The following is a 245,000-nucleotide window of genomic DNA, read 5'->3' as shown; positions in this document are numbered from 1 at the left end:
TAACTGTCACTTCAATTAGTGCCCCAATACCTGAGGTTAACTAATGACTCTGTGTTTCCTGACTGAATTAATCTATTTCCCATTTTTATCCATTAAAAATAACTTAATTCAAACAGTACGCTAAAATGCCTTTATAGGACCCTTAGCTCTGGGGAACAACTTAACCAACAACTCTAGGGCCAAGAGCCATATAAAGTTAATTGAATAATGCCACTAATTAAGTAACTTGATAATTGGCCAAGACAAAGCCACACTGGTCTGGGACCGTCCAATAAGGATTAACTTAGTGCCACTTTTTAAGAGAAGGGAGTCTTTTCCAACAGAGCACCTCCACTGTTAAAGTGTTTGAGTGTGTGTGTAGCTGCAGGAAGTAGGAGTGTGGAAAAATCGGATTTTCTTCACAAAAGTAGTGCATTGGGCCTGCGACTATGTATGTGTGCGCATAGGCCTCTGGTCAAAAGTAGTGTACTATATAGGGTATAGGGTGTCATGTGGGACCCAGACAAAGATAGCCAATTATATGCAGTGGGGTACTATGGGGTGCTCGGACTAAGAGTGGTGGAGAAAAAGAGCTGATGCACCGCGGGGTTTGATATTACAAGAGGGGGGTTTTAAAGCATGGTCTGTGTGTGTGTGTGTGTGTGTGTGTGTGTGTGTGTGTGTACCTCTCTGTGTGTGTGCATGCCAGTCTGTGTGTGTGTATGGGGATGGCAGCTGGGAAGCAGACACAGTCCAGAAGAACTGCACCCTAGCAACTACGCTTTTCAGCAGATGGCAGCTCCGTAGCAACAGCCACCCTACATCACAATGGCCCCTGCCTGGTAACATCTCCATCACTCCATAACCTCTGGCACGGAGGATGAGATATGGATGGTGTTATTTGGGGGAATGACAGATTCAGAGGGAAAGCAAGACAGACATTCAATCCTCTTCACCACTGCAGACAGACACTGTGAAACCACTGTTTCCCGTGAGTGTATGTGTGTGTGTGTCTATAACCACTTTTTCCTGTGTGTGGGTTTGCAGTGCACAGTGAATCAGGGTGGGAATGTGGACAGACCGCTAGGCCACTGTGAGAAATCAGTATGATGTCTGTGGTCAGGCTCAGTGCCTCGGGCCCTGGTGGAGAGAGGTGGACAGAGGAGTAGGGCAGTTAAGGTAGGAGGGAGGGTTGGTTGAACTCTGTGGTGTGTTTGTGTGTGTGTCTGGCATGACTGTGTGTGCTGTAATAATTCATGGGGCATTACCGGCCCCCACACATACAGACCATGACCCCTTGATTATCTCTATTGGCTTGACGGGACGGGCTGCTCCTTCCCAGTTGGCCTGCTAGGATCTCATTTAGATGAAATCATCTTCTAAACCACAGGACTGCTGCAGAGATAGAGTCCTCAATGACAGCACAGCCATGCTCGCTGAACAGACTTCACACAGCCTGCCTTGATGCTTGCTGCTCATAGGGTGGAATAGAGGCCCCGCTTTAAGTATTGTTTGGTACGAGGACAGGGGTGACGGTGCACTGCAAACCCACACACAGGAATGTCGGGTACACAGGAATGTCGGGTACCCTCTCGTCATTGCTTTGTCACCCCTTGCCAGGTCGCAATTGTAAATGAGAACTTGTTCTCAACTTGCCTACCTGGTTAAATAAAGGTGAAATAAATAAATAAATAAATAAAATTGTTAGAAATAAAATATCTCGGCGAAACACGAAATACTGCATTGTAATTGGAACTATCAAAAAAAAGGCATGTTTCTATACGTTGATCATTTGCAAACGACTTTGTGGGGAAAAACAGCGACTAAGCCTCCAACGGTTAAACATCACTATACATTCTAGAGATTCTCTGGTGTGCCATCAATGCCAATCTTCTGTTATGGAAGGCGATTACATGTGCGTGTGTTTGCATTGTTCATAGACATCTGGCAGAAACCTTAACTAGCAACTTTGCTAAATGTGAGCACCGAGTGGGTAGAGTCCATATGTCAAAATAGCATGTGCACTCTACTTGTCTGTCCAACTGTGGCTCTGTGTCTACCTACAACCTACCTTATCAACCGGGATCACACAAAGGCTGGGGTCATTTAAATTGGAGTATATCAGTGGGACATTGTCTACATGCAAACCGCTGCAGAATTTAGATAGAGACAAAGAGGGAAAATGGGGTGTTTTTGGTTTTAATTACAGCAATAGCGGGCAAGGGCTCAGCTCTGACACACCAGCACAGGAATGTTTATTTGCTGCAGTTTAGGAGCAATGGTGGCTTACGGGAACTCTGACACATTCCTGTGTCACTCTCTCACTCTCTCTGACACACACACACGCGCTCATGCCCACATGTGAGTGAGCACACACACAACCACCCTGACCCTTCTAGGTCCTTTCCACAACCACTAGCACACACCTAAACACCTAATAAATGTGGCATCTCAAACATTAAACATCCTAATCTGACATTGCTGACATCATTATCAGACATTGTGATACTGTGACTGACTTCCCTAGAAGACGCTAGCACAGCAATGACTCAGTGGGAGATGTTTAATGTATCATATAATTAACTACACACTCCAAAGCAGGAGAGAATTGCCCACGAGTGTGTGTAACCAAAGACACTTTTGGTGTAACTCCGTATGACTGTGCATTGAGTGGGTGTGAATTTGATGGTAAAAGCACGATTTTTTCATCAGTAAGTCAAAGTTCTCTGGTCCCATCCGTTCTCCTCGCTGAAGTGTCTGGCAGCCGGCCCCTGTAAAGAAGACATTTCTTTTGGCACTCGGGTTTCTAACGGCAGTGACACAGGGGACAGCCAACCACAGGAGCCACACATCTTCCAGTCAGCGTGCACGGGGAGAACTGCTGCTTGCATAACTGGCCCTCCTCCAACACATACACAGGAATGAAAGCACATGAAAGCAGACATCCACACAGGCAGGCTCACATACACACACAGAAGGAACGTTTACACACACACAAACACTCCCTGCTGCCCCCACCCTTTTCTCACTGCTCTGCTCACCAAACTCTGTAATCGCTTCCAGACGCAGTGTTATCCTGTCTCAGCCTGGCTGACAATGAGGTTAAGTCCCAAATGGCACCCTATTCCCTATGCACCAGCCATGGGGCTCTAGTCAATAGTAGTACACTACATAGGGAACATGGTGCCATTTGTGATGGAAGCCAAGGTTTGCACCCTCCAAATATGTCCCCTCTCTTTCACCAACTTTCTCAGGGCCAGGACTCAAGTTACTTTAATATCAGGTGATATAACTTACAGAGGCCTAATACTGTGACATGTCAACATTGCAACGGCCTAGCCCTAACCAGTCCTTTATGTAGGCTATCCTAAGCATTTATGTGAGACTGTAATTTAAATGTTTTGAATATAAAACTGTTATGAATGACTAACAATTGCTGCAAAGAAAATGCTGTCAGTGTAATGGCGATTCCCACCACTTTCACAGTTCATGATGCATCCAAGTAGAATTTGCCTTCAGTAGATTTAGTTAGATGATGTTTCCATTTGCTATAGGATATAAAGTTCAAATACATTTTGTTAAGCGCCTACCGTATAAATGGGGAGTAGAGGTGTAATCCATGTTGTTCTAGTGAGACGGTAAGAACCGCTCCACAGAGTTTTCAAACCGACCGCGGTCACCTCTCACCTGTTCAAACCTCTGGTTCAAACACTTTCTCATCACTGGTCATATGATCAGTGACCTATCACCCCACGTGAGCTCCTAGAAGTGTATTTCTTTGCCCTAGTGCAAAACAAGCTCAAACCGACCCCGAGGAGACAACATGCACACATACATGACATTAGCACATAAGCAGGACAGAATGGTTCCATGGGGTGCGTCAAGTAAATCCACAGTGGTTGGCATCCAGTAAATGTTGCATTACCGTCACCTACTACACTTCGCTTTTCTAAAAAAATAAAAAATCAACAACAACAAAAAAAGTACAACAAATACCTTACCATCTACCACTACACACACCAAAAATTATTATAAGTACCATATATTTAGTCCTACCTCAGGCCAACAGCCTGAAAGGATGGGACATCACCACTTAACACACCCTGTAATTCTTGCACACCCAAATACCACTCTGCAGCTGCCACCACAACCTCTATTTTCTGTGACTTTACATTCCATCCCTGCAGTACAGTTGATAAACATTACTATAAATGCCAAAAATCCAATTTTACTGAAACATATATCACTCTGTGCTGGTACAGATCTACTACTCACACCACTCCTCTGATCCCTCCCCCTTGACCCATCTTCCCATCTTCCCTTACTTTCTTCACTGCCTCAGCATATGACAACTTCTGCACTACTCTAACCCTGGAAACCTCAACCTACCCAGCCCCATGAGCACCCTTACAATTAACACATACCACTACTTTCAAAGCTTGATAATTAGTTGATTATTTGAATCAGCTGTGTAGTGCTTGGGCAAAAACCAAAACGTACACCCCTTGGGGTCCCGAGGACCGAGTTTGGGAAGCCCTGCCTCCCCCTCTGCTGTACCAGCTCATAAACCAGTCAATGCCGACATCTAGCGAACGTCCACACAAAACGCACATGTGGTCTGCACATGCGCACTGCTCTCCCGTCGGACGGAAAATACGCATGAATTTTCTTCCCACTTCCGTCTCGTTCTCTTTCCAGCCTTCCATGCCACGATGGTAAGAGCGCGTCTGATTCTTCTACAGGCCCAGCATGTTGAGTTTGAAAATACACACCAAAATACACCGCCGAATTGGTCATTTACTTGTAGAAAATAATCATATGTAGTCCTTTCTTCATAATTTGGGTACGAAAAGTGTTTATATTTGGTATATTAGTTGTAAATATGGTTCGCTAACTAGCTACAACAAGCACGCGTTAGCGTATGTGTGCTTGATAACCTGTTATGGGTCGTTTGTTGAAAATCATGGAGCTAAACTGTTATAGTAATTAGGCGCATAATCCGTCCTCAGAGCCGTTGAAGTACTCGATAACGTTATTAACATTAAGAGTGTAGGAAACAAACTAGCCGTTTACCTTAACTAAGCCTACCAAGTACCCGTTTTTCCAATGAGCAAATAGGCTTCTGAGTACGTTCGTTGTCAGAATTATGTGGCGCAGGTGAATAGGTAAACCAGTATCTATGTATGCGGGTGTTGATGTTAAAAACATTTCCCCAAATATTGTGAGTTAGATACGATCTGTGGGGAACGGACGTGACATGATCTGTTCAGGAACGTTCTGTGGGTAAAGTTGTCAAGTCGTGTTGCAGGCGCACACATTGGTTTCCGTAGCCACCATTAAAATAACTGGACATCTCATCCACCTCTCCCCAGACTAAGAAGAGAAGGAATAACGGCCGTGCCAAGAAGGGTCGTGGACATGTCCAGCCCATCCGCTGCACTAACTGTGCCCGGTGTGTGCCTAAGGACAAGGCCATCAAGAAGTTTGTCATCAGGAACATTGTCGAGGCTGCTGCGGTGAGGGACATCACAGAGGCCAGCGTGTTTGACTGTGAGTAGCTGCTGAATGATGTTGTCAAACATACAAATATCTACGTTTTTGTGTTGGCAAATGTACTTGCATGTATCTGGTGCATTGGGATGATTATGCTGGGGGAAATGTGAAAGTATCGGGCAAGTGCTTTTGTATTTTTTTCCCTGTACATGTGGCTGTATTGAATGACCTAGACTACAGTGGATTACAGTTAAATAAATAAAACATTTAATCATTTAAATGTAGTATCAATATTCTGGCCCAGCTGTGAGGTGCCATTGATCTGACCTTGCCCTTATTGTTGTCTCCCTTCAAGCATATGTGCTGCCCAAGCTGTATGTGAAGCTGCACTACTGTGTGAGCTGTGCCATCCACAGCAAGGTGGTGAGGAATCGCTCCACTGAGGCCAGGAAGGACCGCACACCACCACCTCGCTTCAGGCCCAGTGTAAGTTATAGACCCTTAACTAGGAACTAAAAGGAGTAAAAGGCCTCAACAGTGCACCTCCCTTAATTAAACTACTGGAAGTACTGCGTTGGATGTGATGGCAGAGATTATGGAAGGGCGTGTTTGGTGGGCTTTTACATTCAAAAGCCATGTAGCCTAAGAATGTCAAGTTAAATTGACCTCAGCTAGCTAGTCAATTGACAAACTAAACTCATTGATCTATAAACTTGGAAGCATGATCTGAATCTTTCCCAATTCACCTAGTCTGGATCCTAAAGCTCTTTTTGGGACAGGAAGTTAATATGGTAGACAAAGTGAAAGTATATTATGAAAGTATGTTATGAATATTTTGACTAAATATTTTTATTTTCTCCCTTCTAGGGTGGTGCCCCAAGACCACCTCCAAAGCCCATGGGTTAATGTGGTGGACTATCCTAAGGGTTACTGTCAGTTTTATGTGAAAATAAAAGTGATTTAACTGTACATCAGAAGTGTTACATTTGTATAGCACCTTGGGAGCAGAATATCTGAAATACTTTATATTAAATATGCTAATTTAATGTATTTAATGTTTAATGTATTTTTATTGGAAACAAATAAGTTGGAACAGAGCTGGGTTGCATAACATAATTTGATATCAAAAGTAACACTTATTTTAAAGAATGAGGCAGTTTCACGTATTTGTCATCTTGAGGTAAAGTTTTCTTTGTCACACTACATTGGTCACAAAATTAAAACATTGCAATTCAGTGAAAGGCTAATGACAGGAATAAGGGCAATTCCACAGTAAGTGTGACAGGATTTTTCACTGTCAAACAAAAGCCATACATTTGCCTCTGGTCATTCTGTTACCAATCTTTGCATCTGCACTGTTCCAAGTAAAGGTTGTTGTAAAATGTTCTATGGAAATTCAAAGTAGTCCTTGTGCATAGTTGTATGGTTAAACTTTGCACTCATTGGATTTTGTTTGCGATGCTCAGGTTTTTCATTTTTAAATGTTACAAGAGGTGCTTGAAGATGGCAGCCCCCATGCACTTAATACAAACTCGTTTTGCTAAGTCGGCTGTATTGTATATTGCTCTGTTACTCTATTTTTTTGTATGATCATTAGCGTATACATGATCCCAATTTTAGCTTACGCAGCCAATTTGAAAAATCTAAAATGAGATTTTGCTGATTTATTGGCACAATGAACCATATCGTGCACGGTAGTTTAAAAACATTGGCTAATGTTAACGAAAACAAGAGATCACAGCCCGTGAGTCAGTCAAACAAGCAGAAGTGGGCAGGTCCAAGCACGAGGTAGCGCGATACTATTGGAACGTTCTAGCATACGTTTGCATATTCCCGTTAGGTAACCCCTTGTCTGAAGTACGCATGTGCAATGCCTGAATTCGCCTTTGCACTTCTAATCAACGCGAATTTTTAAAAAGGTAAGGACTACAATTTAGTCCACTCTGTTCGTAACATATTTTAGTTTTGGGAACAGAACTACTTTGATCCACATTTTTAAACGATAAAATTATCAAAATCTCGGCCAAAATCTTATATTTTTCCACTGCCGGTCACTGGGTCAAGCGGATGCTTCACATTTAGACATCCAGTGAAATATCTGTGGTGTTAAAACGATGTCAGATTCTCCAATATTTATGTACGTTGACCATTGCTCTCAGGGTTGCCATGCTCGCTATTTTCTAGCTAAATTTGGATAACAATTTCGCTGGTGAAAATGTGTTGGTCGCGGGTTTTTGAACTACTTCTAAATTGCACCGCGGCCGCCATTGAATTGCCATGGCATTTCTCTTTAAATGTGACCTGTTGATTTGTAAGACAGCGAGGCGGGCTGATCGCTCGGAGACTGCATTCTAATGTTGACTTAGTTTTATTTGAGCAATCAAGCGAAGTGTTTTATGCATGCTCAGTTCTTAGGTCTCGGGGGCTGCCCGAGTGGAAATGTGGAATGGAAGTTATGGAACTACCTCCCGTGGTTCATTTTACGGGGGAAAGTCTTCAATGAAACTGACATTAAATATGGAGAATGATACATTTGCCTCTGTTGGCCATCAAGTAGCCTATTTAATTTATATTCCATATGTTAAATGATGATATCACTGAAGTCATTGCAAATCAATTTTTGCCAGTTTTGTAGCCTACCTGGAGCTGGCAAACCAATTTCATACATAAACTGAAGTTAAAGGCTATTGTTGTAGCCTTGTGTTATTATGCAATTATTAATGGACATGTTTAATTTCAGAAGTAATCAAAGCTCTATCGTAATTGCCGAGCAGTTGTTAGAACATTAGATTAACGGTAACAGTAATCAGATTAGGCTACATGTAAAATAAAATGTAATTCAATGTTTGTCAACAAAACGGAGAACATTAGATTAACGGTAACAGTAATCAGATTGTCAACAAAACGGGCAGTTAACAAGCATATTCGTTTCAAATACTGTACCAGTCAGAAGTTTGGACACACCTACTCATTCAAAGGTTCTTTATTTTTTACTATATTCTACATTGTAGAATAATAGTGAAGACATACAAAATCTTAAATAACACATGGAATGGAATCATGTAGTAACCAAAAGAAGTGTTAAACAAATCAAAATATACACTGCTCAAAAAAAAAAAGTGAACACAAAAATAACACATCCTAGATCTGAATGAATGAATTATTCTTATTAAATACTTTTTTCTTTACATAGTTGAATGTGCTGACAACAAAATCACACAATTATCAATGGAAATCAAATTTATCAACCCATGGAGGTCTGGATTTGGAGTCACACTCAAAATTAAAGTGGAAAACCACACTAGGCTGATCCAACTTTGATGTAATGTCCTTAAAACAAGTCAAAATGAGGCTCAGTAGTGTGTGTGGCCTCCACGTGCCTATATGACCTCCCTACAACGCCTGGGCATGCTCCTGATGAGGTGGTGGATGGTCTCCTGAGGGATCTCCTCCCAGACCTGGACTAAAGCATCTGCCAACTCCTGTACAGTCTGTGGTGCAACGTGGCGTTGGTGGATGGAGCGAGACATGATGTCCCAGATGTGCTCAATTGGATTCAGGTCTGGGGAACGGGCGGGCCAGTCCATAGCATCAATGCCTTCCTCTTGCAGGAACTGCTGACACACTCCAGCCACATGAGGTGGCATTGTCTTGCATTAGGAGGAACCCAGGGCCAACCGCACCAGCATATGGTCTCACAAGGGGTCTGAGGATCTCATCTCGGTACCTAATGGCAGTCAGGCTACCTCTGGCGAGCACATGGAGGGCTGTGCGGCCCCCCAAAGAAATGCCACCCCACACCATGACTGACCCACCGCCAAACCGGTCATGCTGGAGGATGTTGCAGGCAGCAGAACGTTCTCCACGGCGTCTCCAGACTGTCACGTCTGTCACGTGCTCAGTGTGAACCTGCTTTAATCTGTGAAGAGCACAGGGCGCCAGTGGCGAATTTGCCAATCTTGGTGTTCTCTGGCAAATGCCAAACGTCCTGCGCTGTGTTGGGCTGTAAGCACAACCCCCACCTGTGGATGTCGGGCCCTCATACCATTCTCATGGAGTCTGTTTCTGACCGTTTGAGCAGACACATGCACATTTGAGGCCTGCTGGAGGTCATTTTGCAGGGCTCTGGCAGTGCTCCTCCTGCTCCTCCTTGCACAAAGGCGGAGGTAGCGGTCCTGCTGCTGGGTTGTTGCCCTCCTACGGCCTCCTCCACGTCTCCTGATGTACTGGCCTGTCTCCTGGTAGCGCCTCCATGCTCTGGACACTACGCTGACAGACACAGCAAACCTTCTTGCCACAGCTCGCATTGATGTGTCATCCTGGATGAGCTGCACTACATGACTCCGTCTCATGCTACCACTAGAGTGAAAGCACCAACAGCATTCAAAAGTGACCAAAACATCAGCCAGGAAGCATAGGAACTAAGTGGTCTGTGGTTACCACCTGCAGAACCACTCCTTTATTGGGGGTGTCTTGCTAATTGCCTATAATTTCCAACTGTTGTCTATTCCATTTGTAAAACAGCATGTGAAATTTATTGTAAATCAGTGTATGAGCAGTGTATTTTAGATTCTTCAAAGTAACCACCCTTTGTCTTGATGACAGCTTTGCACACTTGGCAGTCTCTCAACCAGCTTCATGAGGAATGCTTTCCCAACAGTCTTGAAGGAGTTCCCACAAATGCTGAGCACTTGTTGGCTGCTTATCCTTCACTCTGCAGTCCAACTCATCCCAAACCATCTCAATTGGGTTGAGATTGGGGAGGCCAGGTCATCTGATGCAGCACTCCATCACTCTCCTTCTTGGTCAAATAGCCCTTACACAGCCTGGAGGTGTGTTCGTTCATTATCCTGTTGAAAAACAAATGATAGTCCCTCTAAGCGCAAACCAGATGGGATGACATACCGCTGAAAAATGCTGTGGTAGCCATGCTGGTTAAGTGTACCTTGAATTCTAAATACATCACAGTGTCACCAGAAAAGCACCATCACACCTCCTCCATGCTTCACGGTGAGAACCACACATGCGGAGATCATTCGTTCACCCACTCAGCATCTCACAAAAACACGGCCAAATCTAGACTCATCAGACCAAAGGACAGATTTCCACCAGTCTAATGTCCATTGCTTGTTTCTTGGCCCAAGCAAGTCTTATTATTATTGGTGTCCTTTAGTAGTGGTTTCTTTGCAGCAATTTGACCATGAAGGCCTGATTCACGCAGTCTCCTCTGAACAGTTGATGTTGAGATGTGTCTGTTACTTGAACTCTGTGAAGCATTTATTTGGGCTGCAATTTCTTGGGCTGGTAACTCTAATGAACTTATCCTCTACAGCAGAGTTAACTCTGGGTCTTCCTTTCCTGTGGCGGTCCTCATGAGATCTAGTTTCATCATAGCGCTTGATGGTTTTTGCGACTGAACTTGAAGAAAGTTTCAAAGTTCTTGACATTTTTCACATTGACTGACCATGTCTTAAAGTATTTTACCTTTATTTAACTAGGCAAGTCAGTTAAGAACAAATTCTTATTTACAACGATGGCTTACCCCGGCCAAACCCTAACCCAGATGACGCTGGACCAATTGTGCACCGACCTATGGGACTCCCAATTATGGCCGGTTGTGATACAGCCTGGAATCGAACCAGGGTCTGTAGTGACACCTCAAGCACTGAGATGCAGTGCCTTAGACCGCTGCTACACTTGGGAGCCCAATGACGGACTGTCGTTTTTCTATGCTTATTTGAGCTGTTCTTGCCATAACACGGACTTAGTCTTTTACCAAATAGGGTTATCTTCTGTGTACCCCCCTACCTTGTCACAAAACGTATTAAGGATAGAAATTCCACAAATAACCTTTTAACAAGGCACACCTGTTCATTAAAATGCATTCCAGGTGACTACCTCATGAAGTTGGTTGAGAGAATGCCAATAGTGTGCAAAGCTGTCATCAAGGCAAAGGGTGGCTACTTTAAAGAATCTCAAATATAAAATATATTTGATTTGTTTAACGCTTTTTTGGTTACTACATGATTCCATATGTTATTACATAATTTTGATGTCTTCACTATTATTCTACAATGTAGAAAATAGTAAAATAAAGAAAAACACTGGAATTTGTAGGTGTGTCCAAACTTGGTACTGTACATAATATTCATATTTAACTCAGTCATTGAAATTATGACCCCATCCTCAGTAGCCTATTCCAGCAGGCTTTTGGGAAACACAAGACCTTCTTACCTTGAAATCTATTCATTTTGAATGAAGTAGTCTGTTCATTTGAACTAAGCAAGCTTCTAAATCGTTCAGTTTACATCTTGCCTATATCTTGTCTAGGCTACCGTAGACTATCTGAAAGAGATTGTAGGCCTATCAGGAGCTGTAGGCTACCAAGTTTACTCTAAAACCAGAGCTAAATTGAATTACAATCATAAACTCAAATTCTAATTTGTAAATTATGCCTATTGAAATGACAAGTTGATCTCACAAATGGGCAATTTATAACTGTTTGTATTCTTAACATTTGGCACATAATAACAGCACAATTGCCAGAAAATAGCCTAACATTTGTTTTTTTTATGGTCATCCAAGTTTTTTTTGCTAAAAAATGCGCAAAGGGGATATATTTACAATTATAAGCCTGGTTCGAGCCCTAAATGCTGATTGGCTGAAAGTCGTGGTATATATCAGACCATATACCATTTGTATGACCCAAAAATATTTGTTACTCTTCTAATTGGTAACCAGTTTATAATAGCAATAAGGAACCTGGGGGGTTTGTGGTATATGGCCAATATACCACGGCTAACAGCTGTGGTATATTGTCAAAAATACTGGATGTTGTTGACAAGCATATTCAGTTCATATACAGTGGGGCAAAAAAAGTATTTAGTCAGCCACCAATTGTGCAAGTTCTCCCACTTAAAAAGATAAGAGAGTCCTGTAATTCATCATAGGTACACTTCAACTATGACAGACAAAATGAGAAAAAAAATCCAGAAAATCACATTGTAGGATTTTTAATGAATTTATTTGCAAATTATGGTGGAAAATAAGTATTTGGTCAATAACAAAAGTTTATCTCAATACTTTGTTATATACCCCTTTTTGGCAATGACAGAGGTCAAACGTTTTCTGTAAGTCTTCACAAGGTTTTCACACACTGTTGCTGGTATTTTGGCCCATTCCTCCATGCAGATCTCCTCTAGAGCAGTGATGTTTTGGGGCTGTTGCTGGACAACACGGACTTTCAACTCCCTCCAAAGATTTTCTATGGGGTTGAGATCTGGAGACTGGCTAGGCCACTCCAGGACCTTGAAATGCTTCTTACGAAGCCACTCCTTCGTTGCCCGGGCGGTGTGTTTGGGATCATTGTCATGCGGAAAGACCCAGCCACGTTTCGTCTTCAATGCCCTTGCTGATGGAAGGAGGTTTTCACTCAAAATCTCACGATACATGGCCCCATTCATTCTTTCCTTTACACGGATCAGTCGTCCTGGTTCCTTTGCAGAAAACCAGCCCCAAAGCATGATGTTTCCACCCCCATGCTTCACAGTAGGTATGGTGTTCTTTGGATGCAACTCAGCATTCTTTGTCCTCCAAACACGACGAGTTGAGATTTTACCAAAAAGTTATATTTTGGTTTCATCTGACCATATGACATTCTCCCAATCTTCTTCTGGATCATCCAACTGCTCTCTAGCAAACTTCAGACGTACCTGGACACGTCTGGCACTGCAGGATTTGAGTCCCTGGCGGCGTAGTGTTTTACTGATGGTAGGCTTTGTTACTTTGGTCCCAGCTCTCTGCAGGTCATTCACTAGGTCCCCCCGTGTGGTTCTGGGATTTTTGCTCACCGTTCTTGTGATCATTTTGACCCCACGGGGTGAGATCTTGCGTGGAGCCCCAGATCGAGGGAGATTATCAGTGGTCTTGTATGTCTTCCATTTCCTAATAATTGCTCCCACAGTTGATTTCTTCAAACCAAGCTGCTTACCTATTGCAGATTCAGTCTTCCCAGCCTGATGCAGGTCTACAATTTTGTTTCTGGTGTCCTTTGACAGCTCTTTGGTCTTGGCCATAGTGGAGTTTGGAGTATGACTGTTTGAGGTTGTGGACAGGTGTCTTTTATACTGATAAGTTCAAACAGGTGCCATTAATACAGGAAACGAGTGGAGGACAGAGGAGCCTCTTAAAGAAGAAGTTACAGGTCTGTGAGAGCCAGAAATCTTGCTTGTTTGTAGGTGACCAAATACTTATTTTCCACCATAATTTGCAAATAAATTCATTAAAAATCCTACAATGTGATTTTCTGGATTTTTTTTCTCATTTTGTCTGTCATAGTTGAAGTATACCTATGATGAAAATTACAGGCCTCTCTCATCTTTTTAAGTGGGAGAACCTACACAATTGGTGGCTGACTAAAGACTTTTTTGCCCCACTGTAGATATTATTCATATTTCATTCAGTGACTGAAATTACAGTCCCATCTTCAGTAGCCTTTTCCAGCAGGCTATTGGGAAACATAAGCACTTCTTACCTCGGAATCGCCAAACTATTCATGTTACATCTATTCAGTTTACATCGTGCCTACAATTTTTTTGTTGTTGTTTTTTTGTTGTTGAATTTTACCCCTTTTTCATCCAATTTCGTGGTATCCAATTGTTTAGTAGCTACTGTCTTGTCTCATCGCCACAACTCCCGTACGGGCTCGGGAGAGACGAAGGTTGAAAGTCATGCGTCCTCCGATACACAACCCAACCAAGCCGCACTGCTTCTTATAACACAGCGCGCTCCAACCCGGAAGCCAGCCGCACCAATGTGTCGGAGGAAACACCGTGCACCTGGCAACCTTGGTTAGCGCGCACTGCACCCGGCCCGCCACAGGAGTGCGCGATGAGACAAGGATATCCCTAACAGCCAAGCTCTCCCTAACCTGGACGACGCTAGGCCAATTGTGCCTCGCCCCACGGACCTCCCGGTCGCGGCCGGTTACGACAGCGCCTGGGCGCGAACCCAGAGTCTCTGGTGGCACAGACATCGTGCCTACATTTTGCCTAGGCTACTGTCAGTGGTGTAAAGTACTTAAGTAAAAATACTTTAAAGTACTACTTAAGTTGTTTTTTTTGAGTATCTGTACTTTACTATTTATATTTTTGATGACTTTTATATTTACTTCACTACATTCCTGAAGTAAATAATGTACTTTATACCTTTCCCTGACAGCCAAAAGTACTCGTTACATTTTGAATGCTTAGCAGGACAAGAAAATTGTCTAATTCACGCACTTAAAAGAGAAAATCCCTGGTTACTGCATCTGATCTGGGGACTGACTAAACACAAATGCTTTAATTGTAAATGATGTGTTGGAGTGTGCCCCTGGCTATCTGTACATTTAAAAAACAAGACAATTGTGCTGTCTGGTTTGCTTAATAAAAGGAATTTGAAATGATTTATCCTTTTTATTTTGATACTTAAGTATATTTGAGCAATTACATGTACTTTTTATAATTAAGTATATTTAAAACGTTTTACTAAAGTAGGATTTTACTGGGTGACTTTCACTTTTACTTGAGGCATTTTCTATTAAGGTATCTTTACTTTTATTCAAGTATGACAATTGGGTACTTTTTCCACCACTGGCTACTGTAGACTATCTGAATTAAGATGTAGGCCTATCAGGAGCTATGCTATAGGCAACCTACATCTATCTAAGCAAACCATGGCAAACTTTAATTACAATCATAAACCCAGATATTAGTCTGTAGCTTATTCCTGTTGAAATGACAAGTCAATCTACTAAATAGGCCATTTATTACTCTTTGTAGTCTTAAAATCATATGGCACATAATAATGGCACAATTGCCAGAAAACGTTTGTTTTTTAAAAAGTTTGTCCAAGTATTTTTTGCTCAGAGATTTCGAGATCCTCTGTCCAACATTCATCACTCAAACTCTCCAATCGGATATATCTATAGTTATGCACATGCGCAAAAGGGAATTATTTACAATTATAAAATGGGGTTCGAGCCCTGAATGCTGATTGGCTAAAAGCCATGGTATAACAGACTGTATACCATGTGTATGACAAAAATGTACTTTTATGTTGGTAACCAGTTTATAATAGCAATAAGGCACCCTGGGGGTTTGTGTATATGGCCAATATACCACGGCTAACGGCTCTATTCAGGCACTCCGCGTTTCGTCAAGCTTAAGAACAGCCCTTAGCCGTGGTATATTGGCCATATACCATACCCCTCGTGCCTTATTGCTTAATCATAGCAGTCAAATAAATTAAATCGACAGCCATTGGTGGAAAATTATCTGGCGAGTTTAATAAGGACAAATTATATTTTCTCTTGCGATATATTCAAATGAGTTTATTCTGAAAAAATATTATTTTGATTAAAAAAAACTATTTAGCTTCTAACGTCGTTACAAGTTACGTTGATTTGTTGATTTTCCTTCTTTATTGGCTTGATAACATTATGAAAAAATAGTTTTATTGTATAAATGTGAAAAAAGTTCAGTCCTTTTGGGGGGTATTTTCTGGTCATTGGGCTACAGATTTGAGCAAAACCTGGCAACCCTGATTGCTCTGTTGGTGCTTGAGGTTACTTCACAGTTCATACATAATTAATTTGTCATCACACAGTGGAAAGGATAAATGAATGAGAAACTGATAAGCACATTCATACGTCCTAGAATTATCCTATGTACATCAAGTGCATTCATAGTACAATTTGATTTGAGTTTTTTTAAAGATACCAATACATTTGTTTGTCATTTTTCACAGGAGGATGCAAACAAAGACTAAACATTTCACATAAAACACTGAATTTGGTCTCAAACATTGTACACTTCACACACTGCAAAAACTCAAATGCATTTAGAGGTTTTCGGTTGCTTTAAAAATCGCAGGAGGTAACATTTTCTGGATTAATAATGGGCTGCTTGTGCTGTGGCTGGACAAGATTTGGGATATAGCTGACCACATCTACCAAAACTATGCTAAACGCACACTACAACATACATATATTCACATAACTATACAAAAGTAGAGAAACTTTGATAGACTGAAATATTTTTTAAGTGCTTTTCTCACTATTCAGTTTCCATTTGTGCAAATGGAGTCTACCCATCAAAGTAGTAGTCCTCGTTTCCTGGACCATTCTGTGGAAGTTGACATCGAGTCACCTCTGTAAAATTGGGATGGAGATTACAATACATAAATAAAGCACCCATTTTAAGTGGAGGGACAGACCAGTACATTACCCACTTCTGTAGATGGCCTGTCTCATTAAGACAATCCTATAAAACCCTGTTCATCTGGTGTGCAGAGCATTCTTATACAAAGTCAAATTAAAGCGTTACAATAATTTATCAGTGCATTACAGCAATCTCAGACAACAAAACCCTCCAAAGGTAAAAGTCAATTTCACTTCACACTATTATCACATTTAAGCAAAGAATCTAAAAGTGCAATCCTCAATCGCATATGACCACCTCAGTCAACTCCTATCTATCACTGGATGGTTCAAGAGTCTGATCTGCACCGGAATTACAAGTCTCCTATTAATTAACTCTCTACTTCTCCACCCCTGAAATCTGTAACCATCCACAGTAAACGATCCACGTCACCTAAATATTGAAGTGCCCTTAAACAGGATATTTTACGTTCATCATAATCTCCTTTACACATGATCACGTACTCTAAAAAATAATTAAATTAACGGTTTGCTGCTATGTAACAGTTAAGGCAATGTGTGTCTGTCTCTGTGTAACGTGGTGCAGAACAAACCTGAGCCCACCGTTCTTAAAGCAGCAGACACCTCCCTCCCTCCCTAGCCAGTCCCAATTCGCTCCCACCTCTACCCTTGGCCTTAATGATGTGAATAGATCTGTAAGGTGGAAGCAATACAGAGAAAGCTCCACCAGTACACTGATTATCCCAATCCAGACCCTTCAGATTTGTGTAAACATTGAAGGGGAAGGGTTAGGGCCAAGTTGGGACCGAATCCCCCCTTTAACTCCCCTCGTCAGCCCACCTGGTGCTCCCCGCGGATGATGTGCGAGGTGAACTGGTAACGGCCCTGGCTGTGGTGCCCACAGACGTTGCACTGGAAGGGCTGGCGGAAGCCGTGGCAGCCCATGTGGATGGTGAACATCACGTGGTCCAGGAAGAACATGCGACAGTGCTCACAGCGGAATGACCGCACCGCTCGCCCCTCCCCGTCCACCACCTGTATAGAAGCCTCCTTGGAGATGGAGGGTGACCCTAAACCGGGGGTCCTCGATCCCTTCACACTAGTTGGGATGGTGGTGTCGATGGGCACGGGGCAGGCCCTGTCTCCTCTCTCCCTTTCTATGTCTGGGTCGTTGGCTTGGCTGGGGTTGGGACGGAGATGGGTGCGGCTGCGGAGCAGGCCTGGGGTTGGGTAATGTAGATGAGGGAGGAGGTGGGGGTTGTTGGAGTTGCTGGTTGGAGCTGTAACCCTGGTGCTCTGCTGCTCCTCTGCTGTGCTCTTTGTGTCGGACTTGTCTTTGAAATCGTGGCAGCCGTTGCTGGGGCTGTTGCTGGGGCCGTTGCTGACAGTGAGGCTGTGGATGTTGCTGTGACCTGAGGGAACGTTCTTGTGTCCCTCGCCTGCTTCCCGTCCAGCGAGCTCCACAGACACGGCCACATCTCCAGCTCCACCATTGACCTGGGGACCCAGAGGAGTCCGGTGGCTGTAAACAGAGCTGATGACTGGGCTGGAGTCGGACAGGCAGGCAGAGTAGGGCAGGGCCAGCTGAGGGGGCTTAGACCCAGGGACCTCACCACCTCCACACTTGCGGAGGAACCTGCCCCCAATCCCTGCTAACCCTGTAGCACCAGCTTCTCCATCAAGGTCAGAGTGCAGGTCCCCATTCTTATCCTCTTCAGGGCCAGGGGATAGTTCATAAGGTAGATCACGGTTGTTGAGCCTCATGTGCTTTTCTCCTATAAAGAAAAGGACACATCAGTGTTGACGACCTCAGGTTCATAGGACTGTATCATCTTGTTAAAGCAATGTTGGGCTTCAGTACCTTCAGGAACGTGGAAATATATAAACAGGAGAAAACTCACCCAGAAACTTCTGTGGTGTGGACCTCTTTCGTTTGGTGACGCTGTTGACCAGCCTGTGTACGAAGGACTGTTTTTCAGTGGACGGCTGGAGGACAGGCTCTGGCTCAGGGATCAGCTCCATGCCTGGGGACTCCTCCCCTACACAAAACACAGGAGACTCTGTTCAAATGCATTGACATAATACTGGAAAAACAGTCTTCTGGGTCACAGTACATTGACTGGGCCAGTGAGCTCAGATTGAACTAACACAACATGAAGGCGCAAAGTGCATTTCAGCATGTTTGTGTGGATGATGACAGAGTCAATGTGTGTTACTCTGTACATTTCACATTACGATGTGTGTGTATGTTACCCTGTGTAGTGGGGACAGTGCTGAGTGCTGGCTGATGGTTCTGTAGACTCTTTAAGTAGTTGTGGCTGCGTTCAAGGTGTTCCTCCAGGGTACTCTGCTGCTTGTAGCTACGACCACAGTAACTGCATTTGTAAAGTTTACCCACTGTCAGAGAGGGCACTGCAGCACAGAAACACAGCGATTCATGGGTCAATCAATGGGTAAATGCATCCTTCTCTTTTGGTCTTTTTTGGTAAAATGATTTCTACAAAATATGACAAAACTACGGATTGTTTCCTAGGGAAGTTAGTTATTCCTGCAAGTAAGTCAAATAAAAAAGATACATGTAGTTGTGAGTTTTATTGAGTTTTATTCAATCATTCAGTTCTAGTTCATGACCTAGTCGTTACACTATGTACTCCCCCTTCTCCGTGAATTCCCGAAGTTGTTCTCTGTTCCACGCCTATGACGTTAAAAAACACTCAACTCTCCACCGCAACGTTCCACCTTACCAAGCAGTCGGAGAAACTGACGTCATTTCACCGAAATCCGACGTTGTGCAAGTTTGCTTTCTTCGAAAATGAACCTATTTGTTCAGAACAGCAAGGCAGAGACCCACCAGGGCTTGCCTGTCTCTATCAACAACTGTTGAATGCATGTCTACATTAAATTGAAAAACACCAACAGGACATCCTGTTTTGAATACTTTTAAATGTCATTTCTTGCACATGTGGTAACTTACATTCCTGTAAAGACAATAGTTATCTATTTCCTCTGAGCCCCACTCTAGAGCTAAATTGACTTTTCTAATGCAATCACTTGCATTGTGCTATAGATTTGTACTTTTTCTAGATGCAATATGATAAAAATGTAGTACGAAGTGCAGACACCTAATACTGAGAAGTGATGGTATTACAATACTCTTACATTACATAGTGAGCTAATACCTTGTTACAACACAATGGGACTGAGGCTGGTAGAGGCACTATTCCCCATCTGGTCCCACTTAGAGCCCAAATGGTCTCACCAGTTTCCTGGCTTGACATTAGAAAGCAGGCTACTGTGTCTTACCAGTGTGTGTGCGGATGTGTCCAGAGAGTGCGTCCCGGCGGCGACAGGCGTAGTTACAGAAGGGACATTTAAAGGGTTTCTCTCCAGAGTGCAGCTTTGTGTGGCGCAGCAGATTCCCCTTCTGGGTGAAGGAGGCTCCACACTGGTTACACTGGAATGGACGCTCACCTGACAAAATACACACACACACACACACGCACACTTCATTCCTCGTTATCCATGTCAATACTACCAAGTTGTAGCAAGGTAGTCGATCCATATTGAATCACAATTTTTACAGCTAAGCCAAAGGAGTGTGGTCTATGAGGTCTAACCTGCAGTCTATTCATCCTCACCTGTGTGGCTGCGTTTGTGCACTGTTAGTACATTGGGCCCGATGCAGACCATTCCACACACGTCACATTGGAGCTTACAATTGGGCAGTCGGATGGGACCGGCAGATGCAGGCTGAGGACTGGCCAGCTCCCCGTAACCCTTTCCTGGTCCTCCCCATACCTCACTCCCCTCTTCTGTCTTGTCCCCTCTGTCATCATCCCTCTCTCCATCTCTTCTCTCTGGCTGTGGAGAACCTGCAGACTCATTGTCACTGTAGAGTTCTACCTTAATGGTGCTCACTAAGGAAAGTGGAGACAGGCGAGAGACGTTTTGTCAATAATCATCAGAGCTTAGCATACGGAAACGTATTTCTTAAATTGCACTGAAGTAAATCTTTATATATTGAAATACCAATAAAAATGTATCGTATGGAAATAATTCCTCAAGGGAGATAACTGCCAGTGTTCTTTCAGTCAGTTTTTCATGTGATATATTAAATACAGTACAGTCAATAGGTTACCGAGATCATGGATAGGAGACAAACATTGAGTATACAAAACATTAAGAACACCTGCTCTTTCAATGACATAGATTGACCAGGTGGATCCAGGTGAAAACTATCATCCCATTGATGTTACTTCAATTCACTTCAATCAGTGTAGATGAAGGGGAGGAGACAGGTTAAAGAAGGATTTTTAAGCCTTGAGACAATTGAGACATGGAGTGTGTGTGTGCCATTCAGAGGTTGAATGAGCAAGACAAAATATTTAAGTGCCTTTGAATGGGTTACGGTAGTAGTAAACCCGTTTGTGAAGAATTGCAACGCTGCTGGGTTTTTCACACTCAACTGTTTCCCTTGTGTATCAAAAATGGTCCACCACCCAAAGAACATCCAGCCAACTTGACACAACTGGGAAGCATTGGAGTCAACATGGGCCAGCATCCCTGTGGAACACTTTTGACACCTTGTAGAGTCCATGCCCCGATGAATTGAGGCTGTTCTGAAGGCAAAAGGGGGGAGGGGTTGCCACTCAATACTAGGAAGGTGTTATTAATGTTTTGTACACTCAGTGTATAGCGATGACTGACCACTAAGAGATCTGTTTGGAGAGGACTGTTTACAGTTTGGAGTGGTCAATGTTGGAACCCTCAGACCTCCACAGAAATCACCTCGCTCCTTTGCCGACTCTCCTCCACTGCCTGTGAAGACACACGTACGTACGCACGCACACACACACATGCATACACACACACAGTATGCACTTGTATTTCATGTATTGAACCAGGCCTAAATATAATTAGACCGATTGTGTTACTTCTAAAAAATACTTTTTGGAATAAGACTTGGTAGAACAAGAAACACCCACTGTTTTTTCCATACCTGACATATATGAAAATCCATTGCAGTCATCAGCATTCATTCTCTCACCAGCTGACTAGGGCACAGAGAGAAAAACAGACAAGTCAGAGCAATGATGTGGTCCCACTCATGAGATATTCTAGCATACAACAATCGTTCATCTTGAGCATGCTCACTTGTCATTCAAATTGATGCCATTTTGGGTACAATTGTATGATGCTCACCATGTTAAATCTATTCTTTATGGCAGCTTTCTTTTTCAAATATCTGACTGCAGTAAATGCAGTAATAGATTGTTTGACACAAGTTTGTATTGTCTGTCTAACTGGCAATTGTCTCTAGTCTATCTAGATCACCTATACTCAGTTGCCAGGAAATGCACAGAAGTTCAACATTTATAGTCAGTGCTGAAGTGTGACACTTGAACTCTCCTCCCTCCTCCACCACATACCCAGGAAATGTGGAGTACATGTTTTATCACATTTCTCTGGTTTATCACCATGATAAGTAAATCAATCATAGCATTGTATTATTTTCATGTATTTTAAATGTTACATGGATCTTCAAATCAAACCCAAATGTAACATTTTGGTTACTGAGTGATCCTGGTGAGGCCAATATAAAGCTATCCATCCATCAGCAAGAGGATGGACGGTCTACCCCCCAGCCTTTGGTACCGCCGGTGCGCCAATCATATTAATGGAAGATATTCATTGGGTGAATTCATTATGGAAACCGTTAACTCTTTAGATCCAAACGGAAGCAAACAGAGCAAAACGAGAGTTTCTGTTGGACAAATTCAAGTAGGTCCCGCCCCTTTTCGTTCCGTTTAAGAAACGTTTTTCAACAGAATTGGCGGAATGAATATACCCCTGACATTCGTTTCGTGTTGCCATGTCACTGTGCTGGCTTTGATGGAACAAGTTGATGATGGAACGTGACAGGTTAATAAGGACGCGATAAATAAATATTGGTGCAAACAAGCATCAAAAGTCAACACAAATGCCATTTAGATGGGCACTTCCCCGATTGATGCAGCTGTCATCCGAAAATGACATGTCAGTCAAACTAGCGGAATAATGTTTCTTCTGAGACGTTGCTATGGCACCCACCACCCGACGAAATGCTGTCCACCTGAACTAGCCCGAAACATATCCTTGCCAAAATGTCACTTTCTTTGACTAAACGCTGTTGTTAACAAGTGCATCACCCTCTTCCTTACCTGACGAACGACTATTGTTGTCGTTTTTAAATGTCAGAATATCTGTTTGTTGTCTCTGGCGACGGCAGCATCTCCGGATATAAATTTTACCTGACAACTTCCGGGCCCATATTGGGCCCGATGCAATCTGGGATCCTTGGGACGTCCATAAACCATTGAAGTTGAAATGCAAAATGGGTAAGAGTTATGGTTTATAGGGTAGGGACGTCCCAAGGAACACGGATAGCACTGACCGCTGGCATACAGGCCGAATAGCCTACAACAGATTGGGCGCGTTCCTCTGCCCAGGCGTTGCTGACGCATACCAGGTCTTACAACGCCTGGATAGGTTTTACCCACTGGCTAACCACATCAAAAGTTATATCAATTTGGTGCCCGACTGCACAGTCGATGACGTGGCACGCAACCATTAGTTGAAACATGCAACTTCTAGGGAAGACGACTATGACCTGATCAGTAGCCAGTGATTGCCGAAAACATCGATGCACAGGCTAATTAAAGATGTGGAAAACAGCAGATTTATTGAGGCACCAAAAAGTACGTATTTTAAATCAGAAAGGTGTGATGTTTGGGTACTGGTCTAGAGAGCATTTTTCTATTATATGAATTGACAGTCATTATAGTTGGCGTTCTACAATTCACCACAAGATGGCAGCAATGTATTTTTGTCATTATAAGAGAGCAACCATAATATTGGAGTCACTATTATCAAGAAGTTGTATACAGAACATATGTTTTAACATCAACCCCAATGTACAGCTGTCTAACAGCTTGAAATTGTTTACAATATTGCTGTGCTGCTGTAATCCTGTTATAAGAACCCGTGTGACATGTTTGTCTGAGAAAATAAAATACATATCATTAAAAAAAGAGAGAGCAACCTGGCTACGACAAAATGTAATCTGCATCTAGAAAGTATCCCTTCTTGGCTTGGATAAAACACATTATGACAATTGATCCTGTGAGCGGACGACCAAGTCCGTGCCACGTCATTGGCATTTGGGTTGACGGGTCGAGCAGGGAAATCATTTATTTCGATGCTCAGGCTTCTGTCCTCTGAGCAGAGTCTCATAGGCTTCTTGGATCTGTATAAACATCTTCTGTGCCTCTTCCATCTTGCTGCCAGGGTTGTGGTCTGGGTGCCACACCTTCACCAGCTCTCTGTAGCTACGTGTTATCTCATCCATAGAAGCCTCCTTATTCACTGACAACATCTGAAACACAACAACTGTACAGCATGGGGCAGGCATAGTAGGGCATGCTCATTGAAATACAGAAAATCGAGCCAACCAGCAGCATCAATGGGATTTGACTGCATTATTGCTGTTGTAACCGCACCAAAGGCAGCCACATCGATTGGATATTGCTATGGTAACTACCCCAGGGGCAGTAACATCATTGGTATCGACCCCTCTGCTATAGCTCAATGTTTCAATGTTACACAGTCATACTCACTTGCAGTGCCTCTCTCTCCCTCTGACTGCGCTCTGTGAGCAGGATCTCCAAAACCTTCCTCCAGCTCTCCTCCGAGGGGCCCCAGCCAGTGAAAGCACCCAGTATCCTATTAGTTTTAGTTTAGTTCAGTTTAGGTTTGAAAGATGCTCATTATACATCGGACCAGAGGAGGCTGGTGGGGGGAGCTATAGGAGGACGGGATCATTGTAATGGCTGGAATGGAATTAATGAAAAGGTATCAAACACATCAAACATATGGAAACCACGTTTGACTCAATTCTATATATCCCATTATAGCCATTACAATGAGCCAGTGCTCCTATAGCTCCTCCCACCAGCCTCAGGACTAATCTTCCTGGGTTCATACTCAAACACATAAACAAGAACAAAATCCTATCCCTAAAAAGATCAATTCAGCAACTTCTTAAACTTATATTTGATTGTTTGTATGTTTGTTTGTTTGTTTCCAGTTATGGTTGTACCTGTAGGGTAGCAGCAGGAAATACTCCACCGCCGAGCGGAGCCAGGGAAAGAACCAGAACATGTCCAGCAGGGCTGCCACACAGTCAGACAGGTAGTAGAGAGTGGCTGTGGTATTGTGGAATATACTGTATCCCAGTGGAGCTGAGAATGCCAGCCAGACGAGGGCCAGACGGTAGAGACGAGGACCTATAGACAACAGGAAGAGACGCATATGGATACAAGTAACACGATATTAGTAACAAGGAGGAGAATTGTTGATTCAGCGTTAGACACCAAGAGAAAATTTTGTTTTTTTATGACTGAAAACATAGGAAGGACAATATTTTCTACTACTCTATAGATATAGCAACAGTATCTGCATGTCTTCTGTAGTAATGGCCTCCAGGGCCAGCAACGTCAATATTTTTATTAAAAAAATGTAACTAGGCAAGTCAGTTCAGAACAAATTCTTATTTACAATGACGGCCTCGGAACAGTGGGTTAACTGCCTTGTTCAGGGTCAGATTTTTACCTTGTCAGCTCAGGGAGCTCGGTTACTAGTCCAACGCTCTAACCACTAGGCTACCTGCCGCCCCTACTTTATAGATAGTACTTGCTGTAAAAGGCCATCATAGGCAGGTTTGGGTGGACTTTGGCCTATTGTAATAGTGGAACATAGTTGGTTGGAGATTTCAAATCATGGGCCATGGTCTACATACCCAGTTCTTGTTGACTCCCAGAAGATGGATGGGTTTTGAACCTGCGGTGCTGTGACGCTGTGACGCTGGCAGCGATACTGATGGGCAGAGGGGAGATGGTGCTGCCATAGAAGATAGGGGAGGTGATGACACAGGCGATGAGGGTCTTGTGTAGGTCAGTTGTCTGCTCTCCCACACTGGAAACCAGGTGGACCCCGGCGCCCACACACAGCGGCAGTACAATCAGGTAGAAGAAACTCAGTGAGTTCAGGCCGATCAGTGCCACCGTTCCGAAATAGATCCCTACGGAAATCTGACCAGCAAATCTGGCAACGCTCACAGGTGGAGGTCTGGCTATAGGGTGCCTTTTGCTATCTCTTAACCCTCCCACTGTCTCCCGGTTGGCTTCTCCCACATATGCAGGGATACGAAAGAACTCTCTGGCCCAGCCAACTCCAAAGCCCCCAAGGGTTAGCATCCATAGCAGGGCATGGCTGTCTCTTCCTAAGTACAGGTGATGAAGGCCCAACGGTCCACCCATTGCCCATAAGGCATAGGTGACAGTCACACTTTTCGTCATGATGATAGGATGGATAGGATCTCAGTGGATCAACGTTTGGACTATAGAAGAAAAACAGTCATCCTTGAAGACGAGAGTCTGCATTTCATAAGCAAAAAGTTGATTATTTATGAAAGAAGGTTAACTCAGTCACAGGCTGAAAGTAATGAGCCAAAACGATGATATACGAGAACATACACAGCATTCAGGGAAATACATACACGTCTTCATTGAAGGAAATAAATATGACACACATTGTAACTATGTAACACTTATCATAGCCTAATTATGTAATTAGCACTGAACAAAAATACAAACATAACATGCAACAATTTCAAAGATTTTACTGTCTTACAGTTCATATAAGGAAATCGGTCAATTGAAATAAATTCATTGGGCCCTAATCTATGGTTTTCACATGACCAGGAATACAGATATGCATCTGTTAGTCAAAGACACCTTCAAAAAATGTAGGGGTGTGGATCAGAAAACCAGTCAGTATCTGGTGTGACCACCATTTGCCTCATGCAGCGCGAGACATCTCCTTCGCATAGAGTTGATCAGACTGTTGATTGGGGCCTGTGGAATGTTGTCCCACTCCTCTTCAATGGTTGTGCGAAGTTGCTCAATATTGGCGGGAACTGGAACACACTGTTGTACACGTCAATCCAGAGCATCCCAAACATGCTCAATGGGTGACATGTCTGGTGAATATGCAGGCCATGGAAGAACTGGGATATTTTCAGTTTCCAGGAATTGTGTACAGATCCTTGCGACATGGGGCCGTGAATTATCATGCTGAAACATGAGGTGATGGCGACGGATGAATGGCACGACAATGGGCCTCAGTATCTCGTCACGGTATCTCTGTGCATTCGAATTTGCATTGATAAAATCCAATTGTGTTCATTGTCCGTAGTTTATGTCTGCCCATACCATAACCCACCGCCACCATGGGGCACTCTGTTCACAACATTGACATCAGCAAACCGCTCCCCCACACGATGCAGTACACATTACGCTGTCTGCCATCTGCCCGGTTGCCATCTGCCCGGTACAGTTGAAACCGTGATTCATCCGTGAAGAGCACACTTTCCAGAGTGCCAGTGGCCATCGAAGGTGAGAATTTGCCCACTGAAGTCAGTTACGACGCCGAACTACAGTCAGGTCAAGACCCTGGTGCGGACGACGAGCCCACAGATGAGCTTCCCTGAGACGGTTTCTGACAGTTTGTGCAAAAATTATTTGGTTCTGCAAAACCACAGTTTTATCAGCTATCTGGGTGGCTGGTCTCAGACAAAGAAGAAGCTGGATGTGGAGATCCTGGGTTGTCATGGTTACACATGGTCTGCGGTTGTAAGGCCGGTTGGACGTACTGCCAAATTCTCTCAAACAACATTGGAGGCGGCTTATCGTAGGAAAATTAACACTCAATTCTCTGGCAACAGCTCTGCTGGAAATTCCTGCAGTCAATTGCACACTCCCTCAAAACTGTGGCATTGTGTTGTGTGACAAAACGGCACATTTGAGTTTGGCCATTTATTGTTCCCTGCAAAAGGTGCACCTGTGTAATGAGCATGCTGTTTAATCAGATTATTGTTATGCCACACCTGTCAGGTGGATGGATTATCTTGGCAGAGGAGAAATGCTCACTAACAGTGATATAAACAAATTTGTGCACAACATTTTTGAGAAATAAGCTTTTTGTGCGTATGGAACATTTCTGGGATCTTTTACTTCAGCTCATGAAACATGGGACCGACACTACATGTTGCGTTTATATTTTTGTTCAGTGTAGCTCTCTGAACATTTGTTAATGTTTAGGAATGGGAAGAACGAAGGGACAGAATAAGAGATAAAATTATCAATAATACACACTATTATTATAAACAGTAAAAACAGTACACTTTGGGTGCTACCGATCCATAACATGATAACAAAGCTGGACTGATAAGAACAAGAATATGCCGTTTTCATTGAACAAAATGAATCACTGCAGTATATCAAATTCTCTATGAATTTACTGTTGATAGACCATAGAATGTACCATTGATTAGACTTACATAAATATGATTTTGAGTTATTTTGTAAAAGATACAAACTTACGACACAAATCAATCTTGGCAGTACAAATTCTTCCGTGGTTTAGAGATTGTTATTGCATCAGTAATGGACTTTGGATGGTGACAATGAAGTTGATAGGCCTTCTGGGCCCTGAATAGGCACAATAAACTTGATTCACACTTCCTGGATAACTGCAATGCTAAAACAGGCGTAAATATGGTAATTTGGGACAGAATACTTTCAATGTTTTAATAGTGGTGGAAAGTAAACAAATGTGTGTACATGCATGTTCCTGTCAATATTATGCTTCAGAAATGTATTATTTTATTCTAGTAAAATACTTTGACAAAAATATCAGGGTCACACTGTGTTTAATTTGCATGAAACAATGCTTGGACCAATCAGCTCACAGCGAAGTCTCATCTGCCAATCACAATATACCCTAGGGAAATATTCAACCAATCAATACCAGATTTTTACATTTAATTGGAAAGGTGCGGTCCCCCCCACCGCCACCATGTTGTGTTTGGAATTAGCTGTGTTCTAATCTACTGTCATAAATGGAACTGTAAATTCGAATCTTGAACAAAATGTCAGCAAGAAAATACATCTAACCACTCTCCCCTTTCTCCACCCCTGCCCACGGCCCGCCCCGCACGCTTAAAACGCACTGAGGACCGTGATGCTTGCTAGTGGAGTTGAAACAGGGGTACATGACCGTAGTTTTGCCATTAGTTTAGGACAAATGTAGGTAGCATGCCACAATGTTCTAACCGGCGAGAGATGTTTTGTTGTTTTATCGCCCGGTCACCGCGCTTTTAGCCACGTTTTATGATATTTTAACCCATGCGTTATGGTTTCGTAGGATGGAAGTAGACGACGTGTCGGTTAGAGAGCAGCTTTTCCACAACAGAGTGCGAGAGACGTTTGTAAGTAACTTTAAACCTCATAAAAGCATTTCAGCGAGAAGTTCATCCGTGCTAACTACATTGTGGAAATATTTGTAACTATTGTGTGTGTTCAATGAAAACCATGCCATGGATGCAGTGGTGTTAACTACTGAAGTACACATACTGAATTATTTTTTTGTGGGGGTGTATCTGGATTCCGTAGGCTACTTTACTATATATATTTATATAACTTTTACTTTACTACATTCCTGACGAAAATGATGTACTTTATACTCCATAGATTTTCCGTGACACCCAGAAGTACTCGTTACATTTGGAATGCTTAGTAAGACAGGAAAATGGTCATATCCACGCACATTATCAAGATAACATCTCTGGTCATCCCTACTGTCTGATATCTGGCGGACTCACGAAACACAAATGCTTCGTTTGTAAATTGTTGGATTGTAACCCTGGCTAAACGTAAAAATTTTAAAACAAGACAATTGTGCCGTCTGATTTGCTTAATATAAAGAATTAGAAATGTATACGTTTACTTTTGATACTGAAGTATATTTAAAACTAAATGCTTTTAGGCTAACTCAAGTAGTATTTTATAATAACTGTAGCCATATGTTATTGCGGGGGACCCTACAGCTGGTACTGTGTGTGCCTCCAGCTGGTCATTATCGAGAAACGGTTCTAGAAACACAAATCCCTCTACTTACATATCATATAAAAAATAATTTCACTAATGTACACTTACTGTACACCAAGTTGGGAGCAAGTCACTATTATTCGCGTCAGAAGCAAGTCTCGAGTCACATTCTAAGAACGAGTCGAGTCGCAAGTTTTTTTTCAATCTTAAGCCAAAAAAAATAATTTGATTCATGTAACAACTTGCTCAACTACAAAGCTTTGTCTATTTTATTGAGGCTACCAGACTGCCCTTTACATTATTTTGTCTACAACATATTTATAATAAGGGTTCTGTTGAGAAAATTGGACCTCCCTGAAATGACAATGGATAGCACTTACCATACCATCCCTGGGAAAAACAAAACAAATGACCATGACCCTCCCCTATACCCGAAATAATTAAAACAAAGTGGATAGCAGAGAACATGTTTATCCTCGCTTCTTGAACAGACCAGAGCCTTGGATGTGCAGTTCTAGAAGCTGTTCTATGTCCTGCAAGCATTAGGCTACATGGCAACGCAGGAATTCTGATGGTTGTGGGTTTGCAGACCATCGTGGACAAGAGTAGGGGTGTAAAGATCTCCTTTATAGTAAAAGCATTGCAGAAATCTATCATTGCATTTGCAGGTCTGAGGATAAAAAAATGTAAAAAAACATTTCATGCAATTCTACTTCATTTTACATATAAGCATAACCTTTTTTTAATGCCACACAAATGACTGAAATTACAGGCCAAGAATGGACAGAGATAGGCCTGTGTTCATAGAAGCATATTTCTCCAATGCCAACTCAGTGTCTTGTTTGTAATGAAATTGTCCCTATTTGCAAATAATTACATCTGAGACATAATTAGGAATCTGAGCATGGTACTTTCAAAAGTTCGGCCCACCCCCGACACAGTATGCTTACCGACTCAGAAACATTTAAGCTTTAACTGCTGGCTACTCTTCCGTGGCGTAAACCCAGTGAGAGAAGATCACACGTGTATCACCTAAATGCTGTCTGGGTTTGAACGTCTTATATTGTACAGAAAGTGAATAGTTTAGTCAATTGATGGTGACAGGATTATATTTCTTCCCAAGCAAAGTACATTTTCTGTCTCCTCTGCTATAGATGGTTGTAGATGTCTCAATGTCAAAGAAACTAAACATTAATATCCCCATATGCATCATAGTCGTGTCTTTCCCGGGTATTATACAGCTTTTTTTTGTAGCACAAAAATAGGATCTGTTTTATTTTCTTAAATCTTTAGGTAACGATGGGTAGGCCTGTGCTTTCTGCCATTTTCTTTGACTCCTCCTGAACTGCCACTGTAGGCCTACATAGCACAGCCATTGGTTAGGCAGCACACTAACACATTTTTGATCAGCAAGAGCAGAGACTAATTATTTTTTATTTTTTAATTGAACCTTTATTTAACTAGGCAAGTCAGTTAAGAATGTGTTCTTATTTACAATGACCGCCTAGGAACAGTGGGTTAACTGCCTTGTTCAGGGGGCAGAACGACAGATTATTACCTTGTCAGCTCAGGGTTTTGATCTAGCAACCTTGCGGTTACTGACCCAACGGTCTAACCACTAGGCTACCTGCCGCCCCAAAGACTAAGGAGATTGTGGACTACAGGAAAGGAGGACCGAGCATGCCCCCATTCTCATTGACGGGGCTGTAGTGGAGCAGGTTGAGAGCTTCAAGTTCCTTGGCGTCCACATCACCAACAAATGAACATGGTCCAATCACACCAAGACAGTCGTGAAGAGGGCATGATAAAACCTATTCCCCCTCAGGAGACTGAAAAGATTTGGCATGGGTCCTCAGATCCTCCAAAGGTTCTACAGCTGCACAATCGAGAGCAATCCTGACGGGTTGCATCAATGCCTGGTATGGCAACTGCTGGGCCTCCGACCGCAAGGCACTACAGAGGATAGTGCGTACAGCCCAGTACATTACTGGGGCCAAGTTTCCTGCCATCCAGGTCCTCTATACCAGGCGGTGTCAGAGGAAGGCCCTAAAAATGGTCAGACTCTAGTCATACTGTTCTCTCTGCTACCGCACGGCAAGCGGTACCGGAGCGCCAAGTCTAGGTCCAAGAGGCTTCTAAACAGCTTCTACCCGCAAGCCATAAGACTCCTGAACATCTAATCAAATGGCTACCCAGACTACTGCTGCTGCTACTCTGGTATCTATTAATAACTCTACCCACATGTATATAAATGATTGACTCTGTACCGGTACCCCCTGTAAAAAGCCTCGCTATTGTTATTTTACTGCTGCTCTTTAATTGTTACTTCTTATGTTTGTAGGTTTTTTCTTAACTGCATTGTTGGTTAGGGGCTTGTAAAGTAAGCATTTCACTGTAATGTTGTAAGCATTTCACTACACCTGTTGTATTTGGTGCATGTGACAAATAACATTTGATTTGAATATCCATTGTGGTGAGTAATGAAGCATAGTTTTATTTACACCATCCCAGCTATCTTAGAAATATAACTTTGCTCTGTGCTTTTCTGAGCGTGAACTTCGTAGGCTATGGATTGTTTTGTGACTAGAGGTCGACAGATTATGATTTATTTTCAACGCCGATACCGATTTTATTGGAGGACCAAAAAAAAGCCGATACTGATTAATAGGCTGATTTATAAAAAAAAAAATATATATATATATATATATATATATATATAATAAAAAATAAAATAAAACATAATAAAATGATTTGTAATAATGACAATTACAACAATACTGAATGAACACTTATTTTAACTTCATATAATGAATCAATAAAATCAATTTAGCCTCAAATAAATAATGAAACATGTTCAATTTGGTTTAAATAATGCAAAAACAAAGTCTTGGAGAAGAAAGTAAAAGTGCAATATGTCCCATGTAAGAAAGCTAACGTTTAAGATCCTTGCTCAAAACATGAGAACATAGAAAGCTGGTGGTTCCTTTTAACATGAGTCTTCAATATTCCCAGGTAAGAAGTTTTAGGTTGTAGTTATTATAGGAATTGTAGGACTATTTCTCTCTCTACCATTTGTATTTCATTAACCTTTGACTATTGGATGTTCTTATAGACACTCTAGTATTGCCAGTGTAACAGTATAGCTTCCGTCCCTCTACTCGTTCCTACCTGGGCTCGAACCAGGAACACGACGACAACAGCCACCCTCGAAGCAGCGTTACCCATGCAGAGCAAGGGGAACAACCACTCCAAGTCTCAGAGTGAGTGACGTTTGAAAAGCTATTAGCGCACACCCCGCTAACTAGCTAGTCATTTCACATCGGTTACACCAGCCTAATCTCGGGAGTTGATAGGTTTGAAGTCATAAACAGCTGCTGGCAAACGCACGAATGTGCTGTTTGAATGAATGCTTACGAGCCTGCTGGTGCCTACCATCGCTCAGTCAGACTGCTCTATCAAATCATAGACTTAGTTATAACATGATAACACACAGAAATACGAGCCTTAGGTCATTAATATGGCCGAATCCGGAAACTATCATTTCGAAAACAAAACGTTTATTCTTTCAGTGAAATACGGAACCGTTCTGTATTTTATCGAAGGGGTGGCATCCATAAGTCTAAATATTCCTGTTACATTGCACAACCTTCAATGTTATGTCATAATTCCGTAAAATTCTGGCAAATTAGGCGGGCCAAACTGTTGCATATACACTGACTGCGTGCAATGAACGCAAGAGAAATGAGACAATTTCACCTGGTTAATATTGCCTGCTAACCTGGATTTCTTTTAGCTAAATATGCAGGTTTAAAAATATATACTTCTTTGTATTGATTTTAAGAAAAGCATTGATGTTTATGGTTAGGTACGCATTGGAGCAACGATATGCACCGCAGCGACTATATGCAACGTAGGACACACTAGATAAACTAGTAATATCATCAACCATGTGTAGTTAACTAGTGATTATGATAGTTTTTTATAAGGTAAGTCTAATGCTAGCTAGCAACTTACCTTGGCTTACTGCATTCGTGTAACAGGCAGTCTCCTCGTGGAGTGCAATGTAATCAGGTGGTTAGTGTTGGACTAGTTAACTGTAAGGTTGCAAGATTGAATCCCCCGAGCTGACAAGGTAAAAATCTGTCGTTCTGCCCTTGAACGAGGCAGTTAACCCACCGTTCCTAGGCCGTCATTGAAAATAGGAATGTGTTCTTAACTGACTTGCCTAGTTTAAATAAAGGTGTAAAAAAAACACACAAAAAACGGCCAAATCGTTGTCCAAAAATACAGATTTCCGATTGTTATGAAAACTTGAAATCGGCCATTCCGATTTAATCGGTCGACCTCTAATTGTGACCACACCAGACCATTAGGCAATAAGCATCAGAAAATGCATCCCTCCCTACTCCGTATCCAAGGTTTGGTCTGGCAAACTATGTTTGCTGGAAAATAGCTGCTGGCTGAGGATGCTGCTGGGACACGTAGTATTTACTTTATCGCTCTTTACTTTAATTGCTGTTTGATCTGGCTTTTGAATTTAGAGCATTTACCGGCGTCATGGTTTTGTCTTCGTTTTTCGTTCAGCTTTTTGCAGCACCGGTCTGGTAAGGTTGAACGCCCCCTCTACTCTCGACAAAAGCTTCTCCCGGGTGGGTATTACTCCTACTCCAGTTGTCTGTTGCACTGCTGTTTGGATCCCACCCAGCGATCTGTTCCCCATCTGCCCTGGTCTGTCTCCCCTGTCTGGTACAGGTACCCCTTCCACACTCGCATCCAAAACGCATGCACATAAATACACACACACCGCAGATTTTGGACTGAACTGCAAGCAATTATTGTAGGATTAGATATACTGAACAAATATAAACGCAACATGAGACAATTTCAAAGATTTTACGGAGTTACAGTTCATGTAAGGAAATCGGTCAATTGAAGTAATTTCATTAGGTCCCATCTATGGATTTCATGTGGGTAGGTAGCCCCCCCCCCCCCTTCCCCAGACCTGTCAGGTGGATGGGATTATCTTGGCATAGGATAAATGCTCACTAACAGGGATGTAAACAAATTTGAGAGAAATACGCTTTTTGTGCATATGGAACATTTCTGAGATTTTATTTCACGGGACCAATACTTTACATGTTTGGTTTATATTTTTGTTCCTTGTAGATTTACCACATAAACATAAGTATTCGGACCCCTTTTACCACATTTTGTTACGTTACAGCCTTATTCTAAATGGATTGAATAAATAAAAAATATTTGTTACATCAATCTAAACACAATACCCCCTAATGACAAAGTGAAAACCGATTTATAATTTTTGGGGGGCAAAATTTGCAGAAACTAAATAATACCTTATTTACATAATTCAGACCCTTTGCGATGAGACTTAAATTGAGCTCCGGTGCATCCTGTTTCCATTGATCATCTTTGAGATGTTTCGACAATTTGATTGGAGTCCACCTGTGGTAAATTCAATTGATTGGACATGATTTGGAAAGGCGTACACACCTGTCTATATAAAGGTCCCAGTTGACAGTGCATATCAGAGCGAAAACCAAGCCATGAGGACGAAGGAATTGTCCTTAGAACTCCGAGACAGGATTGTGTTGAGTCACAGATTTGGGGAAGGGTATCAAAAATGTTCTGCAGCATTGAAGGTCCCCAAGAACACAGTGGCCTCCATCATTCGTAAATGGAAGAAGTTTGGAACCACCAAGACTATTCCTAGAGCTGCCGCCCGGCCAAACTAGGCAATCGGGGGAGAAAGGCCTTGGTCAGGGATGTGAGTGACCAAGAACCCGATGGTCACACTGACAGCGCTCTGGAGTTCCTCTGTGGAGATGGGAGGACAATCAAGAAAGACAGCCATCTCTGCAGCACTCCACCTATCAGGCCTATATGGAAGAGTGGCCAAACGGAAGCCACTGCTCAGTAACAGGCATTTGGCAAACTCCAAGCGGGCTGTCATAAGGCACCTAAATGACTCGGATCATAAGAAACAAGATTCTCTGGTCTAATGAAACCAAGATTTAACTCCTTTAGCCTAAATACCAAGCATCACGTCTGGAGGAAACCTGGCAAACCTGAAGCTTGGTGGTAGCATCATGCTGTGGGGATGTTTTTCAGCAGCAGGGACTGGGAGACTAGTCAGGATTGAGGGGAAAGATGAAAGGAGCAAATTAGAGATCCTTGTTGAAAACCTGCTCAGGACCTTCCACTGGGGCTAAGGTGCACCTTCCAACAGGACAACGACCCCCGCACACAGCCAAGACAATGCCAGAGTGGCTTTGGGACGAGTCTCTGAATGTCCTTCAGTGGCCCAGCCTGACTTGAACCCGATCGAACATCTCTGGAGAGACCTGAAAATGGCTGTGCAGCAACGCTCCACATCCAAACTGACAGAGCTTGAAAGGATCTGCAGAGGAGAATGGGAGAAACTCCCCAAAACGGGTGTGTAAAGCTTCTAATGTCATACCCAAGAAGATTTGAGGCTGTAATTGCTGCCAAAGGTGCTTCAACAAAGTACTGAGTAAAGGATCTGAATAATTATGTAAATGTAATATTTCAGTTGTTGCTTTGTCATTATGGGATATTGTGTGTAGATTGAGGGGAGGGGACAATTTGCTCAATTTTATGCATTTTAAACGTGTGAAAGCAAGCAAAGCACTCTCCACTGGCGTTAGTTTGGAGAGCGCAAGTGGGGAGACGCACCTATGGTGTCTTCGCCACAGTAGTTCCTTTTAGCAACAAATTCCAAATGCATGCATCATAAGACAATTATCAATTTTTAGCAATTTTGACATAGCAAAAAAACAATGACAGCATGTTTGTGGCTTCTTCAGTATACACACGTGTACGGTGACGCAGATAGCTAATAGCCCAGGTAGTCCACTATCTTCTGTCTGTTTTCCGTGCTGTAACATGGAAATATGGCCGTGTGGGAACCCTATAAAGGTGTATATCATTTTAGCCCTTTTGTTTAATTTTTATTTTTTTTCTCTCACCGTTATGAAAGGTAAGGTTCTTATGCTTCCAAAACCATTCCACAAGAGACACATTTGAATTTTCAGGCCCTTAACAACCCCCTCCCCCACACCCACAGAAGACTGTTTCTTGCAATGACTTGTGTGTAATATAATGGTCCTGAGAGCCATTATCAAGGGCCAGCTGAGACACAGAAGGGTGACCCAAGAAGGAGCCCTTTCTTGCATCTGTGGCCCTTCTCTTTTTTCCCCCTGGGGCCAATGCATGGATTCAAAAGTCTTAACACCAAGCCCTATTGCCAAGGGTCCCCTTCTAAAAAAATATGGGGGATTGGATGTGATGCAGACAATTACATTGCTGGAAGCTACACTCTATCTGCAATATTAAAGCTGATCAACCCCCCCCCTCTAGTCTAGGGCTGTGGTGGTCATGACATTTTGTCAGTCGGTTATTGTTATGCAAAAGACTGCCAGTCTCACGGTAATTTAGCATGAATTAACATTAATTAACAGCATCTCCAGGCCTCCATACAAGCCACATCCAGCCAGATAACATACAGTAGGCCGACTCCTGTTCTTCTGAAGTAATTTTTTTTCATATGTTTCTTTAGACCTGCCATCACAATAAATACATGTTAATTTAGGTGTATATTAAATGGATTTATTATACTTTTTTCAAATGTAGTTGTTCCGAAGGAGTGCAACAGCAGCTTGTATGCTTGGAGGACTGGCGATGCTAAACGTGTTTATGGTAATTAATGCTACATTTTTTTGGTCCAATGGAAATGCGAGAGGATGTCGTACCTCTGCTAGAGGCTGTGTGACAGCCGGGTGCAACTTTGCTAATCTGCGTACAATAAGTATCTTTTGTGTTTTGAATATTATTTCTCGCTGGTATGAAAGTTGTTCCAAAGGTTTCCAAAACTGCACGCGTGGATTATTACATTTTCAAAATGTTTAAATGAAGCGTTGGGATTGTAGTTCACATGAAGCCAGCTGTGTTCCGTACCTTCTGCTAAGAACCTAAAGGGGGTGCCCTTGGCTTCTCAAGAGCTTAGGTTCGGGGTGTTTTAATTCAGATTCTCAGTGTTAGAAACGGGCAACGTTTTATCGGAGCTCAAGGCGAGGCGCCATCTTAGCCATGAGCTAGCCTATGCTTCCTCTTCCAAAGCCTTGGTTATATAATGTAATGTTTGTGCTGTATTGAATTTACCTGACATGTTGACACTTGGCTTCAGCATGTTCACTTCCCTGTGAGATGCTACCCTGGTCTGGCCTGTTGGCACTGTACAGCTGCTCCCAACCTCCCGCTGAACTTCAGACCTCATTGCTTCAACAGGGCACATGGAGACGACCCTTAACCCCACAAAGCACAGCAGTTCTCATGTAGACTTAGCTACTCCAGAACAAGCCTTGTTCCATGAGCCAAGTAGATAATCGGTACTGTACTTTAGGCACTGTACAAACTAACATCTGACATGTATACAGAACAAAATTATAAACGCAACATGCAACAATTTCATTGATTTTACCGAGTTACAGTTCATATGAGGAAATCAGTTGAAATACATTTATTAGGCACTAGTATATGGGTGTCTAATGACTGAGAGTACTTATATCTGTTGGTCACAGGTACCTTTAAAAATAAGGTAGGGGCATGGATCAGAAAACCAGTCAGTATCTGTTGTGACCGCCATATGTCTCATACAGTGTGACAAATCTAATTCGCAATCGACTTGATCAGGCTGTTGATGGCCTGTGGAATGTTGTCCCAATCTTCAATGGCCGTGTGACATTGCTGGATTTTGGCGGGAACTGGAACATGCTGTCGTACACATTGATCCAGAGCATTCTAAACATGCTCAATGGGTGATATGTCTGAGTATGCAGGCTATGGAAGAACTGGGATATTTGAACTTCTAGGAATTGTATACAGACCCTTGCGAGATGGAGCCATGCATTATCATGCTGAAACATGGCAGGACAAGGACTCTGTGTCTCGTTATCGCTGTGCATTCATATTCAAATCTCTGTGCATTCAAATTGCCATGCAATTGTGTTCGTTGGTTGTAGCTTATGCCTGCCCATACCATAACCCCACTGCCGCTCTGTTCACAACGTTGACATTAGCAAACCACTTGCCCACACAACGCCATACACGTGGTCTACGATTTTGAGGCCGGTTGAACGTACTGGCAAATTTTCTAAAACATTTGGAGGTGGCTTACGGTAGAAATTATCATTCAATTCTCTGGTAACAGCTCTGGTGGACATTCCTGCGGTCAGCATACCAATTGCATGCTCCCTCAACTTGAGACATCTGGCATTGTGTTGACAAAACTGCACATTTTAGTGGCCTTTTATTGTCCCTTGCACAAGGTGCACCTCTTGTGATCATGCTGTTTAATCAGCTTCTTGATATACCACACCTGTCAACAAGATGAATTATCTTGCCAAATGAGAAAGGCTCACTAACAGGGATGTACATTTTTTTAAATTTTTACAAATTTGTTTGTGCGTATGGAAAATTTCTGGGCTCTTATCTCAGTTTATGAAAAATGGGACCAACACTTATATTTTTGTTCATAAATTGGTAATTTAATTTGTGTTTATTTATCTTTTCTATATTGAATACATCATTTAAACATTCAGTGTAGGTTGGAAAAAGTATGTGAACATATTCATAAGAAGCGTTGCCTGAGGTGAACCATACCTCGAACAAAAGAGATCTCAGATGATTAAGAATTGTTGCCTTGCATAAAGCTGGAAAGGGTTACAAAAGTATCTCTAAAAGTCAGTCCACGGTAAGCCAAATTGTCTATAAATGGAGAAAGTTCAGCACTGTTGCTACTCTCCCTAGGAGTGGCCGTCCTGCAAAGATGACTATACGATCAGAATGTTTAATGAGGTTAAGAAGAATCCTAGTGTCAGATAAATACTTACAGAAATCTCGAACATGCTAACATCTGACGAGTTTACGATACGGTAAACACTAAACAAGAATGGTGTTCATTGGAGGACACCACGGAAGAAGCCACAGCTGTCCAAAAATATTGCAGCACATCTGAAGTTTGCAAAAGACCACCTGGATGTTCCACAGCACTATTGGCTAAATATTCTGTGGACAGATTAAACTAAAACTGAGTTGTTTGGAAGGAACATACAGCACATCAACCTCATCCCAACTGTAAAGTATGGTGGAGGGAGCATCATGGTTTGGGGCTGCTTTGCTGCCTCAGGGCCTGGGCAACTTGCTATCGTTGGGAAAGTGAATTTCCGAGTCTATCAAGACATTTTGCAGTGTGACGCAACAGGACAACAAGCCAAAACACAGAAGTAAATCAACAATTGTTTCAACAGAAAGAAAAAACAATGCCTTCTGGAGTGGCCCAGTCCTGACCTCAACCCAATTGAGATGCCATGGCATGACCTCAAGAGAGCGGTTCACACCAGACATCCCAAGAATATTGCTGAACTGAAACGGTATGGTAAAGAGGAATGGACAAAATTCCTCTTGACCGTTGTGCAGGCCTGATCTGCAACTACTGAAAACGAGGTTATTGCTACCAAAGGAGAGTCAACCAGTTATTAAATCCAAGGATTCACATACTTTTTCTACCCTGCACTGTGAATGTTTTACATGGTGTGTTCAATAAAGACATGACAAAGTATATTTGTTTGTTATTAGTTTAAGCAGACTATTGTAGTGACTTAGATGAAGATCAGATCAAGTTTCATGAAGAATTTACGCAGAAATCCAGGTAATTCCAAAGGGTTCACATACTTTTTTTTCTTGTACTGTACATGAATCTAGCCCATTTTGAAATTGGTGTCACCCCAAAAACATTTTGCAGCGTCACACAACAAATACATTTGCAATCTTATAAAGGCGTAGTCATTCACAATGCTTTATTAAGAAGTGTAATCGACTACTGAGCGTGTTACATCTAACCTGTCCAAGCAGGAATGCATGACTCAAAATATTGATATGCAACCTAATCCAGTGATTGTCATGAATTTTCGGTTGGCAATTTTTATATTTTAGTAATATTTTACTTTCAATAGGGCTTCAGATTTTTCAGATTTTGTTTTTTTAGTTCAAAAGAGATGAATTGGTCTTAATCTTTGAACTAAAATGTATATAGGCCTAATTCAATTGGTGCCAATTCGCCACAGGAAGTGGAAACTCAAAACACATTAGCTAAATCATTAACTCTAAATATAACCCCTACTGCTACTAGCCATGTATTAATCTAACAGTAAATGTAATGTCCTAAAATAAATATTGAAGTGAGTCTTAGTGCACTCCCAATGGCCGAGGCGCAATTTTTGTTATTTCAAAGCCGTATCAGAAATATTGTTTAACAGTGTGCTTTGAGCTCAATTTTTAAAATGTATATTTTTTTAACTAGGCAAGTTAACAAATTATTATTTACAATGACTGCCTATCATTGTTAAATTCAAACCCTCGTCTTTTTAATATGGACAACAGTTGCGTTTCCCTCCCAATTGCATTTTGAAATGTTATACTATCACGATGGGGGCAAGAGTACGAAAGGCAGAAGGTAGCTCAAATAACCTACTTGTCTCATTCCTCCATAATCAATCCTATTGACCAGCTGTAACACCACGTAGGTGTCTTGCCTGATTCATTCATCTTCTCCCCTTCCACAGTTCAGACAGGGCCTTGGTTCTATGAGCTACTAATGTGTGCGTAAATGGATTTCACCTAAACTAAAAGCATTGTGTGTGTGTGGAACAAATCATTCACTAAACCTTGAACCTCAACTGATTTATTGTAATACATGTGGAAATTGAGCAAGTTGACGTGACTAAACTGCCTGTAAACTGTCAAGGTCAAAACATGTTGATAGAATAGTAGCTAAGATGGGGAGAAGTCTGTCCATACTAAAGATCTGCCTTCTTAACGATCTCAACAAGGCAGTGCCTACAGGCTCTAGTTTTGTCACACCTGGACTACAGTTCAGCCATGTGGTCCGGTGCCACGGAGTTACAATTGGCTCAGAACAGGGCAGCACGCTGGCCCTTAAATTTACACGGAGAGTACTTTTAAAAAAATGTTTAAGGGCCACGGAAATCTCTCATGGCTCATTGGATGAGACGTTGACCTTCATCACTACTTGTCAACACTTCTTACAAAAAACATGCTGAATGCATGACGTCATAGAACTCTATTTCACATCAGGTAACTGATGCAAGCAGTTGAACAACCCCCACAAATATACCTTATGGGACTGTGAAGACACACACGCAATGGGGATCCTTAATAAATAGAAATATCCTCTTATTCCACTTGTAAACAGTGTTGCTTGAATTCCAGAATGGCTTAATCATCGAGATCAATCTGTTGATTTGTATTCTGGGCTAAAAGGCTACCTCGATAGTGGAGTTGTTCCATGCTGTACCAACTGTCTTCACAATAGAAAGGACCTCTGTAATGTGTAAAAAGCTAGGAAGGAAGTGAGCAGTTTCCAAAACTTGCATTTCACTGCTTCAGCACAAAGGTTTATTCAGGGCATGACGTTGAGCCAGCTTTCTGCCCCTACCACCACCTCAACACAAAAGCTCAGCAGCATTTGTACTTGTATCATAACTGTAAACCCACTCTAAACTCCAGACCACCACCTTGTTCTCAACCACCTGGTAATCTCGGGCCCCTCAGCCTGTTGTCAACTGCCAGGGTCTTGTTGTGGTCAGTGTAGTATACTGTAGCAAAACGTTTTGCAACGTTATACAAAAATCTATTTTACTCTTGGACCAGTTCAAGTAGTAAACGCGTGTTCACCTTCAACGACTTAACCCTCCCAGGGTGTTGTAACCCCCCCCCCCCCCCCCCCCCCCCCCACCAACCGGTACTTTCCCTTTTGTGGATATAGCTTGCTTATTGCCCAGGTTTAGACTGCACATTGACATTTAATTCAGTTTGTTGGCTAATCTTCGTTCTGCTTTTTAAGCAGTGGGGCAGTCCCACTCCTCACGAATGTTTTGTTTATTGGACAGGCAGGATAGAAGTAGAGGAACAATGGCGTAGAGCTGCTAAAATGGCACTAGGCCAGAAATGAACCCATGCTGCATAGGTATATGTGCCCCTGAGGCAGCGGCTTAGACTGCTAGTACGGCGGTTCCCAACTACAGTCCTTGAGTACCCCCAGCAGCACACATTTTTGTTGTAGCCCTGGACAAACATACCTGATTCAACTCATCGAGGGCTTGACGATTAGTTGACAAGCTGAATCGGGTACGTTTGTTCGGGGTTACAATAATGTGTTGTTGGGGGTACTCAAGAACCAGAGATGGGGACCACTGTACTAGGCCACTAATCTTTTTGTTTTTATACTCAGCATTTGTACTGTATTGTAATTGTTTTTGTTTTAACTAGGGCTGGGTGGTATATTGTGTTTGACTATATACCGGTATTGATACATGGGCCAGTTTTGGGTCTTTACTTTATCTTCTAGAATGGTATTTGAATGTTTGGTTTGTTAAATGTGATATGCGTCCATTTTATAGTTTACACTGCTACTTGAGTCATCCCTCTTCTCTCTCCATGCCGCTTTCCACACAGACCTAGCCCTGTCCCGTCACTCGAGGAGCGAATTGACAAAAAAGAAACGTCCCTTTTTCAGGACCCTGTCTTTCAGATAATTCTTAAAATTCCGGAACACTTCAGATCTTTATTGTAAAGGGTTTAAACACTGTTTCCCATGCTTGTTCAATGAACCATAAACAATTCATGAACATGCACCTGTGGAACGGTCATTAAGACATTAACAGCTTACAGACGGTAGGCAATTAAGGTCACGGTTATGGAAATTTAGGACACTAAAGAGGCCTTTCTACTGACTGAAAAACACCAAAAGAAAGATGCCCAGGGTCCCTGCTCATCTGTGTGAGTGCGCCTTGCATGCTGCAAGGGGGCATGAGGACTCCAGATGTGGCCAGGGCAATATATTTCAATGTCCGTACTGTGAGATACCGAAGACAGCGCTACAGGGAGACAGGACGGACAACTAATCGCACTCACAGTGGCAGACCACGTGTAACACCTGCACAGGATCGGTACATCCGAACATCACACCTGCGGGACAGGTACAGGATGGCAACAACTGCACAAATTACACCAGGAATGCACAATCACTCCATCAGTGCTCAGACTGTCCGCAATAGGCTGAGAGAGGCTGGACTGAGGGCTTGTAGGCCTGTTGTAAGGCAGGTCCTCACCAGACATCACCGGCAACAATGTCGCCAATGGGCACAAACCCACCATCGCTGGACCTGACAGGACTGGCAAACAGTGCTCTTTGCTGACGAGTCGCGGTTTTGTCTCATCAGGGGTGATGGTCGGATTTATTGTTGAAGGAATGAGTGTTACAACCAAGGCCTGTACTCTGGAGCGGGATGGATTTTGGAGATGGAGGGTCTGGGTCTGTGTCACAGCATCATCGGACTGAGCTGCTTGTTATTGCAGGCAATGTCAACGCTGTGCGTTACAGGGAAGACATCCTCCTCCTTCCTGCAGGCTCATCCTGACATGACTCTCCAGCATGAAATACCACCAGCCATACTGCTCGTTCTGTGCGTGATTTCCTGCAAGACAGGAATGTCAGTGTTCTGCCATGGCCAGCGAAAAGCCCAGCTCTCCATCCCATTGAGCACGTCTGGGACCTGTTGGATTGGAGGGTGAGGGCTAGCCCCCCCCCCCCCCACCCAACAGAAATGTCCGTGAACTCGCAGGTGCCTAGGAAGAGTGGGGTAACATCTCACAGCAAGAACTGGCAAATCTGGTGCAGTCCATGAGGAGATGCACTGCAGTACTTAGTACCTGGTGTGGCCACCAGCTGCATTGACTGTTACTTTTGTTCAGGGACACATTATTCCATTTCGGTTAGTCACATGTCTGTGGAACTTGTTCAGTATGTCTGTTGAATCTTATGTTCATACAAATATTTACACATGTTTGCTGAAAATAAATGCAGTTGACAGTGAGGACATTTCTTTTTTTGCTCAGTTTAGTTGGTCTTTTCTTAGGTTTTAGCTAAATCGTGTTAGCTGCTAATCGCTTGTTAGCTGGCTAGCTAATACATGTACTGAGTCAGCAAACCTGGCTAGCTCTACAGCCTGATACCAGTGACGGTGTAAGCCCAAATCAGAATGTTTGCAACAGGATCTTCTAAATCAAAGGGGAGTAGGCGAAGCCTGAATATATTGGCTACATGAAGAAACATTTTAATGTAGGCTAAGATTATGGGGACCCCTAGTAAACACTGACCAACACTTTGGTTCCTAAGCTGTCACTAACTCTTCCCTGGCATTTTCATTCGTTGTCCTGTCAAACACTGTATTCAAAGGGCCCACTATTTCTATCCTAACTATATCATTAGAATAATCATTCTCTTTCTTTGATTCCAACCGTGTTTTGATCTACATCGCAATTAGAACATCTGGTAAAAAAAAATAAGGCCTAGATTATTTTTTTTTGTCCATATCCTGCTGCCTGTGTGGAAATGATCTCAAATGAGTGTAGGAAATGCAGGCAATTATTTGTTTTTATTGAACAGTATGATACAATCAGAATGAAGAAAGACTCATTGAATTCACATGCATGTGTTGCCACCCTAGGTTCACGCACTATTCATAAAGCAAATGTTGAACTTTTACTAAAAAAACATTAAGTACTGTTAAAAAAAAGAAAATAAAAAAATATTGTGAATGGTATTTTGGCAATATCGCCCAGCCCAAGTTGTTGTATTTGATGATTAGCTGTATCAGGCTAGCTTTACATCACAATTGGTAAGAGTTTGTCAACAAATCTACAGTGCCTTGCGAAAGTATTCGGCCCCCTTGAACTTTGCGACCTTTTGCCACATTTCAGGCTTCAAACATAAAGATATGAAACTGTATTTTTTTTTGTGAAGAATCAACAACAAGTGGGACACAATCATGAAGTGGAACGACATTTATTGGATATTTCAAACTTTTTTAACAAATCAAAAACTGAAAAATTGGGCGTGCAAAATTATTCAGCCCCTTTACTTTCAGTGCAGCAAACTCTCTCCAGAAGTTCAGTGAGGATCTCTGAATGATCCAATGTTGACCTAAATGACTAATGATGATAAATACAATCCACCTGTGTGTAATCAAGTCTCCGTATAAATGCACCTGCACTGTGATAGTCTCAGAGGTCCGTTAAAAGCGCAGAGAGCATCATGAAGAACAAGGAACACACCAGGCAGGTCCGAGATACTGTTGTGAAGAAGTTTAAAGCCGGATTTGGATACAAAAAGATTTCCCAAGCTTTAAACATCCCAAGGAGCACTGTGCAAGCGATAATATTGAAATGGAAGGAGTATCAGACCACTGCAAATCTACCAAGACCTGGCCGTCCCTCTAAACTTTCAGCTCATACAAGGAGAAGACTGATCAGAGATGCAGCCAAGAGGCCCATGATCACTCTGGATGAACTGCAGAGATCTACAGCTGAGGTGGGAGACTCTGTCCATAGGACAACAATCAGTCATATATTGCACAAATCTGGCCTTTATGGAAGAGTGGCAAGAAGAAAGCCATTTCTTAAAGATATCCATAAAAAGTGTTGTTTAAAGTTTGCCACAAGCCACCTGGGAGACACACCAAACATGTGGAAGAAGGTGCTCTGGTCAGATGAAACCAAAATTGAACTTTTTGGCACCAATGCAAAACGTTATGTTTGGCGTAAAAGCAACACAGCTGAACACACCATCCCCACTGTCAAACGTGGTGGCAGCATCATGGTTTGGGCCTGCTTTTCTTCAGCAGGGACAGGGAAGATGATTAAAATTGATGGGAAGATGGATGGAGCCAAATACAGGACCATTCTGGAAGAAAACCTGATGGAGTCTGCAAAAGACCTGAGACTGGGACGGAGATTTGTCTTCCAACAAGACAATGATCCAAAACATAAAGCAAAATCTACAATGGAATGGTTAAAAAATAAACATATCCAGGTGTTAGAATGGCCAAGTCAAAGTCCAGACCTGAATCCAATCGAGAATCTGTGGAAAGAACTGAAAACTGCTGTTCACAAATACTCTCCATCCAACCTCACTGAGCTCGAGCTGTTTTGCAAGGAGGAATGGGAAAAAATGTCAGTCTCTCGATGTGCAAAACTGATAGACATACCCCAAGCGACTTACAGCTGTAATCGCAGCAAAAGGTGGCGCTACAAAGTATTAACTTAAGGGGGCTGAATAATTTTGCACGCCCAATTTTTCAGCTTTTGATTTGTTAAAAAAGTTTGAAATATCCAATAAATATCGTTCCACTTCATTATTGTGTCCCACTTGTTGTTGATTCTTCACAAAAAAATACAGTTTTATATCTTTATGTTTGAAGCCTGAAATGTGGCAAAAGGTCGCAAAGTTCAAGGGGGCCGAATACTTTCGCAAGGCACTGTATAAGACAATAGTTGGCCTGTGGTAAATGGGTAATCTAGCCCTATACCCTTCAAAGAAGACGTTGTTTTTGTTGCATTCAGGTCATGTTGGCAAAACATTGTAGGCAGCCTGTCCTGGTTGCTGAATTCTGTCAAAGATTTAGCCTGTTTTGTGACTGTCTGAGTCTGTGTCCCATAGCCTGACTGCCCATCCAAAGTGTGGCATCTATTCTCACTGCCAAAATGAGAAACCATCCTGGAATGGTAGGAACTTTACTGTGGTTAGGCTAGTTTGTATGGGTCAGGACCGAGGCCTAATGAGTGAGTGAACCACTTGTTTTCCCCCTCGACTCTCATTGTTGGGATGTGATCCTATGGCTAGGAAGCGGGGGGGACCACCATTTGATACTGAAACGCGTCCTCTTCCATTGTCAAATGTACTTTGTACATATGTCAGAATAATGTAGGGTCTAAGCATTGACGTAATGGGGAGTGTGCATGCTTGAACGTTTATTTTTTCAACAAGAAGTTGACCTATTACTGTAGTGAAATAATTCCCTGCTTGAACAGATATGCCTACAATTACAATAAGAGGTGATGTCTAGTATGTTATCATATTTCAATAGATTGGGTTTAGGGCCATTATTCAGTTCACACGGACAAGGTGTGCTTGGACATGCGTTCTTCAATCTGTAGGAAATGCAGGTCCGCAATGCTGTAGTTAAAAGGAGTGCACTATAGAAGGAATAGAGTGCCAATTGGGACACAACCCTTACTAGGCAGAGGAAGCCATTTTTGTCACGTCTCTCTCTGCCACTCTCCCAGAAGGGGACTTACACATCTGTTACTCTAACCTCAGGATAAAGTCCTGCATCCTGTCACCCTGCCCTCACCCATCTCCCTCTGAGCTGCATGGAGCTGGGCGGGGAGGATGTGTGTTTTGTGTCCTTAGTTGTCTCTTTAATAGGTTTAGTTTGTGTAGGATCTCCTCCAACTTCCTTAGAGCACACATCCACTCACTCAACACATTCAGTTTTGGTGAATAATGTATTCATGCCCCACTACATACAATAAAACAGTGATTTGGAGTAGTCCTGAGAGTGTAGCCTACTTAATGTGTACATAGATTTAGTTTCAAGAGGAACGTTCTTCTGAGTACATGATTGTTTACTGCCACAGTGGTAGTTTACTGTCCTTCCAGACAAGGACCAATTAAATTGTGCATTCAAAGGAGAAGATGCTATTAAGAGCATTTCATTCAGGCCTCAAGTCACAGTGCTCTTTTGTGATAGTTACCTGCATGTGGTAAAATTCATTGGTCATTGGTTCAATTGAGTTGGGCTACAGATACAGTTGAAGTCGGAAGTTTACATACACCTTAGCCAAATACATTTTAATTCAGTTTTTCACAATTCCTGACATTTAGTCCTAATAAAAATTCCCTGTCTTAGGTCAGTTAGGATCACCAATTTTATTTTAAGAATGTGAAATGTCAGAATAATAGTACGATTTATTTCAGCTTTTATCACAATCCCAGTGGGTCAGAAGTTTACATGCACTCAATTAGTATAGCATTGCCTTTAAATTGTTAAACTTGGGTCAAACGTTTCGGGTAGCCTTCCACAAGCTTCCCACAATAAGTTGGGTGACTTTTGGCTCAGTGAAATAATCTGTCTAAACATTTGTTAGTAATTTTTCCAACTGTCCTAACCAACTTGCCAAAACTATAGTTTTTTTTGTTGTTGAATTTTACCACTTTTTCTCCCTAATTTCGTGGTATCCAATTGTTTAGTAGCTACTATCTTGTCTCATCGCTACAACTCCCGTACGGGCTCGGGAGAGACGAAGGTTGAAAGTCATGCGTCCTCCGATACACAACCCAACCAAGCCACACTGCTTCTTAACACAGCGCGCATCCAACCCGGAAGCCAGCTGCACCAATGTGTCGGAGGAAACACCATGCACCTGACAACCTTGGTTAGCGCGCACTGCACCCGGACCGCCACAGGAGTCGCTGGTGCACGATGAGACAAGGATATCCCTACCGGCCAAACCCTCCCTAACCCTCCCGATCGCGGCCAGTTACGACAGAGCCTGGGCACGAACCCAGAGTCTCTGGTGGCGCAGCTGGCGCTGCAGTACAGCGCCCTTAACCACTGCGCCACCCGGGAGGCCCAAACTATAGTTTGTTAACAAGAAATGTGTGGAGTGGTTGAAACGCTTAGGTTGGAGTCATTAAAACTACGTTATGTAAACTCCCGACTTCAACTGTAATGTAGAAGATGTGGTCCTTGTCCACAGGTACATTTGATAAGAGAAATATATTTTCCCCTTTTGAAGTTGTCCTTTCCAGCACAGTTCCAGGCTGCAGATATAGTTGATGCATAACCCAGCCAGCCCAGCTCTGTCTGGCTTGGCTCGGATGTTTACCCCCCCCAGACAACCGGGTCAGCAGACGGCTTAAATGACTATCCGCTTAAATAGGATTAAATCAATGTTCAGTCGGTCAAGGAGTCAACTCTTGCAAAATACTACAGACTAGATGGGTCTAAATCAATTCAGGCTGGCTGCATGTTGAGCCTCGTTGGGGTTTAAGGTCTGTGTAGTCTTCTCCTAATCCCTCACACTCACCCCCTTTCTCCCTCTCTCCAACTGGGTAAACTGGTTATTTGCAGACACCCATCTGTCCCTCTTGGTCTTTGTCACGAATGTCTCTTTGTAACCAATAACCGTCTCATGGTAAAGTGTCACTTGTGGTGATCTGGGTTTCCCGACGCACCCAAAGTGGTGTGAGCCTGGGTTGTCAAGAGAAATAACATGGGCTACTTTAGCAATGAAGGCTTTAGGAACACCAGCCCTGGGCGCTCACTTGTCATTCCAGTGGATGATTGTACTGCATTTTGATGTGGAAGTTATAGCTTGTTGTGACCTGAAAAAGCTTGATGTCAGTTCAAAAACATTTGACCGAGGTTTGAGTCCAACCCCACACATCTTGACTAGGCCTACCTAATAATATTTACACAACTATGCCTATGTCTGAGTCCTTATGATTGTCCTGCTTTGTCTCCCTGTTATCTTACCTGGCTTATCTTGCTCTGGTGCCATGTCTTGGGTCCTGTTCTCTCTCTCTCTCTCTCTCCTCTTAAATGTTCCTCCTCTATCTGTGCCTCTCACCCCCCCCACCCCCCCTCATGTGTCTGTACACACCCCATGGAGCCCCCAGCCTTGTCAAGCTTCTCTGCTAAACTGTGTACGTGACCAACAAACTTTGATTTGTTAAGCATGTCGCGCAGCAATGCAGCCATAATGACTACAACTCCCAAGTGGTGATGATCAACATGGTCTCGTTGGTTATCACCGGTATGTTATGTCATAGGTGTATTTTTTTTAAAATTATTTTTCACGGTTGACTTCACCTGTGTGGTTATCTGAAGCTAGTGTATTATCCACTTAAATAAAATAAAAAAATACCTTTTGCTATGGGCACAGCCTACTGCAGCGTGCCGGTGGAAATCTGAGTAATTTATTCGAAAGGGTTCCATTTTTATAGAGCATAAAAGTAAACAAGTGTAAGTGTAACGATCAACTATAGGCTACATAACTACACTGAACAAACATATAAACGCAACATGTGTTGGTCCCATGTTTCATGAGGTAAAAGATCCTAGAAATGTTCCATACTCACTAATTTGTCTACATCCCTGTTAATGAGCATTTCTCCTTTACCAAGATAATCCATCCACCTGACAGGTGTGGCATATCAAGAAGCTGATTAAACGGCATGATCATTACACAGGTGCAACTTGTGCTGTGGACAATAAAAGGCCACTCTAAAATGTGCAGTTTTGTCACAACAGAATGCCACAGATGTCCCAAGTTTTGAGGGCTTGAGCAATTGGCATGCTGACTGCAGGAATGTCCACCATAGCTGTTGCCATATAATTTTATGTACATTTTTCTACCATAAGCTGCCTCCAATGTTGTTTTTAGATCATTTGGCAGCACATCCAACTGCCTCGCAACTGCAGACCATGTGTAACCATGCTAGCCCAGGACCTCAGGGAAGCTCATTTGCGAGGTTGTTGTCCTCACCATGATCTGACTGCAGTTCAGTGTTGTAACAGACTTCAGTGGGCAAATGCTCACCTTTTGATGGCCTCTGGAGAAGGGTGCTCTTCACGGGTGAATCCTGGTTTCAACTGTACCGGGCTGATTGCAGACGGCATATATGGTGTCGTGTGGGCGAGTGGTTTTTATTGATGTCAACGTTGTGAACAAAGTGCCCCATGGTGACAGTGGAGTTATGGTATAGCCAGGTCATATCAATGGCAATTTTAATGCACAGAGATACCGTGACGAGATCCTGAGTCCCATTGTCGTGCCATTCATCTGTCGCTATCACCTCCCTCATGTTTCAGCATGTCTCAAGGATCTGTACACAATTCCTGGAAGCTGAAAATGTTCGTTCTTCCATGGTCTGCAGACACACCAGACGTCACCCATTTAAGCATGTTTGGGATGCCCTGGATCAACGTGTATGAAAGCGGGTTTCCGTTCCCGCTAGTATCCAGCAACTTCATACAGCCATTGAAGAGGAATGGGACAACATTTCACAGACTACAAGCAACAGTGGCCTCCATCATTCTTAAATGGAAGAAGTTTGAAACACCAAGACTCTTCCCAAGAACCCGATGGTCACTCTGAGAGCTCCAGGGTTCCTCTGTGGAGATGGTTGTCCTTCTGGAAGGTTCTCCTATCTCTGCAGCACTCCATCAATCAGGCCTTTATGGTAGAGTGGCTAGTTGGTGGTGGTGGCAGCATGCTGTGCGGATTAAATTTTTCAGCTGCAGGGACTGGGAGACTAGTCAGGATCGAGGCAAAGATGAACGGAGCAAAATGGAGCGCGCTCCTTGCTGAAAACCTGCTCAGGACCTCGGACTGGGGCAAATGTTCACCTTCCAATAGGACAACAACCCTACGCACACAGCCAAGACAATGCAGGAGTGGCTTTGAGACAAGTCTCTGAATGTCCTTGAGTGGCCCGGACTTGAACCCGATTGAACATCTCTGGAGAGACCTGAAAATAGCTGCGCAGCGACGCTCCCCATCCAATCTGACAGAGCTTGAGAGGATCTGCAGAGAAGACTGGGATAAACTCCCCAAATATATAGGTGCGCAATGCTTGTAGCGTCATACCCAAGGAGACTTGAGGCTGTAATCACTGCCAAAGGTGCTTCAACAAAGTACTGAGTAAAGGGTCTGAATACTTTTGTAAATATATTTCTGTGTTTTAAATTTGCAGACATTTTCTTAAAATCAGTTTTTGCTTTGTTATTGTGTGTAGATTTGATGAAGGGGGGGGGGGGGGGGGGAATATAATTATATCAATTTTCTAATAAGGCTCTTATGTAACAATGTGGAGCAAGTCAAGGAGTCCAAATGCACTAGCTTCTAGGTGCTCCCAGTCCCCGGGTACAAGCTCTGAAAGCTACCCTATTGGTTCATTTTTATTTTTTAGGGACAATACTAACAACAATGCAAGTGAGCACAAAACTCTAGTCTAGACTGTAAACTGCAGTGAATAGCCTGTCGTTTTGAATGCTTATTATTTTGAAATAACTGCATCTAGCCTGCCTGATTGGGCAAACATTTGGATCAGTTATGGGTCTTTTTGTTGGCAGTTTAACTTACAAGCTCCAGGCACATTTGCAGGCCAGTAATATGTTGTATTTCGTCAGGATGTTTTGGCTAACAGAAACGTGCTAATGCAGCGATCTCTAGTGGCGCGCATATTAATAATGATAATGCATGAGCGTGGAGGAAGTTGTATCCACAGTTCCCCCATTTTGTCTGATTGCATACTTATAGGATATGTTTCTTCATTTGTGTTAATTTAGAGGTGGCTCCACGGGTCCAAGATGTGGTGGGGTATTTCAATAAAGACTAACCCAGTGGTTCTCAAGCCTCTCCTAGGGGATCCCCAGCCGGTTCATGTATTTGATCTATTTCAGAACTAGCACACCTGATTCAATTTGTCAATAACCCTTGATTAGGTGAACTAGTTCAGGGCTAAAACCATATTGTGACATGTCTGGGGGTCCTGTGGAGAGGTTGGATAACCACTAGGCTAACCTAACCAGGTAAATCTCCGGACCTAAATTGGAGGGTATGAAATGGTAACAAATCAGCTGTAAAACGGTTTTATATGGGCTATGATGGGACCAGATTTTTTCGAATCCGGTCGTATGGTTTAAACAAACAAAATAGACAACTGCAATTGCACAGTAGAACTAACAGGGCTGAGCTTGCTTTATGCAGGGTTTCATCATGTAGGCCTTTGCATCGTTAATTTAAAAGTTACTCACACAGTATGTCATCACTATTGGTGTGTGGATTTAATTCCAGTCCATAATTTGATTGCTAAGGTCTAGGTAGCCTAGCCACCTGAAGTTCGAACATAAACCAGATTTGATCACATTTTCTTTTAACACAGGCCTATTTTAGGCTGTAAATGCATAACGTTTCCACTGGCCAGAGGGGATCAGCGCTCATAGTCTTCTCTAGGCTATGTGCTCTGGTGGTAATAGTCTTCTCTAGGCTATGTGCTCTGGTGGTAATAGGCTTCTCTAGGCTATGTGCTCTGGTGGTAATAGGCTTCTCTAGGCTATGTGCTCTGGTGGTAATAGGCTTCTCTAGGCTATGTGCTCTGGTGGTAATAGGCTTCTCTAGGCTATGTGCTCTGGTGGTAATAGGCTTCTCTAGGCTATGTGCTCTGGTGGTAATAGGCTTCTCTAGGCTATGTGCTCTGGTGGTAATAGGCTTCTCTAGGCTATGTGCTCTGGTGGTAATAGGCTTCTCTAGGCTATGTGCTCTGGTGGTAATAGGCTTCTCTAGGCTATGTGCTCTGGTGGTAATAGGCTTCTCTAGGCTATGTGCTCTGGTGGTAATAGGCTTCTCTAGGCTATGTGCTCTGGTGGTAATAGGCTTCTCTAGGCTATGTGCTCTGGTGGTAATAGGCTTCGATAGTTTTTATACATTTTGTATTTTTCTGTTTTTCTCGTCTTGTGGCTGCTTCCCGAAACACACAACGAGCCCCGCCCTCTGACACTCAAGCTGCGCGGTTTCTCCTCTGTTAGATTCACTTAAGGCGCCCGCATGCTAATCACCTGAAACCGCTCAAAAAAGTGTGTGCATATTAAGACATTTTGTGAGGTTTTGGACTTCGGTGAGGGCTGTTCGAGTGTGTGTGTGTGTGTGTATATATGTATGTGTATATATATATATATATATATATATATATATATATATATATATATATATATATATATATATATATATATATATATATATACGCACGCACGTGCGCAAGCCGAAATCTTCGCCCCTTCGTCTGTGATTGGTCAACAGTAGAGATTCCACTGTTTCTTACTGTTATTCTATTTCTATGATTCTAACAGTTTACCCTAGTGTATTTTTTTCCTAACCTACTATGGTTTGTATGACTCATTTCAGAAGGGTTGGTATTATGTTGGTCCAATATGTGTGTATTCTGCTTCTACTTATATTTGGATAAAAGTGAACCAAGCTGCACACGTCCCTAAAAAGCTAGAAGCAACTGTTAAAGCACATCCTGCTAATTCAAAAATGGTGCCAATGTTTTGTTTTTGTTTCCTCTGCAGATCTGTGTCCTCCTCTTCACATGCCTCTACATTCTGTCCTACCTCATCCTCACTCATTTCAAGAAGAATGCGGACTATGTCACGGGTGAGTATGGGTTTGAGGTTGACCGATTAATCGGAATGACCAATTTTTTTAAATTAGGGACGATTTCAAGTTTTCATAACAATCGCTAATCAGCATTTTTGGGTGCTGATTACATTGCACTCCATGAGGAGACTGCCTAGCAGGCTGACCACCTGTGCAGCAAGGAGCCAAGGTAAGTTGCTAGCTAGCATCAAAAGGATCTTATAAAAATCTATCAATCTTAACATAATCACTAGTTAACTACACATGCTTGATATTACTAGCTTGTCCTGCGTTGCATATAATCAATGCGGTGCCTGTTAATTTATCATCGAATCACAGCCTACTTTGCCAAACGGGTGGTGATTTAATAAGCGCATTTGCGAAAAAAGCACTGTCGTTGTAGTTGCGAACTCTGTGAAGACCATTTCTTCCTAACAAAGACCTTAATTAATTTGCCAGAATTTTACATAATTATGACATAACATTGAAGATTGTGCAATGTAACAGCAATATTTAGACTTAATCTTGCCGCCCATTCGATAAATTAAGGAAGTTTCCGTATTTCACTGAAAGAATAAACATTTTGTCTTAAATTATAGTTTCCGGATTTGACCATATTAATGACCTAAGGCTCGTATTTGTGTGTGATTTGATAGAGCAGTCTGACTGAGCGGTGGTAGGCAGCAGCAGGCTTGTTCGTAAGCATTCATTCAAACAGCACTTTTGTGCGTTTTGCCAGCAGCTCTTCGCTGTGCGTAAAGCATTGTGCTGTTTATCACTTCAAGCCTATCAACTCCTGAGATTAGGCTGGCAATACTAAAGTCCCTATAAGAACATCCAATAGTCAAAGGTATATTAAATACAAATGGTATAGAGAGAAATAGTCCTATAACAACTACAACCTAAAACTTCTTACCTGGGAATATTGAAGACTCATGTTAAAAGGAACCACCAGCTTTCATATGTTCTCATGTTCTGAGCAAGGAACTTAAATGTTAAATTTTTACATGGCACATATTGCACTTTTACTTTCTTCTCCAACACTTTGTTTTTGCATTATTTAAACCAAATTGAACACGTTTAATTATTTATTCGGACGACTAAAACCTCTTCATCCTACCCCCTCCTTTTTCGAACATTCTGTTAAAAATCGCGCAACTTTTCAGCGTCCTGCTACTCATGCCAGGAATATAGTATATGCATATGATTAGTATGTGTGGATAGAAAACACTCTGAAGTTTCTAAAACTGGTTAAATCACGGCTGTGACTATAACGGAGCGTGTGTTTCATCGAAAAGCGCAAGAAAAACTGCTCACTGAAAGCTAAAAATAATATCCATGCGTCACTTTCATGGATTGTTAAAAAGGCACAAAATTAATTATGGACCTGCATGCAATTCCTACAGATTCCACACGATGTCACCATTGTCGTCATTATCCGGGGAGTTTTTTGTTGGTAAATCCAACTAACTGGATTCCATTTCTTCCGGTCTCCGCCAGGATGTTTTGAAGTGCACATTTTCAGCCATTGATTTGAAGACGAGGAGCTATTGAATACACATCGCCCTGTAATCATTTTGATAGATTATAAACGTTTACTAATACCTAAAGTTGGATTACAAAAGTATTTTGAAGTGTTTTGTGAAAGTTTATCGTCGACTTTTTTAATTTTAAAAAATGACGCTGCGTTTTAAAACAATGTTTTTTTCTGAATTACACAGCTTCCATAGATAGCTATTTTGGGTATATATGGACCGATTTAATCGAAAAAAAGACCCAATAGTGATGTTTATGGTACATATAGGAGTGCCAAGAAAGAAGCTCGTCAAAGGTAATGAATGTTTTATATTTTATTTCTGCGTTTTGTGTAGCGCCGGCTACGCTAAATCTTTGTTTACGTCGCATTCAGGCATTTTGGGGTGTTGCATGCTATCAGATAATAGCTTCTCATGCTTTCGCCGAAAAGCATTTTAAAAATCTGACTTGTTGGCTAGATTCACAACGAGTGTAGCTTTAATTCAATAGCCTGCATGTGTATTTTGATGAACGTTTGAGTTTTAACGAGTACATTTAGCATTTAGCGTAGCGCATTTGCATTTCCAGGTGCCTACTTGAGACATCTGCGTCTCAAGTAGGAGAAAGAAGTTAATCGCTATCGGCTTTTTTTTGGTCCTCCGATTATCGGTATCTGCGTTGAAAAATCATAATCGGTCGACCTCTAGTATGGATATGTTTTCCTAGTCCCCCCCAAAAAGGACCTCAGTCTGGCTTTCAACTTACTCTTGAAAGTTGCAATAGTAGAATGCACAACGTGTAATTTCGAAACTGGGACAATGCTGGGGGAAAAGGCCCAAAAAAGTATACAGACAATGGCTTTATCAAACAACACTGTTTCATGACGCATCAGTGACATGTCAGGAGTCTTTTTTATTGGCCAGTCTAAGATGGCTTTTTCTTTGCAACTGCCTAGAAGGCCATCATCCCGGAGTCGCCTCTTCACTGTTGACGTTGAGACTGGTACCTTTTTAATGAAGCTGCCACTTGAGGACTTGTGAGGCGTCTGTTTCTCAAACCAGACACTCCAATGTATTTGTCCTCTTGCTCAGTTGTGCACCGGGGCCTCCCGCTCTATTCTGGTTAGAGCCAGTTTGCGCTGTTCTGTGAAGGGATTAGTACACAGCGTTGCCAAGAACCTGAAGATCTCGTGCAATCTCTTGCATGGAATAGTCTTCATTTCTCAGAACAAGAATAGACTGACGAGTTTCAGAAGAAAATGATTTGTTTCTGGCAATTTTGAGCCTGTAATCGAACTCATAAATTGTGATGCTCCAGATACTCAACTAGTCTAAAGACTAGTTTTATTGCTTCTTTAATCAGAACAACAGTTTTCAGCTGTGCTAACATAATTGCAATGGTTTTCTAATGCTCAATTAGCCTTTTAATAGATTAACTTGAATTAGCTAATGCAACGTGCCATTGGAACACAGTGACGGTTGCTGATAATTAGCCTCTGTACACCTATGTAGATATTCCATAAAAAATCTGCCGTTTTCCAGCTACAATAGTAATTTACAACATTAACAATGTCTACACTGTATTTCTGATCCATTTTAATGGACAAAAAATGTGCTTTTCTTTCAAAAACAAGGACATTTCTAAGTGACCCCAAACTTTTGAACGGTCTCTCTCTGTCCATAGGCCATCATTGTAATTAATAATTTGTTCTTCACTGACTTGCTTAGTTTAAAAAATAACACGCGTACAGTACCAGTCAAGTTTGGACACCTACTCATTCAGGGTTTTTATTTTTACTATTTTCTACATTGTGGAATAATAGCGAAGACATCAAAAACTATGAAATAACACATATGGAATCATGTGGTAACCAAACAAATGTTTTATCAAAATATATTTTAGGTTCTTCAAAGGAGCCATCCTTGGCCTTGACGACAGCTTTGCACAGCGTTCACCTGGAATGCTTTTCCAACGGTCTTGAAGGAGTTAGCAAGTGCTTGTCAAATTGTGACTGAGAGACTGACGTGGACAGCCTACGTGAAAAAGCAAAGCCGAGCTCATGCCTTTTCAAGCGACTTTTTTCATATCATTAGTCACGTCATGCTATGTATTAAATATCAAAACATATAGCCCAATGTTTGTAGAACTGAAGTTACATGAATAACTCTAAATTTAAGCATATAGGAGTGCCCATTACGTTTGTTAGCTGCATGTGTGCACTCCCTCCAAATTGTTTGGTGAAAATATCCTTTCTATTTTATTCATATCATGTTTCTTTAGACCGGTCTTAAATAATGGATTTATTGTGAAGGTTTATGCTATATTTCATCGATTTACAATACTTTTCTCAAATGTAGATGTTCCAAAGGACTGCATTTGTGACTTCTGTGTGTGGAAGCCAGGAGCTGATAAATTAGTTTAACGGTCAATTACCGTGAGACTGACCCCAGTTATTTGCTTGACAATCACCAACTGATGACATTTTCGTGACAGCCCTAATCCTATGAGTTGAACGTTGGAAGTGTGGCTGTGCAAATGCAATTTGGTTTATGTACCTTATGTAATCGCTCCAGTAAAGTCTGGTTATTGAAAAACCGCTGTAGCACATCCGCATCCAACATAACAAGTCTGGCCTGTAGCTGTTTGGAGGTGGGCCAGCCCACTGAGCCGGGCCAGCCAGTGGGTTTTGGAACGAGTCAGCTAAACCTGTTCTGCGTTACGAGTACAGTGTTATTTCCAATGAATGGCCACCGCGGTCAGTCAATACCACCAGCAGAGCATTTGTGCCTTGCAGCTTAATGGTGTGATGTTGAAGTTGTGAATCAATTCCGATGCTACGAACTGATTTCTCTTGCTCCCAGTACATGTCCCCCCCCCCACACACACACACACTTCAGTTCCTCCTCCTGACCTATACAGACTCTTGTTCTGTTGTGTCTTGAACACGGTGTACTCCGTATATCTCTATTTTTGAGGCCAACTACTTATTTCCCCTCTGGCCGTGTTGATCGGCGCTACCTTAGTTTCTTACCGATATCTCTTTCTAAGTATATCCCTCCTCCAGACACTCTAGGCAACATACTTTGCCCCGACACAATTTCAACTCTTATGTCTGGGTAAATGGGTTGTGTTGACAAGAGGCTCGCTTGCCTGTTGGTTTAGCTGTGACGCACTCACTTGTATGTTTTCTGCCGTTTTCCAGGTGACGTTGAAGATGCGACCGCCAACAAAATTGCGTAAGTGAAGAGACCTAATGATTTAACTGACCTAGCAAGCAGTCTGTGATTAGAGTGGCTGTGTGTGAGCAGAGTATTTGAGCTAGTATCTGAGTTGCTGTGACCTACGAGGTGACACAACTTGGCCTGTGTGACTGTCCTCCTTGCTCTTTGTCCTTACACACTGATATTCCTTTCCTCCCTCCCCACCCAGAGCAACTAGCATCCAAAACACACAATACTGTGTTGTCCAAATGACATAAAAACACAATGTGCGCTGATCACTCTACAGACACCCTCGTTCTCTCTCTTCCTGTCTAGGCTGTGGCTGTGTACGTTTACCCTCTCTGTGGCAGTGTGCGCTGTGCTGCTCCTCCCCATCTCCATCCTGTCCAATGAGGTGCTGCTCATCTTCCCTCACAGCTACTACATGCAGTGGCTCAACGGATCGCTCATTCACGGTACTGATCCACGTTTACACCACAACACCCAATACCGCTCCACGTTTACACCACAACACCCAATACCGCTCCACGTCTACACCACAACACCCAATACCGCTCCACGTTTACACCACAACACCCAATACCGCTCCACGTTTACACCACAACACCCAATACCGCTCCACGTTTACAACCCATAGTCGTTCGTTCATTGTCAGAGCGCCCGTAGCCCCAAACCTCACACACCAGTCTGTTTTAACTACATTTTGAAGTGTTGCTAGTCAATGGGCTCCAAAACGAATGATTCATTACTATGGTTTTGGGAACCTTGCACCGTTGCCTGTTATGTAATAATAAGCCATGGTGTGTCTATCACAGAAATGAAACGTGAGCTCCACAAACCAGCAGTTGAAGGGAAGTGGGGCCCCAAATATAACATTGTCCACTCTAGTCCCTCTTGCTTATTTCCATTGAGCTTTACAGGTTCCTGTGTTCTGTATACCCCCCAAAAAAGTGTTTCCCTAAACGGCGAGGCTGCGCCTCACTGTGGTGGTCGTGTTTGTTGCTGGGTTTCTATCCCTTTTATGATATTACCTAACTTTTTGTAATGAAATGTTTTGACCATCTCTTCTCTTTCTCTCCATCATCAGGCTTATGGAACCTAGTGTTCCTGTTCTCCAACCTGTCCCTGGTCTTCCTCATGCCCTTCGCCTACTTTTTCACCGAGTCGGAGGGCTTCGTGGGCTGTAAGAAGGGGGTGATGGCGCGGGTGTATGAGACGGCGGTGGTGCTGCTGCTGCTCACTCTGCTGGTGCTGGGCATGGTGTGGGTGTTTGTGGCTCTGCTAAACAACCACAGCGCCAGGGAGAGCCTCTATGGTGAGTTGATCTTTGCTTTTCATTCAAGCCATTTTTGCAACTGTTAATTTATTGAATTGGTGTCCTTTTTGTTAATTTTTTTGGGGGGGGAACCATGTATCAAAGTCCTTTTTTCTAATGACCTGTTGTCTCCCATCTCAGACATGTGGGAGTACTATCTCCCTTACCTCTACTCTGCCATCTCTCTGTGTGGAGTGCTGCTGCTGCTATGTGAGGCCACCTCCACTATGTCTCGTCCATCTGCCGCACTGGCTGCTTAACTTGTGATGTGTCTGAATGCTGCCTGACACCTCTTCCCGTCTCCTTGCAGTGTGCACTCCCTTCGGGCTGTCCCGCATGTTCAGCGTCACCGGGAGCCTACTGGTCAAACCACGGGTGAGTGATAATCCACAAACGTTTTCTCCAGTATGCAGACAATAACCGAACACGGGTGACATTGTTATATCTTTGGTATTTTATTAGGGTCCCCATTAGCTGTTGCAAAAGCAGCAGCAACTCTTCCTGGGGTCCACATGAAACACAATACAGAACCTCAATAGACAAGAACGGCTCAAGGACAGAACTACATACATTTTTAAAGGCACACAGCCTACATATCAATGGATACACACAAACTATCTAGGTGAAATAGGGGAGAGGCGTTGTGTTGCTTTATCTGTTTTTTGAAACCAGGTTTGCTGTTTATTTGAGCAATATGAGATGGAAAGAAGTTCCATGCAATAAGGGCTCTACATAATACTGTGTGTTTTCTTGAATTTGTTCTGGATTTGGGTGACGAGATCCCTGGTGGCATGTCTGGTTGGATAAGTGTGTGTGTATTAGAGCTGTGTGGAACTTGACTATGTAAACCATTTTTGGGATATCGTTGACAATAACATAACACTAATGACTCGATGACATCCAATCCCCTGTGTTTCCTCAGCTGTTGGAGAATGTGGAGGTGGAGATGAACTGTGCTGCGTTCGAGGAGGCTTCACTCTCTAGGACACTCAACCGTGAGTGGGCCAGCGACCATGGGCTACAATAGTCTCTCAACATGGGACAATTGAATGCATTTCTATTGGGAATCGTACACTGCCTGTACCCACACGTCCATGACTCATCCTAGAGGAGGTGGTGTTGACCGTGCTCTGTTCCTTGTAGGGGGTAGCACGGCATGCTGGGTCAGTGTGAACGTGGAACCTTTGAGGACGCAGTACCTCGGCGTCCAGGCCAAACGAATCGCCCTCGGTAAGACCGTCGGTCTATGAGAATAATACTGTGTTTTTATTAGATTCTCTTGACTTACTAGGGTTGGATCAAATTCATTGGAAGATTATACAACATTGCTGGATTTCATTCGGGCATTAGAATTTTTTTCCCAGGAATAGCTTCACTGCTCACCGGGAGACTGACAGCGTTGTCTACAGTGGTCCTTGTCCTCATCATTCTCTCTCCCCCAGAGATGCGGAGGAGAGCGTCACCATGGCAGCGGAACCTGTTCTACCCTCTGGCCATGCTGCTGCTCCTAGCTCTGACGGTGGCCTGCGTGTTGATGGTTTGTTTCCATGTTCTGGAGCTCCTGTTCGACGAGACGGCCATGCCCAGTGGAATGGGGGTGAGAGGACTCTACCAAGGGGAATAAGGGACGGCGTGAGCTGGAAGGGGCTTTGTATGGATTATTCTCGACAGCCCGCTGTTGATTTTATAGCATGTAGGGCGTTTACACACTCTGCCCAATGTGGGTGAAAGCACGCTTTGGTGGTAATTTTTTCCATTCGTTAGGTTTTAAAATACATTTTTACCGTGATAAGTATGATCACGCTCTGAATCGTTCCGTGAGGTCTTTCTTTAGCATATCATTTAACATTATATCCTAAATGTCTGATTTCCTAACTTAATACATCTGATCATAAGCACTGAGCTCTGATCATTTAAAAGAGCTGTGCAGCTTTCTTGCCAAAACGTTTGAGGATTTTGCATTCTGGTCGGCGTCATTGCCGTTGTTTCCATGTGTCGCAAACCGTTATTTAAGCTCTCGTCATGCCAATTTAAGGCTTAGAAAATAGAAATCTTGTGGTACACTTAGTGCTCCGTTGACATTTTTAGAGAGATGCTTGTTTTTGTAAGAACATGTGAACAGTGTAGACCAAAATGTCTCAACATCGACATCCATCTGGCCTATTGTTTCATGTCCCCCGGATTTGAGAAGTGAGCCTGTCGAGTAGCCTTCATTCTGGCACAGCGTCCAGCCTAGCTCCCGCGATGCTTTTTACCACATTTCCTTTTTAAAATGTTTATTTTCGCTGGCCTCCGTTTCATTTAGTCAGCCTAATTTTGACTTTCCTACTACGGTTAAAAACTCCAATAACTTGAACGGATTAGGATCGAGACAGTCTGGACCGTTGATTTTCTTAGTGGATTATCTCCACAATAAAACAAATCATTTAACCCATTGGTCAAAATGTTTTTTTATTGGACACCCTATAACCGGGGTACTTAGCCTAGGAGGTCCCGCAGCCTGCTGGTTTTCTGTTCCACCTGATAATTAATTGCACACACCTGGTGTCCCGGGTCTAAATTGGTCCCTGATTAGAGGGGAACAACTAAAAAAATGCAGGGGAACTGGCTTCAAGGTCCAGAGTTGCGTTTTGAGGGCCTATGGCATGAGTTTACTCCTACCTGTAAAGATATGTTGAATTCTAGCGATGCACATTGACCTATTGCCTCTGTAATGTTGACCCTGAATAGCCTGTTCTATGTTGAGTGACTGAAGGCCATATCTTTCATATAGATTTTAAGACTAAACAATTCTAAGGACATAAACTTGCGGGGGGAGGGTACAATTTTTTTTTTTTATACAGGATAACCGATTTGCATTGATGGTATGTTTCCTCTGCGTGGTAGGACCCTCGCCTGGGGACGGCTTCCTTCTCCATGTTTGGTTCTCTGGGAGCAGCGGTGCAGGTGGTCCTCATCCTGTACCTGATGGTGTCGTCTGTGGTGGGCTTCTACAGCTCTCCTCTCTTCACCTCCCTGCTGCCCCGCTCTCAGGACACCAACCTCACACAGATCATTGGGAACTGTGTGTCTCTTCTGGTCCTCAGCTCAGCACTGCCGGTCTTCTCTCGCACTCTGGGTAAGAGCCCCCCCCCCGATCCCCAGGTTGAGTTTCTAGATTCTTGTCGTCTCGTATGGTTGAACAAAAAAAGAGATGCGTAGACCCCCACAGTGGTATCATAATACCCATGAAACCTAGTGGTCAAACAGGGAAATGGTTCCAATCGTTTCCCCAACATAAATGTTTCCTATAGGGGATTTTAGAAACACCTAAAGTAAGGGGTGTGTTTCCTGTCGGCTTACGTTGACGTTTTGATTACCATGTAAATCTCTCTCGTACAAAGGTGACTTATCAATTGTTTTTATTTCTTTATTTAACCTTTATTTAACTAGGCAAGTTGGTCCAAATTGTTATTAACAATGACGGCCCAGGAACAGTGGGTTAACTGCCTTGTTCAGGGGCAGAACGACAGATTTTTACCTTGTCAGTTTTGGGGATTCGATCTAGCAACCTTTCGGTTACTGGCCCAACTAGGCTACCTGCCCTCACACCCAGGGTAGGCCTACACGAGAAGCAGCCCTTATTTCAAGTGTTTCTAAAATCCCCTATTGGAAACATTTTATGGTATAAAAACAATTGGAACCATTTCCCCGTTTGACCACTAGGTTTTTGGTGTATTACGACACCACCACTGTGGGGCTCTATTGCCTACTGACTGAGAGCTTCTGGTTGTAGTATAATTTCTGAACACAAGAGGGCATGTGTATGCAGTCAATCACTATGAACACTGTGACCTTGGCCATGGTCAAGTACTGTGCTTCAGAAATGCACCCTTCTTTCCTTCCACTCTAGAAGTATTCACAGATCTGAATCGGATGGATTAGTGAAAGTAATATGGATTTGAACTTTATTTATCCATGGGGGGGTGAAGATATGCTGAGTAGTTTATAGTGTCAAACTAATCACATTCTGTCTCTGACCTGTTCTTCAGGGATCACACGGTTTGACCTCCTGGGAGACTTTGGGAGATATAACTGGCTGGGGAACTTCCACATAGTGTTCTTGTACAACATACTGTTTGCCGGCCTCACCTCTGCCTGCCTCATCAACACTCTCACCTGGGCTGTGCAGGGAGAACTCATACGTGCCTTCGGTACGTAACGCTATCAATCAAGTATTTATAAAGCCAGGAATATGTCTATGAACCTGATACCTGCCTTTCTATGTTTAGATGTTCGAGTCCATACTTTTGTATCACTTCACATCTTCAACTTAAAGTCATGTTTAAATTGACTAGATGATTTGTCCACCTATCTTGGCTGTAGTCGACTCCCACAATCCGTTTTTGGATATGCATCTTTCTTAGGTATTTGGTAGTCATATTGTGTTACTTTCATTATGCAGTAGAAGGGTTGTGCCAGCTGCCAATAGTCGGTGTGTTTTCAGAGTGACTGAACTGTGAGCTAGCTTCCAAGGTGTTCTCTTCCCAGCTCTGGGCCTGGCCATGTTTCCCAATGGGTTGGTCTCCTTTCCTCAGATAGAAAGGCCTATACAATTCTCTCAGGAAAGAGGGGAGTAGGAGTCCCCTAGGGGCCTGTGGGCCTGGCCGCTGGGCCCCCTCCCGGGCCCCCCACACACACTCGCCCTCTGCCCCTCCACCCAACACAAACAGTTTGGCGCGTAGAGCCATGGACACGCACCCCCCCCCCCTTCCTCACGGGATAGATAGCATCTCTCCTCAACCGCTACCTCCCCAACAGCTTTTGTTCTGTTCTGTGATTGATGGACTTTCTTTGCACCCAAACTAGCCTTTTTTAAAAATATTTTATTTTTCTCACACTGTCGGTGGTAATCATGCCATTTCGTTCCACTGTCGGTGTTAACCGTAAGTGTTATGTCTCCACAGGTCTCCACAAACTTCCTCTGACAGTGTCCCGCACAACCATCCCCCTCAAGCTCCTCCTGGCAAATGGCCTGTCAAAGATCCAGTGACTGACATTCCCTTGACCAATCAACCGTGATCTTTAATCCCGACTGGGACCTGAGCCCCCTGGATAGCATTCCCATTGGACCAAAGGCACCTTGTCTTCAGTCCTCCAGTCAATCTGTGTCTGGATCACCAAAATGAAGAGACCGGAGTGGAGGATTAGAAGTGCAGTTTGGACAATGACGCAGTAGAGCTCTGCTCACTGACCAATACAAGTTGACTTGGGGAACAAACTTAAACGGTCTCGCTTTTTCACTACAGTACTGGGGTGCTATTGAAATCACTGTGCAGTAATCTGAGGCAAAAATGATAAATTCTGGAACTGCTAAAATAATCTTGAACTGAATGGGATCTTATCAGGGTTTTTAGGTCATGGCTAGAAGGGATTCAACTATTGTCAGATATTACTTTTCGTAGCAGGTTAGGAGAAGGGTTGGGGTTAGTTAAAATGTTTAAAAAAATCTGCTTTTGACGTTAATATTAGAAAAACTGGGTCCCTTCTAGCCATGACCGGGTTCTTGTTGACCTTGTGACATCATACAGTACATCCTGGATGTCCTAATGCCTTATGAGAAACTCACAATGGGTTCGAGAGGTGGCGGTGGGACCGACTTACTTTGCTCTTTGGACACGCACGTGTAAAAGTCAGCAAATCTATTTTTGGAACATTACGTTGCAACTGACATTTCCTTTTCCTGATCAGGGGTTGAGCGGTTGAGTCCTCTCTCTGCCTCCCCTCTCCCCACGCTTTCCTCTCTCTCTCTCGTGTAAGACTATTTCTGGGCCTCACTCCTTTGAATCCCACTTCCATTTCTTTTTAAGACTCCTTGTCTGTCTGTAATGGTGTTGTGTCCGTTAATGAGAGGATGTTTTTAAACCTGGGTATTTTACATGCCTTGACCTTCACATAGTGGAGGAAGAGAAGGGGACAGGACAGGGTTGTGTTCATTATGTTACGGCTTAAAGCATTTTGCAACAAAAGAAAATGAGCGTTTCAGTTCTCTTCCATTTGGTGCCGGACGAACACAACCCAGGATTTGTTTTAAACTGATGACATTGAATTAGTGAACAATGTATGAAAAGATACCTGAACACAAAGGGGAAAATAGACAAGGGAGGTTATTGGTTGTATAATGGCATTTCTGTTCCCTTTAAAAAAGAAGCATTAAGGAGCTTCCTTAATGCAAATTAACACTAGTGTGTCCTGCCTTGGACCAATCATACTGTGAATAGCTTGTTAATGTTCAAGTGCAATACTGTTTACGCTCCACTGCCAATTCCCATGACCTGTTTTTCCTGAACTTTTCTATTAGAATAATATAAATTAATGATCTCTAGCGGTTTTTATTTTAGATCTCTTTATCGTGATCCTGTGTCGTGCTTTTCCTTTGCTGTATCAGCATGTATGTTAAGTTTGTTTTAATTGTTGTTATTAGCTGTTAGACAATCAGTTCCTTTCTCTGTCACCAGCAGGGGGCAGGGTCTCCCAAACTCACCGGCAGCCTTCTGAAACTTGCCCTGAGGTTCTGTCAGAGAACCTTCCGTCCTTAGGGCAATGGTTCTGTTTGGTCAGTCATTGCACATAGTGTTGACTCATTTTATGTCGCGTGACAAGTATTTCGAGTCTATTGTTTGGGGAGCAAACAGTTTTTTATGGTTTACTTTTAGTGCTCTAAAACGTTTTGATGTTGTAGAATGCATGTATTTTTTCATGAGCCGTGGAGAAAATTACATTTTTCTATACATGAACTGTCTTGTCTGATATCTATGGATTGGTATGAGTAATAAGACTGTTAGAGTGCAGTTATATAGTAGTTTATCTATACATGAGCAGGTGTCATTATCCAGCCTGTCCCACTTTGTGTGGGCGTTTGCTGGCACGTCTGTCCCCCCTGTGCGGTTTACGTCTGCCCCCCCCCCCCCCCCCCCCCGTGCTGTTTATGTCTATCCTGTGCGTGTACGTCTGTGTCCCCCTGTGTGGTTTACGTCTGTCCAGTGCGTGTACGTCTGCCCCCTCTGTGCGGTTTACGCCTGCCCCCCCGCCCTCTGTGCGGTTTACGTCTGCCCCCCCCCGTGCTGTTTATGTCTATCCTGTGCGTGTGCGTCTGTGTCCCTCTGTGCGGTGTACGTCTATCCTGTGCGTGTACGTCTGCCCCCCCTGTGCGGTTTACGTCTGTGTCCCCCTGTGCGGTTTACGTCTGTGTCCCCCTGTGCGGTTTACGTCTGTGTCCCCCTGTGCGGTTTACAGCTGTGTCCCCCTGTGCGGTTTACAGCTGTGTCCCCCTGTGCGGTTTACAGCTGTGTCCCCCTGTGCGGTTTACAGCTCCGTCCCCCTGTGCGGTTTACAGCTCCGTCCCCCTGTGCGGTTTACAGCTCCGTCCCCCTGTGCGGTTTACAGCTCCGTCCCCCTGTGCGGTTTACAGCTGTGTCCCCCTGTGCGGTTTACAGCTGTGTCCCCCTGTGCGGTTTACAGCTGTGTCCCCCTGTGCGGTTTACAGCTGTGTCCCCCTGTGCGGTTTACAGCTGTGTCCCCCTGTGCGGTTTACAGCTGTGTCCCCCTGTGCGGTTTACAGCTGTGTCCCCCTGTGCGGTTTACGTCTGGCCGTCCCCCTGTGCGGTTTACGTCTGCCCGTCCCCCTGTGCGGTTTACAGCTGTGTCCCCCTGTGCGGTTTACAGCTGTGTCCCCCTGTGCGGTTTACGTCTGCCCGTCCCCCTGTGCGGTTTACAGCTGTGTCCCCCTGTGCGGTTTACGTCTGCCCGTCCCCCTGTGCGGTTTACAGCTGTGTCCCCCTGTACGGTTTACGTCTGTGTCCCCCTGTGCGGTTTACAGCTGTGTCCCCCTGTGCGGTTTACAGCTGTGTCCCCCTGTGCGGTTTACAGCTGTGTCCCCCTGTGCGGTTTACAGCTGTGTCCCCCTGTGCGGTTTACAGCTGTGTCCCCCTGTGCGGTTTACAGCTGTGTCCCCCTGTGCGGTTTACAGCTGTGTCCCCCTGTGCGGTTTACAGCTGTGTCCCCCTGTGCGGTTTACAGCTGTGTCCCCCTGTGCGGTTTACAGCTGTGTCCCCCTGTGCGGTTTACAGCTGTGTCCCCCTGTGCGGTTTACAGCTGTGTCCCCCTGTGCGGTTTACAGCTGTGTCCCCCTGTGCGGTTTACAGCTGTGTCCCCCTGTGCGGTTTACAGCTGTGTCCCCCTGTGCGGTTTACAGCTGTGTCCCCCTGTGCGGTTTACAGCTGTGTCCCCCTGTGCGGTTTACGTCTGCCCGTCCCCCTGTGCGGTTTACGTCTGCCCGTCCCCCTGTGCGGTTTACGTCTGCCCGTCCCCCTGTGCGGTTTACGTCTGCCCGTCCCCCTGTGCGGTTTACGTCTGCCCGTCCCCCTGTGCGGTTTACGTCTGCCCGTCCCCCTGTGCGGTTTACGTCTGCCCGTCCCCCTGTGCGGTTTACGTCTGCCCGTCCCCCTGTGCGGTTTACGTCTGCCCGTCCCCCTGTGCGGTTTACGTCTGCCCGTCCCCCTGTGCGGTTTACAGCTGTGTCCCCCTGTACGGTTTACGTCTGCCCGTCCCCCTGTGCGGTTTACGTCTGTGTCCCCCTGTACGGTTTACGTCTGCCCCTCCCCCTGTGCGGTTTACAGCTGTGTCCCCCTGTGCGGTTTACGTCTGCCCCTCCCCCTGTGCGGTTTACGTCTGCCCGTCCCCCTGTGCGGTTTACGTCTGCCCGTCCCCCTGTGCGGTTTACGTCTGCCCGTCCCCCTGTGCGGTTTACGTCTGCCCGTCCCCCTGTGCGGTTTACGTCTGCCCGTCCCCCTGTGCGGTTTACGTCTGTGTCCCCCTGTGCGGTTTACGTCTGCCCGTCCCCCTGTGCGGTTTACAGCTGTGTCCCCCTGTGCGGTTTATGTCTGTCCTGTGCGTGTCTGTCTCCCTGTCCCACCACCATTTGTTGCCTTGCTTTAATCAGGCCCAGAAGAAAGCCGTTGTATTTTGGCCCATCTGTCATCGGAGGCCGTCCCTGATAACGCTATAACCAACGTTTCCTCCACTCGGATGCCACCGCCAGATAAAAAAAAAAGGCCAAATCAAGAGGAGAGGCGACGCTCTCGCTTTCTCTCTCACCTCCACCCACTCCCCCTTTCTTCCATCTGTTTTCCTGGCATATTATTCATTTCCTCTTTTGGAGGCAGAAAAAGAACCCGGTTCTGATTCATGACTCCTTGATTTTTGTTTGCATTTCTTTTTCTTGTTTTCTTTTGTTTGATGTTTTTTAAATGAGCTGTCTTTTTGTTTTTGTGTTGCCTTTTCCTCCGCTAAAAGGGAGTTTAAAGTCTAAATGTTCCCGTAATGCTACTTACTGTACATATCAGAGGCTTGGTGTGCCCTGTGGGTTGTAGGCACACACCACTGAGACATGTCAGTTAATGAATACAGGATTGATATTAATTAGGTTTGTTCTGGGTGTTTCTGTGTGGGAGTCTGTCTGTGCATCCACTTCTACTGTTCACATTTCATTGACCCCTTCTTCCCCACACACACACACACACACACACACACACACACACACACACACCCAACCTAATTAATTTAGTGAATGTGCAACCTAGACTAGTGAAATTGTTGCAAAGCCACAAGTAATGGCAACTCTTGTTCGTCACAATAAGGCGTTTTGAGTTGCTGCGTTAAGATTCTTAATTCTAGGAAATTGAGAGGATTTGATAGTTGGGATTTTGTATTACAATGTCATGACTTGGAACAACTGGCAGAGAAGGAAAGCAACCAGATCAATGCTCTTAAGTCACATGCTCTTAATCACATGTTAACGCCTTTCAGTTTAGCCATGAAAATGCTGGACAATTTGGTACTATTATAGTCTAGATTAAACATTCTGATAATTGCTAGTCTAGAAATGGAAACAAACAATTCTCTATCCTGGAATTTAGAGAACCATTTTCTCTCCATATGGTTGCGATACATATACACTGAGTGTATAAAAGATTTTAAGAATACCTTCCTGATATTGGAATCCACATGGTGTAGAAAGCGTTTCACAGGGATGCTGGCCCATGTTGACTCCAATGCTTCCCACAGTTGTGTCAAATTGGCTGGATGTCCTGTTGGGTGGTGGACCGTTCTTGATACGCACGGGAAACCTGAGTGTGGAAAAACCAAGCAGCGTTGCGGTTTTTGACAAACTGGTGCGCCTGGCACCTACTACCATACCTCGTTCAAAGGCACTTCCATTTTGTTCTTGCCCATTCACCCTCTGGATGGCACACATACACAATCCATGTCTCGATTGTGTCGAGGCTTAAAAATGTAACATGTCTCCTCTTCATCAACACTGATTTTGAAGTGTATTTAACAAGTGACATCAACAAGGGATCATAGTTTTCACCTGGTCAGTCTGTCACAGAAAGAACAGGTGTTATTTTGTTCAGTGTACAGTCAGGTCCATAATTATTGGCACCCTTGATTAAAAATGAGTAAATAAGACTGTATACAATAATGAACTACATTGCTCCGTATTTGTTGTTTTGCCTGATCTTTATCAAGGGTGCCAATAATTGCGCACCTGACTGTACATGCATATAGCCTTTGTGTTTGTAATGCACTGAGCTATGCGCTCCACTGAACATGTTGCCATTGACCCTGAACTTAAACCTCACCTTATGTGTAAACAAACACAGCTAGAACTATGCCATGAGGTCTAGGTCTGGACTCACCCAATTCTTTGTTGAAATACTAGTTTGTGTTTACTGAAACACTGAGGAAGTTGGGTATTGTAGTACTGTCTGTATGTTTAGTGTTTTTCACTAGTTTAGATACCTGGCAGTTGGTTTTAGTTGTAAATGAAGGTTCACGGGTCAAAGGTTGGTGGTTGCAACGCTGGTCCTAAAAATTCACTGGAGAGAAGAGGGTGCGGATTTCACTTTTATTCTCTTATTTGTGGCGCCACCCACCCAGAGCTTACTTAAAAAATAAATAAAACAAACAAATTACTTGGAGGTAAGTTGACTGTCTCAACCTTGATTCCACTGAAACGTGTGACGTTAGAATAGCACCTCCCAACAGGAAAATAAAGAGCCTTGATACCGTAGTGCAGAGGCCGCCCAGTTGGGGTCTCAACTTACTGTTGCAAGTTAGAATGGTAGAATACCAAAAGTTGCAATTTTGAAATGTGGTTGTGCGTCATCAGTTTCTCTTATGTCAGTCATTGATAGACAATTAGCCCATGTCAGCTCGCATAGTTTAGCGGCCAGCTTTCTAAACAAATGTAGCAATCTAAAATGTTTTATCGTGGTTGAATTACCAGCCGTGGGGCCCCCCATTTAGTTTTGTCAGCTATGTGGGGTGGGAGGGGTTGATGTTGGTACGCAGACCCTTGAGCAACTGCACCCCTTCATGAGTTTTTTTGTTTGTTTTTTGTGGCCCCCACTCCCATCAAAGTTGCCCATCCCTGTTGCAGTGGCTCTGCAATCAAAGAAGTGTCACGTTCAGTAATGTAACTAAATACACAGCATTTGACTGCTAGTTCAGCATCCATAGGACCATATCGGAGACAAAACAGGAGTGGGGAGACGGGCAGCGTGTATAACGGGATAAGATAGGCTATCTTTATTGTCAAAACACAAGAATGAAGGTGGGGGGGGGGGGGAAGACACAGATTAGCTTTCCTGACAGCCGGCCGTTTGATGTGCGTGCCAAAGTGCATTAGGGTTCTATTCTTCCCGCTGTTAGCTGACTGGCGACACACAGAGCTGCTCACAGGAAAAGGCGAGACTTTCGTGCTAATCAACTGATAATGGCGGTCACACTGTCCGTTTGCCACGGCTGGACTGGCGGCAGGCGGACCCTCACCCTGCGAGCACACTCGCGGCACACTTCCTTCACACACTGGACTGGCGGGCTGGCAGGCCTCTGATCCATACATATACGTCCATAAACCATCAGTAAAACACATGCGCATCTAGTAGTGGACTGACGTTTAACACAGTAAATACTCAGGACCCTGATTCAGCCTAGTCTTGGACTACAAAGTTAAAGATTCATCATTGAGTATGGTTTTTTTTTTCAGTCCAGAACTAGGCTTAAATCTCTGCCTGGGTAAACCAGCCTTTAGAATGACAGAACCCTTGAGGTGGGTAGCAACCAACTCATTCAAGGGGACACCTTGCCTGATGTCTGCGATCTAAACGATGAAGCTGTGTAGAGTGTGGTCATACATAGGCCTACTGTATGGTGTGGAGGACAGCTGCAACTGGTATAGTATCAGGTATAGATAGAGCTCTATATGACTGATTGTTATAGAAGTATGCATGACCTCCGACCTGTTTGTTTGGGCCAGGAAGTTCCACCCTGGCCCGCTATTGTCCAGTCTGATGTAGCATCAAGTCCCAACAAAGTATGCAACTATAGTGTTTGTTTGTGCTTGCGTACACCTGTGTGTGTGTGTGTGTGTGTGTGTGTATAGTGCATTTGGAAAGTATTCAGACCCCTTGACATTTTCCACATTTTACATGAGCCTTTTTCTAAAATGGATTAAATTGATCAATCAATTTACACCCCATAATGATACATTTGCTATTTAAAAAAAAAAAAATGAACCTTTATTTTACTAGGCAAGTCAGTTAAGAACAAATTCTTATTTACAATGACGGCCTAGGAACAGTGAGTTAACTGCCTGTTCAGGGGCAGAACGACAGATTTGTACCTTGTCAGCTCGGGGGTTTGAACTTGCAACCTTCCGGTTACTAGTCCAACGCTCTAACCACTAGCTACCCTGCCACCCTACCTAAGTATTAAGACTCTTTACTCAGTACTTTGTTGAAGCACCTTTTGGCAGGAATTACAGCCTCAAGTTTTCTTAGGTATAATGCTACAGGCTTGGCACACCTGTATTTGGGGAATTTCTCCCATTTCATTTCTGAAGATCCAGTCAAGCTCGATCAGGTTGGATGGGGAGCGTTGCTGCACAGCTATTTTCAAGTCTCTCCAGAGATGTCCAATCGGGTTCAAGTCTGGGCTCTGGCTGGGCCACTGAAGGACATTTAGAGACTTGTCCCGAAGCCACTCCTGCATTGTCTTGGCTGTGTGCTTATGGTCGTTGTCCTGTTGGAAAGTGAACCTTCGCCCCAGTCTTGAAGTCCTGAGTGCTCTCGAGACGGTTTTCATCAAAGATCTCTGTACTTTGCTCCGTTTATCTTTCCCTCGATCCTCACTAGTCTTCCAGTCCCTGCCACTGAAAAACATGCCCAAAGCATGATGCTGTCACCACCATGCTTCCCCGTGGGTATGGTGCCAGGTTTCCTCCAGACGTGACGCTTGGTATACAGGCTAAAGAGTTCAATGTTGGTTTCATCAGACCAGATAATCTTGTTTCTCATGGTCTGAGTCCTTTAGGTTCCTTTTGGCAAACTCCAAGTGGGCTGTCATGTGCCTTACTGAAGAGTGGCTTTTGTCTGGCCAATCTACCATAAAGGCCTTATTTGTGAAGTGCTGCAGAGATGGTTGTCCGTCTGGAAGGTTCTCCCATCTCCACAGAGGAACTCTGGAGCTCTGTCAGTGACCTTTGGGTTCTTGGTCAACTCCCTTACCAAGGCCCTTTTCTCCCGATTGCTCAGTTTGGCCAGGCGGCCAGCTCTAGGAAGTGTCTCGGTAGTTCCAAACTTCTTCATTTAAAAATGGAGGCCACTGTTCTTGGAGCTTCAATGCTGCAAACATTTTTGGGGACCCTTTCCCAGATCTGTGCCTCGACACAATCCTGTCTCGGAGCTCTACATACAATTCCTTCGACCTCATGGCTTGATTTTGCTCTGACATGCACTGTCAACTGTGGGACCTTTTCCAAATCATGTCAATCAATTGAGTTTACCACAGGTAGACTCGAATCAAGTTGTAGAAACATTTCAAGAATGATCAATGGAAGCAAGATGCACCTGACCTCAATTTAGAGTCTCATAGCAAAGAGTCTGAATACTTATTTCCATAAGGTATGTTTTATTTTTAAATGTGAAAAAATTATAACCTGTTTTTGCTTTGTCGTTATGGGGTATTGTGTGTAGATTGAGGAAAATATTTTATTTAATCAATTTTAGAATAAGGCGTAACAAAATGTGGAAAACGTCAAGAGGTCTGAACTTTCCGAATGCACTGTATCTACGGTGAGTGGAGGAACTGTGCTGAAACCTGGACTCAAACAATAGATTCACATAGCACATTGGGGGCAATGAAACAATGGAAGCCCATTCATTTTCAATGAAGAAAGCGAAGTGGGCGGGGAACCCTGGGGAGATGCGAGCATGGGCGAGGGATGTGAACAGGGGGGGGACCAAAGTTGGAATAAGCTGAACTTTTATTCAAATATTCTGGTCAATCGCAACGTCATGTCAATCGACACTCACTATAGTTCCCAGACCCTACTGGATTGGCAGCTGATACTTAGCACTACCTAGCATGCTTGCTAGCACCAACATGAGGGAAAAGCAAACGTGGCTATCCAAATTTACTCGTTTTAAAAATAATCTCGGCTTGAAGGGATAGATCAGTTCTGCCTCAGGCAATGAATCTGCTATGCAGTTGTTGGTTAAATAAAAACAACTAAAACAGCTTTGGAGCTGTGAAATCATAGCAAACGGCTCCCAGCGTTATACCTATTGTGGACATGGCCATTGGCTGCCCTGAGTGGCATTAGTAATAACCCCATGCATCCTTGTTACAAGTTCAAACAATGGAATGTTCATTCGGCCAATATAAATCCTTATTATATGATTTTCAATTTGAAGTGTCATTATTTCTATATAGCCTACACTTTCTCGTTCTGAACTTCGGGTGAGGCTTCGTGACAATGGACACACCATCAGCTAGCTGCTCTGCCCAAAATCTGCCCAAAACACCAGCTACCCGGTGAATGCTTGATCATTTTTGAATCGGGGCCTTAAACATGTTTATGTACACATGACACCTGACCACGGGTTGCTTGACATATACACTGTGATTAGTGGGTTCTTTAAGGTGAAGGGCATCCAGTTTACACACAGAAATCCAGCTTCACTGTAGCAGCCCTTTCTTTCTTGCTCTCCTACACACACACACACACACACACACCACCCTGCCTCTTCCTGCACTGATAACAGACAAGGGTGAGAGACAGTATGACGGGGTGGTGATTCAGTTTTAACGAGGGGGCCAGGGAGTACAGTGTCAGCTCCTTGACACCCCCCCCCCCCCAAACGCTGGCTGACACACACACAAGTACACACCCCTCCCAACGGCCTCTGTCTGAGGAAGTGGATCCTGCAGTGTCTGTTCAGCTCAAGAGACAAGACCAACACTTCTTTTAAGATGTCAAAGCCAGCATTGTTCAGACAACATAACTGCTGCTGCTTTACAGTAACTAGATGACGTCACAAACAAAGTTATGTTTGAGGAAGTATTTTCCTGAATTACTAATAGCTTCACGCAAACCAGGAAAACATGACAATGTGACATGATTGTTTTTGACCGTGAGCCCCGTGTGCAACACACCCATTGGAGATTAAAATAAAGATGTTGTAGTCTGTCCCTAGCCCAGGTTGAATCCCAAATCAAATTTTATTTGTCACATGCTCCGAACACAACAGGTACCTTAACGTGAAATGCTTATTTACCAGCTCTTAACCAACAATGCAGTTAAGAAGATAGTTTATTTAGTAAATATTTTATTCTCTAAAGTAAAAAGATATACCAAATAACAATAATGAGGCTATATACAGGGGGTACCGATACTGAGTCAGTGTTCGGGGGTACAGGTTAGTTGAGGTAATTTGTACATAAAGGGTCTATGCATAGATAAACAGTGAGTAGCGGGGGGGCGGGGGGGGGGGGGGGTCAATGACAATAGTCCAGGTTCCCTAAATAATGCACTACTTTTGTACGAAGGTAGTGCACTACATCGGGAATAAGGTGCCATTTGGGACACGCTCTCTGTCCTCCCGGCAGGAAAGATCTCGTTTTCTGTGCTGTGGCTGTGCAGGAAACTCAGCCATTCACCCAGCCATATACTCCCATCCTGAACTGGGCTGGGGGAGTGATCGAGCCTGTTAAGAGCCAGGAGGAGGGAGGGCATAGAGATAGGGAGGGGCACCACCACCACCCCCGAAATAAAAACGAATAATAATTACTTTATTTCCATCTCAAAACACACAGATGTTTGCTTCCTTCCTCTCCCTTTTAATGTCTGATGAGATGAAGTCACTTTTCTTTTTGCCAACCACGTCCTCTTCCCCCCCCCCCCCCAAAAAAAACAATTTCAATATCGCTGATTTGTTTTGGTTCATATGAAAGGAGTTTCTTCTTTTGATTGAGCCGGACTGTGGCATTCCCTACACTTGTCACTATGTACTGTGATATCTCTCATAGACGCGTCTCGGCCCAGACGGTCCAGCCCTGGACTTTCCTCCATGTTGATCATAAGGACAGGAAGATGGAGTTGGTAGTCCCCTGACTTCCATTCCTTCAACATCTTCTCCAACCAACATCCCTTGCGTTCCCTCTTCCGTAGCTCCATCATCTCAGTTTAAGTCTCACATATCCATTTGACAATTCAGAGAAATCACAACTGTACTATATTCACTATTATCCTGTGACTGTTTGTGTGATTGATACCTATTACATAAAATGTCTCTGTATCTGGTTGAAATAACCTTTTGTATGCCGGGAAAGAATGAGAGGCACATGAAAGTGATGTATCAATATCTATGGGGGTTATACACAATGTGTCATAGGCTGAAAGACTAAATTGTTGTTAGAGGCAGAACAGGGCATAATAGTACAGCAGTATTGTACAGCCGGTATAATGTATCCACTGGCAAAGTGTTCAGGAAATTTTCCAGGAAGCTGGAAGGATCTGGTAATGACACACTATGGCCTTTGACCTCTAACCTGTTCATTTAATATTCTATAAATAATAAGAGGTATGAGACTCGTGGAGATACTGACACTTAGCATTTCTTAATCACCCCTTTTCATTGTGACAGTATCTTTCCCCTTTTTATGACTCCCAGCTATTGTTCGGCGATGGATAAAAATAATATGCTGGAATAGCTAGCAGTGGCTGGGGCCGGTGTCTTGGGTGAGCTGGGTTCAGGGTCTGAGGAGGACTGGGGGGGCCACCGTGTCAACCTGGGTCTCAGAAAACAAAGGAAGGCAACTCTGGAAGTCTGAGAGAGACAGTTGTGTGTGTGTGTGTGTGTGTGTGTGTGTGTGGCAGATATAGGACTGGAGTGACTTTCTCCTGCTCTTACTCAGCCTTTCTGTAATGGACATGCTTAACCTTCCATCTAGGCTTTAATAAACTAATAAGAGAGTGGTAACAGTGGTGGGGAATCCCTCCAATGATGATCTGTGGACAAAAAGCATATCAAGTTTATAGGGATATCAGGATGCTTATTGATGTCGGAAAGTTAGACATATCAGAGTTTTACTTAAAATCTAAAACTGGGTAAATGTGCAACAAAGTATATTTTATTAAGTTATACAAATAGTAATATGGTTAGTTTATTGTTTAAGTCATTTCTGTCCGATGATTCTGTGATAAATGTGTTGTTGAACAAGTAGGCTAGTAGTCCCACTGGTTCACCTCTACAAATGTACATAATAAGTTACCAACATCACCATAATGCGTAGGCCTATACGAGGTTATCTTAATCTCTGCCTCTAGAGGGGAAAATCCCGGACACCTACTGTATAACAACAAAGTCCGGCAATAACGTAAGTGGGCTAATCATGTATCGCTTGTAAACTTGAATTGGAGGCGTGTGCTTTCGAAGTGGGAGAGCGCATAGGAAGGGAGGGCAAACTGGTCCACACACTAATAAGAACCCAATGGCTGGGGCACCGCGGACAGGAGCGCTTCAACGAGACAAGTAGACGGACAAAACCTCTCGAGGTGCATTGCTGAAGGCAGACATGGGATGAGGTTCAAAGAACGCCACAGAATTGGCAGGGCAGATATTTCACAGATAAGCAAAGGTGAGGCGCGAGTCAGGTTTGCGCATCGCTACTGAAGTGCCCGGGGACTGGAGAGAGAGGCAGTAGGTAGGGTGACTGGACGCACGAAACACCTGCTTGGTAACAGGTAGCCTACCTCCAACAACGGATAAGGATGAGATCTATTTATTTTTCAGGAATTGTGAACAGAATAAAAGGATGAACATTTTGGAAAGGAAAATAGTTTAAATGTCAAATTATTAAAGAGAAGCAATTAACAAAACAAACTACATTAGAAATATATATATTTTTTAAATACAGTAGTGAGTAGAGAATGTATTAACTATGAAGTTAATTTAAAGGATCAACATGGGTTTTACAGAAGAAATTAGTTGATGTACTTTCGGTGTGGATTCTGATCCATAATGGCCAAACTTTCTCTATAGAAAGATTATAACTCCTTTACATCCCATGATCTAGAATGGACCACCACCAAGATTTGACCACCATCATTCAAATGCTATCAGGTGCCTGAAGCGGGGCTTGCTCAGCGGGCACAGTAGGTCAGTGATACTAGGGACCCAGACCCAGAACTCTCCCCAATGAAGGTGTCCTCCTGGTGGGTAAGCCTGGCATGGCTTGGCTTGCTCGCCATCTTCACATGGAGCTCCATGGTCCAGGGGTGCGGGCCAGGCCCTGGGTACGGCTTCCGCCATAGGTCTAGGAAACTCACCCCCATGCCTTACAAGACCTACTTCCCCAAACTTTCTGAGAACAACCTGGGTGCCAGTGGGAGGTCAGAGGGCAAGATCACACGCAACTCAGAACGCTTTAATGAACTGGTGTGTAACTACAACCCTGATATCATCTTCAAAGATGAGGAGAAAACCCTTGCTGACCGCTTCATGACCAAGGTAAGACTGGTTCTTCAGAGACTGGCTCAGACAGTGTGTGTGTGTGTAATGGTTAGCCAAGTTCAATTATCTGATCGTGCACAAACTGTAACTACTTCTGTGCCCCATGGGACCCACTTGGTGCCCTTTCACTTCATCTATGTTGATGACTGTGTGTACAGTAAGTGTGGTCAGTATAAGGTACAACTGGTTCAGACTTCAGACAGTGTGTAATGGTTAATCTAGTTCAATTATCTCCAGGTTTAAGTTTGATTTTATATGACATTTCCTGTGGGATCACTTCCAAGGTGACAGACCCACTTGGTGCACTTTCCATTGACCCTTGTAACTCACTGGTCACTCGTGACTGTGTGGCCCTGGTAAAGTAATGTAGTTAGTATTAGACAGGCCAGTAGGTCCCTATCATAATATCATAGATGGAGGATACTCCTTCAGTGCAGGGAAGCTGGTTCCTTGTGGCAGGCTCATAGGGGAAATCCCCCTACTGGATGATTGATTAACTACAGCAGGTGGTGGTATACACCGATGTACGTGTTGCTCTCTTCTCTAGTCTGATAAACTGGTTATTAAATGAACATCAGTTTATCTGTGTGTCATCCCTACATTTACAATTTTAATTACCTCGTGAAAAGTTGATCCAATAGTGGATTCACTGTCATGACCTCTGTATTAGACAAGTTACTCACAGTATTCTGATGTGAACTTCTTTTTCATCAAATAGATCCAGTTCCGGGCGTCCATTTTTTAAATATTTAAAAAAAATTCACACTTCCCCTCTATCTTAATAAGATGGAGGGGGGGGGGGGGATCAGGATGTAGTTTAATATGACTCTGGAGAATGCGCTCCAACTCGTGATCATTTCCCCTTAATCTTTAACCAAAGTCTTTGTTGCTTGGTAATAAAACGATTCCTCTGGTTCCACTTGCCTGCTCCGTGTGTGCTTACCAGGAGGGATTCATAGGTGAGGCCAGGCAGGTAACCTTGCATAGTGTACATTAGCGTCAGGTATGCAGTATGAACATTTAAAATATTATCAGGACTGGCGAACAGAAGTTGAGAGACAGTCACAGGAACACAGACCTCTCTCATATCTTGTAGCTGACCTCTTTAGAATATCAAGGAAGCCACAGTGTGATGTTGGCATTTTGAGTTTTGAGGTTGTGGAACAATAGACATATTGTTATTGCTCTCAAATGGCTGGTAGACTCTCCGGACAAAAAGGATGCCAAAGAGGTTCTGCGGCTGTCCCCATAGAAGAACCCATTTTGGTTCCAAGTAGAATTCTACCTGGAACCAAAAGGGTTCTACCTGGAACCAAAAGGTGTTCTTCAAAGGGTTCTCCTATGGGGACAGCCGAAGAACCCCGTTTGGTTGTATTCTCAACTTCTGATGTCAAGTGAGAATCTATGAATAATAGGATACAAGAGGTGTGGGACATTTCAAGCGTACAATAGGTCTGCTGTAATCTTCAAATTAGTTGTCAGATTTCTTAAAATGCACCGTCAATAGGAAAGAAATCTGTGGTCCAGTGTGTGCATACCCTTCTGATGCCCAGTCTGAGGACCAGCGTGTGTGTGCATGTGTGTGTACAGTATATGTGCATGTGCCCCTCTCTCTGACCAGATGTGAAAGACGTTCTTTGTGTAGGGTTTTGACACTCAGAGGGGTGCAAAATTCTCGCCTGCTGAAGTAATGGCACCGTCGGAAAAGCCGACTATTGTAGTTCAATAACAATGAATCGCCTCTCTTCAATGGCATGGCGAGAAAAATGTAGCCAGTTTGTTTTTTGTCCCTCGTTCTTTTCTCACTCGGGCTGTCACACTCTCAAGTGCATGCCCCATACATTCCTCCCCTCTCTCTCTCTCTCTGCCCTCTCACTTTGTCTGAACCTGGCCTCCTCGCTGTTCAGCATCTCTCTTGCTCTCTGACTCTCTCGCTCTGAAATATGGTTGAAAAAAAACCTCTCTGTTCCAACTCGCTGGTAATTGGGACTTTCAGAAGCCGATGCGTAAGAGCCTAGATTTAGCCTCTGATGTGACATCTCGCAAACTGCTATTGTGTGACATTCAAACATAATACAGTATGCATCACTGGGTATAAGAGTCATGATGTTCACATTTCTGATCAAAATGTCTCCAAGGTGACACAAAGACATCATGACTAAAACCTTCTGAACTAGAGAACGGCCTTGATTATTCCCTCACCCTGCAGAAAAAGGCCAAGGAATGTTCTAGAATGGCTACAGTAGCTTTGTGTTCTTATGCTGATTGTTTGAGAAAGGTTGGAGAAGGGCGGCAATGGCCTTTACAACCACTGAACACAGGAGGGGAAAATCTGATGATGTCAATGGAGACAAACGTTACCAAAGTTATTCTATAATCTAGGCAGAGGTGATAGGAATACAGTTAGTTACTGAAGTGTTGTTTTATTTGGTATTGCTTTTACAAGGGGTTGAATGTGACTGAGTGAACAGTCACAGTGGGTGAGGTAGACAGAGGGCTCACAGCTACGTTCGGTCTCAAGCAGTTCCATTTCTCCCGTTAATGAATGATTCAACCCGTCTCTGTTGCCTCAGCTCAAAGGGGTTTCATACATGTCGATACAGTATATATACACTGTAGTTATTGTGACAGCATATTCTCTACTCTGTCAGTGTTTATTTTTCAAACTCACACAGTATATATACACTGTAGTTATTGTGACAGCATATTCTCTACTCTGTCAGTGTTTATTTTTCAAACTCATACAGTATATATAAGTGTTGCTCCAAATAAACCCTTACTCTTATCAGTAGCATTGTATTGAATAGTATCATATTTGATTCCTTCAATGCCTCTCCATCCCTCTCTCCCTGTCCCTCAGCGCTGTAAGGACTGCCTCAACAAGCTGGCCATAGCGGTGATGAACCACTGGCCTGGGACGAGGCTGAGGGTGACAGAGGCCTGGGATGAGGATGGCCATCACCCCCCTGACTCTCTTCACTATGAGGGGAGGGCCGTGGACATCACAACGTCGGACCGCGTCCTAGACAAGTACGGCATGCTAGCCCAGCTGGCTGTGGAGGCTGGCTTCGACTTTGTGTACTATGAGTCCAAGCACCATGTGCACTGCTCTGTCAAAGCTGGTAAGTCAAGTAGGGCTAATAATCGGCATATTTAACACGACAGACATCACCATCACATTTCCTGTGATTTGCTTTAACATGTACACCCCACATCCCCCACCCCACACACAATCATATATTATAGATTAATATAATAACATTATTCATCTGAATCTTATTATATCACATCAAGGAAATAGAGCGTTTCAGTCATCTGAAGCCTTTCTCCATTGACTTGGATTCCTCCCTTCAGATCACTCCGTGGCAGTGGAGAAAGGGGGCTGTTTCCCCGCCTGGGCCCGGGTGAGTGTAGCCGGAGGCGGACAGAAGACCCTGGCGTCCCTGGAGCCTGGAGACAGAGTGTTGGCCCTGTCTGAGTCAGGACACGTCGTCCTCAGCCGTGTCCTTCTATTGCTACACCAGGACCATGAGAGCAGGTCCACTTTCCTCGTCCTGACCACACAAGATGGCCACCGCCTTGCCCTCACTCCCCACCACCTGGTCTTCCTGGCCCCCCATTACAAACTCCACCACAGTGAGTACCAGGCTCGGTTCGCCAGTAGAGCCAAACGGGGAGACTATGTACTCGTCCATGGAGCAGACGGTCGACTACAACCATCTCGGATCGTTTCGGTATCACAGGAGGAAGGGGAGGGAGTTTACGCACCCCTGACTGAACACGGCACTCTGTTTGTGGATGGGGTGCTGGCATCCAGCTATGCACTTCTAGAGGACCATAGACTGGCACACTGGGCGTTTGGGCCTCTGAGACTGCTGCTCTCGGTCATCCAGCTAGTTTGGGGGGAGGGCACACAGGGGGCGCAGGTCACAGAAGCAGAGAGAGAGCACACAGAGACGCCGCCCAGTCACTGCAACACTCACCAGAAGAGCCTGAGAGTTTGGGGGAATCAGAACCTCAGCAGCCCAGGCGTGTATGTGAATACAAACACTTCCGACAGACAAAGTCATTGGACCTCTGTACCCAGAAACAGAGACATTGAGGGAGGGAACTGTGACGCCGTGCCAGATAAAGTTCTGAGGGTGCACTGGTATGCTAGGCTGCTACACCGGCTTGGACAGATCTGTCTAGACCCGGAGACATTTCATCCCTAATATAAAACACACTGTAGTTACATTTACACCGTGTCCTACCGAGATACATTTCCACTATAACGCTCATATTCTTTTGCCCCATCTCTTACTGCTGCAACCTCGTTTTAAACCTTATGCACTGAAAGGGCGTATTTGCATCTTACTCACCAGTATTTGCATCGTAATGTATTTATATATTCACATTGTACCTCCTCTTTTACATTCATTAAATGTGTTAACGGTTGTTTGGTTATGGTGAATGAAGAATCGTCCCGTCTTCAAAAGGTAATGCTTAAAATGTGTCATAAAATGCTTTCATACAAGTTAATTCCTGAGAGAAATGAACTCGCCATAATAACTACTGCATCAGCATAAAATGTTTGTGTGTTGTCAAGAACCCATTGTATATGTATCTAATTGAGATAACATCTATAAGTCAACAGACAATGTGGTTTTCCTATACACTTTATTATTCTAAAACAATGAGGAAATATGAGTATGTACCAGAAACAATAAAATATTTATTTTTTGTACTTTCTGAATCATAATATATAAATGAGGCCATTTATAAAACGCAACATGTACATGTGTTGGTCCCATGTTTCATGAGCTGAAATAAAAGATCCAAGAAATGTCTCTCAAATTTTGTGCACAAACTTGTTTAGATCTCTGTTAAGTGAGTATTTCTCCTTTGCCAAGATAATCCATCCACCTGACTGCAGTGGCATATCAAGAAGCTGCTTAAACAGCATGGTCATTACACATGTGCACCTTGTGCTGGGGGACAATAAAAGGCCACTCTAAAAAGTGCAGTTTTGGTCACACAACAATGCCACAGATGTCTCATGTTTTGAGGAAGTGTGCAATTTGCATGCTGACTCCAGGAACGTTTTGAACAGAGTGCCCCATGGTGGCGGTGAGGTTATGGTATGGGCAGGGATAAGCTACAGACAACGAATACAATTGCATTTTATCGATGGCAATTTGAATGCACATCGATACTGTGACGAGATCCTGAGGCCCATTGTCGTGCCATTCCTCCGCCGCCATCACCTCATGTTTCAGAATGATAATGCACCTTGTCGCAAGGATCTGGACACAATTCCTGAAAGCTGAAAATGTCCCAGTTCTTCCATGGCCTGCATACTCACCAGACATGCCACCCATTGAGCAAGTTAGGGATGCTCTGGATTGACGGGTACAACAGCGTGTTCCAATTCCTGCAACTTCGCACATCTGAAGAGGAGTGGGACAAAATTCCACAGGCCACAATCAACAGCCTGATAAACTCTATGCGAAGGGGATATGTCATGCTACATCAGGCAAATGGTGGTCAAACCAGATACTTACTAGTTCTGATCCACGTCCCTTTAAAAAAAAAAGGTATCTGTGACCAACAGTATTCCTAGTTATGTGAAATCAATAGATTAGGTCCTAATTTATTAATTAATGAATTCAATTTAATGTCTTCCTTATATGAACTCTGTAAAATCTTTGAAAATTGTTGCATTTATATTTTTGTTCATTGTATTTAAATTATTATAACTATAGCCTCACTTGTTATTTGTTATAGTGCCTTTAATTTAACAAAACAATCATTGTATTATTTTGTAATGTAAACCCTGCAAAACAATAATCCTGCTTGTGAATGTAGATTCTCTCTGTTAAATCTTTCCGCCTCTGCTAGAATTTGGGTTACAAATTACATGTACAGGAGACTAGAGAACTAGAGAAATTGGACCACGGCCTATAGTCATTTTTGGAGATTCCGAACTACAGTGGGAGCTGTCTTGGTGCCTGTGTAATTTAGCAGAGCGGGTTAAACCTCAGATATCCAGCAGGACTGTTGGCGTAGTCGACAGTAGTTAATAAGAAACCCAGACAGACTTAATATTCTCCCATGCTGACCTCTCTCTCTCTCTCTCTCTGTTTATCTTAATCATATTCTCCATCCTGGCACTTGGGAAATGGAATCTCTATGTTCCAATTCTCCAAATATTTTACAAGTGTATGTGCAGCTTGTTAATAGCGCATGTAGTACCGGTAAATTGTGGGTTAATTATTAAGTCGACATTTTATTCTCCTTTGTACCATGAACAAACCAGTCCCTTGTCTTATTTGTCTCATTTATTTATCTTGAAATGTTCTCTTCTCAGCTCCTTTATCCTCACAACACACACACACACACACACAGTGTTTATCCCAAGACAAGTAATACAAAGGTTATACACCCCCTTGTGGAGGACCTGAAATCATGCTTGTGGATTATATGTACTTCAGTCTTTTTAGCTATTGCTCTTATACCTGTGTAATAATGCCATAATTACTCTAGTAATTTGTTATTAATAAAACAGGAATGTAAATAAAATGCACTAATTTAATTGCATAGCAATGAGTTATCCAGTCCAGGTAAGGGCTCCATCCTCATTTAGCCTTATTCTGTATACTCAGTAAATGCACTCTAATTAAGATGGACTAGAAGAAGGGATAGCCTAATTGTTGAGAGCGGTGTTTGTTTTGGAAATCATAGAGAGAGAGAGGGGAATAGAGTAATAGGTTTGGGGGAGGTAAAAGGTGTTTGAAACTAAATAAAAAGGAACAAGCTGAATGTCATTGTTCTGGTTAGCGTTGGGTAGTAGACAGCTGTGGAGGTATTCTATCCAGGGGATTATCCTTGCAGAGATAGAAGGCGCAGATGGGACGCACAGACAGATCAAATCAGACCAATGGGAGAAGCCCAATAACATAATACCACCCACCTTTTACCATTGTTGACCAATCACAGCACAGTGTCACAGATTATCACAGAATCCCAACCAGTCCCGGCCTTCCAAAATCCAATCCAATCCTGCTAAAGCCGAATAGGAGTTTGGTAATCCAGTCAGGGCCACCAGCCTATTTTAAAACAGCTTTTTAGTTATGAAAACCAAACCAGCACAACCAACTAACCATTACATGGTTAGTTAGTTCACAGGCAAACTGTTCATCTGATCTGAGAGAATAGCAGGTCTTTCAATAGAACGTTGGACAGCCTGCAGTGCAGTGATTTAGGCATATTCATTAACAAAACGAACAGACATTTTCAATAACGAATGATCAGGGTAAAATTCAGTATGGTGAACGGCTGTGGGACATGAACACGTTCCCGTGCCCTGTATCAGGACTCAGGAGTGAATGTTGAGATGTGTTTGTTGCATTCAGTGTATGTGTGATTGTGAGGACCAAGATATAGAATCAGGGCCTTGAATTTGATGCACACATTCAGAAAAGATGAATCAGTGATGCCTATCTACCTAGAACTCAGTAGAGGAAGGACCAAATGGCCAGAATAAGCATTCTGTACGGGCTGAAGACACTTACTGGTCCAAGCAGGTAAATTATAGCCAAGAGGGAGTTGCAGTGGTGTAGACCAGTGAGAGAGCACTTGATCATTCATACTTGGAACTAAGTGAATGGGGCAGAATTAGGTTGATTGATTCCTCTGAATAACATGCTAGATCTGCAGAACATTGTTGCCATGTTCATGGACAATGGCATGGTAGTGCATGGCCAGGGTACAGGAATCACCATGGAGATGCAGACCTTTATAGGCCAGTGCTATCGGGACAGTAGCATACTGGGACTCTGGGAGGAGTGAATGGGTCATTCAAGGCAAGAAGCCTACCTGGAGAAGTAGAATTTAATCTGAGTATCAGTGAGAGAAAGAGGCAATTATAGCATGTGTGGAATACAATAACCTTTCAGACAATGAGCTATCTTCCTCAACTCTACAACATATCCAAAGCAATCACATTCCATTATTGTTTTCACAGTTTTGCTTCGTGTGTAGTAATTGACATTGGTCTCAGTCAGATGATCTGACATTATGGTGTAAAAATAATGGCTTCCAAAATTTCCATCCCTTTAAACACATTACTAATCTGCCACACACCGACTTCTTTTGTAAAATTAGGATAAACTGTCTACTAAAATATTATATTCCTGAAAAAGTTAGATACATTGTTGGCTTTGAGCTAACCTAGCTAGCTATACAGACAGCAATTTGGAGTTGCGCATGCAAATGTCCTCCCTTCCAGACTTGAGATGTTTGACGTTGTTGTTATTAGCTTGCTAGCTGCTAATTTAGCTAGCCACTTGACGGAGCACACTCGTGTGGATTTGTTCAATGAAGTCTAAGTGAAAGTGATCCGGACAAGAGTAGCTAGCTAGCTAACGTTCAAGGCGTCAAGTGTCTTAAACATTGTTTCAAATATTGCCTGAAAGTTTAGCAAGCTAATAAATCGAGATATTGCCTAATTTTGGATCGAATATCGGATGCAAATTTACTGTAATCTCCGGACCAGCAAGCTGCTGAGAAGCAAGTGTCGTTAGCCAGTTACCTAATTTAGTTAGCATCAACTACTGAACATTCTCCACCTATGTTTCGGAACATCGATATTCATTGTGCATTTTCCCGGAGGATTACAATTGCAGAAATGTCGACCGTTGCTTTTAGTTGAATTATTTTCATAGCGTTTTAGCAACTGTATCAACTCTGCCTCTCCAGCTCCGACCGTGGCTGGCTGGCTAGCTAAGCTAGTTATCCAGCCTGCCGTGCCACCCGCTGTGCACTTCCCCCACTCACCTCCTTCTCCAGCCGGGTAGCTTTAGCTAGCCCGCTAAGTAAAATGAGACCAGCATCAACTATTTAACTGTGTAGCCTGCTGCAAAATGGATTGTAATCTGATGTATGAAGACACAACCATCACATTGTAAGGTGAGTTGTTTGGTTGAGTAACATAACAGCTATTTGACGAATCAATTTCCCTGACCTTTAATGCTAACATGAGCTAACTAGTTGATTAAGGATGGCTAACGCGTTAGCTACACTGACTAAATTAGCTAACTATAACTACCGCTACATCGACTAGTTAGCAAACGACTTGAATGTACTCTCTGCTAGCGTAAGTTAGCTAACGCTACATGCTTAGCAAGATAACTAAACATAGCTATGTTTAGTTAACTGTTGGCCACCCTTATTATTTCAACTGCGTAGCTAGTCAACTCAGTGTCGTAACGTTAGTTATCTTGTATCCTAGTTAGCAGCTATGTTCATCAATCATGTAGTTTAGCTAGTTTACCCAACGGTTAATTCAAACAACCGTTGGGGTTGCTGTTTTGGACATATGCATTGTTGATTTTAGCTTGTAGTTGCCTATCAAGTGGACTCAAGTGTGTTATTCTTGGTTAACTAACGTTAGGCAGGGTCAGTGTTTGGCAATAGCTAACTAGGTCATAAATCAGGGTCCATTCAGACAAGCTAAGGTTAGCTGGTTAACTTGCTACTAGTAACGTTAGTTACTAGTAGTGCTACACGAGTTTCGTTCTAAACGTTAATAAGTGACTGAAATACGCTGTAAACGGAATAGGTAATCAACTAATTTAGCTGTGTTGTCGGTGGCTTTCAGTTCTGTCTGTGTTTACAGTAATCATAGTGATCACTGATAGATTCTAGCTAGTTATTGGCTTGGTTACAAAATGGCTAACTAGTTACATGGCCACCCTTTACAAAAGTCACAATACAATATACGTTTTCTTGTAGCCTATACTGTATAGTAGGTTGCAGTAGACCACTAACAGTCGCTTAGGGAAATGGACCAGTCCCCCAAACACATTCTGCGTTACTCCAATTATACAGTTTGAGATACTGGCTATGTGCTTGCCAAGTAATTCGTTACCTCAACTACACGATGATTTCATCCGCGGAGTTGCCCCCAGACTAGGTTTTGAAATGAACCTCTGACTCCTTCGATTTGCTATGTAGTCGATAATTAAATGTACATTGTTAAACCTTTACCGTGTAGCTATGTGTGGCCTCTTTTGCGTGGCTTTCTTTGTTAGCTGAAATCCATACTTTTTAATAAAACCTTGATCAAATACAACCACCGACATTTTCCTCATTGCTGTTGCTCTAAGATGACAACTCAACGCGAATGTGCATGTGCCAATTGAATCTCAACAAGGACACAGCCAGTAGTTGTATTTGATTTGTTTTATTACAATATATGGATTTCTGCTAACAATGGCGTGCAACAGAGGACATAGGTACACAGTAAGGGTTTAAGATGTACGTTTTGAAGTATCAACTGCATAGCGCACGCTCAACTCCGTGGATGAAATCATCATGGAGTTGAGATACTTGGCAAGTTATGTGCCTACTTCATGTTGATGTGCAAATTGTAGCCATCTTGCTAATTTTCATGGCAAGAAGATGTGCAAATTGTGATCTGATTCTGAACACAACCAGCTGCACTGGAATGAGCAATACGTTGGCTTGCTGTAATAAACACAGCTATAACCCTAACACTGGGATTTGTGAGTTTTTCTTACAGTAGACCCAATTTAGTAAAACAAATTGATGAATGGGATACGCCAAACACAGGAGGCTGCTGAAGAGAGGACGGCTCATAATAATATCTGGAAACCATCAGTTTGAGTTCTATACTATTCCAGCCATTACTATGAGCCCGTCCTCCCCTATTAGGGTGCCACCAACCTCCTATGACTCAAAAGCCACACATCACTGCATACAATGAATTGTACATTACATAAATTATGTGGAGGTACATTTGATTAGTTGTTCATGTTTCACAGTAGAGAAGGTTAGGACATGGATCTCATTTATTTAACTAGGCAGGCCTGTTAAGCACAAATTCTTATTTACCTTGTCAGCTCGGGGATTTGATCTTGCAACCTTTCGGTTACTAGTCCAACGCTCTAACCACAAGGCTAACTCCTGTCCAATTAGCTGACTAAACTCCAATGTTGAAGGAAGTTTCTGATGAACTCCACCAAAGGAGTGGAGCAGGGACCAGGCTTTGTGAAATTCAGCTCTGACTACATTGATTCGCCCAAGATCTATATATGTACATTGTGAAAACACTAACCATGTACCTATGTCTGTCCTCTGTTGTTGCTTGCCTTTTAATTTAAAAAAAATCCATACTTTTTATATAAAATACAATCACTGACTGTTTCCTTGCTGAGATTCAATTGGCACATGCACATTTGCCCTGAGTGTTATGTGATTGTTTGATATCTTTTCTTTTTCAATAAACAAAGGCACAACTACAGAAGACAAGCTAACTGTTGTTGGGTTAATTTGGGCTGCAGCCATTACTGCAGGAGGCATAGTTGTGTGGCTTCAACCTTCACTAAATATGTCATATTGCTACATCTTGGAAAATGTAGTCTACACGGTTAACAAATCGATTACTCAACAATTTCATATATTTTCACTGTACCTTTAGTTCGTATAATTTTAGCGGAACTCTGCTGCACAGTGGTATGGCTTCAGCACGAAATTGACACTGTTGCAACAGGAAGTCATGTACACGGAAGTTGTATTTTCTTTGTGTATCTCGGTTTAGGGTTGTTTTATTTAAAGAAAACAACATTTAAGTTCCTATATTTTGTTCTTTTTCATACATGACTTGTGCGGGTTTGGATTATGTATTGCCGGCAAAACAAAGATTGAAATGTCTTCAAACATTTCTAATATATTTAGCTAGTCGCCGACACGCTATTTTCACGCAAATAGTTTGCGAATCCCGGGTAGCCAGCTAGCTACTTGGTTAGCAAGAAGGCTATCAGTTAACGACGTAGCTGGCGGTTTCAACTACCTTTGAGCACATAAACAGCCATATTCATTCCGATAGATTGGATCGCGGTCAATCGATGACGTGTATCAAAATGATGCATTTAGTATCCCAATGCAAATAACTAAAGGTTTGTATGGAATTAGTTATCTTCCTACGAACGTTAACTAGTTATATTTAGACGTCTCTCTTGTCAGACGTCTGAGGTTATGAGATAGCCAAAACAGCTAGCTGACGTCGGCTGTCTATTTAATAGTCTAGCTAGTATAGCTACTGCAACAATGTGAAATATCGGGCTTCTGCCCTGCACAAAAGGGAATTGAGCCTCGCATGATTTTGCGATTGGAAGTCCGATAACATAACTGTGACAACCGGTAGTTGTTGGTTTGTCCCGCGTATGAATATGTAGTAAATCATGTACATATGTAATGTTATTGTTTATTTTGGTATATGATAACGTGGCTTGCCTCTAATATAATTAGGTGACTTTATTGTTTGTTTATGTTTCAGGTCTCTGTCAAGGAGATCAGCAGAGGGGATGGACAAGCCGAAATCAAACTGCGAAGAAAATGTCTCTGAACCGACAGGTACAATGATATACGTGCTGTGGTCAGAAAACAGTAGTTGTTGATAATTTGAATCATTTTCAACTACACACATTTGTTTTATTTCAAGGACTCACATGTATAATGTCAGTTTCATTACTTCCTCTGCAACTATTCTCCAATAAATGCTCATCTAGGTTCTACAATGTAGGTGTTATTGAGCAGATTTGATTTTATTAGAACATTAATCAATAGATATATCAGAATTAAATTGTCGTTGCACATTTTTTTTGGAATGGATTTCCATACAGTAGCCTGTATAGGAATCTTCTTTAGCAAAGGTTATCAGAATGCCACTTACTTTAAAAAGCAATATCCATTGATTAAAAAAAACATGTGGACTAATGTTATGTTGATTCCTCAACCAGCTGATGAAAGCGCCCCTGCAGAGCAGCCAGTCCCCTCAGAGGGGGAGTCAGAGGCCCCTTCTGCTGCAGAGGACACGTCGGACACTGCTGCCTCCACTTCCAACACACATGTGTAAGTCCATTTTTAGATGTTTTGGCCATTTTCTTTTTCTTTGACGTTTCAAATGACATTTATTGGCACATTCCAATACCAGTCACACACCCAGATCACATTCTCTACAAAGGTTTTTAGAGCAGACTCCCATTGGTCTGCTAAGAGTTGATGAAAATTGTCAGATCATAAGGGCCGTAGTGCACTGCCCAGCATTACATGGGAGATGTGAATTCAGAGGTTTACTCCCAAATAAGCTTTGTTGGATTTAAATTGTTAATGTTGAAGTATAATATGGAATGTAATAGTATTGATGTTTGAGGTGAGTGCTATAGTAATTTTGCTTCTTGTTATAGTAATTTTGCTTCTTGTTGACCTGCACATTATTCCTTTTTTGGATCCCCTTACCTGCATGTTATCTGTCTGACACTGTCTGTCTGCACAGGGAGAGCAGCGTGAGGGCCTGTGCTCTCTGTAACTGCGTGGAGCGCAGCTTGCACGGACAACGGGAACTCCGACATTTTGGGCCATCTTCCTCCCGGCCGGCCCTAGAGCCCGCAGCTTCATCACTGCCAGGGCCTGGGAGCGATGACCTGTCTTCCATCGGATTCTCCAACTCCGACGCATCCTGTCTGGCAGCACAGTTGGAGGACACAGGTGGGACTCCACACTCATCACATCACATTTTTATTTTGTTTTACGGAAACTGTTTTCTTGGTCAGGGGTGTATTACTAATATGTTACCCACTGGGGAGCTTGTACACACAGTGCAGTTTAAATAGTAAGTCTATCCCCAAACCCATATTATAAAGCATTTTACAGAAATTCCAATTATTGATCAGAACAGAAGTCAGAGACCATACAGGTGTAGTATCTGATTCTTAATGTGTTGAGCAGGGGGTTGCTGGGTGCATCACTGGTGTGCGCTGTGGTCAGATGGAGTGAAGCAGGCGGAGGAGGCTGAGGAGGTGCTGGAGAATGTGGACAAGGCCGTTATCTCAGGGACACAGCGGGTAAGTTGACCACTCGTAGATTACACAAATGACAAATGCTTTTATAGATTCCAGGACTCTATATAACGTTTTTTTATATTTATATATTCACTAAGCTGAACCCAGAATAGCCCAGAACCATGCACAGCTTTGCATCAGTGTTCAGTTGAATTCTTCTTTAAAACTCCTGGTCAGCAACAATTGTTAACGTTTTATATATTATATATAAAACGTTAACAATTGTTGCTGACCAGGAGTTTTAAAGAAGAATTCAACTGAACACTGATGCAAAGCTGTGCATGGTTCTGGGCTATTCTGGGTTCAGCTTAGTGAATGTAACATAGAATTAAACCCGCAGGCACATTCAGTAATGGTTTTCAGAAATTCTTAGGAAAGGAAAACCTGCACTCTGTCAATAGTATTATGAAGTACAATTCATTTGAATGCTGTGGTTCTATATTCTCTCCTCTAACATTTCTTTGTTGTAGCTCAAATTCTTCCCTCTAGTGTCTCGCCCATAACCTTGTCTCTGAACCTTCTGTTTAGCTGTGTGAATATTGCAAGCGTCTGGGTGCTACCATCCGCTGCCATGCTGAGGGCTGCTCACGGTTCTACCACTTCCCCTGCTCTGCTGCCAGCGGCTCCTTTCAGTCCATGAAGCTCCTGGCTCTCCTCTGTCCAGAGCACATAGACAAGGCTGAGGAGATGGGTAAGGACACCTCCCAATGTTGAGGTCCAAAGCCCCAACTCGATCATTAGGTTATGCTCTGTAACTGTGAGGTGTGTGTGTGTGTGAGAGTGATTGGGTCACTCAATCGTTTGGTTGGTGTATGTATGTGTGGTCACTCGATCGTTTGGTTGGCTAACTATGGTTTGTTCGTCTGCCCTCCAGCGGGTGAGGAGGCGCGCTGCGCCGTCTGTGACTCTGCCGGGGAGCTGCTGGACCTACTGTTCTGTACGGGCTGTGGGCAGCACTACCACGCCGCCTGTCTGGAGATCAGCGCCACACCCATACAGAGATCAGGGTGGCAGTGCCCAGAGTGTAAAGTGTGCCAGACATGCAGGTGAGTGTCTCCTTGCTGCCCAATGGGTCATCCATTTTTGAAATGGAAATATCGCTCTCTCTTTTTTACATATAAACTTACTTTTTTTTTTTTTTGTTCAATGGATTGATATGCCCTCTGGGGAAACTGTGAAACCTTCTACCCGCATGCTCCCAATTAGTAGGGGCAGATCATGGGACTTTTTCAGGAAAACACTCTGGGCTGTTGCTGATGCATACAGCTGTTTCCTGAATCAAATCAAGTTCTCTCTCATTTTCCAGGCAACCAGGGGAAGACTCCGTGATGTTAGTATGTGATGCCTGCGATAAGGGCTACCACACCTTCTGTCTCCAGCCAGCCATGGTCTCTCTTCCCTCCGACACATGGAAGTGCAGAGTAAGTGTGCTGAACCGATATTCCTACTCCTGCCGTAGTCTCCTCTGTTAGGAAAGGAGGATGCTGCTGCCCTATAATTGAAATCCTAACCCATGTGTTGTCAATAAACACATATTACTGTTAATGGTTAAAGTTATTCATCTGTTTATTTGGAGGCTTTTTAATGACAATTCTGTCAATTAAAGTATGAATATGTGAGAATATAACCTTTTCTAGGTATCAGAAAAGAATCACTGTGTGTTTCCTGTGTGAATAACCTCTGTACTTTCCCGCTGTGTATCCCCCATCTCAGAGGTGTCGGGTGTGTACGGACTGTGGTGCTAATGGTCTGACGCAGCCCGGCTCGGCCCAGTGGTTTGACAACTATGCCGTGTGTGAGGGTTGCCAACGTACCCGCAGTTCTACGTGTGGCGTCTGCGGCAAAGCCTCGGAACCACCCGTCACGCTGCCGCGTTGTATCACCTGCAACAGGTATGTCTACCGCCTCAGAAGGAATCAATAAGTCAGTCAATCAATCGAAAGGATTTAGAACGCCTTCCTCATCGAGTTGTTAACAAAGTATTTTACAGTTACCCGGCCTAGACCCTCAGCCTAAAGAACAATCGCAGTCATTTGCTAACTTTTTATGTAGAATTTGTCCCACCTTTGTTCCTTCATTCTTGAGCATTCCTCTGTCATCGACCTAGGTGGGTGCACAGTGAGTGCTCCTCTGCGTCGGAGCCACCTGAGGAAAAGTGCACCTGTTCGCTCTGCCGAGACCGTGAGCCTGCGCCAGCCCCTGTCACACAGACTGACGGACAGACGGACACAATGGAGATGCAGCCCACAGAGACGGGGTCGGAGGTGACGATAGAAGGACAAACGGATACCGTTGCCGAGATGACGATCCAGACGGACGCAGCAGCTGAAGTTCCGGTGGAAAGGCAGGCGGACGTGTCTGAGGAGGTGACGATAGAACAGGCGGAGACCAAGACGGACAAGGAGGTGCCCATGGAGCTGGGTAGGTTGACTTGACTGTTTTTTGTTGTCGTTATACTTGATAAAAAGGGAAGAGTTAACAGTTGGTGCCGTCTCTGAAAGAGCAGCATGACAAACTCTACCCGCGTTCTTACCTAAGCCATCCAATTTTTTTTGTGACGCGCGATAAATGGTAGTACACAGAGTGCATGTTGGGAGTGGTGAAGCTGACTTTCTTTTCAACAGGGACGGAGGCTAAAGTGGTAGAAACGAATGAGAGCACCATGGAGGCGGGGCCTCAAATGGAGGAAGTCCCTGCAGAACAGCCCATGGTCCAGGCTGAGGTTATAGAAGAATGTCAAACAACCGAACAACAGGAGGCTCCTAGTTTACCTGTCGCTGTTGCGGAAGAGAGAAAAGAGGATGCTTCCAACCAGATGCCACATCCCCAGGTCAGCTATGTCCCTATCCTTGAGTCTCCGGAGTCACCAGAACAGCAACCGCCACAGTCACCAGAACCAGCACCAGTAGTGCAGGTCGGCCCTGATCACAGAAAGGAGAAGGATAGGGAGGAGGTCAAGCCCTCAACAGAGCAGCAGGCCACACAGGAGGAGAAGATAAGGGGTGAGGGCATGTCTACCACCAAGCCATCCATTCGGGACTCGCCAGAGTCACCGACCCCTCCCATTTCCATGCAAGAGGCGGAGCATGTTTCCATGGACACAGATGAGGCCGGGCTAAAGGAGGAACGCTCAGGGTCTCCCATTCCTCCTGCTCCTCAGGCCGACACACAGGAGGCTGCTCCTTCTACTGTGGACATGGAGGACAGGGGGACTCACTCTGAGGAGGAGGAGTTTGTAGAAGAAGAGGAGCAGCAGGGGAAGGAGGCAGGCGGAGAGGGTCATCATAGTCATCACAGAAGGGTCAAGATCAAGCAGGAGCCCCAGGACCCCACGGAGGAGCAGGAGGAGACGAAGCCTGATCAACTCCTCCTAGATGAGATGTCCAACCAGAGCCACCAGAGTCCCGGGGACGAGAGCAGCTCTGGCTTCCTTGGCTCCCCGGCCGAGAACGAGGCTGAGGCGGAGCCTGACGCACAGGTAATGGGGGCAGACACAGTGACGTTTAGAAATCACGTTTAAAGCCTCACCTTTTTAGCTTGGCCTTTTAAAAAGGGAAATCTGCAGGTGAAACAATAACAAAGTGTCACCCTGCTACTGTTTCGGTAAAAAGCTGAGGGGTTGGAGAAATGTAACCTCTCAAATTCATGGACAGGGTTATGGATACAAGGACTGACCTTCCAGTCAAAAAAATTGATGTAGTGCCCTTTTAGTGCCCTTTTAGTGCCCTTTTAATCAGTCATTTTCTTGTTTTAGACATTCATGGAGTTTTATGTTTCTATTTTCATCCCCTTTACTGCTTCTCGTTTGCTTTTACTTTCATTTGATTGTTTTACTGTTTAGTGTGTTGCGATTTTAAATGCACTTTGAATAAAGCTCTATTTTGATTTGACAGCTGTCCATGGAGCTTAGCCTGATGCCCACCGGCCGCTCGCGTTCCGACTCCTTGCTCACTGAGACGGACGACTCGCTGCCCTTTGACCCCCTCAAACCAGACGGGGAGAAGAAGAGGAGAGGCTCTCCGGGGCGCTCCCGGGTCAAACAGGTGCGGTCCAGTAACAAGTTGGTGTCCATAGACAATCAACACTCATTCAAAAGTCTAACTCTGTCATAGGGCTTTTGTTGTTACGATAGGCCCATTTCACAATGACGTTGAGGTTACGAAACTGTCTCTGCCAAATGTTCTGTGTTATATGTTGGCCAATGGCTAGATGCAGTGGTCTTATTCATCAGTTCTAAAAACCTCGTATGTGATGAGGTACTGACACGGTTGGTGTTGGTCTTTTCAGGGGCGGGGCAGCAGCAGTTTCCCGGGGAAGCGGCGCCCTCGCGGTGGTGGTGGTGGTGGCAGGGGCCGTGGCGGAAGGAACCGCCTCAAAGCCATGGCCTCCTGCATCGACGCCTTCCTGGTGAGTAAAACCGTTCGACGACACCGAGACATTCAAATGTAATTTATTCACTAGCTCACTCACTCACTTCGTCATGTCATCAAATGTCGACATTGAACCTTACCATAGACACAAACCACAGCGGCAGTTTGTCACGGTTCTCTAGAATGTTTGGAACTTGATCTCTTGTCTAAAGTTCATTCGATACAGATCACTTGATTGTAACTTGATATCAGATTGTGATTGGCTCTGTGTTATTGCTGATCCTAGCTGAGCATGACAGCAGCAGACACTGGACTGAGTAAGGAGGAGGAGGAGGGGGAGGAAGATGAGGCTATGCAGAACACGGTGGTGCTCTTCTCCAACACCGATAAATTTGTCCTGCTTCAGGTAATTCTGGTCTCATGCTTTTCATTTTGATATTTTTCCAGTTCCCCTTTGGCATGTACCATGTCAGACAATCTTAGACATTTTTAAGCATCTTCACTGTAACCCAAGCTGCCTGTGTTTTTCCCTTCTCTCTGTCACCTCCCCTCCCTCCCTCTTTATCTCTCTCTCAGGACATGTGTGTGGTGTGTGGCAGTTTTGGGAAGGGTGTGGAGGGGCAGCTGCTGGCATGTGCTCAGTGTGCACAGTGTTACCATCCGTACTGTGTGAACAGCAAAGTAAGCAGCAACTTATTCATTCTTTATTACATCTTCATACAGCTAGTCTTCCTAATAATATTATGGTGCGCGCCTTTCGCAGATGCTTTGCAATAGGCCACTGTAAAGAAATAAAACAAAGGTTCAAGAGTTACAACACACAAGCCTCTGGCTTCATCTGATGCCATTTTCAGAAATCAAACGTTAACTGTTTATTTGTATTTTTAAAATATTTTTACACTGTATCCCCCCCCTTCTCCTTCCTCCTGCAGATGACTAAGATGATGCTGCGTAAGGGCTGGCGTTGTCTGGAATGTATCGTGTGTGAGGTGTGCGGCAAGGCCTCGGACCCGGCCCGCCTGCTGCTGTGTGACGACTGTGACGTCAGCTACCACACCTACTGCCTGGACCCGCCCCTACACACTGTACCCAAGGGGGGATGGAAATGCAAATGGTAAACATGAATCCCAGCTCTTTCTCTCTCTTCAAATATACCCATAAAGAAGCAACGACAGCAACTCTTTCACCGGGATAGCCTGTTCAGTCATGCTTTTGGGTCTGAATAAGGTTAAAATGTAAATTCACGTGTACCAGAATCTGCATAGTATGCACACGGCAACAAAAACAGTCCTGAAGCCTAACTTTAAAAGCTCAGATGTCTGTCTTTTTACTTTCCGTTTCTCGGTTACATCTGAACTTATACATTTCCACGAACAGTACCAGCAACAAGAATTACACCACCATTTTGAACATTCACCTGTCAGATACTGTACTTGAACCTGATTGCTCATTGTCCCTGTTGTCTGTTCATTGTGTAGGTGTGTGAGCTGTATGCAGTGTGGTGCCAGCAGCCCGGGGTTCCACTGTGAGTGGCAGAACAACTACACCCACTGTGGCCCCTGTGCCAGCCTGGTCACCTGCCCTGTCTGCAGGGAGAACTTCATGGAGGAGGAGCTGCTGCTGCAGTGCCAACACTGTGACAGGTGGGTACCACTCATTACAACTACACAAACATACATAGAGATATCTGGAAGGTTGTTGAGATAAAGATATATATAAATATACACTACCAGTCAGAAGTTTGGGCACCTACTCACTCCAGGGTTTTTCTTTATTTTGACTATTTTCTACATTGTGGAATAATAGTGAGGACATCAAAACTATGAAATAACACATGGAATCATTTAGTAACCATGAAATTGTTAAATAAATCAAAATATATTTTTTTATTTGAGATTCTTCAAAGTAGCCCCCCCTGTGCCTTGATAACAGCTTTGCACACTCTTGGCATTCTCTCAACCAGCTTCACCTGGAATGCTTTTCCAACAGTCTTGAGGGAGTTCCCACATGCTGAGCACTTGTTGGCTGCTTTTGCTTTACCTTACGGTCCAACTTATTCCAAACCATCTCAATTGGGTTGAGGTCGGGTGATCTGATGCAGCAGTCCATCACTCTCCTTCTTGGTCAAATAGCCCTTACACAGCCTGTAGGTGTGTTGGATCATTATCCTGTTGAAAAACAAATGATATTCCCTCTAAGCGCAAACCAGATGGGATGACATATCGCTGCAGAATGCTGTGGTAGCCATGCTGGTTAAGGTTGCCTTGAATTCTAATTAAATCACCATACCACCTCCTCCATGCTTCACTGTGGGAACCACACATGCGGAGATCATCCGTGCACCGACTCTACGCCCCACAAAGATGGCGGTTGAAACCCAAAATCTCAAATTTGGACTCATCAGACCAAAGGACAGATTTCCAACAGTCTAATGTCCATTGCTTGTGTTTCTTGGCCCAAGGAAGTCTCTTCTTATTATTGATGTCCTTTAGTATTGGTTTCTTTGCAGCAATTTGACCATGAAGACCTGATTCACGCAGTCTCCTCAGAGCAGTTGATATTGAGATGTGTCTGTTACTTGAACTCTGTGAAACATTTATTTGGGCTGCAATTTCTGAGGCTGGTAACTCTAATGAACTTGTCCTCTGCAGCAGAGGTAACTATTGGTCTTCCTTTCCTGTGGCGGTCCTCATGAGATCTAGTTTCATCATTAGTGTTTGATGGCTTTTGCAACTGCACTTGAAGAAAGTTCTTGAAATTTTCCCGATTTGATTGACCTTCATGTCTTAAAGTGATGATGGACTGGCGATTTTCTTTTGTTTATTTGAGCTGTTCTTGCTATAATATTGACCTGGTCTTTTACCAAATAGGGCCATCTTCTGTATACCACCCCTACCATGTCACAACACAATTGGTTTGCTCAAACGCATGACGAAGGAAAGAAATTCCACAATTAACTTTTAACAAGGCACACCTGTTAATTGAAATGCATTCCAGGTGACTACTTCATGGTTGAGAGAATGCCAAGAGAGTGCAAAGCTGTCATCAAGGCGAAAGGTGGCTACTTTGAAGAATCTCAAATAAATTTGTTTAACACTTTTTTGTTGGTTACTACATGAGTCCATGTGTGTTATTTCATAGTTTTGATGTGTTCACCATTATTCTACAATATAGAAAATAGCTCAAATAAAAACCCTTGAATTAGTCTTTTGACTGATACTGATACTTTTGACTGATACTGCGTGTATGTATGTATGTATGTACAGTTGAAGTCGGAAGTTTACATGCACTTAGGTAGGAGTCATTAAAACTCGTTTTTCAACCACTCCACAAATGTGTTGTTAACAAACTATAGTTTTGGCAAGTCTGTTAGGACATCTACTTTGTGCATGACGCAAGTAATTTTTTCAACAATTGTTTAGACAGATTATTTAACTTATAAGGTGTATGTAAACCTCCGACTTCAACTGTATGTATGTACAATTGAAGTTGGAAGATTACATACACCTTAGCCAAATACATTTAAACTCAGTTTTTCACAATTCCTGACATTTAATCCTAGTGAAAATTCCATGTCTTAGGTCAGTTAGGTTCACCACTTTATTTTGAGAATGTGAAATGTCAGAATAATAGTAGAGAGAATAATATATTTATTTCAGCTTGTATTTCTTTCATCACATTCCCAGTGGGTCAGAAGTTTACATATACTCAATTAGTATTTGGAAGCATTGCCTTTAAATTGTTTAACTTGGGTTAAACATTTCGGGTGGCCTTCCAAACGCTTCCCACAATAAGCTGGGTGAATTTTGGCCCATTCCGCCAGACGAAGCTGGTGTAACTGAGTCAGGTTTGTAGGCCTCCTTGCTCGCACACACTTTTTCAGTTCTGCCCACAAATTTTCTATGGGACGAGGTCAGGGCTTTGTGATGGCCACTCCAATACCGTGACTTTGTTGTCCTTAAGCCATTTTGCCACAACTTTGGAAGTATTCTTGGGGTCATTGTCCATTTGGAAGACCCATTTGCGACCAAGCTTTAACTTTAAGACTGATGTCTTGAGATGTTATTTCAATATATCCACATTTTCCTTCCTCATGATGCCATCTATTTTGTGACGTGCTCCAGTCCCTCCCACATCATGATGCTGCCACCCCCGTGCTTCACAGTTGGGATGGTGTTCTTCGGCTTGCAAGCCTCCACCTTCTTCCTCCAAAATATAACAATGGTCATTATGGCCAAACAGTTCTATATTTGTATCATCAGAACAGAGGACAAAAAGTACGATTTTTGTCACCATGTGCAGTTGCAAACCGTAGTCTGGCTTTTTAATGGCGGTTTTGGAGCAGTGGCTTCTTCCTTGCTGAGCGGCCTTTCAGGTTATGTCTATATAGGACTCGTTTTACTGTGGATATAGATACTTTTGTACCTGTTTCCTCCAGCATCTTCACGAGGTCCTTTGCTGTTGTTCTGGGATTGATTTGCACTTTTCACACCAAAGTACGTTCATCTCTAGGAGACAGAACGTGTCTCCTTCCTGAGCGGTAAGACGGCTGCATGGTCCCATAGTGTTTATACTTGCGTACTATTCTTTGTACAGATGAACGTGGTACCTTCAGGCATTTGGAGATTGCTCCCAAGGATGATCCAGACTTGTGGAGGTCTGCAATTTTGTTTCTGAGGTCATGGCTGATTTATTTGGATTTTTCCATGATGTCAAACAAAGAGGCACTGAGTTTTTGAAGGTAGGCCTTGAAATACATCCACAGGTACACCTCCAATTGACTCAGGCTAATTGACATCATTTATTCTGAAGCTTCTTCTCATCATTTTCTGGAGTTTTACAAGCTGTTTAAAGGCACAGTCAGCTTAGTGTATGTAAACTTCTGACCCACTGGTATTGTGATACAGTGAAATAATAATTGTTGGAAAAATTACTTGTGTCAAGCACAAAGTAAATGTCGTAACAGACTTGCCAAAACTTTAGTTTGTTAACAAGAAATTTGTGGAGTGGTTGAAAAACGAGTTTTAATGACTCTTACCTAAGTGTATGTAATCTTCCCGACTTCAACTATGTACAGTGGGGCAAAAAAAGTAGTTAGTCAGCCACCAATTGTGCAAGTTCTCCCACTTAAAAAGATGAGGCCTGTAATTTTCATCATAGGTACACTTCAACTATGACAGACAAAATGAGAAAAAAAAAATCCTGAAAATTACATTGTAGAATTTTTAATGAGTTTATTTGCAAATTATGGTGGAAAATAAGTATTTGGTCACCTACAAACAAGCAAGATTTCTGTCTCTCACATACCTGTAACTTCTTCTTTAAGAGGCTCCTCTGTCCTCCACTCGTTACCTGTATTAATGGCACCTGTTTGAACTTGTTATCAGTATAAAAGACACCTGTCCACAACCTCAAACAGTCACACTTCAAACTCCACTATGGCCAAGACCAAAGAGCTGTCAAAGGACACCAGAAACAAAATTGTAGACCTGCACCAGGCTGGGAAGACTGAATCTGAAATAGGTAAGCAGCTTGGTTTGAAGAAATCAACTGTGGGAGCAATTATTAGGAAATGGAAGACATACAAGACCACTGATAATCTCCCTCGATCTGGGGCTCCACGCAAGATCTCACCCCGTGGGGTCAAAATGATCACAAGAACGGTGAGCAAAAATCCCAGAACCACACAGGGGGACCTAGTGAATGACCTGCAGAGAGCTGAGACCAAAGTAACAAAGCCTACCATCAGTAACACACTACGCCGCCAGGGACTCAAATCCTGCAGTGCCAGACGTGTCCCCCTGCTTAAGCCAGTACATGTACAGGCCCGTCTGAAGTTTGCTAGAGAGCATTTGGATGATCCAGAAGAAGATTGGGAGAATGTCATATGGTCAGATGAAACCAAAATATAACTTTTTAGTAAAAACTCAACTCGTCGTGTTTGGAACACAAAGAATGCTGAATTGCATCCAAAGAACACCATACCTACTGTGAAGCATGGGGGTGGAAACATCATGCTTTGGTGCTGTTTTTCTGCAAAAGGACCAGGACGACTGATCCGTGTAAAGGAAAGAATGAATGGGGCCATGTATCGTGACATTTTGAGTGAAAACCTCCTTCCATCAGCAAGGGCATTGAAGATGAAATGTGGCTGGGTCTTTCAGCATGACAATGATCCCAAACACACCGCCCGGGCAACGAAGGAGTGGCTTCGTAAGAAGCATTTCAAGGTCCTGGAGTGGCCTAGCCAGTCTCCAGATCTCAACCCCATATAAAATCTTTGGAGGGAGTTGAAAGTACGTGTTGCCCAGCAACAGCCCCAAAACATCCCTGCTCTAGGGGAGATCTGCATGGAGGAATGGGCCAAAATACCAGCAACAGTGTGTGAAAACCTTGTGAAGACTTACAGAAAACGTTTGACCTCTGTCATTGCCAACAAAGGGTATATAACAAAGTATTGAGATAAGTATTTGGTCAATAACAAAAGTTTTATTTTCCACCATAATTTGCAAATAAATAAATAAAAAATCCAACATTTTTTTCTCTCATTTTGTCATAGTTGAAGTGTACCTATGATGAAAATTACAGGCCTCATCTTTTTAAGTGGGAGAACTTGCTTAATTGGTGGCTGACTAAATACTTTTTTGCACCCACTGTATGTATATTAGGCTAAAGAGAAGAGGACCCAAGACCTATCCTTTAGGGACCCCCGTTCTACTGCTTTGGTTGTACCATGTTAATGCTTTGTCCAGAAAGAGCGGTATCTCTTTCATCATGTGTTTCTCTCCATGTAGATGGGTGCACGCGGTGTGTGAGAGTCTGTACACTGAAGACGAGGTGGAGCAAGCTTCTGATGAGGGCTTTGCCTGCACCTCCTGCACTCCCTACGTCCCCAAACCTATAGGTAAGCCTATCAACTTCAAACCAGTGCATTTGATTAGAAGAAAGTGAAAACGGTGACGACATGAAATGTGTTCTGTAATTCTCACACTTCCCCCTCGGATTGTCTGCAGTAACAGTGGATACGACCTACATGTCAGCCATGAAGATAAAAGAACCAGGTTGGTTTTTTTCTCTTTTGAACTGTTTATATGTAAGAACACATGATGTTTTTTTTCACCTCCCAAGGTGCCTTACACCAACCTCTTGTAGTTTTAACAATCGGCACGGCACATTTTTTATTTGTATGTATCCAAGTAATTGTTTGTTTAGTAGAAATAGCTCTTACTCGTCAAATGTTTGTGTAGTTTTATCAGTCATCAACCCTCGCTCCTCCCTGTCCCACCCAGAGCGTCAGTTCTACCGGTTGGAGGGAGTGTGGCTGACCGAGACGGGCATGTCCCTGCTGCGTAGCATTTCTATGTCTCCCCTACACAAGAGACGTCAGCGGCGTTCCCGCCTGGATATGCTGTGTGGCGACGGGGGGCATGATGGCATTGAGCTACGAGACGGCGAGGGAGACGGGGACGAGGGAAAAGGTGGGTGGACTTTCTGCTGTCTTGTTTCTCTAAGTCCCCGGGGTTTCTATAGGAGGAGGATGAAATTGCTCTGTGCCTTGTCACTGATCGAAGGTCAGATTTGCCATTACCCCCTCCCTAATGGGTTTCAGGATCAGATTTGGGTTTGCAAACTGATCCTAGATGTGTGTTTTAAACACCCTCTACAAAAAGTTTTTAATTTATATATATATATTTTTTAAATTATTTTTTTATATGCTTTGAAAGGTCATCTTGGACCTTCTTGATTCATTGATTTGACATGTATTGTTCTTCAAGAGGTGATTCCTTACGTCATGCATGTATTTGTGCACCCACTTTGGTCTGTCACTTCCTCTGCATTGACCATGAATTTCTCACTCTCTTGTTGTTCCAGGCTGTGGGGAGCCCATGGAATGTGAGACCGGGGCCCCTGGTGTAAAACAGGAGCCTCCAGGGAGCCCAGACAGAGAGCTGGGAGCAGAAGGAGGTGGTGAGGGGATGGAGGAGGGCCTCCTCAAAGGAGGAGTAGAGGAGACTGACGAGGGGAAGAAGAGGAAGAGGAAACCCTACAGACCAGGTCAGAGGGCACTCTAACTAGACATATTGGTTAAAATACTATTTGTTTTTTTGCGACGCTTTAGCCTCGCTTGCCTGGTACAATGGGATTAAAAGAATAGTCCTAAAAGTGCAAGTCTGGCACACCAGACAGTCTCAATCAAACACGGAAAGTATTTGAAAGAAAACGGATACTATTAGATCCCAGGTCGATCCAACAGACCCCTGTAGTGACATCATATCATTTGTCACCGCTCTATGACGGTCACATTCAAATAAACGTTTAAATTTCCCGCAGGGATCGGTGGCTTCATGGTGCGCCAGAGGAAGTGTCACACGCGGATGAAGAAAGGTCTGTTCCCCCATCTGTCTCATCTGGCTGGAGACGGGACAATTACTACAGATGGACGGACGGGAGAGAAACTAGCCCTAGAGGAAGGCAAGTTACAAGTTACAACAGCCACCTGCCGCCATTGTACTGGTCAATCACTGAAATACTCGCATCTGTTGGAGAGAGGTCAAATTCTTCGACGTTTTGTAAAAAAATATATAATAAACCTTACACAACCGCTGCGGAAATAAGTTATTGTTCATGTGCTTTCATGTCTCATGTTCCGGGTTTCAAATGTACATTGTGTCAATTAATGATTTTATTTGCAACCCAAAACAAAATGTTTTAATATAATTCCTGCTTTCAAAATTGGGATTCTGAACATCTGAAATGACACGTGCTGTTTGTTGACAGGGCCCCACCCAGACACACCTATAGATGGCGCCCCGGAGACTAAGCCAGCTGAGGGAGAGGGGGAGCAGGCCAAGAAACGACGAGGCAGGAAGAAGAGCAAACTGGAGGACATGTTCCCAGCTTACCTGCAGGTACATTCTCTCTCACCACCTCTCACCATGGGCTATTCTAAAGACTTCAGTTAGCAACCCAGAGGAACCCGTTTCCCGGACACAAATTAAGCGCAGTGGAATACAAAGCATGCTCAATTGAGATTCTCCATTTGAAGTTACTTCTCAGTCCAAGGCTAGACTTAAATCTGTTTCTGGGGAAACTAGCCCGTAGTGTCTAGAGACCAACTCCCTAACATCAGAGTTATCTATCCCTCTGTGCAGGAGGCGTTCTTTGGTAAACAACTGATGGACCTGAGTAAGAAGGCTCTCCTGGTTCCCCCAGGACCGAGGCATCATGGTGCCGTGGGTCTTCTCCGACCTCCACTGCCCCATGCACCTGGGGACAGACCCACCGCACCTGACGCAACGGAGGCCAGGGAGCGAGCGATGGGGTCTGGGATGCACCTGAAGCAGGAGGGGGGTGAAGGATCCCAGGCTCAGGGCGAGGGAGCAGGGTCGTCTTCGTCCGTTAAAGAACCGAGTTCGACGGACCCTCAAGGCTCCGACACGGAGAAGAATGAAGGTAAAGAGATCACGGTGATGCTGAAATAACATTTCAGAATTGCAGAATATAAAAGGGATACTTGACAAGACAAGCCTAGTGTGCAGGAGCTTATTTTCTTTGGGTGAGAGATCTGTGTGTTGGAGTTGCAGGTGTTTAGTTTTGCCATATGCTACCAGTTTGGTCTTGACGGATGCTTTTCCCCACTAGTCTAACATGCCTTCCGTTTGGTCTCTCTCCCAGGTCTCCCTCAGGGCATGGAGAGTCAGGACTCTGAGCAGTTCTTCAGGAAGGTCCTGGGAACGTCAGAGGGGGCCTCTTTAGGAGGGTCGCTACAGAGCAGCATGATGCCCATCCTGGAGGGAGTCAAGGGGGAGATGAACCGCAGTGGTCTGCCACAGAGGAGCCTCCTCACTGGTACAGGCCTAGAAAGCTCACTTTTCATAGGAAGTATAAATGTGGAAATGAGTGTGACGTTGAACTTAAGACATCTCACTAAGAGAAAGGAGTAGAAAATGTGAACAGCGTGATGATATATGGAGTAATAGTTTGTTGTCGTTAAGGAACTGTTAGGCTCATGGTAAAGCAGGACATGTCACTCATACAAGCTGATCCCTTTCAGGGTCACTGCCCTCAGCTGGTGTGATGGAGTCCTTCCCTGGACTCTCTCAGTCTCCGTTCTTCGACATGCGGGACCGGGCAGGTCTGTTCAGTCCAGACGGGGGAGAGGAGAGCCCATGGGCAACCCCCTCCACCCCTGCCACACCCTCCACTCCCCCTACCCCCGGCGAGGCAGATGGAGACGGGCTGTCCTATAACCAGCGCAGCCTCCAGCGCTGGGAGAAGGACGAGGAGCTAAGAGAGATGTCCACCATCTCCCCTGTACTCTACGCAAACACAAACTTCCCCACTCTCAGACGGGACTACCCAGGTGAGTAGATGGAGGGAGATCTTAGTTAAAATGAATAAGTGGCCTTTTCTAATTTTTAGGAGGTTTGCTCTGGATAAGATGGTGCTTCCAAAGTTCTAATGAAATAAAATAAAAAATTATCTCTGAAAATGAACCAAATATCAAATGTTTTGACAGCAGTTTACCGGAATATACAGTACCAGTCAAAAGTTTGGACACACCTACTCATTCAACGTTTTTTCTTAATGTTTTACTATTTTCTACAGTGAAGAATAATAGTGACGACATCAAAACGATGAAAGAAGGCATAAGGAATCATGTAGTAACCAAACAAGTGTTACAAAAATATCTAAATATATTTTAGATTCTTCACCACCCTTTGCCTTGACGACAGCTTTGCACACTTGCAACTCATCTCAAACCATCTCAATTGGGTTGCGGTCCGGTGATTGTGGAGGCCAGGTTATCTGATCCATCACTCTCCTTCTTGGTCAAATAGCCCTTACACAGCCTGGAGGTGTGTTGGGTCATTGTGCTGTTGAAAAACAAATAATAGTCCCACTAAGCACAAACCAGTAGGATAGCGTATCGCTGCTGAATGCTGTGGTAGCCATGCTGGTTAAGGTTGCCTTGAATTCTAAATAAATCACAGACCGTATCACCAGCAAAGCACCATCACACCACTTCGTTCATGGTGGTAACCACACTTACGGAGATCATCTTTTCACCTCTGCGTCTCATAAAGACACAGCGGTTGGAACAAAAAAAATCTCACACTTGGACTTTCCACCGATCTAATGTCCATTGCTTGTGTTTCTTGGCCCAAGCAAGTCTCTTCTTATTATTGGTGTCCTTTATTAGTGGTTTCTTTGCAGCAATTTGACCATAAAGGCCTGATTCACACAGTCTCCTCTGAACAGTTGCTATTGAGATGTGTCTGTTACTTGAACTCTGTGAAACATTTATTTGGGCTGCAATTTCTGAGGCTGGTAACTCTAATGAACTTGTCCTCTGCAGCAGAGGTAACTTTGGGCCTTCCTTTCCCGTGCTTGATGGCTTTTGCGACTGCACTTGAAGAATGTTCTTGACATTTTCTGTATTGACTGACCTTCATGTCTTAATGGACTGTTGTTTCTCTTTGCTTGTTTGAGCTGTTCTTGCCATAATATGGTCTTTTAGCAAATAGGGCTATCTTCTGTATACCACCCCTACCTTGTCAACACAACTGATATGTCTGAAACGCATTAAGAAGGAAAGTTATTCCACAGATGAACTTTTAACAAGGCAGACCTGTTAATTGAAATGCATTCCAGGTGATTACCTCATGAAGCCGGTTGAGAGAATGCCAAGAGTGTGCAAAGCTGTCATCAAGGCAAAGGGTGGCTACTTTGAAGAATCTCAAATAAAAATGTTTTTTTGATTTGTTAAACACTTTTGGTTACTACATGATTCCATATGTGTTATTTCATAGTTTTATTCTACAACGTAGAAAATAGTAAAAAAAAATAAACGCCCTTGAATGAGTAGGTGTGTCCAAACTTTTGATTGATACTGTATATAATGTAAGTTGTGATCCTCTCTCTTCTCTCTGACAGACTGGTCCAGTCGCTGTAAACAGATCATGAAGATCTGGAGGAAGGTTTCAGCTGCAGACAAGGTTCCTTTTCTGCAAAAGGCCAAAGACAACAGAGCAGCTCAGCGGATCAACAAGGCACAGAAGGTGGGAGTTTAGGCCAGATAATTGATTCATAGGGCCAGCTTCCTTGATCCAGATCAAGCCCACACCTGAACTAAAATAATCTGTTTTGAATTTCCAATGACAATGCTTTTAATGCACTTCAATACTTAATCTGGGTCTAGGAAACCAGCCCAAAGCATACGTTTGTCATTGTAAGGACATCTACATACAGACTCCTTGCCTTTCTCTAACTGTCTCTTCTCTTATACAGCAGGCAGAGAGCCAGGTGTGTCGGCCCATCAAGACAGAGGATGATGGTAGTGTTCGGGTCAAAGGGGAACGTCCAAGCCTGCACCTCCAGATCCCGCCACCCTCAGGTTCTGTCTCCAACCCCTCCCAGCCCAGCTCGGCAGAGAGCCCCTTCCCCTTCCACCCCGACTTGGGTTCCTCTTCGGTTTTCTTCCCCGACGGTCCTCTCAAGACCCCAAGCTCGGCATCGGCAGATATGAGGACAGATCCCTTTGCCAAGCAGCCTCCCCAGTCCCCCCACCCCTCTCACCACTCCCACCCCTCCACCCCATACTCCTCCCACCAGGCCGCCTCCAGCCCCATGCAGGGCCAGGCCTCTTCCTCAGGTTACCTCCATCCTGTCCCGCAGGGCCCTCTTCAGGGACGGCCGGCCAGCCTCGGCCCCTTCGACATGCACCCAGGGACTCCCCGGCGGGCCCAGCAGGTGGACCCCTTTTTCAGGCCACAACAACAGATCCAGTGTCACCTGCCCCAGTCACAGCAGGGCTCTCAGGAGCACCTAGGCCCCCCAGAAAGCCCTCGGTCCAGGGGTGGAGGGCCTGGGGACTCCCCTCTCTTCTCCCCGCCCCACACCACCCACTATGGAGACCCGTTTCGAGGCCAGCAGCAGGGGATGGGGCGTCCAGAATACGGTTCCTCCCCCTCCCATGTGTCCTCACCTGCCGGGATGGGACAGTACAGGGCTGATATGAGTGGGGGACCCTCTCCCCGCTCCTCCTCCACGGGACGCCAGGACCTGAGTAACACGGGCTCCCCTGCAGGGATGCTGGACTCTGGGGATGGCTTGTTCAAGGCTCCCATGACGCCCCGGATGCACCAAGGGGACAGCGGGGTGGTACTCCACCCTGGAGCCTCACCCAACCACCACTCTGAGGGCTACCGCCAGTCCCCCTCTACCCCGTTTCAGGACCCCTATGCCCAGCCTCCTCTCACCCCCAGACCCCAGTCTGGGGATAGCTGCTCCCCCCTCCCCCAGAGGCATCCCCAGGCCCAACAGGAGTCCTGCCCCAGGGTCCCCTCCAGCCCTCAGTCCCAAGGCAGCTCCCAGTCTCCCCTCACTCCTGGAGCCCTCTCCAACGATGCATTCTCTGTCCAGTCCCCGGCATCCAACTCGCGCTTCCAGTCGCCTGACCCCTACTCCCAGCCGCCCTCGCGCCCCCAGTCCAGGGACCCCTTTTCTGCTTTGCACAAGCCCCCCCGGCCCACCTCCGCTGTTCCAGAGGGCACCCCAAGCTACAGAGGCTCACCTCACCCCAACCAGTCTCCTTCACTCCCCCTGTCCTCCACCCCTGTCGGGGACCCTCTCTCTGGGAAGCCCTCTGGGCCGCCTGGGTTCAGCCGGGGCCCCAACATGGCCTATCAGATGGCCCAGCAGCAACAGCAACAACTCCTCCAACAGCAGCAGCAGCAACAACAACAACAACAACAGCAGCTTCAGCAGCAGCAGCAGCAACAACAACAACAGCAGCTCCAGCAGCAGCAACAGCCCCAGACTCAGGCCATGGGTTCCAACTTCCACTCCAGGATGCCCCCCCAGCAGGACCCCACAGCCCCCCAACCCCCGGATGCACCTCAAACCCAGGGGACTATGTCCGGTGCCCAGGAGATGCCTGACATGTCAACGGTTCAGGATCCTTCACTACTGGACCTTAGCCCCTCTGAGCTGGAGAAGCAGAGACAGGTATATGTTCTATTTGCTTTAACTAGGAGCTCATTTATTCCACTATGACTATGGGGCTAATCTTCTAAGAGTCCTTCAACATCACAAGATAAATAATTGTCCCTTATTGTCATTCTTAGGCCTGATATAACCCCTGACTGGTGTTTCTTCTTCTTCCTCTGATAGCGACAGAAACTGAGGGAGTTGTTGATCCGACAGCAGATGCAGCGAAACTCAATCCGGCAAGAGAAAGAGGCTGCAGCAGCCAGCAGTGCTGCCCCCTGTTGGCCTGGAGGTGACATGGCAGCCTATCAGCAAGACAAAGCCCGCCGTGCTCCACCACCCTACCCACAGGTACGCTATAATATGTCGAACAACATGTCCGACATCAACTTGCATCAACTTGGGTCAGGCTCAAAATGTTTTGAATCTGAGTGGAACTGGGGAGGTACTACTTAAACCTGTACAATAAGAACACATTTTTGTTTTCCATTTCAAAAATGTTTTCTACGTTTTGCCCTACTGAAAATGACCGTGGTAATGTCTCCGTTTGGCTGGTGATTCTCAGCGATTTCTTAGTATTTTATTTGAATTTCCCTTGAGGGGATTGATAAAGTTGTAATTGAATTGAATAGTAGGCCCTTGTTGTTTGTCCCAATAGGACCGTGCTGCTGCTGGTGCCCAGGCAGCATTGGCAGGGAAGATGGATGGTGGCCGCCTCCCACCCACAGGAACCCCTGCCATGATGGACCCCAACCAGCTCAGGTATACACTCAAATCTCTCCTTTCTCTTCCGTCTGTGTTTTCTCTTTCTTAAATGCACTCACAGCTGCTGTACATTGAAAGAAATGCCATCAGGAATTATTTCAGCCAAGATAACCTTTTTGTGCACATCGCTTTCTCACTAGCTTCCGGTACGTTTTGACATTTTGTCTGTATTTGTCTTTTGTAGACAACCAGGGCCCCCCAACCCCCAGGGCATGTATGGTCGACCTCCGTTCCCTGGCCAGTGGCAGCAGAGCCCGGGTCCCCGTCGGTTCCCCCAGCCTGGCATAGAGGGTGTGGGCCCCAGGCACAACCTCAACTCCCCCCTCAACATGCCGCCCGGCATGGACCCCGGAGGACCCCCACCACAGTTCATTGAGCTGAGGCACAACTCTCAGAGGCTGCCCCTGGGGACCCAGTTTCTCCAACGTGGGCCCCAGCAACGGCCACGTCTATATATCCCCCAGCAGCAGGAAATGGCCCCCGGACAGTTTATTCATCATCCAATGCCTCAGGGTATGGACTCTCAGACAGAGGGGGTTAGAGACTCACGGCTGGGGCTACAGCAGGGTGGTATGAGTCTATTACTGCCACAGCAGAGCACTGGCCCCTCACAGCAGCAACCCCATCTCCAGCCCCACACAGGCACTTCCCAGACCGCTAACGCTCCCAGTTCTCACTCTGGGCAGCAGCAGCACCAGCCTTCCCAGGACTCCACAGAGTCCCAGGCTGGAGCTTCAGGGGACCCTAATGTTGATCTCCCCGAGCCCGACCTGGAGGATCCGTTTGCCCCCAAAAGGCTAGGGAATGCCCCCGGGGATGGAGGAATGGAAGATGAGGATGACCTGGCTCTAGATCTAGACCCTGATAAGGGTGACGACGACCTGGGTAACCTTGACAACCTGGAAACCACAGATCCGCACCTAGACGACTTACTCAACAGTGACGAGTTTGACCTGCTGGCTTATACGGACCCTGAGCTGGACCAAGGGGACCCCAAGGATGTGTTCTCGGACCAGCTGCGGTTGGTGGAAGCAGAGGGTGAAACACCAGGTACCTCTGGAGCTCAGGACATCAAAGTGGAACAGAAACCAAAAGTGGAGGAAAACCCCATCTCAAACACGGGGGGCTCCACGTTGTCCACAACACCCCATCCCTCCTCCTCGGAGTCTGCCGACACCTCCAGGATAAAGCTGGAGCCAGGCCAAGCGGTGGTGAAGGATGAGATGGGAGAAGCAGTCTCCATGCTCCTTCAAACAAACAAATCCTCCACTCAATCAGAGAACCAGGGTGCCTCTCTGAGCTCTGTGCGGTTAGGGGGGCTCCCATACCCTCTTCCTGGTCAGGCTGACTCCTTATCCTCTCTGGGGGAGGACCCTTTGGGGCTGCCCGATGGAGGGGGACAGCACTCCCCAGCCGTGGATCTAGACAAAGTCGAGAGCTCTCTGGAAGCCAGCGAGCTTCCCTTGCTGATCCAGGACCTGCTGGAGCACGAGAAGAAGGAGCTCCAGAAACAGCAGCAACAGCAGCAGCTCAGCTCCCTCCACCAGGGGGCAATGAGGGCTCACATGGGAGGCCACCCCAACCACCAGGGCGGTCCTGGACATATCATGCTGACCCAGCACCACCGCCCCCAACCCCAGAGTATGATGGGACAGCCAGGTATGGTGCCACGCCCTCCACACCTCCTGCAGCAGCAAAGGATCATGGGACAACCTGGGATGACGCCACAGCACATGGCTGCCATGGCTCAGCAACAAGGCATGATGAGGATGGGGCATCCTGGGGGAATTCACCCAGGACTCAACCCACAGCAGCAGCAACAACAACAGATTAAACAGTCAACTCTGGCTGATAATTTCTTCCCTGATAAAGGTAAATGAGTTCTCAAGATTGTTTGATCTTGTTTGAATCATGACTCTTGCATGATTCCTGAATCCTTGTTTGATTCATGACGTTTTCCTTTAATACATTTTCCCCGGTGTTTCTGCTTGCTCCGTCACAGATCTAGACAAGTTTGTGACTGACGACGTCATGGATCCCATCGCCAAGGCAAAGATGGTGGCACTGAAGGGCATCAAGAGAGTGTTGGCACAGGACCCAATGGGGGTACCCTCTGGAATCAACAGACAACAGGTCTCTCTGTTGGCCCAGAGACTAGCGTCGGCACCGGGAACAGGAGATCCACAGGGTCAACTCGCATCTGGCCCATCTAAGGTACGGTGTCTCACTTGTCCAAACATAACCAGGACAATATAATGTGTTCATAATATTCATCCTGTAAAGCCGATCATTTGCTGTGGGATCCTCAAAACACAATCACTCTTGTCTGTTTATCTGATTTATGTATTTTGACAACTTCTTTTATTTTTAGGAAGGGGAATGCAGTGACCCAACACAATCGAGACCCAACCCTCCCCAGTTTGTACAAGGGATCATCAGTAAGTTCTACAAATTGTTCCAGCGTTATAATACTTACATATATTTGTTAGTTGATGTATTCCAGTGTTTTCCCAAACCTCCATTTGAGTTACCCCCAGCCATTGCACATATTTGATGTATTCCAATATAAGCACACCTGATTTGAATTGGTCAACGAATCCACCCCCCTGTTCTACCTACCAGATGATGCAGAGCAGCATCAGTATGAAGAGTGGCTCCTGCACACCCAGCAGCTGCTGCAGATGCAGCTCAAGTTCCTGGAGGAGCAGATCGGAGCCCACCGCAAGTCCCGCAAGGCTCTGTGTGCCAAGCAGCGCACTGCCAAAAAGGCAGGCCGTGATTTCGCCGAGGCTGACGCAGAGAAACTCAAATTGGTCACAGAGGAGCAGGGCAAGATCCAGAAACAACTGGACCAGGTGGGGAAGACTCTCTGAAAATCTTTACCCCATCCATCTACCCACCCACCCATCATCATGCTTTCCTGTCATAAAGTAACTGGCCAGTGTGAAATCTCACTTTTAAAAATCATATTCTGTTAACTCATAAACAAATGGTGTTGTTGACTCGTCGTGTATTTGTCTCCAAAGCATATATTTCAGAGAAAAAACATGTGAAAACCCCACCCCAGACTTAAACTGTTGCTATTTCCTCATGGAGGATGATGTCATCCTCCCGAGTAAGATGAGCTGGCCAATCAGCGGTCTACTCAAAAACATATTTTTAGTGACCAGTATACACTCACACATTCTGTTGTTGGTACGCCCATGCCTTTCCTACACAGAAAAGCTGCTTTTTAAAGGGAAACGTCAACATTTTTCAACTTGCACTGTTTTCACTTATGTTGAGGTTGGGTTGGGGTGGTGCTGTAGATAATAAATATGAATTTGCAGAATTGTGACATTTTCCTTTAACATAATTATCAATTTTTGTAAGGAAAACTATTTCACCCATATTTCTAATTCTAAGTCATATTTTATAGAAATCTGGAAACACTGGACAGTTACTTTAATATTGGCTCCTGTTAACACATCTCTTGTTGTGTTTCAGGTGCGAAAGCAGCAGAAGGAACACACCAACCTGATTGCAGAGTACAGGAGCAAGCAGCAGCAGCACCAGCAGGGCTCTAGTCTCCTGGCCCCAGGGCCCTCCACCCAGGGGACCCACTTGCTCTCCAAGATGCCCGGGCAGATGATGATGGGTCAGCAAGGAGGTATGCCCGTCAGAATTCCCCCACAGGGGCAGCCTTTCCTAGGAGGAGGCCAGCACCCTGGAGCTCTGGGAGTCAGATCCCCTGGTCCTCCTGGTGGTCCTCCTGCAGGGTTCTTCCCCCAGGGTCCAGGAGGAGTCCAAGGGGCAGACCAAAGACTTCTCCAGGAGAGACAACACAGGATGCAGATGATCCAGAAACTACAACAGCAGCAGCAACAACAGGCGATGATGCAAGGCCAGCAACCCATGCCACATCCAGGTGTCCAATCAGGTATGTTGCCACAGCCAAGCGTCATGGGTAACTCTCTGATTAGTCAACAACAACCAAACCTCCAACAGGGAATTATGCCCAACCAGGCCATGGTGCCCCAGGGTATGGTACCAGGGCAGGCTGTGGCCCAGCCAGCTCAGACCCTGATGGGAGGGCAGCCTATGAACCAGCCTCCAGGCATGATGGTTGCTCAGCCAGGCATGATGGGGGCCCAGCCAGGCATACAGCAGCAACAGAGGCCTCAGGTCCTAATGGGCCAGCAGGGAGTAGTGGGACCCCCTCAGCACCATGGACTCAGAGGACCCGGCCAGGCCCAGCTCACACCTCAACAACAACAAATCCTGGCCCAGCGCATGTTGGCGCAACAGAAGCTACAGCAGCAGCAAGTGGCACAACAACAGCTCAGGCAACCACCACCACAGGGCTTCATCAGCCAACCCAACCAGTCTCACGACTCCCAGGGAGGACTCTCTCAACCTGCTACCCCAGGTCAGATGGGATCTTCTCCCGCTTCAGCAGGGGGGAGCACACGGGTCACCCCGCAACCAACTGAGGGGCTGCAGCAGGGGGAGAGTGGAATCCTTAGTCCTAGCTCCAGGACACCTCCACAGCAGGGTGGACCTGGACCTTTAACCCCTGGCCAGATGACTCAACCAGGGGCTTCTGGAGAGCAACAGGCGGTAGTGGGACAACAACAACAGCAGCAATACATGGCCCAGCAGCAGCAACAGGCACCACAACAACCTCCTCAAAATGCTCAAGCTGGACATCAACAGCAAGCAGGTTACCAACAGGCTGGCATGCACCCCCAAATACAACAGCAGCAATCACAGCAGCAACAGCAGCTTCAACAGCAACTCTCTCTACAGCGACAGAGTTCCCTCAATGCTGATCCCTCAAAGTCTGGTTTGGTTACTGTCAAGCAGGAAGGACAGCAGATGTGTTACATGGCCCAACAACAACAGCAACAGCAACAACAACAACAGAATCTTATGCAGCAAGCCCAAGACCCCATTAGACAACAACATGACAATATGGGCCAGATGCAAAATGTGATGGGTCAACAGAACCACCCTGGTCAGCCTCAGCCCGTCCCTGGTATGCCAGGCCACCCTAGTCCCCAGCAACAGGCCCTCATGGCCCAGCAGCAGAAGCAGCAGGCCATGATGGGCATGCTTAGAGCCCAGCAGCAGGGCATGATGCCTGGCCAGAGGCCTGGGGGTCCACCTGGTCAGATACGCACCCCAGTCAACATCCAGACTATCATAGCCCAGAACCCCCAGCTCCGACACCTCACCCCCAACCAGCAGATACAGCACATCCAGGCCATGATCCAACAGCGCCAGCTCCAACAGCAGCAGCAGCAGCAGCAGCAGCAACAACAACAGGGCCAGATGCTGAGGCTCCAGGTGGGTCAAGGACAGCCAGGCCAGATGAGGCCCCAGGGGCCACTAGGACCGGGGCAGCAGGTGGGACAGGTCCAGAGGATGCCTGGCGGTCTGGAAGCCCAGCAGCAGCAGATGCACTATGGAGGAACTCTTGGGAAACCAGGTGGAGTGGGCTCCCCGCAACAACCAGGAATGATGGGCCCCGGCCAACCGCCGGGCGTGGTGACTCCTCAGATGCAGCAGCAAGGGATCACAGGACCAGTAGTCCAACAGCAGCAGCCAGGAGCCTCGCCTCAGTACGCACTGAGTGTCCAACAGCAGCAGATGATGATACAGCAACAACAGGCCCAGCAACACCAGATGATGAGAGGCCAGGTACCCATGGCTCGCTCCCCCATGGGGCAGATACGTGGTGGGCCCCCCCAGGGCCGCCTCATAAGGCCCATGTCTCCCCGCCAACCCTTGGCCAACTCCCCTGGTGACCCACAGCGCCACGCCATGGCACAGGCGATGGGAATGCGTCAACCCAACCAAGTCATGCAACACCAGCAACAACCACAGATCCACATGGCTCAACAACGCTTCCAGGGATCTCCCTCCCACGCAGGCTCCCCTGGAGGATCCTCAGTGCAGAAACAGGAAGCAGGCATGAGCCCAGCTACCCCAGGAACGCCGCACTCCACCCACGTTGCCTCTCCGTCTGTAACTGACGGGGCAGCTGGGAAAGGTAGTCCTTACAGTCAGATCAAGGCGTCTCCTCTCAGGTCACCTGGAGCATCCAAGAGTCCCCTGGACTACCCTGGGCTTAAGGTGGGAAGTGGCGACCCAAACCATAGCCAAGTCCCTCCGAACGGGCCTTCGCCTCAGAAGGGTGAGAGTGGACAGCAGGGCCAGCAGCATCCACAACAGGGCTCAGAGAGCCAGGGTGGTCCTCAATCTCCACCAGGCTCCAGAGAGGGTGCTCTGTGTAAAATGACCCTACAGAACATCAAACAGGAGCCCAGAGAGGTGACTTGTGATGGAGAAGGTGGTGGTGGTCCTCACTCCGGGGCCATCAAGAGGGAGGTGACTGGGGAGCCGGTTGGAGGATTTGGTAACACTGGTCCTGGACCAGGAGGGGACCCCGGAGCCCACCTCCCCAGGACTGAGACAGGACAACAGCTGCTGCAGAAGCTCCTGAGGACCAAGAACCTGCAGCTGGCAGCTCAGAGGCCATCTGACGGCATCCACAATGAGATCAACGGACACATCAACAGCAAGCTGGCCATGCTGGAGCAGAAACTACAGGGGACTCCACGCAACATGGAGGTGAGTCAGATATATCCTATCCGTTATGACTGTTCTTGTTTTTGCAAGGTAGTAAGAAGGTACTAGTCATAGAAATCTACATAGCTTGTCATATTTTGATGGTACTAGTCCTCTCAAATGGGGGCTATGGTGCAATTCCTTGCTTCATTGCTTTTGTTGGTCCTCATCACAGGATCTGCAGTCCATCACAAAGAGGGCTCCTGTTGCCAAGGTAAAGCGCACCAACAAGCCTGGAGAACGAGCACCCCAGTCCCGTAAGAAGAAGAAAGAGGAGGTTGGGAAGAGCACTGAAGCCCTGATGAAACAACTGAAACAGGTAAGAGGAGGTGACCTCCGAGGCTTGGTGAATGAATACCAGACCTTTTCTCACCGAAACGTAGTGGGACATTTTAATTGAACGAAAGGGTGTTGATTTTAGTGTATGCTGTATTATTTGCTAACTTTGATATTTAAAAAAAACAACGCTTTAACAAATGCAGTGCATATTTTGTAGGATGTCACTTTTTACAGTAATACCTAATTTGTCTTTTTTTAAAAAAATGTTGGTGACAAAAACTTGTGTTCAAAAAACAATGTTCTCATTATTTTCATCCAGGGCCTTTCTCTCCTTCCCCTGATGGAGCCCTCCATCACTGCCAGTCTGGACCTGTTCGCCCCCTTCGGCAGCAGCCCAGCCGACGGCAAGGCCCAGCTCAAGGGCTCCTTTGGAAATGCAGTACTGGACAACATCCCGGACTACTACTCTCAGCTTCTCACCAAGGTAACTGTCTTGTGTACAGCGTAGACTTACTGTGGTCGTCCAGATTTCCAGCTGCATATTGTTCTTGATGCAGGAGTAACAGTGTCTCTATGTTCTCATCTTTTATTTATGTGTATTCACCCTCCCAGTAGTTTTAACAAGATGTTCATATTTGTAGCTTTTGAAGCGCTTTCTTTCTGTTATGAAAAGTGCTATAGAAGTTTAAATGATTATCGTTATTCTATAACAACAATCACTTTTATTGCTCTCAATTATCCCACTGTCCAATGTTTAACCACGGCACCCTGTATCCTTAGAGTAACCTCAGTAATCCACCAACACCCCCGTCCTCCCTGCCCCCCACACCACCCCCCTCGGTACAGCACAAGATGCTCAATGGGACGACTGCTGTGGAGGAGCTGACTGAGGTACAGAAGGAGACCGAGACCACAGAGGACACTATGGGTAAGACAAGGTTTTTATAAAAAATAAATGGAAATAAAGCTATTTTGTGTTTTTAAGGTCGTTCTTTTAAATAAAGACTCACTTCGTCTCACTTCCAAGCCTGTATGTTTTGTCATCCAAAACCCCTTAGTAATTTCATGGTCTTTGTTCCTATCCGGCTTGAATGTACAGTGTTTTGTACAGTGCAATCAGATTTGATGAGCAGCTGAACAGTCTGTTAATGGCATCTCTCGCTTCAATGTGTCTGCAGATTCTGTCACTGAGGAGGTGAAGAGTATGGATATACTTGCAGCGCTCCCCACCCCTCCTCACAACCAGAACGAGGACATCAGGTATGATATGCAGGGCCTAAATGTTCACCTGTCCTTTTTAAGGGCGGGAGGTTACCGTGGTAATGTGGCTGTCATGTTTGTGCCTGTGAGATTGAGTCTGACTAGTAGCCCTGTCATCTTCTCTTCCCTGACAGTTGAAACTCAAACATTGATAAAACAACCTAGCTTGTGAACCGAAACACAAGGACAAAGTCTTACTTTAGTAGACTTTTGTTTAAAGTAAATTAGACCAACTTTTATGCCAGCCAAACAGTGTTGCAGCGCGAGGTGGGATAGGCTATAGGATTTGTAGGTCTTTAACTTTGTGATGAATTTGCCAGCTATCAAACAAGAAACAGCCAATGCAGCACTTATTTAGCTTTGTAGGTGGTCATACTTGACCTATTTGTATTCACAAATGCGAGTGAAATGCTGACACCTTGGAGAGCCCTGACACCTTTACCCGCCAATGCCAAAATCGACCCACATCTGGCGGGTGGCGGGGTGTTAATTTTAGGCCCTGGTGGTATATGTCACGTCACCTGTCCTAATCCTGTGTTAGGGATGGGCACAGTCAGTCAAAAGGACGTTCGTATTCGAAATACTTGCGTGAGCATTCATTTCATTTGTTGAAAGAAATTCATAGCCTTTTCATTGTTAAAATAGGCCGTTGTATCAGTTAAATAAAATGATCTGTGACGTTGCTACACACAAGGATATGCCATGGCATTTGAAATCCTTCATTTAATAAAAATCGACTTTTGACTTTATGACGTCCCCATAAAATGACATCCCTTATCGCCTACTCCGGTTTCAAGCGTGTGGTTTGTTGGCACTACAGTCAGTGGCTCCATGTGTAGCAACGTGAAGTGGGAGCTCTCTTATCAATGCGAAATGGAATACAAATGACACAATTAAGTTCTCTAAATGTGTCGGCTACAACAAGCAACTGACAGGTGGGCTGCTGTTTAATCTGAATGGAGTTGTTGTGGACGAGGATGGGGAGCGCAGTGAAATAGCCTCGACTAGCCTAGCTAGCTGGCTAGCGAACGTCTGGCTATCTTAGCTAGCTTCTTTACATTGATTTGATGCAGTAAAGACGGGCACTGCCAAATGGGATGATGGCATTTACATTTGTCTGACCAGCGCTTGTCGGTGGCTCCTTTTTTTCTTCTCTTCCCCCCTTGGGATCACATTGTTGTCACTGTTTTGAGCTTTTCCTCAATAGTTTGAGGAGAACCGTTCTCTTTCTCTCCGGAGTAGCTGCCTCTGGCGTATATAGTACCCGCCCGTCCCATACACAGTGTGGCCTTGACCGACCGTGTTTTCCAGGATGGAGAGCATATGTTTTGCTCTCTATACTGAAAGAACTACTCCGATAATAATGAGTAGTTGATTGCGAACGTTACCTTACTTATATCTTTCAGGATGGAGAGTGACGAGGACAGCGACGCTCCAGACAGTATCGTCCCAGCGTCCTCTCCTGAGAGTGACCTAGGCGACGAGGCGCCACGCTTCCCTCGCCTCCGAGAACCCAAAGAGGAGGAGACGGAGAGAACCATATCCCCTATCATACCACTCATCCCCCGCACTGCCATCCCAGGTAGGTCCACTACACAAGCTTCTGTTGTCATAAATAATATAGGCCACTTATTGACAATGCACTTATTGTAAGTTGCTCTTGAGTGTCTAAGAGCATTGCTAAATTGCTAAAATATTTCAAAATGCAAGCACAAAACACATAATTGGACTTGCCAGTCCACGTTATATATATTTTTTCTTCCCCTTGTCCAGTGTTTCCAGAGAACAAGCTGTTTGAAGCAGCGGCCGACAAGTTGGCGTCTACAACCAACCCCTGGGACAAAGCCAAGAGCAACGAGGTGGCTGTGACCTTCACACTGACCTCCGCTGCAGCCAAGGTTACTGAGCTTAATCCTCTTCTGTCCCTCTACACCCCTTTTCTGACCCCCTATCATTTTCACTTCAACCCATCTCCTGTCTAGCCTGGTCTCAGATCAGTTTGTGCTGTCTATACAGATATGGGTTGAAACCGATACGGGACCAGGCTACCTCCTATCTGAACTAAACCATGAACTGTCTGTTGTGAAATAAAACGACAACAATTTGGCTAGTTATGATCTTGATGGATGGGTGGGTTGGTACTTCTCCAGAATCTGAACCATGTAATGGTGGCTGTGGCTCAGCTCCTCCACATGCGGATGCCTGGTTCCTATGAGGTGGCTTTCTCTCCCAGCCCGAGCAGAGCAGGAGCCTCAGGACCAGGGAAAAGCCCCGAACAACCAGGTACTGGACCGACAGGTGATTTCTATTACATTTCTCCTCACAGTCAAGTCCCAAATAGAATGTAGCTACCTACTAAATATGGATTTAACCAGAAACTTAAGATTTAGGGAAGAGGATAAGCTGATCCTAGATTTATGCCTAAGCTTAATGTTTCTCTAGGTTGACCCCCCCCCCCCCCCCCCCCCTTCCATCTTAAATTCTTAGCTAGATAAAAATAATTGGCGAAACAGGAAAGAAAATGGTCAGATATATTGAAGAAACCAATCATCTAATTAGCAAACTCTCCCTTCAGGTGCTCTGTGTGTGAAGGCTGGTGGTACAGATGGTAGTTCAGCTAGCCAGGACGCAGAGTGGCTCAGACAGTTTGATGTTTCTCTGCCAGGCTGCACTCTGAAGAAACAGGTGGACATCCTCTCACTCATCAAACAGGTAGGCCACATTCTCTCTCATTCAGGGATGTGAATATCCCTTATTAATCTGAAAGTTCCTTCTCTGATATTCCTCCAATAGACAGGCCTGTTCCTCAGCCAAAACATCCCTGAACAGCATTGCTCCAGACTGCCAAACCCGAAATGTATGGCAATCAATGGATTAGGTTGAACATCAAAATATGTTGAATCATGCTTTCTTGCTTGGGACATGTTAAATGAAACAACGTATTTACTGAATGCCATATCAGTAGTGTACTACATGCAGCTCCTAATAAAGCACTGTGAATGACTTTATTGAGCTCATTACACACACACACAAAAAAGGTATATTGCGTGATGCCCGTGGGGGGAAAAAAATTGGTGTGCGATCAAATCATGGGCTGGACTTTATTGCACCAGTGCCACCAGGGTAAGATGTTTGTTTGGAGGCCTGCTGTACAGTCTCCCTATGATACAACCCTATATATTTATTAGGGGTGTAACAATTCACCGATACGGATTTGTCCCCGATTCAAATGTTTAAGATGGGACTGTATTGATTGGCGGACCCCAAACCAATCTGAATGTAGCATGCATCAGTCAAAAGACATTTTGATTGAAAACATTCCGAATCGTCAATACATTTTTTTTGCTCATTACTTTCTACCTTCTGAAAATACCTAATATTTTGTGACAACTGATACGTCGCCCTTCCGTGTCAAACTAAGCATGTAACTGTGTTTGCAGTCATAGATCTACAAGTCATTTTGCATGCTGAATCACCCTAGGGACATCCGTAGCCTAGTCAATTTGTGCACTGTGCGCAGCTTCAGCCTGTTCCTGATCTGCGCTGCACCTTCAGCGTTCAAGTGCTAAAATGGCTTGCGCGACATTAGGCTTTATTCGTTGAGTGACAACCTATGTCGTTTGCTAGGTTATTATCTATGCGCTGTTGAAAATGTGTGTTTTACCGGAATAAAAGGAAGCTACCGGAGACACAACTCATCTGGCTACACCTGCTGAACCGGGCTTACGGAGTCTTTTTATTTGGATTGTTTCAGGTTCTACCATAAGTCAGTATATGTGGTCATTTTCAGAGTAACGTTGATCATTTCATAACAAGGAATCACTTTTGCAAGGTGCACGGACCAGCCAAAGCAGGAAGAGGAAAAAGAAGCTGACTTAAAAACTTCCAAACGGTCAAAACCATTTGATTTTGAGATGGGGGGGGGGGGTTGTGCTATATATCCATTGGCTATGTCATAGATCATGGCCGTCCCCTTGTAATCTGATGGTGGTAGTCGGGTGGTAGATGCCTAATCTCCCTTATGGCTCAAATCAGGTGCCTGCATATAGTGTTCCCCAATAGACATACTTAATTTACACACACAGATTGCTTTGAGTCTCTGGAAATGGAGCTATATAAATCATATACATTAGTCAGGTTAGCTACAGACCTTTGCACATGGCCTTTTTTGTCAAATGTCAGGAGATTCTTCAACTTGTTAATTTCTCTCTCAGGAGTTCCCCGAACAGGAGGACAAACCGGTTCAGCACTGTTACACAACCAACGTGTCTGACCTGGATGTCCGCCATCTCCCCGTCATCCCTGTCCAGGATTCCCCACCCTCCTCTCCCTCTCCTCCTCCTGCTCCTCCTCCTCCTAGTGAACCTGAGCCTCCCACACAGCCAGCCTCCCCCTCCCAGCCAGCCTCCCCCTCTCAGCTAGCCTTTCCCTCTCAGCTAGCCTTTCCCTTTCAAGTTCCCTCCAGCCCTGCTCAGACCACCGTTCAGGTCAAAACGGAGCCTGCCACTGTTCAGATCAAAACAGAAACTGAGGCTGAGGAGGCCATCCTTCCCCCTCCTGACCCTGTCCTTGTCCCCGACTCTGACCCTGGTGCTGACACTAAGGCTCCTGTTCTTGACTCTGCTGATGCTGAGGCTCCTGCTGCTCAGGCGGACTATGATGCCACGACGGCTGACCAGCAAGCCCCCCATCCCCAGGACACCCCCACCTCCCCCAAGGTGAAGCACCGCAGCAGGCCCCTCTCCCCCGACCCTGAGGAGATGGTGGTCCGGCCCAAGGTGAAGAAGTGGAAGGGCCTCCGCTGGAAGCGTCTCCAGATCGTCATCACCATCCGTAAAGGAGGTTCCAAGAAGGAGAGCAGCCGCGGGGTCTCAGAGCTCATGGAGCGTCTCCGCATCACCCTGAGACCTGACAAGCTGCCCCGGGACAAACGCAAGTGCTGCTTCTGCCACGAGGAGGGCGACGGCGCCACGGACGGCCCCGCCAGGCTCCTCAACATCGACGTGGACCTGTGGGTTCATCTCAACTGCGCCCTGTGGAGCACGGAGGTGTACGAGACGCAGGGAGGCGCGCTGATGAACGTCGAAATGGCGTTGAGGCGCGGGCTCCGCACCCGCTGTGCCTGCTGCCAGAAGACGGGCGCCACCAACAGCTGCAACCGCCTGCGCTGCCCCAACGTCTACCACTTCGCCTGCGGCATCCAGGCCCGCTGCATGTTCTTCAGGGACAAGACCATGCTGTGCACCCAACACAAACTGAAAGGGCCCAGCGAGGAGGAGCTGACGGGCTTCTCCGTGTTCCGCCGGGTCTACATCGAGAGAGACGAGGTCAAGCAGATCGCCAGCATCTTACAACGCGGCGACCGCATCCACCTGTTCCGCGTAGGCGGCCTCATCTTCCACGCCGTGGGCCAGCTGCTGCCGTCTCAGATGCAAGCCTTCCACTCCCCGACCGCCATCTTCCCCGTGGGCTACGAGGCTACCAGGATCTACTGGAGCACGCGGGTGCCTAACCGCCGGTGTCGGTATCGTTGTCGTATCAGCGAGACGGAGGGAAGGCCGCTGTTCGAGGTACGGGTGCTGGAGCATGGACAGGAGGACCTGCACTACCGCGACACCAGCCCAGAAGGTACGTTCTCTGTCCCCACACCCAGAGCCTGCTCAGGCTGCCTCTGTTGAAATGTCCAATCACAGAACTGACCACAGTTTGGGTTCATTTGTCTAAATTGCCATTGATTTGGAATTGAGTTTCCATTTTTTGGGGTAATTGCACCATTGCAACACAGCCATGTCCGTAATTAAAATGGAATTGACTCCATCGCTGCAATTTACTAATCTGGTCTGTGACCATGTCCTGTGTTTTTCTGCCTTCCCTCTAGGTATCTGGGACAGAGTGGTTAAGTCTGTAGCTAAGCTGAGAGAAGAGTCTGCCATGCTGAAGCTTTTCACTGACCATGTGAAGGGAGAGGACATGTACGGCCTCACGGTCCACGCCGTTCTGCGCATCACTGAGTCGGTAAGAAGTCCTTTCCCGAAATCAGAATCGCCATTTGGCTTTTCCCTCCTCTGCTCTCATTGCTTCCATGACACCAAGTCCTGTGTCTCCAATAACACACACTATTGCCCATTCGGTGCCCTACTTTGCACTACAGCTCTGGTTAAAAGGAGTGCACCGCAGAGGGAATAGGGTGCCATCGGAGGTTTGGATCATGCTTTTTCATCCTTGACTTCACTAACATCCTGTGTGTTACGTTATTAGTTGCCTGGAGTGGAGAGCTGCCAGGACTATGTGTTCCGATACGGTCGCCACCCTCTGATGGAGCTGCCGCTCATGATCAACCCCACCGGCTGCGCCCGCTCCGAGCCCAAGATCCTCACACACTGCAAGAGGTAAGACTGCAGTATAGTCCTCCATGTAGACGACATAGAATGATAATATGCTGTAGCGATTAACTTTAGTCTGATCAAGATCCTCACACACGGCAAGAGGTAAGACTGCAGTATAGTCTTCCAAATAGATTTATAGTTATAGAAGATATAGGTGATCTAGATATCGATAAGCAGTGGTTGTCAGCTGGTTTTGCACTCGGGACCCAAATAAAACCAGATTGTCTCAGTCGCAATTTTTTGGGGGCCAAAATGGCCAACTGGGAAGCAGCAACTTCTTTGAATGCTATTGATAGTAAATAATCCATTTTGCCTGTATTCTTGATGACAAATTTTAGTTAGCTGACTGGTTTGGGACCCCAACATCAACCAAATCTGCTGCTAATAGCTCTATATAGAAAATTCTAGATAATTGAAGAAATTGTTTTTTCCAAAATGTTCATTATCATTTCTACACACATTCTATCTGGCTTTAGTAGTGTAAGTTCAGACTGGAGTAGTTTTTATCCACCACCAAAAAAATAAACATCCTAAAATATTTATTTTACTCAGACACCAGCATCCCATTTGAAATAGATAAGTGGTGTAGAGAAACTATCTGTGTGGTCTGTTAGTAGTTGTTTATAAAGTTGTTAGTTCGGGCCCATTCTGATAGGTCAAAAAGTGTGTTCCATGCATTATACACAATAATGAGGGTGCTCTCCCTCACTGTTGACCTAAATGTCCTATAAAAAAAGAAGTTTTTAAAAAATGTGTTTCATTGAATGTTCTAATGAGGAGTGACACTGAAACATTTCTAAACTGAATGACATGATGACTGTGCAGACTGACTCTGATCTAGTTCTGTGTCTCTCTCTCTTAGGCCTCACACCCTGAACAGTACGTCCATGTCCAAGGCCTACCAGAGCACCTTCACCGGCGAGATCAACACCCCCTACAGCAAGCAGTTTGTCCACTCCAAGTCCTCCCAGTACCGGCGCCTGAAGACCGAGTGGAAGAACAACGTCTACCTGGCCCGGTCCCAGATCCAGGGCCTGGGGCTATACGCTGCCAAGGACCTGGACAAACACACCATGGTCATCGAGTATATAGGAACCATCATCCGCAACGAGGTGGCCAACCGCCGCGAGAAGATCTACGAGGAACAGGTGGGTGGATCTCGAGTAGTAACAGTCTTTTGTCTGTTTAGTTCCCCTCCAGGCATAACTGTGATTTGAATTGTTGATTTTTCACAACTTAACCAAAGGGTGAAAATACCGATATAGGTTGTAATATTTGTTCATAGTCAGTGTCAGTGGATTGGAGTGTTTTAGAATGAGCTCTCTTCCTGCTTGTTTTCTTCTAGAACCGTGGGATCTACATGTTCCGCACCAACAACGAGCATGTGATCGATGCCACTCTGACTGGCGGCCCAGCTCGGTAGGTGTTGGAAGTGTACTTTCTCTTTTTTTTCCCCTATTGTGTTTGTCCCGGTCTCACCCTCCTGTTTTCCTCTTTAGCTATGTCAACCACTCCTGTGCCCCCAACTGTGTTGCCGAGGTGGTGACGTTTGACAAAGAGGACAAGATCATCATTATCTCCAGTCGCCGGATCCCCAAGGGAGAAGAGGTGAGACCACAGAGAACCCTGGTCAATATACAGCTTCCTTCACCGATTTAAAAGCCCTAAACTGCCTCTTTGGGGGTCTTGGTTGTGTTACAGTAAAGCAGTGTGACTACTGTTGATGTAATAATGATATTACAGCAGTGTTGTTGTTGACCCTCTCTGTCTCTTCTTCTAGCTGACGTACGACTATCAGTTTGACTTTGAGGACGATCAGCACAAGATCCCTTGCCACTGCGGAGCCTGGAATTGCCGAAAGTGGATGAACTAAACGAACAGGGAAAAATAGAGAGGAGGAGAGAGAGAGAGGGGGGAGTCCCTTCTTTCTCCTGGGTGCCAGAACAGAACACTCCTGCTGCGCCAAAGCCTATAGTCTTTAGAACTACTTACCCAGTTCATAAGCTGACGAACGAGGAGGGAAATCTAACCTCCAAATCAATAAGACGAAGACGTTTGCATTCACACCTGTAGCCAAAGGTTTGAAGAGCATTACTGATTCTAAACGCAAACAAACCCACCTCTATTGACATCCAGCCGAATGGTGGGACAATCTCTTTGTGGATGAACTGTGTCCTCTGCCAAAAGCAACTCTTTCCTCTACCTACCTACCGCCCCCCCTTCAATAACTATGGCTGGAATACAATCCTCTAAACCTACCAAATGTTCTGATTCTATGTGATATCAATACTCTCTTAGGACAGATCTCACCTAGAGCTTTGAAGAAAGAAGCCATTTTAAGTACTAAGAACAAACGAATGCATTTTTTTTTAGGGTCTTACCTATCCTATTCTTCTCCCCCCGCACTCCCCCTCTTCCTAACCTAACCCTTAAGGAAAAGACACTCTCCCGTTGTCATTGGTGGAGATTGACTCCCCAACGTGGATATTATTGGCTAGCTAGACAATCCTGAAGACAGTGGCTCTGAGTCTGTATAGAATAACTATGTATCGCTGATGGAGACGGGAGTAGAAAGATGTCTGATACAATAAAAGTTGACCTCTAGAGGCACCAGACATAAAGGTTTTACTGGCCTGACTGACTCAAGGAGTTTATAAAAGGTGGGTTAGTTGGACCCCCAGTCTACCTCATTGATCTAGTGGGAGTGACTGCTTACTTTGTGTAAAAACTGCTACTGTGGAAAAGGGGGAAGAAAGGGGTCGGTGGGAATGTTTTCATTAGGCTAATAATATAGCCTTCTCGGACAAGCAGGGAAACTCAAAACTAGCAGCCGGTTTGCTCTATTCTATGCTGATTTTACAATAATGAGCCAACAATATTACTCCTCATTAATTATCTATACAGACGGAATAAATTATATGATCGTTTTTTTTTTAAAGATATCCCATTAAGATCAATCACAAGCTTAACAGGTATCACGAGATGACTCCTGATCATCCTGGATTTCATGTTGCCCTTCTCTGCATATTTATAACACATTTAGATATCATGCTTTTTAGTTGACTGAATGCACAGTAACATCTAACCTTGCGTTCTGGAGGACCGAGCGAGGGATTGGTGCGTCAATGCGTAAAGCGAAGCACTGCGCTAATTTAATAAGTCGTCTTTGGCAAGACGAAGTTCAACTAATGAGTGCGAGAAGTAACGTACGCTTGCTGCTTTATTCCTTCTGGTCACACGTTAAGCAGAAAGCTTGCGGGTAATAATGCAAGACTACTATCCCGTTTGTGTTCCACCTTTTAGTCCTTGAAATCCCATCTGCATTTTTTTATATTTTATTTTCTCGAATGACGTCAACCATGAATCTAGCATCTTCCTCTCTATATCATGTAGTGGACTGTTGTAAACTTTTTTACTGTAGTGAGTCTTTCTCTGCCTGGCCCTGCCTGTCTAACCACACCACAGCTAGGTGTGTTTCTAAAGATTCCTGTGTTGTGGTTTTCTAGTGGTAGTACGGTCTTTTCTATACTGGAGTCTTTAATCAAGGGCAGGGGAAGACTTGTCAAAAACAAACAAAAAAAAAAGGGCATTTTTCTTTTTTTAAATGAAATTAATAACAAAGTAGATCTTCAAAGGGGAGAGTTCTGAAGTCTCCATGGTGATGTCCCCTCTACCCTGACCTAAAACCTCACGGAAGAAAAATGCAAAAGTGTACAAACTGTATATATATTCTATTGGGGGGCAACAAACTCTTTATCCAACCCCTTTTTAATCAATAAAAATCTAAAATTGTAGAGAAATAAAATTGATGAAAGAAATCAACCACTGGATATCATTTTATCAAAGATTATGCTGTGTGTATATATAAATATGTAAAATGGAGTGTTTTTGCATTTACCTGTTTTTCTATTAGCATTTTTTGCTATAAGCTTTCAGACAGTTTGTTAAAATAGGTATGTGAAGATGTCAGGTCTTCAATGACTTGGATGAGAAGCCAAGAGTGAAAGAAAGTTGTCAAGATTATTACAACAATGAGAAATCACTTGAAGGGTGCATAGCATTTGTGTATTTATGTCAAATTGTTCATGTATTTGTTCATTTACTTTTAATTTATGCTACTAGTCAATTTTACCAAAACCTCTCTCCCTTGATTGGTCACAATTTGATCATTAGTATACGGAAAATCTTTAACTTCTCCCTGGCTAGGATATTAGTTAAATATGATTGGTGTGTCATCTTCCCTATAGAAGTGAATGTGTTGGTATACCTTGTGAAAACAGGCTACTCGGTCTGATGTATGTTATGACTAAATATTCAAAGTTAACCCAGTACTTACCTGAGAATAAATTGCACTCAATAGTACTTCTCTAAAAGTGGTAGATATTGGTAAAGTATGAGTCAGTGATATATTTTTCTTGTCCTGTTTATTTGAAGGGAAGACCATTAGACATTTTGCCGCTCACTGGATTTTAGCCTAAGTAACTTCTTCCTACCTTCTATCATGTTTGAATATCTAATTTAAGTTTTCTGCATATCTTAAATTAAATAAAGAGCTTGCTGAAAGTTGAACTTTTTTTACCTAACTTTTTAAAAATGTTTTACATCTGTACAGCTGAGCTACTTTAAGGGAATATGAATAATTTTTATTGTATGTGGCATGTTTTGTATGGATATAATTTTGAATTGTACATAGAACGACAGAGGTTTTCTATACAGCCCCCCCCTTCCCCCATCCATTTGTCTCTGCTTTTATTTCTTTTAAAGAAAAATAAAATGCATTTTTAAATATAATTTGGAATCTTATTTTCATTTAAATAAAACATGCGAGTTGAGACTTGCATGCTAAAGTGATACAGACAGACTAATACAAAACTTGTATTTTAATGTATATCACCTACCATATGTACACATTTTCTAACTAGTCCTGAAAAAAAAAAGAGTAGTTTAACATGGTGTTTACAGTATGAATAGGACAGTTGATGGTATAACAAAACAAAAAAATCCCATGCTAAAACATGGATAGGAATATTTGACATTTGGTTCTCATGACAACCATCTCTTCCTCAAAGCCCTCATGAAATACCAGGATAGATTGACCCCCCAAATACTCCATCCGTCATATCCTTGCCAATGTTACAGTAGCAGCAACATACATTTACTGGGGTATACATGCCCCAAATCCCAAAAATATTTTTTCCCCCTCTGCATTCTATATCTTTTACCTCAGTAAAGACAGAGGTCCCAGTGTTGAGACAGCCCCCTTGTTCTGCATACCATCAGAACACATTGTATCCTTTTTCAGAGAGCCCAGTTCCAGTGTTAACAGAAATCAAAGCCTATTCTTCTTGCCCTGTTCAATCGAAAATAAATACACAAAATGGTGAGATGAGCTCAGTTACATCAATATCAACTAGCCCAGTGTAAAAGGGAAAATCGATACCTACAATCCAAGAAAAGCCAAGAATAAAACATTGTTTTCCTGAGCTCTCTTTGACTTCTGCATCTCCAAGAAACCAGCTGAAAGTACCATTGAAGATGTCACTGAAGAAAAATGACCACAGTACAGAGAGAGATGCCTATGTTTTGTATACAAATCACAATGTCTTCATCAGTAGTGTCTATAGTAAAACAGTTCTCATTACCATCGTTTATGCCTCTTATCAGTCATACTGTTCTCTGCTACCGCGCGGTAAGCAGTACTGGAGCGCTTAAGTCTAGGTCCAAAAGGCTCCTTACCCCTACCTACATGTTGGACTGAATTAAAAATAGGCTACATCTTTGACTGGCTTCTTAAATCACGTCAACAATATCTAATAAAACCATTCCAAAAAAACATCCCTGCCACATTTCAAAACATAAAACTGGACCAACTCAAAATGTGATACATGTAGGAGTCACATACAAGCAGGCATGAGCGACGTGGGGTATTCAAGTAGCAGAATGCAACCCATCTGTTTTAATGCTTGACAAGTCTTAAAATGACTAAATGTGAAATGTTGTCCAATCAACTACAAGCTATTCCAGGCTTCTGAAAGCTGTACAGGAACGGCTGTGAGTCTACTCTGATGTACACTGAAGAAAAATATAAAAAAACGCAACATGCAACAATTTCACTGAGTTTGTTCATATTAGGACATCAGTCAATTGAAATAAATTCATTAGGCCCTAATCTATGGATTTCACATGACTGGGAATACAGATATGCATCTGTTGTTCACAGATACCTTAAAAAAATGTTTTAAAGTAGGGGCGTGGAGCAGAAAACCAGTCAGTATGAGGCACACAATTAGTGCGTCTTCACAGAGTTGATCAGGCTGTTGATCGTAGTCCCACTCCTCCAATGGCTGTGCGAAATTGCTGGGTATTGGCGGGAACAGGAACACGCCGTTGTACACGTCGAGCATCCCAAACATGTTCAACGGGTGACATGTCTGGTGAGTATGCAGGCCATGGAAAAACGGGGACATTTTCCGCTGTGTACAGATCCTTCCGACATTGGGCTGCTCATTACCGCGCTGAAACGTGATGGTGGTGGATGAATGGCACGACAATGGGCCTCAGGATCTCACAGTATGTCTGTGCATTCAAATTGACATAAATAAAATGCAATCGTGTTCGTTGTGCCTAGCTTATGCTTGCCCATACCATATCCCCACCACAGGGTTCTCTGTGCACAACGTTGACATCAGTAAACCACATGACGCCGTACACAAAGACATCTGCCCAGTACAGATGAAAACGGGATTCATCTGCGAAAATAACACTTTTCGGGCTTGAAGTCAGTTACGATGTCGAACTGTAGTGAGGTCAAGACCCTGGTGACGACAAGCACGCAGATGAGTTTGCCAGACCATTTGTGCAGAAATTCAGGTTGTGCATACCCAGTTTCATCAGCTGTCCGGGTGGCTAATCTCAGACACTCCCACAGGTGAGTGTAAAGGGCCTGGGCTGGCGTGGTGACATGTCTGTGATTGTGATGCCAGTTGGACTTACTGCCAAATTCTCTAAAAACAACATGGGAGGCGGTGTATGGTAGAGAACATCAATTCTCTGGCAACTGCTCAGGTGGACATTCCTGCAGTCAGCATGTCAATTGCACACTCCTTCAAAACTTGAGACATCTGTGGCATTGTGTTGTGACAATGTGCACAAGGTGGACCTGTGTAATGATCATGCTGTTTAAATCATCTTCTTGATATGCCACACCTGTCAAGTGGATGGATTATCTTGGCAAAGGAGAAATGCTCACTAACAGGGATGTAGACAAATTAGTATGGATCATTTCTGGGATCTTTTATTTCAGCCTAAGAAATATGGGACCAACATTTTACATGTTGCATTTATATTTTTGTTCAGTGTATATTGTGACATGTCCATAGAAGAAGTGACTTTCCTGCCTAATATGGTTGATTTCATCCTGTACAGATAGTTGGGTGACGACAAGCGAGTCATCTGCTACTCTCCCACATTCTCCCAAAAGCAAATGTTTTTACTTAAAAATGTGGACATGAAACCACATTATGAATGAGTTTTCAGGACGCAGCTAGTCTTGTGGCAAAAAAATAATTAAAAAGATGTACAAAATATTACAAACTAAATTCCTGTCACTGTACAATAGTAATATTTACTGCCTCAAAGCACAAAGTAAAACTGAACAGGGAGGTTGGTGGGGATAATAATGGTAGTATCGTGTTGTAGTGTGGTGGCCCATAAGAGTGGGTGAAGGAGAGGAGGTTGGGATAACCAGGTGAAGGAGGGAGAAAGAAGAGAGGAGCGGCAGAGGGGAGATTCTCAGTAGTTATGGCTAATAAGGCGGGGTAGGCCTTGTCACAACTTGGGAGTGTGGCTTTAAAACTGGCAGGATTTAGTCGCAGTCCTTTCCGTGTTATTTTCCATGAGCCCTGGTCAAAAAGTAGTGCACTAGATAGGGAATAGGGCGCCATTTGATATACAGCCGGTGTCTATCGTTGTGCGTCTCCAGCGAGCTACCTGGCTCTGCCGCCTGTCCGTCCCACTCTTATCTTACATCTTGATGTCCTCCTCAACACTGAGCTGAGAGAGAGTCTTCTTGATGCGTAGAGCCGTGAGGCGGGCCGCTCCGTTAGAGTACCAGCACTCCCTCATGATCTTACCCATCACACGCAGAGACTGGAGGATGAGAGAGGGGGAGGTTAGAGTCGGTCAACACACAATCAACCAACTTCACCTTTACCTAGTCCCACAGGGTGAAAAGGAAATGTCAAATGAATTGCCTTATGTGAATAAAGAATTTAAAAAGTACAATAAAACTGCAAAAGCAATTGTTTACACCATATTTACATTTCAAATGCAGTCAATCACTAGTAACTTAGAAAACAAATGCAATGTTTTTGTCCAGAAAGTCTTGAGTTTTTTTTGTGCATATTTGTTCTCTCATTACCTCGTAGCTCTGCCACCAGTTGGGCACGTTAGGCCTCAGCCTCTGGTCACATACCACCTTCCTCATCTCATCTATGGAGGGGTCAGAGGGCACCAGGTCAAAATAGGGCAGCTGGTAATCCTCGTGGATACCTGGGGGGGGGGGAGCCTGGTCAGTCACATGCTCACATCTAAGAAGATTGTTCTCATAGTAATGTGGTTCTTGACAAGTGAAGGTGTGTTTCAATGAAACTACATTGCAGTCAGACTGCACAGAATCACTCATTTACAAATCCCCATGTAGCCTAAGTAACTACTCGTGTGGCCAAAATGAGCTGAAGCACTCCCCCAGGCATTGTGAGATTGGACCATCTGCAAGGTACCCAGTCCGTGTCTTACTTCCAGTGTTGCAGCGGCGCGCTATCTCCCAGTACACCAGCCCCAGGGCGTAGATATCAGCACACTTAAACGAGTCAAAGTGTTTCATGTTGATGGTCTCTTCCAGGACCTCTGGAGCCATATACCTGGGAGACAGAGAGACAAGCAGGTTTCCACTAAAGGAAAGGATGTTTTGTGTACCAGTATATCACTGAGATACGGTATCAAATACACCAAATTCAGGAGATGAATTGAACAAAAATGTTCCACATTTTTACAATGTTGTCTATTTTATGCAGTCTATTAATTTAATACAGGACATGGCAGCTAGTCGGGTCAGTACCTCTTGGTGCCAACACGCTGGTTAGGGGCGATGTCTATAGTATCAGTGATGGACTCGTGGCGTACTGCCAGCCCCAGGTCAGCAATGGCACACATGCCATTCTTCTTCACCAAAATGTTCTTAGACTTCAGATCACGGTGGGCAATACCAGGCTTACCTAGAGAGGAGGAAACACTGAGTTGGAAGACTGGAATGGAAGGAGCACAGGAGCACACGACAATGTTTAAACCAGGTTTACATTTGAACCAGGTCATCGTTTGTAATATATATATTAGCTGTACTGTCTTTTTAGTTGTGTGTCGGACCCCAGGAAGATTAGCTGTCGCCATGGAATCAGCTAATGGGGATCCTATAAAAAAAAAATCTAATTTATAGGCAGGGCAATGAGTGCTAACAATGGCCGTGTGAGAGGTGTAAAGTGATGGGAACAAAAAGTTAACTGGCTAACTTGGTGATCCTGCTGTGTTGTAGAACACCCTGGCTACCAGGCTAATTAGGAATGTGTTAACACATACAGTGGATTTGGAAAGTATTCAGACCTTGACTTTTTCCACATTTTGTTACAGCCTTATTATAAAATGGAATAAATAGCCCTCCCCCCCATCAATCTACACACAATATCCCATAATGACAAAGTAAAAATATTTTTTAGAAATGGTTTTCAAAAACTGAAATATCACATTTACACAAGTATTCAGACCTTTCACTCAGTACTTTGTTGAAGCACCTTTGGCAGCGATTACAGCCTCAAGTCTTCTTGGGTATGACACTACAAGCTTGGCACACCTGTATTTGGGGAGTTTGTCCCATTCTTCTCTGCAGATCTTCTCAAGTTCTGTCAGGTTGGATGGGGAGTGTCGCTGCAGAGCTATTTTCAGGTCTCTCCAGAGATGTTAGATCGGGTTCAAGTCCGGGCTCTGGCTGGGCCACTCAAGGACATTCAGAGACTTGTCCCGAAGCCAATCCTGTGTTGTCTTGGCTGTGTGCTTAGGGTCATTGTCCTGTTGGAAGGTAACCTTCTCCCTCGTCTGAGGTCCTGAGCAGATTTTCATCAAGGATCTTTGTACTTTGCTCCATTCATCTTTCCCTCAATCCTGACTAGTCTCCCAGTCTCTGCCACTGAAAAACATCTCCACAGCACGATGCTGCCACCACCATGCTTCAACGTAGGGATGGTAATGACTAGGTGATGAGCAGTGCCTGGTTTCCTTCTGACGTGATGCTTGACATTTAGGCCAAAGAGTTTAATCTTGGTTTCATTAGATCAGAGAACCTTGTTTCTCATGGTCTGAAAGTACTTTAGGCAATCTCCAAGTGGACTGTAATTGTGCCTTTTACTGAGGCTTGGTTTCCATCTGGCCACTACCATAAAGGCCTGATTGGTGGAGTACTGCAGAGATGGTTGTCCTTCTGGAAGGTTCTCCCATCTCCACAGAAGAACTCTGGAGCTCTGTCAGAGTGACCATCGGGTTCTAGGTCACCTCCCTGATCAAGGCCCTTCTCCCCCGATTGCTCAGTTTGGCCAGCTCTAAGAAGAGTCTTGGTGGTTCCAAACTTCTTCCACTTAAGAATGATGGAGGCCACTGTTCTTGGGGACGTTCAATACTGCAGGAATGTTTTGGTACTCTTCCCCAGATCTGTGCCTTAACACAATTCTGTCTGAGATCTGACAATTCCGTCGACCTCATGGCTTGGTTTTTGCTTTGACATGTACTGTGGAACCAGTGTGTGCTTTTCCAAATCATGTCCAATCAATTTAATTTACCACAGGTGGACTCCAATCAAGTTGTGAAACATCTCAAGGATGGTCAATGGAAACAAGATGCACCTGAGCTGAATTTTGAGTCTCATAGCAGAGGATCTGAATACCTCTGTAAATAAGGTATTTCAGGTTTCTCTTTAATAAATTAGCAAACATAACTAAAAAAAACGTTTTCGCTTTGTCATTATAGGGTATTGTGTGTAGATTGAGGAGGGTAAATTATTATTTTTTTAAATCAATTTTAGAATAAGGCTGTAACATAACAAAATGTGGAAATGGTGAAGGGGGTCTGAATACTTTCCGAATGCACGGTATGGTCCTTATTCATCTCGCCGCTGTGCTTACCCTGCGTTCCCAGTATCTCCATATGCAGGTGAGCCAGGCCGCTGGCGGCAGACAGGGCCAGTTTGATCATGCCCTCTATAGTCACAGAATAGTAGTTCAGGTAGTCAAACAGAGAACCGTACTCGTGGTAGTCTGAAACCAGCCACAACTGGGTCCATGTGCCGTTATCTGAGAGAAAGAGAAACGCAGACAAAGATGGAGGATAATTCTGTTAATAAAAAAAATAAAAAAACTTGATGAAATTAACCTACATAACACCAGAGATATGTCTGTGTTGTAAGTGGTGTGTGTACACGGTTCTCTGTGTGGTGCTGTAATAGAACAGCGACGGAACGCTCACCTTTATTGTCGGCGGCGATGAATCCCAGAATGTTCTCGTGTCGCAACATGATGGTCTGGTAGATCTCAGCCTCTCTGAACCACGAGCGCTCCTCTCTGGAGGAGAAGATCTTCACCGCCACGTCTCCCCCGCGCCACTTCCCCCGCCACACCTCCCCGAAGCGGCCCTTCCCTATGATGTCCTGCAGAACGATGGTCCTGGCCACCGTACGCTGCACGAACAGGGGCAGGCCTGCAGGAGGAAGCAGAAAGAAGGACCACTGATACCACTGGGCTTTCGCCTAAACACTAACTTGAACTAAACTTGTATGTGTACACACATATGCATCTATTGTGTTACATACAGACGTGGCTGTACATTGAATGAATCCACAGTGTAATAGGACCTCTGTTCGCAGGCGAGGGTAGAGTTCAGGGCGGTTCTGTGTATAGAACCTTTACTTCCAGCAGTGTAGGCTCAGTCTACTCACCAGAACCAGACCCGGAGGTGGACATGTCATAGATGAGATCCTGCAGGGTCTTGTCCTTGGCCAGGTAGAGGTGTTCACAGGAGGGGTCCTCCACCTCCAGCCGCTGTCTGTGGCTATACAAAAGAAGATCAGCTGTCAGAAACTAAAATGGTATCTTCTCACCCCCCCCCCCCCTCCAAATCCACCACAGCCCTGCCATCCCATCTGTAGGGCGTACTCAGATGGTACTACCTGGGACCAGAGACTCACCTGTAGGTCCTCTGGTGATGCTGGAAGAGGAATAATCCCACCAGCAGCAGCATGCACAGCAGGAAGACCGGCCCTGCGATCACAGCCACCAGCTCCACCGGGCCCCAAGGGCCTCCAGAGCCCACCCAGCCCAGCTCCCCTGGTTTCACCGGGACTGGAGCGAGGGAGAAATTGAGAACAGGGTGTTAGCAGTGGTATTACCATCTTTCCCAATAAAATAAAACAAAAGGGTGCATCTCAATAGTACGAAGTGGCTTTCTCCATCTCCTCTCTCTTATGTGCACTGAAATGAAAACATTGGAGGGGTAGACACGAAATGGTTGCTATAGGAGGGGGGGAGGTGCCTTCACCAGCCCTGTTCTTTCAAATCAGTGCAGATTTGTTATTTTTTATTAAAAGACAGGAGACGAGGAAGCTTTACTTATGCGATACACACAAAACGCAGACGGTGTGGCTTTACTCACGTGAGGGAACCTTGAGGTCGACGCGGTTGCAGTAGTCAGTGTAGCAGCAGTGTGTGTTGAGCAGTCCCTCAGCACTGAGACAGTAGAAAGGTTGGCCAGGGGGCACAAGGCTGTCTCTGGCGATACAGATCCTTACATGCTGCTCATGCCCCTGGATGAAGGAGGTGGAGGCCATGCAGGCCCCATCAGTCTCACACTCATAACCAGACTTCACACAGTTGGTGCAGTTACACCGCAGGGCTGAGGGAAAAAAAGGGAGGCACAAGGTTAGAATGAGTACTAGTTAGGCATCAGGACTATTCTATGGGCGCTTGAATCAGAGACCGAGATAACAGGCATGGGGTGGAATGAGTTGAAGAGAACTTCCCAGAACAGAATGCGATGAAGAACAGTTGAAAACTTTCAAGTCACTGCAGTACTCAGATGTCCAGTAGAGGGCGTCTAAACCAACAATACAAGACTCAAAGTACATTCCATCTACCGGACTAGCCAGGATAGAGTCCCGTTCGGAAGAGACGCAACAATACAGCCAGTGGAGTGTGTAGACTGGTTTAGCAGCAGACAGAGACCCGGACGGAAACCAGTTTCTCTAAAGCAGAGGCAGCCAAATACTCCATGGAGAGGAGACTGTCCTGGAATGCTGGGACAGACGCACCAAAACCCAAATCCCCAATGCAGCATTCTGCTACTCAAAGAAAGCAAGAGAACACATTTTTATTTAAATAGGCAAGTCAGTTATGAACAAATTCTTATTTAGAATGACGACGTACCCTGGCCAAACCCTCTCCTGACCTGGACGACGCTGGGCCAATTGTGCACCACCCCTATGGGACTCCCGATCACGGCCGGTTGTGATACAGCCCAGGATTGAACCCGGGTCTGTAGTGCCACCACTAGCACTGCAATTCAGTGCCTTAGACCACTGCGCCACTCAATCCCCAAAACACTGTCAGGATCATAGCTTTGATTTAAAGCCCGCAGCACAGACAGTTTGATAGGGGCCTGTTTTAACAAGTCTACAATAGCTGGGCCACTCAAAACTAAATCACTCTTGCTTCAGAGGAAATTAAAAGCTAGACTAGAACAAAAATTGCAACAAATTCAAACAGAGGGGGACACCTAAAAGAAATTGCAACAAATTCAAACAGAGGGGGGCACCTAAAAGACACTTCTAAAGGGCCAAGCCTTGTCAGACCTCAACACCCTCTGGATTAAAAAAATTAAATAAAAAGGGATTTACTCTGAAGCTTTCTGCTAATCCTCTCCCTATTCTGGGGGGTTTCCAAGCAGCCCTTGAGCCCTCTCCTTCCGCCCGGTTAGTTTATTTGCTCAAACAGAAACTGTTTGTAACTGTAATTTTAAAAAAAATAGTATGTGCAGGAGGGGTAAAGCCCAAAAATAGCTTTTTCAAGTAACACCCCCCCCCCCCCTCAATGGTCATAAATCACACCAATTTAGCAGTGTGGACAAACAATCAAATCAAAACTAGACGCAAAAGAGATAAAAGGAATAGAACATCTAAACAGAAAGTCAAGCTACTGGGGGTGTAGAACTGTGATGGACAATAGGTGCCTCTAACAATTTAAAACAAAATGACAAGGATAGCTTAGCAAAATCAGACAGGAATGCGTTCCAGATCATGGGGCTTTAATAGGTCATTCGGAATTGAGAATTGGTCGCTCCTGAACATGGACGGCGTAGCTGCAGTTAGGGAATTCAATAAGTGATTAAAAGTACCGCAAACACATTGAACAACTTACATTTGATCAATATTCAGGAGTCCTCTTATTTATTTATTTTAAGGAGGTGCTGAACGGTCTGAGGTATAGTCAGATGATATTCTTCATACAGAGCGTTTCTGCAGGGAGATTGATAGTGGTATGGCATGTGCTGGCCCATATAATGTTACAGTAACTGATGAATGGGACGATCATTGTGTAATAGAGAGTGCAGCACTTCTGTTCAGGAGATATCTACATCTTGCCCAGTTATCCTCATATTTTTGGTGATCTTAGAGGTTATTGTTTCCATGACAATTGACCATCAAATCAGAACACCAGGAAAGCGTACAGGCATGATCTACAGGTATATCATCAATATGGACCCCTATATAATCTGGATTCTATTTTCTTTGGACCAAATAATAAGTCAGTGACAATGTTCATTTTAAACCACTGAGAAATTAGATAATGTTGATGAACTGAGGTAAATTAAATCTTTGTGAGAGGAAAACACACAAATATACAAAACAAGTCAAGTGTGTATGTCCTGTTTCATGAGCTGAAATAAAAAAGATCCCAGAAATGTTCCAAACGCACAAATTTGATTATACCTGTTAGTGAGCATTTCTCCTTTGACAAGATATGCCACACCTGTCAGGTGGATGGATTATCAAGAAGCTGAATAAAACAGCATGATCATTACAGGTGCACCTTGTGCTGGGGACAATAGAAGGCCACTAAAATGTGCAGTGTTTTCACAACACAATGCCACAGATGTCTCAAGTTTTGAAGGAGAGCTCAATTGACATGTTGCCTGCAGGAATGTCCACCAGAGCTGTTGCCAGAGAATTTAATGTTAGAGAAATTAACATAAGCCGCCTCTGTCATTTTAGAACATTTGGCAGTACGTCCAACCGACCTCACAAGCGCAGACCACGTGTAACCACTCCAGCCCAGGACCTCCATATCCGGCTTCTTCACCAGCCCCCCGGACAGCTGATGAAACTGGAGTATTTGTCTGTAATAAGGCCCTTGTGGGGAAAAACTCGTTCTGATTGGCTGGGTATAGGCCCACCCACTGGGGAGCCATGCCCTCCCAGGCCCAGCCAATCAGAATGAGTTTTTCCCCACAAGGGCTTTAGACAAATACTCCTCAGTTTCACATTTTTATTCAAACTATTATGATCAACAGTATCAAAAGCTTTTAAGAAAAAAAAAAATCTAACCTATGATCTTCGCAATCATTTGGTGTATGTATTTCACCAATTAAGTAACTAACAGCCATGTAGGAAGGGTGAGATTTCTGAAACCATACTGAAGTTCATAAAACTGACTTTCCTTGTTAAGAATTTATGCTTTAACATTTTTTTTTAGATGGCCGGCAAAATTGAGATTGGCCTGGAATTTGTGAAGTTTGCTGGATCATCAACAATGAGCACTAGTCTCTCAGTCTCACTGGTAAGCCAAGACAGACTATGTTAGCACAAGCTTCAACCTTCCTCTGTAGGTTCATCTCTGGAGTTTCAACAGCAGCAGGTCTCCTGCAAAAATATCCATCCTCAATCAGAACAGAACAGTTTGAAACAGCACTTTCTTCCTGAGCTACTCCTGCTGTAGTTTCACCACTCTCCTTAGGATCCAAATATTGTCGGGTTAGTAACACTTTCCCACCCACTCAGTCTTACTCAACCCACTTCCCTTAAGTTTACTCACCACCACCCCCCCCCCCCACACACACACACACACACATACCCCTCTCCCACCTATTGCGCCATCATAATGTGTGACTGGGAGCCATTCCCACAGTTGAACTGCTGCGTGTCTGCATGTACAGTGCATTCTGGGAAGTATTCAGACCCCTTGACTTTTTCCTTATTGTAAAATGGATTAAATATATTTTCTCTCAATGACAAAGCAAAAAAAAGGATTAGAAATTTTAGCAAATGTCAAAAAAAAAAAAAAATGCCCAATTTCAAATCAAATTTTATTTGTCACATGCGCTGAACAACCTTACAGTGAAGTGCTTACTTACAAACCTTTAAACAATGCAGTTAAGAAAATACCTAAAAAAATATATATATTAAAGCGCAACAGTAAATAACAATATAAGGGCTATATACAAAGGGTACCGGTACAAAGTCAACCAGGGCACCAGTGTCAAGGTCATTTAAGTAATATGTACATTAAAGTGACTATACATAGATAAAACAGAGTAGCAGCAGTGTAGAAAGGGGGGGGGGGGGGGGGTGCAAACAGTCTGGGTAGCCATTTGATTAGCTGTTCAGGAGTCTTATGGCTTGGGGGTAGAAGCTGTTTAGAAGCTTCTTGGACCTAGACTTGATTCTCTGGTACCACTTGCCGTGCGGTAGCAGAGAGGAGTGGCTGGAGTCTGACAAATTTTAGGGCCTTCCTCTGACACCAGCGGGTATAGAGGTCCTGGATGGCAGGAAGTTTGGCCCCGGTGATGTACTGGGCCGTACACTCAACCCACTGTAGTGCCTTGCGGTCGGAGGCCGAGCAGTTGCCATACCAGGCAGTGATGCAACCATTATACTCTCGATGGTGCAGCTGTAGAACCTTTTGAGGACCCATGCCAAATCTGTTCAGTCTCCTGAGGGGGAATAGGTTTTGCCGCTTCCTCTTCACGACTGTCTTGGTGTGTTTGGACCTTGATAGTTTGTTGGTGATGTGGACACCAAGGAACTTGAAGCTCTCAACCTGCTCCACTGCAGCCTCGTCGATGAGAATGGGGGCGTGCTCGGTCCTCCTTCCCCTGTAGTCCACAATCATCTTTGTCTTGATCACGTTAAGGGAGAGGTTGTCCTTGCACCACACGATGAGATCTCTGACCACCTCCCTATTGGCTGTCTCATCGTTGTCGGTGATCAGGAATACCACTGTTGTGTCATCGGCAAACTTAATGGTGTTGGAGTCGTGCCTGGCCGTGCAGTCATGAGTGAACAGGGACTACAGGAGCCCGTGTTGAGGATCAGTGTGACTATGGTAGTCTTCTTGAAACATGTATTACAGACTCAAATCAGGGAGAGGTTGAAAATGTCAGTGAAGACACTTACCAGTTGTACTCCGCATGCGCTGACCACGTCCTGGTAATCCGTCTGGCCCTGCGGCCGTGTGAATATTGACCTGTTTAAAAAGGTCTTACTCACGTCGGCTGCGGAGAACATGATCACACAGTCGTCCGGAACAGCTAATACCCTCATGCATGTTTAGTGTTATTTGCCTCAAAGCGAGCATAGAAGTTTTTTTTAGCTTTTCTGGTAGGCTTGTGTCACCAGGCAGCTCTCGGCTGTGCGTCCCTTTGTAGTCTGTAATGGCTTGCAAGCCCTGCCACATCCGACATAGTACAAATTGATCTTAGTCCTGTATTGACGCTTTTCCTGTTTGATGGTTCGTCAGAGGGCATAGCGGGATTTCTTGTAAGCTTCCGGGTTAGAGTCCAGCTCCTTGAAAGCAGCAGCTCTACCCTTTAGCTCAGTGAGAATATTGCATGTAATCCATGGCTTCTGGTTGGGGTATATACGTACAGTCACTCTGGGGACGACGTCGTCAATCCCCTTATTGATGAAGCCAGTGACTGATGTGCACTCAATGCCATTGGACGAATCCAGGAACATATTCCAGTCGGTGCTAGCAAAACAGTCTTGTAGTTTAGCATCAGCTTCATCTGACCACTTTTTCCATAACCCGAGTCACTGATGCCTCCTGCTTAAAGTTTTTGCTTGTAAGCAGGAGGAGAGAATTATGGTCAGAATTGCCAAATGGAGGGCGAGGGAGAGCTTTGTACACATCTGTGTGTGGAGTAAAGGTGGTCTAGAGTTTAATTTGCCCCTCCTGACTGAACAAGATTATTACAGTTAATGTCCCGTTGGTTGGATAAACATGCTTTCAGTTCGTCCCATTTAAATTTTCCAGCGATTGAACGCTGGCTAACAGTACGGATGGTAAAGGCAGATTAGCCACCTATCACCTGATCCTCACAAAGAACCCCGATCTCTTTCCGCTAACTCTTTCTCCAGCGAACGGCGGGGATGAGGGCCTGTTTGAAGTATATCCTTCCCGTTCAACTCATTAACTCTTTTGGGATCGGGGGCAGCATTTTCACTTTTGGATGAATAGCGTGCTTAGTGAACTGCCTCCTACTCTGTCCCAGATACTAACATAATAATAATAATAATAATAATAATATTATTATTATTATTATTATTAACTACTATTGGATCAAAAACACTGAAGTTTCTAAAACTGTTTGAATGATGTCTGTGATAACAGAACTCATATGGCAGGCGAAAACCTGAGAAAAATCCAACCGGGAAGTGGGACATCGGAGGTTTGTAGTTTTTCAAAGGTTGGCCTACCGAATACAGTGGGATATGGATAAAGTTTCACTTCCTACGGCTTCCACTAGATGTCAACTGTCTTTAGAAACTTGAATGAGGATTCTACTATAAAGGAGGGGCTCATGAGACCTGTTTGAGTCAGTGGTCTGGCAATAGTGCCTTGGTCTCATGACGCACGCTCCCGACAGTTACCTCTCGTTCCAGTGCTTTTCTTCAGACATAGGAATTCTCGGGTTGAAACATTGATGTTTTATGTTAAAAACATCCTAAACATTGATTCCATACATCGTTTGACATGTTTCTAAAGGACTGTAACGGAACTTAGAGTTTTTGTCTGGACGAAGTGCCTGCACCTCATGAAGATGGGTTACTGGGCTGAACACGCTAACAACAAGTGGCTATTTGGACATAAATTTATTGTCAAACTGGGATTCTTGGGAGTGCCTTCTGATGAAGATCAGAAGTGAATATTTATGGTGTTATTTCTAACTTCTGTTGACTCAAAAATGGCGGATTTTTCTCTGGCTGGGTTGGGCTCTGAGCACCGTTCTCAGATTATACTTTTTCCGTAAAGTAAAAAAAAAAAAAAAAATCTGACAGCAGTTGCATTAAAAGAAGAAGTCTCTTTAATTCTGTGAATAACACTTATCTTTTATCAAATGTTTATTATGAGTATTTCTGCAAAATCACCAGATGTTTTGGAATCAAAACATTACTGCACGTAACATGCAAATGTAAACAGATTTTTGGATACAAATATGCACATTATCAAACAAAACATACATGTACTGTGTAACATGATGTCCTATGAGTGTCATCTGATGAAGATCAGATTAATTTGATCTATATTTCTGCAACTCCCATCTTTGGCTGGAAAAATGGCTGTGTTTTTTTTGACTTGGCTATGACCTAACAATCATATGTGGTGCTTTCGCTGTAAAGCATTTTTTTTTAAATCGGACACGATGGGTAGATTAACAAGAGGTTTCTTTCATTTGCTGTATTGGACTTGTTAATGTGTGAAAGTTAAATATTTTTAAAAAAAAATTAAAAAATTGTAAATTTCACACACTGCCTTTTCAGCGGAATGTTGTCGAGGGGTTCCGCTAGTGGAACGCCTGCCCTAGAAAGGTTCAAAGAAAAATTCTTTGTCCAATTCGAGGTGAGTAATGACTGTTCTGATGTCCAGAAGCTCTTTTCGGTCATAAGAGACGGTAGCAGCGACATTACGTACAAAAAGTAAAAATAAAAAGTTAAACAATGAGAATAAAAAAAATAGCACGGTTGGTTAAGAGCCAATAAAATGGCAGCCATTCTCTCTGGCGGCATCATCCATCATGTTGCACAAGTATTCAGACCGTTTGCTACGACACTAAATGGAGCGCAGCTGCATCGGGTTTCTGTTGATCATCCTTGAGATGTTTCTACATGATTGGAAGATGCCTGGCCAAACTGAGCAAAATCGGGGAGAAGGGCCATAGTCAAGGAGGTGACCAAGAACCTGATGGTCACTGACAGAGCTCCTTGGAGATGGGAGAACTTTCCAGAAGGACAACCATCTCTGCAGCACTCCAATCAGGCCTTAATGGTAGAGTGGCCAGATGGAAGCCATTCCTCAGTAAAAGGCACGACAGCCTGCTTGAAATTAGCCAGAAAGGATCATTTTGAGGATCTGCAGAGCAGAATGGCAGAAACTCCAAATACTTGTGCCAAGCTTGTAGCGTCACAACCAAGAAGACTGTTGCTTTAACAATGTACTGAATACTTAAAATGTGATCTGCTTTTAAAAACCTGTTTTTGCTTTGTCATTATGGGGTATTGTGTGTAGATTGGAGGGGAGGGAGAAACAAATTAATCCATTTTAGAATAAGGCTGTAACGTAACAAAAAAAAAAAAAAAGGGGGGGGTCTGAATACTTTCCGAATGCACTGTGTGTGTGTGCGCGCGTTGTTGGAACAGCGTTTTGAGGAAAGTGGAAGTGGAATGAGTCGACATCTTGCCATTTCATGTCAGCAGCAGCGTGTGCAGTTTCTTGTAATTCAGTCATTCTCGTCAGCAACAGCATGTGGACTGCTCTTGGAGCTAGGGACAGACGGGGGAAGTGCCAGTAACTCCTAGTGGCGCGTGTCCAAGTTCACTGCAGTTCACACGCAATCACAGACACGGAATTTCCTGCAGATTACACAGAGATGAAGCAACAGGCTTTGATAGAGAGAGAAAACAACCCAGTGCCACATCCTATTCTGGAGCATAGTTTCGTGAAATAGTTTAAATAAGGCAGGGAGAAGGACCCGGGACGAGACTACTGCCAAGTTTTTAATCAAATCGTGTACATTCCCCCTCAAGCAGACACCACGACGGCCCTCAGGCAACTTCACTGGACTCTGTAAACCATACATCCTGAGGCTGCATTTATTGTAGCTGGGGATTTTAACAAAGCAAATTTGAGAACAAGGCTACCTAAATTCTATCCGCATATTGATTGTAGACTTGTGGGGTTAACACACTCGATCACTGCTACGCTAACTTCCGCGATGCTTACAAAGCCCTCCCTTCGGCAAATCCAACCACAACACCATCTTGCTCCTACAGTCTTAAAGGCAGAAACTCAAACAGGATGTACCAGTGACTAGAACCGTTCAACGCTGGTCTGACGAATCGGAATCCACGCTTCAAGATTGTTTTGATCACACGGACTGGGATATGTTCCGGTCAGCCTCAGAACACCATCTATACGCTGACTGAGTGAGTTTATAAGGAAGTGCATTGGAGATGCTGTACCCACTGACTATTAAAACCTACCCCAACTAGGGGTGGTTTATAGCCCGATGTGATGACTGTCCCATACACACACAGACAAACAGTTTACAGAAGTTTAAAACATCAGTGAAAATATCCATTCAAGAGGGGACAAGCCAGGGAGGCAGGGAGAAAATATGGGTTGCTATGCTACAGACTCCATAGCCTTATGATGACTGGCCAACAGGAATGAGAAGACATACTGCATCTTCAACAGATGGTATTTTTATCTCAAAACTCCCTAGTCCTTGCCGATGACAAGCATACCCATAACATGATGCAAACACCACCATGCTGGAAAATATGAAAAGTCGTACTCGGTGACGCATTGTGTTTGGGTCGAATCTGACACATTGTATTCACCATGCTCAAAGGGATATTCAATGTCTGCTCATTATTACGTTTGAGGCATTGGAAAACCTCCCTGGTCTGTGTGGTTGAAATTCACTGCTCGACTCGGGGACCTTACAAGAATTGTGTGTGGGGTACAGATGAGGTAGTCAAAATAAAAATATGTTAAACAATATTATTGCACACAGAGTCTATGCAACTTACTATTTCACTTAAAGCTAAACGTTTACTCGTGAACGTATTTAGGCTTGTCATGTTTTCCACCCCTTTTTAATGGCATTTCAGTTTTATTTTGTATTAAAAATACAATTCCACTTTGACATTGTAAGCAGTGGCAGAATTTCACGTGAATCCATTTTAAATTTGGGCTGTAACACAACAAAACGTGGAAAAGGTCTAGGTGTGAATACTTTCTGAAGGCACTGCATGTCCAGTTGTGAGCTCTCCAAAATCGGTTTGATTGTCACTGTCTCAGGATATCAGCCAGGTGAACCCCTTTTGCAGATGATAATGGCATGCGTCAACAGGTTATTGTACATCTGAAGCAGAGAATAGCTAAACTCACCTTGTTTGCATATTGTTGAGCTAGCCACGTGTCACCAATTTAAAATGATAAATGTATATACACGATCTAAACATATGCCAGTTTCACATCTGGTTCTTGGAGGAAATTGCTTAGTGCAAATCCAACCATTTGTATTCTAGGTACAGTACATGAAAATAAGGAGCCCCCCCCCCCCCCCCCCCAAAAAAAATGTCAGCTAATTAAAAATGTAAAGAAATTAAATAATGGAGTGTGGGGAGCGTGGGAATTCTACCTTGTTTATTTGCTGAGAATTATTTTAGAATAGAGACAAAATCAGAAGGTCAATGGGGCGTCAGGGTAGCCTGGTGGTTAGAGCGTTGGACTAGTAACCGGAAGGTTGCAAGTTCAAACCCCCGAGCTGACAAGGTACAAACAGGCAGTTAACCCACAAACAGGCAGTTAACCCACAAACAGGCAGTTAACCCACAAACAGGCAGTTAACCCACAAACAGGCAGTTAACCCACAAACAGGCAGTTAACCCACAAACAGGCAGTTAACCCACAAACAGGCAGTTAACCCACAAACAGGCAGTTAACCCACAAACAGGCAGTTAACCCACAAACAGGCAGTTAACCCACAAACAGGCAGTTAACCCACAAACAGGCAGTTAACCCACAAACAGGCAGTTAACCCACAAACAGGCAGTTAACCCACAAACAGGCAGTTAACCCACAAACAGGCAGTTAACCCACAAACAGGCAGTTAACCCACAAACAGGCAGTTAACCCACAAACAGGCAGTTAACCCACTGTTCCTAGGCCATCATTGAAAATAAGAATTTGTTCTTAACTGACTTGCCTGGTTAAATAAAGGTAAAATAAAAAAATAAAAAAAGGGAGGTGGATTGCGAAATGTATCTTATAGAACATGAGCCATTAGCTAGAATATATGACAATTATAATGTTAGAAGATACCATAATCCAATTTGTAGCATATTACATGCGAAAGGTACAATGTGAGTGAGTGAGTGAGTATCTTTACATCCTTCGGTGGGAAACGGACACAGTTTAATTTAGTCAACACAAATGTTTTGAAGTTTAGGTTGATTGAGGTTCATAGCTAGCTAGCGTCACATGCAAATATTGTTGTGCAAATTTCAAATCAGCAACATTGCTAACCAAACATTAAGGGATAACTACAACCAAAAATCTATTTCTTGTATTTTTTCCCAGACCTCAAAAGTAGTCTTGGTTTAAGCATTGTTGTGGACTTAGAAGATTCAATTTTGTTAAAAAAAAATTTTAAAAAAATTGTGCTTTTGAGTAAAAAAATACAATAAAATTGAAACCCAGGAAAAACAGAAATGGAATTTGGGGTAAAACTAAAAACAGATATCAGGTTAAAAAAAAATATTTATAAAAAAAACATTTTACATGGCCCTACATATAGACACAATACCACAACACATCAGTGTGCCTAATATATAAACACAAGACTTCTAAATGTGTCCGAAGATAAACAGAACTCAGAACATTTTTGCTCATGATTTAATTTCCTTTCAAAAGTTTTCAAACAGAACTGACTCTTTTCAGAGAGTAGGCTTCCCAGGGGAGGGACAGTCAGCTCCACTGTGGGGGTTGAGCTGGTTGGTGTGAACTCTGCACATAATTGGTGTCCTTACACTGGTCCTTTGTGCTGAGATTACAGGGAAACGAGGAGGGATTGGACAGGCCTGTGCTAAACAAAGAGCAGGGAAGTATGGAGAGGAGGTGGAGGAGTGCTCCACTCACCACCAGACCTTGTGCTCTGGGGATAGAATAGATCAAATACTTTGACAAAAATATGTTGGTTACATAAAAAAAGTATTTTTTTTTTAAATAAAATGTCTGCAAACTCAGTGTCCTATGAGGAATTGCTGAAAATCTCATCTTCTGTGGGCAGAGACAGGGGACAGGCAGAGGGGAAGAGCACAGATAAGGGGGGGGGGGGGGGGGGGGGGGGGGGGTTATGTAGCCCCCCCGTGGTCTGTGAGGAGTCTGCAGCTAGCTAGAGTAACCAGCTGTGACATTCAATCATTAAAACCCAGTCTAGACTGAATACAGGTTGGATGGAGCCGTTTAACAGCAAAGTGTTAAGACCCTATCATTCCAAATGGCAGACATAGGGAATAGGGTTCCATTTGGGATGTACACTATAAAGTGCCAAAAGGGGCTCTGATAAAAACTGTTGCACTTCATAGGGAACAGGGTGTCATTTGGGACGCAAACAGTGAAGGGAGGGATGAATAAAACATTGTTGCCATAACCAGTGCTTGCTTCATTTGGACTGAGCTCAGGACAGACCTGTGTTAAAAATACAATTAGAAAGTATTCCAAATAGTTAAGCTGGGCATGGTTGAGCTTGCCTAGTACAATGGACCAATAGAATAGTAGAAAAACTGCAAAACCCCACCCATTTGGCACTCCAGGCAAGCGGAAGCAAACGCTAAAAGTATTTGAAAGATTTGAAAAAGTGTTAGAACCCAGGTGTGGTTCAGGAGAGAGCTTTGTGGGAGACGGACTCCAAAACCACAGAAATGGGTTTAACAAACATTGCAGTGACTGTGTTGGTGTGCCAGTCAGACGCTGACACTCACAGTGCTTGTGTTCATGTGCATATGGTGAATCAGTCAGTTACAACAGTACACCTCAAGAATGAGTATGATGTCAGTGGAAAATGTTTAGCCTAAGCATGTTTGGCATGGGACAAAAAAAAAAAAAAAGTGTTACACAGCAGCAAAGAATTCTGGGGGCTAAACAGCACAGAGCAGACTGACTGCGTGTGAGCACCATTACCCAAACTGCACTATCTGAAATTAGATACAGTTAGCTACCAGACAGAGGGCTGATCAAGACAAGCAGACGCCACCAGACAGAAAAAACGTACACACACACACACTTCAGCCTTTATCAATACTGGGAGTAAAGAGGAAAGTCATTACATTGGTCTCCATCATCACAGGGTCAGATTACATACCATTCTAAACAGCACACTAGTACCTGCCTAACCCTCTGTATGTCTGTCTACGTGAGTATAAGTGTAGCTACACTATTCAAGGCGTTGTTCTCTGAAATGTGTACTGATTGGAGACTAACGGCAGTGCAGTGGAAGGTGGGTATCATGTTCAGCTCCCCCATAAGAGTCCACTGCACTGTGACACACAGACACCGCAATAACACATAAGGCTAACGACCACAGAATCATATTTCTTAATTTGTATTTAAGTGATCATGTCCACAGGTCAGTGAGAGAGAGGCCAGACAGTCTGCGATTAGGCCTCTCAGCCTCCAGGGCTCTCTGGGCTGGAGGTCATTAGAGGCACCCGGGTCGTTAAGCTACACTCACCCCTAGTGGACCCAGGCTAGAACCTTCACCACAACACACACACAGAACAAAAAGAGGTTATTAGCCTGGTGATTAAGGGAGGAAAGCTACTCTCACTCAGCCCGACAAACTAAGACCCACAACAGAACTTGAGACAAAGTACACACACGTAAAAACCAGAATTCAACTACCTCATATGCACATAGATGAACATATAGGAAGCCCCAGACCATATCTTAAGTCACACCACACGTTAAACACAGACACGACGTAAAAGGAGAAAAACTGTCCTATACGCAAATCTATCCTGAACCCAGTGACTCCAGGCAGCTCAGTTCCTGTACATTCCCTTGGCTCTGATCTGGTAGACAGGCATGCACATGTTGGAATCTGACTATGTGCTCCCTTTCATTTCCATAACATCATTAGGACATGAAACATCTTTCACACAGCGCGCGCGCGCACACACACACCCGAATGGCTAGTTCAGCAGCACGCCAAGGAAAAGGGGATTTTTCTTATTGGCTGTACTAAATTAATGTTCTTGGTGATTACATGAGGCAAGGAGAGATAATGACAGCAGTGGTCCGGTCTAGTTTCCAGTGGTTACAAGAGGAACATAATACTAGAAGGATATTGAGCCCATTAAACCACAACACTTCGTTCTGCAACAAGGGAAAGGGTTCATACAGACAGTGGAAAGTCAAATTCAAGGCTTTTCAAATACTTTTTCAAAGCACTAATATTTATTTTCAAGGACCACCAGTTTGTAATAGTTCAATTGATGCAATTGTTTCTAGTCGCCAGAGGCACAATATCATGAAAATGTTGTAAAAAAAAATAAAAGATCTTAGTATTCATCACTACCTTACAGGTCCTACTCAATAACACACATTTCACTACATTCATGTGTTCGTGCTGTCGATTTTGTCATTTGAGTAGCGATGAGCAGAATTTGGGGATATGCCTTATGGTGAACACACATTTCCAGCTTAGTGACCGTTTTTAAAATTGGACGTCTCCTACTTGATAGCTACGAAAAAGCGTCTTGCTTCCGACTGGCAGCTTCAGTCGCCGGTCGGGGGAAGGGCACAGAGGAAAACAGCACGTGAACGTCCATCAGAACGGCAGCATCACAGCTGCTGCTTGATAAACCAGAATATCGCAGGCGCTCCGTGAACGATGCGATTGTTAAATGCGATTGCTCTGGAGGGCCTCCCGAGTGGCACAGCGGTCTAAAGCACTGCCGTGGTTGAGGCATCACTACAGATCCCAGTTCGAACCCAGGCTGTGTCGCAGCAGGCCGCGACAGTGAGACCCATGAGGCGACCCAGAATTGGCCCAGCGTTGTCCGGGTTAGGGAGGGGTTGGCCGGCATGGATGTCCTTGTCCAATCGCACTCTGGCGACTCCTGTGGTGGGCCGGGCGCATGCACGCCAACACGGTCGCCAGTTGTACGCCGTTTCCTCCGAAACATTGGTGCGGCTGGCTTCCGGGTTCACAACAATGCTCCCGACATCCGCCTCTCCCGAGGAGTTGCAGCGATGGAACAAAACTAACTACCAATTGGATATATCAAAATAGGGGTTGGAGGTTGTTGCATAGAAAACAAATCATTATGTAGAACTGGCGCCAGCGCAGGATGTGGCTCTTCAGGGCCGATTCACCCATGCTCGCAATGCCAAAGTCTGACGCATTTTTGCACCTTGTGGGTTGGTTGGTTCCATGAACTGAAATAAAAGATCCTAGAAATGTTCCATACGCACAAAAGGCAGGTTTGAATCTACATTAACCTGGCATTTTAGCTACCGATATGACGTTTGCCGACACCTAATCAGTCAGTTCTGTACCTGCCTGGCATTGTGGGTGGCAACCACATCACGAAACGAGTGGAAGAAAAAAAAAAAAAAATTTAAAATTAACTTGTCTGCCTGGAAATTATTTTCAGATTTTCCAGTACTTGAACTTCAAGTACTTTAAGCCCCTCAAGCGAACCCTGAAACAGAAGCCAGGCTAGCTGTGTAGCCCTATAAAAGTTACTGGCACAGTGGGCAGCAGAAGGACACATGCAGTGCCATCAGAAAGAATTCATACCCCTTGACATAATCAAATCGTATTTGTCACACTCACCGAATACAACAGGTGTAGACCTCACAGTGAAACACTTACGTACAAGCCCTTAACACTTTTTTCTTAAAGGCATTGTTGGTTAAGTACATTTTTTTTTTATAAAAAAATGTAACAAATAATTAAAGAGCAGCAGTAAAATAACAATAGCGAGGCTATATACACAGGGGGTACCGGTACATAGACACCAGTTAGACGAGGTAATATGTACATGTAGGTAGAGTTAAAGTGATCGTCGTGTTCTAGCCAGAATTCAAAATAGTTTTTTCCCTGTCTAACACAATACCCCATAATGAGAAAGTGAAAACTTGTTTAGAAAATGTAGCTATAGTAAACAAAAATAAAATGGAACATTTGAAAGATTTTACTGAGTTACAGTTCATAAGGAAATCAGTAAATTGAAATTAATTCATTAATCTATGGATTTCACATGACTGGGCAGGCCCACCAACTTAGTTTTCCCCACACAAAAGTGTTTTATTACAGACAAATACACCTCAGTTTCATCAGCTGTCCTGGTGGCTGGTCTCAGATGATCCCGCAGGTGAAGAAGCTGGATGTGGAGGTCCTGGGCTGGCGTGGTTCCACATGGTCTGCGATTGCGAGGCTGGTTGGACGTACGGACAAATTATCTAAAATGACCGACGCGAGTTATGGTAGAGAAATTAACATTAAATTCTCTGACAACAGCTCTCGTGGACATTCCTGCAGTCAGCATCCCAATTGCATGCTCCTTCATAGATGTCTCAAGTTGTGGCATTGTGTTGTGTGACAAAACAGCACATTTTAGGAGCCTACTTATTGTCCCCAGCACAAGGCACACCTGTGCAATGATCATGCTGTTTAATCAGCTTCTTGATATCCATCCACCTGACAGGTGTGGCATTATCTTGGCAAAGGAGAAATGCATTGGAAACCCCATTTGACTTTGTTCCATTCCAGGCATTACAATGAGCCCGTCCTCCTATAGCTAATCCCACCAGCCTCCACTGATGCACTGTCAACAGTGGGACCTTGAGTCTTTCTAAATTATGTCCAAACAATTGAGTTGGCCACAGGTGGACTCCAATCAAGTTGTAGTGACATGAAGTATGATCAAAGGAAATAGGCACCTGAGCTCAATTTGGAGTGTCACAGCAAAGGGGTGTGAATACTTATGTAAATGAGGTAGGTCTGCATTTTATTTTCTGTCAATTTGCAAAAGATAGCTTTGTCATTATGGGGTATCGTGTGTAGAAAACTTCCATTTAATCCATTTTGAATTCAGGTTGTAACACAATGTGGAATAAGTCAAGGGGTATGAATACTTTCTGAAGGAACTGTAAGTGACACGACATAACATTGAGAAGATAAGTCTGCAATGGGTCAGTCAGGTCCACTATAGGCTATAGTATGTGAGGGGGAAGGGGTGTAGAGATTGAGAGACACAGGTGACGAGAGAAAGCAATTGGTGTACGAGGGGAGAGAGACACGGGCCAGAGAGAAAGCAGGAGAGACGCGCCCTGCCTCACGGCAGTGTATCTGTGGCTCAGACAGTGCATATATCACATTGCACATCCATTTTATTCTGGCACCTAGTTAAGTCACAAAAGCATGTCAGCTTCATAACGACGAGGCTAATGATTGGTCAGGCCCAATGTCTTCAACGGGAAAGGAAACCGGCAACCTGTGAGCCATGGCGACCCAGTCAGTAAAGACGTACTGTCACAGACCAGATAACCCGCCAATCGTAGTCCTGGTCCAGGGGTATTCAACTCTCCTACCAGGTCCGGAGCCTGCTGGCTTTCTGTCCAACTTGATGAGTAAATGCACACACCTGGTGTCACAGGTCTAAAGCAGTCCTGGTTAGAGGGGAGCTGGCGTCAGGGTCCAGAGTTAAGCGGTTTTCGGCCAACTTTTTACTAGGTGGCCTGCGCTACCTTTGGGTTTGTCAGGTTTTAGTTTGAGCTTTGTTACAGCATAATCCATTGTGTGGTGTGAACGTCTGGCTCCAGGCTGCGCAGCATCGGCCCCTCTTCACACAGCAGCCCAGCTGGACACAACCTGAAACCCCGAGCCAGAGAAACCGCCACTCTCACTGGTACTAGAGAACTTACTAGTCCTTGAGCGCTACATTGACTACCCCATTCAAACGGTCAACTCCGGTGCATCCCAGTCATATGTTCCCATAAAGTTACCTTTAAAAACAAGACCAGTTCTGGAGTTTGGTTTAGTGGTGATACCAATCCCTGAGCCCGTCCATTTAACCCTCCTGCCATCTCACTTCAACACAGTCTATTTTTTTTAAACCTAAAAAGATGTGAATAGGGACAGAAAAAGGTGACAAATCAATGTGGATCATGTCTTTATCTGAACCCGGCCGGATGAGGGAGGAATGTAGCTCTGATTCTTGGAAGAGGAATGAGTCATTTAACATAACTAATGGGTGGCAGCAGACTTGAGGTTATTGACATTGGCAGATAGGGTTAACTTTCTCAGTCATTGTTTTAAGTTTCTGTGAGTGGCAAGTTGGAACAAGGGAATAGAGAATAGATCACACAGGGAGAGAAATTACTGGGAGCTGGCCAGACACTCCCCTCACTATTCCATTTAAATGCCCCAAGTGGAATAACGTGCAATGATTTTCAATCTAAAGAAAGAAACACCAGCCCCTTCCAGCAGTTTAGTTGAACATACTTTACCCTTTCAAAAAGTTAAGCACAAATAACCCAGTACACAGGCACAAACTAGCTAGTCTAGCTAGTAGCTACAGACTAGGTACACCATATGCCAAATTCCAATCCAGATGTATTAATTTATCATAGTATGCCATTTAGCAGACTTTCATCCTTATGTATGGGTGATCCAGGGAAACAAACACACCATCCTGACACCTTGCCCTACCAACTGAGCCACAGAGGACCACCATTTTGGATCTGGTCAACAGCTGCTCTGGGAAGACTGGGGGGTGGGGGGCATAGCAGGAGTCTGAAAAGACCCCCATTCGCCACATTTCCGTCACAAAGAACCCAGACTTCAACTTTAACTTCTGTCTGGGTCGGCTGAATGGACGAGAAGGGTGCAACTGCGGCCCGCAATTCAGGGCGTTCCTGCATGGAGCCCCTCTTTATACTTCTGTTGGTCAATTTTTATGTTGCGGGAGGCAGGGGCGCTCCAGTACAGTAGGTGGAATTAATGCACAATAACATTGGATGCCAACTAACGATAAACCCCACAGACGAAGGGGCGGGGGCAACAACGGTAGCTAGCTAGCCATAAACTGGTAGGCAGCGTCCTTCACCTCTGTCTATTGGGCACTGTTCTCCCTGTTAATCTCTGTTAATGATGGCGAGGGCAAGTAGGAGTGAAGGACACCGTGTGCTAGCTTAGCCAGGCAAGTGTGACACTGTGTGCTAGCTAACTATCAAACTAGCTAGTACAGTGTCGGCCTAGCCTCCCGCCTGCTGTGCCAGCGGGAGGCAGGACGACCGGTAGAGTGTCCTTCGCCCCTGTCTTCCGGGCACGGTTTTCTCCGGTATACAGCAGGAGGGGGTCGACACAGTGTGTCGATAACTAGCAAGCTAGACAGTGTCCTTCGCCCCCGCCGGTGAGGGCAAAGTGTTCAACAGGTGGGAGGAATGGACACGGTCCTCCGGTGTCGCTCACGCTAGCTAGCAAGGAGTGTCCACATGCAGGAACGCCCCGAAATGAGGGCGTCAGCTGCATACTTAGAATGGATGGCTGTTGTCGCACCCTTGCCTGCTTCCACTTGGATAGTGCACGGTGGTCTTTTAACTACTCCTGTAACAGAGACACTTATGCAGAGACCTTATTCACTGCATTTATTCCTTGCGTCACAATTTCTATTTTATCTTTTACTCTGCATTGTTTGAAAAGGACCCATAAGTAAGTATTTCACGGTTAGTCTAAACCCGTGGTTTACAAAGCATGTGACAAATACATTTATTAGCTTCACAACATGTTCACTTGTGGTACTTTTTTAAAACCTTTTTTTTAACATCTGGATTTAAGTCTATTTTTTTCTATCCAGTTCTCTTGGTTGAAGGATATTGGCTAGCTAAATTACTTCGGTATTGATAACTAATAGATGCAGAAGGAAGAAAAAAAAAATCACAAAGATCTAAAAAAGGTCTGTAAATGTAGTCTTTCACCTTGTCTTCCGTGGAAGAGCTAACGATACACCCCACCACAGCTAACGTTACTCTAATCGCCACTTGATTGTTTTGTAAACACTAAAGCATAACACAGCCACACACAGATAACCAACAGCAACAGAAACGTGTGGCCTCCTTCCAGAGGGGTACAATACAAAGCAGAATCAATGAGTTAGCCAGTTTAAATAAAAAAAAAACGATTGATTTTCTGGTTCATTAGGAACGTTTTGGGTTGTTGGGTCAATTCGACCAGGGTTTCCCCCAAACTCGGTCCTGGGGCCTCCCTTGGGTTAACATTTTGTTTTTTTGCTCTAACACTAATGTCACACTGCTGATACAAATAACAAATTCATCATCAAGCTTTGATTTGAAAAAGCTGTGTAGTTCAAAAACGTGTATCCAAGGGAGGCCGCAGGACCGAGTTTGGGAAACCCTGAATCAGACCATGCCCACTTCAAGATTTCCCCCTCAAAAGCAGAATATTTAGGCAAGTTAACCCTGCTCTGTAGTATACCCACCTGGACACACAAATAAAGCGATATTGAAATTCACAAGCTATCGACAAAACACTAACGTTACATTACTGGCCCTTTTGTGCACACCTGGCTAACAAATTAGCTAGCCAGCTAACGTTACCTCGCGCCAGACTGAAGGAGGTTTTTTTTCCCCGACACGTTAATAAATCACATTTTCTATTTACTTGACGTAACACGAGCATGTGAGCTGCCGGATGACAAACACACGGGCCCGTATACCTCCGGCAGTGTTCCTCAACGAGTTCAGCAAGCAGCGCTAGCCACAATGTGTCAAATGTGATTTATTAGCTAGCTAGCCGTGGTTGAACAAATCCCAGACAGGCAACGCCATGATGATCGACAGGCGATGCCAGAGCTAGGCAAGCCACCCTCATGTTATTAAACAAACAAAAAAACACGAAGTCAAAATCAAAAGATGGCACATGTAGCTATTTCACTTACCGTCGCCGATGGCTAACCCAGACAGGGCCAGTAACGTGAGAACAAATCGTTTTAAAGCCATTCCTTCAGCATTCCCATCGCATTCGGAGGGTGGTATTGTCAACACCACGGCCAGACCTAAACATAACCACACACCATACAGCCGCTGCCAGCCTGTTGAAGTGCTACAGGCGGCGGAATTAAAGGGCGGTGCGTCGATTTTTAAAGGGGAGGGCTTTCTGTGGTTTAGCCAAAGACCCGTTTCAAGACCCTTTGTTGGGGTAGAAGACCCGATCCTACTCTAGACTTGATTGAGTTATTTGTGCTGCAGACAACGTTTCATATTCGGACTGCAATGATTTTTAGGCATTGCTTTTTAAAATAATTTATATTAGCCTACAATTTATTAATTCGGGCAGATAAATGACCTGACTGCACTAGTTGTCATAGAATGTAGGTCTATCAGGGCACTTACGTTCACATTTCAATTTAGGGCAATGACCTATGAGTGTATTCAGTGGAAAATGATTTAATCTAAGTGAGATATACCTCCACTCACTCTCCTAAATGACGTGGTCAGGTCCATCCAGGATGTATTTGGCAAACTGCTATATATAGCTCGATCTCTCTCTGCTGTTATCACCTGGCCCTTTGCTTGTACTATGCTCTCTGCTTCTGTCCTGAAGTCTAATAGTGTCTGCTTACCGGTAGTCTCTTTAGACAGCGGCCTTATATCAATTATTGAGCTGTCCCAATTTATCTGCTTATTTCTTCAGTGCACTCACACAACACTTGTCTGCTGGTTGAATCCTCCTATCAAAGCCAGCCAAGCGATTAGGAATTTGTCCCACACTGGCTGTATAGGAATACACGGAGTAGGGACAGAGAAGACACAAGAGGGGCTCAGCACTCTCTCTCTCTCTGTCTGTCGTCCCCCCCCCCCCCCCCCCCCCCCCCCCCCCCCCAAGTCTCTGATACTTAAACAACCCTCTTCTAGTGTTAAAAATAACCGGCTCTTCATGGCCAGACTGACTGGGGCATGGAGGGAGTATTATCTCTCTGGAGTTTGGTCTACACCAGCCAGACAGATACAGTAACAGAGGCACTGACATTGTAGATGAAGGGACACACTTACAGTGTTATAAGCTCATGTTGATTGGCAGGAATAGACACTGATTCATTTTGAAAACCTTTGTAGAAACAAATAGAGAGCCTCCAGGCATAGTGAAAACACATGGTGGCCGAATTAGACCCGTCTTTTTCACACCTCACCAACACCACATTCTGGCAGTTTTGTAACTGTCAAAAAAGAAAATAGCTGGGAGAGAAATACCTCTCTAACTAAACACAAACAGATACACGTATGCACACACACACTGATTGAGTGCATGAGGCATGAATGTGTGCATGTACTATATGTCTGTGTGTATGCAGGTCTCTGCGTGTGAATGTATCTGTTTGTGCATAAGCAGGAGTTTGTCCCATAAAAATTCCCATTCGATTTTTCCGTTTGTCTGAAAAAGTGCTGTATGATATGTATTTACATGAGAGTAAATATAAGTCTGGATGAAATATGATCATAAACCTCTGTATTATTTTCCTGAATTGTGATTCACAGGTCTGAACTATCTGCTGATAGCTCCTCGGGGAGTGGCATCCTGGCTGGCACAGAACAGACTGCTTATAAAACCTGTCATTCACAATGCCAACTGACTTCAAGTTAACATCTGAATTTATTTATTTTTTAAGTAAAAATGGTCAAAGTCAAAGTGAATATGCAAAAATGCACATTTTGATAATAGTTGTTGATTGTATTGGCCTACGCTAGAAAACAAATATATAGCTGAAGATTACTCCATTGAACCAAAAGGATCATTCAGTGGTGTGGACAATTTAGTGTCTGGTACCCCCTGGTGGACAATTATACAACTGCAGGTTCTTTTTCCCTACCAACGTAACAGCTTTTAGTAGCCTAATTAAGATGACATTTCAGAGTGAGGTGAGCAGCATGGAAACACATTTGAACCTATTTGAGTAGGATTACAAATATGCATCCAAAGACAAATGAAACACCCTGTAAACAACGTGATGGTTTTTATTTATTTCCCTTTTTCAATATTGTTGAACGGTAGTGATGGTAATGATGGTAATTCTGTGCTGAAAGTATTGCAGATATAATTTCAGATTCAAAACAAACGCATGTATATAATGAACATCGTAAAATATAGAAGTACTTTAACTTTAAAACAGCTTTTAACAGTAAATCGGGTGAAAGAAACATCCTATTGTTAAGAGTAGATCGAACTGATTTATTAGCTCTGTGCTTACAATATCATCAAGAGTAACACATTGCAGTAATGGGAGCATTACAAGGGCACTGTATATGGTCAGCTGAAAAGGTTTTCAGGAAATGCTAAATAAATCAATACGTATAGATCCTGTATAGTGCATCAAAACAATTAAGAAACCAGCGAGGCATTAAACGGCCACTTGAAATGATCACGCTATGTCCACAAGGCCTCACTGATCCAACGGTGAGACACCCATTCCCACAAGGACATCACATCCACCAAACTCTGAAGATCTCTCAATCCAGTGGGCCCCTAAGGAGAGGACAATGTCCATGCTCTATGGAAGACAGTGTCCACACTCTATGGAAGACAGTGTCCGTGCTCTATGGAAGACAGTGTCCATGCTCTATGGAAGACAGTGTCCATGCTCCATGGAAGACAGTGTCCGTGCTCTATGGAAGACAGTGTCCACGCTCCATGGAAGACAGTGTCCGTGCTCTATGGAAGACAGTGTCCACGCTCTATGGAAGACAGTGTCCATGCTCTATGGAAGACAGTGTCCACGCTCTATGGAAGACAGTGTCCATGCTCCATGGAAGACAGTGTCCGTGCTCTATGGAAGACAGTGTCCATGCTCTATGGAAGACAGTGTCCATGCTCTATGGAAGACAGTGTCCGTGCTCTATGGAAGACAGTGTCCGTGCTCTATGGAAGACAGTGTCCATGCTCTATGGAAGACAGTGTCCGTGCTCTATGGAAGACAGTGTCCATGCTCTATGGAAGACAGTGTCCGTGCTCTATGGAAGACAGTGTCCACGCTCTATGGAAGACAGTGTCCATGCTCTATGGAAGACAGTGTCCATGCTCTATGGAAGACAGTGTCCATGCTCCATGGAAGACAGTGTCCATGCTCTATGGAAGACAGTGTCCATGCTCTATGGAAGACAGTGTCCATGCTCTATGGAAGACAGTGTCCACGCTCCATGGAAGACAGTGTCCACGCTCTATGGAAGACAGTGTCCATGCTCTATGGAAGACCGGAACTCGGTGAACTCTTTCAACAGGAGTAATCAGGCCGTTACCGGCAAATGGTTCTGTCCATAGAATGATCCAAGTCCAAATGTGTCGGTTGCTATGCTTCCCATTCCAGATCTCAGCAGATAAATAGGCCAAAGCAAATACATGACATTTTTCGATTGCATTCCAGATTACATGATCCAGGCGACAGCCTTTTAGGAAGAAGCACTAGATATATGGGACACAGAGTCTTAAGTAGTAGGAGAGGATATAGATCGTCTCTATATAAGACTATAAGCCCTACTTTTGGTGTGCTGGTCGTAGTCTTATGTTGAGGTCTAGACGTCCTGCTTGCAGTCCGGTGTCGAGGCCTACAGGTCCATTTTGAGTTTCTCTGTGGGGTAGCCATGGTCCTGGTCCAGCTTGGAGAGAGTCTTTCTGACACGGAGAGCTGTGAGTCGGGCTGGGGGGCTCTGGAACCAACACTCCTTCATTACCTTGGCAATGGAAGCCAGGATCTGTACACAGACATATAGAGAGAGACATATATATGTAGAGAGAGAGAGAGAGAGAGAGAGAGAGGGAGAGAGCGAGAGAGGGAGGGAGAGAGCGAGAGAGAGACAGAGAGAGATAGAGACAGAGAGTGAGAGAGAGGGAGAGAGAGAGGGAGAGAGAGGGAGAGAGAGAGAGAGAGAGAGGGAGGGAGAGAGGGAGAGAGAGGAGGGAGAGGGGTAGAGAGAGAGAGAGAGAGAGAGAGAGAGAGGGAGGGAGAGGGGGGAGAGAGGGAGGGAGAGAGAGAGAGGGAGAGAGAGAGAGAGAGAGAGAGAGAGGGGGGGGGAGAGAGAGATACCATAAGACAAGAACTGCAGAGCTTTACAAGTCACCCCAAACAAATGCTTGTGTGTGTGTTTCTCACCGGGTGCGAGTGCAGTCTGTTGTGCAGACTGGGTCTCTGCTGGTCTACACACACCACCTTCTTCATCTCCTCAAAGCTGGGGTCAGAGGGCACCATGTCAAAGAAGGGCGGCCGGTACTCCTCCACTATCCCTGGAACACACAATCACACACAATGAATACATGTTACAGATACTGTACAGTCAGCACCAGTATGACTGTGTCTTCATTCCAAGTCAAAGGTCAGCCAACATACCATTTTATGCAAATGGTGATGGAGGTGGGGAGTGTTTGGTGGGAAAACGAGACATCGTGACACTAAGGTGACATTGAAATAACGTTCCAAGATTTCAAGACGGAGAAAACAGAACCGGAGAAGACGACATCAAAGATAAGTCACGCTTATCTTCTCTCAGACTAGGATTGAATCTTCTCTCGGACTATATTAGAGTTGGATTGTATACATATTTCACTTCGCACAGGGACTGAAACAGTACACTGAAGTTGAGAGTAGGACTGTTGGGCTATATATATATGTTGGACTAAAACTGAGAAATACTGAATCCCTGGACAGAGAGTGTATTGTTCTGGGAGGTCTGGTTGTGTGTGTGCGTGCGTGCGTGCGTGTGAGAGAGTATCTGGACTATGTGAGGCGGGAGAGTGCTGACACTAGATAAGAGTGTTTATAATTACTAGAGGGCTAATCATGAGAGAGGATAGAGACAGAAACACACACAGACTCCCAGAAAGAACAATGTTGTAGTGATGAGAGACACGGGCTCATCCCCTCCTACACTCTACAATAGTACTGAGAGTAGTACTAAGACAGTGTGACATGTATTCTCAATACCATTTGCTCCAGTAGATGGTATCCTTTGAAAGTATTTACTTGTTCAATCATGCGCGTGTGCGTGTGTGGTTACCGTTGACCATGGTCCGTCTAGAAATCTCCCAGAGAACCAGGCCCAGGGACCAGATGTCTGTCTGCTTGTACGACTCAAAGATGTCCATGCGGATGGTCTCATCCAGAACCTCTGGGGCCATGTAGCGTTTGGTACCCACCCTGGGGTTGTTCCCCACGTCCAGGTAATCGCTGGTCTGAGAATGCATCACAGCCAGGCCTGGAGACACAACAGGGCCATGTTCAGTAGGGAGAAAACATTTCGCAACAGAGTGAAACAGGGGACGTCGTACCTGAATTCGTACAACAACAACACCGATCTTTCGAACACATTTTTCCCCCACTTCTTCCCTACAGCGTGCCACACTGAACACAACCCACAAACACAGGAAAAAGTTAGGGAATGCTGTCTACGTAGGCGTATCATAAACAGGCAGTAGCAATTCATAGAATAGAATGGAATGCCTTCCTTTCTCGGTCCATTCCTAGCAGCCTAGCTCTGGTCTTGCTCCCCTCCAGCCCTTTCCTCCCCTCCCACCTCCTCCTCTCACCCAGGTCGGCGATGCAGCACTGTCCGTTCCTCTTGACCAGGATGTTCCGGCTCTTCAGGTCTCGGTGGGCGATGGCAGGCTTGCCCTGGCAGCTGAGTATCTCAGTGTGGAAGTGGACCAGGCCGCAGGCTACAGACAGGCACATCCTTAGGCAGCCCTCGGGGTCCAGGCTGCTGTACTGGAGGAAGTCGTAGAGACTACCCAGCTCGTGGAAGTGGGTGATCAGCCACAGCTGGGTGCTGGAGTTCTTAGAAGTCATGTCAGATGCTATGAAGCCTGGGAGGGGGGAGAGACGACAACGCAGCATGTTAACGATGAGATCTCGCGTTGGCGTTGGTAGGAATTGAAGGATACAGTAGACCAGGGTTCACCAGCCGGGTTGTTTTATTATACTTTGTTTTTCATGGTTTGGACATAAAAGACTGTAAAAACAGGAAATCGGCTCCAAGTTATTTTAGTTGTAGAAATGTGTATTCCTATCCAGCCGCTGTATTCCCGCCCGTAATGGAGAGACGTGATCATATACAAACGGATGCAAGATTTCAAATGATTGTCTTAGTCAAATGTTATGTCTGTTTGGGCTTCTTGCGGCCTACAAATGATTTGGAATTATGTTCCACCCCCCCCCCCCCCCCCGTGACACGGGTATCTGTACTCGCCGGTTTAGTGCAAGCAATTAGTCCAGACCAAAACCATAGCATCGGGAGGCGATATATATGTGTTTGTCTCGTTGCACCACACGGGTTCCAGGTTACGCCGGCTCACCCAGGATGTTGTCGTGTCTGAGCTGTACAGTGTTGTAGATCTCGGTCTCTCGGAACCAGGACTGCTCATCTCTGGAGGAGAAGATCTTCACGGCAACACTCTCTCCCATCCAGGTGCCCCTCCACACCTCCCCATACCGGCCCTTACCTGGGGATAGGAAGGACAGGGGACAGAGACGCAGAGACTTCTCAGACATAACAGCAGCCATGGAGGGGGATTAGTATGGCCTCGCCTCACGCCACTGTGTCTAGTAGACTAGAGGCTACCCTGTCTTTTTCAGCAGGTCCATGAGACCCTGGCAAGTGAGTTCACAGGGTCTGTATAGCGCTGCAGTTATGGACGAATGAGAGACTGGCAGAGAGAGCGAGGCTGATAGAAAAGGAGGCAGGGAATTAAGTGAGGGGGATGCCTCACCGACACACTCGACCAGAGAGATCTGCCGAGCCATGGTCCTCTGCACCAGGTACGGCAGGCCAGTCCCACTGCCTGAGGTACAGAACTCATCAAAGATTTCCTACACAGAGAGAGTCACACAGGTCAAGGATCACCAGCCACTGGTTTTCATGTAGTACATAAATAAACATATTATTGCTAAAGCGCCTGGGATCTTGCTAGTGATTCTATGACATCATTTCCTCCTGTACATGTCGATTAAATAAAGTCCCATTCTTACCCCGTAGGTAGGGTCTGTCCCACTGGGCACCTTGAGCATGGAGACGTCACGGTCCTCTCTGTAGCCCAGCCTGTGGTGCTGTCGTCTGGAGCGTAGCCACAGCACCAGGCCACACACAGCCACGGACAGGATCAGCAACACCAGCAGAGGGACTGCCACCAGCAGAATCACGCTGTCCTCCTCCCTCGTAGGCTCAACTAATGGACAATGGGCACACGGGCATACAGGCAAGAGTGAGTAGCAGTACAACGACAGACTTCGATTTAAGCTGCCCACGGTGCTGTTCAAACTGGTCAGGACCTCCAACCAGATACGATAGAGACGATGTTGCTCCAGAAACATTTATTTTCTATAAAAAAAGAAAGTTGGTCATATGACACACAGCATCTTATTATTGACTCATGGCATTACCCCTGTCAGCCACCAGGGGGCACCAGGCACCGAGTTCCCATTAGAAGCCTGTATGACTGAGGTTTGAATCCTTACCTGATTATAGAGGGGAAGGATAAAAAATAAAATAAAAACATGGAACCTTAAGGCCCAGATATGACAAGGGGTTCTAGACTGTTTGATAGGAAGTTCCAGCCGGAGCCGCAGTGTTCTGACCTGGGTCTGGGGGAGCGGTGCTGTTGACGTTACAGAGGTTCTTGGTACAGCAGTGGACGTACAGTCCCTGGAAGCTGGTGTAACACTGCTCCTTGTAGTGGTCCTTGTGGAAGCAGCCCCTCTCCTCTCTGCCATGCACCTTGGTGTAGAAGCAGTAGGCACCTCTACAGGTGCCGTTCCTACACGTCCCCTTCTTGTTCTCACATGTACACAGCAGGTCGGTGACACCGTCAGGGCCTGGGGGGAGAGGGAACCGGCGAGTGTGTGAGCTGCGTGCGTATACACACACACACACACACACACACACACACACACACACACACACACACACACACACACACACACACACACACACAGTCTGACACCACATACACTCGCACACACCTACACACACACACACATATCATGCACACACACTCTCACCACATAATCTACTATTTATGAATTTTTATATATCCTGCTGCCCAGTGACGTTTTATCCCCCCGCCTGGTGCTGGTCTTGTGTATACAGTAGCTTGCGTTTTACTTCTCGCTTGTGTTCATTCTTATCTGACCTAGCTTTTGCTTTCCGTGCTTCTTTTTTTCTATTTTTAAGATCCTATTCTGGACTAATCTGATTCAACCCTCTGAGGTTGAACGCTGCCTTGTTGAGGAAGAGCTTTTGTGAGCAACCGTTCACCGGGATTGTTTGCACCTGTTGCATCCTGTCCCGTGACACATTGACTTGGATTCGATGCGACACACAACAATCTCAATCGATCGGGCCTTCCTCCATCACAGCACCACTGTTTCGCCAGTGATTCTGTCGGTGTAAACTCTAGTGCCATTTTTTTTGCCAACTTTTTCCCCCCCGGGAGTGTGATACCGAGGACTAGTGACGAGCAACTGTGGTTCACATTATAACACAGAAACAAACTTACCCCCGGACGGCGATCCCACAGATGACTGATCTGCAAAATACAAAAGAGGGATGAGAAAGAGCAGGTCTGGTGGGCCTGCCTTGGGCTGGGTAGAGTCTAGAGGCCTCAGTGGAGACCAGAGAGGTGAGGAAGTGGTCACTGAGGGACTGAAGGGTTGTCTCTCTTTTTTTCTCCCCGAGGCCTGCAGGTCAGGGGTCGCAGCAGCAGCAGCACTCGCACAGGCACGGCAGGAAGACGCAGACTTCCTCTGCTCTATTGTTTCACTACCGTACGACAACGAGCACTTCTCATCTACACATGCATCTGCACCTAGCTGATTCCCCAGCAGCAGCAACAACAAGCTCACTCACACTCAGATACACACCAGCGCAGATACACAAACACAAAGATATCACAACGAGCACACACACGGGTGATTACGTAAGCTAGCACACTCAAAGGACACACACAGCCACACACACATTCTTTGTTGACCTACCTGCATGAGCTGTGGAGGTCCACAGGCACATCCCAGCCAGCAGCACTGTGACCATGGCAGCACCCCCCATTCTCTGTCAGAGAGACAAGACAACGATTAGAGCGGCATCGATCATGCTTTAGGCACTCGATGCAAGATACGAGACAGACAGTTCTCTCTCTCTCTGTCTGTCTCTCTCTCTCTCTGTCTGTCTCTCTCTCTCTCTGTTTCTCTCTCTCTCGCTCTGTCTGTCTGTCTCTCTTTCTCTCTCTGTTTCTCTCTTTCTCTCTCTGTCTCTCTCTCCCTCTCTGTCCTCTCTCTTTCTCCCTCTCTGTTTCTCTCTCTCTGTCTCTCTCTCTCTGTCTCTCTCTCCCTCTCTCTGCCTCTCTGTCTCTCTCTCCCTCTCTGTCTCTCTCTCTCTCACACTGTTTCATTAACTCCTGAGCAGTTTCCTCTCATTTTCCCTCTCCTCCCTCGATCTCTCTCTCTCTCTCTCTGTTTCTCTCTCTGTTTCTCTCTGTCTCTCTCTGTCTCTCTCTCCCTCTCTCTCTTTCTCCCTCTCTGTTTCTCTCTCTCTGTCTCTCTCTCTCTCTGTCTATCTCTCTCTGTCTCTGTCTCTCTCTCTGTCTCTCTCTCCCTCTCTGTCTCTCTCTCTCTCTCTCACACTGTTTCATTAACTCCTGAGCAGTTTCCTCTCATTTTCCCTCTCCTCCCTCGATCTCTCTCTCTCTCTCTCTCTTGGCTCCTACCAATCTGTCCTCCCACTCTCTCTCTCTCTGAGCATGATAGCCTAGGCCCGGCTGCTGTGGCTAAGCTGACTGGGCATCTCTGAAATGAAAACACCAAATGGAAACAGCTGCCGCAAGATCGACGCAGCTCCAGCCCAGCAAACATTCCTACAACATTGGGTAGAGACACAATGGAGTCCACAATTTGGGTTCCGGCTAATGTTAGCATGACAACACCAGGCCCAGCTGCAGGTTGGAGCCACACAGCTCTAGTCATTCCCACTGACTCCCAGTCTGTCAGCAGAGGAAGTTATGAGGTCAGAAACAACAACAGAGAGAGCGTCAGGCCCAGGGTCCAGTCAGTCTGCCTGCTCTGTAATTGGAGTGGGTGGTGGTTTGGATAGAAGAGGGGGGGTTGACTTAGGGAAAGGCAGCACTCTGCACTACCCGGCCCTGTGTGTTTGTGTGTCAAACCCCTGTGTGTGTGTGTGCGTGCGTTCTGCTCGTGTATGTGTGTTTGTGTACTGTGTAGCAAGCTACCCAGGCCCAGACTCAGGCCTGTCAGCTCCATGGCAGCCCGGATCACAGTGTAAATATTGATTGCTATGCTTCCTGCCATTGAGAAGCCGCGCCCTGGAAGGAGACTCAGGTCTGCTCATTGTGTGTGTGCGTGTGTGTGTACCTGCTCATTGTGTGTGTGTGCGTGTGTGTGTGTACCTGCTCATTGTTTAGGGCTGCGCTGCTGTGGGTCACGCAAGCTAGAGAGGGTAGAGGCTGGGTTTCTAGGCAATGGGACAGGGTTGGTTTCAGCATTCTTTTGGTGTTGTGTGTACTTTAAGCTGGTGTACTGAACAGGGAGGTGTGTGGCTACGGATTGGTGTGTATGGTCATCCTTTGGAGTAGTGCTTGTGCCCTGCCATAGTCGCAAAGAAAGAATATTGCTGCTCGGTCAAACCAGTTGTTGAGGAACCAGGCAGGCTTATTACACTATAGCGTAGAGTGTTACACTATAGCGTAGAGTGCACCCTTTCATAAGCAACCCCCTACCATCATTAGGTGACTCATGACACTCATGCAGGTTCACAAGTCATGTACTGCGTAATATCAGTGGAAAACACGGGCTCTGTTCCTGAAACGGCTGAGCAATGAAAACGGCCCACAGGATATTTGGCAGACGGACTTCCAGCTATTGCACAAACAACGAATGCTTGAAATGAAATGCCACATGTTGCAACTGTCTGTGTTGATTCGGAGCCCCTGCGTTTTCCCCAGGGAAACGATGGGAGTCAGTTCATGTGCCACTCAGTTGAGGAGGCTGCTGCTGCGGGGAGGACGGCTCACAATAACGTCTGGGAGCGGAGTCCATGGAATGGCATCAACAACATGGAAACCGTGTGTCTGATGTACTTAGTACCATTCCGCGTGTTCCGCTCCGGCCGTTACCAAGAGCCTCGTCCCCCTCAATTAAGGTTCCCCCAACCTCCGGTGGTACCGCTCAAGGACGTAGAAAACACAATACACTATAGTGTATGTCTATGATAACACAACACATCCAGACCGCTTGTGAAATCATCCGCCTATTTTGTTGATGGCTGCTTGGTGGAAGCAACGTAGTTCCCTTGAATCATCATACCAAAAGAACAACCTGTCCATATGATAAAACTGACAAAACAGGCCATAACTTTGCAAAACTGGCTTAAATCTTTAAACAGGCATCTTTACCGCTGGGCTTTTTGTTGCTGTTGCACAAATGGTGTGTCTCCGGGCTCAACTCAACGATCTTGATATGAGAACACCACAGAGTTCTGGTTTGGCAATGAGGAACAAGGCTGCGACACCACAATCAGGGTCCTCAGCTCAGCGGCTGCACCACGTACCACATTTCCATCACGGTGCATTATTAAACAGTGACTAGGAGAGGGTTCGATACTACTTCCTGTACCATGCATCCCTTGAGAAAGGCCGAGCAGCTGAAACCTCAGAGCTGCTTTTATTAAATTTTTAATTTAATAAAAAAATAAAGTCTAAAGTAAAGCAAGAACAATTTTTTTTTTTTTGGGGGGGGGGGGGGGGGGGGGGGCGCGCGCATGCTATTTGTCACTGTATCATGCAGCAGTCTACATATCTGCTGTGTTTTAATATGGCCCTTAGGAAGACGACTATTCTGTAAACACAGCTCCACCCATTGAATTGGCCTATTCTCTATGGAGGAGCACGAACCATACTGTCTGCCTCTGATTCCCCCTCTCGTCCAGATCTACCATCAGATCTGGGTAGAGATGAGTAATCTGCCTAAGCCATCGCAGACAGGCAGAGGCAGACCAGTCACACACACACAGCCCACTTCCTTTCTCCGTTTCCCTGTCGTTTGTCTCCACTCTGTCCACAACACCACGGCGGTCACACCGACCCGTGGGAAAACACAGCCATTGTCATCTCTTCCTCTCATCTTAAAAGCTTTGACTTCACAGTCCCATCTCCCATTCCATCTGGATTACATTTATGTTGCGGTGGGGGGGGGGGGGGGGGGAGGCAACCCAGCGAGCACATAACGTTCTGAGAACCATGTTTCTTAGAGCTCGGTGGTACCGAACTGTCTGTTCAAGCAGTTGGCACACAGTTCGGACACTCATCGGTAAAACACAAGACATGCAACCAGAGGTCTCTACACAGTCCCCAGGTTCGGAACACAGGCTGGGAAATGCACAGTATTAAATAGAGCCATGACTACATGGAACTCTCTGCCACCCCAGGTAACTCAAGCTAGCAATTAAACCAGATTCAAAAAAACAGATAAAAGAACGCCTTACAGCACAACGGGGACTGTGGAGAGACACAGCCATTTTGATTTTTTTTCTGTTGTATTATGTTGGTGGGTGGTCTTGCATGAGCCTCGTCTTGTGCGAGCCGGAACGGCTCATAGGGCAGGAGCCGTCTCCTGTTTCTGAAGCATAAGGCAGAGGCAGGAGATAATGTAGTATTATGTAGTATTATGTAGTGTCGTGTTATGTAGTGTTATGTAGTATTATGTTTATTATGTGTATTATATTATGTATATTGTGTTTTTTATTTGTTGTTTTGTTTCCTGTTTGGAACCCAGGAAGAGTAGCCACTGCTTTGGCAGCGGCTAATTGGGGATGCCAATAAATACTTCTAAAAATACTACTTGGTTAGAGCTTGGTTTTCTAATGGTTATTTTGCATACAACCTTCCCACAACATTCTGGGAATGGTGCAGGGGTTTCTTGGCTTTGAAACATGCTCAGCACATTTAAAGAACTTGACAAAATAACATTATTTTTTTGGTATTTCATTCTATAACAGAACGTTTCCCAAAAGTACAAACATGGTTACATTTAATTACGTTTGGTAATGTTCCAAGAACGTTTTCTCCAACTGGTTTCACATTGGGAATGTTCTCAAATTGTTCCGAGAACGTTAAGAAACAACGTTCTTCTGTAGGAATTTCAGTACTTCAGCACAACGTTTTCTGCAGGTTTACTCAATAGTTCTATTTAAAGTCATGTTCTCAAAACAGTAAGAAAACTTTCCACAAAAACCACAAGAAAGCATTAGGGAATTCAAAGAACGTTCTAAGAATGTTACTTAAATTCATATACAATCGATTCTTAGCGTCAACAAAGCTCTCTCAAGCCTCTATCTTGTTAAGTGTGTTCAGGTGTGTTGGCCTTGCCCACAAATTGGCTACACCTGATCTCAATGAGTGCTTGTTTCCTTTGAAATGGGGTCTGTTTGAATAGACTAAAATGAACAGCTTTGTATGAGTTAACATCCTGGTGGCGCAGTGGACGAATTCCATTGATAGAAAACAGAACACCATTAGTTTGAATCTCACTGATGCCGTGCCACAAGTTAATTTCCCTCCAAATACACCTCTGCTGTTTTCAACCAGGATCTCAGCAATCACTGCCTCATTGCCTCCATCCGCTATGGGTCCGCTGTCAAACGACCACCCCTCATCACTGTCAAATGCTCCTTAAAGCACTTCTGCGAGCAAGCCTTTCTAGTCGACCTGGCCCGGGTATCCTGGAAGGATATTGACCTCATCCCGTCTGTAGAGGATGCCTGGTCGTTCTTTAGAAGTAATTTCCTCACCATCTTAAATAAGCATGCCCCTTTCAAAAAAAAATTGAAATAAGAACAGATATAGCCCTTGGTTCTCTCCAGACCTGACTGCCCTCGACCAGCACAAAAACATCCTGTGGTGGACTGCACTAGCATCGAATAGTCCCCGCGATATGCAACTTTCAGGGAAGTCAAGAACCAATACACCCAGTCAGTCAGGAAAGCAAAGGCTAGCATTTTCAAACAGACATTTACATCCTGTAGCTCTAACTCCAAAAAGTTTTGGAACACTGTAAAGTCCATGGAGAATAAGAGCACCTCCTCCCAGCTGCCCACTGCACCGAGGCTAGGAAAAACTGTCAGCACCGATAAATCCACATTAATTGAGAATTTCAACACGCATTTCTCTACGACTGGCCATGCTTTCCTCCTGGCTACCCCAACCCCGGCCAACAAATCCGCACCCCACGCAGCTACTTGTCCAAGCCTCCCCAGCTTCTGCTTCACCCAAATCCAGATAGCAGATGTTCTGAAAGAGCTGCAAAACCTGTACCCGTGCAAATCAGCTGGGCTAGACAATCTGGACCCTCTCTTTCTAAAATTATCCGCTGCCATTGTTGCAACCCCTATTACCAGTCTGTTCAACCTCTCTTTTGTATCGCCCGAGATCCCTAAAGATTGGAAAGCTGCCGCGGTCATCCCCATCTTCAAAGGGGGTGACACTCTAGACCCAGACCTATATCCATCCTGCCCTGCCTTTCTAAAGTCTTCGAAAGCCAAGTTAATAAACAGATCACTGACCATTTCGAATCCCACCATACCTTCTCCCCCGTGCAATCCGGTTTCCGAGCTGGTCACGGGTGCACCTCAGCCACGCTCAAGGTATTAAATGATATCATAATCGCCATCGATAAAAGACAGTACTATGCAGCCGTCTTCATCGACCTGGCCAAGGCTTTCGACTCTGTCAATCACCGTATTCTTATCGGTAGACTCAACAGCCTTGGTTTCTCAAACGATTGCCTCGCCTGGTTCACCAACTACTTCTCAGATAGAGTTCAGTGTGTAAAATCGGAGGGCCTGTTGTCCGGACCTCTGGCAGTCTCTATGGGGGTACCACAGGGTTCAATTCTCGGGCCGACTCTTTTCTCTGTATATATCAACGATGTCGCTCTTGATTCCCTGATCCACCTCTACGCAGACGACACCATTCTGTATACGGCTTCCTATTTTGCAACAAAGCCTCCTTCACTCTCGCCGCCAAACATACCCTAGTAAAACTGACTATCCTACCGATCCTCGACTTCGGCGATGTCATTTACAAAATAGCCTCCAACACTCTACTCAGCAAACTGGATGCAGTCTATCACAGTGCCATCCGTTTTGTCACCAAAGCACCATATACCACCCACCACTGCGACCTGTATGCTCTCATCGGCTGGCCCTTACTACATATTCGTCGCCAGACCCATTGGCTTCAGGTCATCTATAAGTATTTGCTAGGTAAAGCTCCACCTTATCTCAGCTCACTGGTCACCATAACAACACCCACCCGTAGCACGCGCTCCAGCAGGTATATTTCACTGGTCATCCCCAAAGCCAACACCACATTTGGCCGCCTTTCCTTCCAGTTCTCTGCTGCAAATGACTGGAATGAATTGCAAAAATCACTGTATTTGGAGACTTATATCTCCCTCACTAACTTTAAACATCAGCTATCTGAGCAGCTAACTGATCTCTGCAGCTGTGCACAGCCCATCTGTAAATAGCCCATCCAATCTACCTACCTCATCCCCAGTATTTCTACTTGCACATCATCATCTGCACATCTATCACTCCAGTGTTAATTTGCTAAATTGTAATTACTTCGCTACTATGGCCTATTTATTGCCTTACCTCCTCACGCCATTTGCACACAATGTATATAGAACTTTTTTATATTGTGTTAGTGACTGTACTTTTGTTTATTCCATGTGTAACTCTGTGTTGTTGTTTGTGTCGCACTGCTTTGATTTATCTTGGCCAGGTCGCAGTTGTAAACGAGAACTTGTTCTCCACTGACCTACTGGTTAAATAAATGTGAAATAAAAATAAAATAAATAAAATTTTCCATGTGTCCTATCTGTACTTGGTGTTCAAAACAGTTAACCTAAGCTAGCAGTGTTATTTGAAGTCGAAACACTCAGTGAATGTTTTTAAGGAAGTTATTCAAAAACATCCAAATAACCTTAACATTTCGTTCAAAACATTCATAACTTTAAGAAAATGTTCTCAGAATGTTATTTAATTACCTTCAAATAACCTATCATTTCCATTCTCAGGACATCAATAAAACCTCCCAGGAACATTTTGTACAGCTCAGGAACCATAGTACAGCTCAGGAAACCTATGGCTTCGTTCTCAGTACCAATGGGAAACCAAAAACGTACGTTCCCACAACTTCCAAGGAGCCAAATGTGCTAGCTGGGAGGCCACCAGTGGAAGAGGCTACAGCAAACTGACTCCAACCTCCTGCAATGGGCCTCTATCTGCCTAATGCAACTGAAGGAACTCTTCTACAACTCTGCTACTCTTCTGCATGAATAAAAGTGTCTGCTAAATGGCATATATACAATATATACAAGTCATTTGTAAGACAACTGACTGCATAGCTCAGATGACATAACAATTTCTAGCTACAATACATGGCCAATAGTATGTGGACACCTGATCGACGAACATCTAATTTCAAAATCATGGGCATTAATATGGAGTTGGTCCCCCCTTTGCTACTATAACAGCCAATCACTCTTCTGGGAATGTTTCCCACTAATGGAACATTGCTGCGGGGTTTTGCTTCCATTAAACCACAAGAGCATTAGTGAGGTCGGGCACCGCTGTGGGGCGATAAACAATTAGGCCTTCCAATTCATCCCAAAGGTGTTTGATGGGGTTGAGGTCAGTGCTCTGTGCAGGCTAGTCAAGTTCTTCACACTGATCTCGACAAACCATTTCTGTATGGACCTCGCTTTGTGCATGGGGGTATTGTCATGCTGAAACAGGAAAGGGCCTACCCCAAAGTGTTGCCACAAAGTTGGAAGAAAATAATCACCTAGAATGTTATTGTATGCTGTAGCGGTAAGATTTCCCTTCACTGGAACTGAGGGGCCTAGCCCGATCCACGAAAAACAGCCTCAGACTATTTTTCCTCCTCCACCAAACTTTACAGTTGGCACTAATAATATGCATTTGGGTAGGTAGGGTTCTCCTGGCATCTGCCAAACCCAGATTCATCCATCGGACTGCCAGAGAACGTGTTTCCAATGCCAGCAAGTTTGGCATTGCACATGGTGATCTTAGGCTTGTGTGCGGCTGTTCGGCCATGGAAACCCATTTCATGAAGCTCCCGATGAACAGTTATTGTGCTGACGTTGCTTCCAGAGGCAGTTTGGAACTCGGTAGTGAGTGTTGCAACCGAGGACAGAAGATTTTTTAGACGATACGCGCTTCAGCACTTGGTGGTCCCGTTCTGTGAGCTTGTGTGGCCTACCACTTCACAGCTGAGCCGTTGTTGCTCCTAGACTTTTCTACTTCACAATAACAGAACTTACAGTTGACCGGGGGCAGCTCTAGCAGGGCAGACATTTGACAAACTGACTTGTTGGAAAGGTGGCATCCTATGACGGTGCCACATTGAAAGTCACTGAGCACTTCAGTATGGGCCATTCTACTGCCAATGTTTGTCTATGGAGATTGCATGGCGGTGTGCTTTTATACACCTGTCAGCAACGGGTGTAGCTGAAATAGATGAATCCACTAATTTAGAGTGGTGTATACATACTTTTGACCATGTACTGTATATCTTTATCATTCAGATAATTATTCATCTTTCACTTATCCACAGTTAGCCATGATTGTTTAGCATCTGTTGTTTAGTAAAGGCTTTACAGCTTTAATCCTGTGATTGTTGTGACTCAGAGCTTGTTATGATGAGAGAGAGACTTGTCTGGTCTGGTATGTCTGATTGTATCTGCATTAGACAGACGTGACAAAGCCAGGCTTATCGTTTGTCTACATGCTTCAATTAAATCCCATTTGGCACATTATTCCCTATTTAGTGCACCACTTTTGACTAGGGCCCATATGACTCTGGTCAAAAGTAGTGCTCTATGTATGGGATAATGTGCAATTTGCGACGCACCCATTGTGTGTGTTCTCTTCTCACATGTGAGGTAGGATCAGCTTTCCCTCTATACCCCCATGCTTAAACCAACATGACGATACAATTATAAAAGACATGTCTTTTAAGGGAACAAAATACTTCAAGGGATTTGCACACCTTAGAGCTACGGCACAATAGGGCCTAATTTATTCTGTGTAAAGCACCAAGAGTCATTGGATTCAGCTTATGCAAATGTTGATGTACAGCATTTGTATGAGTTGCAATACAGTTCTGTTCTGTTCTTGTATTTCTATTTAATCATAGGGCCTTCACATAGTCATTGTGAAAACGCTAAAACACTGAAGATATGCAGCTGTAGTGAACCATGGTGGCGGAGGTGTGTTGAGAGATTGTTCCTTCACACCTGAGTGAGAGAAGAGTTTGCAGTGACAAAACAGGCCTCCGTGGCTGATGTGTTGTGTTCCACCCACAGGTCTATGTAATCACACCTGCCAGCTCAACTACAGGTGGCCTACATCATGTCTCATCAGAGCCCATACAACACTTCATAAACTAGTAATGATGGGAAGGATCTACTGGGCCCATATTTATGTAGCATCTCAGAGAAGGAGTGGTGATGTCGGGAACAGACACTAGATCACCTGATACTAGATCAGCACTCCTACTCTGAGACACCTTATGAATACTGCCCCTGATCTAGCATCATGTTGCCTCTGACCATAGAATCTCACTTATCATGATCTAAAAGGCAAAACCGATCTTAGATCGGCAGCACGGCCACGCAGAGGCGCCTTATGAATACGGGCGCTGGGTTTTGCTTTGAATGGACTCAATATTAGGGACACGTTTTGCAATGTTCAGCTATTCTGTAAACTGAACCGTGCCTTGGGGTGAAATGCCATCGCTAAACTGGAGACAATCTAGAGTGGAAACATGTGCAGGTGTTCTAGCCAATAAGCACCGCTGTGGTTTGACGCTTTTCTGATGTGGTCAATATGTCAGTTAGGCATCCGTATTTGATAGCCTACAACATTCTAATCATGACAGACTTCTAATAACGAATTTTTACCTACCTATTTGATTTAAAACAGCTATCCGTACCTAGACAAAAGGTTAAACGAATAGGCAACAGCTGTCCCAAATGTCAGATGAAATGTGCAGCGTACTAAATATTCAACATAACACTCAAATCATAAAAAAATATATATTTGAAGACTTTTACCCGTTTTATTTGTCCTTTTAAGCGCAGCTTCTTGCTTTTCACGAAGAAGCCAAATTATGTATCACCACAGACATGCGCCACGTTGGTCCCATATTACAAACAAAATGTGTCTTTTAAACTACTTTAAAGTGTTAAAAGACAACCAAAATGAATGTATTAGATACGTCTTCCATTCATATGTCAACCTTTGAGTTCGGTGAAAGTTCTCAGTCCCAGATGTTGAATCCTAGAATCTCTCCACATCCTTTCCTGTTTCGATGCGAATCAAAGTCAGTATTTTTATATGGCGCTCCTCCCAACTTTATGTCAAATCATTTCAGTTCTGCTACAATGAAACGACTCTAAACTAAATATCCAAGATACCTGACTGGGAAAATGAACGCCCGTCCTTTCGGTCTAAGATATATGGTCCGTCCAAGTTTACCAGATTCGTCTCGTCTCAAGCGCGGCGCTGTGACGCGAAATCTCGGTCTAAAATCTTTGACTGATAAACCGAAAACACGAAGCCGAGCTGGAACATAGGCTAGACGTCAGCCTTCCGCTTTGAAATAAGTTCACAAACAGCCCATGGCTCCATCTCGATAAAGTAGCCTACGTAGCCCGCCTAGGAACCTTCAACCTAACTTTGCTCTGTTCCTGATTAAAGCGCAAGATTAGGCCTAAAGAGATTTTAAATAAAATTGTGTCCCACCCCTCATTGTCTCGAACGGGGTCTGGCTGGAATGTGCTCTCTCAGAGCAGTTTTCCTGTTGCTGGCAAACCTCTTATTTTCTCTGGTTTTCCCTCTTGCAGCCTGGCGTTTACGAAGACTACAATTACAGGGCAGATGTGGCTTTGGGTCTTTCAGTGATGCGAGTTTAAGAGATAGACTGTAGTAAATATGTTATAACTACATAATTAGGCATCAAGCAGACAACACTTTTACACTTGAACTTTAATCATAACTTCATTATTAGGCCTTAACATACACTGTGTGTGTGTGTGTGTGTGTGTGTGTGTGTGTGCTGTTTTTTTGTGTGATGCTCACTGCCTTTGTATCACTAACACTGTCTGTCTCATCTGACTATGAGCCGTCCATGGAGACTGGACCGGAGATAGACAGTGTGACACCCTATTCCCTATGCAGTGCACTTTTGACCAGAGCCATAGCGCTCTAGCCAAATGAAGTACACTACATAGGGAATAGGGTGTCATTTGGGACACACCCTCTCTGAGACTGCCGGTCCCAATTCACTCCCTACCCCTCCTCTTACCCCTTGGATCTAACCCTCCAGCGTTTGCGGAGCTAACTGAGTAATGGAGGATGACACACTAACTGTTAATGGTATTACAACTGGTATCCGGTCTCGTTTCGCTCGTGTTACAGCAACAAACACTATTTTTGTATTTGTTACTATATTAGGCTATCCTCCTCAGAAGCACAGTCGGAGCTCTAGGAGAATATTGCACTATTTTAGCCAGCTTTGGTCATCATGAAATATCCTTTAAAAGGAAGTCTGCAACGCTCACAGTGGGTCTAAATCCAGTAAATATAGCTAGACCCAGTGGATCAATTTGGACTAATACTGAACTGTTCATCTCTCACAATGATCCAAATATGACTTGCCTCCTTTATGGGAATGTTTTATTACACTGATGTGCGGGTGAGATCTTTTCTTCATTTGAGTTATGTGAATTCCTTCATCTCATGGTCCCGAATATGATCCTCTTGGCCTATGTACAGCAGCTAGATGCACAGCTGGGAGGCCTCACATCAACAATCTCAGGGAAGAGAGAGAGAGAGCAACAAAATGTTTTCCTTATTTCGAGCTGCAGCATGTATTTTCCCTTCCCCACATTCATCTGTGAGCTGTTGAGATCCGGGTTTGTTCTCGGGAATTCTTTCAGTGCCAGGCAACACCACGGAAAGAGAATGATATGTCATCCAATGTCTATGGGCAGCACAGTGTGTCTCTGTTTTCTCCAGGCTTCGCTGGGACTCTTTGTTTTGTTGTTGTGCAATAATCGCACGGGACAGGGTTGGATAGAATGGAGGGAAAGTCTGGGCAGTCTGCTTTGACATTCAACAATCTTTGAAAAGAAATGGTCTACAAGGACACATTCTAACAGATGAGAAATAATCATTTGAAAGGCTTAATGGAATTACAGAAGCGGCTAAACTGCAGTCGAACCACTTGATTTGCTGTGAAGACGAGGGGTGGGAATATAAGACTGACGCTAGAACTTCCTTTCCAAGAAAGGTTTTAGCAGTTCTGGAAATATATATGAACTTTCTGTGCACTATGTAGGGAATTGGGTACCATTTGCGACGCACTCTCTGTCTTTAGTCACGGGTTCTAATCTGGCCTCTCTCTGACCTCCATAAGACGCTTGTTTCAATGTTGACTTTATATTGACTAGTTCCCCAACTGTAAAAGGGAACTGAAACTAAATACTCCAGAGATAGTGTGAGAAAGTTTCTCTGGGTTCACTGGATATGTTGATCTACTGGCATGAAAGTTGATGAGGGGTTTTTGGTCAATTTTGCAATTCTTGCATTAGTTTTGATCTTATTCCCCCCCCCCCCCCCCCCCAAAAAAAACATTTTGTCTGTTTGTTTAGTTAGTTTTCCCAATTTTGTCTCGTTTGCTCTACAGACTGGTCTCAATATCCTTCGCCCGAGTTTACCTTTAACAGTTGCACTGTACCTACAGTGTATCTGTTAACATAGCTAAGACTTCTGAGTAAGTTTGTGCCACGTAATAATAAAGTCACTCAGTGTCTGGCTTATCTAAGAACCTGGGCCTCGTCAAACTGAGGTTGTCCCTGATGTAACTAGCCCGGTGTAACGAGTGCGCTGAGAGCCGGGAAGCAAGTTCAGGGAGTGAGTGTTTTAATAAACAAATAACACGTAACACAAACAATGCACCGACATGAAAACAGAGTCAACAACACCTGAGGAAAGAACCAAGGGGAGTGACAGATAAAAGGGAAGATACTCAAGGAGGTGATGGAGTCCAGGTGAGTATCATGAGGCGCAGGTGCGCTAGACGACGGTGACAGGTGTGCAGGATAATCAGCAGCCTGATGACCTAGAGGCCGGAGAGGGAGTATACGTGACAGTACCCCCTCCCCGACGCACGGCTCTAGCCGCAGGACACCGTCAAAGGGGAAGGAACCCGGGGATCAGGAGCGGACAGGTCACCCCTGTTGATGCACGAGAACCTGTCACGCCAGCTGAGGCACGGAAACCTGTCGGGTCAGCAGGGGCGCAGGAACCTGACGGATCGGTTGAGGCATGGGAGCCTGGCGATCCGGCTGAGGCATGAGAACCTAACGAGACAGCCGAGACAGGGGAGCCTGGCGAACTGGTTGAGGCATGAGAGTCTGTAGCAGTTCCCGGACCCAACGTCATTACTCTGACACAAAAATAACATTTAAAAAACAGGTGAGGTGTTATTCGGTAACGAGTGCACTGAGAGCAGGGAAGCAAGTTCAGGGAGTGAGTGTTTTAATAAACAAATAACACGTAACACAAACAATGCACCGACATGAAAACAGAGTCAACAACACCTGAGGAAAGAACCAAGGGGAGTGACAGATATAGGGAAGACACTCAAGGAGGTGATGGAGTCCAGGTGAGTGTCATGATGCACAGGTGCGTGAGACCTAGAGGCCGGAGAGGGAGTGTACATGACACCTCGTCCCAGATCTCTTTGTGCTGTCTTGCAAACTCCTGTGGTCGTTGTTATGCTAAGAATTGGCAGCAGTTATTCATCATTTGAATAACTCATGGTAATGTCCTGCTTCTCTTTCAGTAAGTGCAGATAGACATTTGACATTTCTTTGCTATGGCTCTGGTTCCTTCACAGTTTCAATAATAGTTAGTTGTTTCAGACATGCTGTATGTTAAGAAAGCGGAAGCCCAAACAAACTCTACTGATCTTTCTAACAACTGACTCCCCAAAAATAAAACAACAAAATAAGTTAACATATAAAAAGCATATTCCTCTTGATAGATACATGACTAGTAAAGTCTAGGAATGTTCAGGCCATTTCAGGAAGTCCTTACAGCGTATCCCAATCAAGAGGAAAAACAACAGTCCATCCATTAGTCTTAGTCTGGCTCAGATGCTAGTTTCCACCCATGTATTGAAGACACCACTGCAGGGCTGAAACTGGGCTTCCATGATGGCCCCGGAAAGGGGCCACCACAGGGGAGCTGTCCCCCTATCCCTCTTATATGACATCATCACAGATTGGAGTTAGTAAGAGATGGCAGCACAGAGGCCATTCTATTCTCTCAGGGTTCTATGCCCTCACTCTGTGGCAGTTTACAAACAGACAGCTGGCAGTTTAACTTGCCTTGGCGGGCTCCTTGGCCTTGGCCGCCGCCTTGGCTGCCTTCATTTTAGATTTCTTAAGTGCCTTCTCTTGCACTTCCTTCTCTTCCTCCAACTTCTCCTTTTCCTTTTTCTTCTCCTGCTTATCCGATTTGTACTTCCAGACTGGAGGCTCCAGGTGGCCCTTGTGCCTCTTCGTCTTCTTCGCCTTCTTGGGTGTTTTTTCCGCAGACTTAGTGAAGGTGATCGTGGGGATGCAGCCGTACGGGAAGACACTGTTCCGATTCGCCAAGGAATGGGGGAGGAAGTTCTGGACGCCGTTTGCAGCCGTTGAGACGACACTGCCCCTTCGCTTCGTGTCTGAGCAGCAGTTGGCAAGCAAGAGGGAGGACGACGCCGGCGCCGGCGTGAAGGAACACTTCACACCGTTACTATGACACACGGAGCTCTCCTCCAGTTCCTTGCTGCTGTGCTTTTCCATCAGCTCTGGCACAGCCAGCCGCCGCTTCCCGACCTCGGGGGGGCTGGTGGGGCAGAGTGGCCGGCAGCCCATGGAGACTAGTGGACTGTGGATGGACGTTGTCATCCTCACCATGTGGTCCAACACCCCATTGTCCTGAGGGTCGTTGGGGAAGCTGAAGGTCAAGCTGTCCTTCAGACGCTGGGTCAGGTTCTTGGGGGCCATGGCTTTAGAAGATAGGAGACAGAAGAAGATTACTTTATTGTCAATATAAGAATACATGCCATTTAGCAGACGCTTTCATCCCATTAGTACAGAGACACTGAAATGTGTCTTTTTCCTGTATACCTGCAGCAGCACCACTGAAGCAGTTTAGGGGTTAAGTGTCTTGCTCAAAGGCACAACAACAGGTGATGTAGCCTATTTAGGCTTGCATCCCTCCCCAACATATTTTTCCCAGTTGGAGCAGAGATTTGAACCAGCAACCCTCCAGGTTCTCGTCTCTCAAACCTTTAGCCACCAGCTCCTTCAGCTCGGGCCACTCCATCACGTAGCTATCGCAGAACTGTTCGGCGATGGGACACGCCTGGAGGCGACGGAGACGCTGCAGGACCTCGAAGCGACTTGTCTTCAGGGCCCAGTCTGTTATGCTTTTCCCTTTGACATCGTCCACTACGTTGATATCAGCACCTGGTAAGTGGTCAGGGAGAGACAGGGAGGAGGGAAATGTATAGAGAGAGAGAGAGAGAGAGAGAGAGAGAGAGAGAGAGAGAGAGAGAGAGAGAGAGAGAGAGAGAGAGAGAGAACAGATGCATAAAACCTTGAGGGAAACTGGGCATGATCAGATTTTCAGAAGGTAACTTGTATTCAAAGTCAGCATAATTGCCCCACCAAGTGGCCATTAAGGGAGCACAAAATGGTGCAGGAAGATACAGAACAGGAGATTTTTTTTTTTTAAAACATTGAACATTTTCACCATTTGTTTGCCTTGACTAATTACGAGACAGCATGACGATGGCCTTGAATAAATGAATGCATCTACAGTTTTGAGGCAGGAGAACCTAAGGTTTCCATTAGGGTTAATTGGTTAATTAGCTCCTAGATGTGTCATTGGAGTCATTATTAGCCGTGTCTATTTTCAGAGGCTTGTCCTCAACCATTCATTCAACACATTATAAGGCATGTCGGTGTAATACATTAACACAGGAATACTCCCAACCCGCTGCTCCTTATGGAGAACACTACGTAAATAGGGTAAACATCATTTTGACCTGTCTTTGGCTTATAAACGTGTAACAGGTGTGACTGAGTGGAATTTTTCCAGAGTCGCGCCTATATCAGTCCTGGTAAATCCACACAGGGCTAGCTAATCCAGCCTGTAACCCAAAACTGCTAGTCCCAGATCAGATGAGAAGATCAGAAAGGAAAATCCTTAGAAATCCTTCGATTTGTCCCTTAACTCAGCTAGGTCTGCGTCATCAAAATCTGTCATAACCATACACTTGGTCTGTGTCTGAAATGGCACCCTATTCCCTATATAGTGCACTACTTCTGACCAGGCCCTTGCTTTTTCTTTTTTCACACAGAGTCTTCACGATAACCATAGAAACACAATGAATAAAAGAACAGTCATTCTGTTTCTACGTTGACAAATTGACAACCCATTTCACCCTAGTACCTGTGCATTTACTGTTTCGAGAACAAGACAAAAGATATGTTCGCAAATTGCCAGTGCGGAGAGTGAGGATTTATGCCACTTGGAAAAGGAAAACCCACGAAAATAGCCCTTAGAAGACTTTCCCACCCTGAACTCAAATAACTCAAATTCTTGATTTGACTGACTCCAGCTACTTACCGGCCATTATGAGGGAAGACACACAGTCCTCCCTGCCTTGTATGGCTGCCTTGATGAGGGCAGTGAAGCCTCTGATGTCCCTCACCTCCAGGTCTACCTTAGGGTAGTAGTTCAGGATGAAGTTGAGGATGGATATGTAGCCTGGGGGGTGGGGGGGGGGGGTTATTAGTAATGTTGTTGTTACAGTACAACCACATAGAAAATAAACTCCAGAATACCGGGGATCTTGATACTCCACAGATTTACTTGATCTTGTATGTTATTATACACTTTTAACGAACATTTTCAGTACAACCCACATTTATGCTTCAACAGAATGCACTGCGACAACGGTAAAGTGATTTATTTTCCAGATACTTCCCTGATTGCAGTACTTTTGACCACCCAATCATAGGCCATGTTAGAGGTTGAAATGATATGATATAATCATGCCACCTCTTGCTCACCCAAGCTAGCCATCATAATATGGCGGTGCTTACCGGCCTGGGCAGCGATCATCACTGCCGTGCTGCCTTCGTTGTCCTGGTGGTTGATGTCTATCAGTGGACACGTGTGTAGACCGTAGACGATGTCCACGTAGCCTCTGGAGACAGCCAACATCAGGCCATTCTGACATGGGGACAAAGCAGAAACAAAGACATGTGGTCATTAACTAGGTGTATGCTTTCATGCACCAGCAACCGGCATACTTTTGCTCATCCTCCTTGTGGGACCGCTTACATTAAAACCAACACTCGAGTAACTGACTTAGTGTCAGCTAACCCTCTCAGGGACCGGTCCACATCATGCCAGAGACCCAAGGACCAAAGGTTGAGAAACTCTGCTCTAATTTACAATATCTGGGGCCAATATGGTTTCGATGATAGTGGTGGGTAGTGTGAGGAACACCAGAGAGAAGTATTACACTTCTCTATTACACTTCTTATGTTACTATTGATAGTGTGGGCGAGTAAGGTGTGTGTGTGTGTGTGTGTTTCTGTTTGTTTGTGTATCCTTACCCTGCCGTTGATGTCCAGCTCCATGACTTCTTCCTTAGTAACCCCCCTCTCCAGGACCCTCTGTAGGGTTTGCGCCTCGTTCCTGTTACAGGCCTCGTACAGTGTAGAGGTGGTGCCTCCTCCACCCCGCCTCATCTCATAGTCTGGCATGATGGAGTCCTCAGACACCAAGCTGGCCGTTTCAGACTCATTCTGAGAGAGTTCCGAGTCCTCGGATGGGCCGGCGCCCAGCTGCGGGTCATTTAGTGCATGAGCCATTGCTTGACCTCCAGGAGCCCCAAGACGAGGGGATCAAACCCAATCAAGAGGCCTCCTCGGCCCCCAGAAGGATGGGATCAGAACCTGTGGAGGTGGAAAAGACCCTGCCTCTGCCCTGCTGATAATGACCGCATCCTGGAGGATCTCTGGAGGAATGGACAGACAAACAATATGACTGTCTGGAGGGTCACTGACAAGCACACACACACACACACACACACACACACACACACACACACACACACACACTATCACTGTCACACTCGAGCATCACACAGAGACCTTTAATTCAGTTACACATTGTGAAACGACTGGCTCACTCAATTATGTGATGTAGCAACTGGCTCGCTCAATTATGTGTTGAAGCAAAAGTCCTGTTCGTACCCTAATTATAGTACGCTTGTCTTCCCTCTCCCCAACATACACATCTGTTTTGGATCAGAGTGTTGTTCAACTGCTCATACAGCGTCTCTCAAACTTCTCTGATTCACAGTGCAACAACTCAAATAAACCATCTAGCTGGCGTCTGCAGGCATATATTGTAGAAGAATAGCCATTAAGGCTGTATTTACCTTACAATCAATGACCAATGTGACAACAAAACATTTTCTAATCATTAGCCTACATACTGTAGTTGGTTGACCCTCTCACATCCATATCTTTCAATCAATCTTGATCCGTTAAACAGCTTGCTCCCTAGCATCCTTTTAAGGTTCTCATTGACCTGAGACAGCACAGTCGTAACTCCTACATTTTCCATTGACAGCATGGTGTGAGTGTATGGACAGGTCCATTGATTGGTTCAAGTCCATGTGAGGTTCTAAAGTGGATGAGCCTCAACTCACCCCCTACCTGAAGTGAGCCTTAATGCCTGATTCATCTGAATTGCGTGTGTTCAGATATTTTCTTTTTCACATTGTCCTTCTCAGCACGGTTCCATCAACTATGGGGGATACGTATCCAGGCCAGTACAGCTCGACTAGGGCTGGCTCGCTTAGTTCCTATGGTGTGAATCAGGCTGAGGAGAACCTGAGGAGGACCTAGCCCCACCACGCCAGGTGTGACTGACAGGAGGTGATGTAATCTGAGCCATTACGGCAGTCAGAAATTGTCGGCCCTCTTGTCCTTCTGCACTGTGCAACCTGACAGCAGTGGCGGATTTAGGCACAGGCGACATGGGCAGCCGCCCAGGGCGGCATCTTGCCGGGGCAGCATGGGGCGCCCGCCCACCCGCACAAAAAAATAAAACAGAAATAAATGCATTAATGCAAAATGAAAAACAACATACAAATATATTCAGAATGGTGACATATGAGCAATCGGTATTGCTCATTTGCACATCACGTCAATGATATCATGTCACTGTGTGGAACTGTGGGTCAATTAACCTTGTCGGAGTGGGCACCCTGATTCTAGTTTGTGAGCTAGGCAGGCTACTGCCTGGGTAGGTATCTCACTCAGAAGTATGAGATGGGGAGGGGGGCGGGGTAGGTTGACCTCAGGTCTCCCCACTGGAAGCCCGAGGTAGGGGGAGCGTGGGGAATCTATCAAACAGAGTACCTCTAACTTTGTACCGTACTAATGCAATTAATAATGCAATTAGTTGTGAAATTTAGTTTGTGTGTTTCTTGTTTGAAGTGCAATAGTGTAATAATCTGGTTCTCTTCTTTCTAAGTGTGTTATTCTATTTGTGTATTTGTGTGATATAGGATTTGTGAAATTTAGTTTTATTTGTGTGTTTTTTGTTAGCACTAGTAATAGTTTAATAATTTGATTATTTTATTATTATTATTATTATTTCAATTTGTTCTATTTGTCTTTGTTACTTCTTTTTGATAGTCATGAGTCATATTTTTGTATATATTTGTATATTTATATAGTTGTAAATGTTATGATTATTTATTTGTGTTGTTCCAAATATCTGAATAAGAATGACAGTTAGTGCAGAATGGTGCATCTTTTTGTTTGTTGTGGGGCCCCCCCTTCTTGTTTGTTGTGGGGTTCGTCCAGGGAGCCATACAAGCTAGAACCGCCATTGAGAAGATAATGCTTGGTAACTGGCTTGAGGCCTAGATATCAGGACACCCTACTGGGAGACTTGGTGCTTGATGATTGATCTGATTGATCTTGTACTGAGATCAGTGGACATAGATATCAGATCTAGTTCCGTTTAAATAAATCCTTGGGGGTTTTAACTTCTTCAGGATCGGTGAGTCCCCTGACGTTGAGCTAACGTTGGCTAATGGAATTAGCAGGAGGTTGTAAGTAACACGAAAATTTCCCAGGACATAGACATATCTGATATTGGCAGAAAGCTTAAATTATTGTTAATCTACCTGCACTGTCCAATTTACAGTAGCCATCACAGTGAAAGAATACCACGTTATTGTTTGAGGAGAGTGCATAGTTTTGAACATGAAAAGTTATTAATATACCAATTAGGCACATTTGGGCAGTCTTGATACAAATTTTGAACATAAATGCAATTGTTCATTTGATCAGTCTTTACACATACACTGCTGACATCTAGTGGCCAAAATCTAAATTGCAGATGGGCTGGAATAACACGATGGCCTTTCTCTTGCATTTCAAAGATGATGGTACAAACAAATACAAAAGATTGGTTGTTTTTTTTCCTTTGTATTATCTTTTACCAGATCTATTGTGTAATATTCTCCTACATTCCTTTCACATTTTCACAAACTGCAAAGTGTTTCCTTTCAAATGGTACCAAGAATATGCATATCCTTGCTTCAGGGCCTGAGTTACAGGCAGCTAGATTTGGGTATGTCATTTTAGGCGAAAATTGAAAAAATTGTCAGATCCTTAAGAGGTTTTAAGACCATCGCTGAGCACACATTTGCTATAAGTCTGTTCTGTAAGCTACTCTCTCTTTTCATTTCCCCTGAACACCAGATGTATTTTGTTGTTTCCTACCCCGCAGCGGTTGGCTTTTAACAATATACATGGTCTTAGTCTACTCATTAGTCTAAAAGCTTCCTTTCAGTAGGATCTAGTTAAAACACAGAGGGGAGCACTCTACCTCTTCTAATCCCACAAGCCTTTGCTTTCATTCCTCTGCTGTTTTGTCGTTCCTCTCAGAAGAATGAAGATCAGTATCGCTACAAGCCCCCCTCCTCTCTCTCTCTCTTTCTCTCTCTCCAAAAACTTCCACTGAAAAATATGATTTGATTAAGTTCTCTGTTCTGTTGTTTATCTGAACAACAAACTGTGGAAGGAGAAAATAGGTTATAAAGGTAACAACAACCCACAACCAGTGTTGCCTCTGATAAACTCCCCAACAAACAGACTAGTGGGACCATGACCTTTGACATAGTTATAAACCACCCCACATCCACGACACGTACGTCTCACCATAAAAAGTCTCTATCCAATAGGGTATTCTCCTCTTGTTCCTCTGTTTACTCCCTCTCTCTCTCTTCCTGGGTCAACACTGCATTAGCATCCCCTCTTCCTCCTCTGTTCCTCTCTTCCTCTGGGATCTTGGAGGAGTCCCAGTGACATCAGACTCGTGCTTCTCCAGCTATAGACCCCTCCAACCTCCTCCTCCTTCCCTCCTCACACGGTGTGCCTCGCTCTGCTTGGCTTGGTCACTTAGCCTAGGCTGTCCTATGGATCACCACCACCATGCAGTCCTCCTTCCAGGTCTTTACATAGACACTGAATGCTAAGTCAGGCAACAGGCAGCCTGAAGCTGCTGGTCTAATTTAGTCGGGAGGCAGCATGCTCTCAGCTCTCATCCCGATTACAGGAGATTTACAGGAGGATTAGAAGGCAAGGAACAACAGCAGGAGGAGCAGCTCTCCTGACAGGCTGGCAAGGAGCAGAGCAGGAGGGCCTGCTCTCTTTCTCTTTCTCCCTGTTTTTTACCCTTATGTTGCGTATCTCTTTTCCTGGTCTGCTCTCTTTCTCTGTCTTTGAAAGTTATTCTCCATCTCCCTCTCCCTCTCTCTTTGTCTCTCCTCTTTCTTTCTCTCTATCTTTCTCCCTCTCTCCCTCCTATTCTTCTCCCTCTTTCGTTGCCATTCTCCATCTTTCTCCTTCTGTCAGCGGTAGCCTCTCTAATGGTCTAATCCATTTGAAGGGACAACAAACTAACCCTGCTGTTACTGCGAGCCAGGGGCCTAGTCAGTTAATTGTTCCAAAAATGGCATGCAAAGGACACACGCATTCCACGCGTGCGCGCACACACACACACACACACACATACGCACACACATATAGAGGGAGGGAGGAGCACATACCCACATTCACACACAACATAGTTGTTCACAGAAAGATGTCTGCTATAAAATGAGGTAACATGGACGATAGGTTACAATCACTTGAAATGATACACAGAAGATGCTTAGAACTGTGTTTTCAGTCCCAACAGTATGCAATTTGTCGTCAGGGTGTGCACTAGCCTAGCAGAGAGCATACTGACTAAGTAAGTCTGCCCCTTACTGGCTGTTTGCCGAAGCACAATAGAGCTCCAATAAAGTTCAAAATGAATCAAATCTAATCAAATGTCATTGGTCGCATACACATGTTTAGCCGATGTTATTAAGGGTGTAGTGAAATGCTTGTCTTCCTAGCTCCAACAGTGCAGTAATATCTAACAATACACAACAATGCACACAAATCTAAAAGTAAAAGAATGGAATTAAGAAATATAGAACAATTAGGGCGAGCAATGTCAGAGTCCGGAGTATCAAAAATTGAGGGCCAGGCCCAGCCAATCAGAATTTATTTTTCCCCAGGATGTGGAGGTCCCTGGGTTGGCGTGGTTACACGTGGTCTGCGGTTGTGACGACCACAGACCACGTAGGAGGCAGCTTAAGGTAGAGAAATGAACATTCAGTTACCTGGCAACAGCGCTGATAGACTTTCCTGCTGTCAACATACCAATCGCACGCTCCCTCAAAACTTGAGACATCTGTGGCATTGTGTTGTGTGACAAAACTGCACATTTTAAAGTTGCCTTTTATTGTCCCCAGCACAAGGTGCACCTGGGTAATTATCATGCTGTTTAATCAGCTTCTCTATATGCCACACCTGTCAGGGGGATGGATTATCTTGGCAAAGTAGAAATGCTGACTAACTGGGATATAAACACGTCTGTGCACAAAATATGAGCGAAATAAACTTTTGTGCCATGCAACATTTGTGGGATTTAAAAACATTTAATCTCATGAAACATGGGATCAACACTTTACACGCTGTGTTTATATTTTTGTTCAGTATATATATATATATGTGATGGGATGTATAGACATTATGGACAGTATGTGGACAGGATATATAGTATATCTGAAGAATAGATAGGATAGAATAGTATATGTACAGAAATAGTTGAACCGGATGGCATTGACTACAATACAGTATATACATACATAATGGGTAAAACAGTATGTAAACAGTACTCAAGTGACCAGTTAGTTATGTGCCAGTGCCAGTGCTACATGTGTTTCAAAGCATCCATGTCTTAGAAGCACTAAAATAGCCCTGAGTGTACAGTTTAAGGGTACCGTTGAGCTGAGCCTTTTAAAACAAGCCTAAGGCAAGGACATTATCCACATCCAAAGGTACCTGTGCTCTCTGAGCTCTCTGCCCCTCATCTCACTGACAACACTAATGCAAGAAAACCCACATTTATATAACTATGCCTATCATAGCGAGCTCTTGTGAAAACCCCTGTAGCCATACACATAAAAAAAACGACAAAAATCTGTCAGAGATCGTCGATTGAAGCACCTGCCTGGCATTAAGAGTTCGTTAGACAACAGACGGCTGTTGCTGGAAACACTAAGGGCTTCCAATCTCTGTCAATCCTATCAAATGTCCCTAGGCCCATTGAAGACGTCTCATAGCTTATCAAAAGCTGCCTTTGGCGTTTCTGTCAGATCAACTTTGCAGTACCAGTGAAATGAACTTTCAAGACAACAAAATGCAGTAATATTCACTAAAACTAAAAGCTCCATAGAACAAGAAGTGGTAGGCATTTATACAGTAGGAGGTGTGTTGGAATACTAGGCTGCAACATCTCAGCCAGTCATTCGAGGCACAAAGAGATTCAGAGAGATTCAGAGAGATTCAGAGAGATTCACATGATGCCAGAAAGTTCCCAGGTTCTATGGTACAACAGTTAGTACTCTGGATTTTGTATCCAGTGATCAGAGTTCAAATCTTAGTAGGACCTGGCTGGTGTGACAGACAAGAAGAGAAATATAATTTACATTTTTAGTCATTTAGCAGACGCTCTTATCGAGAGCGACGTTCAGTAGCAATTAGGGTTAAGTGCCACATTAACAGAATTTCCAACTAGTCGGCTCGGGGAATCCAACCAGTGACCTTTCTGTAACTGGCCCAACACTCAAAAACCGTTAGGATACATGCCGCGGTTAAACCCCCCTGGAGTCAATTGATGGTAGACTTTTGTCCGGTAGTGTATATATATATATACACTACCGGACAAAAGTCTACCATTGGAACACCTTATTCCTTATGAGTTATTTTACTGTCTTTTTTGCCATTTCTGAATGTCTTATTCAATGCGTTTCTATGGGATATAGTAGTAACATCCAAATTCAATATTTTATATTTTAAAGGGGTCCTAAAATACCTACATGATCCATGGTATGACCTTCTTAAAACAATTCCACATGTCAGCTTAGAACCCAGGGTCAGTCACTACATCCCCCAGAGAAGAGAGAAGGGAGGGAGGGAGAGGGGTCAGAGAGACCGGGGGAATGAGAGCGGGGGAGCACGATCGATGGGGTGGGCGGGGGCGAGGGGGTAGAAGCGGAGCGGAGGAGACATCAAGCCTCACTATCAGACTTTGAATCCAGTGATCTGAGCTCGAACCTCAGTGCAATCTGCCTGGCTTTTGCACCTAAGTGGAAATTCAAAACCTGAATCCCATCGCAAATGGCACCCTATTCCCTATGAAGTGAATGAATTTTGACCAGGGCCTGAATAGGGAAGTGCACTATATAAAGAACGAGGCGCCATTTCGTGCAAACCCAGAGAAGAGAAGGAATGACTGTTGAAGAGACGACTAGCTCAGTCTGTGGGAACACAGACCCATGTCATGAAAAACAACATGCCTTTCTCCACCTCTTAGAAGGGGAGGTTGAATCACAAAAGATGAGACTGCAACTCCACCCAGTACCAGACAGGGGCAGCAGAGCATAGTCCACATGCGCCAACCATGTAGTCTATGGCAGCAACAGTTGGTTACAGCTCATGTCCACCAGAGGCATCAAACTCTTTGGAGTTACAGAGGAAGTCATTCATTGTCAATGGAGCAGTCCGCAACGCTACGTTGGGGGTGTCACACTAGGCTGCGGTACGTTATGTGTACCGCATGCATTCAATATTTTCAACCCGCGCGTGGCTTTAGCGTGCGGTGGTACAAACGGAAGTACACACACAGACTCCAACTAGCTAGCTTTTAGCTAGTTGCAAAGCGATGTACGTGTGCGTCAAGTACGGAAAATGTGGGCTAGACATCTGGCAAATCAAAATGCATATGCATCTGGCTGACATTGGGTATGAGTGTGTTACGTTTTCACAGTGGAAACTAACTGAAAGATTGGAGATTTTACTTGTTGTCCTATGAAGAAGATTAAATCCAGTTGAACATGTGAATTCAATTTATATTTTTTCAATGGATGACATTTTTATAAACATCTTCCAAACCAGACATTTCCTGATGTTCCCTTCCATGCTGATTCATTTGTCTGGATGCAAATTCTTTCCAGAGTCCTAATGAATATTGAGGTTACAAAATGGTGAAGTGCCTCGGTGTGTGAGAGTGACAGAGTGAGTGTGTAAGTTGATTTCAGGTTCTATGGTGTACTGAATCCAGCAATCCGAGTTCACATTTTGTACCTGCCTGTCTTTTGACCTTTATGAAGTAATGAGCCCAAACTCACAGAGTAGGAGGGAGACCAGCCTGGTCTCATAGACCTCGCCATCACGGTTGACAACTCCCCAGTGCAAAGAACCTTGGCGTGACCATGGACAACACCCTGTCGTTCTCTGCAACCATCAAAGCAGTGACTCACTCCTGCAGGTTCATGCTCTACAACAGCCGTAGAATACGACCCTACCTCACACAGGAAGCGGTGCAGGTCCTAATCCAGGCACTTGTCCTCTTCCATCTGTACTACTGCAACTCACTGTTGGCTTGGCTCCCTGCTTGTGCCATCAAACCCCTGCAACTTATCCAGCCCGCTGCAACCCGCCTGGTTTTCAACCTTCCCAAGTTCTCTCATGTCACCCCGCTCCTCCGCACACTCCACTGGCTTCCCAGTCGAAGCTCGCATCCACTACAAGACCATATCTGCTTACCCACGGAGCAGCAAGAGGAACTGCCCTTCCCTACCTTCAAGCTATGCTCAAACTCTACACCTCAGCCCGAGCACTCCATTCTGCCACCTCTGGTCTCTTGGCCCTCCCACCCCTACGGGAGGGCAGCTCCCACTCAGCCCAGTCCAAGTTATTCTCTGTCCTGGCATCCCAATGGTGGAACTAGCATCTCCATGAAGCCAGAGTCCCTGCCCATCTTCCGAAAGCATCTGAAACCCTACCTCTTCAAAAGTCTTAATTAAATAATACTCCTCCTCACCTCGACCCCCCCCCCCCCCCAAAAAAAACACCAAAACAAATTTAACCAGCACTTGACCCACCCCCCTAGCTCTGACTCTACTGATAGCTACGTTATTGCCCGTGATATGTGGTTGTCTCACCTTGCTATCTTAAGATAATGCACCAACTGTAAGTGGCTCTGGATAAGAGACTCTGCCTAATGACTAAAATATAAATGTATAGACTAGACGTAACATAGTAAATGTAAATACGGAACATTTTGTATCATATGTTACGTTTGGTATGGTTACATAAGACAGAAGGTTACTTAAGTCAAAATCAAAATAGGGTGGTTGGGTTCGCATATAATGCAAACGTCTAGCAACCAAAAGACTGGCCGTTCGAATCTCATAGAGAACAAGTTTAGCTAATTAGCAACTTTGCAGCTACTTACTACTTTTTAGTTACTTTGCAACTACTTAGCATGTTCGCTAACCATTCCCTTAACCCTGACCTTAACCCTTTGACCTGAATCCTAACCCTAACCTTAACTTTAACCCGTAACCCTGACCCCTAGCCTACATTATATTGGTGACCTAGCTGACGTTAGCCACCTAACCAACTAGCTAAAGTTAGCAACAACAAATTGGAATTCGTTAACATATCATACACTTAGCAAATTCATAACATATCATACAAATTGCAATTTGTAACATACTATGCAAATTGTAATTCGTAACATATCACACGAAATGAATGATGGACATCCTCAAATTAATACATACTATAAGAAATGTACCATATCATGCTAATTGGTGTGTCTCGGATGAACTTTTACTATGGTACGTTTACCCCTGATTCCAGGTTGGTGAGATAGAGAGGGAGGGGTCTGGGGATAGAAAGAGGGGGCCTGGGATGGGAGAACTAAGTTTAGCCACAGTACTGGTTCTAAAGACAGCTGTGTGCAAGGCTAATATTAGACTGTTGGCAGTTTCCAGCACCGCTCTTAACTCTGCTAGACTCCTCTCTTGCAGTGATCTGCTAGATTATTTTCAGCTATGTGCCTGGTTGACAGCCTCTTCCTCCTCACCCATTCCTCCCCTCGTCACCCAACTCTCTCCTTTCTCCTCCACCCCACCTTCATAATTCCTCCTCTCGTTCTGAAGAGCAAAGCCCAAAGTTCTACCGCTCTACAGCATCACCAGTGAAGAATGAGTCTGTTAGAGAAATCAGCCCCATATTTGTCCATGCCAAGTAGGCTCTGGCAGTGGAAGGGCGAGTAACTAGTGTTTGGAGTTCTCGGAATGTGTGTGTGTGTGTGTGTGTGTATGTGAGTTTGGAGTTCTGCAAGGAATAATGTGTGACTTCCTGACTCCAGGCTAGATGAGAAGAGGGAGGAATCAGTGGTGTGACATACATTTGGATAGCCTTAACGTTAGTAGGATGTGTGCGTTCGTGTGTGTGTGTACCTGAAGCGCTATAGTATTAGTATCTGAACACCGACTGGCACAGGAGGCGATAGGGATAAATGAGACACATAATTGGATAGACTGTTTAGGCACTCTTGCCCCAGCAGGCCTTAATGAGGAATGTTATTTCTCTTGTTTTTGTTGTAGGTTTTAAACATGTAGGTCAAACATTTAGGCAATGATGTCATAATGTATCTGTATTGTGCGTTTATATATTTTTATTTGGTTTTCATGTTTCCCCCACAGCTTCCCCTGCTGGGATCTCTTGATTGGGCCAATACTGACTGATTATTTAGAATTATGACCACCTGTGTGTGGTATCGTTTTTGTGACATTGATTGCCATTGCCATGGCACGGTGAAGAAGGGCTTATACCCAATGTTCGTACGACAATAAAAATGTACCTTTATATTTATTCACCGGAGTGCTGTCCCATTTATGTACTGTGGATTATATATACGAGGATACAGCACCCAACCTAAACGTATATAAGGTGGAGTCTAGCACCTTGTTTATCTTTTCACAGGAGGTGTCTCCCAGGCTGATGGTGTGGTCAGTGACACTTTGCTTCTCAAAAGTCCAATATCTTGAAAAGCTGAGTGCTGACACGCAAAACATTTTGGACTAATGAAAAAAATTCAAAAATATCGTTTTTTGGGGGGTGGATTTCCCCTTTAACCTAACACCTAGCAACCTCATCAAGTTGACCGGACCTCTTGGTGTGATGGATAACATGTTTGCTTGACAGCCGCTGGATCTGGGTTCGAGTCTCTCCTGGGGCTACCCCCCAAAAGTTTACAACATAGGGGTCAGAAGTGGACTGGTGCCCGTGAGTCAGAGTACTTGAATCAACAGTCTATTCACTAATAAGTAATAATTTTGCCTAGGCCTATTTCTAAAACAAATCAAGATCCGAGCCCCCCCCACCCCCCACTGACACTCATCTGCATACACAGTGGAGAACATGACCGGTTGGTGAAGCGTAGGAACAGAAAAAATACAACAAACAACCATATAAAAATGATGAATCTTGAGGTTCTAAACACTGCATCCATTTAGTGGATCAACCCGCAGATAAATGACATGGAATAATTAAAGATAATAAACTTTCAATAGCGAACTGAATCAATGTAACTTAACATGAAACTGGGCTGTAAATTAATGCCTGAGCTTGGAAAAAACTGCAATGATTAAATACACAACTTTACAAGGGAATGACTATATAGACAATAAGACACACATTAACCCTTGTGTGGCGTTCATGTTTTTGTTATTCACCCAATGTTTGCGGGTCTGATGGACCCACAACATGATTGGGTTTTTAAAACAATACAGCCATAACAATTGACATACAAATACTTCATTCTTAATACTTAGATGTTGACTTACAGTTTGGACACACCTACTCATTTCAGATTTGTACTTTATTTTTTAAACTATTTTCTACATTATAGAATAATAGTGAAGACATCAAAACTATGAAATAATACATATGGAATCATGTAGTAACCAGAAAAGTGTTCCACAAATAAAAATATAAGTTACATTTCGGATTCTTCAAAGTAGCCACCCTTTGCCTTGATGATAGCTTTGTACACTCTTGGCATTCTCTCAACCAGCTTCGTGAGGTAGTCACCTGGAATGCAATTCAATTAACAGGTGTGCCAAAACAAATTAAAAGTTCATTTGTGGAATGTCTTTCCTCCTTAATGCATTTGAGCCAATCAGACCAAGTCCATATTATGGCAAGAACAGCTCTAATAAGCAAAGAGAAATGACAATCCATCATTACTTTAAGACATGCAGGTCAGTCAATCAGGAAAATGTACTTGCTTGGGCCAAGAAACAGGAGCAATGGACATTAGACCGGTGAAAATCTGTCCAAATTGGAGATTTTAGGTTCCAACTGCCGTGTCTTTGTGAGACGCAGATTATGTGTGGTTCCCACTGTGAAGCATGGAGAAGGAGGTGTGATGGTGAGGGGGTGCTTTGCTGGTGACACTGTCAGTGATTTATTTAGAATTCAAGGCACACTTACTGTAACTAGCATGGCTACCACAGCATTCTGAAGCGATATGCCATTCCATCTGATTTGCGTTTAGTGGCACTATCATTTGTTTTTCAACAGGACAATGACCCAACACACCTCCAGGCTGTGTAAGGGCTATTTGACCAAGAATGAGATGATCTGAAGTGCTGCATCAGATGACCTGGCCTCCACAATCACCCGACCTCAACCCATTTGAGATGATTTGGGATGAGTTTCACCGCAGAGTGAAGGAAAAGCAGCCAACAAGTGCTCAGCATATGTGGGAACTCCTTCAAGACTGTTGGAAAAGCATTCCAGGTGAAGCTGGTTGAGAGAATGCCAAGAGAGTGCAAAGCTGCCATCAAGGCAAAGGGTGGCTACTTTGAAGAATATAAAATATAAAATTTATTTGAATTTGTTTAACATAGTTTTGATGTCTTCACTATTATTCTACAATGTAGAAAATAGTAAAAATAAAGAAAAACCTTTGAATGAGTAGGCGTGTCCAAACTTTTGACCGGTACTGCATATATATTTTTTAAGACACATATTGATACTATGTGTCAGTGGTGCCTCCTGTTAATGATTTTAGAGGGCGGGGTAATGATGATTTAAAGGATTTCAATGTCCAGATCCATCTACATGTATAATATATTCAGACACAACGCATCCCTGAGTACCTCCGGAGGTGGTCAGGAAAATCTGATCTCAATCAGATCACAAAATGTGGCTTTAAATCATGTACACCTGTCTAAAAATGTGGGCACAAACGACACGTCGGCACCTAGGATATAAACAGGGCTTTTGTGGATACAGGCCATGGTCCCAACAAGCGATGACAACAACCAGATGCATGTGCAGGCAGAGGCACCATGCCCATAGGGGGAACAGGGGCCAGATTTTTCAAATAACATTATTCATTTATCTTCTCTGTAATACTACTAGCCACTTGATAATGTTATGAAGCTCCCAACCTCATAACTATCTACCAAGACGCTATCCTCATATATTTTGTGCCCCCTCAGATGTTTGAGGGGCATGACGCCCCTGTGTGCAGGACTAGAGGAATGTGTACTAATGCTCTGTGGCACATGGACAAGAGCTTGTTGTTGTTGCATTGTCCAGAAGGAACCTGCAAGTAAGCATTTTGTTGGACGGTGTGTTCCGTGTGTATCCTGCACATACGACTAATAAAACTTGAAACTAGGCCGTTTCCATCACACCCGGTGGGTCTCAATCTACCGTAAATACACCATCACCACGCACTTATCAGGCCAATCTCTCACTGCAGAATAGCAACAACACTAGGCTACTGCTTCTCCCTGCCTGTGAATCACTTATCTGAGAACACATCTGGGGTTGACTAAGTACTTGAGTGTGTGTGTGTGTGTGTGTGTGCGTGCGTGTGCGCGTGTGCGTGCGCGCGTGTGTGCGTGCAGTCTGCAGAGTGAGTCCACTGTTACTGTATAATCAGTGACTGCGTAATCTAAATGGAGGCATCCTGCACTGAGGGGCAGTGTGCTGCAGTCCTTATTTGGGCCTGTCCTGACCCTTTACAGTTCACCCAAACCATGTGTCACACCCTCAGACAAGGGGAGAGATAAAGAGAGAGAGAGGGACATAGGGACGAAGAGAGTTAGACTGTCAGGAGCAGTAGAGAAACTGAGAGAAGAGAGGGAGGGGAGAGAGCTCGAGGAAACGAGGGATTGAAGTAGTTAGGGGAAGTGGGGAACTAGGAAGTGGGGTGGAGGAAGGCAATGATGAGAGGGGAGAGACAGACGGAAAGAGGGAGGATAGGTTTGGGGATGGGGAGGTGATCATGGACAGCCAATGACAACAAGGCAGGAGAATGTTGAGGTAAAAGAAGAAAAGAGAAGAAGAAAAAGGGAAGAGAAGGTAAAAAGAGAATGCCTCAGGGCAGTACATCTCAGCGTGGACCTAACAGTACACTCCCTGTCCACTGAATTAACCAGAGGAGGAAGGGGGAAAGATAGATTTTCTGGACAGAATAAAAGAGAGGGGGATCCGGTGGTCAGAGGAAAAGAGAGAGGGATCTACTGAACAGAGGAAAAAGCCACTTGGGAGAGGAAAAGAGGAAGGGATCCATTTGGCAAAGGAAAAGGGAGAGAGTGAAGGATCTACTGAATAGAGGGGGGAAAAAAGGGAAGGATGTTTATCCAGAGGGAACCCTGTATAGAGGGGACTAGGTGACCTGAAGAAGAGACACTGTGAGCCACCACCTGTGTGTGTGTATGTGTGTTTGTGTGTGTGAGGACAGGACTGCGCTCATCCCAGCAAGCCTGGGCACACTCTTAGTCCCAGGCAGCATGTGTGTTTTGTGCGTGTGTGAGTGTTCCAGCCAGGCACGCTCCAGACAACATGTTCTCCTATTCAAAATGTAATTGTTTATGTGTATGCAAGATCCTCTGACTCACGCTCAGTGTGTGTAGGTACGTGTGTGGTGTGTGTGTCTGAGTGAGTGTGTTTATTGTGTGTGTGTGTGTGTGTGTGTGTGTGTGTGTGTGTGTGTGTGTGTGTGTATGTGTGTGTGTGTGTGTGTGTGTGTGTGTGTGTGTGTGAGTTCCTGTGGCTCAGACCAGGCCAGGACGAGACAAGGCAGCGGCTCTAAACTCTGGCACCGTGCTTTGTAGGAGGAGAGGTGAAGGAGGGAACAGACAGAGAGAAGGAACAGTGGAGAGGAGGGGGAGAGAAACAGGGAGAGGAGGAGTGACAGACTGTGGAGGAAAGGAGGAGGAGGAAAAACCGTGGTGAACTGAGGAAAGGAAGAACGGCAACAACAAACAGAGGGAGGACTTACAGGAGGAGAAAGTGAGAAAGGAAGAAGGAGAGAGAGCAAAGTAGAAAAGGATAGGTTTTTGAGGGAAGAATGAAGGCGCTTCAGAAGAACCAGGGGCGGACAGACCAGATGCTGGGTGCTATGGCTGACATGCTGACTTCCTTGGCATTGCCCAATCAACAGTGGGTGAGTGACATATCAAGTTTTGGTTGGTGGCAGTGTTGTTAATTGGTGTTGTTTTATTGGGTTGCGATATTCTCTTCACATTCAGCACTTCTTTGGTGTGTCCTAGAGATAAGCTAGAACAGAAATGTGTTGTAGTCCAGAAACGTGTGTTGTAGTCCAGAAACGTGTGTTGTAGTCCAGAAACGTGTGTTGTAGGCCAGTGCAATCATAACAGGTTATTTGTTTCTTATGGTTTTGGAAATCTCTGTTGTAGATTGAAATGACCAAATAGGTCATACAAGTTATTCAAAGACAGTACAGTTAATGACCTAACTGATTTCATATCAGGAACATGAAACCCCTGTTCATATGTCTGAATGGAGACAATAGTGCAGACTTTATTTTTAGCAATACTAGCGTCTTTGAAGTGTCCAGAGTTTCCAGTACTCTAATGGCATGACCCTTAACCCTCGTCTGTTATAGAGATTAGGTCAGACAACATCAAATGGACTGTTTACAATGCAAACACATTCCACAGATGAGATTGTGTGTGTGTATATGTGTGTATGTGCGCACGCACGTGTGTGCGCATATTGGCATGACCCTTAACCCTCATCTGTTAAAGACAATAGGTCAGACACTCCTCAGATGGACTGTTAACAAACATGTTCCACAGATGAGAGAGAATGTGTGTGTGTGTGTGTGTGTGTGTGTGTGTGTGTGTGTGTGTGTGTTTGTGTAACCCATTATAATCCGATCAGTCATTGACATCAATAACATTCTCAACAGGAACACCAAGCTACATTTGGACTTTAACACATTTTTTGATAGCTTGACTCTTAAGGATAACTCTTGCATAAGGCAAGTCACACAAACAGATGGGCAATATGTACAGAAAGGGACAGAGAAAGACACAGAGAGGGAGGGAGTGATACAGAAAGAGTGGGAGAGAGAGTTCAAGAGTGAGAGACAGGGAGAGAAAGAGCGATAGAGAGACAGGAAGACTAACAGAGATAGACAGAGTAATAGGTAGAGAGAGCAAGTAGGATACGTGAGAGTGTGTGTGTGTGCCTGGTGGTCTCTCTTCAGTGGTTGGGAGGAATCTTGGATGTGTCTCAGACACAGGAATTGGAGTAGTACTGATTAAGACATCTCCCCTTAAACAAACTCATGAGATTCTAACTAAGGCTTCCCTCTCTCTCTCTGTCTCTCTCTCTCTTACCCTCACTGCCTCTCTGTCTCACCCTCCCTTCCTCCCTCTCTCGCTCCTTCTCTCTCCCCCTCCCTCTTTCCCTCCTTCCCTCTCCCCCTTTATATTTCTCTCTCCCACTCTACCTCCCTCCCCCTCTCTCCCCTCTCTCTCTCATGACTGTTTTATAAACACACAACTGCTGTAGGCCTTTACATGGAAGCCAGTCAGATGCTAAATGAAATCAAAACGGTTTGTTACAGTGCAGTATCAGACACGATATGTCATGTGTCAATGTGCAGCGGTTAGGACGGAGTCAGGCGCAGGACACAGAACTGAGTAAAAGACGTACTTTACTCGAAAAGAAGCAACAACATTTCCACGAAGAGAAAACACACCATCTCACAGAAGTCTTGAATACTAAACAAAGAACAAACGTGCACAAAACCATGTGGGAACTAGAGGGTTAAATAGGGAATAAATGATAACGTAATGGGAACCAGGTGTGTACAATCAAGACAAAACAAATGGAAAAAGAAACTTTACCTTTACCAATTAAAGTAAAGGAGCGCCGAAACCATTCATCCACCGCATGTGCCTCAATCTGGCTCTGATGCCACGGTGCCAGGACCGGCTGATATCCTAGTACACACTGGAAAGGGAGACAGGGTAGTGGAGGAGTGGCGGAGAGAGTTTTGGCCCATCTCTGCCCAGGGGATGAAAGCCACCCACTCCCCCGGCCGGTCCTGGCAATAGGATCGCAGAGCCCATTACTCTGGGGGTGAAACCCTGAGGTCAACATCCAAAAGCAACATTTTAAAAAAATTATTTTTTTGTCAAAAACTTATCACCCCTGAAAAAAGTGCTTTCTGGACCGTTTTTCGAAATTCTTTCGATTTTTTTGTCAATTACACATGTGTAAGAACTGTATGAATATACTTTTGTCCAATTTTATTATCATAATTTGTTTTTTTAATTACATGCGCATAAGGCATATGTTTTGTCCATTTGCGATATGATTTCATAGGAAGTCAAAAGTCAAAAGTCAAAAATTTGCATTTGCAATATGTTTCAATGGGCATTTACCATCACGAATTTGGCATGCTCAAAAATCATGCAGAATTGCAAAATTGACTGACCTGATGAACACAGGATGGCCGGGCAGTGATAGTTGTTCCTTTCCATCACTCGTTGTGGTGATTTCATCATGTCCATTTGGTGATGTTTTTTCACTATTGAATCATATTGCAAATGCACGTGCATTTGCAATGTGTTTCAATGGGAATTTACCATCATGAATTTGGCATGCTCAAAAGTCAAACTATACTTTGCTCAAACTATACTTTTGTCAACTTGTATTATCATAATTTTTCTTTTTTACTTGTGCACAAGGCATATGTTTTGTCCATTTGCAATATGATTTCATAGGAAGTCAAACGTCAAAGTCAAAAGTCACTTTTTCTTTGGCCAAATGCCAAAAGAAATTTGGCATGGTCAAAATTCCTGCAGAAATGCAAAATTGACTGGCCTGATGAACACAGGATGGCCGGGCAGTGATTCTGGTTCATCTCAATCGCTCGTTAGGGTTGATTTCAGAATGTCACTTTGGTGATGTTTTTTCACTATAGAATCCTATTGCGAATGCACGTGCATTGTTGTGCAACTGGTAACCCAAAAATAAAAATATGGTTGTAAATGCATTTACCGGGACTCCTATTGTCCATGCCCGCTATGGGAGTACCCTACTACGGCCCTCTATCCATGGGGGCCGTCCTGAGTGCTTTATGGACAGTTTAAAATATGACGATGGATGCAGATTGTGATTTTCCTCCGTGCAACTGGTGATCTGAAATGTGCATCTGGTAACCCAAAAATGTAAATATGGTTCAAAATACATTTACCGGTCATTCTATTATTATAGCCTGCTATGTGAACACCCTACTACGGCCCTCTATCAGTGGGGGCCGTCCTTGAGTGCTTTATGGACAGTTTAAAATATGACGATGGATGCAGATTGTGATTTTCATCCGTGCAACTGGTGATTTGAAATGTGCATCTGGTAACCCCAAAATTAAAATACTGTTTTAAATACATTTACCGGTACTCCTGTCATCCATGCCCGCTATGGGAGTACCCTACTACGGCCCTCTATCAGTGGGGGCCGTCCTGAGTGCTTTATGGACTGTTTAAAATATTCTGATGAATACGCATTGTTTTCATGATTTCATTATGTCCATTTGTTTATATTTTCTTACTTTTGCAAAGTCACTGTGCATTTGCAATATGGTTCAATGGGCAGGTACCATCACGAATTTGTCATGCTATAAAAATCCTGCAGGAATGTGAAATTGACTGGCCCGATGAACTCGGGATGGCTGGGCAGTGATTCTGGTTCATCTCAATCGCTCGTTAGGGTTGATTTCAGAATGTCACTTTGGTGATGGTACCTCACTGTTTAAACATATTGCAAATGGACAAGAGTCAAGTGGACAAGAGTCCATCAGTCAATTAGATATCATTCTGACACCAAACTGATACAAACTGACACCAAACCCACTTTTTCCAACTCGTTTAGTAGCCAACTATTGCATACTTCAGAGCTGGCCCAATATTCACAACGCCTTCGGTTCAAACCATAAAAAAAACCATAAAACACGTAGTTACGTTCTAGCTGCGGGTCCATTTCTTATGTTATGTGTAGGCCTAGCTGAGGCGACCCCGAATCCCAAGTTTCGGCTCGATAGGTCATTTGGTGTCCGAGCAAAACCCTAATTGGTGCTGAAAATCCACTTTTTTCCATGCCTTGCTACGGGGTCCTTGAATGAGCTATCGGACAGAAACGTTGGGGTCCATCTCTATGGGCCGAGCCGGTTTCAATGCACCTAGCTTTGCGTCTCTGAGACTTTTCTAAATGTCGTCATTTTCGTAATGGTCAAAATGAATTGAAGTCATTGCAAATGTACGAGGCTGTTTCTCGGTCCGAGAACCTTCTAGAGCCACCTAACTCACCACGCACTATCGACCGGAGGTCTATAACAGGTTTCTAAAGTTTCGGAACTCTAGGTCTGACGGTTCTTTAAAAGTTCCAACAAGGTTAACTAATGCAGGCATGTATGTAGGCGTGTATGTCTCTACGACCTCATAGTGGCCTGATGGACTGGTACCGAAGACAGGTTAATACGGCATTCATAACCCATATAGGCTTCAGGTTGAATTTAGGAGTGCAGGCAATGTATTCCTATGGGGAGAGAAGTCAATGCAAACTGTTTGATGTAAACACCTTCTTTTAACTGTTAAGGGTTAATGCCACACGGTCAAGGTTAGGCTTGCACGGATCGGGAGGACCTTAGGAACATTCCTGTGGTTGAATTGTGCTTCTCACCCTAACGGTTCTCTCACTGTCACCCGAAAGCAAATTACATTGTGGGGCAGGCTTCATTTTGGGCCTACTATTCTAATGGTTGCTGCGCTTAGACCGACCGAGCTACGGTCAAGCGGGATATCTCGTTGAACTCGGCATGGCCTAGGGATTATGGTAATGCCATTGCCTGCTCTCTGTGTCTTTAAGCACCGCACTTTGTCACTCCATCCTTCCTGTGTGTGTGTGAGGGAGCTTTTCTTTGACATCTGTTGGGAGAAATGACTGACTTACAGTTTATGGGGGTTTCCTAATCACACATATGAAGTTTTGAAAAGATCTGACCTTTTTAACCCTTGGGAACTGCCACTATGACACCATTTAAGGCACTTCCGGTTGGCACAGGAAGCTATAAATAAACTCATATCCTGATTGGGGTATGCCTTTACAGAATCCTGAGTTATAAGTCTTTACGTTAAGAACTGAGTTATTTACGGAGGGTTTAGTGAGTGTGTGTTATTTCAGAAAATCATAGAAAATCACAGAAATCTCGCAGAGCTCCGCAGCACACTTTAAAAAGATTCGTATGAACACCCTGCAACTGGATCTGTAACTGTTGAAAAAAAAACGCCTATTTGTGAACATCACCAATTTGTCATTGTACGATTTCTCTTAAATGACGATAGATAAATGGCTGGTTCTTTTTTTATTGACACCGGAGGCTCCTTGACTTTGACGTGAAGTGGAAAAATAATTTCTCTATTTTCATTTTGGACCTTTAATCCCAGAGAAATGGCCATAACTCAAAAACCGTTGAGGCCTAGACGCCATCTTGTTCGGGGCCAACTGCCCATTATGCCAAACCTACGCTCACCAAGTTTCGGCTTCAAAATATTTTCAGTTTTCGAGATAAGGCCCTGTCGTGATTCGTGATGTTTTGTACAATTGCAATATGATTGCTTATGCCCTCTTGTGGGAATTTCCGGTACAGCGGAAAAATGACCAAAATGTGATTATTTTATAAAACGGAAACCGAATGTCCGACAAAGTTCATTCGATGACTTCCCGGTAGGTCCGGCCCTACCGCACGGCCCGACACCGACCGCGAATTTTACAAACGTTTTTGGACGTCTAGTAAGGGACCGTACATTTGCAATATGGACTTTCTCACTAACTATACACGAAATGTCAAAATGTTCCCTTAAGGTATGTAAGCGCTCCTGAGATCCAATTTGGTGAAGAAGCGCACCTCGTGCAATGACTCACACTGGCTATGAGAGGCAGCGGGTAACTTCACTTCATCGTGATCTGATTTATACATATATAGTCAATGCACGAGCATAAACCTCCATCCTTCTTCTTCACAAAAAAGAAACTTGAGGAGGCAGGTGAAGTGGAAGGCCGAATGTATCCCTGTCCAGAGATTCGGAGACATATGTTTCCATAGCCGCCGTCTCCTCCTGTGACAGGGGATACACGTGACTCCTGGGAAGTGCTGCATCTACCAGGAGATTTATCACACAATCCCCCCGTCGATGGGGTGGTAATTGAGTCTCCTTCTTTTTACAGAAGGCGAGAGCCAAATCGGCATATTCATCGGGGGATGTGCATGGTGGAGACCTGGTTTGGACTCTCCACCGTAGTTGCACCTATGGAAACACCTATACACCTCCCTGAGCACTGACGTGACCATCCCTTGAGAGCCCTCTGTTGCCACGAAATAGTGGGGTCATGATAGGCCAACCAGGGAAGCCCCAACACCACAGGAAACGCAGGAGAATCGATCAGGAAGAGGCTAATTCTCTCCTCATGACCCTCCTGCGTTATCATACAGAGTGGAGCTGTGACCTCCCTAATCAGGCCCAACCGCAAAGGACTACAATCTAAGGCATGTACAGGGAAGGGCACATCAACAGGAACAATAGGGATCCCTAATCTAAGTGCAAATGAACGGTCAATAAAGTTCCCAGCTGCACCTGAATCTACTAGCGCCTTATGCTGGGAATGCGGGGAAAACTCTGCAAATTCTATACATACACACATGTGCGCAATAGGGAGCTCTGGGTGAGCCGGGTGCCTACTCACCTGGGATGATCCACCAGTGCCCTGCCTGCTGCCTCGACTCCCTGGGGAACCTCTCCAGCACCGACCAGCAGTGTGCCCTCGGCGGCCACAGGTGGTTCAGGAAACGGCCCCCCATCCGGTCACCCTTAGAGCAGCACCTCCGAGCTCCATAGGTGTAGGATCGGAGGTGCTGGGGGATGGAATGGACAGACCCCGATCCGGACAAGCGCTTTCCCCGACAAACAGGAGATGAGGGCGGACACGCTCTGGTATCCCGAGGGAGCTGGGTGGACGGTCGCCAGTTGGAGCTCCAACTGGAGTAGGAACCCCTGGCACCCGGCAGCTGTCCCATCATATGACCTCGAGAGCGAGAGCAGAATCCCACTGGGTCCAGGTGACGGAGGGGTGGACAATGGTGTGGGTTGGGGTGAAGTTGATGGGGGTGTGGGAAAACTCCCTCTCTCCCATCTCTCCATGGTGTGCAGCACGCTATCCATGGCTGTGCCAAGATTTTGGAGCATCGTCTCGTGCTGCTGGACGCGCTCCTCCACTGGTAACAGAGGACTGGGTGCACCTGCTGACTCCATACGTGGTGCGTGTTTCTGTCATGTGTCAATGTGCAGCGGTTAGGACGGAGTCAGGCGCAGGACACAGAACTGAGTAAAAGACGCACTTTACTCCAAAAGAAACAACAACATTTCCACGAAGGGAAAACACACCATCTCACAGAAGTCTTGAACACGAAACAAAGAACAAACACGCACAAAACCATGTGGGAACTACAGGGTTAAATAGGGAATAAATGATAACGTAATGGGAACCAGGTGTGTACAATCAAGACAAAACAAATGGAAAAAGAAACGTAGATCGGTGGCAGCTAGAAAGCCAGTGGCGACGACCGCTGAACGCCGCCCAAACAAGGAGAGGCACTAACTTCGGCGGAAGTCGTGACACGATAAATAAAAATAGAAGATTCCAAGCTCAGAAGCTCATTAGAAGTTCAGAGTTCCCAGCATTGAGAATCAACTAACCCAGCTAACAATTCTAGGGGGAGAGAACGTTTTTGTAATGTTACCCATAATGTTCTCCTGTTTGAGTGTCCAGTTAGTTAGGGGAACGTTCTATCTATGCTAGCAAAATCCTTATAACCTTTTTTGCTTGTTTTGTTGTTAGTGTTAGCAGAACATTCCCTTAATGTCAAGCGGAACTTATCTAGAAAGTGTCTAGAATGTTCTCAGAATATACAATATTATTGTTCTAGATGCGTTTTATGGGACGTTGCAAGAAATCAAATCAAATCGTATTCGTCACATGCTTCATAAACAGTGAAACGCATTCTTATGTGCCCTTCCCAACAATGCAGAGAAATAAAATAGAGAAATAATAGAAAAATAATAACACGTAATAATAAAAGTAACACTAAATACTTAATGAGCAATAATAACTTGGCTATATACATGGGGTACCAGTACCAAGTTTATGTGCAGAGGTATGAGGTAATTGAGGTAGCTTAGATATACTGTATGGGCCCGATCCCTACTTAAGAATGTATGCCCTTCTTACACATGCCTTTATATGCACTTCTCAGTATTCGGCGCTCTGCAGGTGTGGCTACTTCGCGCGCTCTGAATAAATGTAATTCAGTACATTTATCTTAACCCATCCCTTTAAATATGGTGTACCTTTAATTAGATGTTTGTTGACAGACTCAATAGAATACACGGAGAGAACGGGGTCAGAATATAGGGATCAATGACAGAAAGCCATCTACGCATTTTAGTTTCCGTTTCAGCACCAACTGGTAGATTGAAAAAAATGGGGTTAGAAAAGTAAGAATGAATAGAATATATTAAAAAACAGTTTGGAGAGCCTTTACACACGACATATTGATGAATACAAAATACACTGATTCATCCTGAAAGTTGTCATATTCAAGTTAAATCCATAAGATATTGGAAGGTGGGGAAAAAGTGTTCAATAAGGGTTGAACTATAATCCTATAAATCTACTCTAATTCTCACTAATCATGGAACTGTATGACAACGGTCCAGTCGTCGTGAACCGTGCTCCAGGCTCCAGGTTTAACCTGCTACGTGCGGTCTGAGTTCCATAATGATAGGCTACATGTCCCAAATTATTACACAACCTTAGCCTAATGTGATCCACTATTGCTAGCAACCCTCAGGAACAATTTACATGGTTGTGACAGAGGAAAGAAAGATCAACGGAATGGAATGACGCTGAAATAAATCTATGTCGGCATTACTGACGTGGATCTGGATAGTGGCTCATATTTAACATGATACAAATTGTACAAGAAACGTAGATAAACCCAGGCATATAATTAAAACATTATTAAACGCATGCATCAACTCGTCAGGGTCAGCCCTATTGAAGCCAATAACTTGGGTCTCCAAATTTCATCCACGCAGATTATGAGAATGATGTCCTATTTCACTGTGGAAGGAAAAATCACCTTCAACAATTGCCACGTGTTTTTACAATCCCCTTCTCCAAATGGATTACTCATTTACCTAGCTCTTATAAATGTATAAATTACAGTTGCTGGAAAATGCTGTTAATTCTCTTTGGGGAAAAAAAATAATTTATGGGTTTTTGTAAAGTTGAAACTCATTTACTGCATTTCTATACAAGCAGAAATGACCCCAGCCTTGGCTGCTGTAGGTTCATTCACCTCAGTCGATCTACAAGCACACAGCCTATTAGTATACAGTTTAATGTTATATTAGAAATGATTCACACTGACATGTAGCATCAGCGACTGTTCAGTCAGTTTTAATGACGAATTGCATGAAGTCATTGGCTCTTCACATAGACCTCATTTTCTCAAATGACATAGTGTTCACATTTGTATTCCTAGGCAGTCCTAATCAAGACCCACACAAACAGACATCAATGGAGCACACAGATGATCATATCACATTCACATTCATTGTTAGAATATTACTCACCATTCTGTATGAATATCAGTGATGTTTCGGTAAAAAAAGAAGAAGGGGGTAATGGGTAAACTAAACCCCAGATAAGATGAACAACCACCGATATAACATATGATATTTTTAGAAATGTATTGTTTCCATTTTGATTCCATTTTAATGTCGGACTATAAGGAAAGATAGGCCATGTGGAGATGTTCATATTGAAACACATCTTATTAAGTTGTTTGATAAGATTAGTACAGATTTTCTTAGAGGACCCCACATGGGGCCTCGACCCCAAGTTTGGTAACTAACCTCTCTCGCTGCTTGCTTCCCACTTTCTCTCCCTGTCTCCTCTGCTTCCTCCTGCATGCATTGCAGCCTACCTCCGTCTCACCACTGAGCACCACACCTCTGTCTGTCTCAGTAGCCTACTCTGTAAAGCAAAGTTGTTATGAGCCTATTTTGTTTGCTCTGGCTGAGGTAGGCTCCATTGAACGTTAGCTTCTTACTTCCTCCTTCTAGCTGGTTAAGTAATACTAGCCAAAGCTCAATGTTACTGCAATAGAAGTCTCTGCTGGCAGCTAGCCACCTGATGGACTGATATTAATAGTATAAGCAACTATTTGCCAGCTGTGCACTCATTCTCAGAGAGTATGTTTTTGTTTGATTGGGGATGTCTGTAAACACATCAGGAGCGGTGCGATGGTTTTAAAATTGCCTTTGTCCCGCATCTCGCAAACACACTATCAGCAACGTCTCTAGTTGCCCACTTGAGTTGACTCCGAGCTGGTATAGAGGTCCTGGATGGCAGGGAGCTTGTTGCCATACCAAGCAGTTGCCATACCAAGCAGTGGTGAAGCCAGTCAAGATGCTCTCAATGCTCTAGCATTTAGCTCAGTGTGGATGTTGCCTGTAAATCCATGGCTTCTGGTTGGGATATGTACGTACAGTCACTGTGGTGACGACGTTGTCGATGAACTTATGGAGGGGCGGCAGGTAGCCTAGTGGTTAGAGCGTTGGACCAGTAACCGAAAGGTTGCTGAATTGAATCCCCGAGCTGACAAGGTAAAGGTCTGTTGTTCTGCCACTGAGCAAGGCAGTTAACCCACTGTTCACCGGGCACCGAAGACATGGATGTTGACTAAGGCAGCCCCCCGCACCGCTCTGATTCAGTGGGGTTGGGTTAAATGTGGAAGACATATTTCAGTTGAAGGCATTCAGTTGTACAACTAACTAGGTATCCCCCTTTCCCTATTAACGAAGCCGGTGACTGATGTGGTAAACTCCTCAATGCCATCGGATGAATCCTGGAATATATTCCAGTCTGTGCTAGCGAAACAGTCCTGTAGTTTAGCATCCTCTTCCTCGGACCACTTCCGTATTGATCACGTCACTGGTACTTCCTGTGTGACAGGTGACATGCTGGTAGAAATGAGGTAAGATTGATTTCAGTTTCCCTTCATTAAATCACCGGCCACCAGGAGCCCCACCTCTGAATTAGCATTTCAAATCAAATCAAATCAACAAGTACAGTATATACATATGAGATGAGTAATGTAGGGTATGTAAACAAAGTGGCATAGTTTAAAGTGGCTAGTGATACATTTATTACATAAAGATGCAGTAGATGATATAGGGTACAGTATATATATACAGTGCCTTGCGAAAGTATTCGGCCCCCTTGAACTTTGCGACATTTTGCCACATTTCAGGCTTCAAACATAAAGATATAAAACTGTATTTTTTTGTGAAGAATCAACAACAAGTGGGACACAATCATGAAGTGGAACGACATTTATTGGATATTTCAAACTTTTTTAACAAATCAAAAACTGAAAAATTGGGCGTGCAAAATTATTCAGCCCCTTTACTTTTAGTGCAGCAAACTCTCTCCAGAAGTTCAGTGAGGATCTCTGAATGATCCAATGTTGACCTAAATGACTAATGATGATAAATACAATCCACCTGTGTGTAATCAAGTCTCCGTATAAATGCACCTGCACTGTGATAGTCTCAGAGGCCCGTTAAAAGCTCAGAGAGCATCATGAAGAACAAGGAACACACCAGGCAGGTCCGAGATACTGTTGTGAAGAAGTTTAAAGCCGGATTTGGATACAAAAATATTTCCCAAGCTTTAAACATCCCAAGGAGCACTGTGCAAGCGATAATATTGAAATGGAAGGAGTATCAGACCACTGCAAATCTACCAAGACCTGGCCGTCCCTCTAAACTTTCAGCTCATACAAGGAGAAGACTGATCAGAGATGCAGCCAAGAGGCCCATGATCACTCTGGATGAACTGCAGAGATCTACAGCTGAGGTGGGAGACTCTGTCCATAGGACAACAATCAAATATATTGCACAAATCTGGCCTTTATGGAAGAGTAGCAAGAAGAAAGCCATTTCTTAAAGATATCCATAAAAAGTGTTGTTTAAAGTTTGCCACAAGCCACCTGGGAGACACACCAAACATGTGGAAGAAGGTGCTCTGGTCAGATGAAACCAAAATTGAACTTTTTGGCAACAATGCAAAACGTTATGTTTGGCGTAAAAGCAACACAGCTCATCACCCTGAACACACCATCCCCACTGTCAAACATGGTGGTGGCAGCATCATGGTTTGGGCCTGCTTTTCTTCAGCAGGGACAGGGAAGATGGTTAAAATTGATGGGAAGATGGATGGAGCCAAATACAGGACCATTCTGGAAGAAAACCTGATGGAGTCTGCAAAAGACCTCAAATCAAATCAAATCAAATTTTATTTGTCACATACACATGGTTAGCAGATGTTAATGCGAGTGTAGCGAAATGCTTGTGCTTCTAGTTCCGACAATGCAGTAATAACAAGTAATCTAACTAACAATTCCAAAACGACTGTCTTGTACACAGTGTAAGGGGATAAAGAATATGTACATAAGGATATATGAATGAGTGATGGTACAGAGCAGCATAGGCAAGATACAGTAGATGGTATCGAGTACAGTATGTACAAATGAGATGAGTATGTAAACAAAGTGGCATAGTTTAAAGTGGCTAGTGATACATGTATTACATAAGGATACAGTCGATGATATAGAGTACAGTATATACGTATGCATATGAGATGAATAATGTAGGGTAAGTAACATTATATAAGGTAGCATTGTTTAAAGTGGCTAGTGATATATTTACATCATTTCCCATCAATTCCCATTATTAAAGTGGCTGGAGTTGAGTCAGTGTCAGTGTGTTGGTAGCAGCCACTCAGTGTTAGTGGTGGCTGTTTAACAGTCTGATGGCCTTGAGATAGAAGCTGTTTTTCAGTCTCTCGGTCCCAGCTTTGATGCACCTGTACTGACCTCGCCTTCTGGATGATAGCGGGGTGAACAGGCAGTGGCTCGGGTGGTTGATGTCCTTGATGATCTTTATGGCCTTCCTGTGACATCGGGTGGTGTAGGTGTCCTGGAGGGCAGGTAGTTTGCCCCCGGTGATGCGTTGTGCAGACCTCACTACCCTCTGGAGAGCCTTACGGTTGAGGGCGGTGCAGTTGCCATACCAGGCGGTGATACAGCCCGCCAGGATGCTCTCGATTGTGCATCTGTAGAAGTTTGTGAGTGCTTTTGGTGACAAGCCGAATTTCTTCAGCCTCCTGAGGTTGAAGAGGCGCTGCTGCGCCTTCTTCACGATGCTGTCTGTGTGAGTGGACCAATTCAGTTTGTCTGTGATGTGTATGCCGAGGAACTTAAAACTTGCTATCCTCTCCACTACTGTTCCATCGATGTGGATAGGGGGGTGTTCCCTCTGCTGTTTCCTGAAGTCCACAATCATCTCCTTAGTTTTGTTGACGTTGAGTGTGAGGTTATTTTCCTGACACCACACTCCGAGGGCCCTCACCTCCTCCCTGTAGGCCGTCTCGTCGTTGTTGGTAATCAAGCCTACCACTGTTGTGTCGTCCGCAAACTTGATGATTGAGTTGGAGGCGTGCGTGGCCACGCAGTCGTGGGTGAACAGGGAGTACAGGAGAGGGCTCAGAACGCACCCTTGTGGGGCCCCAGTGTTGAGGATCAGCGGGGACGAGATGTTGTTGCCTACCCTCACCACCTGGGGGCGGCCCGTCAGGAAGTCCAGTACCCAGTTGCACAGGGCGGGGTCGAGACCCAGGGTCTCGAGCTTGATGACGAGCTTGGAGGGTACTATGGTGTTGAATGCCGAGCTGTAGTCAATGAACAGCATTCTCACATAGGTATTCCTCTTGTCCAGATGGGTTAGGGCAGTGTGCAGTGTGGTTGAGATTGCATCGTCTGTGGACCTATTTGGGCGGTAAGCAAATTGGAGTGGGTCTAGGGTGTCAGGTAGGGTGGAGGTGATATGGTCCTTGACTAGTCTCTCAAAGCACTTCATGATGACGGAAGTGAGTGCTACGGGGCGGTAGTCGTTTAGCTCAGTTACCTTAGCTTTCTTGGGAACAGGAACAATGGTGGCCCTCTTGAAGCATGTGGGAACAGCAGACTGGTATAGGGATTGATTGAATATGTCCGTAAACACACAGGCCAGCTGGTCTGCGCATGCTCTGAGGGCGCGGCTGGGGATGCCGTCTGGGCCTGCAGCCTTGCGAGGGTTAACACGTTTAAATGTCTTACTCACCTCGGCTGCAGTGAAGGAGAGACCGCATGTTTTCGTTGCAGGCCGTGTCAGTGGCACTGTATTGTCCTCAAAGCGGGCAAAAAAGTTATTTAGTCTGCCTGGGAGCAAGACATCCTGGTCTGTGACTGGGCTGGATTTCTTCCTGTAGTCCGTGATTGACTGTAGACCCTGCCACATGCCTCTTGTGTCTGAGCCGTTGAATTGAGATTCTACTTTGTCTCTGTACTGGCGCTTAGCTTGTTTGATAGCCTTGCGGAGGGAATAGCTGCACTGTTTGTACTCGGTCATGTTACCAGACACCTTGCCCTGATTAAAAGCAGTGGTTCGCGCTTTCAGTTTCACACGAATGCTGCCATCAATCCACGGTTTCTGGTTAGGGAATGTTTTAATCGTTGCTATGGGAACGACATCTTCAACGCACGTTCTAATGAACTCGCACACCGAATCAGCGTATTCGTCAATATTGTTATCTGACGCAATACGAAACATCTCCCAGTCCACGTGATGGAAGCAGTCTTGGAGTGTGGAGTCAGCTTGGTCGGACCAGCGTTGGACAGACCTCAGCGTGGGAGCCTCTTGTTTTAGTTTCTGTCTGTAGGCAGGGATCAACAAAATGGAGTCGTGGTCAGCTTTTCCGAAAGGGGGGCGGGGCAGGACCTTATATGCGTCGCGGAAGTTAGAGTAACAATGATCCAAGGTCTTTCCACCCCTGGTTGCGCAATCGATATGCTGATAAAATTTAGGGAGTCTTGTTTTCAGATTAGCCTTGTTAAAATCCCCAGCTACAATGAATGCAGCCTCCGGATAAATCGTTTCCAGTTTGCAGAGAGTTAAATAAAGTTCGTTCAGAGCCATCGATGTGTCTGCTTGGGGGGGGATATATACGGTTGTGATTATAATCGAAGAGAATTCTCTTGGTAGATAATGCGGTCTACATTTGATTGTGAGGAATTCTAAATCAGGTGAACAGAAGGATTTGAGTTCCTGTATGTTTCTTTCATCACACCATGTCACGTTGGCCATGAGGCATACGCCCCCGCCCCTCTTCTTACCAGAAAGATGTTTGTTTCTGTCAGCGCGATGCGTGGAGAAACCTGTTGGCTGCACCGCTTCGGATAGAGTCTCTCCAGTGAGCCATGTTTCAGTGAAGCAAAGGATGTTACAGTCTCTGATGTCCCTCTGGAATGCTACCCTTGCTCGGATTTCATCAACCTTGTTGTCAAGAGACTGGACATTGGCAAGAAGAATGCTAGGGAGTGGTGCACGGTGTGCCCGTCTCCGGAGTCTGACCAGAAGACCGCCTCGTTTCCCTCTCTTTCGGAGTCGTTTTTTTGGGTCGCTGCATGGAATCCACTCCGTTGTCCTGTTTGTAAGGCAGAACACAGGATTCGCGTCGCGAAAAACATATTCTTGGTCGTACTGATGGTGAGTTGACGCTGATCTTATATTCAGTAGTTCTTCTCGACTGTATGTAATGAAACCTAAGATGACCTGGGGTACTAATGTAAGAAATAACACGTAAAAAAACAAAAAACTGCATAGTTTCCTAGGAATGCGAAGCGAGGCGGCCATCTCTGCCGGCGCCGGAAGATCAACTGAGACTGGGACGGAGATTTGTCTTCCAACAAGACAATGATCCAAAACATAAAGCAAAATCTACAATGGAATGGTTCAAAAATAGACATATCCAGGTGTTAGAATGGCCAAGTCAAAGTCCAGACCTGAATCCAATCGTGAATCTGTGGAAAGAACTGAAAATTGCTGTTCACAAATGCTCTCCATCCAACCTCACTGAGCTCGAGCTGTTTTGCAAGGAGGAATGGGAAAACATTTCAGTCTCTCGATGTGCAAAACTGATAGAGACATACTCCAAGCGTCTTACAGCTGTAATCGCAGCAAAAGGTGGCGCTACAAAGTATTAACTTAAGGGGGCTGAATAATTTTGCACGCCCAATTTTTCAGTTTTTGATTTGTTAAAAAAGTTTGAAATATCCAATAAATGTCGTTCCACTTCATGATTGTGTCCCACTTGTTGTTGATTCTTCACAAAAAAATACAGTTTTATATCTTTATGTTTGAAGCCTGAAATGTGGCAAAAGGTCGCAAAGTTCAAGGGGGCCGAATGCTTTCGCAAGGCACTGCATATACATATGAGATGAGTAATGTAGGGTATGTAAACATTATATTAAGTAGCATTGTTTAAAGTGGCTAGTAATATATTTTACATCAATTTCCATCAATTAAAGTGGCTGGAGTTGAGTCAGTGTGTTGGCAGCAGCCACTCAATGTTAGTGGTGGCTGTTTAACAGTCTGATGGCCTTGAGATAGAAGCTGTTTTTCAGTCTCTCGGTCCCTGCTTTGATGCACCTGTACTGACCTCGCCTTCTGGATGATAGCGGGGTGAACAGGCAGTGGCTCGGGTGGTTGTTGTTCTTGATGATCTTTATGGCCTTCCTGTGACATCGGGTGGTGTAGGTGTCCTGGAGGGCAGGTAGTTTGCCCCCGGTGATGCGTTGTGCAGACCTCACTACCCTCTGGAGAGCCTTACGGTTGTGGGCGGAGCAGTTGCCGTACCAGGCGGTGATACAGCCCAACAGGATGCTCTTGATTGTGCATCTGTAGAAGTTTGTGAGTGCTTTTGGTGACAAGCCAAATTTCTTCTGCCTCCTGAGGTTGAAGAGGCGCTACTGCGCCTTCTTCACAATGCTGTCTGTGTGGGTGGACCAATTCAGTTTGTCCGTGATGTGTACGCCAAGGAACTTAAAACTTACTACCATCTCCACTACTGTCCAATCGATGTGGATAGGGGGGGTGCTCCCTCTGCTGTTTCCTCAAGTCCACAATCATCTCCTTTGTTTTGTTGACGTTGAGTGTGAGGTTATTTTCCTGGCACCACACTCAAAGGGCCCTCACCTCCTCCCTGTAGGCCGTCTCGTCGTTGTTGGTAATCAAGCCTACCACTGTAGTGTCGTCCGCAAACTTGATGATTGAGTTGGAGTCGTGCATGGCCACGCAGTCATGGGTGAACAGGGAGTACAGGAGAGGGCTCAGAACGCACCCTTGTGGGGCCCCAGTTTTGAGGATCAGTGGGGTGGAGATGTTGTTATCTACCCTCACCACCTGGGGGCGGCCTGTCAGGAAGTCCAGTACCCAGTTGCACAGGGCGGGGTCAAGACCCAGGGTCTCGAGCTTGATGACGAGTTTGGAGGGTACTATGGTGTTAAATGCTGAGCTGTAGTCGATGAACAGCATTCTCACATAGGTATTCCTCTTGTCCAGATGGGTTAGGGCAGTGTGCAGTGTGGTTGAGATTGCATCGTCTGTGGACCTATTTGGGCGGTAAGCAAATTGGAGTGGGTCTAGGGTGTCAGGTAGGGTGGAGGTGATATGGTACTTGACTAGTCTCTCAAAGCACTTCATGATGACGGAAGTGAGTGCTACGGGGCGGTAGTCGTTTAGCTCAGTTACCTTAGCTTCCTTGGGAACAGGGACAATGGTGGCCCTCTTTAAGCATGTGGGAACAGCAGACTGGGATAAGGATTGATTGAATATGTCCGTAAACACACCAGCCAGCTGGTCTGCACATGCTCTGAGGACGCGGCTGGGGATGCCGTCTGGGCCTGAATCCTTGCGAGGGTTAACACGTTTAAATGTTTTCCTCACGTTGGCTGCAGTGAAGGAGAGTCTGCAGGTTTTGGTTGCGGGCCGCGTTAGTGGCACTGTATTGTCCTCAAAGCGGGCAAAAAAGTGATTTAGTCTGCCTGGGAGCAAGACATCCTGGTCTGTGACGGGGCTGGTTTTCTTTTTGTAATCCGTGATTGACTGTAGACCCTGCCACATACCTCTTGTGTCTGAGCCGTTGAATTGTGACTCTACTTTGTTTCTATACTGACGCTTAGCTTGTTTGATTGCCTTTCGGAGGGAATAGCTACACTGTTTGTATTCGGTCATGTTTCCGGTCACCTTTCCCTGGTTAAAAGCAGTGGTTCATGCTTTCAGTTTCACGCAAATGCTGCCATCAATCCACGGATTCTGGTTTGGGAATGTTTTAATCGTTTCTATGGGAACGACATCATCAATGCACTTTCTAATGAACTCGCTCACCGAATCAGCGTATTCGTCAATGTTGTTGGACGCAATGCGGATCATATCCCAGTCCGCGTGATCGAAGCAGTCTTGAAGCTGGAATCAGATTGGTCGGACCAGCGTTGAACAGACCTGAGCGCGGGAGCTTCTTGTTTTAGTTTCTGTCTGTAGGCATGGAGCAACAAAATGGCGTCGTGGTCAGCTTTTACAGTCTCTGATGTCCCTCTGGAATGCTACCCCTGCTCGGATTTCATCAACCTTGTTGTCAAGAGACTGGACATTGGCGAGTAGTATGCTAGGGAGTGGTGCGCGATGTGCCCGTCTCCGGAGCCTGACCAGAAGACCGCTATGTTTCACTCTTTTACGACGTCTTTGTTTTGGATCCGCTTCGGGAAAGTCATATTCCTGGTCGTACTGATGGTGAGTTGACGTTGCTCTTGTATTCAGTAGTTTTTCCCGACTGTATGTAATGTAACCTAAGATTACCTGGGGTACCAATGCAAGAAATAACACATAAAAAAAACAAAAAACTGCATAGTTTCCTAGGAACGCGAAGCGAGGTGGCCATCTCTGTCGGCGCCGGAAGGCATTTACATGTTTGCTTATGGCCCTATCTTTGTGCCAGCATCAGTTTGTGGTGGTAAATAGACAGCTATGAAAAATATAGATGAAAACTCTTGGTAAATAGTATGATTTACAGATTATCAGGTATTCTAACTCAGGTGAGCAGAACCTCGAGACTTCCTTAATATTAGAGATCGAGCACCAGCTGTTGTTGTCACGCCCTGATCTGTTTCACCTGTTCCTGTGATTGTCTCCACCCCCTCCAGGTGTTGCTTATTTCCCCCAGTGTATTTATCCCTGTGTTTCCTGTCTCTCTTTGCCAGTTCGTCTTGTATGTTTAGTCAAGTCAACCAGCGTGTTTTTCCCCGCACTCCTTTTTCTAGTCCTCCCGGTTTTGACTGTTGCCTGTTTCTGGATTCTTTACCCGCCTGCCTGACCATCCTGCCTGCCGTTACCACGAGCCTGTCTGCCACTCTGTACCTCCAGGACTATGATCTGGTTTTGACCTTTTTGCCTGTCCATGACCATTCTCTAGCCTACCACTTTGGATTATTAAACATTGTAAGACTCCAACCATCTGGCTCCTGTGTCATCATCTGGGTCTCGCCTTGTGCCTTGATAGTTGTTAACAAAGAGACACACCTTGAGCTTACCCGAGGCTGCGGATTGATCCTGCCGACGTATAGAAAAAACAGCTAGGAAACCTGCTATTTACTCACCGATGTAGTTTTGTCAGGATGCTCGCTTTCGGGTTTGGGATCTGGTCCGGGGTCAGCAGTATGTCCTGCGCCACCGACTCGTTGGAGTAGAAATCTTCATCCACATCGAGGTTGATGATCGCTGTTCTGATGTCCAGAAGATCTTTTCGGTCATAGGAAACGATGGTGGGAACAGATCAGCGCAAAAAAAACAACACACAAAAGTAGCCAACTTGGTCAGGAGTGCATAAAATGGCAGCTGTCCATTGCATTGCCATTCTAGTGTTTTCGTTGGAAGAACATTCATGTGTCCAGTTTTCTGAGGGTTAGGACAATATTCCATCAACGTCACATCGAACATACACAGAACACGGTTGCCATGTTGTCAGAATTTAAGATATTAAGGTTCTAGACACGTTTCATGGGAACGTAGCGCGAACATTCCTGTGTCCAGTTTTCGGAGAATATTGTCTGTTGACAAGGGATACCCACACCGTGTACTTTTAACATACAGTGTCTTCAACTTAAATATTTAACACACATGATTACATTGTTCATGATAATTTATACAGAAATTATTATTCAATATTTTTTATGTAAGCCAGTTAAGAACAAATTCTTATTTACAATGACGGCCTACCACGGCCAAACCCAGACGACGCTGCGCCAAATGTGCACCACCCTACGGGACCAATCACAGCCAGATGTGATTTAACCTGGATTCGAAACAGGTTCTGTAGTGACGCCTCTTGCACTCTTGATGCGGCACCTTAGACTTCTGCACCACTCAGGAGCATGTACTCAACTAGGATTTGAACTCACAACCTTCTGGTTCTACAGCAGTCAGATCTTCCTGCTACGCCACCATGTATCTGTCAGTTGTCAGTGAATTTGAATATTCTCTCATCATTGATTTTCTTGACTGAATTCAACAGTTTAAGGTCTTTCTTTATAGTTGTCTAATGTTGGTGGGGCATGTTAACCTGTTTTAATTGTACTCCTGAATCACTATGATCAAGAACAGTTTTTTAAAGTGTACTTTTAACAGAGCTGATATTTACTTCAAAGGCAATTCACCCTATTGATTACACATATCAAGTAGTTTTAGATCTACATAAGTGCCTACGGAGGAGGGGTTAGGCTTTCTTCTGGCCAGGGCCTAACTACACTGGCCCAATAAGCACATGCCCTAGAAATATCTCTTATCGGGACTGTGGTTAGGGTGTTCATCATTGATGCTGGTGCTCTGAGTCCAAGATGTGCAAGGGCACTATTCTCAGATTCTCAGCAATACGTGTTAATGTCATTACTTGGCAACAGATACAACTGTATTGTTTGCATTTTAATTGCATTTTAATGTAGTACTACAATGAAAGATAGGCCATGTGGCAATGTTCATATTGAAACACATCATCTTTTTTAAAGTTCCCAACTTGTTTGATTTTTGTCCGATTTCCTCATCGAAAGATGGGAATCGGTAGTAAGAATTCTAGATAGCTGAGAATCATTTTGAAATCCACACCACATATTGCCATGTGGAAAAAACGTGTCTCTGGTAAGGAATCGCATCAGGTCTCGTGCATTTCTGTTCTTTAACATTCCTAATTTGTTGTGGAAACATGGCCCTGGCGGTAGTGTTGCTTCTGATGGAAATCTACCCAGAACCTGGTTGCCATATTCTCAGAATATCAGAAATGTGTATATTTACAGTAGCATGTCTGAACTGTCTCACATTTGCCATTTAAGCAATGATTATGCCAGTTATACCAAACCAATACACAACACAGAGTTTCAACTCCACGCCTACTCATTTCAGGGTTTTCATTTTTTTTTAACTATTTTCTACATTGTAGAATAATAGTGAAGACATCAAAACTATGAAATAACACATACGGAAGGAATCATGTAGTAACCAAAAAAACGAATCAAAATATATTTTATGTTTGAGGATGTAAGGGGTGCATACTGGCGGCAGAGAAGTCAGGCGCAGGAGCAAAAAATGTGTTACAACTGCACAGTTTAATAATAAAAATCACCGTAAACAAAGCAATCAAATACAATGGGTACAAAACCCGTCGTACACCAGACATAACGTGCACAAGCACTTCCAATAAACAATTCCGGACAAGGACATGGGGGGAACAGAGGGTTAAATATACAACATGTAATGATGGTATTGAAACCATGTGTGTGGGAAGACAAGACAAAACAAATGGAAAATGAAAAGTGGATCAATGATGGCTAGAAGACCGGCGACACAGACCGTCGAACGCCGCCCGAACAAGGAGAGGAATCAACTTCGACGGAAGTCGTGACAGAGGACAACAACCTCTACCTCAATGTGAGCAAGACAAAGGATCTAATCGTGGACTGTAGGAGAAGGGGGGCTGAACACGCCTCTCATTAACATCGAGGGGACTGAAGTGGAGCGGGTCGAGAGTTTCATGTTCCTTGGTGTCCACATCACCAACAAACTATCATGATCCAAACACAACAAGACAGTTGTGAAGAGGGCATGACAACACGTTTTCCCACTCAGGAGACTGAAAAGATTTGGCATGGGTCACCAGATCCTTAAAAAGTTCTACAGCTGCACCATCGAGAGCATCCTGACCGGTTGCATCACCGCCTGGTACGGCAACTGCTCGGCATCTGACCGTAAGGCGCTACAGAAAGAAGTGCGTAAATATTTTCTTAACTCCATTTCTTGAACTGCATTGTTGGTTAAGGGCTTGTAAGTAAGCATTTCACGGTAAGGTCTACACCTGTTCTATTCGACGCATGTGACAAATAACATTTGATTTGATTTTGATGGTTTATTCTCCCAACCTGTAGAACACTGGACACATGAATGTCCTAGCAACGTTCTCATTGAATGTTTCTAAGAACATTAATAATGTCATTCTGAGAACACATGCAATCAAATACATGTGTTTAGAGAACATGGCAACCGTGTTCTGCGTATGTCTGGTGGGACGTTGATGGGATTTTCTCCTAACCCACAGAAACCCGGACACATGAATGTTCTTGCAACGTTCCTATGATACTTGTCTAGCTCAGTGGTTCCCAAACTTTTATTGTCCCGTAGTACCCCTTCAAACATTCAACCTCCAACTGTGTACCCCCTCTAGCACCATGGTCAGCGTACTTTAAAATGGTATTTTCTGCCATCATTGCATTGTAAGCCTGCCATACACACACTATACTATTTATTAAACATAAGAATGAGTGTGAGTTTTTGTCACAACACAGCTCGTAGGACCAGGGCACATATAATAATACAATAATAATCAACAATTTTGCTCCTTATTTAACCATCTTAAATATAAAACCTTATTTGTTCATCGAAAATTGTGAATAACTCACCACAGGTCAACGAGAAGGGTGTGCTTGAAAGGATGCTGTCACGCTCGTCAAAATGACAGGACCAAGGTGCAGCATGGTGAGCGTACATTTTCCTTTATTTTGCAATGTCGCCAACAAAACAATAAACAACAAAACAAACGTGAAGCTCCGTAAGGCTATACATGCATTAAGGAAGACAACTACCCACAACTTCCCAAGGCAGGAAACTCTGAGCTCAGCCCAGTCCAGAAATCTGGCAGTGGCTTTCACTGAACCGCTTGTTGCAATGTCGATGAGTCTCTCTTGTTAAAGATATCAGTAAGTGGGCTGGAGGCAGGGCATGAAAGGGATAACAAATCCAGTTGTTTGTGTCATCCGTTTCGGGAAGGTACCTGCGTAATTGCGCTCCCAACTCACTCAGGTGCTTCGCTTTATCACATTTGACATAGTCCGTAAGCTTGAGTTCATTTGCACACAAAGAATCGTAAAATGATGGAAAGACCTGTGTGTTGTCCTTGTTATTGCAGACCGAGAAGAGCTCCAACTTCTTAATCATAGCCTCAATTTTGTCCAGCACATTGAATATAGTTGCTTAGAGTCCCTGTAATCCTAGATTCAGATAATTCAGGCGAGAAAAAACATCACCCAGATAGGCCAGTCGTGTGAAAAACTCGTCATCATGCAAGCGGTCAGACAAGTGAAAATGATGTTCAGTAAAGAAAACGTTAAGCTCGTCTCTCAATAAATAAAAAAAACGTGTCAATACTTTGCCCCTTGATAACCAGCGCACTTCTGTATGTTGTAAAAGCGTTACATGGTTGCTGCCCATATCATTGCATAGTGCAGAAAATACACGAGAGTTCAGGGGCCTTGCTTTATCAAAGATAACCCTTTTAACTGTCATGTCCAAGACGTCTTTCAAGCTGTCAGGCATTCCCTTGGCTGCAAGAGCCTCTCGGTAGATGCTGCAGTGTAACCAAGTGGCGTTGGGAGCAACTGTTTGCATGCGCGTTACCACTCCACTATGTCTCCCTGTCATGGCTTTTGTGCCATCAGTACAGAAACCAACACATCTTGACCACCAAAGTCCATTTGATGTCATAAAGCTGTCCAGTACTTTAAAATGATCCTCTCCTGTTGTCCTGGTTTCCAGTGGTTTGCAGAAGAGGATGTCTTCCTTAATCACGGGATCATTCCTATGAAAACAGTAGTAAACCTAATGAGACTCTCAAGAGAACGTTCTCTAAAGTACTTTGAACGTTTATTGTTAGCTGGGAAGGAATGGGATTTATTGATGGTTTCAACTTTATTTTGAAAACCAGAATCATTATCCACCTACTTAAGCCCTCAAAGACCAACTAAGATTGTTAACCGAATATCTTTAAAAGCAACTGTTTGCAGTTGACGTCACTTACTCCAATTAGCTACATTTGAACTAGATCTCTTCTTGATAAAGTAATTCCAGATGTAGTAACACGCCGAATGGAGTGGACACTTCTTTAAAGAGCTAGCTTTTTTCCAACAGTTTTATCAAGTACTGTTTTATGAGGGTGGAACTGAAGTCCTGAAATACTGTAGTCTTGCTAACAAGACAGACATTGCTAACAAGACAGACATTTAGCAGGCTGAAATGAAAAGGAAATAGCAGCACACTGTGACTCCAATGCCATACATTTAATTACAACCAAGATTTGGACAGCAGGCTGCCTTCATCACATTGTAAGCAGAGCAGAAGGCAACAGGGACTGCAGAGACCAGTTGCTTCCTGTCTGAAAGCAAAGTGACTATCTATCTATTTAGATGAATTATTTCCTCCCCTGGAGATAGTAATAAAAATTAGAACATCAGTGATTATGATCTCTCTCTCTCTCTCTCTCTCTCTCTCTCTCTCTCTCTCTCTCTCTCTCTCTCTCTCTCTCTCTCTCTCTCTCTCTCTCTCTCTCTCTCTCTCCTCTTGCCTCTATTTCTTGTTCCATTCTCTTGGGTGTAGTGACTGACTGATTATGATATCTCTCTCTCTCTCTTCCTCTCTTTTTCTCCTTCTCTGTCTCTCACCCCCTCGCTCTCTAGCCCTCTTCCCTCTCTCTCCTCCTACTCTCTTTCTGAAGAGGAGTGATAATTCCCTGCTTCCCTCTCCATTATTGACCAATCCACTTTGCCGGGAACAATAAGAATGACCCTTAGTCTCCTGGCTTAGAAAATACTTCCCCCAGGTTCAAGGTTTGAGTACTAAGGATATGTGTTTTAATGGCACAGTCGTACCATTGTTGATCATCAAGTGATAAACTTTTCTTGGAAAGCGCATTACAGTTCAGGATGGAATGTGGAGGATATGTGACTTCATGTTTTCTCTTACAATTATTTTCCAGCCTTGTCCCAGATCGGTTTGTGCTGTTGTAGCCAACCCCTATGATGGTTGTTACATTTTGACGTGACGAGGATCATAGGAGATGGCTAGTTGTTGACTCTCCTTTAGGAGGGATCCTCCTGACTGTGTTTCTCTCTGTCCAGCCCGCAGAGAACAATGACGCAGCAACAGAGCCCCCGGTGAGCCAGGAGGAGAAGAAGGGGGCAGGAGGCCCACGACACTTGGACCCAGCTGGGCTAGAGGACTGGGAGCAGGGGTCCCCCACACAAGACCACCTGGAGAAGAGAGGAGGAAGAGACAGAGCAGGTGAGACCTGAAACATCACACCTTTCCATCCTCGTTTTCTTGAAATGTTTCTGTAAAGAATTGTTTGGGTACCTAACTCGACTCCATTGCCACCTCTTGCCTTGACGACCTGAAACACTTCATCTGTCCATTGTCTACGACTGTCAGTCTGTATCCACACACAGCCTGTGTGTGTGTGTGTCCACAAACCCTCGCCTGCCAGTCTAAACAGGGCCTCACCTAACCTGTCTGGTTTGTCCCACCTGGAATATAAATATCCATGTTCTGGTCTGCTGCTTGTTCCAGTATCCATGATGGCAGGGTTTCAGGTGTCCTTTCAGTGACATTAAAAAGCAACTTGGTCGAACACTCAATCACCTCATGAATGACACCTGGCCTGTTGACAAATACTCTAATATTCTTAGGACTTCATTTCTACCACCCACTTGTCTTGAACACAACATCTTGTACTACGTTCATGTGTGTTTCCCCTCCATTACGTCCCTGCTTGTAGGCGTATGTGTTCAGCTGTACCTAAAATAGACACTTATCTGATCAGTCATGTGAGATAATATGAGCAGGTGTGTTATCAGATGGGAGTCACCGGAAGCTTCCTGAAGCTTGGGATTTAGCCGGTAATGAACCACCTCCCTGTATCTGCACTGTTAGCACTGATAGGACGATATAGGACCTAATCTGACCAATGGGAGGATCAGGGCCCAGTTATCCCCGTTAATGGACCGTGTAGGAAAACTGGGATCAGTTTGTGGGCATGCTTGCGTACGTGTGAGTGTGTTTGTGTGTCAGAGTAGGGAGGCTGGCGTGGGGAGGCTGCGTGGCCAACCGTTTCCAGATGGGGAAAATGGATGCAAAATGTTGAGGGAAAACCCCACTATTGGTTACAGACAGCCATTCTTGGTTGATTTAGCTCTGAAAAGGTTTGCGTGCGTTCCCATTTTCCTTGAGTGCAATCAAACAAAAGGAGCTTTGTAGCTGGATGTGGGATCGGGGTGGGGGGTGGGGGGTGGGGGTAGGGGGGGGGGGGGGGTTAGTGGTAGAGTAGTGGGGTGGGGGTGGGGGGTGGGGGGGGTTAGTGGTAGAGTAGAGTGTGTACCATGTGGCTGAAACCAAATCAAACCAAACCGCTAACTGGTGTGCAGAGCAGAGCATGACTTTTGTTCGGTGTGTGTGCGTGCATGCGTACCGTGTGTGTGCGTGCGTGTGAGACAGACAGAGGAGGAAGCTGTCGGCAATGTTTATCTGTAATGGCCAAATGCAGCCAAGTATTATCTTAGCCCAGGCCTCCCACAGGAGAACCAGAGTGCTGAAATGCATCGTTCATAATCCATGAATGGAGTGGTGGTCGAGCTGGGTGGTTGTTGTTCGTGCCACTCCTATGGTATTTTTCAGGTCCATTGCAAGCCTGCGTTCAAATTTGAGTGTTTGCCTGAGCCTGTCTGGAGTGGGACAGATGGGCGGGACTATATGCATTTTTGGGATTATTCCATTGGTTCCTTTGCCCCAGGAAAATATGTCAAATACTACTGCTGCTGCCATGATGGTCTGGTTGGTATGGTAGGGGTCAGTGTCATGTTTCCATCCCGTGCTGTGACTGTGGTGGGGATGGAGTGGAGGAGGAGGAAGAGAAGAAGCCCTGCTCTCATTGGCCCTGAATGTGTGTGTGTGTGTGTGTGTGTGTGTGTGTGTGTGTGTGTGTGTGTGTGTGTGTGTGTGTGTGTGTGTGTGTGTGTGTGTGTGTGTGTGTGCGTGTGTGTGCGTGTGTGTGTGTGCGCTCTGGTTTTGTGGGGTTCAGACAGAGGCACAGGGAGAAGCAGGAGGATAGGAGAAGAGATCACCAAGCGGGCATCTGGTAGACATTAGAAACAAGATGCCTTCTAGTGGCTTCACAGGAATCACAGGACGGTGCCAGCAGCAGCTAAACCACATGCAGACAGAGGAGAGACTCTCTCCTTCTTCTCTTCTTCTTCCCTGCTTCCTTTCATTTCACTTCCTGATCCCCGTTCGTCTCTGATCTCCTGTGCTCCGCTTCTTCCTGCCTTTTCTTCCTCTTTTTCCAAACGTTCGTCTTCCTCTCTATCCACTCCCTCTGTTGTATCTCACTTCCTCAAAGGTCTAATTCATCTCCAGTCTCTTCCCACAGGCCAGGACCCTTGGTAATATTTCCCCCCGTGTCTCAAGGGGTCACGAGAAGTAAAGTGAACCCAACGTGATCCCTAGGTCTCCCTTTCCCCTCCCCACTGCCCCCCACCCAAACATCCAGTTCCAGTGTTTGATAGTAGTAGCTGACTGATGGATGTCCTTATGTGTGGATAGGGGCTACCCCTCTCTCCTGTTTTATGATGTTGTCTTTGTCAGGGACAAATGCTTAAACCCACAACAACAGGAAGAGGAAGTGAACCGGTAATCATGGCAAAGTGCTCAAAGTTGACCTGTAACCATGGTAAAGTGCACGCACACACACACACGCACGCACACACACACACACACACACACACACACACACACACACACACACACACACACACACACACACACACACACACACACACACACACACACACACACACACACACACACACACACACACACACACACACACACACACACACAGCTCCATAACCTCAAGTCCAGCAGAACAGACATAGTGAAGACATATAGTCCTAGTTATGTCGTTATATTAGTCTGCACAACAGCATAATGGTATCGGAATTTATGTTGGAGAGTTACAGTGTGTTACTGTTCTCTTCCCAGGTTTGTCATAAACATGTCGGCTACAGAGCCATTGAATACGTACTGACTAGTATCAAGCCACATTACCATGCCACAGTACCAATAGACATTTAGTTAGACAAACAGTAGTTTGGAGGCTTTGCTGTAAGAATGGCACAGTAAAATGCCCTCTGGGCTACAAAGTACTTGAAACATCTGGGCCCTCTGTTGTCTTTCATCTCAGCGGTCCTCTCTGCTTTTAATATGGTAGATGATATGATACTATGGCAATAGTCTCAGCCGCCCTGCATCACATTACAGTACAGTACATTTCAACATGCCCCTGGATGGAATGTCATAACAATGACGAGTCAGAAGGGACAGAACAGATCAAAGTAAGACAGCTAGAATAGCCCGTGGATTGTAGACATAAAATGATGTCTGTTGTGCCGTGACGGTACACATCAGCAAACACCTTTTGACCTACTTTGAGAATAGTTTGTTCTTCTCTCAGTCGTCTCTCATGGCAGACTGAGCTAGCTAGCGCATGCAGTATTTGGTACTGTGTGACGGGATTAGTCGAACGAGAGGCCACACAAGGCCATGCACGGTCACGCTTCTTCTGAGGACATAGTGAAAGTGAAACATTCATTTGCCGTATTCCCTGACAGTACAGCGTATACACAGAAAATAGCCAAGTTGACGTTTCTCATTGTGTATGACTTCTCTATTAAGTTCCGTAACAAAACAGGCACCAGTAGCACAAATAGAATGCACATGGGGAGTTTCTTAGGGATTTTGGTACACTGGGGAAGAGGGGGAAATGCACCAATCACCTCACAGTCCTCAAGCAGGGTAATCTGACAGTCCATGTCACAACAGGTGATCCCACCGATATTGTTCCTGCTTTTCTCCCCTATGAATAGTGTGTAAATAGTATTCTTGTCGTCTCTTTGTATCTCTTGGTATCAATTTTATGCATTCTACATTGAAATACATGTTGTAAAAGTATATCAAAGATATAGTTTATATTTGAGATTCTTCAAAGTAGCGACCCTTTGCCTTGATGAAAACTTTATACACTCGGGCCATTCTCTCAACCAGCTTCACCTGGAATGCTTTTCCAACAGTCTTGAAGGAGTTCCCAAATATGCTGAGCACATGTTGGCTGCTTTTCCTTCACTCTGCAGTCCAACTCATCCCAAACCATCTCAATTGGGTTGAGGTCAGGTGATTGTGGAGGCCAAGTCATCTGATGCAGCAGTCCATCACTCTCCTTCATGGTCAAATAGCCCTTACACAGCCTGGAGGTGTGTTGAGTCATTGTCCGGTTGAAAAACAAATGACATTCCCACTAAGTTACAGGTCTGTGAGAGCCAGAAATCTTGCTTGTGAGTAGGTGACCAAATACTTATTTTCCACCATAACTTGCAAATAAATTCATAAAAAATCCTACAATGTGATTTTCTGGATTTTTTTTCTCATTTTGTCTGTCATAGTTGAAGTGTACCTATGATGACAATTACAGGCCTCTCTCATCTTTTTAAGTGGGATAACTTGCACAATTGGTGGCTGACTAAATACTTTTTTGCCCCACTGTACATCACACGGCGGTTGGAACCAAAAATCTCAAATGTGGACTCATCAGACTAAAGGATAGATTTCCTCCGGTCTAATGTCCATTGCTCCTGTTTCTTTGCCCAAGCAAGTCTCTTCTTCTGATTACTGTCCTTTAGTAGTGGTTTCACGCAGCCTCCTCTGAACAGCTGATGTTGAGATGTGTCTGTTACTTGAACTTCGTGAAGCATTTAGTTGGGTTGCAATTTCTGAGGCTGGTAACTCTAATAAACTCTGGGTCTTCCTTTCCTGTGGCGGTCTTCATGAGAGCCAGTTTCATCATTGTCACGCCTTGTCTCTGGTGCTCGAGGGCGCCAGGTGACCCATCATTACGCACACCTGTCACCATCATTACGCTCATCAGCACTTCATTGGACTCACCTGGACTCCTTCACTTTGTTGATTGCCCCCTCTATATCTGTCTGTTACTCAGTTTGTTCCTAGTGTCAGCATTATTGTCGTTATGTTTTCCCTGTCCAGAGACTGTCCTTGTTTGTTTCATGTTGGTTATTTATTCACTCCCTGTACTTGCTTCCCATCTCCCAGCTCCAGTCCTCACAATCACAGTGCTTGATGGTTTTTGCGACTTGAAGAAACTTTGAAAGTTCTTGAAATTTTCAGGATTTACTGACCTTTATGTCTGAAAGTAATGATGGACTGTCGCTTCTCTTTGCTTATTTGAGCTGTTCTTGCCATACTATGAACTTGGTCTTTTACCAAATAGGGCCATCTTCTGAATACCACCCCTACCTTGTCACAACACAACTGATTGGCTCAAACACATTATAAGGTTGCCTATAAGACTACAAATAGGCCTAGGTCTAATATTTATAACCTGTGCTTCACACTTCATGTGTGGCCAACGTTATGCGGCTGAACGTTTGAACAGTGTTAAGCTAGTGCTGACTCCTTCATTGAGATGTCATAGTTCTGATTTAAGCCCTTGCCACATTCATCAGACTCACACACAGCTGGGATGAATGTACACTACACAGCCAAGCTACACATACACACAGAGAGGGAGTGTTCACTCTGTTCCATCGGACTGCGCAATACACTGTCTCGTCAGCCCAGCCAGGCAATTTATAAACTTGATCTCCACTATAAAAGCATCTAGACATTATCTCACATTTCTTTTAAACTAACATTTAGTTTTCAACTAAATGTATAAACTTTGCTGTCTGTCTCTCTGACATATCCATTATTTGAATATGTTGGTAACCCGTTGTTTAAAGGCTTATATAAGTTATAATGCCCTCGAAGCCGGTGTTTGGAGGATATATTGGCACGGTTTGCCCGCCCTTGGCTTCGTCTCAGGCCTAACAACAGCCGTGCCAATATATCTTCCAAACACCGACTTCTTGGGCATTATAACTTAAATAAGCCTTTGATTCAGGCAGGGTCAGGGAATAGGGGGCACATCTGACTGTTGATAGTTTCCAGGTCCAAACAGCAGGTTCCATGGAAAAAAGCAGCATGATTGAGAGGTGGGAGGTGGATGGATACTGTTGAAAGGTGGGAGGTGGATGGATACTGTTGAGAGGTGGGAGGTGGATGGATACTGTTGAGAGGTGGGAGGTGGATGGATACTGTTGAGAGGTGGGAGGTGGATAGATACTGTCGAGAGGTGGGAGGCGGATGGATACTGTTGAGAGGTGCGAGGTGGATGGATACTGTTGAGAGGTGGGAGGTGGATGGCTACTGTTGAGAGGTGGGAGGTGGATAGATACTGTTGAGAGTTGGGAGGTGGATGGATACTGTTGAGAGGTGGGAGGTGGATGGATACTGTTGAGAGGTGGGAGGTGGATAGATACTGTTGAAAGGTGGGAGATGGATGGCTACTGTTGAGAGGTGGGAGGTGGATGGATACTGTTGAGAGGTGGGAGGTGGATGGATACTGTTGAGAGGTGGGAGGTGGATGGATACTGTTGAGAGGTGGGAGGTGGATGGATACTGTTGAGAGGTGGGAGGTGGATGGATACTGTTGAGAGGTGGGAGGCGGATGGATACTGTTGAGAGGTGGGAGGTGGATGGATACTGCCAGGGAGGGATAATAGGGCAATCTGATTGTAATGTGGTGGTGTGTATGTTGTAGCTGTACAGTGAGGGAGGCACGGATGGAAAAGGACACACACACACTCCTCCCCCCAGACAACCATGGACATGCACTCCGTCTGCAGGTGGGTGTGCTCTGTGTGTGTGTTCTGTGTGCTCTCAGTGCGTGTGTGTGTGAGAGAGAGAGAGTGTGCCACTCTGTTCCTGTTTCTGCTCTGTGCTCTGTTCCCTTCTCTCTGGAGCCGCCCCATACTGCAGCGGTGTTGCACAGGATACACACAGACACACACAGTGGTGAAGAACAGGACAGGCAGACAGGTCGATAAACAGAGCAGCACCCCTACAGACAAAAGAGCCACGTACGGGCCACGTGCGTGTGCACACACACACACACACACACACACACACACACACACACACACACACACACACACGCGTGCGCGCAAACACACACGTGCATGCACACACACACACACACACACACACACACACACACACACACACACACACACACACACACACACACACACACACACACACACACACACACACACACACACACACACACAGGCCAGAACACAGGCCAGAACACAAAAATAACCTCCCCCTGAGACACTCAGACTAGAGACTACTTACTGCCTAGTGCCAATTTGCCCAGGGCCGGACTAATGAATTTGGGGCCCCGGGGCACCTACCTTCCTGCAATGCTATACATTTTGCCATAGGGCAGAGAGAAAAATGTGCTTCTCATCTCATGCTATTCTTCATTATTTGCCATGAGGATTAGATAATGTTTTTGCTGTTTTAAAGATAATTTCCTGCTATTCTACACATTTTGCCATGAGGCTAAGAGAAAATGCAGGAGCACATGAGTGCTTGAGTTTGCCTTAATTGGTGTGTGAGAAGAGAAAGAGAGAGAGACAGAGAGAGAGAGAGAGGGGGGGGATGGAGAGAGGGAAGGGGGAGATAGGGTAGTGAGAGAAACTGGGATAGTGGGGAGGGAGAGAGTGACAGGAATAGATGTAGAGGGACAGGGGGTACGGGTGGGAGCAGGGAGAGAGGGAAGTGTAGAGCGAGAGTAAAATATGAAATCTGTGAATAATAAGGCACATCTCTTGGACGGCATTCAACAGGGGAACGAGTGGGAAAGAGAGAGTGATGTGTGAGAACGAGAGAGAGAGAGAGGGAGAGAGAATTTAATGTGCGGGGGGTGAGGCTGGGGGAGAGGGAACGTGATCTGAATATAACCAACTGCATTCTGCCTGATTTCACATCCAGTAGGGTTCACTTTTCTCCCGGGAAACCCGGTATTTCCCGCCAAAACCCGGAAGTGCCATTGAAAAGCATTCAATACATTTCATGAGCCCTACCTTAACGTCATTTAATGAGCCCTGCATTAACAGCATTTATTGAGCCCTGCATTAACGACATTTAATGAGCCCTGCATTAACGACATTTAATGAGCCCTGCATTAACAACATTTAATGAGCCCTGCATTAACAACATTTAATGAGCCCTGCATTAACAACATTTAATGAGCCCTGCATTGACAACATTTAATGAGCCCTGCATTAATAACGTCATTTAATGAGCCCTGCATTAACGTCATTTAATGAGCCCTGCATTAACTTCATTTAATGAGCCCTGCATTAACGTCATTTAATGAGCCCTGCATTAATGCCATTTAATGAGCCCTGCATTAACGTCATTTAATGAGCCCTACATTAACGGCATTTAATGAGCCCTGCATTAACAACATTTAATGAGCCCTGCATTAACGTCATTTAATGAGCCCTGCATTAACGTCATTTAATGAGCCCTGCATTAACGTCATTTAATGAGCCCTGCATTAACAACATTTAATGAGCCCTGCATTAACAACATTTAATGAGCCCTGCATTAACGTCATTTAATGAGCCCTGCATTAGCAACATTTAATGAGCCCTGCATTAACGTCATTTAATGAGCCCTGCATTAACGCCATTTAATGAGCCCTGCATTAACAACATTTAATGAGCCCTGCATTAATGACATTTAATGAGCCCTGCATTAACGCCATTTAATGAGCCCTGCATTAACAACATTTAATGAGCCCTGCATTAACGCCATTTAATGAGCCCTGCATTAACGCCATTTAATGAGCCCTGCATTAACAACATTTAATGAGCCCTGCATTAATGACATTTAATGAGCCCTGCATTAACAACATTTAATGAGCCCTGCATTAATGACATTTAATGAGCCCTGCATTAACGTCATTTAATGAGCCCTGCATTAACAACATTTAATGAGCCCTGCATTAATGACATTTAATGAGCCCTGCATTAACAACATTTAATGAGCCCTGCATTAACAACATTTAATGAGCCCAAGCCCAAAAATGCTCAAATGATTGTGCCGTTATCCAATATGATAAAGGCTACTGCACATTACGAATGACAGAAAAACATAAAAACCCATAGATGCAGTTTAGCTATATGCTCTCTTGGTTAAATAAATGAAACTAGCTCCAGTAGGCAACATTGTTTGAGAGTGAACTGTATTACTGTACTGTATTGTATTATACTGTATGATATGGGCCGGAATTACGCACATCGTTCAAACCATGATAAAACAGAGAGATAACATGTACATCTGGTGCAGCACATGCAGCCTACAAAATTACAAGTATAGGCTGATTTAATTTTGAAATATAATAGGGACTATTTGTATAATTAGTGGGCTGATGAATATGTACCGTTCATAATATTTCCCCTAATGTTATTAGCCTACCTCCTCTTTCTCTCTCTCTTATTGTTTCTTCATTTCTTCCCCGCTTTCAACAGTTAAATGAAATACGTTTTGTTGTCCTTATCTTCATCACAGCGGAGGCTGCTGAGGGGAGGACGGATCATAATAATGGCTGGAACGGCGTCAATGGAATGGCATCAACAACATGGAAACCAAGTGCTTGATGTATTTGATGTATTTGATACCATTCAACCCATTCCCCTCCAGCCGTTACCACGAGCCTGTCCTCCCCAATTAAGATGCCACCAACCTCCTGTGCATCATCATTCTAATGACATCCTTGAATAATACAGGACTAGAATTAGGTGCAGGCTTTCACTTCTCTTCAGGAGGTTTGAAAGGCTATGGGTGGGTCTGAATAAATACAGTGCCTTGCGAAAGTATTCGGCCCCCTTGAACTTTGCGACCTTTTGCCACATTTCAGGCTTCAAACATAAAGATATAAAACTGTATTTTTTTGTGAAGAATAAACAACAAGTGGGACACAATCATGAAGTGGAACAACATTTATTGGATATTTCAAACTTTTTTAACAAATCAAAAACTGAAAAATTGGGCGTGCAAAATTATTCAGCCCCCTTAAGTTAATACTTTGTAGCGCCACCTTTTGCTGCGATTACAGCTGTAAGTCGCTTGGGGTATGTCTCTATCAGTTTTGCATATCGAGAGACTGACTGTTTAGAGGGACGGCCAGGTCTTGGTAGATTTGCAGTGGTCTGATACGCCTTCCATTTCAATATTATCGCTTGCACAGTGCTCCTTGGGATGTTTAAAGCTTGGGAAATCTTTTTGTATCCAAATCCGGCTTTAAACTTCTTCACAACAGTTTCTCGGACCTGCCTGGTGTGTTCCTTGTTCTTCATGATGCTCTCTGAGCTTTTAACGGGCCTCTGAGACTATCACAGTGCAGGTGCATTTATACGGAGACTTGATTACACACAGGTGGATTGTATTTATCATCATTAGTCATTTAGGTCAACATTGGATCATTCAGAGATCCTCACTGAACTTCTGGAGAGAGTTTGCTGCACTGAAAGTAAAGGGGCTGAATAATTTTGCACGCCCAATTTTTCAGTTTTTGATTTGTTAAAAAAGTTTGAAATATCCAATAAATGTCATTCCACTTCATGATTGTGTCCCACTTGTTGTTGATTCTTCACAAAAAAATACAGTTTTATATCTTTATGTTTGAAGCCTGAAATGTGGCAAAAGGTCGCAAAGTTCAAGGAGGCCGAATACTTTCGCAAGGCACTGTAACTGCTATGGCCTACTGCCATCGCGCGTTCGCTCTTCATTCAAACTACCTGTGAGTCTTATTGACTGCTGTATTTACATTCAGAAAAAAAGAGCTTGCGTCCCTCTTTGAATAGTCTATTGGTATAAGAAATGCTAAAAAAAAAATTGGTCCAGCAAGCTATTCTAGTCTAGCGTTTCCTGCATGGGACTCCAAGAGCTAAGGAGCAGTTTTTTTTTAAGGAGGCCAGAGGAGCACAGGTGCTTGGGTATTGTGCAAGAGACCGGGGCTATAAGCTAGAACCTTATTATGCCTAACCCATCACTAATTAGCTAAATACAAGACTAATATTACATTTAATGTATTACCTGGAAGAGGTAGGCTAGGACATCTATACATGGTACAGTATATTAATCTAGAACAGGATTGTCTATTTCGGATGCAATTTGAATGGAGTTGATGGAGAGGGAGAAAGACTGAGTGCACTGATGTAAAGCAACGATATTCGAGTGATAGGCTGTTTTAAAACTCTGCAGCTGCAATTTAAAAAAAATGGAATCTTTACAATTAAAAAACAAGGAGACCCCCGATGCGGATGGGTAAATTAGACGTGCATTCGGTCTTTGTATTAGGGTAAATATAGGCCTGCCTGTCACAAGACAAAAAGTTACCATGATGCGATAGATGACAGGTCTACATGCATTGTGAAATGTGCTCCATACTGAGATGGGCTGTCTGTCCCCACACTGAGTGTTGATGATTCATCATGCGGAGGCCGTAGAGAAGCCACATTTAGCCACTGCTTATAATTTAACAGTTCTATTTCACGCCATGCTGTTCGTATAAATAATTGATTATAATTTACCCGTTTCTCGTAGTTATTTATCCCGGGAAAAGGGAGTGGTTTTGTGCCGTAAATCCCGGTAAATCTCGGTAACAGGGTTCCCGCCATTCAAACCTACTCTCCAGTGATTGGTGAGAAATTCATGTATGCATGTATGCCTTTGCCTATGTGAGATTGCAGTACAGATGTAGCATCTTAATTTTATCACTCTTTTGTTGCTGAGAATTTTCCTGCCCACCTGGGAATGCCAAACTGTACAATATTCAAAGTTTAAAAAGGATTCTAAAGTTTGTCATTTTTACTTTAAAATATCAGACTTGATTTGCCCTACCGAAAAATGAATCAACCCCTAAAAGAAAAATGTCCATGAATTATAATTTCCTGTTGCTGTAGGATTATTTTCCTGCTCTAGTAAACTGGCTCAAATTAAGATCCTACAGCTGTACATGTGATACATGTTTAAAGACATGCCACATTACAGACACGGAACATACAAAGCACCGCTTGACATTTCTCTGGAGGCGGGAAACCTGTATCGCTGAGTCACTTCCTCCTAACTGGAATCTACGTCCCCGGGCGGTAAGGATGCCTTCTCCCTCTCAGACTCAGCTTCTACGGAAAAGACAGACAACCAGACATTCCATATGAGGACTGTAGGTGTGTACTCCCGTATGTACAATATCTACAGTATGTGGCTGTATATTCCAGCATGTGCATTTATAGATTTCCCCATTTTCCATGACCATGCACGGGGTGCTGAGCCAGCTTCTTCTAGGCATCTGTGTTTATGCTTGACGATGTGTGTGAGGATTAATCATGTTTAGTGTGTGTGTGTTGGGGGAGGTGAGGGTGATATAGAGGAAGGAGGAAAGGAGAGAGAAGATGTCTGGGTGTTCACCTCACCTCCCCCTCCTTTCCCTCCCGCACCATCCCCTTCGTCCTTCCCTCTTTTTCCTGGAAACACGCGGCCCAGTGATGGAGAGCTAGTCTTCCATGCTTCCACTGACATTCACGACTCTTCACACACAGCTCTCAGGCCAATGTCAAAGTTCACCAGGTCCAGAAGTGTGTTTAGTGACTGTGGAGAGAACGATAGGAGGCTAAACTGAACTGGGATCTGGTGAGGCGACATGGAGGCTGGCTCATTGCCCTGGTCTAAACTCCCCCTTCTGGTCCACTGGTATAAGTACAATAGTTGGGCAATACTCTTTTCAACACATTTGCTTTTCAGATGAATCTCGTTACAGAGACAAAGGCGGAGAGATTTTTTTTTAAAGCGTGCACAAACACAGAAAGACGAAGACGAGGAGAAAGAGAGGGAGAGCGGCGGTCTGTGATCTCACAGTGGTTGGCCAGGGCTTTGTGTGACCTGGCTGAGAGCTGATATGTACTGAGAGATATGTACTGTAGTTGTAGCTGGGAAATGGTATGTACTGAGAAATATGTACTGTAGTTGTAGCTGGGAGATGGTATGTACTGAGAGATATGTACTGTAGTTGTAGCTGGGAGATGGTATGTACTGAGAGATATGTACTGTAGTTGTAGCTGGGATATGGTATGTACTGAGAGATATGTACTGTAGTTGTAGCTGGGAGATGATATGTACTGAGATATATGTACTGTAGTTGTAGCTGGGAGATGGTATGTACTGAGAGATAAGTACTGTAGTTGTAGCTGGGAGATGATATGTACTGAGAGATAAGTACTGTAGTTGTAGCTGGGAGATGGTATGTGGACTTTACTGGGGCTGTAGCTGGATGGCTCTTTTCTATTACATGTGATCTGCTTGGATGTTGTCTGCTGATGCTCTGATGTTCACACAGACACATTGCAAAGTGTGTGAGAGAGAAAGTGTGAGTGAGAGAAAGTGTGAGTGAGAGAGAGTGTGAGTGAGAGAGAGAGAGAGAGAGAGAGAGAGAGAGAGAGAGAGTAGGTGAGTGAGAGAGTAGGTGAGTGAGAGAGTGAGTGAATCAATCAAATGTATTTATAAAGCCCTTTTTACATCAGCAGATGTCACAAAGTGCTGTACAGAAACCCAGCCTAAAACCCCAAACAGCAAGCAATGTAGGTGTAGAAGCACGGTGGCTAGGAAAAACTCTCTAGAATGGTCAGAACCGAGGAAGAAACCTAGAGAGGAGCCAGGCTAGGAGGGGTGGCCAGTCCTCTTCTGGCTGTGCCAGGTGTAGATTATAACAGTACATGGCCAAGATGTTCAAACGTTCATAGATGACCAGCAGGGTCAAATAATAATAATCACAGTGGTTGTAGAGGGTGCAACAGGACAGCACCTCAGGAGTAAATGTCATTTGGCTTTTCATAGCCGATCATTCAGAGCTGGAGACAGCAGGTGAGGTTTAGAGAGAGAGTCGAAAACAGCAGGTCCGGAACAAGGTACCGCATCCGGTGAACAGGTCAGGGTTCCATAGCCACAGGCAGAACAGTTGAAACTGGAGCAGCAGCACAACCAGGTGGACTGGGGACAGCAAGGAGTCATCAGGCCAGGTAGTCCCGAGGCACTGTCCTAGAGCTCAGGTCCCCCTGAGAGAAGAGAGAGGGAAAGAGAGAGGAAAAGAGAGTGAGAGAATTTGAGGGAGCATACTTAAATTCACACAGGACACCAGATAAGAAATACACCAGATATAACAGACAGACCCTAGCCCCCCAACACATAAACTATTGCAGCATAAATACTGGAGGCTGAGACAGGAGAGGTCAGGAGACACTGTGGCCCTGTCCGACGATACCCCCGGACAGGGCCAAACAGGCAGGATATAACCCCACCCACTTTGCCAAAGCACAGCCCCCACACCACTAGAGGGATACTTTCAACCACCATCCTGAGACAAGGCTGAGTATAGTCCAAGAAGACCTCCCCCACAGCACGAACCCGTACTGAGAGAGAGAGAGAGAGAGAGAGAGAGAGAGAGAGAGAGAGAGAGAGAGAGAGAGAGAGAGAGAGAGAGAGAGAGAGAGAGAGAGAGAGAGAGAGAGAGAGAGAGAGAGAGAGAGAGAGAGGCTGTGGTGTGTGGCATCAGACTAACGCATGTTGAAGCAGCTAGGGATAGGATGTTGGAACCATGCCAAAACAGAGGAGATCAAAGAGGAAAAGCCAGAGAGGAGAGGAGGGACCTGGGAACTCCTGTTGTTTGATGACTGGTCCGGGTGTATTCTGTGACGAGGGTTGTTGTGTGCCAGTCGGTAACCACGCTTCTCTGGTTCCCCTGGTCCCCCCCCCCCCCCCTCCCCCGATTCCCTGGGAGAGGAACCTGAGCTGGTTCTGTGACGCTGCTGAGATTGGTGTCCAAAACGTACTGGGAGTAGGATGACAGTGGGATGAGCTCATACTAAATCTGCTGAGTCATGGAGAGCCCGAAGTAAAGATGGCCTGGTATATTTCGTTGGCGCAACAAGCGTGACAGTGAGTCAGCTACCTTTGGAGCCGTACAGTATTCCCTGTCACCAAGTACCAAGTCATGTGCTGCTATATCGATGGCCGCTAAGGTTTCACACAAGGACATATGGACACGTGCAGTCTGAGGTAATACCAAGACATACGGTAACCTCTCGTCAAAATACTAATTTATTCAAGCTTAGGTTTAACAACTACCGTTTCCTAACCTCTCAGCCAGGTTTCCTCGCACCCGATGATTTCATCGACAAGGAACAAAGATTTTACAAGTCAGAGGCGGGTTAAACAAATGCAGTTTATCCTCTCACCCCCATCCATGTAAGGTCAAATGTGGAGTTTGGTAAGGACCAATGAGGTGGACTCGAATCAACGCAGAACAAAGCGAAAGTTGGTCAGCGCCAACTGTCCAAAAGAATCTCTTCTCCAGCTAAAGGAATGGGTCTGTTCCAGTGTTCAGCCTGAGTCTCAGACCTAGTTGAGTGGGTGGCCTGTGGTAGAGAGAGAGGTTTCCATGGACCGTTAGTGACGGCTACCTCTGGGGTCTACCCCTCACAGTAAGACAATCAGGCTCGCGCCTGTCTTCAAGCTTGTCTTCGGCACTCTATTGTACAGTCATTCTGCTCATGTCACACACACACACGCACGCACACACACGCACGCACGCATGCACGCACGCACAAAGAGAACAATGCCAACATTGTGAAATTGGAGCCTGGAGCTCCATGGAAGAGAGAGAGCTCTGTCTCCCTGTTGGCCCCTCTATCATAAACTAACGACAGGATCCAGTCAATATCCAGACAACAAGCCTGTGTGTGTGTGTGTGTGTGTGTGTGTGTGTGTGTGTGTGTGTGTGTGTGTGTGTGTGTGTGTGTGTGTGTGTGTGTGTGTGTGTGTGTGTGTGTGAATGAATGAATGCACAATGAATGCACGATGAAAGGATTTGAACGTCAGACTGGCTGCGTTACTAGTGTTACCAGTTTGGATTTCTGTACTAAGTCACCACATACCAAATAAACAGTAGACCCAGTTTCAGAAGTGTTTGAACCCAGGTCTGATATACAGTGCCTTACGAAAGTTTTCGGCCCCCTTGAACTTTGCGACCTTTTGCCACATTTCAGGCTTCAAACATAAAGATATAAAACTGTATTTTTTTTGTGAAGAATCAACAACAAGTGGGACACAATCATGAAGTGGAACGACATTTATTGGATATTTCAAACTTTTTTAACAAATCAAAAACTGAAAAATTGGGCGTGCAAAATTATTCAGCCCCTTTACTTTCAGTGCAGCAAACTCTCTCCAGAAGTTCAGTGAGGATCTCTGAATGATCCAATGTTGACCTAAATGACTAATGATGATAAATACAATCCACCTGTGTGTAATCAAGTCTCCGTATAAATGCACCTGCACTGTGATAGTCTCAGAGGTCCGTTAAAAGCGCGGAGAGCATCATGAAGAACAAGGAACACACCAGGCAGGTCCGAGATACTGTTGTGAAGAAGTTTAAAGCCGGATTTGGATACAAAAAGATTTCCCAAGCTTTAAACATCCCAAGGAGCACTGTGCAAGCGATAATATTGAAATGGAAGGAGTATCAGACCACTGCAAATCTACCAAGACCTGGCCGTCCCTCTAAACTTTCAGCTCATACAAGGAGAAGACTGATCAGAGATGCAGCCAAGAGGCCCATGATCACTCTGGATGAACTGCAGAGATCTACAGCTGAGGTGGGAGACTCTGTCCATAGGACAACAATCAGTCATATATTGCACAAATCTGGCCTTTATGGAAGAGTGGCAAGAAGAAAGCCATTTCTTAAAGATGTCCATAAAAAGTGTTGTTTAAAGTTTGCCACAAGCCACCTGGGAGACACACCAAACATGTGGAAGAAGGTGCTCTGGTCAGATGAAACCAAAATTGAACTTTTTGGCAACAATGCAAAACGTTATGTTTGGCGTAAAAGCAACACAGCTCATCACCCTGAACACACCATACCCACTGTCAAACATGGTGGTGGCAGCATCATGGTTTGGGCCTGCTTTTCTTCAGCAGGGACAGGGAAGATGGTTAAAATTGATGGGAAGATGGATGGAGCCAAATACAGGACCATTCTGGAAGAAAACCTGATGGAGTCTG

General features: G+C 44.6%; 10 protein-coding genes across 24 annotated transcripts in view; 5 read left to right on the top strand and 5 right to left on the bottom strand.

The window, feature by feature from the left end:
• Window positions 1-4,558: 4,558 nt before the first annotated feature.
• Window positions 4,559-6,441, top strand: rps26 (ribosomal protein S26). Its single transcript, XM_021565882.3, has 4 exons — window positions 4,559-4,694; window positions 5,352-5,529; window positions 5,828-5,958; window positions 6,340-6,441. The coding sequence occupies exons 1-4, from the start codon at window positions 4,692-4,694 to the stop codon at window positions 6,376-6,378; spliced, it is 351 nt and encodes a 116-aa protein (XP_021421557.2). The 5' UTR covers window positions 4,559-4,691; the 3' UTR covers window positions 6,379-6,441.
• Window positions 6,442-15,829: 9,388 nt separating this feature from the next.
• On the bottom strand, window positions 15,830-23,187 carry LOC110491970 (zinc finger protein Eos). The gene is made up of 8 exons (XM_021565878.3): window positions 22,873-23,187; window positions 21,672-21,726; window positions 21,380-21,490; window positions 20,311-20,589; window positions 19,976-20,143; window positions 18,926-19,084; window positions 18,574-18,711; window positions 15,830-18,447 (listed from the first exon to the last, which is right to left on the bottom strand). Exons 2-8 carry the CDS (start codon window positions 21,709-21,711, stop codon window positions 17,504-17,506), a joined length of 1,839 nt encoding a protein of 612 aa, XP_021421553.3. The 5' UTR covers window positions 21,712-21,726; window positions 22,873-23,187; the 3' UTR covers window positions 15,830-17,503.
• Window positions 23,188-23,364: 177 nt separating this feature from the next.
• Window positions 23,365-28,272, bottom strand: dnajc22 (DnaJ heat shock protein family (Hsp40) member C22). 2 transcript variants are annotated; one of them, XM_021565879.3, is made up of 5 exons: window positions 28,153-28,272; window positions 25,509-26,145; window positions 24,810-24,996; window positions 24,328-24,433; window positions 23,365-24,086 (listed from the first exon to the last, which is right to left on the bottom strand). In XM_021565879.3, exons 2-5 carry the CDS (start codon window positions 26,065-26,067, stop codon window positions 23,898-23,900), a joined length of 1,041 nt encoding a protein of 346 aa, XP_021421554.1. In that variant the 5' UTR covers window positions 26,068-26,145; window positions 28,153-28,272; the 3' UTR covers window positions 23,365-23,897. The 2 variants fall into 2 exon arrangements, with proteins under 2 accessions (XP_021421554.1, XP_021421556.1); XM_021565881.3 differs by having other exon boundaries at window positions 25,509-26,108; window positions 28,153-28,270.
• Window positions 28,273-28,644: 372 nt separating this feature from the next.
• LOC110491969 (limb region 1 homolog-like protein) lies at window positions 28,645-67,649 on the top strand. 3 transcript variants are annotated; one of them, XM_021565877.3, is made up of 14 exons: window positions 28,661-28,819; window positions 28,976-29,039; window positions 54,756-54,840; window positions 59,540-59,573; window positions 59,874-60,013; window positions 60,646-60,873; window positions 61,015-61,083; window positions 61,184-61,248; window positions 61,796-61,868; window positions 62,017-62,103; window positions 62,316-62,470; window positions 63,760-63,991; window positions 64,905-65,066; window positions 65,820-67,649. In XM_021565877.3, the coding sequence occupies exons 2-14, from the start codon at window positions 28,977-28,979 to the stop codon at window positions 65,903-65,905; spliced, it is 1,479 nt and encodes a 492-aa protein (XP_021421552.1). In that variant the 5' UTR covers window positions 28,661-28,819; window position 28,976; the 3' UTR covers window positions 65,906-67,649. The 3 variants fall into 3 exon arrangements, with proteins under 3 accessions (XP_021421551.1, XP_021421552.1, XP_090058910.1); XM_021565876.3 differs by having other exon boundaries at window positions 28,645-29,039; XM_090202784.1 differs by lacking the exon at window positions 61,015-61,083 and having other exon boundaries at window positions 28,687-29,039.
• Window positions 67,650-78,599: 10,950 nt separating this feature from the next.
• On the top strand, window positions 78,600-84,608 carry dhh (desert hedgehog signaling molecule). Of its 2 annotated transcripts, XM_021565875.3 has the most exons (4): window positions 78,734-78,897; window positions 79,336-79,769; window positions 82,633-82,894; window positions 83,127-84,608. In XM_021565875.3, exons 2-4 carry the CDS (start codon window positions 79,458-79,460, stop codon window positions 83,984-83,986), a joined length of 1,434 nt encoding a protein of 477 aa, XP_021421550.2. In that variant the 5' UTR covers window positions 78,734-78,897; window positions 79,336-79,457; the 3' UTR covers window positions 83,987-84,608. The 2 variants fall into 2 exon arrangements, with proteins under 2 accessions (XP_090058909.1, XP_021421550.2); XM_090202783.1 differs by having other exon boundaries at window positions 78,600-79,769.
• Window positions 84,609-88,009: 3,401 nt separating this feature from the next.
• Window positions 88,010-132,139, top strand: kmt2d (lysine (K)-specific methyltransferase 2D). 8 transcript variants are annotated; one of them, XM_090202781.1, is made up of 50 exons: window positions 88,010-88,721; window positions 92,113-92,189; window positions 92,576-92,687; window positions 93,112-93,323; window positions 93,564-93,679; window positions 94,205-94,367; window positions 94,551-94,722; window positions 94,983-95,097; window positions 95,390-95,568; window positions 95,784-96,097; window positions 96,301-97,154; window positions 97,570-97,719; window positions 97,964-98,083; window positions 98,333-98,452; window positions 98,623-98,727; window positions 98,979-99,160; window positions 99,525-99,689; window positions 104,841-104,950; window positions 105,060-105,107; window positions 105,336-105,524; window positions 105,919-106,101; window positions 106,378-106,518; window positions 106,825-106,955; window positions 107,199-107,499; window positions 107,722-107,895; window positions 108,101-108,409; window positions 109,984-110,108; window positions 110,338-112,056; window positions 112,222-112,389; window positions 112,697-112,800; window positions 112,988-114,675; window positions 114,806-115,017; window positions 115,175-115,241; window positions 115,426-115,658; window positions 116,290-119,418; window positions 119,591-119,734; window positions 120,014-120,178; window positions 120,541-120,622; window positions 120,873-120,954; window positions 122,361-122,536; window positions 122,728-122,852; window positions 123,105-123,237; window positions 123,530-123,666; window positions 125,169-126,582; window positions 126,833-126,969; window positions 127,213-127,343; window positions 128,182-128,488; window positions 128,686-128,759; window positions 128,840-128,948; window positions 129,121-132,139. In XM_090202781.1, the coding sequence occupies exons 2-50, from the start codon at window positions 92,141-92,143 to the stop codon at window positions 129,211-129,213; spliced, it is 15,468 nt and encodes a 5,155-aa protein (XP_090058907.1). In that variant the 5' UTR covers window positions 88,010-88,721; window positions 92,113-92,140; the 3' UTR covers window positions 129,214-132,139. The 8 variants fall into 8 exon arrangements, with proteins under 8 accessions (XP_090058907.1, XP_090058908.1, XP_090058906.1 ...); XM_090202782.1 differs by having other exon boundaries at window positions 123,105-123,252; window positions 128,203-128,488; XM_090202780.1 differs by having other exon boundaries at window positions 123,105-123,252.
• A 63-nt stretch (window positions 132,140-132,202) lies between these two features.
• Window positions 132,203-160,969, bottom strand: LOC110491966 (activin receptor type-1B). Its single transcript, XM_021565871.3, has 10 exons — window positions 160,465-160,969; window positions 140,088-140,327; window positions 139,624-139,777; window positions 139,375-139,487; window positions 138,906-139,136; window positions 138,566-138,733; window positions 136,459-136,615; window positions 136,137-136,261; window positions 135,760-135,890; window positions 132,203-135,488 (listed from the first exon to the last, which is right to left on the bottom strand). Exons 1-10 carry the CDS (start codon window positions 160,523-160,525, stop codon window positions 135,363-135,365), a joined length of 1,506 nt encoding a protein of 501 aa, XP_021421546.1. The 5' UTR covers window positions 160,526-160,969; the 3' UTR covers window positions 132,203-135,362.
• A 1,553-nt stretch (window positions 160,970-162,522) lies between these two features.
• Window positions 162,523-181,670, bottom strand: acvrl1 (activin A receptor like type 1). The gene is made up of 11 exons (XM_036946879.2): window positions 179,716-181,670; window positions 169,540-169,612; window positions 169,062-169,091; window positions 168,142-168,378; window positions 167,536-167,732; window positions 167,277-167,376; window positions 166,863-167,009; window positions 166,098-166,373; window positions 165,569-165,766; window positions 164,668-164,798; window positions 162,523-164,269 (listed from the first exon to the last, which is right to left on the bottom strand). The coding sequence occupies exons 2-11, from the start codon at window positions 169,607-169,609 to the stop codon at window positions 164,123-164,125; spliced, it is 1,533 nt and encodes a 510-aa protein (XP_036802774.1). The 5' UTR covers window positions 169,610-169,612; window positions 179,716-181,670; the 3' UTR covers window positions 162,523-164,122.
• Window positions 181,671-183,188: 1,518 nt separating this feature from the next.
• Window positions 183,189-191,338, bottom strand: LOC110491963 (photoreceptor ankyrin repeat protein-like). The gene is made up of 6 exons (XM_021565863.3): window positions 190,984-191,338; window positions 187,351-187,754; window positions 186,832-186,961; window positions 186,353-186,493; window positions 185,008-185,187; window positions 183,189-184,724 (listed from the first exon to the last, which is right to left on the bottom strand). The coding sequence occupies exons 2-6, from the start codon at window positions 187,606-187,608 to the stop codon at window positions 184,051-184,053; spliced, it is 1,383 nt and encodes a 460-aa protein (XP_021421538.2). The 5' UTR covers window positions 187,609-187,754; window positions 190,984-191,338; the 3' UTR covers window positions 183,189-184,050.
• Window positions 191,339-201,403: 10,065 nt separating this feature from the next.
• The window catches only part of arhgef25a (Rho guanine nucleotide exchange factor 25a), a 147,466-nt gene continuing 103,869 nt past the window's right edge, over window positions 201,404-245,000 (top strand). For 2 of the 4 annotated variants that reach the window (XM_036946875.2, XM_036946874.2), the window contains exons 1-2: window positions 201,404-202,684; window positions 228,044-228,206. In XM_036946875.2, coding sequence (XP_036802770.2) covers window positions 202,589-202,684; window positions 228,044-228,206 — 259 coding nt within the window. In that variant the 5' untranslated portion in view covers window positions 201,404-202,588. The remainder of the gene's footprint in view (window positions 202,685-228,043; window positions 228,207-245,000) is intronic. The other 2 variants (XM_090202774.1, XM_036946876.2) reach the window with 1 other exon arrangement.

Source organism: Oncorhynchus mykiss, chromosome 16 (assembly GCF_057628025.1).
Source record: "Oncorhynchus mykiss isolate SJ-2025 chromosome 16, ASM5762802v1, whole genome shotgun sequence".
Classification (NCBI taxonomy): Eukaryota; Metazoa; Chordata; class Actinopteri; order Salmoniformes; family Salmonidae; genus Oncorhynchus; species Oncorhynchus mykiss.
The sequence above is the reverse complement of the archived record's forward strand: the minus strand, read 5'-3'. Positions and strand labels throughout refer to the sequence as shown.

Excerpts from the sequence above, each read along its gene's own strand:
- rps26 (XM_021565882.3), top strand. Across the intron at positions 5,530-5,827 it reads AGAGGCCAGCGTGTTTGACT|CATATGTGCTGCCCAAGCTG; the intron begins GTGAGTAGCTGC and ends TCTCCCTTCAAG. Across the intron at positions 5,959-6,339 it reads CACCTCGCTTCAGGCCCAGT|GGTGGTGCCCCAAGACCACC; the intron begins GTAAGTTATAGA and ends TCTCCCTTCTAG.
- LOC110491970 (XM_021565878.3), bottom strand. The coding sequence starts at position 21,711 with ATGAATGCTGATGACTGCAATGGATTTTCATATATGTCAG. Across the intron at positions 20,590-21,379 it reads TCCAAACAGATCTCTTAGTG|TGAGCACCATTAAGGTAGAA; the intron begins GTCAGTCATCGC and ends CACTTTCCTTAG. Across the intron at positions 18,448-18,573 it reads CACACCACAGAAGTTTCTGG|GAGAAAAGCACATGAGGCTC; the intron begins GTGAGTTTTCTC and ends TTTTCTTTATAG.
- dnajc22 (XM_021565879.3), bottom strand. The coding sequence starts at position 26,067 with ATGACGAAAAGTGTGACTGTCACCTATGCCTTATGGGCAATGGGTGGA. Across the intron at positions 24,997-25,508 it reads TGGGAGTCAACAAGAACTGG|GTCCTCGTCTCTACCGTCTG; the intron begins GTATGTAGACCA and ends TGTTGTCTATAG. Across the intron at positions 24,434-24,809 it reads TTCCTGCTGCTACCCTACAG|GATACTGGGTGCTTTCACTG; the intron begins GTACAACCATAA and ends TAAAACTAATAG.
- LOC110491969 (XM_021565876.3), top strand. The coding sequence starts at position 28,977 with ATGGAAGTAGACGACGTGTCGGTTAGAGAGCAGCTTTTCCACAACAGA. Across the intron at positions 61,249-61,795 it reads GCCTACTGGTCAAACCACGG|CTGTTGGAGAATGTGGAGGT; the intron begins GTGAGTGATAAT and ends GTGTTTCCTCAG. Across the intron at positions 65,067-65,819 it reads AGAACTCATACGTGCCTTCG|GTCTCCACAAACTTCCTCTG; the intron begins GTACGTAACGCT and ends ATGTCTCCACAG.
- dhh (XM_090202783.1), top strand. The coding sequence starts at position 79,458 with ATGAAGGTGTCCTCCTGGTGGGTAAGCCTGGCATGGCTTGGCTTGCTC. Across the intron at positions 79,770-82,632 it reads CTGACCGCTTCATGACCAAG|CGCTGTAAGGACTGCCTCAA; the intron begins GTAAGACTGGTT and ends CCTGTCCCTCAG. Across the intron at positions 82,895-83,126 it reads GCACTGCTCTGTCAAAGCTG|ATCACTCCGTGGCAGTGGAG; the intron begins GTAAGTCAAGTA and ends TCCTCCCTTCAG.
- kmt2d (XM_021565865.3), top strand. The coding sequence starts at position 92,141 with ATGGACAAGCCGAAATCAAACTGCGAAGAAAATGTCTCTGAACCGACA. Across the intron at positions 96,098-96,300 it reads GGAGGTGCCCATGGAGCTGG|GGACGGAGGCTAAAGTGGTA; the intron begins GTAGGTTGACTT and ends TCTTTTCAACAG. Across the intron at positions 112,801-112,987 it reads ATGGACCCCAACCAGCTCAG|ACAACCAGGGCCCCCCAACC; the intron begins GTATACACTCAA and ends TGTCTTTTGTAG.
- LOC110491966 (XM_021565871.3), bottom strand. The coding sequence starts at position 160,525 with ATGGCTTTAAAACGATTTGTTCTCACGTTACTGGCCCTGTCTGGGTTA. Across the intron at positions 139,778-140,087 it reads CGACCTCAAGGTTCCCTCAC|TCCCGGTGAAACCAGGGGAG; the intron begins GTGAGTAAAGCC and ends CCCTCGCTCCAG. Across the intron at positions 135,891-136,136 it reads GCGCCGCTGCAACACTGGAA|GTATCCACGAGGATTACCAG; the intron begins GTAAGACACGGA and ends CCCCCCCCCCAG.
- acvrl1 (XM_036946879.2), bottom strand. The coding sequence starts at position 169,609 with ATGGGGGGTGCTGCCATGGTCACAGTGCTGCTGGCTGGGATGTGCCTG. Across the intron at positions 169,092-169,539 it reads GACCTCCACAGCTCATGCAG|ATCAGTCATCTGTGGGATCG; the intron begins GTAGGTCAACAA and ends TGTATTTTGCAG. Across the intron at positions 164,270-164,667 it reads ACAGACTGCACTCGCACCCG|ATCCTGGCTTCCATTGCCAA; the intron begins GTGAGAAACACA and ends GTCTGTGTACAG.
- LOC110491963 (XM_021565863.3), bottom strand. The coding sequence starts at position 187,608 with ATGGCTCATGCACTAAATGACCCGCAGCTGGGCGCCGGCCCATCCGAG. Across the intron at positions 185,188-186,352 it reads GTCTTCCCTCATAATGGCCG|GTGCTGATATCAACGTAGTG; the intron begins GTAAGTAGCTGG and ends ACCACTTACCAG. Across the intron at positions 184,725-185,007 it reads GAAGGAGCTGGTGGCTAAAG|CCATGGCCCCCAAGAACCTG; the intron begins GTTTGAGAGACG and ends TATCTTCTAAAG.